At 38.8% G+C, this 246597-nt stretch overlaps 3 protein-coding genes across 3 annotated transcripts; 1 reads left to right on the top strand and 2 right to left on the bottom strand.

The window, feature by feature from the left end:
- The first annotated feature begins 6280 nt into the window (after positions 1 to 6280).
- Positions 6281 to 179103, top strand: FSIP1 (fibrous sheath interacting protein 1). The gene is made up of 12 exons (XM_081049822.1): positions 6281 to 6371; positions 11903 to 12035; positions 18783 to 18966; positions 21953 to 22107; positions 23699 to 23792; positions 46367 to 46465; positions 48390 to 48514; positions 50004 to 50114; positions 57023 to 57181; positions 67815 to 67955; positions 167890 to 168400; positions 178068 to 179103. Exons 2-12 carry the CDS (start codon positions 11910 to 11912, stop codon positions 178112 to 178114), a joined length of 1752 nt encoding a protein of 583 aa, XP_080905948.1. The 5' UTR covers positions 6281 to 6371; positions 11903 to 11909; the 3' UTR covers positions 178115 to 179103.
- LOC308498235 (nucleosome assembly protein 1-like 1) lies at positions 104361 to 105571 on the bottom strand. Its single transcript, XM_081049823.1, has one exon. The coding sequence runs from the start codon at positions 105512 to 105514 to the stop codon at positions 104465 to 104467; it is 1050 nt and encodes a 349-aa protein (XP_080905949.1). The 5' UTR covers positions 105515 to 105571; the 3' UTR covers positions 104361 to 104464.
- Positions 179104 to 184263: 5160 nt separating the features above from the next.
- Positions 184264 to 200657, bottom strand: THBS1 (thrombospondin 1). Its single transcript, XM_081049821.1, has 22 exons — positions 200496 to 200657; positions 199855 to 199950; positions 199019 to 199578; positions 198047 to 198122; positions 197567 to 197766; positions 197331 to 197453; positions 196189 to 196282; positions 194545 to 194718; positions 194056 to 194232; positions 193547 to 193720; positions 193183 to 193310; positions 192917 to 193069; positions 192263 to 192481; positions 191478 to 191585; positions 190766 to 190925; positions 190514 to 190632; positions 188746 to 188980; positions 188325 to 188552; positions 187884 to 188155; positions 187391 to 187488; positions 187148 to 187287; positions 184264 to 186332 (listed from the first exon to the last, which is right to left on the bottom strand). The coding sequence occupies exons 2-22, from the start codon at positions 199919 to 199921 to the stop codon at positions 186325 to 186327; spliced, it is 3513 nt and encodes a 1170-aa protein (XP_080905947.1). The 5' UTR covers positions 199922 to 199950; positions 200496 to 200657; the 3' UTR covers positions 184264 to 186324.
- Between the last annotated feature and the right edge of the window lie 45940 nt (positions 200658 to 246597).

Genomic DNA, 246597 nt, shown 5'->3' with positions numbered 1-246597 from the left:
CACATGCATTGTGGTTCGGTTCTGTTTAATTCTTTGTTTGTAGATTGCAGAGGACAAGACAGATGGCTGTTACCATTGCCCGATGTTTCGAAACGGGCAATTCTTGCTGCCCAGACTGTTGAGCAGGTGCTTTTTATGCTCGTATGAATATTGTCAAGGTACAGGCTGGGATACATAGCAGGTCGTTCCCAAAGAGAGCCCTGCTTGCTTAAATCGGATGATTACAGAGTCTCAGAGCTGAAAGTGTAGAAACCTTCTTCCAGTCCCTGCCTTATTTCACTAGACGAAGAAACAGGTTGAGAAAGGTTAAGAGACCAGGCCCAGGTTGGTGCTTAGCAGAAACTAGATGAGAAACCAGGGGTGCATTTAAATTTAATGCATCATTTAAAATGGTTTTGTGTGTCATCGTGTGAGTTACATAACACATTTTGAGCCAAATTAGAATATTAATTCCAGTTTGTTAGCATAAAATGAAGGGAAAATAAATTAGCCTCTGTTAAATAAGGAGTTTGGATGATCAAATAAGAAGGATTTAAACAAGAAAGCCAAAAGTCAGCAAAATGATGACGAGTTCCTAGTCAACTAAACACGTATGTTCAGATAGAAATATAACTTTGAATTTGAATTAAGAAGAAAAGATGTATCAGGAGTGAGCCAGATGCTAAGAAGTAAGGATGGCAGCCCGACTGCTGACTGAAAAACACCCCTGGTGGTTGTAGACCCATCTCTTCTTTCTCTGCATTTAACTCTGAAAAAAATAATTTCTCTACATTGCTGCTTAAGACCCTTTGTTTATTTTGAATACATTTCTAATATGCTATGTGAATTGCTTTAACTTCTTTTATTTTGTGTTAAAATAAATTAAGGTTTATATAATAATAAAGATTTATATACTAAAAATGCATTTTAGTACACAGTTCCAGAGACCAATTTAAAACAAACAAACAAAAAAACCCATACAGAATCAGAGACCTAGGCTGGATACAGAAGTTATGGTTTGGAATCAAAGACAAGCTTGCTAGTGGAGTGAAGCATGAAGCGTGACACTCGAAAAGCATGGACAGTGTTCAGAAACTATGGGTTGTAGCCCTAACTTGATTGTTGCAATGAAATTATTAAACTTCTCTTCAGCCGTTATCCACAAGCAGTATTTATCCACAAGTGGTGTTTCGTCCATTCCACTGGCAGGGGTGAAATGCCAGGAGAAGAACATCATAATCGCAACTGGCATCTATCTAGCAATGGAAACTGCAGCTAGCTTCGGGAAACTTCCAGAAACTCTTTAATTCTTTACAGGCCCGGAATTGCTGCAGGTGACCCAAGTTTGGAGCCAGCAATGTAACGAGGGAGTTTAAGCTGTCCGTTACTGTTTCTCCTCTGAAGAAAGAGGAGACAGATTTCTCCCTTGCTGGTGAGAATGAATCACTTGGCAGAGATGATCTCTTGAGGGCTGAACTGAGATGACCGACAAAACAAAACAAACAAACCAACCCACAAAACCTCTGGATTTTAGAAGATATCCCCATTTTCTTTGATTTACTTCACTATCTTTGTAAAAAGAAGCCTCCATTAACTTTCTGGGCCACAAACATATATCTGCACTCTGTGTGTGTGTGTGTGTGTGTGTGTGTGTGTGTGTGTGTGTGTGCTCCTCCAGGCACAGCTGTTTTCTTTTTTTCCCCACACCGGTGTTCATATCACTTGAACAAGTTAAATAAGGCTAACTCCTTTTACAAAATTCAAAAGGTATCATCATTATGTGTTTGGACTAAGATATTGAGAAGCAGCAAGCTTTTCTTCCACCTTGATTTTTAAAATGGGGACTTCCTCGGACTACCACTTGATTCTATGTAGCACTCCACAATAGGTAGGAAGAGGAAGGAAAGGGTTCAGAATCAGGAAGTGGGAAGGGAGAACATTTTTCAATTTCTAGTTTACTATCTATTTACAAAGGAGGTACAGGAAGTCTCTGTTCAGAGTCCCTGGGTTCACAGCTCCAGGGGTCTCAGAGGTGCCCCTTGGAGCAATGACTTCATCACTATTTACCCGTTGAAACACAATTTGAAGTCAGTGTTTTTAAAAGCACACTTATGGTTCTATTGCACCAGTGTCACCAAACTACTTGTGAAAATACAGATTCCTGGGCTGGACCCCAGCCCAACTAAATCAAGCAATAGGAACTAAAAATCAACATTTCAAACAACACCTGAAATGATCCTTATAAACAACAAAATCTGAGAACCCATTTTTAGCAGACTTATTTTATAGCTTTTAAGTACTAAAAAATGTACTAAAAAGTACTTAAATACGTATTACACTTAAAAGTGCATTTTATTTGAATAAAGAGGATTACCTATGCCAGAAACTGATTTTTGTTCTTTAAGCCTCTATTTATTTCCCTGTTCATGACTCTTGATTACATGGGTGGTATTGTGACCAAGCAGGATTGGGAGGTCTGGGAGGGGGTGTGTACTTGGTATAAAAGGGGGAAATGAAATAAAACAGACTTCTTTCAAAGTCTGCAGATTTTCTATAAATACAAATGTGTGAGGGCTTCATTCTCTCAGAGTCACCAATGGTATTTGATATTAGATATTTATAATATGTACTAAGATATTTTTAAAAAATCCATTCTGTTTTTTTTGAGATCTCATTTTCACTTTTCCTATTTGGATAGCTATTTAAAGATGTACCCAAGCACAGTTCAAATATACAGTATATTTCACTTCAGTGGTTTCTAAAATCACACCTAAAATCCAAGGAAAGTGAGTTTCTGAAAGAGCATCTGCCGTTTTGTTTTATAATAGAAGACAGTCAGCACCATCTAGTGGATACAAATAACCTCTTTTCTTGAATTCAGTCCAGGAGGAGGTGAAGAGAGCAATCTTTGAACCTAGGTTGGAATCCTGGTGCCAGTTGGCTCCTGACTGACCTCGGAAACATTACTTAACCCCTTTGTGTTCTGCTTCTTAACTATAAATCTGGATAATAATAGTGCCACCTCATAGGCCTATTATAAAGTGAAATGAAATGATGTATCTAAGGCATGTCCGAAACACTTAGTAAATGTTCTTTTTTAATAACACAAATCCATAGACTCGCAGGAGGTGGGAACTGTCCAGTGGCACACACTTTTAACTGCCCTTCAAAAGAAATGGCTATTTAATCTAGTTTGTAGAGTCTATGATATGAGGCTTAATGAGGTTTTTCTAGTACGTTGTTGCATTTGGCTGAAGCTTATGGTGAGAAAAAGGAAATTGGGGCAACAAGACTAGAACGGTAGTTGGAACCCAGATGGAATACAATGTGGGCTCTCTCTCATTCATTCAAAATCTGACTCCACTCAGAAGGAGAATGTCAAGAGTAGAGAGAGATTGAAAACAAAAACAAAAACCAACACTGCCATATGTCCCCAACCTGGAATGAGACCAGGAAAATTTTAGCTTAAAACATCTTGACTGTAGAAGAAATCTTTATGAATTATTGTGAAAGGCACAATACTTCCTAGAATACGCTTGGGGTTTTGAACACAGAATTTCAGAAAACAGCATGAAAATATCGTGTTCTTTGACTTATATTTGAATGTGAATTGTTTCGAGGGTGTTACCTGCAATAGCTGACATAGAAGTATTTCAGGAAATTAAAAACAAAGACACAATTTATTGTGTATTAAAGCACAACAAATGCAGCTTGTTAAAGTTTGCTGTCAAGGCATATGACATCTCAGTAGAGTGCAAAATGGAAGGAGCAAGAGATAAATAAAGTGAGAATGGCAGAAAACAATTCAAGATAAGTTTTATGCAAAATGTAATCAATGGGGACTTAGTTTGGAAAGGTTACAAATAGTGAAGTTGCTATTGAACTTGAATTTTCTTTTCGCTTGCTTTATATGTATCTTATGTTGCTTATATTTTAAAAGCAAGTTAAAAATGTGTATAAGCCAGTTAATCATGGGCACTGGTGATAGCTTTGCTTTTTTTTTTTTTTTTTTTTAAGTTGTTGTTTTCCATCCACATTTCCAAGAAATCTGAAATTTGTTTTCTTAATGAGCATCATTAGTTGCCAAAAATAAAAATGGAAAGAGTGGGCTTTATTCATGGAATATTAGAATTGCTTGGGCATTTGGAGATTATCTGATCACTACCGGTAGCTACTAAAAGAATGAGCAGTGGATCAGAAGCATTGGCATCCATCACCGGGGAGCCTGTTAGAATCTTTGGTCCCACCTGACACTGAATCAGCATTTTAAGAATATCCCCAGGTGATTTATCTGCAATTAAAGTTTGGGAAGCCATCGAGTTTTAAGTTCATTTGCTCTCAGATACAGCCCTGGCGTCAGTAGTTTATGAAACCTCCCCAGGTGATTGTAATGCAGTCGAGTTAAAAACTGCAAAACCAGTTCAACCTCAGTTTTCAAATGAGGAAATTACGGCCCACAAAAGTTTACGGATTTACCCAAGATAATCCAGCTATTTAGTATCAGAATCTGAACAATGGTATGTCTCCTCCTTACGTAAAAAAAATAGAGTCAAGGGAACAGAGGATAAGGAGTACAGATATGGGGAGGGATTATTTCATATACGGTGGTCAGGAAAGATTGCCTGAGGAAGCAAACACCTGAGGGAAGAGAGGAAGCAAGAACTGTATTCCAGGCAGAGGAAGTAGCAGGCTGGGGTAAGTGTGTGTGTACTGGGGTCAGGGGCGTAAGGTATTCACACTGGAGAAACAGCAAGGAATAGTGTTTCCAAATTCCCAACAGATATTAATTTATGGGAGGCAGAAACAAGAATGAAAACTGCCAGGAGTTATCAAAATCTTAAATAATTCTTAAAATACTTCCAACCTTCTTCATATTATTTACTTGCCATGAGGATTGTCGGAAGCACTTGTTTAAGAAATAAGAACTATTAAATTTAGAAGTGTTTACAAGAACGGTAGCCTATAGCAAATATTCAAATATGGGAGAACACAGAGAACATTATTGGGTACCATTTGAATAATGTAAGATACAAATCTCCAAGCCAGGTTAACAGCACTTCATAGAATCATGGGTTGGAAACTGGCAGTTTAAGGAGTTATTTTGAATCAAACTTGTTATTTCTTGGAACACCACTCATAGAATTTGTATCAAATATATAATGGTTAGCAACTTAATATTTATTTGTAAGAATGATTCCCTGTTAGCAGCAGACAGGGCCAGGAACACATGCGTACAACATGGCACCAGCTCCAAGCAAGACTGAACAATCACTTTGTGACCTCATCCCTCCCAGGTGCTCTTATCTCAGTTTCTGGAATGTTGACCTCAGTTTCTGACTCAAAGTGTCATCGTTTCCTGCTCTTCTTTTTGACTTGACGTAAGTGGCTATCTTCAGTAGCATCTCTATGTTGATTGCTAATGTTTAATCCTCATAGGAGAATCAGAATACTTTCTCCCGTTTTCCTGATTTCTCGACTGATTCTTTTTCTTTTTTTAATTTGGAAAAACATCAATTTCCTGAGAGACGCTGGGAATAAATTCCTGCGTAGGAACACTAACAAAGCGAACAGTGAGGCTGGAGAGCAAAGTGTGCCCGGGAGAAGTGGCAGGGCTGGACGTCGGAGAGAAAACAGGGGGCCTCGTCATTTAGGACCGCTGGGAAAAAGCAGGTATTTCATGGTGCTGGGGATGAAGAAAATCAGTTTGGGGACGCAATAGTCTTCATGCACTGAGAATGAGAGACACCACAAATAGCAAATATTACCCGTTTTGGACTATAGCCCAATTTGTGTAAAACCACAACTTTTAATTTATACGGCATCCAAACTTTACCAAGAACTTCGCATACATCTTTTTGAGCTGCACAACAATCTTGTGAGGAAGGAATTATCATCCTCATTGTATGGAGGAGGAAACTGAGCCCAAAGAGGGTAGCGGACCTGCAGGGCACCACGTTAATAGTGAGGGACGGAGCCATACAAGCATCCAGACGTCCTCCTTCCGAGTTCAATCTAAACACGAACAAACCATTCCTCGCCCACACCATCCCCTGGGAACATGGAGGAGACCACTGGGCAGCCCCAGCTCCCGGGGTTTCATCAGTTCCTCGCTGCCCCCGCCCCGCCCCCCACGTCTCCATTCTGGATGGTACAGGCCTTTTTTTTTTATCATCGCGAGACTGGAAGCGCGAGGCTCTGGTTGCCAGGGGAACGGCGTTCGCGGAAGCAGGAGAGCTTTAGATCTGTAGCTCCTTCCACTTCCAGTGTAACTGTGGTGGCAGTAAAGACCCCTCCACTTTGGGGGACGGTGGGTGACGAGGCAAGTGTCATTGGTGTGTTTCTGAGCCGACAATGCTCTGACGACTGGTGACTAGATCCCTCAGTTTCCGCAGGTAAGGTGAGGAATTGCACAAAGAGCCAAGCTCGATAGCCGTGCGACCAGCCAATGAGTGAGGCGGGGCGGAGTCGTGTTAGGCTGCTGGGCCCAGAGACTGGCTGTTAGGGAGAGGGGCAGGGCCAATGGGAGGGCGGGGGCGGTACCTGGGGGCGGGCTCAGCGAGGGCCAGTCCAGGCCTGGATGCCCAACGTCCTAGAATTTATGTTAAAAGTCAATCTCTAGACGTTTGAAATAGACAATAAATGGCAGAGGATGCAAGTTGGTATTTCACAGAAAAAATAAAAATAAAAGGTGGCCAGTAAACATTTGACTAGAGGCTCAACTTCTCTTGTAATTAAAGAAATTTAAATCAAATTCTAGATACCTTTTGACACTTACCAGATTGACAAAGATGAAAAAGTTTTGACATGAACCAAATTGACCGCAGTCCAATGTGGGGAAACGGACACTTTCATCTCATCATACCTTGCTGGTAGTAGTGTAATTTGGTACAGTCATTTTGGAGGACAATTTGGCGGACTACCAGAATTTGAAGCGCAAGTGTTCTTTGACTTAGCAATTTTAATTTATCTTCTGGATATATGAACACAACTAAACAAAGATTTGCAAAAGAGATTAAGTTAAAGTTGAGGTATACTTTACATACGGTAAAATTCACCCTCTTAATGTGCAATTCTATGAGCTTTGACAAATGCATACAGTTACACAATTACCACCACAATCAAGATACAGAACTATTTCATCATTTCCCCCAGCCCTTTTTGTAATTAACACCTCCCCATTCCCAGCCCTGGCAACCACTCATCAATTTTCTGTCCCTGTAGTTTTGTTTATTCCAGAATGTCATATAATTGGAAGCAAACACCATGGAGCCTTTTGAATCTGGCTTCTTTAAATTTAGCATAATGCAACTGAGATTCATCCATGTTTTGTATCAGTTGTTTGTTCCGTTATATTGCTGAGTAGTATTCCCTTGTATGGATGTACGAGAGTTTGCTTATCCATTCCCTGGTTGAGTGACCTTTGGATTGTTTTCAGTTTTTGGTGATTATTAATGAAGGTTCTATAAATATTCATGTACAGGTTATTGTGTGAATACAGGTTTTCATTTCTTGAATAAATAGCTAGGAATGAGATTGTGGAGTCATATGGGAAGTGTATGTTTATATAAACTGCCAAGGACTTTGCAACATGGCTGTCCTTTTTTCCATCCTCACAGGACATATATGAATGTTCCAGTTGCTCCCCAACTTTGTCAGCACTTGGTATTGTTAGTTGTTTTACAAAAATTATTTTTCACTATTTAAAAGTATAGTTGTATCTCATTGATGTTTTTCCTATTAGGGAATATTGGGGAACAGTGTGTTTCTCCAGGGCCCATCAGTTCCAAGTCATTGTCCTTCAATCCAGTTGTGGAGGGTGCAGCTCACTGGCCCATGTGGGAATCTAACCGGGGCAACCCTGTTGTTCAGAGTGCCTGCTCTAACCAACTAAGCCATCTGGCCATCCCATGCTCTCATTGTAGTTTTAATTCACATTTTTTCGATGACTAATGATTTTGAATATCTTCTCATGTGCTGGTTTGCCATCCACGTATCTTTGGTGATGTGTCTGTTCAAATCTTTTGTTTTCTTGAGTCTTGATATTTATGTATTCTGGATACAAGTCCTTTGTCAAGTATGTGTTTTGCAAATATTTTCTCCCAATATTTGGGTTTTGTTTTCCTTTTATTAACAATGTCTTTTGAAGAGTGGAAGTTTTAAATTTTGGTGCATTTCATTTTATCAATATTTTATTTTATAGTCATGCTTTCGATGTTGTATCTAAAAATCCTTTGCCTAACCCAAATTCACACATATTTTATAGAAATTTTATAGTTTTAAGTTTTATTTTTAGGTCTGTGATCCATTTCGAGTAATTATTTGTATTGCTGTTAATAGCAAATACTCCATATACAACCTAAAAGCTGATTAAAAAATACTACATCTATGCCATGGAAAACTATGCCACCATTTGAAAGCATGAAGTGTATTTGTATGTGGTGACATAGAAAAATCTCCAAAATATATTAAGTGTGAAAAAACAAGTTGCAAAGCACCACAACATTCGTTTGTGTTCAGGAGGAGTAGGTAGGTATAAAGGATAGAAAGTTTACATATGCTTAAAAAAATGAGACCTACAAAAATTTATTAACAGTGGTTTTTGGGGTCAGGGGAATTTTGGTTTGAAAACCTTTACATTCTTTTGTACTATTTGACTCCCTCCCCCCATGTGGGCAAGTATTTCTTACATAATCAGCAAATATATAAAATAAAAAAATCTACCATTCAATAATTTTTAGACATTAAAATCATGAAAATAAATATGATGTCACTTGTTTTCCTTTGGGTTGACTATTCATTATTACGAAACAAAGGAATATTCACTTTCTTTTGATTCTGCCATTCATCCAAAAATATCAAATAACAGCAGCCATGTGTCCCCATTTTGGTTTTAATCATCTATGATGGTTGCATTTCTCACAAGCCTGTATGAAAAACTTTAATCTTGTTTGAAAGGAATGTTAAAAAAGTTAGTACATGTTAGTAGTGATTTGTTACAATTTAGAATCTGATCATATATCCATCTATTTATGGAATATTATGAAGTAAATAATATTCTGTTTTTGGAGTATTTTTGATGTAATAAGAAAATGCTCATGTAATGTTAAGTGAGAAATATATGAGTCCAATTTTTGTTGAAAAGACATTGAGAAGAAATGTCAAAAAAACCGTGATAACAATGTTTAGCTCAGGGTGGTGAATATTGAGTAATTTTTATTTATTTTGAATACACTTTAATGTATTCTAAAAATTTTTCTAAAATAATTAAATCCTTTAATTATGAACTCAAGATATGCTTAATAGAAAACCAGAAATACAGACAAGCAAAAGGTTAAAAAAAAAGAACATCCATGAATGTACCAATCCAGAACACACCTGTGTTACTTCCTTGTGATCATCTTTCAGGTCCCGTTCTGTATGTTTCTTTAATTAGAGAAATTGGACTTTTTTTTCTTTAGAAGATACTGACCATTTGTTTTTCTTCTTTTCCTTCCTTTCCTTTTTCCCTTATTTATGCCCTTAGCCAGTTTTTTATTGGAATGTTTCTTTTTCTGATTGATTGGTAAGAGTTCTTTAAATATGTACATTTATTAACCTTTTGTGTATCATCTATATTGCACATATTTTCCCCAGTTTCTCAGGTGCCTTTTAATTTAATTTAGAGTTGTTTTTTTTTTTTGACACTCGAGCATAAATGTTATGTAATCAAAATCTATGTCTCTTCCTTTTTGATTTATGCTTATTAGTGTCATGCTTAGTAAGTCATTAACCTCATTATTATATAAGTTATCTTTGTGTTTCCTTGGAGATTTCATATTTTATATTTATTTATTATTTTTAAAATTAGGTTTTTTATTAAAGTAACATAGTCAAAATTGTCAAACGGTATTATAACATTTACAATGGAAAAAAAAAAGCAATCTCTAGTCTCATTCTCCAAGGGTAACCATCTGAACTTACAAATATTATGCTTGTTTAACTATTTTTTGGCTTTTCCAATTTTTAGACATTCTCTTTGATTTCCTATTATGGCAGATAGGATTTCTTATACTACCTCTCCTTTTACATGCTTCTCCCCACATACACTCAGTATAATTAAGGCACACTATTTGGTTAAATCAATGTTAAGTGCCAAAGTATTTTATTATCATTTGATTGCTTTCTTTCTTGTACATTGCTTTGTTTTTATTGTGGAATTTCTATGTGGGCATTGATATTTCTTCTCAAACACTCAAAAACATCTGTAAGATCTGAATTCAATGCCCTTTGTTCATAATTTTTTCTGTATGACCCAATTCATAAGATTGTCAGTTGCATCCCCACTCACCCTGTATTTTATTTAACTTATTATTTTCAGGAGCAAACATAATAGAACAGACCTATTTCTAAAGCAAACTGAACGATTTCTGGAGCCTTTTAGCTGATCCATGTCACTAATGGTTCCCTGGGCCTCTCCCTTTACTGACATGTATTCTACTGGCTCCGCACATGTTTCTGTCTTGCTGATCCCTTGGTTCGCTGTAGTAAGCCCCCTCTGACAACCTGCTTAGGGCATTTACAAGACATTTGGCCTTTCGGTGACTTATGCTTTTTAATTGTGATGTGACAGGCCAGGGTGATCCGTCTTCCCACAATAACGTCAGTAGCTTCCTGAGTGAGCTTTTTGCAGAGTTTGAATAATGTTGAAGTCAATGCCTTTTTCATTTGCTGAGATGGAAAGAGTTGACGTAGTGGACCCTGAAGCATCGGCTTTGGTGCACTGAATGGTTGGAGGCCAAATCAAATGATCCCTCTGTGTGCTTGGAGGAGAACCAGGTTGTTTATGTTTGTGCTTCTGCCTGCATCCAAAACTTCCCTGTACTGTGACTACACTGTTCAAAACAAGAAAGAGAAATGAGTCATTTTGGAGAGTAAGAAAAGGACATTGTTCCATTTGCTGGGCCAGAGGCAATTGGCTTTCTTCATTTTGTTATGAGAGAAGTGGTTTAGTTCATAGTTGAAAGGAATTTAGGAAAGGATTTGGTTGAAGATATCCATTCACATATAAAGCTAATTATCGGGAAGACAAAATCTGGAACTCTTCCTCTTTCTTTCATTTTACTCAGCATGCATGATACCCTCACATTACCAAACAAATCTGGAATGGTCCTGATCGAGGGCCCAGTTTGAAAGGATCGATGTGTCTACAATGCCCGAGTTCTCCCACTGGGTTAAACCACCCTGCCTCATATTGCCTGCTTCAGAAAGCAGCACTGGGAGTAGAGCAGCCAGAGGGACGAGAGGCCTGTGGATGGCGTCACACGAAAAATAGTTGAAAAGATTGGTGATGGGTATACAGATAATGAAAGTCTGTCCCCTAGGAGAGAAAGTAGGTTTTGTTCTCTGTTGTTTCAGAGGGCAGAAGTAGAATCATGGGTTTTAGTAGGGGAGGGTTGATAGAAAAAGATCAGTGACCTGGACATAGGTACTCCTTGAAAATGTGGTACCAGGGAGGAGAGGAGAAATCAGAGCTGAGAGGAGAAACCAGGCTAAGCTAGAATGAGAAAGGATGGAATAAGGAAAGCAAAAGGAGGCCTTAGCCAATCATTAGACAAAGCCTGAACCGTGATTGAGAGGTGTGATGCTCCATGAGTGTCTTCTCAGTCAAAGGACTCAGTAAATGTTTCCGTCAGAGGCATAGGAAGCCATCAAGATGGCACTCATTTCTGCATTCTTTTTTAGCCACTTTCGGAATTGAACCTCCCAGGCAGCTTCTTTTCCACCTACAGTGACATACAATTTAATGACCCACGGATGAAATTGGGGCAGTGTGACTTTGGTAGCAACATAAGTATAACAAAGGCTCTGAATTAATTGCATATTAACAGTAGTGAAACATTTCAATACATGCCATAACTTGCTTTAAAATTTTTTTTTGTTTCAGAATATCAATGGATATTATAAAGGGAAACTTAGATGGAATTTCAAAACCAGCCTCAAATTCAAGAGCACGTCCTGAGAGCAGAGGTTCAAATGCTTCTTTGGAGGTGCTCTCGCCGGAGCCAGCATCCTTCAAGGTATTTTGCTGTTTAGAAATGATTTAAATGCCTTATGCTGACCTCTAGCAATTGATAAACCAAGGTTGTTGTTAACATTCCATTTTAAGGCTCCTTTTTAGAAGGTGTGTTCTGAGATTTTACTTTAGATCATTGAATACAAAATACTGTTTCCTTCTTTATCTCCCTTCCTTCTTCCTTCTCTTTTTCCCCCCTTTGGAGTGGGGCTTATTTGTTCACAGTTGTACCTTGTTACATTTGTTAACTTTTTAAAGAAAAGTTTTTAATTGCACTACTGTTAATATGCAATTAATTCAGAGCCTTTTTAAAGAAAAGGTTAACAAATGTAACTCATTTGTTAACCTTTTCTTTTTTCTGTATAAGCTTTGTATTCTGACATCTGCTTTACCACCATTGACTCTATGAAAAACATTCAGTAATTTAAAAAATATAGTTTGGGTAAAGACCACATAGTATATGTTTAGTAAGTACATCATCTGGCCCTGACTTCTTTTTCTTTAGTAGTCTCTTTTGTTTTCTTAAATATCTACACTTGATGTTTTTTAAAGAATCAGTTTTATCATTTGTGATACGGAAAAATTTATGGTTTTAGGGTTGTGACAAACAAAAATTTTGAACCACACATTGAAAACAAATGCAAGTTTATGAACCCATACTCATTTGTTCTTTTGATTTACGGACTAGATTCTGCCTGATGAAACTCTTAGAGTTTTTGTCTGTCATGATTTAGTGCCGGAAATAGAAAACACTGGAAGCATTTCCAGCAGAAAGGGATTGAATACGAAAAATTCACTTTCTCAAAATCAATGGAAGGCCACCAGGAAAGGAAATCATGAGAGGGGATTTCCCTTGGATCGTTGGTTCCCAGGTCTCACTACCATGGATGAAATCCAGAGAGCAGAAAGCTGTTGCTGCGTCTGACACTGCCACAAGTCCCTCAGAACCACAAAACTGGTGACTAGACAAGCAGAGGTGACCACCTGTGATATTTCTTGCCACCTTCCTATCAGGAGCTCAGAAAGATGGCTTCTCCCTCACTTCTGCTTTCTGAATCACGTGCAGATGCATCTGGAGGGTCTGGATGGTCTTAATACACATCCGGATCCCTAGCTGCAGGTGACTTTGTAAAACACAGTTGCCAGCTTAGCTCTTCGTTTTGTTTCTTCTAATCCTGCCTCATTACTACACTGTGTGCTAACTCTCGTAGAATTGTTATAATTCTTGGTATCTGGTCGGATGAGTCTCCCCCATCTTATTCTTTTCTAGGACTGCCTTAGCTATTCTTGGCTTTTTGTCCTTTTTCTATTTTAGATCAGTTTTTCAAGGCCTGTGACAAATGCTGTTGGGGTTTTGATTGACATCGCTTTGGATTTATGGATTGATTTGGAAAGAATTTCTAACTTATGATGTTAAATCTTCCTCTCTATGAACATCGTATCTCGTTGACTTTTTTGTTTCTAATTTAATAATTTTACACACTGTAAAAGTCATTCTTTTTTGGTGTATAGTTTCAAGTCAAGCTTCACAAATGTTAAGAGTGATATCATCATGGCGCATAGAACAGTTTAATTGCCCCTCAAAAATTCCTTCCTGCTACTCCTTTGTAAACAATCTCCCGTACTCTTAATCCCTGGAAACTCCCAATCTGTTCTCTGTCCCCCTAATTTTTCTTTTCCAGAAGGTCATGTGAATGGAATTAGGAAGTATATAGATTTTGAGCCTGGCTTTTGTCTACTGGCACAATGTATTTGAGACTCATCCATGTGGTTGCATGTGTCCGTAGTTCACTCTTTTTTATTGCTGAGTAGTATTCCATTGTATGGGTGTCCCACAGTTTGTTTATCCATTCCCTAGTTGAGGAACATTGGGTTGTTTGCAGGTTTTTGGTGATTATGAATAAAGCTGCTATAAATATTTGTATACTGTATTTTTTTGGGGGGAGTGTAAAACATGTTTTTATTTCTCTTGGGTAAATACCTAGGAGTGGAGTTGCTGGCTTGTATGGTAAGTGAATGTTTAACTCAGAAACTGTCAAACTGTTTTCTGTTCCCACCAGTAATGTATGAAAGTTCCAGCTGCTTCCTCACCAGCAGTTGATATTGTCAGTTTTTTTAAAAAAGCTGTTCTAATAGGTATATAATATTAGCTCACTGTGGTTTTAACTCGCATTTCCCTGGTGACTACTAATGTTGAATATGTTTTCATGGGCTTATTTGCAGTCTACATACCTTTTTTAGAAAGTGTATGTCCAAATTTTTGCCTAATGTTTTTTAAAATTGTGTTTGTTTTCTTATTGTTGACTTTCGAGAATTCTTTATATATTCCCGATAGTCTTTTGTCAGCCATATGATTTGCAAATATTTTTTCCCAGTCCCGTAGCTTGACTTTTCTTTCATTCTTTTAACTGCGACTTTGGAAGAGTGTTTTTAATTTTGTTAAGTGCAATTTATCAATTTTTTCCTTTTGAAGATTATTTTTTTGTTGTTGTATCTAAGAATTCTTTGTCTAACCCAAGGTCCCAAAGATTTTCTCGTATGTTTTTATTTCTGAAAGTTTTATAGTTTCATATTTTACATTTAGGTGCTTGTGGCCTCTTTTATAAACCCGATATTCATTCCAGTATGGTTTGTCTAATTTAGATATTTTTCTCTGGTTTCTTTGTTTTCTCTTTGTCTTTGTATCTACTATGACGCACCTATGTATGGATTTATTTAATTTATCCTTCTGGAGACTAGCACTTCTTCAGTGTAAGAATTAGTGTATTTCATTTAATTTGAAAAATTCTCAGCCTTTGTGTTTTCATGTTTCAAATGCTGCCTACATTTTTTTTCTATTCTGTTATTTTGGAAATCATATTAAATGTCTGGTGAACATTTTCCTTCTATCTTTCATGTCTCTTATCTTATTTTTAATATTTTCCATTCATTTATTTCTCTGTGCTTCATCCCAAGAAAATTTTAACGTGTATTTTCTAATTTTTGAATTACTTTTTATTCTATGTCAAATCTGCTTTTTCATCCAATGAAATTTAAATTTAAAGATATATTTTTAATTTCTGAAAGTTCTTTTTAGTTTATTTTTAACCATCTGTTCTTTCCAGTGTCTTGATCTCATGTTTTTCTAAATACCAATTAAAATATTTATGATTGTCTTTATCAGCATTTTAATGTCTTAAGTTCTTTTGTATATTGTGATTTATGCTTATTGTTGGTTCTATGTTCCTGGCTTTTGAACTTTTAGAATGTAAGCTTTAATTTTGGGAATTTTATGGAGGCTGATTTGACACTATTTTCCAGAGCAGATTTCTGTTTGCTTCTACTAGATGCCTCAGAGAAATCACGGGCATGAACGATCTCTCTCTCTCTCTCTCTCTCTCTCTCTCTCTCTCACTAATTTTTCAGCTTTGAGCATCCCAGAATACATGAATAATATAAATTGGAATCCAAACCGAGCATCCCAGAATACGTGAATAATATAAATTGGAATCCAAACCTACAGGAAGCATAACCCTGTGCTTGCAAAGTCTCAAGGCAGTCTTTTTCCCACATGTTTTTTATTCTTACTCTGTGCTTTTGGCTAGATGTGTTTTCCTGGTCCACCCTCTCTTTGTGGATGCACCTCTTTGAGAGATCTCACTTTATGGAGCAGGAGAGGGAAGGTTCCTTTTCACCTCCCTGTCTTGCATGGGTCCAGGGCCTCCTTTCTCACCCCTGCATGGGTGTGAAGCCTAAGCCCACAGCTTTCTGACGCCAGCACATCCTCATTCGCATGTTTTGCTCCTGCCCCCTCCCTCAACCAGGGCAGCTGCTTTAAGGATTTTATAAGGTTCCTGTTCTGGTTTGTTGTTTCCTTTTATTAATAATTTCTGTCCACTGGCAATTTCCCTAATGGTCTTGTGAATACATCGATGTATTTCTAAGTAGATGAAGTATTTTAATTTATTCAGTTTTCCATAGAGCCCAAATTGGAATCTAAATACAATTTTCGATTCTTTAGTCCCAAGCATAGTGATTAGAAACCTAAACTCTGGAGTCATGGGTTCAAAACAGAACTCTGCTGACCACATTGAATGTGATCTTGGGCAAATCACTTTGACTCTCTGTGCTTGTTTCCTCATCTGTTCAAAGGGGTAATAATACTATCCACCTCATAGGCATGTTTTAAGGATAAAATGAGATAAAATATCTAAAGTTCTTAGAGCAGTGACTAGCACCTAGTTAGTCTTCAATACATCTTTGCTACTGGCCTCAATTCTTTAACTTAACTGGTCAATCCTTCGATGTTATTCCCAGCATTCGGCATAAAGCCTGGCACATAGTAAGTGTTCACAAAATATGTGTTCAGTAAGTTGAGAATGAAGATTTCCCCCACTTTATGGAGGTGGGATAATATAAAAAGACCTGACAAACTTTGGAGTAGCATAGAATTAGTATTTCTGCTTATATATTCCTGGGCGATGATTTTTTTTAAAGTAGCAATTTCACAATATTGGCATACAGGTTTCAATACATAGATTAATATTATTTCGTTCAATACTTATTTATTTAAAAGAAAAATATCAGTGATTACTTCAAATAAGATTTTATTTGAACCCTTTAAGCTGTAGATCAAACTCTAGCATATTTATTAGTCAACAGGGACTTTGATATTTATATCAAAAGCAAAGCCTCCTAAAATTGTGACTTGTGTTAATCAACTGTATGGAAAATAAATAAGGTTCATCTTAGGTTGGGGAAATTAGCCACAGATATACTGCATACTGACTGCTGATTGCAAATGATTCAATGTTGGTAAAACCTTATATGTTGTCTGAATAATAAATCCTGGAGTTTTGAATAGTTTTATTGATCCAATTTGGCTTTTATCAATTTCTTACCAAAATTTGCTATATGGCAGAAAATGAGTTTAAAATGCTAGATTTTAAATGAAATTTCTGTAGTAATAATTAATAGATTTCTAATTCAAAATACTTTGGTTTCTTGTTGCTTATGAATATTTTTGTTGAAAGAGTTAATAGTTATAATTCATATAAAAATTCCACAGCTTTCAGGCAGAAAATCTAATAATTAGGGAGGTCTTTATAGGTACTCACTTTTCTTGGGACTAACTTGAAGGTACAGAGTAGGGGACATGGAACAATGAGAAAAGGAGGTGGAATGTGGCTTTGACAAGGAAGAAGAAAGAAAAACGACACACATAGGCCACAGGGTAGAAGAGAAGGAGGGTTTGGAACAGAGAAGCCAGTGGGTGATGGGCTCGGGAAGGTGGATGGGAAACTATGGGTAAAACTGTGAAATGGGCAAAATTTGTCTTTTGTTCTCCAGTTTCGTCTTTTTGCCTCATTACTTCCTGCTCATTTTAAGATTTAAGATCATATGAGATGATAAATGTGAAAGGTCTGTAAGTCCTGGAGTGTGGTATTCAAATATATTGCTTATATATAGTTATCTTTTGTATATTCTATATTTCTCTACATAAAACCCCCCATTCTCAAGGATAGGTCAGCTAAATTCATTTATGCCATGATATAAATGACTGACAGGGCTCACGTGACCTCTCCCGGCAACTCAGCATTTTCACAGAACTATATAGCCTTATGGATTTACTGGATATTACGGAATTTCAGGCATCATCCTGCCTTTTACAGAAGTATGTTTTTGAACAAGGAACCCTCTTTTACACCTCCGAGGTTACATTAAGTAGGCATTGTTTTGTTTGTTTGTAAATTGGTCCTTCACTAATTTCACTCCCTCCTGGATCTGTTTTCTTCTCTGTTGCATGGGGCAAGCAGTACATTTACCATAGAGTCATGGTGTGGAGTAATCAAGGCAGTGTATGTAAAGTGCATAGCACAGACGTGGCGAATACTAATTCCTCAGTAAATGGTGACTCTGATTATTTACTACTGACTCAGCTCAGTGCCGCTGGGGCTTATGTCCTAGTTCAGTGAACAGAGATGCTCCTGTATTCCTGCAGTTTAATTCTTGGCACCACCAACCTTCTGCCTTGGAGAGTCACAAGGGGGCACAGATGACAGCAAGGGAGAGTTGATCATGTGGATGCAGAGAGGACATAAGACCCTCCAAGGACTGAGCCCTAAAGGTCTGGTACAGACAGGTCTTCCATTGGGAGGGGAAAGGCACTCCTCTCCCAAGTGGCTGGTTCTCTCTCCCTGATGTCTTGCCTCTCCCTTCGCCTGAGTTCATTTCCACTCAAGGCCCTAGTATGAGAAACCAAAATGAAATAGAAAAACTGTGAATAGCATACAAATAAATTACTCAGCAAAGCACATGGTTCTGATTTGATGAATTTTATCACAGACACATCTCAGTTCAGGGTATTCACTTTTCATAGCCACATGTGGCTAGTGGCTGTTACGTCATATTGGACAGCAAGGCTATAGACCTTTGACTCCATCTGAGTGTAACCTCAGGGAGCAGGGACCGTCGTGTCTCGTCCCCAGAGCCTGGCAGAGAGCAGTTCTCTTCAGGACTCTTTCCTGACTCTTCTCCATTATTGCTGGAAGTTGCTAGAGAATGGTACATATTTCTTTGGTGCAAATTGTTATTAAATTTAATTGTGTAGTTAAATTGTATTTAATTAAAAAGCTTTATTGTTCTAGAATGCTTTAATGCTAGTATATGTGTGTCTCCACATATACTTCCCTTAGTGTTAAAATAGTCTGGAAATTTAAAGTTAAAAAAATTCATTATTTTTGAAATATGTTTCTTTGGAAATAATTTTTAGGTCGACACTGCAATCAAGTTGAACTTTGTTAAAGAGGGTCGTTCAGACAGCAGTGATACAGAGGGAAGAAGAAACGGTAATGATGAAAAGGGGGAAAACAACTCTGAGAAAATAAAATTAGCTGAAGAGGGGTCAGATGAAGATCCAAACTTGGCGCAACATCAGATAATCTCTAAATGTTCAGGTAGGTGATTGGCTAATAATAATTACAGGTGTTATAGTTAAAATATTAGAATTAGGTATGTTTTTTTATCAACTAAATAGGAATAATAATACTAATAAAATGAGCCATACTTTTTGTGAGCAAGCGATCACCAGTTGTTATTTAGAAGAATATTAGGAGTCCTTAAATACACTTAGAAAAATAATATGTCATTTAGCAAAATTTTTATTGTGGTCATTTTACATTAATCAAGTAGGAAGTATTTCCACATTTTTTGATGACTGAAATTGCACAATAAAATGTTATCCTGTAATTTATAAATGCCTTTTAAGGAATAATCCCAGTTGATCTAATAACTTTTGGATTTTAAGAGACTCCTTTTTTTCATGGTTATTAAATTAATACTGGTCAGAGTGAATTAGAACAGCAATTCTTAAATGTGGTCTGCAGAACCCTGTGGGGGTGGTCTCTGAGACCCTTTCAGGAGCTCTGCAAAGTAAACATTACTTTCATCATAATACTGACATAATATATTAGTAATACAGTCCCGCATAATACTGAAATAATGCTTTTTGCCTTTTTGCCCACTGAATGGACATTTGCACTGGTGCTACAAAAGCAATAGTGGGTAAAATTGCTGGTGCTTTAGCGTGAATCAAGGCAATGGCACTAAATTGTACTATTTGTCATTGTATTCTTCATGAGCAGGCACTGGCAGAAAAAAGAAATAGCCAGTGTCACTCAAGAATATCTTTGATGGAGCAGTAGAAATTATTAATTTTATTAAACCTTGACCTTTGACTACACATCTTTTTAATATTCTCTGTGGTAAAACAATTCTGCTGTATACCAAAATGTGAAGGTTGTGTTGAGGAAAAAAAGTACTTGTGTGATAATTTAGTGGCTACTCTTTAAATGGAACACCATTTTTACTTGAAAGAAGGACTGACAGAAAAATTATTGTCATTCAGACTTGGATATTTGGCAGACTTTTTTTTTTTTTTTTAAATGAAATGAGCCTTTTACCTCAAGGAAGACAACTAACAGTATTTTTTTGTCAATGATAAAATCTGAACTTTCAAGTAAAAGTTAGAATTTTGGAAAACTTAATATATATCGCTGTGAGCTAGACAGCTTCCCAAAACTTAGACTTTTCTGATAAAAATTGGTGGCCATATTAACAAATGTGATTTTTTGATATTGTATACTGAAATGTGGTAGCATTTTGAGGGTCTGCGTAGATCAGTGAACCACTATTTTCCAAATGACAAATGCAGGATAAAATGTTTCTTCACGAAAGATAGATCCGTGGATTTTAGTGGAACAAGTATTAAAAAAAGCTCACTGATATGGTCACAAATTTTTATATTACAACTAACCTTTTAGAGACTATGCCTTGTTGAGTTTTGATGTAGTATCAAAGCAGAATATCCACAATTATCTGAAAAGGCTATCAAATTTCCCATCCCCTTTCCAACTAACTACATGTCTCTATAAATTTTCTTCATATGCTGTAGCTGAAACAACAGATTGCAGTAGATTGACTTTAGAAGCAGAAAGGAGAATCCAGCTGTCTTCTATTAAGCCAGATACTAAAAAATTAAAACAATGCTACTCATCTCAATAATTTTTTTGGGAAAATATAGTTATTTGTCACAAAAATGTTATGTTTATATTCACATATAATTAGTAATAACATGTTTATTATTTTAAAATATTTCAGTTTTTATTTCTAATATTGTAATTATCAATAGATATGACTCACATAAAGAAACACTACTTTTGTTCTGAATAATTTTTAAGGCTGTAAAGTGAAGCTGAGATCATAAACTGTGAAAACTGCTGACTTAGAATGTTTGGGATGAGATCAGCACTCACAGTTAGGCCAGGTGACTCAGGATTACAGTTATCAGAAATCAAGGTGTTACAGTTGAGATTAGCTGTCGGCCTAGTTTACATTGTATTTATTAATAGTGTTTGAAGACTGCATGAGTTACTTCAAAATGCCTGCTGTATAGAACACCTGTGAACATGGAGCCTGAGAATGCTGGGATTGGCAGTTGGGAATTAGAACTACCTAGAGGCTGTTGCATTTGAAGTACTTAGGCAATAAGATTTGTAGGGCCTCCTTGTTAATAAGATCAGTATTCTTTTTGGGTAAGCTTATTCCCTCTAAAAATATCTCCTTTTCCTTAAAGAGGAATAATATACATCATAGGGAAACATCACTGGACTCTGAATTTTTAAAAGTGGCAAAATTTGGACTTTCTTAACATAATATGCCATTTCTAATGATCTAAACTGGGGTAAGTGAGACTTTAATATTTGAGCATTTATGGTCATTGCCAGGATCTCATCTTTCATCAGACTTCACAGAGGAAGTACCGCTTGGTGGTGAAGAGCTTTGGCTCTGGAGTCAGACAGATCTAGGTGGAAATTGACTCTGCCATTTACTAGTTATATTATCTTGGAGATGTATGTAACAAACAGGTACAAATTAGCCTCAGTTTACTAATTTGTAAAAGGTTTCTATAGGTTGAAACCACTTTGTGTCACTCATGACATGCTACATTTTATTGTAGCTATTTGTGTACATGCCTTCTCTTTCAGTTAGTCTGAAGCAGTTTTAGGATAGGGTATTTCTCTTATTCCTTATTTTTTAATTATGAATATAGAAGGTAGAGCAGAATGAAGGAGAAAGAATTTGGGATTTAAAATCATACATGACCCACTTCTGAGTTCAATGCTATAATTTATAAGCTGTTAGAAAGGACACAGTTATGTCAACTGTAAAATAGAGATACATGTCTATTTCACAGGGTTGTTAGATAATTATATAAAAAAATGCACGTGAAAATTCCTTGTAAATGGACATACGCAACACCAATGTTAGTTATTACCATCAGCCATAAACATGTGTTGAATGAAAGAATAGTAAAAACAAAACAAAACAAAGTTTTATGGTTTACTAAACTTTAAGCTCGTTCCTACTTTCAACACAATATAGATGAACCTGAATTAAAAGAATTAGATTCTCAACTTCAAGATGCTATTCAGAAGATGAAGAGGCTTGATAAAATATTATTGAAGAGACAATATAGAGAAAAAGAAATTAAGAAGCAAGGTCTAGAAATGAGAGTAAAGCTGTGGGACGAACTTAAGGTAAGAACTGTATAAAAACATATCTTCCTCTATGATGAGTAAGAAAAGCATGGACTGTGGTATGCAGTTTTTTTTTTTTTTTAAATAATTGTGATAGCAAATCTGTAGGCTTCCTGTCAATAGCATAGGCTTCCTGTCAATAGCTTTTGAGACCTTTAACTTAATTTAATTTTTTATTTATTAAATTTTTTTAATTTAAATTTGGGAATATCAGGGAACAATGTGTTTCTCCAGGGCTCATCAGCTCCAAGTCGTTGTCCTTCAATTTTAGTTGTGGAGGGTGCAGCTCACTGGCCCATGTGGAAATCGAACCGGCAACACTGTTGTTCAGAGCTCCCGCTCTAACTAACTGAGCCATCCGGTGGCCCCTGTGGTAGTGTTAATGTGGTCTGTCTTTACTGACTTATTTTGTGGAGGTAGGTAACTTTGTAGCATTCCAGATTTCAGGCACCTCATTGGCACTGGCACATTCATTCCCCTTGGACAACCCAGTCGGACTTTCCTACTGGCATCAGGCTGGGGTTCTCCATTTCTAGACTCGAAAGGGGGTGCGGTGCCCACTTTCATCAAGTATCTATGTCTGCTTTTTCTTCAGCAAGGTTGAAGTTTGGGGATGAATATATAAATACACAAAAATTTAACCTCCTGGTTCTCATTATAATTTGAGTAAACTTTTGCGAACAGCAACTGTTCTATATGCTGGTCAAGATCTCTTCAGGAAGCTGTAAAGTGCTTGAGGTCTGGGACCATGCTCTATTTGCTTCTTTCTCAATACGTTTCTAGGGCTTGATTAACTTTCCTTGCCCCCCTTGGACATCTTATTCTCTGTAGTACTGAGGGGTGGAGGTTGACCAGATGTTGGCACTGACTTGATGTATAGCCATTGGCTCACATTTGAACTTTGCCCCGCAAAGGAGAGCGAGCACTTTTAAGGTAAGGAACACTGTAGTAACAGATGGATTGTTTTTGATAAATTCCTCCTTGATCAGTTGACTGACTTCGGAGGACATTTCGCAGATAATAATATGAATTAATAATAAAGTAATTAAGAATACATTCTTACAACATTCCCAGGATGACTACTGGGATGGAAAGAAAGCAACATACAACACGCGGTGCTTTAAACTAGAGAAATAATTTGTGTAAATTTTAACAGAAAAAAATTAGCCTATCACTTACACCTGCTGAATCTCAAAGCAGATTTTTACTTGCTTGGAAATGAGAATTATAACTGGAAACATAATAAAATACAGTAGCAATCTTGAAATGTCTGAAATTGTAATTTGATGATGTACCTTTAATTTACTCATTAGTTATAGAAATATTAAACAGAACCTTAAGAAGCTTTAAACAAGGTCGTTATCATATCATGATAGACATATATACATCAACTCTTTCTGGGAATATTTGTTGACAGAATTTTATGGGAACAGAAACCATTAACAGATTTCCTAATTAAAGGAATAGAAATGACCTGAACCTTGTTGTTCGTATGTACACAATTGGAAACCTTATTGGAATTTAACAAAATATTGATGAGTATAATTTGCTTTTTTTCCTCATGTTTAAACTTTCGTTTCTCTTTCATTAGTCTGCAAAAAATAGTGAAGCTTTGCCAAGTAATGAGGAAATGGAAAATACGAAAAAGTTTCTAGCTTTGACTGCTGCATCAGAAGAAGCTGTTGGTGAGTAAAATTGATTTACCTTTATTTTTATCTCATAGTCATAGAATATTGGGATAAAGGTAAAATTCCCAATTCAATTATTTTTTTCTTTTTCACTGTGAGTTTAACTCTTCTTTAGAGGAAACAATCACATTAAGTAGGATTTTATGGAACTACCCTGAGCTTAGGTATGTTTCAGAATCTTCAAGGATTTTTAGCTGCTCTCGTGGGTGGATGGGGGAACAAGGCAGTGAAAAATCAGGAAATAGACAAAGTATGTCTTTGCCTTTACTTCCTGTGTGTCTTAGATGCCTCTAGACACCCAGTTTATGCAGAGAGTACTATCACAGCCTAGGATCCTCCCAGGAGGTGTCCCACTCAGGCTTCTGCAACCCTTTTCATAAAAATCTATTACTGATTTGTCCTATTTCCTGTTCTCTCATAGTCCTGCTTTTTTGAGACCAGCCAGTTTTGCACATATGTTTCTACTTGCACCCCTTGTGTGTATGTATATTTGTGATCCCCTCCTACTCCTCCTATCCCTTTTTCTTCTTACACAGAACTATTATGGAATCTGTAACCTATTTTAACGTACTTATATTATGGTGAAAATTTTAGGCATTGGAATGCAGTTGGAATTTTTGGCAGGACACTTTTTTTTTTTATAGTTTTATTTTATTTTATTTTTACATCCCTCACACCGTGAACCCCCCTCCCCCCAAGCAGGACACTTTTGAAGTCCTTTCACCTACATCACATGAGCTGTCATCTAGTACTGCTTGGGCATTAGACTGGTTCAAGCAGGGGCCACTGATTTCTCTGAGAATCCTGGAATCCATTTGTCTTTTACAAAGTGAATGTCCAACGTTTCAGAATCCCAAGAACCTGATCCAGGCTACTGCAACTCTTTAGCATTAGCTTTGTTCGATGTGGGCGAGATTCCTTCAGGTTTGTGCCTTTCTGGACCCAGCATTGAGAGCTCAGGAGCTGCCTGGGCCTGTCTTCATGCAGAGAGAGAATGATGCTGGCCAGTTCCTACATATAGTGAGTTTGTAGTGTCCCTCCCAAATTCATGTCCACTTGGAACCTCAGAGTCTGACCTTGTTTAGAAATAGGATCTCTGCATATGTAATTAGATAAGATGTGATCATACTGAATTAGCGTGGGCCCTACATCCTAATAACATATCCTTCCAAGGAGAGAAGACTCATAGAGACATGAGGACATAGGGGAAAAGTCCATGTGAAGATAGAGGCAGAGGTTGGAATAGTGTCTCTACAAATCAAGGAACACCAAAGATTGCTGGAAGCCACCAGAAGCTAGGAAGAGGCAAGGAAGTTTCTTTTCCAGAAACTTCAGGGGGAGCATGGCCCTGCCAACACCTTGCTTTCAGATGTCTTGCTTCCAGAACTGTGAGAGAATAAATTTCTGTTGTTTGCTGCCACCAGCCCATAGTAATTTGTTACCATTTGTTACAGCAGCCCTAGGAAACTAATACACTGACTATTCCAGCTACTTAGTGCAGGCACCAGAGATGTGAATGAGAGAGCAACCGTAGACATTTCCTCCCTGGCAAAGACCGTTTAGGGAAGAGCCAAGGTTCGACATATGGCCCCAGTTGGCTGTGCTCTGGACATCTCCAGCCAAATGCAGCCACTCCAGCTGAGGCCTCATTCACGATGGAACAGAGACAAATTGTTCCTGCTCTGTCCCTCACATTACCGACTCATAGAATCATGAGCTTAATGAAATGGTCATTGTTTCATCCAACAAGTGTTTTTGTTTGTTTGTTTGTGTTTTAAAGATTTTGTTGGGGAAGGGGAACAGGTCTTTATTGGGGAACAGTGTGTACTTCCAGGACTTTTTTCCAAGTCAAGTTGTTGTCCTTTTAGTCTTAGTTGTGGAGGGCGCAACTCAGCTCCAGGTCCAGTTGCCAATGCTAGTTGCAGGGGGCACAGCCTACCATCCCTTGTGGGAGTGGAAACGGGCAACCTTGTGGTTGAGAGGATATGCTCCAACCAACAGAGCCATCAGGGAGCTCAGTGGCAGCTCAGCTCAAGGTGCCGTGTTCAATCTTAGTTGCAGGGGCGTGGAGCCCACCATCCCTTGTGGGACTTGAGGAGTTGAATCTGCAACCTTGTGGTTGAGAGCCCACTGGCCCAGGTGGGAATTGAACCGGCAGCCTTCGGAGTTAGGAGCATGGAGCTCCAACCTGAATCACCAGGTCGGCCCACCAAGTTTTGTTTTTTAAAAGCTTTTCATTTTGAAATAATTTTACACTTACAGAAAAGTTACAAAATAATACATAGAGTTCCAGTATACTCCTCACCCAGCTTTCTCTAATGTTAGCATCTTGTACAGCACAGTACAGTGATCAAAGCTTAAGAGATGAACATTGGTACACTACTGTTAATGAAACACAGATCTTCTTAAAATGTCATCAGCTTTTCTACTAGTGTCGTTTTCGTTTCCTACCATGTTTGCCCCAATATAAGAACCTAGTCGGACTGTCAGCTCTAACGTGTCTTTTGGAGCGAAAATTAGTATAAGACCCAGTCTTATTTTGCTATAATATCAGACTGGGTCTCATATAATATAAGACTGAGTCTTACACAATATAAAATATGATCCGGTCTTATTTTAATATAAAACTGGGTCTTATATAATATAATATAAAATAAGACCGGGTCTTATATTAATTTTTGCTCCATAAGACACATTAGAACTGATGGTCCAGCCAGGTCTTATTTTCAGGGAAACACGGTCGTATCTAATATAGTTTCCCATATCGCATTTAGTTGTCCTGTCTCTTTGGACTACTTGAGTCTGTGATAGTTTCTCAGTCTTTCCTTGTTTTTCATGATCTTGACATGTTTGGAGAGTACTCGTCTGTTATTTTATAAACTATCCTTCAATTTCAGTTTGTCTGATGTTCCCTCTTGATTAAATGGAGGTTATGTGTTTTTGGCAAGAACACCCTAGAAGTGATGTGTTCTTCTCAGTCAGTTATACTCGGGGTACCTGATGTTGATATATCTTATTACCATTGATGTTAACCTTGAAAACTTGGTCAAGGTAGTGCCTGCCAGCTTTCTCTACTGTAAAGTTACTATTTTTCCTTTGGAAATAATAAATATCTTGTGGGAGATACTCTAAGACTATGTAAATATCCTGTTTCTCCTTAAATTTTTATCCACTTATTTTAGCATCCATCAGTAGTTCTTTACCTTCAATATTTATTAATGTATGCTGCTAAATTTTGGGTGACTATTTTTTAATGCATCAATAGATAACGAGTGGTTTGCATTGACATTTTTTTCTTTTTTTTAAATTAAATTTATTGGGGTAATAATTGTTAGGAAAGTTACATAGATTTCAGGTGTACAATTCTGTAATACATTATCTATATCTCACATTGTGTGTTCACTACCCAGTCAGTTCCTTTTCCATCACCAAATATTAGACCCCGTTTACCCTCTTCTAGAGCCCCCCTTCTCCCTTGCTCTCTAGTAGCCCCTAAACTATTGTCTACGTCTATAAGTTTTTGTTCCTTTATTTGTTTTTCTTGTTCTTTTGTTGTTTTCAGTTTTATATACTACATATCAGTGAAATCATATGGTTTTCAACTTTTTCTGTCTGACTTATTTCACTTAGCATTATACTGTCAAGATCCATCCATGTTGTCACAAATGGTCCTATTTCATCTTTTTTTACCGACGAATAGTATTCCATTGTGTATATATACCACAACTTCTTTATCCATTGATCTAGCCAAGGACATTTTGGTTGTTTCCATGTCTTGGCCACCATAAATAAAGCTGAAGTGAACATTGGAGCACACATGTCTTTATGTATAAATGTTTTCAGATTTTTTGGGTAGATACCCAGGAGAGGGAGTACTGGGTTATACGGTAATTCTATTCTTAATTATTTGAAGAACCTCCACCCTACCTTCCATAGCGGCTGCACCAGTCTGCATTCCCACCAACAGTGTATGAGGGTTCCTTTTTCTCCACAGCCTCTCCAACACTTGTGACTATTTGTCTTGTTGATGATAGCCATTCTGACGGGTGAGGCGGTATCTCATTGTGGTTTTTATTTGCATTTCTCTGATGATTAGTGATGTTGAGCATTTTTTCATATGTCTATTTGCCATTTGTATGTCCTCTTTGGAGAAATGTCTCTTCAGGTCCTCTGCCTGTTTTTCAATTGGGTTGTTTTTTTTTTGTTGTTGTTGAGTTGTATGAGTTCCTTATATATTTTGGATACTAGCCCCTTATCAGAGGCACTGTTTGTAAAAATCTTCTCCCATTCATTTGGTTGCCTCTTTATTTTGTTGATGGTTTCTTTTGCTGTGCAGAAGCATTTAAGTTTGATATAGTCCCATTCACTTATTTCAGTTTTTACTTCCCTTGCCTTTGGAGTCAAATTCATAAAATGCTCTTTGAACCCAAGGTCCATAAGTTTAGTACCTATGTTTTCTTCTATGCAGTTTATTGTTTCAGGTCTTATGCTTAGGTCTTTGATCCATTTTGAATTAATTTTGGTACATGGTGACAGATAGCAGTCAAGTTTCATTCTTTTGCATGTGGCTTTCAGTTCCGCTAGCACCATTTATTGAAGAGGCTGTCTTTTCTCCATTGTATGTTTTTTGCTTCTTTATAAAAAATTACCTGTCCATAATTTTGTGGGTTTATTTCTGGGTTCTCAATTCTATTCCATTGGTCTGTGTGTCTGTTTTTCTGCCAATACCATGCTGTTTTGATTATTGTAGCCCTGTAGTACAAGCTAGAGTCAGGAAATGTGGTACCTCTAGCATTGTTCTTTTTTCATAGGATTACTTTGGCTATTCAGGGTCTTTTGTGGTTCCATACAAATCTGATGATTTTTTTGTTCTATTTCTTTAAAAAATGCCATTGAGATTTTGATGGGGATTGCATTAAATCTGTATATTGCTGTGGGTAATACGGCCATTTTAACTATGTTGGTTCTTCCAATCCATGAGCACGGAATGTCTTTCCATTTCTTTGTGTCTTCTTCAATTTCTTTTAAAAATATTTTATAGTTTTCAGCATATAGGTCTTTCACATCCTTGGTTAAGTTTATTTCTAGGTATTTTATTCTTTTTGTTGCAACTGCAAAATGAATTCTTTTTTATTATTTATTTTTCTGAGATTTCATTGTTAGTATATAGGAATGCAATGGACTTTTGTATATTGGTTTTGTAGCCGGCAACTTTACTGTATTTGCTGATTGTTTCTAATAGCTTTTTGTTGGATTCTTTAGGGTTTTCTAAATATAGCATCATGTCATCTACAAAGAGTGATAATTTAACTTCTTCATTCCCAATTTGGATGCCTTTTATTTTTTTGTCTTGCATGATGGCTCTGGTGAGGACTTCCAACACTATGTTGAAAAGCAGAGGTGATAAGGGACAGCCCTGTCGTGTTCCTGAACGTAGAGCAAAGGGCTTCAGTTTTTCACCATTAATTATGATATTAGTTGAGGGTTGTCATATATGACCTTTATTATGTTAAGGTATTTTCTGTCTATACTGATTTTATTAAGTGTTTTAGTCATAAATAGATATAGTATCTTGTCAAATGCTTTTTCTGCATCAATTGATATAATCATATGATTTTTGTCCTTTATTTTGTTTATGTGATGTATCATGTTGATGGATTTGCGTATGTTGACCCATCCTTGTGCCCCTGGGGTGAACCCCATTTGGTCGTGATGAATAATCTTTTTCATGCATTGTTGCATTTGATTTGCTAGAATTTTGGTTAGAATTTTTGCATCTGTATTCATCAGAAATATTGGTCTGTAGTTTTCTTTTTTTGTGTTATCTTTACCAGGTTTTGGTATCAGGGTAATGTTGGCCTCATAAAATGAGTTAGAGAGTATTGTCTCTTCTTCAATTTTTTGGAAGAGTTTGAGTACGACAGGTATTAGATCTATGAAAGTTTGGTAGAATTCACTAGTGAAGCCATCTGGTCCTGGACTTTTGCTTTTGGGAAGGTTTCAGGTGGCTGATTCAATATCCTTACTGGTGATTGGTCTATTTAGATTTTCCGATTCTTCGTGATTCAGCCTAGGATGGCTGTATGCTTCTAAGAACTTGTCCGTTTCTTCTAGGTTATTCAATTTGGGGGCATATAGTCCTTCATAGTATTCTTGGATGATCCTTTGTATTTCTGTGGCATCCTTGGTAACTTCCCCTCTTTTATTTCTGATTCTGTTTATTAGTGTCTTTTTCTCTTTTTATTTTAGTGAGTCTAGCCAAGGATTTGTCAGTTTTATTAATCTTTTCAAAGAACCAGCTCTTTGTCATGTTAATGTTTTCTGTTGTCTTTTTGTTCTCCATTTCATTTAGTTCTGCTCTGATTTTCATTATTTCCTTTTTTCTGCTGACCTTGGGTTTCTTTTGTTCTTCTTTTTCTAGTTCTTTTAGGTGTAATGTGAGGTTATTGACCTGGGATTTTTCTTGTTTCTTGAGCTAGGCCTGTAATAATATAAATTTCCCTCTTAAAACTGCTTTCGCTGCATCCCCAAAATTTTGGTAGGATGTATTTTCCTTCTCATTTGTTTCTATGTATCTTTTGATCTCTCCTCTTATTTCTTCTTTGACCCAGTCATTCTTTAAAAGTATGTTGTTTAATCTCCACGTATTTGTGGTTTTTCCTGCTTTGTTTTTGCAGTTGATATCCAATTTCAAAGCCTTGTGATAAGAGAATATGCTTGGTATCATTTCAATCTTCTTAAATTTGCTGAGGCTAGTTTTATGCCCCAATATGTGGTCTGTCTTTGAGAATGTTCCAGGTACACTAGAAAAAAACGTATAGTCTGATGTTCTAGGATGAAGTGCTCTATAAATGTCAATTATGTCCATTTTATCTAATGTGCCATTTAGGGCTTCTATTTCTTTATTTTCTGTTTGGATGATCTATCCATAGCTGTCAATGATGTATTTAGGTCCTGTACTATAATTGTGTTTTGGTCAATTTCTCCCTTTAGTTCTGTTAGTAGTTGCTTGGTATATTTCGGTGTTCCCAGATTGGGGGCATAAATACTGATGACTGTTATGTCTTCTTGTTGTATAGTCCCCTTTACCATTATGAAATGTCCATCTTTGTCTCTTCTTACCTTTTTCACCCTGAAGTGTGTTTCACCTGATATCAGTATGGTTACACCTGTTTTTCTCTGGATACCATTTGCTTGGAGTGTCAATTTCCACCCTTTCACTTTGAGTCTATATTTATCCTTGTAGTTTAGATGTGTCTCTTGAAGGCAGCATATGGTTGGGTTTAGTTTTTTGATCCAATATGCTACTCTGTGCCTTTTTATTGGTGAGTTTAGTCCATTTCCATTTAGGTTGATTATTGCTATGTGAGGATCTCCTGTCATTCTATCTTTGGTTTTCTGGTAAGACTGTGTCTCCATTGTGTCTTTGCCTTTTTGTTGTTGTCTGTTATTTTTGTGTGGTGGTATTCTATGATTTTTCCCTCTGTTTCTTCTTTTATTATGTTATATATTTCAGTTCTGGATTTTTTTTGAGTGGTTACCATTAAGTTTATGTAAAAGAAAGTTTGATGTTTAGAATATTCCGTTTTCTTCAGCACGCTTACTTTCCCATATTCCGATTCACATCTTTTCTCTCCCCCCTTTTATGTTTTGGTTGTCACAAATTATCCCTATTTATGCTGGTCGAATAGCCTCCTTCAGTATTTCTTGTAGTGCAGGTCGTGTGTTAGAAAATTCCCTCAGCTTCTTTTATGTCTGGAAAGGTCTTTATTCCTCCTTCAGATCTAAAGGATATCTTTGCCGGATATATTATTCTTGGCTCATAATTTCTCTCTTTTGATAGTTTGAATATTTGACTCAGCTCCCTCCTGGTTTGTAGAGTTTCTCCTGAAAAATATGATGATAATCTAGTGGGCTTTTCTTTGTAAGTTACTGTCTTCTTTTCCCTGGCTGCCTTGAGGATTCTTTCTTTGTCATTAATTTTTGACAACTTCAGTACAATGTGCCTTGGAGAAGGCCTGTTGGGGTTGAGGTAATTAGGTGTTCTATTTGCTTCTTGGATTCGAGGATCCAGTTTTTTCCATAGTTTGGGAAGTTCTCGTTGACTATTTATTTGAATATACTCTCTGTTGTCTTCTCTCTTCCTTCTCCTTTTGGTATGCCCATTATTCTTATATTGCTCTTTCTGATGGAGTCAGAAAGTTATTGTATAGTTTTCATTTCTTTTAAGTCTCAAGTCTCTTTCTTCTTCCATCCATATCATTTCCAGATTTCTATGTTCGATGTCACTGATTCCTTCCTCCAACTTGTCATCTCTACTACCTAAGCTGGCTATTTCATTTGTCATTTCTTTTATTGAGTTCTTAATCTCCAGAAATTGTATTTGGTTCCTTTTTAAAATTTCAATCTCTTTGGTAAAATATTTATTTTGTACTTTGATTGTGTTTCTGAGTTCATTAAATTACCTGTCTGTGTATTCTTGCATCTTGTTGAGTTTTTCAAGAACTGCAATCTTGAATTCTCTGTCATTTAAGTCACATATTTCCATGTCTTTAAGTTTATTTTCTGGAAACTTTTCATTTTCTTTCTGAGCTGTCTTGTTACCTTGGTTATTCATGGCAACAAATGATTTATTATTTGTCTTCCTAGACATCTACAGGAGTGGGTTCTGCAACAGGTTGATAGAAAGAGGTCTTTCTTTTGTTTTCCAGTAGGTGTTGGTAGAATGTTTTATTTTCTCTCCAACTGCAGCCTTTTATTCTGTCTCACATTGTAGTGTTATATTTTCTCTGCATTATTCTGGCTTCTCACACAATGGAGGGATTCCCTGGGAGGTGGGCTTCTCCTCTATGAACAGTTCACCTGGGTCATAGAGTGCCTCCTCTGTGGGAGGACATGGAGAGATTCTGAAGTTCCAAAGCTCTTCCTGCATCAGATTCAGAGTGCGTGTGTTTCAGCAGCTCTGTTTTCTGCAGGGATCCTCCCAGATATGTGGTGACAGGGGCAGGGTGGGTTGTGAGAGGTGGCCCAGAACAATGGCAATGACCACCACCACAGCCAGTCCTGCTTCCATGGCTCCCTCCCCTTTGCCGGAACTAGTTGGGCTGTGAGTCTGTGTCTGTGGACCACAGTTCTCAGTGCAAATATTCTGTTCTTTTGATCTGACACTGCTACTGTTCCACTTCTAGCACTGGGCAGGTGGGGGTGGGGGCAAACTCTGGGAGGGTAAGGAGGAGGCGGCTAGTCTCAGTGCCTACGACTTCCGTTCTTTGTGGCAGTGAGGGCTTAAACCATCGTTTTCAGCCTTCTTCCCTCGGTCTTTGCTCCGAGGTATCTGCCGTGAGTGTTGGGTTCAGCCGTGTTATATGCTGTCCCCTCAGCCCTGTGGGTCATAAGCGGAGCCCTAGCAGTCCGAGTATTTCCCTCTCCCACAACTGCAGTAGTTCTGGAATGCAACGAGCTTGGAACACCGAGCTAGGTCTGCATCCTGCGCCTGCACAACTCTGTCTCTGCACTTCTATCTTCCCTCTTCCCCCACTCTCACAATTTGCCCACCATTAGATGATTTCAGTAGTGTGCCTCTTTTTCTTGCCTGTCTGCTGCACAGGGAGTCCTTTGCGGAGTTACAATTGTTCAATTTGTTGTAAATTCCAGGGGAGATTTCAAGAGGCTCACTTCATGGCACCATTTTTATGACGTCATCGCATTGGCATTATTTTTAGTGACTGTATATTAACTTCCTATATGGATGTACCATGATTTATTCAACTAATATCTTCCTGTTAAACATTTAGATTATTTCTTTTGTTTTTCGTTTTTTTTCAATTATATGTAATACTGCAATAACATCCTCAGGCAACTATTTTGTTATTACCTTCTGCAGTAGGCCCCCCAAAATGCCTCCTCCTACTGTCCCCAAGAAATATTCATGTCAAATCCCTAGACGTTGTGAATTTTATCTTATTTGGAAAAAGGGTCTTTGCAGATAAGATTAAGTTAAGGATCTTAGTATAAGAAGATAATCCTGGAATATGGAGGTGGGCCCTAAATGCCATCATAAGTGTCCTTATGAGAGAGGCAGAGGGAAGACAGTCTCACAGAAGAGGAGAAGGTGAGGTAAAGATGAAGGCAGAGATCTGAGTGATGTGACCTCAAGACAAGGAATGCTGGCAGTCATCAGAGACTGGAAGAGGTCAGGAATGGACTCCCAGTGAGGGCCCCTGCAGGGTACAGCCCTACCGACACCTTGATTTGGACTTCTGGCCTCCAGAACTGTGAGAAAATACATTACTGTGGCTTTAAGTGACCAAGTTTGTGCTAATTTGTGACAGCAGCTATAGGAAACTAATACACCTTTGAATAAGGTGTATTAAGACAATCTACTTAGTTAAAGGAGTTGGAATTTTTAAAGATTTTTATCCATATTGACTTGCTGAAAGGTTATATCAATTTAGACTTCCATCAACATTGTATCTGTGTATTGTTTTCCTATACCCACAACAACAATGAATTTTATAATTGTTTTAAAACTTTCTTTGTTTAAAACTAGAATCACAATAATGTGTATCTCTCAGGGTGATTGAGTACTTATTCTTTTGTTTAGCCATTTTGTGAATTACTTGTTCTTTTATAAAGTGAGGTATTCCTTTTTATTGATTTGAAGGACTCCTTTACATATTAAGACTGCTAAGTCTTTGCCATAAATATGAAATACATTCTTCTAACTTATTTTTCTTTAGTTTTGTGGTATTTCTTGCTCTACTGACATTAACTTTTTTTATTTAGTTAAATCAGTCATTTCTTTTATGTTATTGTTAATTGTTGCTCTGCTTAAAAACTCCTTGTGCAATTTAAGATTATATAAAAATGTACCATGTTTTCCTTTCATAAGTTATTATTTTATGAAATGATTATAAATATTAATCTATTTGGAATTTGTTTTGGTGTCACATGAGATCATTGGTTTAGTTTTTTCTGTCCAATTTGTTAGATAATTGTTTCAAGACCTTTTATTGGAGAATCCATAATTTCCCTACTTATTTGAAATGCTAACTTTATCATGCACTAATTGAGTCTATTTACAAAATTTCTATTACTTTAATATTTCTGTGTGTGCTGATGTTAGTATTGCACTGTTTTGATTATTGTATTAATAGCTTGTAATGCATTTTGTTAGGGCAGGTATATTGTTGTCTTTTTCAAAAAGTTTTTTTGAAATAACATATTTTCCACAAGCCTATTTTTCTTTCAGAACTGTTTAGCAATGACTACATTATTTAAGAAAAAAGACTGCAGGGCACTTCTAAACCAATAGCTTATGCAATGCTTTTCTACTAACTTAAATGTTTAGGCTGTTGTATGAAGATAGCCTATCTCAAAAAGTTTAACTTCTTATATTTTTCTTTCATGTCTATCAGTAATTCTACACCTTCATAGAATTGAGACTCCACCCTTTATTCCCAAATAGAACACCCGGACAGTGTCAGGAATGTGATTCTGGATGCTATAGCATCTCAGCCTCTGCATTTTTGGAAACAGAAGCTAAATGAAGGTTTCTACAATGGATGAGGGGATTGATGGCAGCCTTTAGACATTAATCTTTTCAGTCACAGAATTCGCTACCAAGTGAACTTTTGGCCCCGGAGGGCAAGACTTTTGTTTTCAGTGGCCTTTTCTTCAAAATTAAGTCAGAACTATCAAATACATTAATTTTTAAAGCTCATGACGTGTATATTTGGCTTAAACCTCTAGAGCTCACAGTTGTAGCCTTGGAGTCACACGACTACCGTAGGCCCTACAGATAGTTACAGTCAGGTTAGATTAGTGCTAATGCGCTAGCATGGAAAGTAGTTAGACTTACTGGACTGAAAGCTAGAGTTACCAGGGGCTTGAAAGTTGTGTTCAGAGAGAATCGTTGCTTTAAAAAACATTATCATGTTAGAGTTTCAATTGTTAGAGTTTGAATCCTTAGTCAATTATTACATATTGGCAGAGCAGATAAGATTTGTTTATTTATATTTATCTTTATTTCATTTAAATTTTATTTATGTATTTATTTATGTATCATTCATTTATATTTATAAGATTTATCAGATTGATTTATTATGTACTGGTGGAGCGGATAAGACACGGAAGTAGGGTTGATATAAAATGAAATGTGAGGAAAAGACAGGTAGGCGAACCAAATGTCTGTTGTCGGTCCCTGTTGTCACTATCTGTCTTCATTAGCTCACACTTGACCAGTTCACCAAAATGAAGAGACTGCGTTGTTGTTGTCTCTTCAGATTTTATTGTCTCTTCAGATTTTGTTTCTTCAGATTTAATTAGAACACGTTTTTTTCATGACTGGTCTTTTATAGAAGGCAAATTACTTAATGAAATTTCCTGCTGGCTCTTTGTATCCTAGATATGTATTTAGCAGTCACTTACCTGATTTTTAAAAATCTTAAAAACCAAAAGAGATAGGATTTACTTTAGAATACATCAGTAGCCTAATTACTCATTTAAAAAATATTTTATGTAACATAATTATTACTTTATTCCAAATGAAGAAACTTTTGGAATCTTCTGTTTAAGAAAGGTATTATTAGGGTATTTTCACTGCATGTATCAAAGAATAGAAATGAAAGAGTCCAATTTGACCACATAGCACTGATTTTTGGAAGTTTCATATTCCTACTATTATGACATAGCAGCAGATTATAAAGTGGTGTGAAACTGCTTATATCTGTTCCATTCTGAGAACAGTTTCTTTCCCATGTTTTTCACTGAACTTCAGCTACCTCTCTTAATTAAAAATTTAAAACATTAAATGATTAACAATTATTTTGGTCAAGCCAACATATACAGAGGGTGTAAATAAAATGTATATACATTTTAAGAAAGGAAGAAACTGTATTAAAATTGTAATACTCAATATATGCCATTAACAAAAGATGGGGACAAGTCATGTGTATACATTTTTTGGCACCCACAGTATATAGACATAAGTTTTAAAGTAAAATGTTTTTATAAGGCTTATTATGAAAACAAATCTTACCTTTTCCCTCCATGATCATTTTTTTGCTACCAGGAAAGCGCAAAGTCCTTGTAAATTGCCCAGTAGATGGCAGCATGTAGTTAAAATGCGTACTTAAAAAAAAAAGTATTGAAGAATTTACAGCCAGCTGTTATTTGGACTTGAACTTTAAACACACACGTACAAACATACCCAAACCTACTTTCTACTTTTCTTCTTAATTTTTTCCCTTTTTAAAAAAGGGAGAAATTCTTAAGATGAGCGTTCTTCTTTGTCTCTCTCAGTCATTTCCTTAACTTTTTATTTAAGAGTAATTTGACAGACTTTAGACTGGTGTCAGAATGGCAATTTCCAACCTGTTTTCTAGCCCCCCAAACACAAAATACATCCTAGTCCCCTTCTCACATCACAATAACCCACAATAACATCACAAATAACCCACAGCAAAAAAAGAAAAACGAAAAGATACTTGTTGAGTTGTTATTCAGTTTTATTTATAAGTACTGAACATAAATGAAACCTTGACTCCAAGAGAAAGATAAAAAACACATTAAAGTGATTTTTACCACATTTTGGTTTTATAACCCAGAGTTAATAACTTCAAGTTTAACTACTGAGATTCTGCAGTAGACGCTATTGCACTTGGCTAGAGATCTCAAAAATATTTTAAAAGTCTATCCCACTCCCTACTTGAGGATTCACTTCTATGTTTTTCTAGAGAAATGTCTTGAAAATCAAACTCTTTACCATAACAGGAGTTTTCCCTTGTTTTTTAGCATTGATCTGATTGATAGAGATAGAATTCAATACTCTCTGAAACAGATACATCACATCCAGTGATATGGTTGTTTGTTATTGGTGTTTTTGACAGAGGTTATTCTTTTTTGCCTTTGTCACATTTGCCTCTTGTGTTTCCAGCTCCAAATTTGTAAGTATGTGAAAGCACACAACAGTGACATATTAATCAAATCATGCCTCTCAAAATCTGAATACCTCTTTCGAAGTGCTTTTCTGTGAAATTCAGCTATGTGATACTTCTGCTTTTGGATGTTAAGATGAAATATTCCAAGGAAGTCTGGTAGGCTCTTCCTGCTCTGATTTGCAGAGGCCTGAGGGAGAAAATCATATAATAGTGTTAACTGGTACAGTTAAGAAATTTTTTTTTTTTTTTGCCTTTTTTTTGTTGTTGAGAGCCCTCTGGTCCATGTGGGAATCGAACCGGCAGCCTTCGGAGTTAGGAGCATGGAGCTCTAACCGCCTGAGCCACCGTGCCGGCCAGAAATTTTGGTTTTTAACCTCTGTTGGATTCTCAGTATTACCTGGCAATTTCTTTGGCAGTCTCCAAAGTGGCTATTCCAAATTGTTATTATGTGTTTAACTTCCTATCCTCTTCTGCAAGTTCTTCACTCTGGCCGTCTTATTGTCCAGAGAAAGTGGATCAACTGGTGGGAATCCCTTCTCCATTCTTTCTTTCTGTCTCTAAACTGCTTTCTGATTGTGCTCCTGCATTCCCCTTCACCCTCACCTTAGATTGAGGGAAGGTGCTCTTCTCCAAGGCCAAAGTCAATAACATCCCATTTCTTTCACCCTGCCTGCCCCTGGTTCCTGATCCATCAATCATCCTGTCTGTCACCTAGAGCTTCACTTTCTCTCTTCTCTGGCTCCTTCCCTTTAGTTTACCATGTTTAAATCTTCTGGTCCTAAAACAGAATCAAAGAGCCATCAAATCAACCAAACATACAAATGAAACCTCATCCCTCAGTTCTTCACCCTACTCTCAAACAGATACCACTCAATTCTCCTCTTCTCCTTAAAAGGTTAGGCTTCTTGAAAAAATAGTCCACACCTACTGGTGCTACCTGGTCAACTGCCATTTATTTCTTAGCTCTTCATTGGTATGTATTTCCTCCTATCATACTAAAGAAACTGCTTCCTCAGTGGTCCTCCCAAATTCTTAATCTAGTGACATATTTCCAATTTTTATCTTACTTGATATTTCTGTAGCATCTGACACAATTGACCACTCATAGAATAGTAGCATTTTTACTGGATTCATTGTTTGCTGCCGGTTCTCCTCTCCACTCTACCCCCTTTACTTTCCATCGTAGAAACCTAATCCTCCTTTGGTATGTTTTCTCTATCTTGATGTATAGTTTCATCATCTATCCAGTCTTTGTAATGGTTAATTTTACGTGACAACTTGAGTGAATCACGGGATGCCCAGATGTCTGGTTAAACATTATTTCTGGTAAAACCATGAGGGAGTTCCAGGAAGAGACTGGCATTTGAATTTGTGGAAGGAGTGGAGTGCCTTACCCTCCCCAATGTGGGTGGGCATCATGCAGTCTGTTGAGGGCCTGACTAGATCTAAAAGGTGGAAGAAGGAAGGACCTGCCCTCTCCCTGTCTGACTGCTTGAGTTGGGACATTGATCTCTTCCAGCCCTCAGTGACAATGAAATTATCTTATTAATTCTAACTATATTTAGTTGTTTGCGTTGAATCTTGTTAGTTTATGACCACCTGGTAATAATGGTAATTTTTGTGTCCCTTTCAATAATTATTCATACGTATTCTGAGAACTTTAGAAGGACTTAGTTTTCAAAATTATTTAATGCGTTTCCATATCTATTTAAATTGTCATAAAATTTTTCTTACTTGACGAACTTATTTAATGTTTTAAAGTAAAAACTAAATGAGTCTTTTATTCCTGCGTCAATACTTCTTGGCTCTCGAGGATTATTCTTTTAATTCAGTTCCAGATTTGAATGGCTAAATTTATTCATAATTTTTGCATCTACCTTTAAAAGTGAGATTGTGTGTGTGTGTGTGTGTGTGTATGTGTATCCCCCATGTGCACGTATGTTGGGCGTACAGGTGGGATTGGGGGTATATGTATGTGTGTGTATGCTTTGTCAGGCTATGTTACTTCATAAAATGAATAGGTCTGGCTGTTCATTTATTTCTCTGCTTTGAAATAGTTTATATAACATGGGGATTATCTGTTCTCTAAAAATTTGAAAGATTTCCCTAGGAAAGCCATCTGGTTCAAATAATTTCTTGGAGGCAATTTTCTGACTCTCTTCTGCTTCTTTCATATTTACTATTGTATTTAGGTTGACTAGTCTTCTGGAGTCAATTTTGGTAATATATCCATGTCACTGAGATTTTAAAGTATCCATTTCACTGAGATTTAAAATTTTACTAACATAAAATGTCATATGCAGTAATATTTTAAAATAGTAATTCTCCTTATTGATTATATGTCCCATTTCTTATACCTAATTTTGTTCATGTTTTCCTTCTCTTTTTAATCGAAGTTTAACTTTTTGTTTTAGTATAGTTTTAGATTTACAGAAAAATTATGAAGATAGTATGAAGATTTCTCATATATTTGCAACCGGCTTCCCCTATTATTAACATTAGTATGGTACATTTGTTACAATTAATGAACCAATATTGATACATTATTATTATTATTTTAATTTTATTTATTTTTTATTAGTTTCAGGTGCACAAAACAAAGTAGTACTTAGATGTTTATCATTTATATCCCTCACACTGTGACAACCCTCTTCCCCCCATCCACTATCTTAATACATTATTATTAACGAAAGTGTTGCCTTTAGTCTTTCTCCACTCATTCCGGAGTTACTTAAGGTGAGCATCTTTTTTCTCCACCCCTTTCAGTGAATTTGTTTCATACATTTGTAATGCAGTTAGATTGTCTTGTCACATTCTGCATTCCATCTGGGATTCTACGACATCTTAAATAATTTTTTGAAAATTTGCATATGAGGTGTGATCGAAAAACATGGTGAATGTTTAAATAAAAATAATTATTACAGTAGAAGACACATGCCATTAATCCCCCTCAGAATACTCCCCTTCACATTGAATACTCTTATCCCATTGTTCTTGCCACTCTCTGAAGCAGTTCTGGAAGTCCTCTTTCGTGAGTGTTTTTACTTCATCCTCCATCATGACAGCATTCCATGTCATACATCACTTCTGGTATATGGCAATTTCTGTCCAATAAAAACATTATGGTGTGTCCTCATCCACCTTATTCACCGGGGCTGGCACCATGTGACCTCTGGCTCTTCCCCAAAGCCAAAGTGATTCAGGACATTGAGGCAGCCATGATAGCACAACTAAAGACACTCATGAAAGAAGACTTCTGGAAGTGCTTCAAAAAGTGGCAAGAACAATTGAATAGGTGTGTTTGAAGTGAGGGGGAGTATTTTGAGGGGGATTAATGGCAATATGTCTTTTACTGTAATAAATTTAAAAAATTGAAACATTCACTGTAATTTTTGATCACACCTTGTGCATTAAGGTTCTCTCTTTGTGCTGTGAAGTTATATAGGTTTTCAAAAATACATAGTGTCATGTAACCACCCTTATGGTATCACACAGGATAGTTTTACCACCCTAAAAGATCAACTGTGCGAATTCCTATTCAGCCCTCGCTTTTTCCCCCAAATCCCTAGCCACCACTGATCTTTTTACTGTATCTATTTTTGTCTTTTTCAAATGTTATATAACTGGAATCACACAGCATGTAGCCTTTTCAGGTTGGGTTCTCTCTTAGCAATGTACATTTAAGATCCATGTCTCTTTGTGGCTTGATAGCTCATTTCTTTTTGTCACCGAAAAACATTTCATTCTATGGCTATACCATGATTTATTTATCCCTTCACCTATTGAAAGCTATCTTGATTGCTTCCAGTTTTTTGATGATTCTGAATAAAGCTGATTTTAACATTTGTATAACTGTTTTTGTATGGATGTAAAATTTTATTTATTTAGGTAACTAGGAGCAAGATTGCTGGATCATATGTTAATACTGTTTAACGTTGTAAGAAACTATCTTCCAAATTGGCTGTACCATTTTGCATTCCTACCGGCAAAGAATGAGAATTCCTATTTCTCTGCATCCTTGTCTGCAATTGGTATTGTCAATTTTTTAGACTTTAGCCATTTTAATAGGTACATAGTGGTATCTCATTGTTCTTTTAATTTACATTTGCATTTCCCTAGTGATAAATAATGATGCTTTTCGTGCTTATTTGCCTCTGTATATTTTCTTTAGTAAGTTGTCTGTTCAGATCTTTTGACCAGTTTTAAAATTGGATTGTTGTTTTTCTTATTGTTGAGTTTTAAGAGTTCTTTGTATATTTTTGGTACAAGTCTTTTTATCAGATAGGTGTTTTGCAGATATTTTCTCCCAGCTTGTGGCTTGTGTTTTCATTCTTTTAACAGTGTCTTTTGCAGAGCCCAAGTTTTTAATTTTAATAAAGTTCAACTTACCAGTTTTTAAGTTCATGGATCATGGTTTTGGTATTGGATATAAAAACTCATCACCACAGCCAAGGTCACACACATTTTTCTCCTACGTTTTCTTTTAAAAGTTTTATACTTTTTGCATTTTCTGGAGATTTTTCATTTTCTTTCTGAGCTGCCTTATTACCTTGGTTATTCATGGCAATTCATGGATTACTTCTCTTCCTGGGCATCTACAAGAGTGGATTTTGCAGCAGGTTAATAGGAAGAGGTCTTTCTTTTGCTTTCCAGTAGGTGGCGGTGGAGTATTTAATTAACTTGTGCTTCAGCATTTTATTTTCTCTTGTGCTGTTCTGGCTTCTCATATGGTGGGAGGTTTTCTGGGAGGTGGTCTTCTCCTCTGTGATCAGGTCACCTCAGTCTCAGGGCACCACCTTGCTGGGGGAATGTGGTGGGCAATGGGGTTCTGAGCCTCTGAAACCCCAATGCTACCCCTGCAGTTCAATGCAGAGCTTGTGTGTCTCAGCAGCAAATGGGTACCCCCTCAGGGATCAGCTGGGAAAGGTGGGGGTGGGGTGGGCTGGGAGAGGCAGCAGTTGTGTTTGTAACTCTGAGCAATGGCGCCTGCCAGGCCACAGCTGTCTTGCCCCTACAGCTCCTTCCCTGTCACTGGAATTAGCTGCACTATGCGTCTGTTGCTCAGGAACTGTCTCTCCAAGGCTATAGATATTCTGCTCTTCAATCTGGCACTGTTACAGTTTTTTCAGTGCCTGCTTCTAATGCTGAGAGGGTGAGGGAAGGTGGTCAGGCTCCGTGGCTTTGTTTTCTGCCTGGCAGTGAGGGCTGTTGCACTTCTGTGTTTGGTCTTTGCCCTGAGGTATCTGCCCCAATCACTGGGTTCAGCCATATTATGTACTGATCCCTCGCAGGACTGCGGGCCGCAGAAAGTGCACCTGCAGTCTCAATCCTCCCCTCTCCCAGGATGAGCTCCGGGCTGCATCCTGTGGCTTGTCTCTGCACTTCCCCCTTGTTTGCCCTTTTTGCCCACCTTCAGATGTTTCCTCGCAGGGATCTCTCAGATGTGCTTGTGTGTTCAGAGGGAATCCTTCGTTGAATTATAGCTGTTCAATTTGTTGTAACTTTCAGGGGAGATTTCAAGAATCACCCCTCATGCCATGTTTCTGACATCACCCTCTAGTTTTTGCATTTTACATTTAAGTTTATAATCCAGTTTGAGTGAATTTTTGTGAGAAGTGTAAGGCCTGTGTCTGGGTTTTTTTTTTTTTTAAATGGATTTCCAATTGTTCCAGCAACATTTGTCGAAGAGGTTTTCCTGTCTCTATTGAATTGCCTTTGTTCTGTTAAAGTCAGTTAACCATGTTTTTGTGGGTCTATTTCAGAACCCTCTCTTCTATTCCAGTCTATGTGTCTGTTTTTTCAGTAATACCATGCTATATTAATTATAATTAGTATATTAGTGTTTTCTCTTTTTAAAATTAAACTTGCAGATTTTTCTTTTTATACCTTCAAGGATCAGTTTTGAATTTCTATGTTAATTCTGGCTCTTATCTAATTATTTCTTTTCTTGAAGTTATTTTTTTAACTCTTTTCTCTAGCTTCTTCAGTTAAATTAGTTAAGCTCATTTTATTTTCTCTTAAAATGTGTATCTTATCTTAGTCTGCTAGGGCTTCCATAAAAAAATACCACAGGCTGGATGTCTTAAACAGTAGAAATTTATTTTCTCACAATTTTAGAGCCTAGAAGTCCAACAGTAAGGTGCTGGAAAATTTGTTTTTTGTTCAAGTCTCTCTTCCTGGCTTGCAGATGGCCACTTTCTCATTGTATCTTCATAGGACCTTTTCCTTGTGTACAAGGAGAGGTGTGTGTGTGTGTGGTGATATATGTACCTGCCTCTCCTCTCTGTCCCCCCTCTCCACCCAAGAATGGACACACACACACATACACACACACACACACACACACACACACACACACAAGGAAATTAACATTGATACAATATAAAATACTCTTATCCAATCTACAGGTTTTATTCATATTTTGTCAATTGTCCCACTAATGTTCTTCATAGCAAAAGGAGATCCCAGATCTATTGCATTTAGTTGTCATATCTTTTTACTTATTCTTTGGGTTTTGTGACATTGACGTTTTTGAAGACTTTTGCCTGGTATTTTGTGGACTGCTCCCCAGTTTGGGTTTGTTTTTGTTTCCGTACTATTTGGTTCAGGTTATGCAGGTAAACTTTTTTTTAATTTTCAATTACAGTTGATAATCATTATTATATTAGTTTCAGGTGTATCAGATTATGCGTTTTGGCAGGAATCCCACAGAAGTGATACTGTGTCCTTTTCCATGGATCATATCAGGAAGTGCAGGATGTCATTTGTCCCATTACTGATGATGTTAACTTTGATCACTTGGTTAAAAGTCTGCCAGACTTCTCCACTGTAAAGTTACTATTTTTCCTTTTTGTGCTGAATACGTTACCTTGTGAGGAGATACTCTGAGGTTATTTTCTTGTTATTCTTCAAACCTTCACCCACTAGTTTTATTATCCATTGATGATTCTTAGCTGAATCCATTATTAGTATGGTGGTTGCCAAATGGTTATTTTCTAATTCCATCATTTCTTCCACATTAGTTAGTTTTTTTTTGTTTGTTTTTTCCTCAAGGCGTTAAACACCTGCAATTGAATACCTGACTTTCAAAACTGTTGTCTTTTTAATCCAAAGCTGAGCTATGACAGGCTGTACTCACTTTGAGTACAGTACACAAAGTACAGGCTGTACTTTGTTCCAGGCTGTACTCACGTTCCATCTGAGGCAACGAATACCACCAACACTATGGGTGATGAGCCACAGGGTCACAAGACTAATTTCAGCCTAGGGGAAACCCCTAGGTTTAAAATCTTCAAATATCACCTTGCTATGATAGATTTTAGTATCGCAAATTTTTATATTGTTGTGTTTTTATAGGTGCTTTACAGTATAATTGAGTGAAACTGCTATTAAAAAGGAATTATGGGATCAAAAATAAATATGTTACCACTTCAAGTATATGAAGTAACTTAAACCGATAATAAAATGTTGCCGAATTGCTGCCTTGCTGGACCTGCTTTAATGAATGTTTAAGACCCTTAATAATAGTGGTTGCAAAAAATTAAAGTTTGAAAAGAACTTTAAACCTTTTTGTCTTTTGAATTGCTTACTCCTTTCCCTCCAAGGGTTACACCACTAATTTGCTAGATTAACTCATCAAAGATTGTACACAAAGATTGTATTATAGAAATGACTATCTTGATTAAAGCTATGATGCAATTCCAATGATGCTGCATTATTATTAATTCCAACTCAGGGAATTGGAATTGCTGTCTTCGTTTTTACTATATGAAGTTGTTTGAAATTTGGTGATGTTTATGTATTGGGTGAACGTATCTTCTGCCTGCTTCATCCTTTGCCTGTGTCATCCCAGAGGAGTGCTTGAACCAGGTTTGTTTCAGAGATAGGTGGCAGCTTCTGTAATATCTTCAAGACTTGTCATGTTTTCTGAAGCAAAACCATTTCTGTGCCACAACCTGGCAGATTCTCTCATGTTAAGGCATAGAGAGAGACTTAAAAAAGAGGCTACTTATTTATGTTAGCAGTTTCTTGCAAATATATAGTGTCAGCTAGTAGGAGAACATATAATAAATTACATTAAAATGAAGAGTTGAAAAACACGAAGTCCTTGTTTCTTTATGGGATTAACCCAAGAGAATAAATCACCAAAGAGGAAAGCTAACTGCTAAGAATTTCCTGGGTTTTCTCTTTTAAATACATTCTTTTATATTAATGACTGACCATATTTGAAATCTTCACCTTGGGGATCTATTAAAATGAAAAAGAGAAACACAAAGTTACTCAGTATGCATAATCGCTGTATTATGAATGTTGGACATAATTGCTGTATTATGAATGTTGGGCTTAGGATATATTAGCACACCTTTTTCACATCCTTCTTTGCACAGAAGTTCTAGGGAAATGCTGTTTGACTATCTTGATTTCTGCTGTTTGTTTCAGTGGCTCATGTGTATAGAGATGATTATCATTTCTACCTGGAAGTGACATTGTCTTAAGAAATGTGTATGTGGAGGGGATTTAAGAATACTGCAGAGAACGTTAGTTCTTATCTTTTTGTTTAAACAACTGTTCATGTAGCCAATTCCTTATTTATTTTGTGTGTACTGAACAAATGTTTTTAAAAATCAATAGATCCTTCTCATTATGAGCCTGCAGACACCTTTTTCTCAGTGTTTCACACTCAAGTCCCTCCAGAAGAATATGAAAAGCGTACACAGAATGTCAACCAAGGTATGTTTTAATTTGTGAGATTTTCCATATTGTCACAAGAAAATACTAGCTGTATACAGAAATATTCATAGGTGAAATGATTTGGTATGATTTAATCCAGAGGTGGGTGGAACTGGTGAGGTTCTAGATGAAATAAGATTGGTCGTGAGTTAATTATTGTTGAAATTAGTTGTTGAGGATTCATGATACCATTCTTTATACTTAGGGACGTTTGAAAATTTATATAATAAAGAGTTAAAGAAACGATAGCTGCAAGTAATGGAAATGTAGCTTAAGGAAAAAAGAAAATTTATGAAAAGAATCCTGGTGGTAGACAGCTTCCTTTATTCCAAAGAGCATATTTTGTGGGTAGTCACTGAGAAGGAGATTCTTCCAAAATCTTAGAGAGGAGACCAACTAATCTAGCTTGGGTTAGGTGCCTACCCCTGGTCTAACCAACTGGTCCAACCCAGCAAGAGTTGGGATCACTAAAGGAACATGGCAGCTTCTGCCATGGATCACCACCAGGATGGAAAGGAAAAGAGGACATTTCTAGTGAAGAAATTCTGACTATACAATCCAGTGTTTCTCCTACAATTTATTAAAAGCATATTTTAAAGAAGCTCTTACAAATGTAGACATGGATGCATTTAAGTTATTTGAATGTTGTATTTAAGAGTATATGAAACTTCAACTGAATGAATACACCTCATATTTCGACTTAAAAGACTATATACAACTTGGATTCTAGGAAAAATTAATATATTTTATATCTAAGGAGGCCTCTCACCAAAAAAGTAACTCATACTTTGTTGGTAGTTGATTAAAAAAATTACGTTATTGATTAGAAAATAAAACCCCAGTTATGAAGCACTGACTTATTTGTGTAGAAACTTATAACTTACATTTGAGTAAAACTTTTTTGACTCATTTTTATTTTTTTTTGAAAAGAATTTAAATCCAGAGAGCTTACTCTTTTCCTGGTTCTTCCCAGCGATTGTTCAAAATTTATCCTGTAATTATTAAATTTGTACTGAATCTTGGATAATTAGCTGTAAATACACCAATTGACCAGCTCCCTTAATCCTTTTCATCGAGGTAACCTCTCTTATAAAACAAAGATAACTTTTAAGTAAACCTTGTCTAGATTAAGCTACTGGCTTGTGATTTTTTTCCTTTTGGACTTTAATGTGATTTATCCTGTTTTGTAATATCGATTCCATTTGTGATTTTAGAAGACTCTTCTTTATGCATATTTTTAGAGCTTTAATGAGGGATTCACATGATCTTGTTTTAAATGCTTTAAGCATAATTACAGTGAAAACAAAATATTTAATAAAGAGGATAAAAGTCCACAAGTATTTTTCTTATCCTTGTTTTGAGCACTTGGGTTGACTTCAGCCTCCTTCCAAAGTTGAGAAAACTGACAAACTAGGAAGGGCTCTAGGGGTTTGTGTAAATGAGATGTAGAACATCAAAGACACTTATGCCCACCAAAGACAGGTTTGAACAAAGAGCTTATTGTTCAGAAAGGTTGATGGCAAATTAATAGAAGAGCAGGAAGTGACTCTAGTCTTTAGGGAAAGTTTTGTTTTATATAAAGACTACAATAAAATATATTTTTAAATTATCATAATGTCAGAGATTTCTCCTTCACATATATTACTTGCAGTTCTTTTCATATTTCCCATGATTCCAAAGGATTCAACAGCAAGAAGTTTGATACATGATAATGAATAACAAAAGTTTTATGAGAACTTCATTGCAAATTACGTAGCACACTTATCTTTTTAAGAATAAATCTCTTTATACATTAGGTTTCTGGATCTGGAATTTAGAAGTCCTTCTATGTGTGTTTTATTTCTTATATATTTTAATACATATAAGTTAAAATGTTAGCATAATGGACAGTTATATTATGAAAAAATTTTGAATTTTTTAATAGATTTTAACTATGATGTGGAAAGAAATGAGTCATTGATCAAAGCAGAAAAGAAACCTTTCTCAAATTCAGAAAAGATTGAGTTCAGGGATAAACACAACCAGGATTTTATTAAGAGAAACATTGAGGTATGTATTTAGGAATTTAGAAGTCAGAATGTACTAAATGAGTTGCGAAAGTGGAAGTAGTTGTGTTCGGTGTCTTTAAATTTTTTTTAACCATAATACATGTATATGAAATTTAAACAACATATATAACTGAAATGAAAGTTTTATGAACCAGTACTTAACTTCACTATTTTCTATTCAATCTTGTCCTATCCTATCCTATCCTATCCCTTTTAAAAATTCTAGCTGCAGCTCAATAAGCTTATTTCACTACCCAGAAATGACTCTGATTCCTGCAATTTGAAAAACATTTATTTAGATAAGAGCTTTGGAACATGTTTTCCAGATTTTAAATTGTGTGTTAGTAAAACTGGGTTTTTTTCAAGCAATGAGACTGATGTTATAGCTGGCATATCTAGAAATTTGAATGCAAAATGCTCCTGGCAGAGCTGGAGAGGCCAACTGTTGCCCCTGACCCTGCTCTGCCCCACCGAGCCTCCTGGCAGCCCTTCACTTGTCACTTGCTTGATTAGCTCCCTGCTTCAAAGACCTGACCTTGGTCTTACAGGTCCTGCAACCTGATTGGGTTTGTTCTCAAGGCAGACTCAGACTCTCAATGGCACAGGGGCTCCTGGTTTGGACCAGAATGCTAATTAATTAATATACAGCAAGCAATATAAGTGTGCTGGTCAGAAGGCTCATGGCAAACCACTGAGACAGTTAGCAATAGAAAACTGCATTGGCATGTGTGAAGTCTTAACAAGAGGGGAGAGTTAAATAAGTTTTTCACAGTTCAAGCCTGATCCCTTTTCCACAGTTGGCATGTCGTTTCCCTGCTGGCTACATTCATGGGTCAGCTTGCCACTGCCAGGACTGAGCTCTGGGACTCCTAATTTTTCTGTGCCCCATGTTCCTATGACCTGAAGGAAACCTCCTCCAACTACATCTGTCCCTTTGCGCTGGCCCATTGTTGGCTGATTTGTTGTTTAATTTTCCATAAGCAGTGGTGGTTTCCCCCCATCCCAAGTTTTCGCCGACACAGCAGCTGCACTATAAATTTTGCTTTCCCCCTTTTAACAATAGTGACTGAATCTTTATTTAACCCCCCTGACATGATATTCTTAAAAATTAAAAGCTGTTTCATTTAGTGGATATATGCCTCATAGGAAGTGACAAGAAGATTCCTTCCAAATGCCCTAGCAAATACGTTTTTGCATTGATATAAAGAGAGGTTTGTGAACTGCTTGTGTTTTATTTTACTTTTAAAATAAAATGTTTCTTGAAATGGTTGACGTGAGGGTCTCCTTATGGTGGGAATACCTTTGCTTGGAGAATGGACCTATACCAAAAATTTTACATAAAGTAAAATTACCTAGCGGATGAAAAATGCCTAATCTCACAAATTTTACCATAGTGTATCTGTACTGTAGAAGCCTTAGGTTTTATTTTTATTTTCCTGAACTATGAATTGCTTTGAATACTTAATATTTTTCATTAATACATTTTGTAGTTGGCCAAGAATTCAGGAAAACCAGTAGTTATGATTGACAGAGAGAAGCAAAGGCTGATTGAACTTTTGAAGGACCTAAATGATAGAGATTCAGGGCTGTCCAGTTCTGAGGTATGTAACCGCTGATATTCAATTACTTCAACACTTCTTAATTTTTACTTTTTTATTATGTTCTTGACCTGTTAGCATAAAATTACAATGATTTTTCAAATTGTGAGACAGTCTTCTTTGACTTTCAAAAATCCCATTTTGCAAATTTACTTTTATTGAAATTTCCAAATTTATTCTTGGCCGTGTCATTATTGACTCTCAAAGGATTATTTTGTCATTATAAGAGTTGACTACACATTGGTTATCACAGTAACGCCCTCTGCCTGTGATGTAATAGGCTTCGTCACTGATGACATGTAATGTTTCTTGTATCTTTTTGTTTGGGACGTTTCCTGTTATCCCTAAACTGGCTCTCTGAAGTTCAGTGTAGATTTCAGTCATCTTAAACTACCCTGTCCTGCCCCTGCCCGGTTAACCCTGAGCATTCAGTTCCCTGCGGAGTCCAGGGGAAGCACAGACTGAATCTAAGCCGGGGAACAGCATGGAATCCAGGGTGCAAATTCGGGTATTTACAGGGCCCGAGCAGACCACATGAAGAGTGCAGTGGCTCAGGATTTGCACTTGTGTGCATACTAAACTTGTAGCAGTATTTTTTACTTCTACGAAGAAATATGTTCTTCTGTGTGTTCCTGCAGCCCTGACCCTATCCTCTAGTTACTGCTACCGCGTGTTTAAGAGAGACATGATGTAGGAGTGCAGCTGACACCTTGCCCAGATCCCTCTTACCCGGCACCTTCCTGTGCATCCATTCCCCGCCCTGGGCCAGGGGTGCACAGCTGCCTCCTGTCCTGGAGAATTGCCCTGGGCTACATGGGAGCTGAATAGCCCAGGACAGTGTACCCTACCCATCCCTGCCCTCTCACCCAGGATGGGATCAGTTCTGTGGGGCACTGCGTCCTCCAGAGCTTCTCCGGGGGTCAGCTGGTCTGCAGCTGAGACCACATCCTTGCTGGCTTTCTTTCCTTGGCCTAGCCTGCTTCTCATACCCCTTTTCCTGAAAGCACTCCCTTACCCCCAATAACTTGACCAAGAATCCCTGTCTTAGGTTCTGCATCTAGAGAACCCAGCTGGAGACGTATATGTTCAGAGGGAACGTTTTGCCCTAGGGACAGACAGAAGCAGTGCATGTGCAGTAATACCTGTGGCCAGTGGGGGCGGGCCAGCCCGTCCACAGGAGCCAAGACTCAGCATCAGCTCTTGGCTGCTGTGTGGAAGTGCCCATCCAGGGCTGCCTGGATCCTCCAATTTGTCAAGAGGTGCTAGAAATTCAGATTTTTATGGGCAATCTTCCTCTTTTTAAATGTTGACAGCCACTGCGGTGTACACCTGAAGCTGAAGCTGAATGATACTGAATGTCAACTATAATTTAATATATGTATATAGTCACAGGATGTGAAGTACAGCATAGGGAATAGAGCCAATGGAATCGTAACAGGTATATATGATGTCAGAGGGGTAGTAGATTGGGGGAGGGGGTTATCACTTTGTGAGGGGTATAAATGTCTAACTATTACATTGTTTTGTACACCTGAAACTGATAAAAAAAATAAACCTTGACAACTAATTCCATGAAACAGAGTTCTGTGTGGGCAAACAAAAGCTCGACCGTCCTCCCTTACCCCAGACCAAAGCAAGTCTGCAGAACATCACAGACTACAACCTCTCAATAACCTTTGCTGAGATGGTGAAGGCTGAGTAGGGGCGGTGTCTAAGAATGGACGAGGGTGTCGCTGCACTCGGGGCTGGTGACATTGCCCACGGAGGTCCAGAGGACAGCCGGGCCTCTGAGCCTCTGGTGTGTTCTGCGAAGCAGGGGCCCACATAATTCTGAGATATTTTAGCTTTAGCATCCGGGGTAATTTGTTTATTTTACTAATAAAAGCTAAAGTAACAGTAAGAATTAAGCGAACTGGGTCTCATACCTGGTTTTGTTGTTAATTACTAAGTTGGGCAAGCTGCCGCCCACTGATCCTCTGGGCGCCAAACTGTGGCATGATAGCTCTTCCTTATGCATTCTAAGAATGTCTTAATGCTTTTTTGTTATCAATATTGTCTTTCACATGTTATTTTTGTTAGTAGTTATATCTTATCTCTTTCTTTTAAACTCTTCACTATCATTTAGTTTTAGGTAGACCTTTTACAAATACCATATAGTTGGATTTTTGTTGTTGCTTTTGTATCTTTATCTTTCATTATTATTGCCTTATTCTTTATCTTTTAATGAAGATATTTAATTAATTTATATTTTTATGATCACTAGTGACATCCGATTGTGTATTTCATTTATTATATATATATTTGTTTTTGTAACTTTACCCCCGATCCTCTGAAAACTCAGTATCTTATTTCTGATCTGGCGCTGTTAACGCATAAGTTCTTAAAAGACATTAAAATGTATATTTTCTTTTCAACATCAATAATTAATTAGCCTCTAAAATCTTGTATCTTACTAAGACAGAATCTTTGGTATACTTTGATTTCCCTTTTTTCCCATTTCCTCTCTTCCAGAATGTATTGAAATATCCTGGAATTTTAGTTCCAGAATATTATAAGTTTTTACCTTGAAAAACAGTATGCATCTTGTATTTTAGGAATGTTTCTTAACAGTAGCCAAATTTTTAGCCACATCATTAACTATGTATGTAGGCTTAACTCATTGTTTAGTTTTGAATTATTCTTTTGAATATTTTTTTGAAAATTTCTACTAAGAAATAATTTTTGACTGTTTGCATATCCAAAAATTTATTTATTTTTCCCTCATTTGAGTGATAGTCTCAAAAGTTAGCTTCAAATGGTGGCAAGTAAATTCTAGATGCAAAAGTCCTTTTTTTTCTGGAAGCATGTAGGATTTTCTCCTTATTTTTGAGTTCCCAAATTTTATCAGAACATACTTATGTGTTTTTAAACACATTTTTGATCCTGCATGGTACTTTGTAGTCCTTTTTATCTGAAAGTTCAAGTTTTTCTTCAGTTCAGAACATTATCTTCTGTTACTTCTTAATTTCCATCATCTCTTTTCTCTCCTTTTGGGCTTATTTATACAATGGAATATCAGCTGGGAATGTGATTGGCTGCAAGTAACAGAAAACTTTTAAACAGTGGAGTAAACAAGTTAGGACTTCATTTTTCCTCAGTAACAAGAAATTCAGGTGTGAGCAGCCAGTGTCTTTCTGTCTTTTGGCTCCGCGTTCTTAGTGTGGTTTTGTTTTTAGGTTTGCAAGATTGCTGGGGTATCTGAGGTAAAGGTATGCATTTTCCAGGCAGAAAGAAGAGGGGAATGGTCAGGGACTAAGAGAAACTCCTTTGAGGCTTTGCCTTTTCATTTGGGATGGTATGGTATGCCCAGGACATCCACCTGCACGTCCCTGGCCGAGTTGGGTCACATTGCCATTCGCTTCGTATGTTGCTGAAAGTGGGACTGAGGATTCTGGTATTTCACTTCCTCGTTTTTGTAACGGAGGAAGGCAAGGAAGAAGGAAATTGGAAAAGGGGATTAGGTTAATCAGTCAATGTACATCTGTCTGCCACAGATGGTATAAAACTTCCTGGATCTCTCCTCAGGCTTTTATAATATTTTTCTCATAATCTGCATCTTTTCTGTCATTTTGCTCAGATGAGCTCATTGAACAGTTTTCCAAGTTGGCTTTCAATCATGTATATTCTGCTGTGTAGTTATTCAGCCCTCTTTTGAGATTGTTGTCATTTTATAGGTATGATTGTTTTTTAAACTAGTGTTTGCTGAGAGTTTTTTTCTGCAAGTCCTCTGAAGAGAAAGAGGGTCCTTTCTTATTATCCAGCATGGGAGATAGACATTAACTTGTAGCCAGATAGACAGTGGCTCATGTTGGAACAGAGATTGAGAGGAGGAAGATACGAAGTGCGGCAGGAAAATTTAGGAATACTCGGAGGACAGGGCCTACTTTCTGTTTTCTCAAACCATGCCAACGTCTAGCCGTTCCTCAAATTTGCGGTATTTCAAACTTCTGTGTGCCCCTTTTTTTTGTGGAGTGCCCTACCACTTCATCTCTGACAAACGCCTGTGCAACTTAGAGGATGACTGAAATCATGTTTTCATCCCCCAGAACTCTTGCTTCGGGTTGTTCTTTATAGTGGCATGTTTAATTGTGTGGATGTAATGTTCTCTTGAGTCTCTTCTAGGATGCTTTGGATTTTTTAAAGATTTCCTCCTGTGTTGGGAACTCACACTTGCAACTAATGGCACTCCCGAAAGCCAGATGCCTCTACTGCCATCCTCCCCAGCAATGTGGGATTCGCTTCAGATCTCCAATTACTCACATCTAAATCAGTATTGAATGGGCACATCTGACTGGACTGTCAGTTGCTAGTGTAGGCCCTCGCTGTAAAAAAGGGTGGTGAAGAGCATTTTCTAGGTTCCATCTCTGGGAGGCAAGGCTCCTAAACGCTTGAAATTTCGCATAAGTAGCAAAGATATCTAGAATGTGCTAGACAGAAAAACATGACACCATCTAGTACATATAACACTTCATTTCCTTCTGAAGCTGCTTAGCACATGAAGCATTTACATTTCTGTTGAATTCAATCTGACATGTTGTTTTTCCCTGCGATGTCATTAAAAAAGAATTCCATTCAGACAAGGATTTAAAATTTATTAACCAATTAGTCATTGTGAGTCCATCGTTTTACTTTTTTGTGATTCTTTGTTATTTCACATTTAAGTCACACAGTATTTAAACCGCTTTTATTTAGGGAAAATTAACCAGAGTTTCTTATTTGTGAGTAATTAGGTAATACTATTTTAAAAACAATTACGTATGACATTCGTGTGCCAACTTGGAAATATATTTAAAATGTTTATTTATATCATATCGTTGTGTGAATATACTACAATCTACTCACTTTTCCTCTATTTTTAGACATTTGGGCTTTTTGCCCTTATTCTTTATTATAAATAACATGGCAAAAAGCATATCAGTCTGTGTTCTGGCTTGCGAGAAACAGAGATAGACTTAGGTTACAAAAATAGAAAATGAATTTATTCAGAGACTTGGGTAGTTCACAGACTCAGTGGGAAGTTTGGAGAACCGGGTTTGTAAACCAGGAGATACCAGGGTAGCCAGAAACATGGCCATAAAATCTTCTCAGAAAGAGGCTGGTTAGGAGCTGCACCACAGTCTCCAGACAATCCCGCTAGACCATCACTGCTGTCACCTTCACGCTACCCACACTGGATACTCACTGCTACTGCTTGAATCACTTCTCCACTTTCCCTGCATCTTTGCATTTCTCTCTCTCTCATGAGTCAAGGTCCAGCGTGTTCACTTCTGATTGGCTGAATCGAGGTCTTTTGCTTGTCTTCTTGATGCCGGTGGGTAAGGAGGAGTGTCTGATGGGGACCTGTCCCCTATCAAGACTCAGGCAGTATTTGATTTCACTGAAGCAGAAAGGGAGATTGCAGACAGAGGACAGAAGGAGACAGATAGGCATCTTTCTGTATAAGTTTTTGCCTGTATTTCTTCTGGTTACCACCTACAGATTGATTCTTGGTATTTGAGTCACAAAACTAAAGAGTATAAAATTCTTAAGTTTCCTTGCCCTCCCCCTGCTCCTTTACTCTAAAAGTGTTCTTCAATGCTTCTTCTGTCCTTGTACTACATGCTTCCCTCACCCATTCCCACGGTCCAGAGTTTTAACCACCATAGATAGATGGGCGAATCCAAAACACTCATTTTCAACCCACATCTCTATCTTGAACGTCAGACAAATATATTTAACTACCTAACATGATCTGTGGATACTCTAAGGACATCTGTGACTATCAGAAGGTCCCAAACAGAATTCATCACCTTTTTCCTTCTCAAACCTACTACTGTGTGCCCTGTTTGGTTAATGTGACCAGCATCCCTCTAGTTGACAAAATCAGGAATTTGGTTTTTATCCTTCCTCCTCCTTTATTCTTCTATTAAATTATCTCCAAATTCTGTACATTTTACTTCCTAAGTGTCTCTGGAATCTGTCTTATGTTCTGCCGTCCCAGGAAATATTCCTTAGTTCAGGCGCCTATCACTTTTATTCTACATTATGCCTTTTGCTTCTTAACTGTTTTCTGCCTCCAGTTTTGCCTTCACCAGCTCCAGGTTTTAAGTGCATAGTCAGTCGTGTTGTTTCTTTGATTATGATGTGATTAGGATTGATTACTTCTTCCAGGAAGCCGTCTCAAACCACTGTCCCCTCCTGTCTAACTAACAGAGAGGTTAGATGACCCTCCTTGGTTCCCGTGGGGCCTTGAGCTTACCAGCACACTTCATACCTCGTAAAAATCGTTGCTGCCAGGAGACTGAGGATTCCTTGAGGGCAGAAACTTGTGAGATTCATATTGAATCACAAGTGCCCAGTGTAATGCCTACAACACAGTAGACAGTATGAGATTTTTGAATGAATGTTATGAATGAGTTTTAACCTATTATGAAACTAGTATTAGTTGAATGAGGAGTTAGATGACCAAACTCAAAATCCAAACAACTGAGTTTATATTGATCCTATGTTACTTTTCAGGTATTTTGAAAATACCATGTCCATTATAGGGTGACCATGATTTCTCCCTGTTCAACACATCACAACCACTTTTTCAAAGTGGAGAAATGAGAATGTTATGACAACCAGACTCTTGACACTAAGATTTATTCCACAGGGGGAGAAAACCCATAACACGTAAGAAGATACTTTATACAGAGTTGGCAGATAATGAGACTATATAAACCATTTAATTTTTTTCATTCACTATCCCACTGTTCATTCTGTGTTTTTGTTTTATGTTGTTGTGTTTACTTGTTTGTGTGAAGCCCTGAGCATTGATGTAGCAGTCTGAAAGGTATATTTTGGGAAAAATGTAGCGTGGGAATGACCTGATGACCCTTGTTTCCTCCTAGGGCGAGCAGTCTGGCTGGCTGATTCCAGGAGAAGGATACACACTCGCAGGGACTCAGCATCAGCAGCTTGCTGAAATTGATACAAAACTCCAAGAGCTCTCTGCAGCCTTCTCAACATCGTCCAGCTTTTCTTCAAGACTTGAAAATCAGAACAATCAGGTATATTTAACTCAAGAGTACACAGATTTCGGGTTTACGTGTGCTAAAGCTAGTTTGTATTTGACAATCTGCTCAATAACTAAAGTGGTTCCTTCCTAGTTGCTTTTCCCATGACTACAACTACAGTGACAGTAATTTCCATAACAGTGTGTATTTTCCTTTGGTGACTGCCACTTCTATTCATCATTATTTCAGTAGGCAATTTGCTGGTATGGGATCACTGAGGAAATATTTCTACTGTTCTTTCTTTATGATTTAAGCTAATTCTTGATCATGATCAGGAGGGAGGAGAGGGAAGAAAACTGATATAGCACTCATTAGTCCTTTAAGAACCTTATTTCTCTTTATTCCTCTAATTCTGGGTATTAGCAGTGGAAGCCATTTGTCCCTTATTCCGCCACATGCTTCTAGCTCTTTTAATATAATGTTACACAGTGAAACTCAGTCGGTTGATGCCTTCTCTACTGTGAGGGTTTTGAAATGAATGTGTTTCCTCTCTCGATAGTTCCTTCAAATACTCTTTTACAAAGCTAGTAGAAGGTGTAGAAAAACAAGAATAATAGCAGCTTTGGGAAAGTAAAATTTTTTTCTCCCCCCCTATATTTCAGTACTTCATGGGATCTGGTTTGGGGTTGGGTGGTAGTTTTCACCTGAAGAGAAAATGGCAGGTCATATGTCCTTCTGTTAACCCTCTGCCGGTTTTGTAAACACTTCCCCAAGTCATTTTCTTACATGCATATGATTTTCTTGGCCCTTGAACAGATTTATATATCAGTAGTCTATAGGTAATAATTCTGCATTATAGTGACTCTTCTCTCCAAGTTATCGATTGAGGGTTAAAGATTTGGCTTTGGGCGAGTTGAGACGACCTCAGGGGAAAAGAGTAGTGCTAAAATGTTCCAAAGAAAGTTTGGTCACTGTCAAACCTTTATGGATCCAACTCAGCTTCCTTAGGTTATGCTTTTAAGGATCAGGCACAGCTGCTTCTGAGTCCTTTACACAGCAATAGTGATGGTAGTGGAGACCACTAATTTCTAGATTGGGATTGGAGTTCTTGGAAAACAGAGAACTGGAATCTCTGTCTCCACCCAAACATACCCCTGGACTTTGACCCTAATTACATTGCTAGTTTATTTGTTACTGGGTGCCATCTCTCAAAAGGAGGAAGCCAAGATGAGGGAATCAAATTGTTCAGAGATGTTCTTTGTTCTTTTCATGTTACAGCTGATTTGTTGTTGTTAGATTTCAAGGATAGCTGATATCTCAAAGCTGAATAATGGTCCTAAATATAGAAAGTGTCTTTTTTCATGGCTGTCAAAGGTTATTCTTGAAAGCAAGACTGAGAATTTAGAGATTTGTTTAGCTATGAGGACTTCAAATAAGGCATGACTATGGTCAGATTCTGTCATCATCATCTGAGTCACATTTTCAGAGTTCACATTTGTGGTTCTGATAAAACATTTAAAAGATAATAAAAGGGAAAACCAGTACATTACTTAGTTGTTACATACTGAGAGAATATATATTTTATGTGAGACAACATATATTTAGAGAAAAAAAAGAAAACTGCATTTTGGGACTCCTAGTGGATGCAGAAACAGAACTATACTATTATAGTTCTTGAAAAGAAATAATTAATGCTTCTTGTGTGCAAAAAATATCTTTTGAGCTTTTGTTCAATTTCCTCTTGGCATTCCTCATTTCTAACCAAAACCAGCATTGCACATTGAATTTTCAAGCCAGAAATGCTAACATGGCAAATTATTTTACAGATATTATTTTTGGATTGGAATTCTTTTTGAATAAATACACTGAAAAGTATCACGGATAAACCTAGCATATCTATTCAGCTGATGAATGGGGTCCAATCTATTGCTCAACCTCAAGTATTCATAGTGAATATTCATGTGATTTTGACTTTTAACCCTTCTGCAAACTATTAACTCATCAGTAATTTGTCTCCATGCTGCTTAAGAAAAACAGTTGTTAAATGGAATATAAATGTCTGTTTTTTGACAGTCAGTTCAACACATATTAATCAGGTAGGTGCTCACTGTGTACGAGGAATTACAGGGCACTTAAAGATCAGTCAGGCAAACACAGAACTGTGGAGTCTAAAGCCTCGCTTCAAATTCTGAGGACTTGCGCATTAATTAGAAACCCGCCAAACCCCGGTTTCCTCATCTATAAAATAGTAGTGAGAATAGTATTCTTTAGGGTTCTTTGAAAGGGTAGATGAGTTAATATATGTGAAGTGCTATACACAGTGTCTGACGCAGAATTCAACCATTGATATAATAATGATAATAACAAGTGACTTAAGAAATTTATTTCCTTATGGGAGGCACAGATTATACATATGAGTGGATAACAGTGGTACAAGCAGCGCAATAGAAGGGCTATAAGCAAAATGCTGTGGTGATTCAGAGAACAGAGAGAAAGCACTTCTAGAAGGAATATCAAGAAAGTACATTTCCACAAGTAAGGGACAAGAGGAGGGAGAGGCAGTGAATGAGGCAGAAGGGGTCAGAGGCCCAGGGGAAAACTGCCATTAGACAGCAGGAGGTGCAAAACTGGTGGCCTGCAGGGCAAATTGGGCTCACTGCTGGGTTTCCTTTAGCCCACATAAGGTTCACCCTCTTTTCTTTTTTTAGCCAACATTTAAAAATTGGGTGAACGGATATAAAAATCCACATGTTTGTTTCTCTTGAAAAATGAGAAAATCTGGCAACATTAGGCCTGAATCCTTGGTTGGCCAACTACAGGACTGAGCTGAGCAGCATCTGCTGCTTTATGTGGAGCACAAACTCTCTAGTTCACTACAGTATCCACACTTCCTACTGTACTGCCAGCCTGGAAGCCTATCGCATGCATTCATGTTACTTGTCTAGTCCCTGCACAGGCCCTCAGAACGTGGTAGAATGCCTGCTTATTGATAGGAGATGTGAAGCATCCAGATTAGCGTGTGGCTCCATTTCTGACCTTACAGCAGCTTGTAGGATGCCGTGCAAGGCAGGATGTAAACACAGAGCAACTTGTGGAGTGACCATGCAGTGGAACAAAAAGTACCACAATATGGGAACGGATCTTACGAAAAGTAGAGAAGGTGTATGCGCGAGGAGCACAGAGAAAGAAAAGATTCTTTGACGAAGGCATGCTGTTTAAAAAATTCCTTTGGAGATTTTGAAATTTTGGGTCAAGAAAACAGTTTCCCAAACAAGTTGAAGCATGCAGACTTTCTGACTAACCCATCTATGGCAACTGTAAGGTGCTAAATTGGTAGGCACATAAGCCCAGGATGCTAAACGTACCTGAGTCAGAATAATTGGTGGGACTCCAGAAACATGACTCAGAGATTAAGTAAGTGTTGGTTGTGAAAGAGGCAGAGAAGAAGCCTCCTTTTCCTTATGAGCTTGCTGATTATGATATTCTCATATAGACACCCTGCCCTGGCTCTTAACTTTATGGCAATATTTTAAAAGCAGATTTGGTTTTACGTATCTGATTTCCTTAGTGTAAAATAAAGCATGTGGTCACATTCAGAGGAAAGAATGGCATATTACTGCTATTGCTGTCACGTGAGTAATATCATGTGGTTGTAGTTTTTACATCTGTTTTTTATTTTCATTTCATCTTAGCAAAGAGAACTAATTGAAGCATTTTTTTTCTTAAGGTCTGTGGTTTAACTGTGCATACCTTTCTGTACCCATCTCCTAACTCTCCAACAAATCAATTAGTTCTTTCCATGTATTGTAAATCCCACCATAAAATTGAGTAAGGTTCCATAATTTAGTACTATAGTTCTTATTTGCAGCTGTATTAAATTCCAGCTTTCTCCAGAAACATCTAAGATATAGGAATTATGTAAGCATTCAGTTTCTTAAATCCTTACCAACTGGATTCAATAATAAATTCTGTTCAGTTTGGCTTTGCAAAAACTGTAATTTATTCATCTCTCATGCAGTCAGTCTTACTAAACCTAGAATTTCAGTTCATGGTTAGATTTTTTTCTTTTCTCATTGGGAGATGGTCTTCAGAAATGGCTCTCATCGACAAGAGGTATTTCTTTGTTCTCAAAGTAAGTCGTTTTATTGAATATAAAGGTCCTCCTTAATTTGATTTATTTTTCTTGCTCTTAAAATACTGATTCACTTGTGCACAATTTGGTAAGACTAACAAAAAATATCAACAAACTTTGAGGAAAATTGTAGTTGTATTTATCTCTTTTTTTGCCAAGAGCGTATATACTATTGCTGACAGCAACAATTAATTGTTTTTTTTTGCCTTTTCCTGTTTCAACATTAGCTAAAAGTGAGGAAATATAAAACATTGTTTGACATGTAATCTAGAAAGATGTTTTATTGTTGAGTTCAGGGATTTGCAGAGTTCTAATAATGGCCATGCCGGCCAGTTGACTTCAAATTACTCAATATACAGATTGAAGACAGGAATCTAGGATTTTTTATGTATGCTAGTCACAAACACAGAAATCTTATTGACCATCTGTTCATTTCCCAAAATTACAGAAGTATGCCACTCGTAATAGCATGGAAATCTGGACTGAGTAATAAACAAGAAGTTACTTTAGAGGTTCTTGCTTCTTATGTTAACCTATCAATCATTCCCAATTAAATCTGGGGAATTCTTGCCACTTGTGTTTTGCAGATTACGTTGGAGTTTGTATTTATACTTCTTTTTCCCCTCCCTATGTTAAACCTCCTGTGTAGTCAAGGTTTCTTTCATTTCATGGCACTATGCCAAGATGATAAAAACAATCTGGCTGAAAGATTTCCCCCCCTATTTTTAGTACTGCCAACCAAATGATCCATCTGGTGATAGGAAATAGGAGTAGCCTTTGGAAAAGTATAGCATTAGCTTGAAAACACAGGGCAGGCTGGCTTTATTTAGGCAGGTTTGTGTTTTTCTTGCCCTTAACTCATGTCTTACTTACATATCAAATAACTTATGAATATATGTGAGTAATTTCCTCTGCATTTGGCTTTTGGGAATGAGTTTACTTTACTTCAAAGACCCCTGTTGGCTCAGTCAACGCTACAGATATTTTTCTAAGGATGAACTTAGAATCCCTTGGCAATCAATTAGTCAAATCAGCAAACATCTATTGACCTCAGGCACAGTTCTCTTTTTGTGGCTCCTTAGATATTCTGTGCATATCATGAGAGCTTTTACTTAACTGAATTTTACTTTTACTGAATAAAAACATTTCTATATGATTCGGAAACAGTGAAACAATATGGATGGTCAGAGAGTCTGCTCAAACATTTCTATCATAGGAATCCAGGTTATCTGCTGTTGATCGTGAAAACAGATAGTACTGGTTGGTATGCTGATGGGACAAATAGAACCTTTCCTGGCACCACAGAGGTTCTTAAATATGTCACCAGGCAATTTTGGCCGGAATCAATGACTACTTTTCTTGCTTCCTCTTAGCCTCTGCTATCGTTACATGCTATCCTTCAGATGTTTGAACTGTATGTTACGCTATCAGAGACTATGACTGAGGAAAAATGTTACATATCCTTAGGTCTAACTATAGAGAATTACAGACTCATAAGCTATTAGAGTTTGAGGAAACTTTATTAGAAGAAATTGAGACCCCAAAAGAGAAAGTGACTTGCTCAAAAGTACACAGCTTGTTACACCAGTAGAACTGGGGTTAAAATCTAACCTTCAGGCCAGTACCTCTTGGATATAGAGAGTCACATTGTCACAGCAGAATAAAAATAGTCTTGGTAGAATAATCATCTTTTTGTTTTCTTTAAAATAAATAATTGACTTTTTCTGCTTATGAAATTAATACATGTTTATTATAGAAAATTCAGGAAATACAAAAACATTTAATAAAAGTGAGATAAAATAATTAAGATTAAATTTTCTTCCAGTCTACTCTGTAAATGCATACACACATACGTACATACATACAGGCATGCATACATACGAGACGTAATCAGACAATGCGATGAATGTTTAAATAAAAAAATTTATTACAGTAAAAGGCACGTTGCCATTAATCCCCCTCAAAATACTCCCTCTTGCTTTGAACACTTATCCCATCTTTCTTATCACTTTCTGAAGCAGTTCTGGCAGTTCTGGCAGTCCTCTTTCAGGAGTGTCATTAATTGTGCTGTCCTGGCTGCCTCGATGTCCTGAATTGATTCAAAATCTTTAACCTTTCATGGTCATTTTGACTTTGGGGAAGAGCCAGAAGTCTCATAATGCCAGATCTGGTGAATAAGGTGAATGAGGACACACCATAATGTTTTTGACAGAAATTACTGTACCAGAAGCGATGTGTGACATTTCTGTTGTGATCGAAACATGGTGAATGTTGCTGCTGAGTGCCATCCAACGGAAGGCAGGGATCTTCAATACAGGAAGCAGCACATCCAACCTTAGTGACAGTGTGTGACACGTTTCATCTTGTTCGTGTTTCATCATCTTGTTCGGTGCAGTCAGTTGGGTGTGAGCTATGGTTGAGAGAATATGTGTGTGTTAAAGTGTGGCATAAATCATCCTCCGTCATGACAATGCTTCGTGTCACACATTGTTTCTGGTATATGGCAATTTCTGTCAAATAAAAACATTATGGTGTGTCCTCATCTACTTATTCACTGGATCTGGTACTGTGTGACTTCTAACTCTTCCCCAAAGTCAAAATGACTCAGGATGTGGAGGCAGCCACGACAGCACAACTAAAGACACTCACAAAAGAGGACTTCCAGAACTGCTTCAGAAAATGGCAAGAACGATGGGATAAATGTGTTTAAAGTAAAAGGGAGTATTTTGAGGGGGATTAATGGCAATGTGTCTTTTACTGTAAAAAATCCTTTTAAACTTAAACATTCCCTATATTGTTTGATCACACCTTGTACATACACACATGCATAATACATACATACATACATACATACATTGATACATACACATATTCATATATAGTATACTAGTTAGAGTTCTGGGAAAGAAACAGAAAAAAACACCCAACTTGGATTTTGAATATAATTAAATGAAGGAACTACTTATAGATAGGATCCAGTAAGGGGTGTTGGGACACCCAGGGACTAGCAACAGAGGGTAGGGGGAAGAAAAAGTGTATTGGAGCTTAGGGAGATCTAGAGCCGTGATCAAAGAATTGGCCATCCAAAGTTGTAATCATTGGGGGCCTGAGCAAAGGATTAACAAACCCTTCCCCTTTCAACATGAGAATTGGAGCTGTAGTTAATTTCCTAACTTTTTCCCCGACAATCTGATGAAAGTTGGAATTTCAACAATGTTAGGAGGCAACCACATATATGCTAAAAATGATCCTGCATTGGGAGAATTATAAAGACCTGATGGGGAAACCATACTTTGGGCTCCCCTAAGTGCATTGATTCTTGTAGCTGGGCATGGCCCTTGCTGGGATCTTGGGTGCTGTACCTATGGGGTCATTTCAAGCAATGATGCTCCTATGGGATATGAAGCTTTTAGCCAGGGTAGTTTCCTTGCCCCTTGTACCTGTACTGTGATGACATGGGTTGCAGCAAAAACTCCTACTGAAGAGAGATACCTGACACTGCCTTGCTGTGGTTCCTGTCCTAAATCCTTCTGAGTAGACTGACTCCAAGTGTGGCCTCTGTCTTTGAGCGTGAATATGCAGATGAATCTCAGAAAACCTTCCTGATGGGCACCTCAGGGATACATCACTGCCAAAACCATAATGCCAAAGCAGGGAGGGGAAGGAGAAAATACCCCGAACTCTCTCCTCCTGCCCTTCAATCTCTTAATACTCCTCACCCCCACTGACTAAACCTAACTACAAGACAAAGGTCAAGCAATGTCTGATTGTGCCCGTTTGTGTCAGGTGCTCACCAGTTTCTCATTCTCATGTTGATGGGCATTTGGCTACATAGCATAAAGCTGCTATGAATATTCATGTGTAAACTTTTAAGTCATACGTTTTCATTTTTCTTGGATAGATTCTTAGGAGTGGAATTGCTGCGTCATAGAATAGACAAATGTTTAACCTTTTAAGAAACTGCCAGTTTTCCACAGTGGTTGTACTATTATATACTTCCCAGCAACCTAAGAGAGTTCCACTTGTTCCACACTTTTCCAAAATTTGTGGTAACAGACTTTTTCATCGGGGCCATTCTAGTGGCTGTGTAGTGATATCTCACTATGATTTTAATTTGCTTTTCCCTGATGACTTAATGATGTTGCGGACTTTTGTATGTGCTTATTTGTCACTCAGACGGCTTCTTTTACGAAGCAGCTGTTCAAGTTTTAGGATTGGGTTGTCTTTTGATTATTTAGTCTTGTTTGTTTTATTAAATTGTGTTAATTCCTTACATACACTGGATTCAAATCTTTTGTCAGACTTATGTGTTATCAGACAATAATTTAGTGGTTACCAGAGGGTAAGGGGGTGGGTGGTGGGTGATGAGGGTAAGGGGGATCAAATATATGGTGATGGAAGGAGAACTGACTCTGGGTGGTGAACACACAATGGGATTTATAGACGATGTAATACAGAATTGTACACCTGAAATCTATGTAAATTTACTAACAGTTGTCACCCCAATAAAATTAACTAAAAAAAAAAAAAGACTTATGTGTTATGATACGTTTCTCTCAGTCTGTGGCTTGTCTATTAGTGGTGGCTGTGGATAAGCAAAATTTGAAAACATTGATGAAGTCTGATTTACAAACTTTTTTCTTTCTGCCTCTTTTCTTTGACTACCCAAAGAGTAAATAAAAAATCATAGTTGTAGATTATTAAAATGATGTCCTTTTTTTCCTTTTGAACAAATGATTTTTGTTTATAAATGAAATCTATTTTGGAAATTTTTCAGATCGCTATGGGCTATAGACTGAATGTTTGTGTTCCCCCAAAATTCATATATTGAAATCTAATCCAAAATGTGATGGTATTTGAGGTGAGCCTTTGGGAGGTGATTAGATCATGAGGGTGGAGCCTTCATGAATGGGATTAGTGCCCTTATAAAAAAGACCCACAGAGCTCCCTCTCCCTTCTGTTGTGTGAGGACACAGCAGGAAGATGGCCATCTAGGAACCAGGAAGCAGGCCTTCACCAGGTACCAGTGCTAATATAATTTCAGGATTATAGTTTGTGTTGAGCTACAGAGTCGGACCAGCCATGGTCCCTGTCTGGGCAGTGACAGTGTGGTAAGTACAAGGAACATGTGGAATGCTGGAGAGAATAATTGCCCTTCCTGGCTATGTCAGGGAATAATTTATAGTGGAAATATGTTTGTGCTGGGCTCAAAAAGAGTAGGAGTCTCCATGATGAGTTGGAGGGAGGCCTGGGGTGGGGGAGAACTAGCTGTAGAGAATATTGCTGAGGCTTTGGGTCTGAGATGCAAGCAATGGGAGATGAGATAGGCAGGGCCAGGCCACAAAACAGTGAGGACTCTGCACCTTGCTCTGCATCTTCTCTGCAAAGGGTGGAATGGATGGGGAGATGGGTCACACCAAGCCCAGTTAAGAGGCTCAAGTAGTGGCTCAAGTCGGCAGTCCTCAGATTCTCAAGTAGTAGTGCTTCAGTTTGTTAGTCCTTGGTCCTGCCCTACTGAATCAGAATCTCTGGGGTGGAGGTGGCCCTTTGAGTGTTTTCCCAGGCTCTGCAGGTAAGTCCACAGCACACTGGGGTTTGAAAACTACAGATTCAAGTGAGCGAGACAGAAGGGCCATGATTAAAGAGGTATTAGAAAGTAAATGGTGACTATTCTTGATGACCAAATGTATATAAGGAATAAGGATGTGGGAGGATTGTGCCTTGAGCAACTTCAAAAATGTCATCAAGGCCAGTCACCTACATGGCAACACAGGGTAGGAGATCCCTGGGGGAAAATATAGGAAGTTTGGTTATAGCTATAAGACTGGCTTACTGTCAAGGAATACTCATTTGTATCACCTAGAAATAATATTAACTTTGGGAGAATAGGGTTCTGTGAATTCAAATATTGCTGGTAATATAAAATACTTTCATTAAATAATATTCAAAGGACATATTCATCTCACATTTGCTAGGCACTAAGATTTGTTATATGCTTACTATACTGTGATGACATTTAGGTGAGCTATTATTTTATTATTATTATTATCATTTTGAAGATGATGAAACTGAAGCTCAGAGAAGTTAATTGATTTCCCTAAGGTCATCTTCGGAACCAGAGAGAGCCAGAATTCAAAACTCTTGACTCGCCAAGTTCAGTCCTTTTTTCACTGTTACAGAGCTTTCATAACATGGAAGGGAAGGAGGTTTTATTATTATTATTTGTATATGATGAACTTGAAGTCCAGAGAAAGTGTGATTTGGCCTAGATTTTAAGTACACTTTAAGCTGATAAGTACACTAGAGCCCAGGCCACTGTTCTTTCACTCTAACTTCCTGCTTTCCATATGATTGAGTTTATTTCCCGCCATGTTTTATGTACAATTGGACATTTCGCTTCTAAAATAGGAAGAGTTTAGAGAATTATAAATATAATTTTTAAGGGAACAAGTATTGTTTGAGAAACAAAGTCAACCTTCAAGACTCAGTTCCTTTAGAGCAGCCTGTGATGGTACATTTTCAGTCTGTGCATGCATTTTTTTTTTTCTAAATTAGATGCCTGACCTTAATAGTGGTGATAGAAATATGGAAAAAACTCCGGGAGAAAAGGTACTTCGGAACACCAAAGAGGAACGGGATCAGCAAAATCGACTGAGAGAGATAGATGAAAAGCTGAGAAAGATGAAGGAAAATATGGTAAGTCTTTTTTAAAAATTTAATCCTGTTGTCTTGGGTGATCTTCATGCCTCATGAACTTTTAACCAGTATGTCTCTTTTGTTGCCATATCTACCTAATGAGAGTCAGGCAATGGATATAAAGGGAATAAATGCATTGTGCATTTATAATTCTCTTTATAATTCATTTTTACTTACTTTTCATGGGAATTATATTCAGGGAGACCTCTATTTTTATTTTCTGAGGGATTTTTTTCTTCTTGAGTCTATTGAATGGAGAAGAAGTAGGAATGGTTAGGAAGTGGAAAGGGACTTTTGGTCAATAGATCTGGTGGTGGTGATGGGGCATTTCAAACTTGATGGTATGACTGATTTTGAACACTGGTGGCACTTTTCACCCTGCACCTACCAATGCAAGTTAGGCAAAGCCTATCATTCTCCATAATTCAGTTTTCCTGATTTCTAATCATTTGTCCTATGCCTTGGACATGTATCTGTTCTTTTCTACCATGTCTCCATCATTATTTAATTTTTTGATTCAAAAAATTAAAGTCTCACGTTTTATTCCAGTGTCATATGAAGGTTGGCTAGACTTAAAGAGATATAATAAATATCAAGAGTTGGTTGGTATTTAAGTAGAAAAGAATAATACATAAGTTGAAAAGAGCAATTATTGTATACCTACTATGTGCCAGGTACTGGTCCAGCTACATTACAATTTATTAGCTCATTTAATCTTTATAACCAATCTAAGAGGTAAACACTACTATCCTCATTTTATAGATGAGGAGGCACAGAGAGGTTGAGTAATTGCCTTAAGGTTATATAGCTAGAAAGTGGAAGAGATAGGGTTCAAATAGTTAGCTTTTAACAACTGAGCTATACTGCCTTTCTGGTACTTATTTATTTTTCCTTTTCATGATTGATATTGTTTTTTTTTTTTTTTTTTAATTAATTTTATGGGGGTGACAATTGTTAGTAAATTTACATAGATTTCAGGTGTACAATTCTGTATTACATCATCTATAAATCCCATTGTGTGTTCACCACCCAGAGTCAGTTCTCCTTCCATCACCATATATTTGATCCCCTTTACCCTCATCACCCACCCCCCACCCCCTTACACTCTGGTAACCACTAAATTATTGTCTGTGTCTATGAGTTTTTGTTTCTCATTTGTTTGTCTTGTTCTTTTTGGTTTATATACCACATATCAGTGAAATCATAGGGTTCTCTGCTTTTTCTGTCTGACTTGTTTCACTTAGCATTATTCTCTCGAGATCCATCCATGTTGTCACAAATGTTCCTATATCATCTTTCCTTAACGCCGAATAGTATTCCATTGTGTATATGTACCACAACTTCTTTATCCATTCATCTATCGAAGGACATTTTGGTTGTTTCCATGTCTTGGCCACCGTAAACAAAGCTGCAATGAACATTGGCGTACACGTGTCACTATAGAGAAATGCTTTTATATTTTTGGGGTAGATACCCAGGAGAGCGATTGCTGGGTCATATGGTAATTCTATTCGTAATTTCTTGAGGAACCTCCACACTGCCTTCCATAGCGGCTGCACCAGTCTGCATTCCCACCAACAGTGTATGAGAGTTCCTTTTTCTCCACAGCCTCTCCAACACTTGTTACTATTTGTTTTGTTGATGAAAGCCATTCTGACTGGGGTGAGGTGATATCTCATTGTGGTTTTCATTTGCATTTCTCTGATGATTAGCGATGTTGAGCATTTTTTCATATGTCTATTTGCCATTTGTATATCCTCTTTGGAGAAATGTCTCTTCAGGTCCTCTGTCCATTTTTCAATTGGGTTGTTTGTTTTTTTGTTGTTGAGTGTCATGAGTTCCTTGTATATTTTGGATATTAGCCCCTTATCAGAGGAACTGTTTGCGAAAATCTTCTCCCATTCAGTTGGTTGCCTCATTATTTTGTCAATAGTTTCTTTTGCTGTGCAGAAGCTTTTCAGTTTCATATAATCCCATTTGTTTATTTTAGTTTTTACTTCCATTGCCTTTGGAGTCAAATTCATAAAATGCTCTTTGAACCCAAGGTCCATAAGTTTAGTACCTATGTTTTCTTCAATGCAGTTTATTGTGTCAGGTCTTATGCTTAAGTCTTTGATCCATTTTGAATTAATTTTGGTACATGGTGACAGATAGCAGTCCAGTTTCATTCTTTTGCACGTAGCTATCCAATTCTGCCAGCACCATTTATTGAAGAGGCTGTCTTTCGTCCATTGTATGTTTTTAGCTTCTTTGTCAAAAATTATCTGTCCATATTTATGTGGTTTTATTTCTGGGTTCTCAATTCTATTCCATTGGTCTATGTGTCTGTTTTTTCGCCAATACCAAGCTGTTTTGATTATTGTAGCCCTGTAGTACAAGGAAAAATCAGGGAGTGTGATACCTCCAGTATTGTTCTTTTTTTTTAATATTGCTTTGGCTATTCGGGGTCTTTTGTGGTTCCAAACAAATCTGATGATTTTTTGTTCTATTTCTTTAAAAAATGCCATTGGGATTTTAATGGGGATTGCATTAAATCTGTATATGGCTTTGGGTAATATGGCCATTTTAACTATGTTGATTCTTCCAATCCATGAGCACGGAATGTCTTTCCATTTCTTTGTGTCTTCTTCAATTTCTTTCAAAAATGTCTTATAGTTTTCAGCATATAGGTCCTTCACATCCTTGGTTAAGTTTATTCCTAGGTATTTTATTCTTTTTGCTGCAATTGCAAAAGGAATTGTTTTTTCTATCTCTTTTTCTGAGATTTCGTTGTTGGTATATAGGAAAGCAATGGACTTTTGTACGTTGATTTTGTAGCCAGCAACTTTACTATATTCATTGATTGTTTCTAATAGCTTTTTGGTGGAGTCTTTAGGGTTTTCTATGTATAGCATCATGTCATCTGCAAAGAGTGACAATTTAACTTCTTCATTCCCAATTTGGATGCCTTTTATTTCTTTCTCTTGCCTGATAGCTCTGGCGAGGACTTCCAACACTATGTTGAAAAGCAGAGGTGATAGGGGACAACCTTGTCGTGTTCCTGAACGTAGAGCAAAGGGCTTCAGCTTTTCACCATTAATTATGAGGTTAGCTGAGGGCTTGTCGTATATGGCCTTTATTATGTTGAGGTATTTTCCTTCTATACCAATTTTAGTAAGTATTTTAATCATAAATGGATGTTGTATCTTATCAAATGCTTTTTCTGCATCAATTGATAGAATCATATGATTTTTGTCCTTTATTTTGTTTATGTGATGTATCACATTGATGGATTTGCGAATGTTGAACCATCCTTGTGCCCCGGGGATGAACCCCACTTGGTCGTGATGAATAATCTTTTTAATGCATTGTTGTATTCGATTTGCTAGAATTTTGTTTATGATTTTAGCATCTGTATTCATCAGAGATATAGGTCTGTAGTTTTCTTTTTTTGTGTTGTCCTTACCAGGTTTTGGTATCAGGGTAATGTTGGCCTCATAAAATGAGTTAGGGAGTACTGACTCTTCTTCAATTTTTTGGAAGAGTTTGAGCAGGATTGGTATTAGATCCTCTTTGAAGGTTTGGTAGAATTCACTGGTGAAGCCATCTGGTCCAGGACTTTTGATTTTGGGAAGGTTTTTGATGACTGATTCAATTTCCTTACTGGTGATCGGCCTGTTAAGATTTTCCAGTTCTTCATGATTCAGCCTTGGAAGGCTATATGTTTCTAAGAACTTGTCCATTTCTTCTAAGTTATTAAATTTGGTGGCATATAGTCCTTCATAGTATTCTTGGATAATCCTTTGTATTTCTGTGGTGTCCGTGATAACTTCCCCTTTTTCATTTCTGATTTTGTTAATTAGTGTCTTCTCTCTTTTTATCTTAGTGAGTCTAGCCAAGGGTTTGTCGATTTTGTTAATCTTTTCAAAGAACCAGCTTTTTGTCACATTAATTTTTTCTATTGTCTTTTTGTTCTCTATTTCATTTAGTTCTGCTCTGATTTTTGTTATTTCCTTTCTTCTGCTGACCTTGGGTTTCGCTTGTTCTTCTTTTTCTAGTTTTTTAAGGTGTAACATGAGGTTATTTATTTGGGATTTTTCTTGTTTCTTGAGATGGGCCTGTAATGATATAAATTTCCCTCTTAAAACTGCTTTCGCGGCATCCCAAAAATTTTGGTAGGATGTATTTTCATTGTCATTTGTTTCTATGTATCTTTTGAGCTCTCCTCTAATTTCTTCTTTGACCCAGTCGTTCTTTAAAAGTATGTTGTTTAATCTCCATGTATTTGTGTTTTTTCCTGCTTTCTTTTTGCAGTTGATATCCAATTTCAAAGCTTTGTGATCAGAGAATATGCTTGGTATGATTTCAATCTTCTTAAATTTGCTGAGGCTGATTTTGTGTCCCAATATATGGTCTATCCTTGAGAATGTTCCATGTACACTAGAAAAGAATGTATAGTCTGATGTTTTAGGATGAAGTGCTCTATATATGTCAATTATGTCCAATTCCTCTAATGTGTCATTTAGGGCTGCGATTTCGTTATTTATCTTCTGTTTGGATGATCTATCCATAGCTGTCAATGATGTATTTAAGTCCCCTAGTATAATTGTGTTTTGGTCAATTTCTCCCTTTAGTTCTGTTAGTAGTTGCTTGGTATATTTCGGTGCTCCCTGATTGGGGGCATAAATATTGATGACTGTTATGTCTTCTTGTTGTATAGTCCCCTTTACTATTATGAAATGTCCATCTTTGTCTCTTGTTATCTTTTTCACCCTGAAGTCTGTTTCATCGGAAATCATTATGGCTACACCTGATTTTTTCTGGGTACCATTTGCTTGGAGTGTCAATTTCCACCCTTTCACTTTGAGTCTATGCTTGTCCTTGTAGCTGAGATGTGTCTCTTGTAGGCAGCATATGGTTGGGTTTAGTTTTTTGATCCAATCTGCTACTCTGTGTCTCTTTATTGGTGAGTTCAGTCCATTTACATTCAGGGTGATTATTGATATGTGAGGATTTCCTGTCATTCTGTCTTTAGTTTTCTGGTAAGGCTGTGTCTCCATTGTTTCTTTGCCTTTTTGTTGTTGTCTGTTATTTCTGTGTGGTGGTATTCTATGATGTTTCCCTTGTTTCTTCTTTTATTACAGTATATATTTCAGATTTGGATGTTTTTTGAGTGGTTACCCTTGAGTTTATATAAAAGAAAGTTTGATATTTAGAGTATTCCAGTTTCTTCAGTACGCTTACTTTCTCTATTCCCATATACCAGTTCAGGCCATTACGCTCCCCCTTTTTATGTTTCGGTTGCCACAAGTTGTCCCTGTTGATGGTGGTCTAATAGCCTCCTTTAGTATTTCTTGTAGTGCAGGTCGTGTATTAGAAAATTCCCTCAGCTTCTGTATGTCTGGAAAGGTCTTTATTCCTCCTTCATATCTAAAGGAGATCTTTGCTGGATATATTATTCTTGGCTCATGATTTCTCTCTTTCAATAGTTTGAATATTTGGTTCCATTCCCTCCTAGCTTGTAGAGTTTCTGCTGAAAAATCTGATGATAATCTAATGGGCTTTCCTTTGTAAGTTACCGTCTTCTTTTCCCTGGCTGCCTTGAGGATTCTTTCTTTATCATTGATTTTAGACAGCTTCAATACAATGTGCCTTGGTGAAGGCCTGTTGGGATTGAGGTAATTAGGTGTTCTATTTGCTTCTTGGATTCGAGGATCCAGTTCTGTCCACAAGTTTGGGAAGTTCTCATCGACGATTTGTTTGAATATATTCTCTGTTCCCTTCCCTCTTTCTTCTCCTTCTGGTATGCCCATTATTCTTATATTGCTCTTTCTGATGGAGTCAGAAAGTTCTTGTAGAGTTCTTTCATTTCTTTTAAGTCTCAAGTCTCTTTCTTCTTCCCTCTGTGTAAATTCCAGGTTCCTATCTTCGATGTCACTAATTCTTTCCTCCATCTGGTCAACTCTACTACCTAAGCTGGATATTTTATTGTTAATTTCTTCTATTGAGTTCTTAATCTCCAGAAATTCTATTTGGTTCTTTTTCAAGATTTCAATCTCTTTTGTAAAATGCTCATGGTGTTCTTTGATTGTGTTTCTGAGTTCATTAAACTGCCTTTCTGTGTTTTCTTGCATCTCGTTCAGTTTTTTCAGAATTGCGATCTTGAATTCTCTGTCATTTAAATCACAAAGGTCCATATCTCTAAGTTCCTTTTCTGGAGACTTTTCACTTTCTTTCTGAGCTATCTTGTTGCCTTGGTTATTCATGGCAATCACTGATTTACTATTTCTCTTCCTAGACATCTACAGGAGTGTCTTCTGCAACAGGTTGATAGGTATGCGAAGAGCTTTTGGAGTTCCAAAGCTCTTTCTGCACCAGATTCAGAGCCCGTTTGTTTCAGCAGTTCTGTTTACTCCTGCAGGGATCCGCCCAGATAGGTGGGGCCAGGGGCGGGGTGAGTTGTGAGAGGTGGCCCAGAGCAATGGCGGCGACCACCACCACAGCCAGTCCTGCTTCCACAGCTCCCTCCCCTTTGCCGGAACTAGTTGAGCTGCGAATCTGTGTCTGCGGTCCACAGTTCTCAGAGCAGCAAATATTCTGTCCTTTGATCCGACACTGCTACTTTATCGCTTCTAGCACCGGGCAGGTGGGGGCGGGGCGAGCTCTGGGAGGGTAGGGAGGGGGCGTGCCTAAGGCTTCCGTTCTCCGCTAGGCAGTGAGGGCTTAAACCACCGATTTCAGCCCTCTTCCCTCAGTCTTTGCTCCGAGGTCTGCCGTGAGCGAGCGTTGTGTTCAGCGGTTTTGTATGCTGCCCCCTCAGCCCTGTGGGCCGTAAGCGGAGCCCTAGCAGTCCGAGTCCTTCCCTCTCCCGCAGTTGCGGAAGATCCGGGCGCAGTGGGCTCCGAGCACTGAGCTAGGTCTGTGTCCTGCGCCCGCGCGGCTCCGTCTCCGCACTTCTCCTCTCCCTCCTCCCCCGCTCGCGCGATTCACCCACCTGGAGGTGAATTCAGTAGTCGGCCTCTTCGTCTTGCCTGTCTGCTGTGCAAGGAGTCCTTTGTGGAGTTATTGTTGTCCCATTCGTTGTAAATTCCAGGGGAGCGTTACAGAGCCTCACCTCACGCCGCCATTTTTTTTCGTCTCCCGATATTGTTTTTTGATAACAAAAGTATGATAAGTTTGTTACAACCAGTAATGTTTATGGGCAAAATGTTTGAAATCCCTCATATAAGAAATAATTTCACAGTTTGGTGTTTTATAGTTAATACTTTCAGGAACTAGTATCTGGTTGATAAAGGCAGGTGTGTGTTGATCTGTACTGTTTTTATGTTTCAATTGCTTAGTATTTCATAATATCCTATAAGTCGTATTTGTACTGTGTGTGCTTTTGAGGGAAGATACTGTGTCTGTCTCAAGCTCTGTAAAGCCCATTGTAAAGCCTCACAAACCTCTAGGCACTACGCAGATTGGGAATCTGGAGACTTGAGTCCTTTTTTTCTGCATTGTCAGTAGCTCTGTTACCTTGAATAAGTCACTTAGTCACTTAGAGACTTGGTTTTGTTACTTTAAAATCAAAGGAGTAGGTCTAGATGACCTTGTGCTTTGGTGTGTGGTTCTTGGCATACTTACTTTTGGTGAGAAATGTTATTTATAGTATCTAAAGCTCCATTTGTGTGCTTCCTAAATATTTAGCATTAATTGGTTTAAGTCTTCTAAACAACAAAATAAACGAACGAAGAAAACAGGCACAGACTCATAGATGCAGAGAACAAACTGATGGTTGCCAAAGGGAGGGCGTTTAGACTGGGTGAAAAAGGTGAAGGGAATTAAGAAACACAAAATGGTAGTTACAAAATAGCCACAGGGATGTAAAGTGCAGCATAGAGAATATAGTCAATAATGTTGCAAAAACTATGCATAGTGCCAGGTGGGCGCTAGACTGATCCAGGGGAAATCACTGCCTAAATTATGTGACTGTCTAACCATTATGCTGTACACCTGAAATTAATATAAAATAGTATTGAATGTCAGTGTAACTTTAAAAAATAGATATACAATTAAAAAAATCTCTTATTGAAAGTTGCTTTTGGAAGTAAGACTTTTTTAGGAGAATATGAGATTGTCATATATAAGTTAGCCTGCCACCTGCAGACCAGAGAATATGATTTCTGAATGATAGCAGTCCACCAAAATGGAGAAAATGGATTGTCAGTTGAGGTGGGGATGAGATAGGTTGGGTGAATGCAGTGGAAAATCAAGGAGTCAAGGTAATTGGTGGTACCTATGAGACCATAACTAAAATAAGAAAGAAACAAATGTAATGTGTATACTCAGATATCACCTGGGACCACTTTATCTTTCTTCAATATGGTTTCATAACTTATTATATATTTATATATATATATATATATATATATATACATATATACATGTATACATGTGTATATATATATATACATATATACATATACACACATAATAGAGTGCCATACTGTTATCAAAAGAATGAGATAGATCTATATATCTTGGAAAGATGTCTGTGATATAGTATTTAGGAAAAAGAGCCTGTTGCAAAAGACAATGATCAGTATGATTCCATTTTTATTAATAATCTGGAACAATATATACCAAATACTAACAGTGATTGTTTTTAGTGGGGATAGGCTGGATAGGAAGGTGAAAAGGGGAATTCACTTTTTATAACGTAAACTATTTAAAAGGAAAAGTGTGTTGGCATTATGGGTGATTGTTACATTATTTCTCATACTTATCTCTATAACCCAACTTTCCATTATATATGTGTGTTACATTGATAAACAGAATTAATGTTTAAAAATATGGAAAGCATTGATGCATACAAAAGATCATTATTTGTTGTTTCTCAATAAGTGGCCTTTATGCATTTAGAAAAATAGAGTGAGTCATCACAAGGAGTAATGTTCTACCTTACCAGTGATTGAAATTCATAGTCAACCCCCCTTTACCCACTATGTACTCATCAGGCCAGGAAAAATAATGATAAATATGACATAATTATATGGTAGTGGGAGTGGTGTAGAGGTGGAGACAGCAATATTTAAACATCAGTGACTTTTTAAATTGGTTATTTTCCCCCGTGAAAGTAATTGATCAATTATTATAAAACTATAAACAATGTTATAGCTGTTGCTATAACATTTTGACCTATAATATTCCACTTTTAGGAATATTTCCAAAGAAATAACACTCAAGGAAAACCAAACTAAACCAAACAAGAAACAATTTAAATGCTCTCAACCTTAATAATTTATACAGTCTTAACCCATTTAATATCATGGTAAGAAATAAAAATAACAGTATATGAATTTGTCAATAAAGGACTTTTAGTTGGAAATGGGTGACATAAAATATAAAACTAAAATTCTGGATAGATTTTAAGTAAACTAAAACTGTGTAATGCATATGTGTATATATATGTATTGACAAAAATCTGAAGGGAAGTAGAATATATGTTAATAATTTAGTTTTATTATTTTCCAGTTTCTATTATTTATATACTTTTAATCCTTTAATATAGTGATGGACTTTTTGAGTAAGTTAAATAAATAGTAACACTAATTAATGTTTAGTCTAATTTTTCTGAGATATTGAGTGTTCCGTTGTGAATATAAGACTAAGGATTTTTTTTTTTTTTTAATAAAGAACATCTTTAATTTCTAGGATTAGGTACAATCCCTTTAATGATGTTGAATAATAATGCTAGCTTTCACAAATCAGAAGATTTCAATTTTAGTTTTCGTATTTTCCAAGAAAGAATCATCAATCTGTTGTCATCTCATTGATTCCTTTAATGATAAAATATTCTCAAAGATGTTTTGTTAGTATTGTTAGGAAAAGCTTTCCATGGTTCCAATCATTCTAAATACATTGACCATACTTTTTAGGTCTTTATTGTGTCTCGTGTTGATTCTCAGTTTGAACTTCATTCATTTTTTGCATCACTTGAAGTCTCTACTATTTCTTTCTGCATTCTTTCTCATTTCAGTTTCCTGGAAACCACTGAGCTTGGCCTTGTTTGGTGAACTGCATTATCATTATGGCATCAAAATGTTTAGCACTCTAAGCCTTGTTGCTGAGCATTGTGGATAAGAATGTGGTTCACAAAAGATGATAAGGCCTTGTGTTCTTGTTCTCATTTTGACATGCTATTGCCATTTAACCTAGTATGAGAATACATGGACCCCAAGCAGAAGACTGGAGGGTTTCTTCTGCTTAGTGAATGGATAGAGGGTCTACCTTCAATTGTTAAATGTGCCATAGAATCGGAATTATAGAATGTGAAAGCTGAAGGGATCTTAGACGTCACGCGGGCCAGTTCCATGGGTTAGAAACCAGTTTTGAATGGCTAAATAACTTTTCAAAGACTGACAATTAGTGATAGACTTGGGCAAATCCCCAATTCTTTTGACACTTCAATCTGTGAACTTTTCATTAAATACAACCTTTTTAAGTTATACTTGTATAGTTCAGCTAATTTGCAGCTAAGATTTGGGGCTACCCATAAACATTCTAAAACCTTTAAGCTGTTACCAACTGTTTATCCATCTTTTCCAAATTCAACAGAACTCCAAACAAGCCTGACATGTTTGTAGTTAAACTGGAAGATTAACTAGTGTGCTTTAATATTTGTATATTAACTTAGACCTGAGTTGGAAAAGTGGTTATATTCTCTCTTTGGTGTCATTGTCCAGAACTGTAGAAATTACTTAATCTTCTTTTTTTCATTTGTAACATCTTTTAGGAAGATCTATAAGATAACACTGACACATAAAATTTGTATTTTTATAGAGTGTACAACCTTTGTTTTTCTTCTGTAAGTAATGACATGTATATGCAATAATGATGCAAAATATTTGGTTGTAAAATATTGAGAGTGGAATTTGTACATTGACAGTTAAACAAACCTGAAAGATTTGTTCTTATAAACATAGGTAAAGAAACACATTTTGAAACAAGCAGCACATACAATTTTCAGAAGCAGTTATATGTATATTTCTACATCACTTGATGCAGAAATCTTGACCAAACTTCTTGCAAATGAATAATATCATTTAATGGTTGAGAAACAGCATATAGCAGTTACAGGCATATGGGTGTTCTGAAATTATTTTGGAATGAATAAATGAGCCAGTAATTTTTTAACATTTATCATCTATAATGTATTTGAATATAGCATAGTATAGATTGAGAAGAAAATTAGCTGTAGTGCTTTGGGAATAAGATACTAATTGAATGTTTTTCATTGACTTATTTTGTTTCAACTATGATTTTTAATCCCTGTATAAAATAAATTTCAGTTTCAAATCCGTTTTGGATTTGAAATCTTGCATTCTGCCTATTAATAAAAACATTTAAAAAAGTATTAAAGATATTTTCTTTTGGATTATGATTCTTCCCATATATTAAGATATTGCAGACTTGATATTATTAGAGAAGATGTAGGCATTATGTGGTTTCTGAATGATATGTTGTATATCATGCAAGTTATCTTAAAAATGAAAATTTTGATGGCAGCTTTGATTTATAACATTACCTGTTTTTTTTCTCAAAGCTTTATTGTTGAGCAGAGGCTTTATAAACAGATAATAAAGCTAGTTAGGTTTTAGCATAACTTACCGTTTGCTTTCTGAATTGATTTTCAAAGTTCAGTGGTTGAGGCCGTGTGCCATGGATGTGGTTTACATGGATCAAGTACAGCTACAAGGTTCAGGAAGTAAGCAATCAATATCCCATTGAAGGATATAATTAAATGCAATTATATAAAGTGAAATAAATATTATGAAAAATTATAATAGACTATATACGCATACATAAAACACACTTAACCAGTGTAGCATTTATCGATATAACATTAGAATGCATAAGTAAAAGTTACGACAAGTTTTAAAGGTTGAACTCAAGCCTATTATTTGGATGTTAACATGGGCTGGCTAGTAATACTATTTAATTTCTTTTTCAATACTTACGGTCATTTTTAGTATCATTATTTTAGTACATTAAATTCCTGAACAATTTTTTCCCAATTGAGGTGTTATTAGTGTTCAAATGTGGTCTTTAATACTTGCATTATTTTCTAAACCAGCTATAGCCATTTTTTTTTTTTTTAACCTACAGATCCTAGATCTACTTTTGGTTACCATGTAAAGCTCCCTCTGGCCAAAGCAAGGATTATCTAATGCAGTGATCTCAGTGGAGCTGGTCAGAGAATTGGTTACTGGTGGGGTTAAGGAACTTTGAGCAGAAAAGAAATCCATTCATTCTTTATTGATCAAGAAAAGCTTGCTTAGTGACATGATTGATTTACATTGTGGCATAGCTCCGTATCTCGTAGCAGACTGGTCACAAACAGTTTGAGGCCTGGCAATGCCCGGCAGATCACACTTTGAAGAGCCGCGAATGTCGGCCCATTCCTGATCTCGGATGTTGAGGCCATGGTTCTGAGCAACCTGCATCTCAGTCTTCGAGATGTGGCTGTCCTCTCCCTTCTTTACCTTCATCTTGTGTCTCTTGGGCCTGTGTTCCCCCTCCTAGATAGTGATGTCTTGATATCATTGGATTCTGCCCTGGGCTTTGGTTTCCAGCTCTTTGGCTCATTTATATTATAGGGAACTACAGAGGCCTCCATCTCTGATTAACTGGGCTCAGGGTTTATCTTTACATATTAAATTCTTATTCTTAACATCCTGTCTAATTAACATAATTCGGCACACTAGCTTTGATGGTAGTGTTTCAGGAGAAAATATATACAACAATGAAACAAAAAGCCCATAAAATTCTACCTGAAAATTCTATTTAAAAAAATGGTTTGATGTTGATTTTTGGTTAAGGTCATGTATTGACTTTATACTTACTGTGGTTCCAACTATATAGACAATTTAAGACATAGCATAATAATAAAGCAGGATGTATTACTCTGTGAGCAGAAATGCAATAGAAACACAAAATTTAGCAGACCCGAAGCTGGGGTTTGACTGACGTGAGGTCAAAGTGATCCATGGGAGACCAGGGACCAAACTCAGATTCATTGTGTGGAACTGGGGCCAGTGTGGGGTTTCCAGGCCATGGAAGGAAGTTGGAAAAAGCTGAAACAAAATGAAAAACGTGCCTTGGATTATGAATTATATAAAGTTTCATATTAGAAATAGGAGTAAACATGGCCTTGCAGCCAGTCCCCTGTGCCAAGTCTCTTGAGTGGGAGAGTTCTATATGGCAGACTAGATGTTTAGAGAAATTCCTCTTAGTAGAGCAAACCTATATATGCTGGATTAAAAAAAATTTTTTTTAAAGTAATTTTTAATTGCTGAGCTGGCAAAAAAAAGTAGAAGAATTCCTTGGAGGACAGAGATGACAAAATAATATGAATCAGGAGGGGTAAGTGCCCATTGGAGGCAGCATTTGTTCCCAACGTATCTATCTGTTGATCTCTAATTGCCTAAAACCTGGGTTTTAACACGCTATGTGTAGGGGACTCAGGAGACAGAGCCTGAAGCTGAAGAGGTCAAATCAGAGCTCCCACACAGAGTTGGCACACCAAATGGTTAAAACCTCTGTGGATAAACTAGGAAAATCCTGCTCTGAAGACAGAGTGATGGACATTTATATCTATATATTTATCTGTATTTGTATCTTTCTATCTGCTTTGGTTGTGGGTGGAAGGTGAAAAGTCTCCCATGAGAATTTCTAACTGCAAGCCTGCATGAAGGTAGGTTTTGGGTTTCAGTTCACACTACCTGTAGGGCCTGCAAAACCCCAAGTTGAATGTTTAGTTGAAAGTGGTCTTAGGTTGGCAGTACTCCTGGCTCTTGGTAGAAGAAAGGGAAATCTCTATGGAAGAACACAATTTAAATGTAGACCTTAAAAAATTTCTACAAATAAAGTTTGAGGACTATGAATTCACAAGAAGACACTCCCCTCCAACCCCACCAACACATATGGAAATAAGCCACCATAAGCAAGAGTTAATAGAAAAAACACACTATAGAATCAGTTCCACACAGACTGCAGTTTGGAATAGTCTATTTCAGAATGTAAAATAAGTCTGTTTAATATATTTAAAGAAATGAAAGGGGCTTTTGAGAGTATGGCAATGGAAGACTTGAAATGGAACCATTTAGAACTCAGAAATGAAAATATAATGAGAGTGGAAATTCTTGAAGTTAGACCTTTCTTGATCTCTGCACAGGATCCTGGCACTTACACTTATTTCCCCCTCTTTTTTCTGTAGCTTTTCTAAAGCTTTGTATCATCGCTCTAGTGAGAACAAACCAATATTTTCAAATCAACCAGAGAAAAGTTATGTAGCCGTTCTAGAATAGCACATCAGCCTCTGAACTGTAGGGTAGAAGAAAGAAAAATATAATCACACATAATCTACATTAGCAAGAATACATCACTGTTTTTTGGTCCCCAGGAAGATGGATTTTTTTCCAACTGTTTATCTGCCTTTCTTATTGCCTCTCCTTACTTTAGCTTTTTAAAGTGTTAGTTCTTACTATTTGAACTGTTTACATTGAACAGTGTTTTAATTGGAACACACACCAGATTTCATAAAGAAATGTATACCCTAATACATTAAAAATTTTTAATAGACTTTATTTTTTAGAACAGTTTCAGGTTTACAGAAAAAAAATCACAGAAAGTATATCGTTCTCATCTATCCACTCCCAGTTTCCCTATTATTAACATCTTGCATTAATGTGGTACAACTAATGAACCGATATTGATATGTTATTATGAATTGATGTCCATATTTTACATTAGGGTGCACTCTTTGTGTTGTACAGGTATGTAATTTTAGCAAACGCATAATGTCATGTTTCGACCATTACAGTATCACAGAATAATTTCACTCTCTAAAAATCATGTGTTCTACCTATTAATTCTTTCTTAACTCCCAGGAACCACTGATCCACAATTTCCCCTTTTATTAACACCTGGCATTAGTGTGGTACATTTGTTACAATTGACGAACCGATATTAATACATTATTATTAACTAAAGACCATGGTGTACATTAGGATTTGCTCTTTGTGTGGTACATTCTATGGGTTTTGACAAATTTATGAGATGTACCCACAATTACAGAGCCAGGCAGAGTAATAGTTTCATTGCCCTGAAAATCACCTGTGCTCTACCTGTTCATCCTTCTTTCCCTCCCCATGAATCCCTGGCAACCACTGATTTTTTTTTTTTTTTTACTGTCACTGTAGTTTTCTTTTCTTTCTTTTTCTTTTTTTTTACTGTAGTTTTCTAGAGTTTTACTTTTCCTGTCTTCATAGTTTTCAGAATGTCATACAATTGGAATAATACAGTATGTGAAATTTTAGATTGGCTTCTTTCACTTTGCAATATGTATTTAAGATTTATTTATGTCTTTATGTATCTTAATATTTCATTTCTTCTTATTGATGAAAAATATTCCATTGTGTGGATATGTACCAGATTCATCTACTAAGTACATCTTGGTTGCTTCCAAGTTTTGGTAATTATGAATAAAGCTGCTACAAATATTTGGGTGCAGGTTTTTGTGTGGACATAAATTTTCAACTTACTTGGGTAAATACCTAGGAGTGCGATTTTTGGATCCTGTGGTAACCTGTGTTTAGCTTTGTTAGAAATTGCCAAACTGTTTTCCAAAGTGGCTATCCCATTACATTCCCATCACCAAGGAATGAGAGTTTCTGTTGTCCCACATCCTCGTGAGCATTTGCTATTGTCAGGGTTTTGGATTTTAGCCATTTTAATAGTTGTGCATTGGTATCTCATTATTGTTTTAATTTGCAGTTGCCTAATGGAATATGATGTTGAGTATCTTTTCATATGCTTATTTGCCATTTGTGAATTTTATCTTCAGATCTTTTGCCCATTTTAAATTGGATTGTTTTCTTACTGTTGAATTTTAAAAGTTCTGTGTATATTTTGGATGGAAGTCCATTATTAGATATATATTTTGCAAATAATTTTCTTAGTCTGTGGCTTGTGTATTTATTCTCTTAATGCCTGGTACATTTTTCACTGGTGTAAGGATTATAGATATCTTTACAAATCAAGAAGTTCTAGACTATAATTTTAAAACAATATGAAATACTAGAGTTAAAAAGTATTAGTTTGAACTATATGTAATTGCTCTTTTCACAGATCAAATATGATAGAGTATTCACAATTTTATATAGTTCAATCTAATAGAAGCCAAAAATCTTTCTCTATAGTTTTATGTGTGTGTACTATCCACTAGCAACAAATTGTTATTTTTGTCTGTGAGATGATTCTAGAAGAAAAATTAAGCTCATATCGGAATCAAAAGCAGCTGTAGATGTTATAATCACATGGCTTTAATTTTCAAAGATAGCTCAGGTTTCAGCTGCTCTGGTCAGCAACCATTGAAATGGCCCAGCTATTCGAAGACGTCTTGCCACTTAAAGCTCTATTTTAAAAGGGAGCTCACCTGGAAATGGCACAAAAATCCTGTGTTCTAATTTTTGGTTTAGGAAATCTGTTCGTTCTCTTCCGAAGCTCAAGAAACTGTGTTAATGGATTCTGCTGCTAAATTTATGGGGGAGGGGGACAATGGGCTGCATAGTGGAATAGTGAGTGCCTTGTTGTAGACACTTGTAGGCAATCTTCCCTGCTCAAAAAGTCATAGGACATCCCTTCTGATATTTGTGATAGTTTTCTCTGGATCTCCAAATGAAAAGCAATGAGCTAATTATTATTCCGAGGGTAATAATTCATGGCCAGATTTGAAAAACCATGGCAGTCAATGATGTGGCAAGATTAGTTTAAATCGTTCTGTCAAATAGAAAAAAAGCAAATCCAGATTTAATTAAATGCAAACAAATTTCTGTGTATTTAGTATGTATAAAACTCTCTTTCAAAGATGGCGTATAGAGTCAAGCTTTTGACCGGGTGGTAGAGGATAGAACTAGTAAACAAATACGATAATGTAAGGCAGACTGAAACAAGCGATGTGAAAGAAGTGTGAAGAAAGTGCCACATTTGTTCAAATTGGAGAAGGATTACAGTGAAGAGATCCAGAAAGGCTTTGTGGAAAAATGTGAAATCTGAGTTGAATCTTGGGGAATGAGGAGGGCTTCACTTCGTGTAGATGGAGGTGGGCGTTACAGAAAGAGGATTCTTTGTGGAAAAGGGCCAGGTATGGGAAAGCTTGGTCTATTTTAGGGAACAGTAAGCAAGATCAGTAACAATTATAGACTAATCATCCAACGTTTTGACTTTGTGCCAATGAAACAAAAATACATGACATTTCAGATCCTTGAATTTTGCGGCAGCAAGAGTCTGAACCAGGGTTTCTCAGGGCTCTTATTTGGGAGTGAGTCACTTAGCGAGTGCACCTAGCTGTCGGCCCAGCACCCATAGCCCACATAGCTCTCCCAGCCTCAACTCAGCATCACACGGACCTTAACACTTGTGAGGTATTAAGAGCTATGTTTCTGATTTTTGTTTTGTTTTGTTTAAATTAAAAAAATGCTCTTCTACTGATTGAGATTTGCAAAGATAATGGAAAGATAATTGCAAACAACACCAGTGCTTCAGGTAAATGTTAGAGTGGATTGCTGAATTTGATATTAGATCAGATTGGTGACAGTGGTTTGGGATTTTGCAAATGACTTGGGACAAAACTCTTTATGTGACCGAGGGTCTACTTTTATCCAGGTTGACTGGAAGGAAACAGAGGAAATAAAATCATAAAAGTAGAATGGAGCCATATTTCATAGCAGGCTATGGCGGGCTGATGAAGTTTTCTGAGCAGCTGTTTACTAGGACCTGAACTGCGCTTTTAGAAAAATTTTTATTGATGTATTCATTAAACTTCTACTATCAACAAAGATGATGTTGAAAGTTACTCTAAGGACTATTCAAAGAAGTAGAAGTTCGGTAAAACGAAATGATTCACATAGTAGATGTTACATTCTCAATCAAGGCTTGTCTTCTCCCTATTTTGTACTCTCCATGAAGAGTATCTATTATGTTGAATTTTTTCTGTAATCTTTATCTCCTCAGGCATTTCTCTCTCTAAAAGAATTGCCGTCATTTGTTTTAAAAAATATAGCTATGGTAGACATTACCAATTACCTACCCCAAATCCATTTACCCTTCTTTCTTACTGATAAAACTCTGGGACAGCCATAAATACTATAAATACTAAATTGCTATATAAATTGCTATAAATACTCACTGTTCCAGATTTTTTATATTTAGGGGTTGTCGTGTAAACCACTTCTGGCCAATGGGATAGAAGCAGGCATATCCTGATAAAAAGAGGAAGAGAAAGACTCAGCTGACATATGCCCTTTGCCCTTCATCCTTTCCCTTCTTCTTGGTTGGAACATAGAAACATTGCTTGAACCTTCAGGTGGCATCTTGAGGCCATGAAGGCCGAACAGAGAGATAGAGGCAGTGAGCCATCCTGAAGCCACTGCATCACCCCTTGTGTTGCTTACCTTTGACCTATTTCTTAAGAAAAACAACCTGATCTTGGTTCTGTCAAGCAGGTCATCTGGTTTCTTTTATGGGAGCAACCCTAACGGATACAGTAGCCTACTTCCGGTCAGGTAAATGGCTAACAAACTTTTCATGCTAGTGCACCGGGGGAATGAAGGAATTAACAAACTTTGCTGGGGAATTGCTGTGGCACTTCAACATGTCTGCGTTGTAGGAGGTGAGTTTCAACCCCAAACTGATAGTTACATCTTCTACCAGTGGGAACAAACTAGAACCTCTCCTTATTGCTGAAGTGTGTATGGTACAGAAAGCAAAACATCAAAGGGAAGAACACTGATTCCAGGAAGCACAGAGTGCACAGATTAAAGTAGCACAGGAACTTCCAGTAAACACAGCCATTTTTGAGGAAAGTGAGTAATCAGGGGCAGGCGTTTTCAGAATGCAGAGGGAGCAAACCTCCTGCAAAAGGCCACCGGTGCAGACTCACCATTTGCAGTTATGGTGATGGTTCTAGTAAGAAGCCTGACACGATGAGCTAACATTCTAGACCAGCACTGTCCAAAGGAATGCCATGCAAGCCACATCTGTGGCTTTAAGTCTTCTAATAGTCACCTACCAAAGGTAAGAAGAAACAGGTGAAATTATGTTTAACTCAGTATATCCCAAATATTGTTTTAATATGTAATAAATATAAGATTATTAATGAAATATTATATGTTCATGTTGAGTTTTGAAATCAGTGTGTGTTTTACACTTATAGCACCTTGATCCAGATGAGTCACATTTTAGTTGCTCAGTAGCCACACGTGGCTAGTGTCTGCTATACTGGACAGGGCAGTTTTAAAGAAGAACAAAGTGATTTACGTGTTATATAGATACATTGTTTTATTCTTAAAAAAAAGTGAAACATTCTAGTTGTCTAGGGTTGTAGAAGAAATAGGCATTAGTAAATTTCTAGGGGAATCTAACAATGATGAAGGAAAAAGGTCTTATGTAAAGTGTCCAACTATCTTTTTAAAGTGAGTCTGTCCTGGGTTGTTAGAAATGATCTAAAAATATGATGGCCAAGAAACAAAAATTGAAATAAAAGACTTATTGAAACCACATGTGTAATCTTGGAAAAGAATGCTCCCAGTTTCACTTCTTGAGTATATTAAGAAGTAGGAAACGATTTGTATCTTTTTAGAATAATTCGCAATGTCTATCTAAAATGGTGGGACTTCATTTAACTTGTTTTACCATTCTGCTATTATAGCCTTTTCCTTCCTTAAATCGGGAGAGAAAAGAGAAAGCAAATTTGGGAGACCACAGAAAAGGCTTTATTACTTCATCTTTGTAGCTGTTGAGCTTGATATCAGCTCAGTTTGTATTTGATTCCTGAAGTTAGAATATCTCAATAATCTTTATTTGAGCATAAATTTTCTAATGTGGATTGTTATTTATCTCAGCTCATTTAATGAATGAAGTGTTGCAAATTTTTAAAAAATTTTCTTTTTGGTTAACCAGCATCAGATACTCCCATGTACCAGTGGCAACAGTCTGACGTTTCACGTTCCATCTCTACTGAAATACTTCCCAATGGAAGTACTAGAGAACATTTTTTAAAGGATCTCGGCAGACATGCAAAAAGATTTAATGGTTTTGTGTGTGTGTGTGTATGTGTGTGGTATAATCAGAAACATGCTTTGTGAAGACAAAGGATTCTCCCAATTAGAAATAATAGTTGATTGCTTCTAAGGATAAAGGAGAATTTGTTGAAAGATTTCTGTAATTATAAAGTAATTATGCCCACCTGGTTACAGCTTAAATTAATTTTCGTAGTAAAAATGGCTTTTTATAAAATTCAGGCAACTGGAAAAATATAAGGAAGAAAGGAAAAATCACCCATAATGTCACCTCTTAGAAAAGTGACCTCTAAGACAACCATAGTCATAGTTAACTGTTGGCCATTGTCCTGAATGATGTTTTTCCTCTTCACATGCTGCCCACATGCTCACAACTCCCACCACAACACATGCACACACCCTCTTCCTCCTCCCTTCTCTCCTCACCTCACATCTTTTCTCATTCTTTCCTGTTTTCTTTGTCTTTTTACAAAACTGGGATCATAGCCTACAGGCACTTAAGAGCCTGCTCTTTCATTTTAACTATACATTATGAGCAAATTCCTATGTTAAAGTATATACCAACCTCATGGTTGTAAATAGTGTGATACTATATGTGTGTATGTACTGAGCAAGTCCTCTAATTGTTTGTAGTTGTGTTCCGTCTTTTTGTTGTATTAAATCATGTGCAGTGAGCATCCCTGTCTATCCCTCCTGTGAATTATTTTCTGAGGATAAATTCCCACGCGGAATTGCTGAGTCAGAGTATATGTAGAAAGAGTTTGGCTCTATGTTGCCAAATTATCTTCCAAAAATGATGTTTAATTTATACTTGCACTACCAGTGTTCCAGAATGCTATAGCTATTGCCAACAGTGTTACCCTTCAAAAAAGTTGCCAATTTGATAGTTTAAAATGATATTGTTGCTTTCATTTGCTTTTTTTTTCGTTACTAGTGAATTTGGACATGTTTTCAAATGTTTTTTGGCAGTTTGTCATTCTTCTTTGGTGAATTCCCTTTTTGTGTCTTTGTTCATTTTTTATAAGATTTTCTTTTCTATTTTATATACAGCAGTTATCTTTATATATGTAGAACATATACTCTTTGCTATGTATGTTACAGTTTTAACTACTTCCAAAAAGTTTATTCTACTTACTATTTTCCAGTATTAAAAAATTTGCAGGTTCTGATTTTATAGCTTATTATAATACGGAGTCATTTATGAGAAATATATGTTGGCTGCTGCAACTTGCTTTGTGTTTGTTGAAATGATCCATCAAAAGTACTTATATCCTTTCATGTCTAAGCCCTGCATCATCTCTAGAGTATGTTTTGAGTAAGTAATGTCAAGGAAATCACCATCTAATTATGTTCTCGCTAAAGTGCCTGTTACTAGCTTTGAAGTTTGCAGGTAATCTTTACTTAGCTACATTTCTTTGGATCTAAGGTTTAGATAAGCAGTGAAGTAAAAACATAGAGTAATGTAATTTCTTTTCTTGAGGGAGTCTGCGTTTCATATTTTAATTTAATGTTAACAACAAAGAATTAACAAACTCACTGGGTTTATTTTTATTTATTCTATCTCTACATTATGTAAAACCACACATAATCAACATTCATGGTCTAAGGTTATCCTTCAGAAAAATTTCTGAGCAAGTTACTCAAACAATATGCTGCCCTCAGTGAACTCTTAATAAGGTACTAAGATTTCAAATACCTGTTAACTGATACTGCAGTATATACTTGAACATTGAATGTTCTCACCACAAAAAAAAGTGGCAGGAGGAGGTCGTAGCTAATGCTATGGTGCTAATCATTTTGCAGCATATAAATATGTCAAATCAACACTTTGTACACTGTGAATTTACACAATGTTATATGTCAGTTATATCTCAATAAAGCTGGGAGAGGGGGGCGGTTTGAAATACCAGTTTAAAAAAAATAGGGCTTTCCATAGTGTAGAAAGTCTGGACACCTGAGTGGTATTTTTACTCACTGTCATACTTTTGGGTATGAAAGTAACATGGTAATATTAAATTTGACTGTGAAAGAGGGTAACATAATAAATTCGTGTCTCTAAGAATTTAAAATTCAATAGGGGACACGAGACAAATACATATATATCTTTTGGGAGAATAGCAACAATAATTTAACGTTTTTTGAAGGATAAAATATTTATGGTAGCATTTTGATACTTTGACAAATGGAAAAGAAAACTTTACAGGTAGAGCTCTTGTTATTCAGAGAGAAGAAGTGGCATGAGATAAACAGAGGAGGAATAGTTGGGGATGGGTACCACAAAGATACGGATGGGGACTGGCAGCCATGGAGGGCAGGCTGGCAGAGAATACCAAGGCATTGACTAGCAGTGGATCCCGATGGAGATAGAGGTCAAGGACTAACCCCAGGTAGGCAGCTAGAACCTTGTCAAAACAGTGGGCATGGCATGGCTGTTGCATGCAGTCTTAGAAAACAGTCAAAATGCTAACATATGCAAACGTTAGAGAAGCACAGCCTACATAAAAGCAATACAGAGCTCTAAAACCCTCAGGTTCTATGACTCTATATGTGGGGAAAATGTAAACCCCACTGACTGCATCTCTAGTACAGATTTATGGGGGAATAAATGGGTTAGGAAAGCGAGATTATTTAACTCATTATGATTTTTCTATGGTACTTAACTCACATTAGATATATTTTATTTGATTAGTTGACTAAAAGATGCCTTTGAAAAATGCGTCATAGTGTAATTCTAGTTTGCACATATATATGTATAAAGACATGAACTTACATAGTTTTGGAGAATTTTGTATAAATAATTTGAACTTTTTAAAAGCTGACTTTGTTTTATAATACGTGCTGGGTTTTCGCCATCCATTTTTAACCATGTACTCTATTTAGAAAAATTTCAAAATTCTCAAAACTTTGACTATTAGACGTCTATATTCTTGAGTGGGTTAGAGACCCACCAATGGTAACTCATAGTAAATGGAGTGAGATCGCATGGCCTCAGTGGCCACGATGGTTACATACTAAAGTCCTTTAATCAGACTGAAAAATAAAAAAAGATCCTTCAGTGTCATTGCAGAGCATAACCATTCCCTTTGTGGTGTAGTGCATCATACTTTGCAAAGTACTTGTTTGACATGATCTTCATGACCACCTTGGAGGTAGGTGACAAGCCATCACGACCTCTGTTGTCACAGCTGGGGACACCAAGACAGGGTCTGACGTGATTTGCCCATAACCCATATCTCCTGACTTCCAGGAGAGTTCTTTAAATATATATATATATATACTTAATATACTTAATATATATATTATGTATTATTATATATATATATATATTCTCTATTGTCATTATTGGATCACAGCCCCTCAAATAGATGATATTGGAAGGTAGTAATTTTGATTTCCTCCTCCTTTGTGTGTGCCATACATACTATTACAGGCTTAGCAGAGTTGGCATCCGAATATTTGAATGAATTCTTTTTCCCGAGAAAGGTAAGTACTACAGCTTTACCTTAAATAGGTTGTTAAAATATTTACATCTCACTCTGGCATTTATTTTGAAAAATTGAGATGTAGGGATAGGTCGATAGCCATGCTCTCAGCTTGAGTCCTTGGCAGAGATTTATTGCAGCAGTTTAGTGTGGAGAGTGAAGTGGGCAGACACGTCTTTTTATGAGCCTGTGATCATGGCTCTCGCCTCATTTGTTTAATAGATCTGTAAGGGCATGAAGAAAGGTTGTTTCAAATAATTTTCATACTGTTTTTGTGGCTTTTAAACTTGACTGTTCAGGAGCTACTAGACTATAAAATCCAGCCAGTAAGAGCATTGGAAGTCACAGAGCTCAAAGGTTTATTAAGTGGTGTGAAACCCTATTGTTTTGTGCATGTGTTAAATAATTGCTGTCAGGGTAAGATTGTTAAAAATTCCCAGCTAGAATAACACAAACAGTACTTTATGGCTTTAAAAGGAGATAAAAGAAATTTCTTAGTCAGCACTTTGGCAATATCATAGCATATGTCACTTTTGTTATTGTGAGGACTTTGCTTTTGGCAGATGCTCTCCATTCTGGCAGCAGAGCTCTAATTACCATATAAATTAAGCTGGGAAATGAGTGGAGGGCACAAAGCCCAGCCCCTTCTGCTTGTATTGGGGTTGTGAGGCCTGCAGTGCCCAGCGGACATAATGTAGGCTGATGGTTTGGAGCAGGCTCCACTCTTCTTTCTTTCCATTCAGATTGATTAGAGGAACATTAAGCTGCTTAGCTGCTGTGCAAACACAAGGGTCATTCTTTTCTTTTTCTTCTTTTTAAACCCAAGGTCTTTTCTCCAACAGCATTCCACAAATTAGCCTAATCCATCCTGCATTAATTCATAGGCACTAATTATAATCTCAGAATACATTCTTACACACTAAATTATAAGTATCCTTACTTTAATCAGTTGTAACTAGTCCTTAAATTGAGGGTTTAGTCCTTCCCTTTTATAGGATAACAGGCTTTGCTGTGTTAGGTGATGGGATTAAACCCTTTATTTAGGATGTGGAGTTGAAGATGTGGATGATGCATATTTTTTCCCCCCTAAGGAGCTCTGCATATTCTTCTAGCCAGGGTATAATTCAAAACTTTATAATGTCCCTTTAAAATGCGTAAAATGGTGTGTAATGCTTAGGTAGACTTGGGATGTGAACTAATAGCCACAATTTGTAGGGACGTAATTATAATACAGATGAATAATGGTTTATAGTTGTAAAGTGTTTCCCACATAAACTAGTTTTTTGGTTTTTAAATAACCCTCAACATGGGTAATTTAGGGATTAATGTGAGGTAGTTGCTGCAGGCCACACATTTAGTTGGTAGCACAGCTGGTGTTAGAACAAGTCTCATCTCCCTTTTGGGGGGCCTCTTTCCTCCCACTTCTTATGCTGCTTATTGACTGGAGGTTCCCCCCACCCTTAAACTTACATACTTATAAAGTTCCTGATGAAATATCTTTTCCTATCAGCATTCTTTGTTTGTATTTTTATTATACTTCGTAGAAAATCATAATTTAAAGGAACCACTTGTAAGCATTCTGCAAACTTTTATATTTTACTGGCAGCATAAAATTAATTTTTTTCACTCTTTGGCAAGTAATTGGTATTCTAGTTCCTTAAAAACAATTATATATAAAAATTGTTATTACCATATAAATTAAGCTGGGAAATGAATGGAGGGCACAAAACCCAACTTTGGCAGCAGATGCTGCCAGAAGGGAGAGCATCTCATAATAAGTCCTTATAATAACAGATTATCTATCTATCCATCTATCTATCATCTATCTATCTATCTATCTATCTATCTATCTATCTATCTATCTATCTACCTATCTATCTATCTATCTCACAGGGTTTTAAACTTCTTTAAAGACTGTAAAGAAGGCAGTCTGATGACTATCCCCTTGAGAACTGGCTATTCTGAGTGGGTGAGAGAACTACAGAGATTTCCGTTCTCAGAGTAGAGCTAGGTAAGAATCAAATCAGTTGAGAGAACTATCAACTTCTGCTCCCCATGAAAACACTGTGCACCCATTAATTCTTCCTGCCACCTTAGCTTACCTCATTGGGATGTCTCCTCTTTACTAGGTCAGATTGGGTGGAAAGGACCCTAACTTGGCAAGGTCAGAGACTCATTCTGGAGTTTAACTTCTCGAAGAAGACTATTCAGCGATGGCAGTCTCAGGCAGGGGTACTGGGTCACTGTGCACTGACCAGAGACAAGAAGGGGCTGAAATCTGCTGTGCTCCGTTTGATGAGTCCCGCTCACTGGTATGCTGCTGAGTTCACCTGGAGGAAGGGGAGACTTTCTCTTTACATAAAAAGTGCCATTCACTGGCCAAGCTCTTCTTTAGTGGGGTCCTTCCACCCAGACAGGCACCTTTTCCAATTTGCCCAAAGGCATCTCTCCTCTCCTCTTCTCCTCTCCTCTCCTCTCCTCTCCTCTCCTCTCCTCTCCTCTCCTCTCCTCTCCTCTCCTCTCCTCTCCTCTCCTCTCCTTACCTAACCTCTCCTCTCTTCCCCTCCTCTTTCCCCGCCTCCCCTCCCCTCCATGCCCTCCCTTTCTTCTTTCTCCTCTTCTTTTTCAAATTGAGTGAAATGTCCAGGCACATTGTTCTTTAGGTGGACATGGAAAATCACCATTTCCTAAACAATTGACTGGCTCTTATTAATTAAGCAAATGTAAGGCAAATAAGTAACAACTATTCAGGGAGAAGAGTGATAGGAAATTGGTGGCTGGACAAAATTATCACTGCTAGTATCCCTTAGTATGCACTGCTGATTGTGGGCACAGGGGACCAAGAAACCTTTTGGGAAAGGGAAAGGGAACCAGACTCTAATGTGAACCCTTTTTCTTTTTTGGCTCACTTGTACCAAAACCTGTCTGATGGATTGATGTTGCTCTAGCTGAGGTCCCTTGGAAGGAAAGAATTGCAAGGGGCCCAAAGGGAAACTCACCGGGGCAGAAGGAGGAATTTGAACTGGTGACTCAGGCCTAGCATTAGGGCTTTTGGAGGCCCACAGGACAGGTTGTAGTGGTGGAGCCTGCGTCACTGGGAAAGTTCTGGTCTTGACAGAGTTTTGAGTGAAGGTAAAGAGCAGTACCACAAGGTCCCTAGTGTGGTGCACGGCCACAGTCTGTGCAGGGCTCTGGAACACCAGGGCTCATGGCAGCAGCGGACAAACATGGCAACTCTGTGGCTTTCCTTGGACTCATGGCAGCTAGAAATGCGGGCCCATCTTGGACTGATCAGAGTTTTCATTCTCTTTCAGCCTGGTGTTTGGAAGCAGGGCAGATCACAGAGTTTTTGAACAAACTCTGGGGTAGGGATGAGGGGCTAGCTTCTAGAGGGAGATGCTGAAATTGCTGCTGGTAAAATAGGCCTATGGGGTCTCAGAAACAATGAACTAGAAAACTAAGCGAAGGGGCTATATTTCTTACCCCACAGATAGGAAGGGAGTCATAGTACGAGGTTCCTCCTCGTTAATGTCTTTCACATCGTTCTCTGCCTCACCACACTTTGTACAGCCTGTGTCTCATGTCCACGTCCACAGCACTACAAGTATGACACCTCTCCAATGCACATGAGGCATGTGCCTCTCTTGCGTAACACCGTGCAATGAACCCTTCTTCTAACCCGCCTCTTGCAGTAGCTCCCGTCTGCCCAGCGCACCCACAGCTCTGAACAATGCTGTTCCCCAAACATGCAGAGCTTCTTCGTGCCCCCGAGTCTTTGCCCATATTGTTCTTCCCCGTGTTTGGCTTTCTCATCCTTAAAGGCTTATTTAGATGTCATGTCCTTTGTAAATCTCTTTCCTCCATGTGTCTGTCGTTCCCATGAGGCTGTGGATGGGGTCTGTGTCTTGTTCATTTGTATCAGAATGAATATACCTGATGTCTAGCCCATGCCTGGCAATAGTAGACTCTATTAACTTTGTGAAATGAAGAATACATCTGGAGACTAAGTCTTTGGCAGGAATGGAACTTTCCTAAGTCTGTCTGAAATCGTGCTAGATAGATCGCTCCTCAAGGCCGAATTCAAGGCCTCTTCCTTTCTCCATCTTACAACCTAGGGCAAGGTTCCCAAAGAGGAAAAATGCTGCTCTGCTCGGAAAGCCTGACAGGGCCATGTTTTCTACAGATGGAGCTCTCATGCGTGAATATATGCTGTTTTCGCCTCTTTCTTCCCCTGGCGGGAGTTGTGTGAGAGTGACTCCTTTGAAATGGGAAGAGGCCTGGCCTGGTCCCTCCTCCTTTCCCTTTCTCTCTATTTCATCCCTCTTTCTCATCCAGAGGCATGTAGATTCAGGAGCTACATTGTGGCCTGGGGTAGGGTAGGTGGCAGTAAGCATTGGGTCACTCTTCCTCTGCTTGTGATCTGGCTTTCTGGTACCTTTTCCTTCCCTGCTGATGGGCATGCGCCCTTTTGTCCCCGTGCAGTGCTAAGTTCTCCTGAGGCTTGGATTTGGGCATGGCAGAAAATAGGGTGGCCTTGTGCCCGGTTCTGGTTGGAGAAAGACCTTTTTTTTTTCTTTCAATTTATTGCGGTGACAATTGTTAGTGAAATTACATAGATTTCAGGTGTACAATTCTGTATTACATCATCTATAAATCCCATTGTGTGTTCACCACCCAGAGTCAGCTCTCCTTCCATCACCATATATTTGATCCCCCTGACCCTCATCTCCCTCCCCCCACCCCTCTTACCTTCTGGTAACCACTAAACTACTGTCGGTGTCTGAGTTTTTGTTTCTCATTTGTTTGAGAAAGACCTTTTTTAAGGGTCCATTCGCATTAAATTGTGTGCTTTGTGCACAGTAAACTCCTCAGGTTCCTCAGGATCCTTAGGGCCAGGGCAGGATTTTGTAATTTGTCAGAAAAACTCTACTCCAAACCATCTGAATCCAACCCTGACAGCCTAATACTTAGGGGCTGGCCTCCTACCTATAAGACTAGGTTTGATTGATAATGGTTCAGATGTTGGTTAAAGGGAGAGCAAAAGGGTAGATTCTCAATATAAGAAATGAATGACTTAAGAACATGCACATTGGAAGAAGAAGGTGGAAATAAGATAATAATGCCCTGAAATGGTTTCTCCATTGGAAGAAAATATTACTTCCCGTATTTTCTCTTGAAGGACTTTGGTGATGTACACCATCTGGACATTCAGGTAACTAATTTTTTTTTATTGTTATAAATATAATTTGACTTAAGTATGGCTTTATCTTTCTCATGAGAGGGTTTGCTATATAAATATTCTCATTATCTTCTGCCTATAGTTGTGGGTTCTTTAAAGTACTTATTTTGTTAATGCGTATGGTTGTAACAACCTTGAAACTAACTGGCCTTTTTTATTTTACTTTATTTTATTTTTTTTTAACGAAGGATAGTCTTTAGGAGACATTACCTATATAAGCTGCCTACGGAAATGGTTCTGGGGTTGCTTGGAAGGCCCCTTTGCCCAATACTATACTTCCTTTCTGATTCCTCATACCTGAAGGATTTTTTTTTTTAAGCATGGTTTAATTCAAAATTTTGGAGATTTAAGATATCTTTAAGAACCTAATAAAAGCTTGAACCTCTTTCCTGAAAAAATGCTCATATTCATGTACATAAAACTTGTTCTTGAACTCTAAAATTAAGAACTCCTGCATTAAATAGAGGGAAAGCCTTTCTTTTACCACAATTAGAGAAGAGGCGTAAAATTGTGAATAGGGCAAGGCAAGGAGATACATTCATTAAACAAGCATGTATTGAGGACTAATTATTTACAAATACCATGGAGGAGACCCTCATGTAGTCAGTTACAATGTGAGGTATTAAAGGGGTATGGTAGAGGCAAGTGACAGTGTCAGGGGACCAGGTAGGAGGGAGGGACCAATGATGCCAAGTAACCAGCACTATTTACCTCTGAGTGGAAATGCTGAATGTAGACTCCAGCTTTGATTAGTTTACAGAGGAGAAAGGACATGGAGTGGCAAGAGCAAGAGGCTGAAAAGGAGGGAAGGAAACAGGGGAGGCAAAGCTGAGATTGAGGTGAAGAAGCTGACAAGACACTGACAAGAAGAAGCTGCACATACTTTTAAATTTTACTTGGGACCCAGTCTATTGGTAGCTGTCTGAAACTGAGGTGATATTTTGCAAATAAAGATAAGTAAACAGGCAGAACTGCTGCCCTGTGCCCTTGTCCCTGCCAGCGACAAATTTAAAAATTCCAAATAAATGAAATGCCCATTACTCAGCCTTTCCCTTCGTGTGATACCACACAAGTCTTGGGAAATGTACTGATTGTGAATGCTGGAAGGTCATAGCCTATACCTGTTTAAAGAATTTTTAAAAAACCTCAACACTGATTATTTAAGTTGGATGAAGGGGGTCAAACATATGGTGATGGAAGGAGAGTTCTCCTGGGTGGTGAACACACAATGTGATATATCGATGATATATTATAGAATTGTACACTTGAAACCTATGTAACTTTACTAACCATTGTCACCCCAATAAATTAATTTAAAAATGGATGAAGAAATTATATGCACTCTACCCTGTCTGCAGGGTTATTTGACATTCACCATCATTGACTGGGGTTCAAAGAGTATTAGAGGCTACTGTTTATTATTATTATTTTTTCAGTTAGACACAGCCTTGTATGTTAACCACCTTATATAGGGAGGGGCAGAAAGGATTCCTATTATGTGTGTTTAGAAGATATTTATGACAAAAAAATGAAAATAACATTTTCCCAGTTTTTGTGTTGTGATCCTAGGATGATACATTGCCAGAGAGAGTGGGAGACAATACCAATTTAAAATTACAGTTTGGTGAGATTCTTTGGTGATTATACACCAAACATTATATGTAGAAAGTTACAGGAAACATTTTTTTATTAAAACTTATGTTTTCTAAATATGTTTTTATTTGTTTTCTTTGTTAAAGTGAGGGACCTGTGGTTTGAATTTTGCACTCTGATATTTTGGGAAAGCCATAGGAAAGGAGGAAATGTTTTGAGATAAAGAAATGGTGTGGAAGTGCCATCTAGTGGTCATATAATCATGTTCGTAGTCTCTTTGTTGCCCTTGGGTGATTGGGTGTCAGTGGTGGGTTGCCCACACTGTTGGGGTTTCCTGGAGAATCCCTTTAAGATATAAGTGGTGAATTTGATTAGCATATCATTGTCCTTGATAGGATAATATTTTTTCCTCTGTTTAATGGTCACTAAAATTGTCCTGCTCCAAATTCATCATTTGAAATTAGTTTTATTAGCTGGATGGTTTTGTTATCCTTTTTGCTAATGTTTTCATCTCATCATGTCAGCCAAGAGTTGAGTTAAACTTTAAAATCATAGCTCAGAGATTGTTTCATTGTAAATGATATCACATGCAAATATGCAGAAGACATGTAGAGTGTCTGGAGTGTGTCCTGGGACGGGTGAATGGATAAACTGGATATGGACGTTCCACAGTTTATCCATTCACCCACTGAAACTACAGAACTCTCTTCCAGTACTTTAGGATGATGGCCAGGAGCAGTGAAATTTCATGAAAAGTCTTTCTTGTCCTCTTAGGATTAATCTCTCTTTAGTAAAAATGTAGAAGAAAAAGATCAATGGGAAAAGTCATTAGGAAAAAGTCGTTAGGAAATTTTTTTTTGGTTTATTTAGGTGAGCTATGTCCAGCAAGTATACACCTCATTAGAGGCAGCCACAGATGGTTGACTATAATCATTTCTTTTCTTTACCTTTAAACCAGATGTCATCCAGAATTGTGTCAAATAGTGAGGTTTTCCAAAACAAACTGTTACTCATAGAGATCTGAAGAATGATCAAAATTCTCACAGGGCAGTGCATGCTTTATCTCCTCAGCAACAAGAAATCTTCTAAGGTTCCTCTGTGTGTGGTGTGGGAGATACGAGTGAGGGGAAGGGTTAGTAGTAAAGGGCTTTCACTGGAATAGAAAATAAATTTTCTGAGGAGGTTTTTGACTTTATTAGTTTTGTTTTGGTATCCATTTTGGGCAACATTTACACAAAGAATCTTAACACTTGATTAAGTATTAACATTTAGTCTGTATTGCACATGCATTGTTTTGTCAAGGAAATTCTCATGGTGGGATTAAATAAAAAGTTAAAGAAACTACAGAACTCTCCAGCACAATGCAGACATTAGCTAAAATCTTCCCCTAAAGATGCTCTTGAAATTTGCAAAGACAGCCCAAGTCACTAACCCTAACCAGTCATTTAGATTGTCAAGTGTCTATTGCATGCCCAACACTGTGTGGTAGGTGGGTAGTGGCTGAGATGTGTCATGGAGTCTGGGTTCTGAAGGTCTACTGAAAGACAGTATGGAGACAAGCGTGGAGCCAAATTGCCTGTGTTTGAGTCCCTGCTCTGCTCCTTACCAGCAGTGTGACCTTAGAAGTTACTTGACTTCTCTGTGCCTCAGTTTCTTCATCTGAGTGGAGATAATAACTGACCTTGTAGGGTTGAATGCAAGGTACTTAGGACAGTGACTGGACATATGGTGGGGACTCGATCCTCATTAGGTATTTTCATTCTCATCATTTGGTGAAGAAGCCAAAGCTTAGATACCATATACAAGAGGAAGTCCAACACTATTTTATCAAATCACAAATTGTTAAAATACTGCTTACTAGAATGGTTCACAAAAGAGAAACGAGTGTGGGTTGGGATATTTTGGAAAGCAAGGAGTAAGGAATGGATCTGGGTTTTTAACATTAAAAAAAAAAGAAAAAAAAGATTTTGTTAGTTTTCCCTATTCGGATTTCAATTAAGGAGAATAATTCATTATGATTCTTGGTGCTATTTCCTTCTATGGGGCAGAGGACAAAGTATAAGCCCTCCCTTTGTTTTTCATTCATTTCAGCAACGATTTATGAACTCTGTCTTATGTACCAAGCATTGTGTTTGGTTTGGAGGATACAGTGGTGAGATAGACAAGAAACACAGCTGTAGTTTTTGTTTTCCAGCCTTTTAATAATGTCCCCATGTGCCTCAGTGTCCTCTTTAGATTCCTCACGTTGAACTTTTATAAAAAAATTATTTAAAAATTCTGTTAATGAGGAAGAATTTCAAACACATTCAACAACATATTCAGAAGAGTGTAATGGAAATCAGGTATCCGTCACCCATCTGCAGCTTCAACAATTATCAAGTCTATGTGCCCTTTTCTGACTCTATTCCAACAGGAGTTGTTTTAAAATAAACCCAAGATATCATGTCATTTTACCCGTAAATACTTCAGTATGAATTACTAATTGATAAGGAGTTTTCAGAAATATAACCATCAGATCATTATTCACCTAACAAAATGAACAGTTCCTTAATATTAAATTACATTAAAGATGTCTTAAAAATTTTTAAGTGTTAAATTAACATACAAAAAAACATACCTTTGCATAAGGTCTTATGAATTTTAATACATGTAAGAAACAGAACCGTTCCGTCACCCCCTCAAACTCTCCATACCTTTATAATTACTGTCTCCCTACATCCATAAGAGAACACCATATAAATGGAATAATGCAGTATGTACATACTCTTGTATCTGGTTTCTTGCACTTAGAATAATGCCTTTGAAATTCATCCATGTTGTTCCATGTATCAGTAATTCTTCCCTTTTATTGCTATATTCTATTGTATGGAATACAGCGAATAGTGATTCATTGTATGGATGTTCCACAGTTTATCCATTCACCCACTGGAGGATATTTGGGCTATTTCCAGGTTTCGGCAATTATAAATAGAATTGTTATAAACTTTGTATCAGGTTTTTCTGTGAACATAAATTTTCATTTCTCTGAGCTAAGTGCTCAAAGGTGAATTGCTGAGTCATGTTATATGTTTACCTTTAAAAGAAACTGCAAAAACTGTTTTCCACAGTGGCTGTACCACTGCGTATTTCCCTCCCTCAGTGCAAGAGAGTTTCAGTTGTTTCATACTCTTGCCAACACTTGGCATTGTTAGAATTAAAAGCGTTAGTCATTTTAATAGGTAGGTAGTGGTATCTCGTTGTTTTAATTTGCATTTCCCTGTGGCTAATGATGTTGACCATATTTTCATGAACCTGTTGCCATGTATATACACCCTCTTTGTTGAAGTGTCTGTCTTTTATCCAGTTTTTAGTTGGGCCGTTTATTTTCTTCATGTAGAGTTTTGAGAGTTCTTTATGTATTCTCTTTACTAGTCCTTTATCAGATAATGTGGTTTACAAAATATTTTCTTCCAGTCTGTGGGTTGTCTTTTCATTCTTTTAGCAGTATCATTTGCAGAGCAGAATTTTAAAATTTTGATATAAATTTATCATTTTTTTCTTTTGGTGTGCTATCTAAGAAGTCTTTGCCTAAACCCAGGTCAGGAAGATTTTCTTTTAAAAGTTTTATTGTTTTACATTTTATCGTTAGATATATGATCCATTTTGACTTAATTTTTGTGGAAGGTATAAAGTTTAGGATAAGGTTCTTTTGTTTCTGCATGTGAATATCCATTTGTTCCAACACCATTTGTTGAAGACAATTCTTTTTATTTCTTTTCCTCGCCTTTTTTCTTACACCTGCTGGAACTTCCAGTACAATGTTGCATAAGAATGGTGAGCGTGGATATTTTGCCTTGTTTCCAATCTTAGCAGGAAAGCATTCAATCTTTCTCCATTAAATATGATGTTAGCTACAGATTTTATCAGATTGAAGAAGTTCCTGTCCCTTCTTACTTTGTTGAGAGTATTATGAATTTTATTATGTTTTTATATGAATTGTCAAATGCTTTTCTGCATCAATTGATATGATTATGTTTGTTTGTTTTCCTTTGGACTGCTAATCTGATAGATTACATTGGTTGGTTTTTGCGTATTGAACTAGTCTTGCATTCCTCTGATAAACCCCATTTGGTCATGGTTCATCCCAAGTTTTGAAGTTACAACTCGAAATGCCTAATAAGGGATCAACAGGAAGAGAACACACAGACTTGTGTTTGAGCCAGTATGTTGGAAATCAGTTGGCTATTTGGGCTGTTAACCACTGTATTAGCTTCTGCTGACTTGTTCCTCTCCCACTCAGAGACCAACCATGCCTCTGCTGCCAATATACTGTACCTCCACCCCCTTCTATCTACTTATATTTAGTTTCATTCTCTTTGCTTACCTGTACTGGACTAGGAACTTCTATCTATTGGTCACTTCTGGGCATTTCCTTTCTCCATTTGTGCTTGGTATATTTAATTTATCGTGAGAGAGTTTGGGGATGAATTGTATTTTAAGAAACAAACATTTGCTTTAAACACATCTGTGTTCAGAGTATTAAAACTGAAATGATATTACATAATGGTTTTCATAAATTTTGTCTTTTCATGAGGCAAGAAAAGAAAATAATATGGATGTCTTGCCATGTGTAGTCTTCTAAGATATGATTTTAAAATGCAATTTTTTGGAAGGTCATGGAAGCAAACCAGAGTGTAATACAATGTTTGCATGTGGTTAACATAATTTGCTTGCCTCCCCACAGGCTAGATTCCAAAGAATTTGTTTCTGTATTCTTGAGTCTGGAGACGTACAACAAGACAGAGATCCCTGTGAAAGCAAGCCCTCATCCGGGGAGCCTCAGCATGCATAGCCACCCCACTCAGCCCTTCCTGGGGAGCAGTGAGAATGCTATGGTTGTGGTGTGAGCTCAGAGTGCTGCTTTCTGTTAAAACATAGTCTCAGTGTCTCTGAGCAAACCATTAATAGATGTCAAGTTCACATTATACGTTTTAGTTCCCAAGCAGTGTTAAAAGCAATGTGTGGGATTTTATATTTCCAGCTGCTTTTTTTTTTTTCAAAGTAAAATATGTAGGCTTTGGTTTTCAGCAGGCCACATTTCTTCTAATAAAAACAGTTGGAACAAAATGTGTTTTATAAGCATATAAAAATGTCAGACTATAATGATTTTAGTGCTGCATATTTAAAAATGGGTCACTAATAGTTAAGATATTAACATCTGCAAAGAAAGTAAATTATGGAAAGTAAATTACAATATATCATTTATATAAAGAAGAAGGCAGTTGGAAACTAGGCCAACCACTATATTGAGACCATTTTATTTTAGCTTCTATATAACATACATGTCTTTCAGCTTTAAGTTATTCAAATTTTGGCCTTAAAATTAAGCTTTCGTCCTTGAAACTCGGCCCCAAAGTTTCAAAAATCCTATTTGTGTTTGGAGATACAATTCATTTTGTGAAGAAGTAGCCTCCTTCTGTGGACTCACCAGAGAAAGCATCTCAGTAAGTTTTGGTTCCAAAATCAGTTGTGATTCCTTCTAATGGTCACTTTCTGTCATCGAATTGATATTCTGAGCTCCTTTTTGTCCTGTTTGCTAGAAAGCTCAGAAAAAGATTTTCAGCCTATCTTGACCAAGGCTACAGTCCTTGAGCCCATGTATTTTGCACATTGAGCATACATCTGGAGTAATTTTCATCTTCTTTATTCTTCTTTTTGCCTAATTTTTTTCACTTAACTCTTTTTCCATGTTATATTATAGTGTTACAAGCTGCTATATATCCATATTGGAATAATATAGTTGGAAATAGATTTTAAAAAATCTGAATTCTTTTTCTTTCATCACTTCATCCACATCATTACATTTTTCTAGCACTTTGGCCCTTTTTTCATAACTTCCAATTACATATTCTTAAATTATAAAATTCCAAACAGAAGGATTCCTGGGGCATGTTTTAAGAAATCTTTTTTTTTATTTTTTATATTTGACATTTTTATTTTAGGCTGCAAAAACAAAAACAAGCAAACAAACAAACAACAAAAAAACTTGAAATACGCTTGTCAAATAATGAAAATTCATCCTTTCCAGGGAAGCAGAAGGTAGACCATCCTGCTTCACTGCTGCTTGCACTCTGCTGGCTTTTCATCCTTCTTTGAGTCATAATCTGGATCATTTTCCTCATCTTCTTCTTCCCCTTCCTCATCCGCTTCTTCACCTTCTTCATCATAATCATCATCATCATCTTCAATAGCTTCTCCAGTAAAGTATAACACTGATCTTGGGATTATACGCTCACGTAAAAAGTGACCAATTTCAAAGTCTGCAGCAAGGATAGCTTCAGCATCATCATCCACCTCTCCACTCTCAGGAACTTCAGGAGGGGCAAAAAAGTTAAAGAAAGAATCATTGGAAACTGTTTTGGTCACAGTACGAACTGTTCCACGTCCCTTGTGTTTCTGCTTCTTTTTAATGGTTTTCAAAGTGACATTCTTCCCCTTTTTCCAATCTATCTGACACCCTGTACAACCCATAATTTCTGGTCCATCAAAAGAAAAGGGATCAGAATCATCTGGTTCTGATCTCATCCTGTATGTCTTTGTCAACACTTCATTTGTGAAATATTCATTGGGTTCAAAGTGAAATTCTAAGACAAAACTCATAGGCTGGCCAGCATCTGAGAACTTCACTTTAATATCTTTCAAGAGCTTCAGAATAGGTTCATCATGTTCCTGAACCATATCACTGAGCAAGTCAACATTCTTAAAAACAGTCAACCAAAATTCAGGAATTCCCTTGGGGTCTTCTTTTTCTTCATCTTTTTTCTCATCTTCAATCTTGGCCTTTTCTTTCAGCTCCTCCGAAATTTCATCTTCCTCATCTAGTTTCCATTGACATTCTTCTTCTGTAGGTTCATAAATTGCATTAATGATCTCAAATTGCTTATCAAATAAAGGCTGATAGAGAACAGCATACTTTCTTTCAAGATCATGAACTTCCTCATAGAACTTGGCTTCTATGTGTGCACATTTAACTTGAAGGTTTTTGAGAGCATTTACTCGTCTTTTAACTACCCTAGGCAAGCTTTCAATGTATCCTGTTGGTGTTTCTACCAGACCATCAAGTCTTTCTTGGAGGGCTGCAAGAATCTGAGGATTTTGCATCATCTGAACAGTCAGCTGACGCGCTTTGATTTTTGTTTCTTCACCAGTTTCTTCTTCTTCTACTTCAACATCATCCAAATCTTGATCAAGTTCAGACTTTTAGTTAGATGTGGCTATGTGACTATGTTTTGGCAGTGAGGTAAAAAATAGTAGCGTAGAACTTAGAGAAAGCTTCCTTTATAGGGATGGTGAACAGCTGGGAGGCCTTTTTGTTCTTGCTTCCTCTCTGGAATAGGGATGTGATGGCTAGAGCTCTGGCAGCCACATTAGACAATAAGGCATCTTGTCAATGTCTGCCATGTTTTAAGAACGCCAAATATCGGTGGCCAGCACGGGGAACCAGGCGGCCGGAGCTGCGCAGACAGTGACTCAGGGAAGCGGCAGGAGGAGCAGGAGGCGGCGCCGCGAGCAGATGGCGCTAAAAAGCAAGAAATCTTTACTGCCTTTTGAGATAACAAAAGTAATACTAGCTGGTTATAAAAACTTCAAACATTGTAGAAGTATATAATGTAGAAACTAAAGGTCTTCTATAATCTCTTCCTTCGAAAAAGAAAAAAAAATACACCAAAAATAAACAACCAAAAGCCACAAATGTTAAGTATTTCGTGTATATCTTTATAGAATGATTTTAAATTGCATTATATTGGAGTGGCAATGGAAATGATGTTTTTTATTCCATGAATCTTGGCTATATAACTTTTTCTTATTTCTCTGCTGGGATGTGATATGATATATATATCATATCACATCCCAGCATACACACACACTCACACACACACACACACACACACACACACACACACACATGTATATGTGTTCACACACACATTCTTTTTTTGGCACCGTCTGTGTGTATATATATGTGTGTGTGTATAAACACACACACACAGAGGGTGCCAAAAACATGTATACATATTTTAAGAAAGGAAAAAAAAACGTATTAAAATTGTAATACTCAATATATACTGGTAACAAAAGATGAATACAAAAGGTGTATACATTTTTTTGGTACTCCCGGTATATTACATATATTATGTAAGGGTCAGCTTATGGTAATGCATTGGCCTTCTCTTCATAAAGTATTTTGAAAAAAAAAATACACACACACACACACACACACACACTCACACACACCAGGGGTGCCAAAAATACGTATACAAACAGACACTTTGGTCAACGTTGCTCAAGCAGTAGTTTGCTGTAATCAGAGGTGTCTGGATGTTGATGGTAACCACTTTGAGCACCTCTTGTCATTGCAGAAGTCAAACGTGACTTGTATTCATCTTTTGTTATCAGTATTTATTGAGTATTACAATTTTAATAGTTTTCCTTTCTTAAAACGTGTATACATTTTTTTGGCACCCTCTGTGTATGTATTTTTTTTCTGCATAGTCTTGAAGATATACCAGTCACATCTGAGGAATGTACAACTCAGTGTTCTTGGAATGCTTTGTAGGAGGGGATCATGGTAGCTTTCCATACCAGGCAAATGGCATTTAGTGCTTAGAGCAGGGGTGTCAAAACTGTGGCCTGTGGGCCAACTGCGGTCCGCAATCCATTAATTGGCCCACAGCAAATTCCAAAAATATATTTAGTTTACTTAAATAAACCAGATGAGGCAATATTACTTCACCTCGCGTGAGTGGCCTGGCTGTTTCTTTATTTTACTGCATATGGCCCTTGGTAAAAAACATTGAAAAAAGTCTGGACACCCCTGGCTTAGAGGATGGTTCACAGCCTAGCCTTAGCATTGCCGTCAGATAGGTCTGTGTTCAAATCCTGGTAGCTCAGTGACTCCAGGCAAGTTACCTCTCCTCCATAAGGCCTGGTTTTCTGGGAATAGTAATAATTGTTAATATTTTAAAGTGTTGTTATGAACAAATTAGAGATTATAGGCAAAGCACTCAGCATGGTATCTGGTATGCAGTAAAAACTAAATAAATGTTAGCTGCTGTATTATTTTGACTAGTGCTTGATTGCTATTTATAGAGAAACTCCAAATAATCATGGTGCAAACAAGAGAGATATTTCTTTCTTTCCCGTATATATATTTAGATAGAAGGTCCAGGGCTGACTGTGGTTCCACAGTTACCAAGGATCTAGGTTCTTTGTAACTTGACGCTCATGTATCTTCCATCTCATGGTTTAAGATGGCTGCTCTAGCTCTGACCATCTCAACCATATTCCAGCCATGGGGAAGACCATGACTGAGAAGTTGCACATAACATGTATACCCACATCCTGTTAACCAAAACTTAGCTATGTGGTCATACCTAGCAGCAAGGCTTTAGCCAAGTGGCAATATGGCCAACTGAAAATACTGAAACCATATTAGAAGACAACAGACATTGAGAGGTGACCTGCAGTTTCTGTCACAGTAGCTATAGGCGGATGTTCTGAATATGTTCTAAGAACTGGTTCCTGCTCTCTTATCTATGCATTTATCAGATACCTTTGTAAACTTGTTTATATTTTTATCTTTTACTAATTCTTTGAAATAGCGATTGCTAGATATTTAATAGCTTTTAGATAAAGAACTATTTCCTTTTATTCTAAAATTACTTTTTTATGTTTGAAACCTCCCTAATATCTAGGATTCTGGGCCTATTCTTAACATTTCCCCAGTTCTATGTTTTCAGAGGTACAATTGATTCATTGCAATTAGTCGAGGACCCTAAGAACTTGCTCGAGAGTGTCACTACTTTAGATTAACGTGATATAGGCTTCAGTTACATGATTATAAACATTCAGATGAATGCTCAGTGATTCATAGTTGGAAAAGGGGCTGTGGTTTATTATCATAAATAATCGCTTTGGCACCTTGTGGCTATTTCAAATATTAATGTTAGGATTTGTGTCTGTGACAAATGGAAAATTATATAGCCAGTTTCACAGCTGTGGTGACATTGTTGGTTTTTTTTTCCTTAATAGATTAGTATTTCTTAATATTGAGGAATCATTAAAATACTTTAACATAAATATTCTTGTTGGTATCTATGATATTCTTGCCTGTGGTGGTAAAGTGTCCTGTTTGTTTAGGATACCTTCATACCAAGTTCTGTGTCCTCTCAGATATAAGCAGATCTCTTATTTTTAAATTAGACTTCATGGTTGTCTCTATTGAATAGTAGCTGAGACTATGACCAAAATGTGGGTGGTACTTGGAGCAGACATTCTTTTCTTCATGCCAGTTTGCTAGGGCAACAGTTCAGAAGAATGTACAGGGACTTGCCATATTTGTCCAGCACTGTGTGGTATCCAAAGCTGGATTTAATCTAAAGCTTGATTGCTTAGCGTTTAGCCTACTTGGACTCCTAGGCTACTGCAATAATTATGCTGAACTACTCTCTATCTTTCTTAGAACCCCAATGTTGGTTGTCTGAGTACAGAACTTCCTCAAATTTCATGAAAATCTATTTAGCTTGCTTTAATTAACAAGGAGAAAAACTGAGTCAAAGCCACTAAACAGCATAATAAATTCAGCTGAAAAATGAATGTGTGAATGTGAATAGCCTAATACCCAGAGAAGATCCATCCTTCCTTTTTTTTTTTTTAAGTAAAGTTTATTGGGGTAACAATTGTTCGTAAAGTACATAGATTTCAGGTTTACAATTCTGTATTACATCATCTCTATATCACTTGTGTGTTCACCACCCGGAATCAGTTCTCCTTCTGTCACCATATATTTGATCCCTTTTACACTCATCTATCATCCCCTACCCTTGCTTTTTGAATTCTGTTTTCAGACCATTATAGTGGGGACTTTTCCTAGATGAAAAAAAAAAAAAAAAAAAACAAGAAAAAAACCAAAACAACAACCATAAAATAATACCCAAAGAATTAAAAATCCTAACAGCCTTTTGATTGCCTATCAGTGAATCTGGAAAAAGAAGGAAAATCTGACGCCCTTGATAAGAATTAGCAGCAAAATTTTATTTTTAGAAAGCAAAATTTAGAAACAACTGTATTTGTTATTTTAAAAGATTTTGTAGTATTTTTATAAAGTATATTCCACTGTTATCATTACATATGATGCTTCTGTATTACAAACAAAATATTCATTAATATTTACCTTTCCAATGAGATATTTTATTTGCATGACTATTTTTAAAGCATGTGCTCATTTTGGTGGAGTTGCTCTTGTGGTGTTTAATCTGTATTTACATATTTTTCCTTATGAATGTTTCATTTCTGACTTATAAAGCTAAATACTAAATGCTTTTTTTTTGCTGTTGCTGGATAGCTTACAGATAGAACACACAAACAAAAGAGTATGTTTATTATTAACAAAATTCATTTATATTTCATTTATTAAGGATAATTTTTTTTAGTTATTTTTATAAGCTTTTTTTTAAATTAGCAAAATGTAAGTGCTTTTAACATTTTGGTGTATTTTTTTCTACAAGTTCTTTTTCCATGGATAAAAATATACTCATGCATACCTGTATAATAAATTAGAATTCAGTTGTATATATATTGTATATACGTTATATAGATTGTATATATGTTGTATTGTGGAAATTCCCCTTGTCAATTACACTTTGTAAATACACTTTTAAATAACTGCCTAGTACATTACATTGTGTGATAGATCACATTTTACCAATTCCTTTGTTGTTGAACATTTAGACTTTGTGTTATTAGAAATAATGCTGCAGCAAACATCCTTGTTTATTTCTGTGTTAATTTATCTTTGTGTCTCTGATAATTTCCTTAGGATAAATTCCTAGGAGTAGTATTACTGGTTTCAAAGGTTGTGAGAAAATTTTAAAGGCTCTTGATACATAATGCCAAGTTCATTCGTTCAGTCAAAAAATATTCTCTGAGCACCAATATTGTGTGTCATGCCCTTGGGATATAAGAATAAATAGGACAGTCCCTGCTGGGGGACTGTCTATGTATATGATTAAGCTCAAGCCATGTTCTCCAGGAAGATGGTATTAATTTACATATCACTAATGTTGTCAATATATGCAAGTAGTTTTGGAATGTGTATACACGTTCCTTTGAAATTAGAGCAATATGGAATATGAGAAATAAAAATTTTTGTATTTTGGTTATTGCATATCATGAATCACATTCCTAATAATTTTTGACATTATTGATTTAGAAAACCAACACCATTTTAATATCCTCATTTCTGTAAAAAGGCATCTATCTACATTTTTATGGTGTTCTCATTTCCATAGTTTCATAGGGTCTTTTCTACCGTGTTCTCCTAGTATGTTGATATTTTCTACACCGACAAATAGAACACTATTCTGACACTTGGAATGGTTGATAAAGAACACTAAACTCATGTTGCTTAAAACTGTCTTACCACCAATTTGTTCTCCTTTTCAAAGGAGAAAGACCCTTATTTTATATATATTTTTTTAAAATGTGGATAAGGCATGCGACTGCAACCTAAATACCTATACTGTGTTTTCCCGAAAATAAGACCTAATTGGAAAATAAGCCCTAGCATGATTTTCAGGATGACGTCTCATGAAGTCCTAATGCATGTTTTGGAGCAATAATTATTTAAGACCCGGTCTTATTTTTGGTGAAACACGGTAGTAGTGAAAACTCATGGTAACGCTATTATATTTAATTTATAGATTCTCCAGTACCCACTAAGCACTGCCTTAATATTCAGGATAGAGACTGCAGATTTTCTAGTTTTCAGGACAATGGGTTGATTGGTTGTATCCATATAACTAGTATATTAAATATCAGGCAATCAAAGGCAATTATTCATCATCAGAATAGATTAATGACATTAAGGAGGGAAAACCCCCACATTTTTAGTGTTATTTGAGAGTTGGGAGGGCAAATATAGCATTCACAGAGCTCTGAGCTGCATTCCCATGTCCAGAATACACAGTCCTTGGGAATAATTATTCTATTCACTGCTCAATAGGTTTCCCACATGTGAAGGCTGCCAAGCTCCTCGAACTTCTAATTTAGGAGCTAAGAGATTTCCTTACTGGGCTCAATAATGATCTTTGAGCAAATGTATGGCCTTCCCCATTCAGTAAAAAATGGCTACTGATGGACACTATACCAAGTGTGGTGAGATGAATTATGTGATTGAGCTGTTTTCTGAAACGTACCTTTCACAGTAATAGAACTACTATTTTTCTGGCCCACTAGAGTTCTTCAAGATTGTCTTTGTGATGGAGCGTGTAATCTCCATCCTTAAGGAACAAGCAAACTATTCCTAGTAAATGATGAGAGATGGTAGAACATTTATTATTGTACACTTTTATTCCATCTGTATTTCATTTGCCCTTGATGAAGTACATAATTTTATCAAATGAAATAAGTGAAGCAGATTGCATATTACACCATGGAAGCTTTGGAGATTTGTAACTTTAGGATACATTTTTAGAGAGGTAGAGGTTTCAGTTTGATGTCTTGATTCCTGGTTTACTATATGTTTAAATTTTATATTTGAGTTTTTATTTGATAAAAGAGTATCTTGGTGTTGGTAATCTTTTGGGACTTAATTTCTCAGGCAGTAGTATGTTACCAAGATTTATCTATATTTTTGTGTGCATCAGTAGTGTGCTCTTTTTGAGGGCAGTATAATATTTTATAGTGGGAATATGAGGTCTGGCAATTAAGTTTGCCAACTGATCCTAGAAAAAGTGCTACATACCTCATTGCTGAATATCACTACGGTCACCTTCGAAGTACTCCCCTTGGGAAGCTGTGCACCAGCGCCAGCACCTAGTCCACCCTTCAAAGCAATTTTGGAACTCTTTTTCTAGAATAGCCATCAGAGCTGTCATTGTATTACCCTTGATGTCCTGAATGTCATCAAAATGTTTTCCTTTCGATATTTCCTTTATCTTCAGGTAAAGAAAGAAGTCATTGGGGGCCAGATCAGGTGAGTAGGGAGGGTGTTCCAATACAGTTATTTGCTTACTGGCTAAAAACTCCCTCACAGACAGTGCTGTGTGAGCTGGTGCATGGTTGTGATGCAAGAGCCATGAATTGTTGGCGAAATGTTCAGGTCATTTTCGTCTAACTTTTTCTTTAATTTATTGGGGTGACAATTGTTAGTGAAATTACATAGATTTCAGGTGTACAATTCTGTGTTACAGCATCTATAAATCCCATTGTGTGTTCACCACCTCGTCTAACTTTTTCATGCAGCCTTTTTAGCACTTCCAAATGGTAAACTTGGTTAACTGTTTGTCCAGTTGGTAATTCAAATTCATAATGAATAATCCCTCTGATATCATTGCAACAAATTCATGAACTTAATTGTCAGACCTCGTATGTGTTATGAACTAAGAATTATAATTAATCTAATATTGTGGTTAAAAAAATTTTTGTATTTGTTTTTATGAGACTGTTGCATTTATTTTCAAAATGTAATATGACATATCAAGTGTAACTGATTTCGTTAAAAGGGACTTTTTAAAAATGCCCATGGGCTTTATTGTTATTTGTTAAGTTCCTCTTCTTTAGAGACCCTTCCGGCAGTTTTCGGTTGTGAGACTTTAATGTCATGACTCACATGTGCTTTAAGGTCTGCACATCCTAAGAGTAAAAAATTCCAGAATTATCCTGTGTTCTCTATTGTTTAGTTTTAAAATTACCAGGTGATTTAGTGGTCCTCATTTTATGTTGATGATTCATGCATAATGTTCTGTAGCGTAGAGAGGGCTTGACTCTTTCTTTCAGTTACTTAGGCCACCCACTTCTGTATTGAAAATGCCATGAATTTCCATCCTACCCCATCCCATCCATCTCATGCCATCATGTGGTCTGTTGTATGAGGTTTGCAGCTTGCAGGGATGACACTTGGAATGTGTTTTAGTGGTTATGAGCACTTGGAATGAAACAGACTTGGATTTGAACCTTGGTTCTTCTCTTGACTAGCTGCATGGTCTTTAGAAATCTGAGCAACTACTCTGAGTATCAGTTATCTGAAAAGCTTGCATGACATTTTCTCTAAGGTTGCTGTGTTAAATTTTATCTGTTATTACTATTATTATTATCATATCATCATCATACATAATTAATTTTTATATATATAACTGTATACTGGATGCAGTTTCAAGCTACTGATCTATATTTTCCCTTGAGTGTGCTGAAGGTGTTGGTTGTTTTATTCCCTGAGTGCTGGAAAGAATCACAGTGCCAAAATATCCTTACCCCTACTTTTCAACCAGTGATTTTTCTGTTTTGTCTGTACTATTTCTGGAGAGAGGGGAAGACAGGCAATCAGGTCGCTCACAATCAGGCCCTTTCTAAGCATAGCTGACAGATGGAGGTGTTCGGACTGATCTCAATGCTGAGAACAATATTAACAGCAATCGCCCCTGTACCAAGCATCTCTGTGACAGGCAACGGTACTGAATGCCTTCCCCTCAGCATCTCGCTGAGATTCTCACCCAGTTCCCCAAAGCAGATCTTTTACCTTCATCTTGACATGAGGAACTTGGGGCTTGAGAGGTTCGATAACTGGCCCAGTGTCACACAATTACTAATGGGAGAAACCACAAGGCTCTCCCTGTTCTTTTTGACTCCGAAACCCACACTCATCACCACTGCTTACACAGATGCAATTCCCTGGAGAGCCTTTATATCCCCCTATTTTCTGGATGCTGACTTGGAAGTTATATGGAGCCTAGAACTCAGTGGGACCTGCTAGGTGGGTGACTGGTCGGATTCTCAGTGCCATTTGGAGAAGCCAGCTCCCTGCTGAGGCCAGAGAGGCTGTGGAAACTTTGGGGACTATTTGGCCATTTTCTACTGAAAATGGAATCTAAAACGATTTCATTCTGGGATTGGTTGTTTTGAGCAAGTTTTGCATTATTCATTTTGTATAAGGAATATTTAGGAATGGGGCACTCATGGCTATATTTTGGATTTTTGAAGTCAGAAAACTAGAGGGTTTATAAAAACCTTTGGAAAATATCTGTAGCATGCTAAAATAAAGTGAGAGTTTCATAAAAATATGCATTAATGCAGGAATCCACTGCCCTCACACTAAGCACAAGAGATCCCTGTTGAACCTTGGGAAAAATAAACTTACTCCCTTGGCTTTTATGGGGGTGGCACTAAAATTTGGTGGCTGTGCCCAGGAGTGGGGTAGTGGCACAGAATGAAAACAGTCTACAGGAGCCTCCAGATTCTTTAAAACACAACCAAATTAAACATTAACATGGTCTTTACAGAATGAATCCCCAATTCCCTCGTCTCACACAGACAGTTGATTTTTTGAAAGAGAAATTTAACTTAAAAAGTTAATTCACTTTTCTACTTTTACCATGTATTTAATTAATCATAATTAACCTGAAGGATAAAAGAATACATTTTTTAGTGTAAAATTCTTTCCTTCTCCAGCGCACCAAAAAAGTGACCCAAGTTTTAGGAAGAATTGCTGAATTTTGTTTCTTGCCCTTTTGCTAGTACCCTACCTTGATCCAGTTAATATTAAAATGCTCAAAAAGCAATTATCATTCATCTTTCAACTTGATGAACAAGTATTTTCATTGCAAATGAAGTATGTCCTGTAAATGATTAAACATTAATAAAAACAAGAATCAACCTGATTTGTTTCAACACCTCTCTTTCTCTGCAGGAGGTGACATTTTTCTGTCAGTGTGTCAAAGTGTTATTTTAGCAGCCTCCCTTTCACTCAAGTAGTGTATATTTGGCTTGGTTTTAAATCCAGTAAAGCATAAATATGACTGAATTCTAACATGAAAAATAATATTATACTTCTCAGATTCTGTTTATAAAAATGTTGCATAGGTGCTTACAATACATTTAGAAGTTTGTGACTCCCAGGAATTTCTATTGTATCCCTCCATATTCAGTATTTACAGTATACTTAAGTTATTGGTAACTTTGAATAACATGCATTATAATATGGCAGCTCTATTAGGCTTTCCAGTAAACAGCCTTAGTAAGATAGTAGTTGACCAAAAGCTGACAGCTTTTTCTGCTTATGAAAGAAGTTGGGTTCAACATTCCAGTTGAACCAATTGACCAATTGACCTTTCTTCCATGTTCTTTTGTATACCATTAGGAGAATAACAATCACTACTCTTTACTTTACATCTAATATGTGGTTCTTTAATTTATTTCTAATATATGGGAGTACATTTTCTGTCATTTTCATGTGTAGGGTTTTTTGGGCCAAATTTGTTTCCTGAGTTCCTGTTTCTGTTTACCAAACAAAGTAATCACTGTTGGAATAGATTTACCCACCCAAACATTGATTGGCACATAGTAGGTGCTTAATAATGTTTGAATGAATAAATGCTAGGTAGTAAATGTAGGGACTTTTGGCCTCTCTGGTCATATATTTAGGGTTTAGAGTGAACATTTGCTTTTGTATTGCTGCTATGTAATGTTTTAAAAACTATTCTTACCTGAATGATTTAAAGTTTCAGTCTTTAAACATTACCTCTAGATTTAGATAAAAGTCAAATTGTAGCATTGACTATACACAAGCAGGGAAATATATTAATTTCCTGTTTCCAGGAGGGTTGCAAAAGAGATTTCCTAGAATGAGCATGATTTCACACTAATAGGAGAGCAAAATTAAGTGGCTTTAGTTGCATAAAGCCTTGGCACTAACTCATGAGTGGATCCTTTGTTGATTTTGTATATGTACTTTGCTGGCAAAAGTGCTGATTCTTATTTTATTCATGCCAAGTAGTTATAGAACCAGCTTTGTGTAATACATTGAAAACTAGTATAAAGGATATCACATGTCTTGGTTATTGTATTTTTTTGGTACTCTTTTACATCCTTGAATTGCATGTGCACATATAAAAATAACCCTATTGATGTCATTAATTATCTTTTTATATTTCAGAATTTACTTTTCAAGATACAGTTGAAAGTTTGTGCTCTGAAAGAAGAATAAGTCCTTTGAAAGATAACCTAAAATTTTTTTCTAAAGTATCAGCTAGCATGCAATTTGCTCAAAATATGAAATAAAAATATATTTCTATTATAATAAAACCATTTCAAATCAAGTTACTCAACAGTCCTGTTCTTGGCATTTCAAATATGTAGTTAAGTTTATATTGACCGAGGTAATACCTCCAAAGTAAGTAAGAAGAGTGTGGCAGTTTGGATTCTCTAGAAGCCAGGCTGAGATGGAGTTTGAGGTGCAAGATGTTTATTGGAACTATCACCTGTAAAAGGTCGGGAGAGGAAGCATAGTTGGGCAGAGGGAGAAGCTCACCTGGCAAGCCTCCATGGACGCAGCAGGGAACTGTGGAGTATGGGTTTCCAGACAGCGGTGTCCTGTGTTGGCTGAAGTGGCCGGCTTGTCTATCCGGCTTGTCTATCCGCCTTGCTCAGTCACTGAATGTTGGCCATCGTGGAAAATGTGTGACCTCAGGAAAGTGGTTCTCAGCAGCTGAGGTGGCCCAAAGAGCTACTTGCTAGAGGCTGTCTGCTGACCATACTCCCCACAGCTAGGCAGAAAGTCCTTGGGGGGGGAGGGGCATCTGAGCTCTACCACATGGGGATTTCATAGTTATTATTAAAAGTAATGCTTATATTTCATATACTTCTATCATTATCTTCATCTGACTAATGAAAAATGGAAGTAAAACAGTTTGCTTAAGATCTGGTCATTAATTCAGGGCAATATTAGGAAGAAGAACTTGTGTGTCCCCATTTATTAGCCTTCAGCAAACTGATGTGACGTTGCAATGGATATGTGTATTATTTTTAAATCAGAGGTCAATATATGTGAGGAAAAAGCGAAGGAAAGGAATTGTAGCTACTCAAGAACTGGTGTGGTAAACGAGAAAGGGCACAGATTGAGTCCAATTGACTTAGTCTCCCAGTTTGTGTTGTCTCTGACTCTGACAGGCAAGTCCCTTGGTCACTCTGACTTTCAGGGTTCTGATCTGTCAACAAAAGGAGTGAAGTTAACGTGTTGCCTAAACAATATAGATGAATTACATAGTATTGGTGTTCATAGCAGGAAACACAATGCATGCTAATTTTCTTAAGTACCAAAAACAAGTCAAGCTGTGAAATGTTGGTAGAAAAATGAAGATTTCAACTTGAAGGCAGAGAGAACTTTTCTCTGTAATATTTTTCTTTTGTATCTCCCTTGTACCTTTAGTGTTGATGTATTAGGAAATAACAGATTTTTTTTTTTCTGGAGAGGTTGCTTCTGCAATGTGAGGCCATTGCAGACAGATATGAGGAGTGCACTTTTTTAAATAAGAAGAGGAAGAAGCATTGTAATGTAAAAGATTGAATCAACAGAGAGTCATGAGATGCTTATTATGGGCCAGGCCTTTTTTTTTTGAAATTCAATGTTATAGTTCATTAGAAGATCAACTCATTCTTTATGTAAATTCTGATCCTGCTACACCCAACTTCTCATTATTTTCATAAAGGCCAAAATACTGTGCTTGGCATTGATTATTGTATGGAACCCACCAACCTCTTTGCTCACTATTTACATTACCAAACCCAAACCCACACCCATACCTCTCCTCCTCCCCATCCTTCTGCCTCACTGGCTTCTGCTACAGGATTTGCCCTCTTGCGTCAGGCCTTGGCCCCTACAAGTTCCTAATCTTGGAATCCTCTTTTCCTTTCTTTCTATAGCCGGTTAACTTCTACTTGGTGTATACGCAACTCCCTTTGGCAAAGCTTTTGCTGATCCCTAGACTAGATTGTGTCTCCCTCTTACTCTCCTCTAATCTAATATTCTCTCTTAGAGCTGATCACAGGAGGGAATTATGTGTTTGTGTGACTGTCTACTTCCCTCATCAGACTGCCCCTCCACAAGAGCAGTGAGTAAGTCTCAGTTGCCAAGCACAGTCCTGGCACGGAGGAGAGATTTCATGAATCTTTGAGTGAAGGACTTAGAGGGCTCACAGAATCCTTTCCTGACCAGCCTGTGTGTCCCATCTCACTGCTGGGCCCACCTAAGGATAGACGCAGAGCAATGTAAAACCCAGTTACACTAAGTTATACATTTGCTAGCACAGAGACTAAGAATCAAGCCTTTACTCTGATGTCTACACTTAAAAAAATTCTTATTTTTGTTTAAACCTAGTATTCTTTATGTTTTAGTGTACGTTGTCAGGTTAAAAAAATATCATGGTACTTTTGATTTAAAACATTATTTTCCTAAATTAAGTCATTGAATTTTGAGAAGTGATGACCTTTTAGCATTATTATTCAAATAATTTTTTTAATTAAATTTTATTGGGGTCACAATTGTTAGTAAAATTACATAGGTTTCAAGTGTATAATTGTATAATACATCATCTATATATCACATTGTGTGTTCACCACCCAGAGTCAGTTCTCCTTCCATCACCATGTATTTGATCCCTTGTACCCTCATCTACCACCCCCCTCCCACCTTACCCTTTGGTAATCACTAAACTATTGTCTATGTCAATGAGTTTTAGTTTGTCTTTTTCCTTTGTTCCTTTCAGTTTTATATCCCACATATCAGTGAAATCATGTGGTTTTTGACTTTTTCTGTCTGACTACTCATTTTGCTTAGCACAATAATCTCGAGATCCATCCATGTTGTCACAAATGGTACTATTTCATAAAGGATCCGTTTTTGAGGGGTAGAGAGAACCAAGCACTTCATTTACTTCTCCTAAAATCTCTCCTGATCTAATATTTTTTCTTGGACTGAAAGCTCATCTCTTTACAGCTTCCAGTGTCTTGTAAGGAAGAGCTAAGAGGAAGAGTAAGGATGGAATTGAAGAGTGGAAGTCTCTTTTTTTTTGCTTATAAGAGTAAATGTAAACCTTTTCGTATTAAGTGCATTTCTTGGCCATTTTATGCTAGTAGGAATTCAGGCTGGCCTACTTTAAAATGGACATCTATTTTTATAGGAAACACGTGGAATGTCTGGAATTCTGCTTAGAAAAAGGAATCTGTATCCTGCTGTGAAGCAGCAAAGTACTTGCTTTTTGTTAGTTGTGGTCTTAGACTTCAATTCTAAAGGCATCCTAAAAATTGGACATGATTGACTGAAGTCTATATTGCATCTTAGGAAAAAACGAGAATAGTTAGCTGTGGAGCAACTGAAAATGAGAGGGACTATATAAATTTAGTTAGAAAAATTTGAAAATTTGTGTGTCACTTTGATAGTATGACTTAACTGGCCATTTTGTCTTTGTGTTTTATTTTGAAACCATTCACTTTATAAAGCTTTTTACATGGATATTTATTTTCACTTTGAATAAATTAAAATAATTGGTAGTTTAATTAATGCCTCTTTGACATTCCAGTGGTTCCTATATATGAATGCCAGAACTAATGGACTAAAAAGTAGTTTGTAATCATTCATGCAAATAACGATGTTAAATCAGAATAACTTTATTTGGAATCTTTTCTTATTTGTTTATCACTATTAAAACAACTTGCAATTTGTAGGCTTATAGTTTATAGATAATGTTAGTCTCTCTAAGTGTTGGCCATGTCATTCTGCCATATATGCTCACTGTACCAGAAACTGGGCTGCCTGAATTTTTTACTCACACAAACATGGCTTTATCTTACTATTTTTCAGTACAATCTGCCATTTCACTTTGAGGAAACAAATTGATATTAATAGATGAACAGAGTTGATTAAAAGGGAGTTTCTTGCTTCCCTGTTTATTCCCTTCATGATTAATCAGAAGCTCCAAATTGCTGATATTTTATTTAATTTTTAAGTTTACTAGTTAATAAGTATGTGAGATTGTTCTAAGAGCATCAGTTTCCACAGTGTGACTGTGACTTCTCTTGGGAAACACAAGAATTCAAGAAAAAAGGAAATTAGGTGTTTTTCTTGCATACTCATTATCTTGTAGGAATCCACACAGAAAAGTAGCTATTGTACTCTGAGAGCGTTTTTTTTAAAAGTGGCTTTTGTTTAGCTCTGTGTGGTATGGGCCAGGAAAAAACTTGTTTGTTCATATTAATAGCTGTTGCTCACTGCATTTTATTTAGTACAGTTAATTAATTAATTAATTCATTCATTAATTAAAATTTTAGTCTTTTTTTAAATAAAATTATCAACTACCTGCATGGTAACAAAATATCTTGACTTGAAATCTAAGGATTTGATGTGGATTTGTGGAAAATGAAAGCTGTTTTTTATGGGGGGTCAGTGAGATAGAGTACTTATTAGACTTTGCCATGGCCTTAGTCTGTGATGTTGGGGATAAAACATTTTCAGTTTTCTCACTGCATACTTAGGCTATCTTTCCATCAAATTAAATGGTACTCTAGACTTGTCAACTCTATGTCTAAATGACTTCTGCAAATAAAGAAAAGTAATTTTTTTTTGTTGTTCATTATATAGGTACATTTTAAAAAATATTTCTTGTGAAAAATATGAGATAGGTTGGAAATTAATTTATAAAGCAGTGTGGAACTTACCCCAAATTCAGTTAAAGAAACTTAGTGAGCTCATTCAGGCATTGATTTAGAATCTAATAAACAGTAAATAATAAGGCATAGTCTTTTCTCTTAAGTACATTGTTTTATAGTGTGGGATGAGAAAATAAGGGAGAAGAAATTTTTCAAAAGCACCCCCTGCTCCATCCATCCCGCCCCAGGTAGTCAGAGGGATATAAATGTTATAGGTGTGATTAATTTTCTTCAGATGTTTGGGGCCGTGCTAATAGTGTCAGTGATGGGAATGGCAGGAGAAGAGAATGTTATTCTCAACAAATTTTCAAAGAATATTTATTGCACATCAGCTACATACGAGCAGTCTCACATGTTGGAGAGCCAATGTGAACAAGACAACATCTCTGCTCTCATGGAGCTTTTATTCTATTCCAGTGGGAGGAGATAGCTACTTTTGACAAATAGATAGATTTTTTTTTTTTTTTTTTAAGGAGGGCGCAGCTCACAGTGGCTCATGTGGGACTGAACCAACAACCCTGGTGTTATTAGCAACACACTCTAAAACAACTAAGCAAACTGGCCACCCCCAAATAGGTAATATTTTTAAAGGTATACAGGAAGGAAATTATTTTCAGTTCTCCTTGCACTTTCTCCCCTTGGATGGGTCAGAAATGCTTTGTGGAGGGTCAAGAGCACATGGGGGTCTTGGTTTTGATTGGAAGAGGAGGAAGAAAGGGAAAATGGGAATTGATGCAGGGGTTTGTAATTTGATGGTGGGATTTTCATGAATTCTTTTCTAAAGGCTTTTGTTTTCCCAACAAAATTGAGTGAGGTCATCAGCTGAGGTTGGAGTCAGATGTGTGTTGAGGTGGTGTGAAATAGTTGTTTGAGATGAGACTACACATTTAACAAGAAATATACCATGTTTCCCTACAAATAAGACCTAGCTGGATAATCAGCTCTAATGTGTCTTTTGTAGCAAAAATTAATATAAGACTCAGTTATATTATATTATATTAATTATATTATATTATATTATATTATATTATATTATATTATATTATATTATATTATACCGGGTTTTATAGTAAAATAAGACCGGGTCTTATATAATACAATATAATATACTATATTTTTGCTCTGAAAGACGCATTAGAGCTAATGGTCTGGCTAGGTCTTATTTTCAGGGAAACATGGTAGCTGGACTTGTGGGCTACCCAGATCGATCACTGAGGTGAGCGATCATGATTCTAAGATAAAATAAATCTGCTTGGGTTGATTTTCCTTTACTAATAGCCTACTAGTATGTAGGTCCTTGGCTACAGGTTGATGTCTGGGTTGATCTAGGACTGAGGTTTTGATGGACTGCCAATAAATTTGATGAATGGATGGATTTTTGACCAATTTTATATGGGTCTGATGAAACCCAAATGTTCACTTTAAAAATACTTTAAAATGTGCTTCGTTTAGCCAAAATTATAACATTTTTTAATTCTAAGTCTTTTTGATCATAAAGACTTTTGCAGATTGACATTAAAAATATGCTGACCTCTTTCAATTGACATGTCAATTTATTAGCCTGCTTTTCTAAATGGAACAAATTGCATCAGGTGAAACTGTTACTGCTGAACATTTTTTAGTTTTTGAAGAATAATATAATTTTAGAACTATGGAAAAAATGTGCTTTCTGCTGGGGCTGTCTAAATGTGAAGCTCCCCTTCCCCCACATGTTATTTCATAGCTGCACTGTTCTCTGCATTTGTTTCTTTTAACAGACGTTCAATGTTTTCAATTCAGAAAGCTTTTAGTTACCATTGGGAATGGATCCAAAACCAGTAATAGAAATTAATAGACAATACCTTTGGACAATGCTTTGTTACATTCCATTGCACAATATATATCTCCATAAAATTCTTTTCTTGCCAGTGAAGCAGAGTTTAAATAGAGCAGAGGAACACTGAATGATGCCTTAAGAAACACTCCTAAAACCTAATTATCCCTTTAAGACTTTTTTTCTGGTTTTCTTTTTTATCTCCCTGTGGACAATATTTTTTATCCTGGAAATTAATTCTGCAACCCCTATTGTTGCATACCTTACTTTTCTTAATACATTGCACATTGTTACTTCTGCTCAAGCTGCCTTCAGCAAAAATAGTTCAGTCCATTTTCATTCCTAACTTTATATTGTAAAGATGTATTATAAATGTGCCAAGTACAGTTTATATTGTTTTGAGTTGAACATAACTGCTGGTACTGTAGAGACCTAAATGTGAATTTTTATTATCTTACCTTTATTCCATATTAGAATTTAATTTGTACTGGATATTGAGTTGGATATATTTATCTGAGATCTGAATGCAAATAGGTAAATAGAGGCTATTTGTATCTATTTAGATACAAATTAAAATTTATATATTATTTATATTTATATGTATTATATTCTCTGGGAACTAAATTTCTTCTGTTGTGATATCAATTATTTTTGGTGTGTTTAGAAATTCAGTGTGTTAGTGAACCTATAGGTTTTGTTGAAAAAACTGCACAAGTTTTAGTGGGTTGTAACGTGATCTACTCATTTTCAAGTGGGAAAAAGTTGGATTAAATTTAGCCACTATTATATGGCGTTTAGGGGTTTGAAAACCACAGTGTAGACCTGTAAGGGATCTTTATTTTACACATCATGAATCTTTCAAATTTTCGACAGAATTAATTTATCAAAACAACTTTATAACATGAGAGCTTGCTTGAGTTTGGCAAGGATGTTTTCTAAGATTATATTTTAAACATGTCATTTCTTATTTTTGCTAAATAAGTTTTTGTGAGTGAGAAAATGTACAGAGTTCATGAGGTAGTAATCCTTTGGTTGTGTTTTGATTTATGGTCTCTTATTTTATGACATTAACCAGGTTTGTTTATATTTGCAATTAGCAGGGAATTGTTTTGCTTTTATAAGTGCTATTTAATACACTTACATTTTATTATCAATTAATAGATTTTTTTTTTTTTTGTAAAGGAAGATAGTTTATTAGAGACAAGAGAAATTGTTACAGCTCCCGAGCGGGAGGGGTACCCGAAACTGCGAAGCCCCAATAGATTTTTTTAAGAAGGTCAATTAATACAAAGCATTAATGGTATTATGTTTTTATACGACTTAATGGATTTTTCTTAACCTTGCGGCCTAATGCTGGATATTAAGATCATTATGGTCATCTAATTGAGGAAGTCTATTTAATTTCTCAGTCCTATTCAGTATGGAAGGCTGGAGAAGACCTCATTGCCAATTAATGTATCCACCTCATTATTCTTCTTTGAGTAATACTATGCAAATTAATTGAGAAAAGAGTTACAGAGTGTGTGACTACTTATACTTAATTTCCAGAACATCTCTTATTTCAAAGCATCTTACCTGCTAAATCTTTCCTTATCTTTTTTGGGTAAATACTGAGACCCTCATGATAATTCATCTTCTAAAGAACCTTTTAGGTCCTGGGATTTCAACTTTTCTAAATTTCGTATTTATGGCTGATATTTTTAGGCTTGATTAGATTTATTTAGGCATGGCACATCTAGACTCCTACTAACCAGTTTAACTTTATTAAAATTTAACAATAATGCAACTTGCCTAAATTTTTTGTTTGAGTGCTTTTGAATAATGACATTCACCCCCTCCTCATAAACCTTTCCTTATCCCTGCTCTAGCCAGAAAGAGAGGAAAGCAGTTGAACATTAGATAAAAAGTCTCTTAATGTTAGAGTTCACTGTATTTCTGAAAACTGGATACTATCCTTCTTTCTATGACTCATTCATTTGGTGTATAGTATCCTTCAGAAGGAGAATCTAATAATTTTTCTGAAACATCCTGGTTTGTCCAAGAATATAAACTTTTCAATGCTTATGCTGTATTAGAAGGTGTTAATGGAATGCAGGAGAACAGGCTCCTGAATGGCTGATTAAATAATATTTTTATATCCTGAAGTAATGTTAAAAGCAGGCAATCTTAGTGGGAAAAAAAGAGTGATTTCCAGTTGGGCAGAACTCTACGAAGTGTGACCTAAAAATTAATATTTGTGGTTAGGAAGTTGTATCTCTTACAGAGTCAAATTTTCCCTGGTGTGTGACTTGAAGGAAAGAATAAGGTAATTTAGTACTGGCACCTGTAACCAAGCCCATGGTGCTTTGAGTCTTGATTGTCACATTTTCAGTAATTAGGGAAAAACGAATTTTCACCAACATTGCCCAGAATAAAACAAAACAAACCATCTTGGAGCTTAAGGTAAGTGAGTGAAATCCTTTCGGAATTACATTCTAATTTTTTTAATTAAAAAAAAATTTAAAAAAGTATTAGTTTCAGGTGTACGAAACAATGTAATAGTTAGATATTTACACCTCTCACAAACTGATAACCCCGCCCCCAATTTAGTACCCCTCTAACATTGCATATGGCTATTAAAATTCCAATGAATCTGTTTCCTATGCTGTACTCCACTTCCTGTGACCATATATATGTATATATATATATGGTTATAGTTGACATTCTAATTTTTATAGCATTCATATTTTTCTCAGAGTAATCATGTATTTAGGTCCTAGTATGAAAAATATCCAAGTAATAAGATTATACAAAAGAATCTGGGATTAATTTAAGTCGGAAATTTATACATTAGTTAAGCTTGGCTCAGAAGAGTCAAAATTTGTAGCCAAGCTTAGTTTTCCAAATATTTATCCAGCCCTATTGTATGAAGAAAGCCATCTCATCATTTAGATATAGGCTAATGGGAAGTTTACCCCTGTTTTATAGGTTGAAAGAGCTTGTTAAAATAGAAGGAAGAAAAAAAATTCCAAGGGGAATGTTTAGTTCTTTAGTTTTTGAACTCCCTACTCTGCATACCAACAATCTAGTATGTTTTTCATTAGAGAAGCCAATAGGTCTCCAAATGCTTAATTATTGTATTTAGAGGTGGAATTTCTGGGTCATATGGCAACGTTATGTTTAGCTTTTCGAGGAATCCATTGACTTTTAATACAACTTCTGAATAGGAAGTAGTCAAATATGGGCAATTAGATTAGATTATTTGGGATAAGCTAAGTATTTGCCATATCTTACTTAAAAATCTTATTTTAATGAAACATTCTTATTTTGTAATTATAGATAATTTAGGGAGACTTGTTTGGTTGTATAAGTTATGTTGATTAAAGAAATAGATTATCATGTCTGCTGAGACTGAAAGAAGAATCACATTTCCTAGTGGAATGTTAGTTAATTTGCATTGATCTGTCATATTTCATTGCCTAAAATGGTAACCTGATAACAAATGTTAGTCGATTCCTCAATTTTTAAAGGGCGGAATAAAAGAACACCGCATAGATAATGAAATAGTGAAAATGTAGCCACATGTTTTGTTTTATGTCAAAGTATGTAGTGAGTATTGTTTTGTTAAATCGTAAATGAAATCCATCAGTATCTCAGTGTTTTTGTGCTGACCCTCCCTGATTCCTCCAGACAGACTTTCTCGAATGAGTGGCCAAAAGGCTAATTAGGCATTTTCAGAACTTTTTTGTTGTGAATGTCTTTCCTATGAATTTGTACAGTCATCTCTTTCTATGATAACTGTCTTTTTACCCACAATTCATGATTTTTGGCACTTTCTTATACGCTTGGATGAAATCACTTCAGTCAATGTCTGCTGGCTATGATTTTATGTTAATATTAATTTTATTATCAGAGGGTAGAGACTTCAGTTGCTTTCATTTTTATGTCCCCCTAGGATTAATATAGTGCTGGAACATTGTGGGTGCTCCTGAAGTGTTTGCTTTATGAGTACAGGAATGTATGAATGGAATTTGTTGCAGCACTATTTTATTTTCAAGAAGGAAGAATGGTGGACTAAAAGTTTATTTGATGTTTTTATAAACATTATTTAAGCCTCCCAAAACACAGGATGTTCACTGCTGAGTTAAACAAAGGTGTGCCAATTTTTCTTCAAGAATAGAAAAAATAAAATAAGATTTTTTTTTTTGCTTGAGGTGATTACAATAGAAATAAACATGTCATTTTTTTTTTTGTTTGCCAATATTTTCTTTTTGCCATGATATCAATTTAACAGGGTGACCAGGTGGATCAATTTTGATGTGTGAAGCCACTTTTGTAAATTGTGCAACCTTGTCCCTCCTGTGTTTTTTTTTTTTAACTTGCATCCCAAGTTGAAGGCATGAGATCCTTGATATAAAGTTTATCTACATAAAGACTTCTTAGTTGATCTTTATTGTTGATCCTGGCTCAGGTTACTGCTCCCCTTCTCTTCATTTCAGATGGGTTTCTCATATGGCAAACATTTTTGTGAACTTCTGGACTGACTCTGGATTTGAAAATCCACGTTTCTTACTTCTTGATGATTTTATTACCAAAGTTCTCTTTGTTGTTTTCATCACAGCAGGACCTAGGATTATAGTTTTGTTTTCCAGTTATTTCTATCAAACTGTAATTTCTTTTACTTAATCTTAGTAAAAGAATTCTTTAAATCGATGTTGACGGCTACCAGAAGTTGGTAGAATTATGTTTATACATGAAAGCCATCTTTTTCTAATGGATATGATTTTTCTGATATTTGCTGTTTGTATCTGAAAGCTTTGCCATTCATTCTACTTTTTCCTTGTGGCTGGGGGAATCAAGAAAATGCCTTTTGTGTTAAGCTCCTCCAATTTCCCGCTGACATAGTTTCAGCAGTCACAGAAACTGCTTCTGCGGTTTTCCTTTAGTAGATGCCCCTTGTGCTCTTCATTGTACTAGACTGCAGAGAAGCCGTTCTTGGATGTAGTGACCATGCCAGTTGTTAAAAGTCTTACCCAGGTGTTACGTGATTCTCCACTGACAAGCTCTGAGAATTGAGGAACTACTGTAATAGCTACAGTGCTTGCTGAAAAAGAGAGCAAAATCACTGGTGAACAAGAAGAGTATGACTGACCCTAACTGTTACTATTTAAAACGTAGGCGTCATGGCCAAATGTATCAGGATCTCACATCCAGATCCTGGATCTGAGAACTGGGACGCGTGTTTTCAGGCGCTCATGGCACGTGACCAATATTCTGAGTATCAGTGCTGATGGCTTTTTACAGGGTGTGCCAGATACACTTGGTCCTGCATCTGTGTGAGGTCTGTGGGGGGAGGGCCAGTGAAGTGCACAGCCCAAACCTCAGAAAGCAGATTTGGCTCTGGTAACTTCTCTTAGAAACTGAAAAAAAAAAAAAAAAAAAAAAAAGAAATGCAATATTGTTTTAACAGTTCTTCAAAGTTGTCTTTTAAGTACAAGATGTACAAAAAAAAACCCAACCCAACCCAATATTTTGAAAAAGAAATAAAACATATACAATCTAATAGTTCATAAGATTCTGGAAAGTACACAGTTTCATTGATGCTAATAACTCTGCTCTTAGAAGAATTTTCTTTGAAAAAGAAAGAGGGAGAAAGCCAACGTTTAGGCAGTTGTAAATATGATGAACTCTGCCTGAGAAATCGTTCTGGAAAAGAGAGTAATAGGAACTTGTCAGATCAGAGTGTGGGAGACATGGGGTTGACATTTGGGCCTAGCTAGGGACGACCCCTCTTTTGCGTGATGTGCTGGGGTGAAGAATCACATCTGACCCAGAGTACTTGTGACGGTCCCAAGGTACAGTGACCTTCTGTCTTCCCTGGGGCCTGCTGCATCTTCTCTGAGAATCACTTTAGTCCATCGCGGAGTGTGTGGAAGGGTCCTAGGTGAGACTGTCCACAGAAGGTGCTACTTTTGCTCTTTCTCAGCATTGTTGTCAAGCCTCTTGGCTTATAATTGGTGAACAGACCTGGGATCCAGGAGGCCTGGGCTCTGTGTGCCTTTGTTACAACACAAGTGGGCCCTCAGCCTGCTTGCTTTTTCTCCTCTGTGAGTGAGGGCATGAAAGGGAGGAGCACGTGGTCCCCTGAGTAAAGTAGTTAAAAGGAAATGAGTATCTCTGTCCTAGAAAAAGGTAAGCTTTGATTATTCTCTCCTAATACTTCAGAACACTTCCAAAAGTGTCACTTAATTCAGCAAATTTCAGTTGTAATTTGCATGTTACTGTAAGTCCACAAGATTGACAGTGAGAGAATCTCAGAAAATACTTTATAGGTAACAGAGTGCTTTTCACAAATCTCTTGATTCTCACAAAAACTGTGTGAGGTAGGTTATTTGATTAATTTATAGATGGAGAAATTGAGGTTCACATTGATTAAGCAATTTGCCCCAGTCTCCAGTTAGTAAGTGGCCTAGTCAGAATTTGAACCCAGGTCCTCTGCTTTAAGTGCCATGGCCTCAGAGAATGTTTCAGTTCCACAGGCAGGATGTTGGAAGTCCTTGAGAAGTATCCAGTAGCACGAAAGAAGACAGGCTGTAGAGTAATGCTGTCTACATTTCTAACTCTTTTGTTTTTTAGTTTCATAGGAGCTATAGGTATAAAGAATTTATACCCAGTTCTGTGCTGTACCCATTTAGGTAACATTATGAGAATAATAATTTAATTTAAAAAATAATTTACAAGTGGCCTGTGCAATACTCAAGGCTGAGAAGTGTTGTGGTAAAGCCTTATGCTGTGGAAGCCTTTTCCTGTCTTACAATTCGTATCCTAAATGTTGTAACACACTCTGCCGGCTTCCCAGCCTCTATGCACCCCCTGCTCCAGTCTAGTCTGCTTGGTGCTAACAAAGGCATCTTTTTGATGTTCAAACCTTTTTATGTCCTCCCTCTGTGCACAGATGTTCTCGCCTGGCATTCAGAGCCCCTTGAAATATGCACAACCGCTTTTTAAGCCTCATCTCATCTATAATTCTTATTTTAGTCATGTCATTCTATACTGAATTCTCTCCAAACACCCTCGGATGAATTACCCAGTGCCTATGGTGGTACCCTCTCCATCCTCTATTCCCTACTTTTGTTTGTCCAATGCTCCGCAACCTTTAAAGCCAGGTCAAGATCCTTCTAGATCAAGCCTTCCCATAAGAACCTAGGCAGAAACAAATTCTTCTGTTTTTTTTTAATGGTGGTAAAATATACATAACATAAAATGTATCATTTTTAATCATTTTTTCAGCTTATGGAGGTATAATTGACAAATAAAATTGTAAGGTATGTGAGGTGATGGATGTGTTTGTTAACTAGATGGTAGGAATCCTTCAGCAGTGTATATGTCTATCACATCACCATGATCTATACTTTAAATGTCTTTCATTTGCACCATTTTAAAATGTACAGTTCGGTGGTATTAGTGCATTCACATTGTTGTGCAAACATCAGCACCATCCATTTCCAGAGCTTTTTCATCAAACAGAAACTGAGTACCCATTAAACACTCACTGCCCACTTCCCCGTCCTTCTGGACCCTGGCAACCTCCATTCTACTTTGTGTCCCTATGAATTTGACCACTCTAGGTACCCATATAACTGGAAATATACTATGTTCGTTCTTTTGTGTCTGGCTTATTTCAGTTAGCATAATGTCCTCAAGGTTCGTCCATGTTGTAGCATATGTCTGGATTTCCTTCCATTTTAAGGCTGAATGATATCCCAGTGAATGTATATATCACATTTTGTTTATCCACTTATTTGTCAGTGGACACTTGGGTTGCTTCCACCTTTTGGAGACTGTGAATAATGCTGCTATTAACATGGGTATTATATAAATGTCTGTTTGAGACCCCACTTTCAGTTCTTCTGGGTGTACACCCAGAAGTGGAAATGCTAGATCATATAGTAATTCTACATTTAATTTTTCAAGAAACTACTGTTTTGTGCAGCAGCTATAAATATGGTGGGAATTACATTCCCACCAGCAGTACACAGGGATTCTGATTTCTCCACATCGTTGCCAACACTTGCTATTCTCTCTCTCTCTCTGTGTGACATCTGATAAATTCCAGCTTTAATTGTGACATGTGAACTCTGACCTCTTGGGTCAGGGTGTGTTGTTAGCTCCAGGAGAGCCATCTATGTCCCTAGTATTAAAATTTAACCTTGACTTTCCAAAATCAGATCTACTCACCTTTTTAAACTAAATTTCTGAAGTTTCAGTAGAGAAGTTACAAATTCTACTCCTGAAATATCCTTGAGCCTTTTCACTTATTTCCATGGCAACTACCTTTTAAATATTAGGAACGATAGACGTTTATAAGTGTTCTCAAATGCTATCAAATTATTTAAATTGAATCAGATAAAATTGCATTGTTCTCTAATAATACTAGCGTCTTGGCAGCAAATTTACAGAGTTTGGAATTCATATAAATTGAAAATCCTTTCAAAGGTAGTAGTTGGCTGAAAACACCTTTTAATCATTTTTTATATCTTATTAATTTTGTCTGTAATCTGTTTAGAGTGAATATTTTTCTAATACATGAGTCCTTATGAAAATGGTATTGAAATCATTTTTCTACTACATTTGTGTTATGTAGGAGGAATATTTAGGAACTAAAGAGAAGAGGAGCTTGTGTACTTTTTGGGGTTAGTATCAGTTGCCTGCATATGATTTGTGACAAATTTTAATTTTTGGACCCACTGTCCACTCATGTCCAGCACACTTTCTTGATTTCCATTCTGTCACTATTTGGTTAGTATATTTAGGTATTTTAAAGAATTTAATTTTAAGCAAAATGATAGTGAGAAGATAAAATTTTTAGGGGAATTAAATAATTCTTCATTCTAAGATGAATACTAATATTTTCTACTTTTATAAGTGTTTTTCTTTTCATGGCCAAATATTGGCCACAGATCTCTCTGTGTGCGCAAGTTTGCACGCGCGTGCACACACATGCACACAAAACCTAAAACACTTGAAAATGATGATGAATTGGAAGCATATAAATAATAAGAGTACAGGTAACCATTTTTCATTTGTAATTGTTGAAGAAGATTGAATCACTTAAAACCTTTAGATTTCAGATATTTCAGTTTTGAATATTTGTGAGCCAGGGTTACTATAGGAAGTAGATGGACTCTTAAATGAGATAATTCACGAGAGGTTAATAAAGGGACTGTTTACAAAGATGTGAGCAGAGTAAAGTGAAACCAACAAAGGATGGTGCAACACCCTGGGATAACAACTGTCGGAAGCTGTTACCTTCCTGTTTCCACCCTTGCGAGAAAGAGTAAGGGAGGGAAAGGTCACTAGAAACCAGAGTGTAGGGGCTTCCTGATAAGAGCTGTGGCCAACCCATGGTGATCTGGCAGGGAGGAGATGGGGAATAAGCTTTTGGCCTCGCTTTCTACCTTCCTTTAATCTCCTGCTGATGCCTCTATCTGCTGAATCCAACAGGAAGTTAAAGGGTAAGGAAACCCATGCGAGGTCTGACAATTAAGTTCGTGAATTTGTTGCAACAATGTTGCTAACCTTTTTTGATATCAGAGGGATTATTCACTATGAATTTGTGCCAACCGGACAAACACTTAACCAAGTTTGCTATTTGGAAGTGTTGAAAACGCTGCGTGAAAAAGTTAGACAATCTGAACTTTTCACCAACAATTCATGGCTCTTGCCTCACGACAATGCACCAGCTCGCAGGGCACTGTCTGTGAGGGAGTTTTTAGCAAGTAAACAAATAACTATTGGAACACCCACCCACTCACCTGATCTGGCCCCCAGTGACTTCTTTCTTTACCCAAAGATAAAGGAAATATTGAAAGGAAGACATTTTGATGACATTCAGGACATCAAGAGTAATACAATGAAAGCTCTGATGACCATTCCAGAAAGAGTTCCAAAATTGCTTTGAAAGATGGACTAGGCACTGGCGTTGGTGCATAGCTTCCCAGGGGGAGTATTTCGAAGGTAACCATAGTGATATTCAGCAATGAGGTATGTAGCACTTTTTCTAGGATGCGTTTGCAAACTTAAATGTCCATACATGTTAGCCTCCCAGAGCACATAGTAGATAGAAAAGGGTATACAGTGGATCTCTAAGGAAAAATGAAAAATATCGATCATGTATGTGTTCCTTTTTTTCCTTCTCCCTATTATCCCATCATGACATCATGATACCTTGTACTAGGTCTGTAAAGAAGAAAGGTCTCTAATTTTCTGGGCAGTGCAAACTATTTCATACTGGGAGTTCTGAATGGTGCTTCCCCAGAAATCCTGAGAGGCCCAGATAAACAGTGACAGTGAGCCTTGTTGGTGCACAGCCTGTTTTTCCTACTGGAGAAAGATCAGGGGTTGCTCAAGCACTTCTTGCTTTGCATTCCTTGATTTCACACTGGGGTTCTTCATCAGGACTGCCTAAGCATTCTAGAAAATTGAGCAAATCCAATATGCCAGGCATGCAGTAAGTTTTGGAGTCACAAAGACAAATAAGACATAGTTCCTTTCTTGAGGAGCTTACAGTCTAACAAAGGTGCCTGACCTTTAAAAATTACATGCTACAAAATGTTATAGGCAAGGAAGTCTTCACAGAGGAAATTAATCTTGAAAAATGAGTAGCTACCTCTAGGTGGAAGGTCATTCATTACAGCAGCATGAACAAAAGTTTGAAGTGACCTGGCCTACTTGAAGACCTTATCAAGACAGTTTTGGACCAACCATGTCCTTTAAACCAATGAAGGTAATTCTGTCTTTAAAGACACAGAAGTCAAATTCCTCGCACATGACTTTCCCGTTTGGGAGTATCCTGGTAGCAACAGGCCAAGAGTGACAGAACCCCACATTCTACTCCCACAATCAGGTAGGGTATTCAGAATTTCCTGGGAATTTTAGGAAATAGTGTCACGTTATGTTCAATTTCTACAGTCTTACTGCTGTCTTGACCAACTTCCGAAAATGGACATTGACTGTGATCGATGCCTTCAGAAGTTTCTTCATCTCAGCCGCTGTCTAAGTTTACATCTCTCCATATGCTGTAGAAATGGTTTCTTTTAGGGTCTCAATGAGTGATCCTGTTCTGGGACCAGTAGAAGGGTCCAGAGCATCCTGCCTAAGATTCTGAATTCCATCCTAAAAACATTCCAAAATATACCAGAGTCTTCTCGGTTGACCCATGTACCTCTCCCAGGTGGGCATCTGAGTAAGGGGGATGGTGTTCCTCTGGCTTGTCTTTTAAAAAATAGTTGCGTACCGGCAACAAGTATTTTAGGAACATGGACAATGAAACTTGAGAATGGAAGAAGCTTATTCAAGGTTGCAGAGGTTTTGAGTTTCAGAGTTAGGATTTTCAGACCCCATAAAATGATTATAACATTGAGCTTGGTAGTAGGCATTCAATAAATGTTTGTTGAATGAATGAATGAATAGATCGTCAAATCTTGTTGGAATGTCAGATTAACAGAAGAATTGGTTGGGTGATTACAACTGAACAGAAGAGTTACACTTTGAGGCATGTTGTTCTCTGAAAAAATTTCTAGAATGGAAATGTGCTTTTAACTCTTGTGCTGTGTTAATTAATTTCAAGTTTTTTTTCCCCCACAAAAGATGTCAGAAATCCACAAAAAACAAAAAGTTGATATTTTGACTATTTTATGTATTTAATAACAGCATCTTGAGCTGCTTTGTATGTAAGTGACATTTTTATGTATTAAAATTTAGAATATATTTGTTCGGATATAAACAAACATCACAGCAAAAGGGTGATAGGTCTCTAGTTCAGTATTTTTAAGCTAAAAGGCAACTGCTATCAGGGAGGGGATGGTGTGTATCCATGAAGACCCTTCAAAAAACAGTTTCCCTGGAAGTTTAAATTTATTTTCCAGAAGGACGAGTTCTCCTGTAACATAGTCTGTGATATATCAAATCTCTTTTTGTACAGTATTCCTCCTCAGATTGTTAACAAGGAAAAAACAGGTGCTGGGAAAACTTTAGTTTGAGAAACACAGATAAAGTGGAATTTTCCGTATTTAAGTTTTATAAACTCCTATACCCTGATTTCATTTTATTGATGAGACATAGAGAATGTCAGCTTACACAATAGCACATGATTACAAGTGTTTTGATGTTTTTCATATGTTATTGGAGAAACTATCATTTTATCATCTACTGGAACATGAGTGATTTCATGATTCACCTTTAAGCCTATGGACGGACAAACAACCTTCCTTTAAAGGAAAGGAATTTACATGGTCAGAATAAACCTGCTGTTTTTCTTGTCATTCATCATTTACCATACTTGAGGGCCATGGAATTTTTCCCCCTGTTTAGCCAATTGGTCATAAGAGCCATTGGTCACAGGTCTTCCTGTCTGATGTGGTGTCCTTGTGAACTAGCCCCAGTGAGCCTGTATTCCCTGACTGGTGAAAAATGAAGACACTTGTTATGTCTAAGAGAACACATGTTCTGGCCTCCTCTTTTAAAACTTCTGCAGGGGCTATCTTTGCTCTGACTGGACAGACTAAATTGGATTTGTTTTATCTCAAAGGACTCTAGCATTTGTTTTTCTGTAGATGATCTATTTAAAGTTGCTCTTCAGTTGTAGTGTTTCAGTCTTCTCATTTAATTTTCCTTTTAAATGTTTTACCTTTGTGGGCAATAAATACAAGAGAAAGCTTGTAATGTTCTAATTTAATCAATGATGAGACCAATCCTTCTGGTTTACCCTGAAGAAAAGTTGTCTTTCCCACAATTTATGTGACTTTGAGAATACTTCCTGGGCCCATGGGCAGGTGAGAGGACAGCTTCTCTTGGATTCTTAGGCAACATGGTAGTTTGGCTTAAACAGCTAAGGTAGAGGGCAGATGATCTTGTCATCTATTGCAATAGTTTAGTGATTTACATCCTCTGTCTTCTAGTGATAGAAATCTCTGGTATTAGAAAGACATAATGTCTTATGAATATGAATGAGAGGAAAAAGCAATAGGAAACACATACCTTTATTATTTACTGGTCATTAGGCATAGTCGTTCTTGACATTCCCAAGTGTATACTTAGACTTTTAAAATGTCTTTCAAGAAGCTTGAAGTGTTTTACACATGAGATCCTATTAATCAACATAGACAAATTTAATTTGGAATGAGAGTAGAAAAATTTCCTGGAAAAATGGAAATTGCTACCCACTATACCCAGAGAAATAAAAGTGTATTATTGAAAAAGTGCAAGTCTTCACATCTAGGATCTGAAATTTATAACCCTCTACGAAGTGAGCTTCTGGAGGCCAGAAACTGCCTTTCATTTCCATAACATCCTTAGAAACCTCTAGGAGGCTTCTTTTCATATTCAGTTAAAGAGAATGGAGTTTTCTGAGCACCACTGCATTTCTAGTCCACATCATCCAGCTTCCTCCAATTATTGTAAATCATTGGGGGTGAGGACTCGAAAGAGTCTTATTCCCTGAAAACGGCGAGCACAACATACAGTTAATGCTTAATAAATTCTTGTTGCTAGTAAGTTAGTTATGTTTGACCCAATCCAAAGAGGTTAGTGTCAGTTTGAGGAGCTTCCGTTAGTTAATAATTATTAAATGTTATAATGAATGACATGAGCTGAAGACTTAGAAAAGGGTGTTTGAGCAATTTCATAGATAAGTTTACTTTTCCTTTGGTTTCTGAAGTTAGTAAAATTTAACCCCATATTAAGGAAGCCTGCTTAGATAAGGACGATCCAAGATTAAAAAAAAAAATAATAATGGGAGGAAAGGTTTAGGGAAACATAATATTTTGATTGTTACTTGCATGTGTAACATCCACAACAAATTTTTATTTAAACATTCTTGAGTCCTCTATAAGTAGAATTTGTTTTTATAAACAGTTATGCAATTTGCAGGTTCAAAATATATAACTAACAAAGTACTCACTCTGAATGTACACATGTTTAGAATGAGCTTTCAATCAAAACTTAATCATTTCATGTTAATCTGCATTGGAAAGAATTATCTAAGTAAATTAGTTGAGGTTGTACTCCTCAAGACTGAGTTGTGCTTCATTCTTAAAGAGCACTGGGCTTAGCATAATAATCTCAAGATCCATCATATTGTCACAAATGGCACTATTTCATCTTTCCTTATGGCAGAATAGTACTTCATTGGGTATATATACTACGTCTCCTTTATCCAATCATCTATTGCAGGACACTTTGGTTGTTACCATGCCTTGGCCACTGTGAATAAAGCTGCAATGAACATCGGAGCACATATATCTTTATGGATAAATGTTTTCAGATTTTTGGGGTAGATACCCAGGAGAGGGATTGCTGGGTCATATGTGAAATAAATCAGACAGAAAAAGTCAAGAACCATGTGATTTCACTGATATGTGGTATATAAAACTGAAAACAACAAAAGAACAAGACAAACGAAGAAACAAAAACTCATATACACAGATAATAGTTTCGTGGTTACCAGAGAATAGTTACCATAATAAAAACAGTAATAACAATAGCAATAATGATGTGTCAAGTGTTTTGAATATATTATTTTCTTGAATACTCATGACAACCCTATGAGGTAGTTATTATTAGAATCCCCACTTTACAGATGAGAAAATTGAGGCATGAGCAAACTGAGGTATAATTTGCCCAAAGTCGCACACCTTAAAGCTTCTTGAAAGAAATAGTGCATTTCTCATTAATTAGATCTTGGACTAAATAAAATACTTATCCCTTTTTAATAGATGGTTGAAAGAAAAATATGAAAATGTGAGTTGCTTACCATTTTGTAGTAAACGTTGTGAGAAAACCATATCAATGTTGCAAAATTCACTAGAATAATGTACTAGAGATAGTTTCAACAGTCATCATGTTAAGATCATGATAAGATTATTTTCAAATGGCTCTTGAAGCATAAGAAATTTAGTATTTGTTAACTTAGCAATCCCTAAATTGTGAAATGGACTGTTCAGTTGTTAAACCACTGAAACTTGAACTATAGTAGACATGGAGACTTACTCCAGCTATTTTACACAGGTTCATGCCCGCCCTCTTCTTTAAATGAGGTCCTTTCTTCGTGGCCAATGCCCTCTGAGACTCCATCTGACCAACTACCAGAGATGCATATTGTAAATTAAAGAGCTCGAGGTGTGTTGCTGTTACTATTATAGCTGAAAGGCATTCCATGTTCTGTCTTGTAAAACCTTCAACTCCAATCCAAATTGTGGGAAACCTAAATTAATAGGAATTGTTTTGATTCAAAGGAGGTAAATAATAAGAAAACAAGATAGCATTAGAATAATAAGAAAGCAAAGCACAAAGACTTCCTAAGAATGTTCTGGCAATGATGAATTCGGTCTAATATCTGATAATTTCACTCTGACCTTTATAGAATTGTAGAGTGAATACTCATTTAAGGAATAATAATGCTGAAATGCTGGAAGGTAGACCATTAGAACTGGGAGGTTCCCCTTATTTTTTAGGTGAGAACACTGGAGCCCATGGAGTGGTCTGTGTGAGGTCACTTTTAAACCTGGTTCCCTAGTCTTTTTGTTATTTCATTCTGCCTCAGTCCTCAGAGTGATTCATTGTACTTTTTACCACAACAGGTAGGCAAATTAATGCTTCTTAGAAAGCTTTGATCAAAAGTTCAAATATATGATGATGGAAGGAGAACTGACTCTGGGTGGTGAACACACAATGGGATTTATAGATGATGTAATACAGAATTGTACACCTGAAATTATGTAATTTTATTAACAATTGTCACCCCAATAAATTAAAAAAATGTTGAAAACAAATATTAAAAAGCCAAAATAGCTTTTGTTAAAATTTAAAGGCTATGGGCTATTAAAATATTAAAACTGTGCTAATCTTCTTGCCTGAAAAAAAAAAAGTTGAGACAGATTTTTCTGCTTTAATCCTTTCCTTTTAGTCATAAGGGGGGTACCCTGTTTCCCCGAAAATAAGACCTAGCCGGACCATCAGCTCTAATGCGTCTTTTAGAGCAAAAATTAATATAAGACGCGGTCTTATATTATGTAAGACACGGCCTTATATTATGTAAGACACGGTTTTATATTATGTAAGACACAGTCTTATATTATGTAAGACACGGTCTTATAGTAATATAAGACCAAGTCTTATATTAATTTTTGCTCCAAAAGACGCATTAGAGCTGATGGTCCGGCTAGGTCTTATTTTCAGGGAAACATGGTAGGACTTCATATTTTGGATATTTGTAAAGAATTAGGATATGTAGAAAGGACAGAGGAATAACAGGATAGTACTGCAGAGCCAGCATGCAATTAAGTGGTAAATTATGTAGTACCAATTTTCAGTAACAATGAACATGTCCCAGACAAGATTTCCCTGGGATATCAGTAGTCAAGCTGTAAAAAAATATGCTCCATGCCCAAGTTTGTGAAATGCTGACTACTATACTCCCTTCTTAGGAATTCACAGCTGATGTTAGCTTTTTAAAGGCTCTGAGAATTCCTATAGTAGAGAACCATAAACTTTGTTTAAACCAGAGTGTCCAATTTTATTTGAGAAATGAAATCTCTGAAAGTGTTCTAGAACAGTGCTATGTGAATCCACATTGAAAAATGCCAATCTAGGGATCCTGCGGATAAGGAAGCTGAATGGTAGGTCAGTACAGTTGAGGAGAGCTTTGTGGAAGACCTGGCGTTTGAGCCAGGCTTTTAAGAATGGGTGAGGTATGAACACACAGACAGGAATGGGATGAATGAAAGTGTGGGGGAGTGAGTACCAGGCCTGGCACTCTGTCGGTGCTCAATAAATGTTTTTGAATGAATGTGTAAGTGAATACATGATTTCCATCACAGCAGTCAAGATATTAGCTTTATTGGAATGAAAAGGCTGAGGGAGGTGAAAACAAAGTTGAAGAGGCAGAATCGTCAGATCACAGAGGGCCAAGCTGAGTATTTAGGGCTTATTGGTTCCAGGGCAGAGGATGGCACAATAAAATAAAATAGTGTTTGGCAAGAATAACCCAAGAGTGCTGTGGAGCCAGGTAGGGATGGCAAAGACCAAAAATACAGTGAAGAGCAAGGAGCCTTAGAAAGCGATGCTAACCTCTGTTGGTAGAAAGTAGTCCCATACTGGTTTTTATACATGCCTAGGTAAGAGCAAAAACACTTTTAAATACAAGAAATAAGCTAGACTATTCCATCACAGTCATCTTTGATAGCTTGAAGAACAAAGGGATAGTGAAGTATTACCGTAATAGGTAGAAAAAAGTCCTTGGAGACAGGAAACCTGAGGTATGCTATACTTGGAAACCTATAATGTCTTTATGACTAAGATGTATTTGTCCTTTATTATGCTTGTAGGGTGTAAAATTCAGGATGAATTACTCTGTCAGGAAACATCACCAGCTAGAGTTCCTGGCGTGGGTTAGACATGGGCTTTCTAAGTGTTTTTGGTGTCCTCATTTTGCAAAACTTTATGTGAAGAAGCATGTAGTTTCTCTTTATGCATCTTATTTCTGCTGAAAGTTCTTAGGACTCTGAATATAATTTCCTTTCTTAAAGAAATAAGACTAAAATAGTGTTCAGTCAAATATTTATATGCTTGTCTTTGTTTTGCAAATGAATTATTGGTTATTTTATGTTTGTTCTACTTAGTTCTCTTTCGTTCACTCTTAGGCTAGACAGAGTTCAGTTCTCTTTGGGGTGAAATATTTTCTAGATAGTATAAAAATTAACCAAAATAAAAAACTTTCCACAACAAAATCGCCGTCTTAAATAGCATTCCTTTAAAAACAATGACATAAAGATAAGATACTGTATAATATAATTAGAGCCATTATTGCTTGGTGGCGTGAATGCTCAGATTATTTTAGGGGGTTGTCTTGAAATACCTGCTCCTTGTTTCCTGTGATTCATTGACACTCTCGACCTTTACAATTCAATTTATAATGTCTTCCCTGGGAAGTCTGCCCTGATAGGCTCCAAATCATCACATATTCCACACTTTCTAGTCTACTTTTACATTTGTGCACAGATATTAGTATTTTCTATTTGTGTACTCACTTCTTCTGGGTCCTTAATCATTGTATACTTTTTTCCCTAGGAAGGTAAGGTCTAAAGAGCAGTGGTCTGCATCCTTGGTTCTCAGCCACTGAAGATGAGCCTCATCTGGAGAGCTTTCTAAAATTCTGCCGCATAGGTCTGAACTCCTATGATTATGATTTAATTTGTAGAAATGCTCATCTACATCAAACCCAAATTACAAAAACACTATACTGTAGCGAGTACCGGTAGTATAAAGACATAGACTTTACGAACATATGGCAAATGTTTTATGTTAAAAAGGGACTAAAATGAAAATTATCTACACAATTTCAAGCTGCCAGTACAATGCCAAGTTTCTCTGTTTCTTTTGTTCTTTTGTTATCAACTTTGTACAGATTCTTGCATGCATTTAATGCTAGTGACTAACTTCTTTTAATTAACTTGAAGGTAGAATATAGTGATAATAAATTCATTTTTGGATTTCAGACTATATGTTACTCATTTTTTTTTAACCAACGTACAGTTCAGTATTTGTATGTCCTATGTAGCACATATTGTTAGAACATTTAAACGTGCATTTTTTTGAAATTAAAATTTTTTTAAAAGTCTTTTTTTTTTTTTTACTATGTCTCCCCCATTTTTGGTGTGTGAAAGTTTTCAGCCTTTAAGTAATAATTTTTTTGAATGACTGTTTTGAAATTTTAGCTATAATTTATTGTCCCATGGCCTGAGACTGTTAGAAAACACCCAAACCAGAGTACCACACCAGTTAGGTCATGGGGAAAAGTATAGAAAAGTGTGGTGTGCCCAGGGCAGGAAGGGGTGTGCTGGGGAGTTGAGCCCCACTTGCCAGGAAACAAAGCCACATATTCAGTGTTGAATAAACCCAAAATTATGCATCCATAGGGCTTTTTACTTTATACCTTTTAACAGCAGCTTTGTTCTGAAAAGCTTCTCTTGAGTATAACTGCCTGATAATTGTGCAACTCATTGATGCCTGAATGAGAAATGGAATTATACCATTTTACATGAGCACATGAGCATTTTGAATACTTGTATTAGATAATTTTATTTTCTTAACTTCTGAGGGCAGCAGACCTTCAAAAGGATTTTCCTGAACACATAGAAGCTAGCTATAAAATAGTTTTAGTTACATATGCAAAAAGAAATCCTCTCTGCTAAGTTAATTTTTCAGTACTTGTAATTCATTGTTCCTTTCAGAGAGGTTTTGAACATTAGACATCTAGATACTGCTTTTCAGCCCTAGTGGAAATATTCCTTCTCAACATCTGAATTTGAAACAATTTTGAAAAAGTTCTCATGTGTTCTTGGAGGCCATAAAGTGAGTTATGGGCAATTCAAACAGAGGTCTCTCAGATGCATACCTGAAAAGAATCATTTTGGCAGATTTGACTGATAAATGAGCACGTGTTAGAAAAGGGATGCCTAGTGTGCTGGTTCAGCAGGCCATCTTGACTGGTGGCAACAACGGAGGCTCTGCGGTGAACTGTCCCCTGGGAAACAAAAGGGATGCACGTTTCCATTCATTAATCACCTCAGGAACAGCTGTTTTAAACACTCAAGTCTAACTGATAGGGGCATAGAACACTCAGCCAGGTGGCTGGACGTTAATGCACTTTCCTATCATGAGGGGAAATGTTTCGGACACTCACGTGCATTCAGTTGTGATGAGCATGAAATCTCAGGAGGAGGTGCACTTGGAGGGGTCAAGTGTATTGGGGAAATTTCAGAATGAGTCTTAAAGTACGAAAGCCTGATGAGAAATCTAAAGATGTAATAGGATGGCTCACAGACTATTTTAGTTGATAGTGCGTTGCAGCTGAGAAAAAATATTGTCACCAATTTGTTAGTAATATGTGTAAACTTCACATTAGATCCTTTGTAGACTTGTAAACCATGTCGTTACATTCTGTCCCTTCAGACTTTATAGTTGTCACACTTCCTTAGCATTGCAGAATTTTCCAATCACACCATAGCTAAACCAGAATGTTGAAAACTGTGACCTTGATTTTTGAAGATTAGATCCAATTTAAATAACTTGTTTATGAAAGAATACTTATGTTGAAGAACAAAGTCTGAGAGCACTTTTGTAAAGTATGTAGCAACTTTCAGGCAAATCCAGAAATAAAGGCCAGACTTGATGTTCTCACCTGTTTTAGGTAACATCCACTGTTTCTTACAAAAGAAGCATGCTTCTAGATTTCTCCAGAGATATTGAGAAGTCCCAGATCAGGCAAACTGGAGACTGACAAGCAGTATCTACTCTGTTTTGAGTGGTGAGCAGGCTTGCTTCTGATCAGAAAACAGACTATGTTGTTCATCTGGTTCTCCTTTATTTATTTATTTATTTATTTATTTATTTATTTATTTATTTATTTATTTATATTTATTGCATCGACTTTTCTTAGACCACTCCTTTTGGGTACCTCAAGATTTGGTAATGCCCAAATTAATCTAGGGGGGCAGCTCCACATAGGAAAGTCATCTGGAGTAGACCCATTTAGGATTTATGTGGGCAAATACTTTCCAAAACTACTCTCAACACTTAAAAACTCAGTTTTAATTTTCTCTAATGACTTCAGGTTTGAAATCCATAATAAGAAAACAAAATTCTTGTGATTTCATTGTTGTCTACTTGTCTTATAAATATTTTCTTATACATATAATCACTGTTATAATAAAATAGCAGTCACTTCATATCTGGGAACTTTCCATTTTGTTCTTTTTCCTTTTCTCTTCCCCACTTCAATTTATAATTGAATTTAATTCTGCTCTGCCGATGCCTAAAATGGTGCCATTATTCTGCCACATTTCTGACCTCAGGCACAAAGGATTAATTGCCACAGGATTTTCTCCAAAGGCAAAATCTGATTGTGAATTTATTGATTCAGTATTATGACTACCACCTAAAAATGAATTATTTCAAGGATGAAATTAATTGTGTAAAGAAACTATCTCCATTGGAGGAATTTTAATTTCTCTCTAAAACTCCTGGGAAAAAATTATAACAAAGGTATTTTAGAAATATGCTCAGTGAAGGTCAACAAGTACAATGAAAATAAATAGATAATTTATGCACTTTACCAAAGGAGTAAACTTATATATGATTTTTTTCTTTTAGATTCAGTTAACGGATCTTAATGGATGTCATTTCGTGATCCTTACCCCTACTCAGAAAAATCTAAATTATTTTGAAAGTTTACCCCACATCTCCCTTATAAAAGAAAATGTTTTGGATTTTCTTGTTCCCTTATTTTCACAGAGACGTTTTCCCCCAAGACATGAAAAATGACTATAACTTTGAACTTGCAAGCTGAGTCACAGCAGGCCTGAATATAAAATAGCTGAAAACATGTATGTGCATTCCTACACTAAGTAGCATTCTTTATTCCATAGATCACTGTCACTAAAGAATTCAGTTAAATATAAAGACCCTCAGGTAGAAATGGGCCGTTAAGAGCCACCCCCTGAGTCTGCAGCCACTCATACGTGTGAGCCCTGCTGGAATGGTCATTAGTAAATGCCTACCGCTCCAGGCTAGGAAATGGTTTCTTGGACCACAAGCAGGTTAAAAATAATACAATAAATAAAAAATAGGGGTAGGGGTAGGGGAGCTTGCTTTAAGACTTTTCTGTCTTATTAAAATTAGCAAGAATGCTTAGTGCTCTCTTCATTATAATGAAGGGATTAGCAGCTAAGATTTTCATTTCTACCGTGTTCTGCTTCTGCACCATGAACACTTGCAATATTATATAATGAAGATATAATAATGGAATCATAGATAGTCACTATGACTCATTTCAGTTTCAGTAACTCTGATGAGTATAACATTAAAATTGGAGGCTTTATAGCAAACTATCAAATGTGAGGTCAGAAAAATGAAGGTTCATTTCAAGGGTCCCAACCCACTCCTATTCTGGTGACTGCAATTTGCATTTTTTTAGCACCTCGTAATCAAGGACTGCTCAGTAATTTTGTGAATATTATTAAGGCTTACAGGCTTTTATAAGTTCATCCTAGCAGCTGGGTGATCTATTCAGAGTTCGTGATTTTTTTTTCTATTTCACATTTTCTGGTTGATGCAAATGCCCTAGAACATGGGTGGTGGGGCTTGTGTTGTAATCCTGTGTAATTGCGTTATTATACAGGAAAAGAGCAGATGTTGGCCCTACATCATGTCAATGGTAAAGTGGCAAACAGAGACTGGAAGCTCTGACTCATAGTTCTCGCACTGTACCTCTGAAACAACATTTCATCAGGTAAACCAGGAAAACGTCTTTCATTGGAGAGTCACATAGAACACCATGTCGGTTTTATGTCATTTTTATACATCGTATTTTATGGTATTAGTCATAGTGCTTATTTGATTTCAAATACCATAAGCCTTGTTCATTATAGTCAGTAAACAGTTTTGAGGATTTTTTTTTTTTTTTTGTGTGTGTGTGTCTGCTTATACAACTGGTTACTATATATACTATGATGTGATGAGAGGCAAATGACAGCCATCCAGGGATGTTGTGTGCATTTACCCTTTGGTGCAATTGACAGTTGCCAGCCACACATGTTGATTGTAAAATGAGGGCCTGAACTATACTTTTGTGCTGTGGTGCTGGGTCACATGCTGATACCACAGCTTAGACTGAGAACATGTCCTATGGAGAGAAACTCCTGCTTTCTTCTCTCTGGTGAAGAGGAAATAAATTTTTGTTTTTTGTCTTCAGTTTGAAATAGAAATAGGAAGACATTTGTACATGTAGCTTGTGTTATCTTCCCGACACACACCTTTCTATGGCTATTTGAGGCATCTTTGTCTCCAAAGATTTCCAGGTGTCTAATAGATCTTTATATGTAGTAATGAATGATTTTTGTCCGTGAGCCTTTGGGGCTTAAGCAACTTGACTAAAGTGATGTACAATTTAGTGTCCTTTGCAGTACCTGGTGGGTGAAATCCAAATAGTTCTCTATCATGCCAGGTGAGAAGAGGAATTTGAGAGGATAATGTTTTATCTATATCCTCTCCCAACTTCATTTCTCTTATATAGCTTTCATTTGTACCACTTTTTTTAGACTCCCCTGAGCATCCATTGTGGGGAATTGAGCACCTGTCCTGCTTCCAAGCTTTTGGTTCCTGCTACTACCAGCTGAATTTAGGGGGACCTAGTATCATCATTTAGACAGTTTATTAAGTTTGCCTGTTAAATTTTACCTAGCTGTAGGATAAGAAGTATGCCAGAGATGAGAAAAAGGCCTGACTCTTGAGTGGAAATGAGTCAAGCCTAAGTATAGCAAATTTAAGTATTTGCTATAAAGCTATTTCCACCTATCTTATACTCATACACCTCCAGATACCACAGAGACCTCAGCCAACCCCTGAGTTTTGTATAGAGTGACTGTGTAACATTGTTATTAAAATGGAACTAGAGGCAGTTCAAACCAAGAAATGGCTTGAAGTCTTGAATTCCTAATGACTGGTTAAAACTATGGTCCGTGTGCAAGCTAACAAATATCTTGACTGTGTAAGACTTCAGCACTCTTCAGAGGAGAGGTTCAAGTTTTTGCTCTGCTAACAGGGCACTGGGGCAAGGCACTCACCCGCCCTGAGAAATTCTTCATCTGTGAATTAATGAGGTTGAAGTAAGTGGTTCATGTGTTTCCTCTGGCTCTGAGGTTCTCTGATTCTATGACATTACCTCCTCCTGAAAGTAATTGCACAACCAGATGAGACCTCATTGTATGTTATTAGGCATCTTGGGGCAGAGGAGGGGACCAGTTACTATGCCCTGAACAGTATTATCTCCTCGGAGGCTCCTGTTGCTCTTCCATTTGAAGAAGAGCCAATATTATTATAGTTCAAGAATGAGAGTTTTCAAGGTGCCACAATCAATGGGTAAACTGCCAATAGGCTTTTCCAAAGACAAGTTATTTTCTCTTAGTTCTTTCAATATAAAATTGCGTTGTCTTCCCGCCTCCATTGGGCTGAAGAGAAATCTGCTGTTAGTTTTGGTATTCTTATATATGTAACTCTTGTTGGTTTTAATATACTTTTTTCTCTTTCTCCATCTTTTTGATTTTGTCTCTCTTTTATTTTTCTCAGAGGTGAAAAAGCTCTGCTTATTTTCTAATCGACAATATTTGGGGCCTAAGTGTATTTCAGTATACATTAGGGATATATAAAGTCAACACTTCAATAGTCATTGAATTATTGTTTTATATGTTGAATATTCAGTTATTCAATTAACGTATATTTATTGAGCATCTACTGTGCATAGGACACCTTACTAGGTGCTGGGACTACAATGAAAAGACAAACTTGGTCCTTTCCCACATGGTCCTTACAGTCCAGTAGGAATAAAATACTATTCCTCATTCAAATTTTAAGAAGAATTTGGAACGACTGTTTTATAACTAAATTAAGTTGCTCTTATTTATTTGTGGACTCCCTTTTTTTTTTTCTCTTCATGGATTACTGAATATTTATATGAAAACATAGTCCCTAATATGTCCTTGTAGTATTCTGTTGGGTATCCAGAGTATGCTATTGAATGTACGATCCCTGACAATGTGTTCTCCTTTGCATTGTGATTTTTAAACAGGAAGTATGCTCTCTTTATATCTCTGTATACTTTAGGGTAGAGCCAAACCGATTACTTGGAAGAAAAAAAAATCTGAAAATTACAGGACTCATGAGAAACCCTAGCACATTCATTTTTATTGCAAAGTTCTGATACAAAATACAGTTTAGCCAATTCCTGACTACTACAACCTTTTCAGAAACATAATTGTGGAGTTTTGTATATCAACTTAGAATTCATTTTTGTTGTTACTGCTTTTATTGCCTGTAACTGAAATTGTTTGTTTAATTACAGACCAAGCTTGTGCTTTCCCTAGCTTTCTTTTCACTCCCTGGCAGGAGCTTTTAAGTCAGGCCTAAGAGAGAGTTATGTTAAAAACATTTTTAAAAATTGTTGTCAGAGAAATAAGGAAAATACTTTCTCTGCTTCATCACCTCCAGTGCTCATAGTCATTCCTCTTGTATTCCTCTGTCCCCCACCTCCCACAAGCCTTCTAGCTTTGGCCGTGACCACAGTAGCTTCAGAAGAAAAGAAAGTGAACTTTGGTCTTAGTTGTTCGTTGGAAACCAAGAGACTTTGGTCAATTTTTAACTTTATATTTTGAAGGTTTCGCTTTTTTTTTTCCTTTCTTTTTTTTCTCTCTCCAGTATTACTTGTGATTTCATAATATCCCTCTGACTTCATAGCTTATATTTAAAATCTAAAGGTACACCTTTATATTTTTCTCAACATATAGCATTGGGTCTTAACCTGGCATTAGCTATTTTTCTACAAGCTTTACTGAGATATAATTGACATATAACATTAGATAAGTTTAAGGTGTGCACTGTGATGATTTGATACATGTACATATTGTGAAATGCCTACCACAATAAGGTTAATTACCATCACCATCACCTCACCTTTGTTTGTGATGAGAACATTTAAGATCTCTCTTAGCAACTTTCAAATATATAATATAGTGTAGTTAACTGTCGTCACCGTGCTGTAAATTAGATTCCAAGAATTTAGTTATCTTAAAACTAGATGTTTGAACCCTTTGACCAACACCTTCTCATCACCTCGCCCCTTCCCCAGCCTGTGGCAATCACCATTCTGTTCTCTGTTTCAGTGAGTGTTGGTTCCCAGGTATAATCTAAAGCCGGCTCAGGAGAGACCAAAGAAAGAGGCAGACCACTCCAGCGTGGTAGATGGCAGGTTTAACAAGCAAGGGAATTTACATATGAAGCTTCTCTCCAGCAGCTGCAAGATGAGTAGCTCTTCACACTGGCTGGCCAGGGTCTGAAAGTTTATGTAGTGACCTTATCTGGGCTCAGTCATGTGTACCATCCACATGGTCTCAACAACACCTTACTCTCTCAAGGCTGTGCCCTTGGGACAGCTCCCATTGTGGGAACTGCTGGCAGAGCAGACATTCCAAGGACAGGGAAGGTTGTGAGGAGCCTCTTGCTCCTCTGATCCAGCTCCAGAGTCAACCTGCTGTCACATCCTCTTGATTATCTCCTCCAACAATGATTTTGGCTTTTTCAGATGTCACATATAAATGAGATCATACAGCATTTGATTTTCTCTGTCAGACTTATTTCACTTAGCATAATGCCCTCCAGGTCCACCCATGTTGTCACAAACAGATTTCCTTCTTTTTATGGCTGAATAATATTTGTGTGTGTGTGTGTGTGTGTGTGTGTGTGTGTGTGTGTGTGTTTGCTTTGTCTATTCATCCATCTATGGACACTTAGATTGTTTCCAGGTGTTGGCTCTTGTAAATAACTGGCATTTATTTTTATACTTAGAAATAAAGAGGCAGACCACTCCAGATTGGTAGATGGCAGTTTTAAAAAAAATAACAGAATCAAAACACACATAGTGAAGTGGTTGTAACTATTCAAATGTTAACAATCATTTAAAGTATTTATATAGTGTTTAGGCGATTTATAGGAAGAGAGAGGAATACATCCCTGCTCAAATTGAGAGATCACTGTGTATTTCTGTATTTCTGTATCTTTTGTTTTCTTAATATCCTGTTTCTCACCAATGGCAAAATATCTAAAATCACTTCTTGGAGGGCAGAATACTTTAACATATTCTGCTATAATGTGCTCTAAACACATTTAAAGGGAGGTATGATATAAAATTATTACAAGAATTTTTCTTTTCTTTGACATTCATATCCATTCAAATTGGTAGCAAATGTTCTCCTGTGGGTCCTCATGGAATTTTAAAACATTCTTGAGAAAATATTAGCAGATATTTTAAATGCTTTTTATGAATGAGCCTTAGTGAAAACTGAAAAAAGGATGAGAGATGAAGAGTATTATTTCCAGATTCTCTAATTTGCATGGTTAAACTCAAGTGAACTTTTACGCTTTACTAGATTTTTTTTTCTTCTTTGACATTCCTCTTCTTCATAGATGCCAAACACCCACAAATAAATGAAACTTTTGCAACACTATTTTCCCCTTAGCATGGAAAACTTCCAACTTTGGCTCATATAAAAATCTGTCTTCTTTTGTTGTAATGATGCTTCCCAATAATGTGAAGAAGGTACCACTAAGGCAGCAATGGCAGCAGTTCTAGCACTGGCGTCTCTGGGTGGAGTGATGCTGGTTAGTGAGCTCAGCTAGTATATAAATACTTTAACTGGTTGTTAACATTTGAATAGTCCAGTGGAAGTAGGAGCCTTGACCCATGTGTCATGGTTTTTTGGTTGTGGTTGGTAGCCTTCTATTCCTGATTGTTTTCTAAAACTCTTTTCTGGCCTTCTTAGTGATCATGTGTGAGAATATACAACAATTGTTTCAATTAATTCCATTTCTCCTTAAAGCAGCCAGTCTTGGTTTTGTTATTTCTATTATTTACAACTAAGAACGCTGATTGGTATGCAGTTTTACACCAGGAATGGTTGCAGGAAACGGAACCACGCAGAAATGGGATGCATGGGGAGTGTGTGTGGGGGGGAGGGGGTGGAGAGTGGGATTGATTGACTTAGTTGGAACTGAAAGTGTGAAAAAATCCAGCTGTATGAGGGATGAGACTCTGCCATACCATAACATCCAGTGGCAAATCAGCAAATAAATCGTCTGTGAACTTCTAGAATGAAATGCAATGCTCATCGAAGGAAAAAGGCTTTTGGAACCAAGTGGGACCTTCCATAAAATAACGTAATGGGATGATGATTTGAAGGAGTGAAGTAGTGTGGTAGCTGCTTCTACTAGAGCTGGGTGGCTTCAAGAAAGAATATGAGCTCAAATTCCTCAAGTTTGTTTTTCTCTTTAAGCATGGATTAAAAACTCAGGACTTACTATGACTGCTCTAAAAGAATATCTTATCTTTAGTAATTCAGGTTTGAAAAGATCAAAAGCCAAATGAGGGCTGTCAAATTAGAGTGTCATTTGAATTCACAGCCAGGTCACTTATGTTAAAGTTTGGTCATTTAGAGAGAAAGGGTGGGACCCTGAGAACTAGAACAGCGGTATGTTAGGGTTTGGTGAACTCAGGGTACCCGGGATCCCCAGAGTTTTGAAGCCACCCTTACCAGCTGAAGTATCACCTGTGCACCTCTCTGATGAGGCTATTCCTTTCTTGATTGAGTTTTATGTCACTTGAAGGATCTGCATTACAAAGTCAGTTCTCCTTATGCCCCTTATGTCCTATCCAAGATCTGCCACTAAACTTAGATCCCAACATACTTCAAAATGCCAATGACAAAGTCAAAGCGAGGAAGAGATGGCTTATAGTGTTAAAAATTTGTAAGACTTTGCCAATTAATATTGAAAAAAAATCTGGGAAATATGCATGAGAATGGTGTTTTGAATCTGGGAAATATGCATGAGAATGGATTTCTATGTCCAAGAAAGAAAAATACAATTTTAGATGGGTTGAATTTATTGCTATGGGTGCACTCAATTAGAGGTTCTGGATTCAATGTACTAACATGAATAGATGGTACTGATTCTAATAGTTTCTTTGATTGGTTGACCAAAACATGGACTTTCGCCCAACTGAGATGCTAGAAATTTCTTTATAGACTGTAGGAGCAAGGAGTCCAAACACTCAGGAAGATAAGATTATTGGAGGAAGTATAGCATGGGTATTGAACCTCATATTTTAACTATGTCCCTTGAGAGGGTCCGGATGAAACTATCTTCTATAAGAGCTTGAGTGATACAGTGATAAGGGGCCCACTAGTATCTTTGGGGAAAAAAAAAACACACAAGTGGCCATTCTGTGTAGGCTGGCGATGCTGATGTAAAATGCTCAGTTTGAAGTGGGGCTTCCTGCTCTTACTAGGACTATTAGGATCATGGGATAGTGGAGCTTAAGTAGCTGCACCTTACCATCAGAAGATAAGGTAGACCACTACCATAATAGTCAGTAGGATGGGCATTTTAACTGGAATGACCAGAGGGACCTTTGGAAATGGCTATCGATAATGGGATCTTTGTGACTGAGATAGATAGATACTTAGCTATGCTACTTGATTTTTACAATCAAAAATCTCTGGGTCTTTTGGCAAACAGAGGCTTGATTTTAGCCATTACAATAGGAAATCATAGCCTCGCGCCTAATTCCCAGACAGATATCAGTTCATAACCACAACGTCCTTTTAATGGAAGCAAAGTCAAGAACTTTCTAGATAGAGCCCTGCTACAGAGACCTGAGTGTATTTATTAGAGTAACTGGGGAAAAGGAAATATTAAGACCATGCAGAAATTAGTGGACACTTGCTCTGTTCAAGTGGAGCCACTCAACACACGCCTTAATATTTGCTATGCATTTATTTATCTGGAAAATGCGTTCATTCATCTAGGCAAATAAATAGAGATTAAACAGTTTGCTTTTATCTGGTAGGAGCATCAAAATAATTTCACTGCTTTGCCTCAGGAAAGTAGTTTCTCTCTGGCTCAATGTCACCGTTTTCTCTACTAGCTTGTTGATCACCAGCCGTACACCATGCTATTCCAACGTATTGTGACGATGTAGTAATAGGATCTGAAGAGTGGGATATAGTAGATACCACTGATGTTTTGGTATAAGGTCCATGTGTACTAGCAGGGAGGAGACAATCTAGTCTCCCAGCATCCACACAACTATGAAGCTTAATTCTCTGTCCCCCACTGCTGACATAGTAGCGGTCACCGTGTTATCGATACTTGATTTTGTTTTGAGAAATAGTCCCGAAAGGGTCATATGCTAGTGTGGTGATAAAAATGAATAAAGGGAAAAATCATTTAAGAAAATTATGGTTCTTGGCCCCAAAATGGAATTGCTGGGTAAATTAAAGTAGAAAGTTGAATTTAAAAATGGGGCAGGTTTATGAAATCTATAATATATTCTGTGTAGGTACTCCCATGTGAAATTCCTTCAGAGGCCAGGAAGGTTACATAAATGTATGAAATGAATGAAGGTAAGACGATAGAAGGATTGTTCTGACTGATTAGAGAATATACACATTCTTTTTAAAAGCATTTAAATTTAAAAACACTAGATTGTCCAAAAGAAACATATGGGTTTGTGATACTATGACACAGAAGTAAGAAAGTAAGTGATTTATGAAATTATTTGAGCAAAGATTGCAAATAGTGCAAATATCACTCATCAAGTAGGAGATAATACTTTACCAGAGAATAAAGAAAGATGCTTAAATCATGGCATGTACACATACATGTGCAGCACACACTTCTCCAAGAAAAAGTGTTCCATTTATTCACCAAATATTTATCAAGTTCCTACCATGTCAAAACACTTCTCTAGGCGCTGGGTATAGAGTAATGAAATGAACAGTTAAAATCTCTGTCCCCATGGAGCTTATATTCCAGGGGGCGGAGGCAGGCAACAAACAAGAAAGTAAATTATAGAGTAGGTGTGAAGTAAATTATAAAGTATGTACGAAGGGGTAAATGCTACCATGCTTCCCCGAATGTAAGACCGGATCTTATATTAAGTTTTGTTCCAAAAGATGCATTAGGGCTTATGTTCAGGGGATGTCATCCTGAAAAATCATGCTAGGGCTTATTTTCCAGTTAGGTCTTATTTTCAGGGAAACACGGTATGTGTGGAAAGAAATAAAGCAGGGAAAGGACACAGGACATACAGCTGTTGTACTTTTACATAGAGTACAAAAAAAAAATAGAGTGGTCAGGGAAGGGCTCAGTGAGATGACGTTTGAACAAGTGCTTGAAAGACATGAGGGAACAAATCATGAAGCTATTATGGGTGAAAAGCATTTCCAGAAGATGGACAGCAAGGGCAAAAACCCTAAGATAGGAGCATGTCCCTCATGTTCAAGGCAGTGAACAGCAAGGCAGTAAGAGTGGCTGGAGGAAGCGAATGAGGAGGGAATAGGAGATAAGGATGTCGAAATGTGATAGAGAAACCAAAGTCTTAAGGAGTTTGACTTTTACTCTGAGGTAGCTGAGGGCCGCTGGAGAATTCCAAGCAGAAAAGCACCCAATGATTTAACTGACCTTTTTAATAGCATCACACTGGGTTGAGAATACTTGGTAGGGCAGCAAAAAGAAACAGAAAGAACAGTTTGGAATTGAAGCAGCAATCTGGTGAGAAATGATGATGGGTTAGTGTGGGAGCATGGAGGAAGTGAGAGTGAGTTAGATTTTGCATATATTTTGAGGTAGAACCAAAAAGATGTCCAGATAGTATACATAGTATGTATGGTGTGAGAGAAAGTTAATCAGTTGTTTTGGTATTTTACATTTTACATAGTCTAAGTGGGGACGGTTTGGGACATTATAAAATGGTAACGTGTAGAAGGGAATTTACATCCAGAAAATGGAAGCACTTATCTGAATCCACTTTTCTATTTTCCCATTTTTATGCATTTTATATTTTAGTCTATTAGCCTTAAGTTAATTGTTATTAACTGATATAGGGGAAATTGTGTTTTTATCCCGCATGCTTAAAGTTAAAATATTAATTTGAAATTTGATTAAAAGGAAATAAAGGCTGTTCATTATTTTGTCTGACTTCCAGAGACTATATTTTCTATATTATAAAATCAGAAAATACAAAAATTTAAAGCTTTTACTGCCTTTTTTCTACAGCCAAGATATTTTAACATATTCAATTAGGTAATGTTCCAACACCTCCACTTTGAACATCGATTGTACTTGTCAGTCTTGATATCATCCATATTCCATTTTAAATAAGTGACTCAGCCTCCACACCCCCTCCCCCAGTGCAGAGGCTGGATTGCGTCCAAACCCATCTCTGGAAATCAAAAGAGAGAACGTTAACATGACATGATCAGAAAATATGCCCCATGGAAGGTGGGGACCCTATTTTGCCTTGTTTATTTGAAGTATTTATTTACTAATAAAGAACCTTTGAGAAGGCTCTTTCCCTATAAATACTTATGAAAAGAAATGGTTTTCTGCTATGCTTGTGAGGCTTTCTATATAAGTGCATGAGTAGATTTCCATAATTAAACTTAACCACAATTAGAGACTGTGATTATTATTCAGTTCTGTTTTCATGGCAGGCCAAATTAAACCCCTGTGTCAGACTTGTGAAGATTACAGTGACAGGCCCAGAATATAGGCTTTTTATTGCACGTGGGGATTTCTGTGAATCTGAAGCATTTTTTCTTGGTCAGTGGGCGTGAAGTTGGTTGGTGGGGGGGGGGGGCTGCGGGGGAAACAATACTTGTTTGCACCATCTTTGCCCACAGGTGAGTTGTTGCCTGTGTAGGGTGATATGGAGAGTACCAGAAGGATCCCCCCTTTTCAACCAATTTTTCTGTCTGCCTCCCCTTGCTGGGATCTGAAAGATTAGGGAACCCTTCAGGAGTTAAAGCATTGTTATCTGGTCTTCCCAAATCATAAGCAAAGGTCCATTAATTGATTCAACCATCACCTTCCAAAGCCATGTGGGGAGAGCAGGGTCCAGAGGGCACAGGATGCAGGGGAGAGAAGAAGGGCTGAACCATATCCGGGACCATTGGCGAGTAAGGGGACAGACTAAGACCACTGAGTTTAATGGCTAGGCCATGGTGCCACTGTCGAAGATGGGTGAGTACCCAAAGAAGGTTTCATGCAGCCAACACATCTTTGCCTTGTGCCTATCTTGTTCAAAAGGCCCGGGTACACAAAAATGAGGAGGACCTGGTCCCAGCCTTGAGAAACTTACATCTATCAGAGAAGGCACAACCAGAAGGAGCTGTGCCGATGTAACCAGGAACGGCAGGTTTGGGGGCTGCAGAGGGCAGCTGTCACCCACTGGAAAGCGCCTCTCATTCACACGTCTGCCTGGAGTTTACGAAGTGGAAGGGGCTCTCTGACTGTCTAACATTTTCCGACGTAAAATAGAGTATGGAGGGGGCATGTCATGGTAGCCTGCTGTTGCCCTGGAAATGGAGCTTAATCCACTCTTCTAAGCATCTGTGTGAAGACAGTTAGGAGTATGGAAAGCCCTGACTTTATATTTGGCTTTTGGCTTTATTTTTTTTTTAATTAATTCTGGGTCTTGGACCAAAACACTTAATTTCTCTGAGCCTTAGTTTCTTTATCTGTTCAGTGTAGAGAGTAATTTCCCACTTCCCCTGATTGGGTGGTGGGGAGAATGAAATGGGATAATATATGTTAACGTTCCTGGTACACGGTGGGTAGCTGGGGACTATAAACCCTGTCTACGCCATGCCCCAGCCTCCGTGCAACTGATGAATGACCAGGGCCGGTCTGGACACTTGCCTAATATGGGACCTGATGACCAGGGAGGGAGGTGAAAAAGGTTATGCCTCTTGTATACCCTCTTGCTGTATGTAGAAGGGAATTTTTAAAATTTAAATTTCAGCATTATTTAAGAGAGAATATACATCAAATTATTTTGGATCTAATTTACTAATGGCTTTTTTTGTTTGTTTGTTTGATTTCTAGAGAATTTAACCCCACAATTTGGCTCATAGCAAAACTTGGAAGTTGTTATTCACAGTGTATTATCCTTATTTTCAATAGTAGCATGATTTCACTTTCAGATTGGCAAATGTAAAAGGACAGTTCACTGAGCAGCGATATTCGTAGGGAGCTTTATGTTTTTGTAATGGCGTTGGGCTTTGTGTGCTGTACAGAATGTACAGGGGTAATTAGATGTTTCAGATACTTGTCTAGACAGGGTAAAGCTTCAGGAACACTTGCTCAATTCTGGGAAAGCTATAGGTCACCCGTTTGTGACCAAAAAAACCTCTCTTTGATCAACAAGTTAAATGTGGAGTTAACTCTCTGGTGCTAGATTTACACCCAAGAGGAATATCAGAGCTGATGAGAATTGACGGGGCCCATCATTTGTAGAACTAGACGAGGCCTAACTGTGTGGCCTGAACTAAGGCTGCTAAAATGATATCTCCTAAATATCTTTCTACCCTCCGGCTCTGGGGCCCGGATTCCCATTTTTGCAATCACCTCTTTGGATTAAGTCATTCTGATTTGAGGAGGCTCCTTTAAAATGCGAGTTTGTTGCTTGGGAGGGTTATACATTTGACCTAGATTGCTTAATCTTAGGGACAGTAATGATGAAACGCATCTCAGAATAGGTAAGTTGTACTGTGAGGGCAATAGAACATTTTTAAAAGTTGGAATTGAGTATAATTTTGGAGGGGGGTGTGCTCAGGTGAAGAGGGCTGAAAAGGCAGCATGAGGTCTTCAGATGTCTTAGGGAAGGGAACAGAGAAGGGAGAGTGGATTGGGGATTGGTGAAAGGGAAAAATGTGTGTGTGTGTGTGTGTGTGTGTGTGTGTGTGTGTGTACGTGGTATACACATGAAGCCAGGGATAAACCCATTTTGCTTACATCCCTGTGCTTCACAAGTTTCATATCGAGCCTTGACATTGATGATTTTAGGCAAAGATAAAAGTACTTCGAAACCAGTCTCTTTCTGGTCCTGAAGACTTACTAGCATCTGCCCTGAAGTGTGCACCTTCCTGGTACAGAGAGGACAGAGGTACAGGAGAACAGAGACTCACATTCCACCTTTCCCTTGTGCTCTCTGATTCCCTCTGATGTCCTCTGTAACCCCCACACCCATCTACTAGAGTACACAGAACAGCTTACTCATTGCAAATTGTTTGTTGTGAGATGATCTGTAAAGTTCTATTCTTCGTACTGCAGAGAGACCCTCCAGGGTAGGGGCCAATTGAACTTGGAATGTGAAGCCTTCCGTCTGTCACTTCCTAAGAGGGGTCATGTAGCCACTACTGCGGTGGGCCTCTCAGACTGAAGCTTAGTGTTGCCACTGATGTCTGCCACCGAAGACCCTCCCTGCTCTGCGTGCGGCTGAGGCTGGGGGCTAGCAGCTTCACACCTGTATCTCACATGCACTGCCAATTGTTAGGTGTTAGGTTTCCTCACAACTAGTTGTTAGGAGTCAGCTAGTTGTTAGCGTTTCTGTGTTACTGTTGAGAAATTTGAGACTTGGAGAGGTCAAGTAATTTGCCCAAAGGGAGCTGCTGGGGAGTGAGCAAACTGGGGTTTCCCCTGAGAATGTCAGCGCCCCTCTACCACTCTGTGCTGTTGTTCGTGGAATTTCCTCTCATCTGAGAGTTTGGTTTTTTTCAAAAAGATAGCAAGCAGCCTAAGGAACGCTTACTCTGGGGTACGTTAACAAGTGGAATACACATGGCTGTGGGAAAGCAACGTGCAGAAAGGGTGCTGGAGACACATTGAAGATGTGGAAGGGTGTCACCCTTTCTGCGTGGCTCGCCAAGCCCCTCGTTCTGATCCCTCAGGGGCTGCTGGTGGGGTAGGGTTTGCTCCTGCTTAACTCCCTTTAGGCCCCACGTCTGGTGGTGTACTCTGTCCTCCCAGGATGAAGGCAGGCCTCCCTGCCTTTGCAGTGGACCGGCCTTAGTACCGAACACCATACCACGGTGTCTTTTATACCTTGTGTTTGTTACTTTCTTTCTGTTTACCTTGACACTCACACTGAAGCTGACCTTGGCTTTCTCCCCTAGGCTCCAATTCATATTCTCCCTGCAGCTACGTTACCTTGGGCTGCCTGGGCAAATGTCTTCCCAGGGCTCCAAAGGGTTTTCTGTTTTGACCCCGCCCCTTGGACAGTGTGCTGCTGCTTCTGTCCAGCAGTGCCAGTAGGAACCAGCTATTAAGCCTGAGCCCGGGTCCTGAAGCCTCCCTTTCCCTCCTGTGGCCTTGGCGGTCCTGGCCACAGCTCGGCAGTGCCTGCACCCTGCCAGCGCCCTCCTGCCGGCCTCTGACCGCTCTGCAGACACTGGGGTGGGGCTGCTGGCCCTGCGCTGCCAGGCCCACCCTGTACAGCTCAAGCTGCCACTTCCAGAGCCCTGCCAGGCCTTGGAAGCTGTGGCTTATTGTGGCCTTCTTACTCTGGAACGGCAGAGCCTGAGGTAAAAGCTTATGTGCTACCACGTAATTGCCCAAAGCAACACCAGAGAAGCAGAAGTGGGGGGAAAAGGGAGGGAGACAAAGAAGGAGGGAGAATAAATATGAGAGGTGTATTATTGAGCTGACCACCGCTTGCTAGCAAGTATAGCTGATTGATCTTATGGGGCATCTTCAGAGAGAATCCATACGGCTGATTGCATTTCAGGAGGGCCTTTCCAGGGGAGGGATTTTGTTCACTGGCACTTCTCCCCTCTCGGTCAACGTGTGCCCCAAGGGCAGACTTGCACTTCTAGTTTGCACAAGTCCAGAAGTGGCCAGCTGACCATCTCATACTTATTAGCAACTCACACCTCAGCAGTGATCGGGAAGTTCTGGAGGAGAGGCAAGAGGGCTGTGATGTGGCCGTGGGTGACATGAGGGGCCATGCAGTGACATCTGTAGTGATACTTGGATCCCCAGCTGTGGGGTAGGTAGCACAAGCCATGTCAGATCTGCTGAGCCCAGCAGCAGGCAAGTGCGCAGATCTGGGTGCAGGGTAAATGGGACCTGGTCCTACTGGGGCATTTTGAGGATGGTGCCGCTTGGCCCCTGGGATTGTTCATGCTGCTAGGAAACTTCTTGTCTGTTTAAGGAAACTACTCAGATTCCCTTGCCAGTACCCAGGGTTGAGCATTAATCCGAGAGGTCTCTCTTGTGTGGGTAGGGTTCAGCTGAGCGCTCTCTCTAATTGGGGGTTCCAGATAATGCTACAATAGTGAGCTGCCTCTCTCAGCAAGAGGCAGAAGAGCTGTCCTCAGAGCAGCTGATGAATATGACATTGATTACGTATTGAAGGCCCATGTCTCAAGGTCAGATCCTGGAGGCCTCGTCCCATCCGTGACGTCCCAGCCTGTGAGGCCGAGTAGCAGTAATTGGCCTGCTCTGTGCTCTCCCGGACTGGGTATCAGTGGTGATCATTCTCCTTCCTTAACACCTGCTGAATATATTCCCCTGACCTGGCCTTAGATGAGCCCCAGGTGGGGGCGATCACGTAGGGACCACGGCACCACCACCTCCAGGCCACCCCAGAGAAGGCATGTTGCCGACCCCAGTGACCGAGTTCTAAGGTTGTCTTCCCTTCAATTGGGAAGTTTAGATGATGTCAAGAGGTGTTTAAAGTTCTAGAGAGACAGCCCTGCAGCCATGCAGACGTTCTTCAGGTTTTGATTATACCACATTTTTGTAACTTGACTCATCTCCAGGCTGACCTCCTACCAGAGGGTGGGGCTTGATCTGGACTCTGGCCCAGGGTAAGGCATTTAAATAGCGAACAGCCATCTTGGCTTCTGACCCCATCATGGCCTCTATTGACCCCACTTATCTCTATACAGTAAAAATAGACTTTTCAAACTGAGAATAGGGAGGATTGTGCAAATGGTTTTCATAACTGCTACTATCCAATAAACCAGCAATCTGCATAGCAGTGGGGTTTGTTGTCCTGAAAGTGACATACTGGATATATTTCCCTGGGTAACGGGGTGGGGTGGGGGAGTGGTCCAGCCCCATGTGACCAGGAAAAGTGCTGTGTATCCAAACTTGCTTGCTTCATTTCCAGGAACCTCTTGGCCAAGCTTTGTTTTGCAGGGAGTATGTGGAGCAGGGGTGCCAGGCTCCTTCCAGCTCTAGAACTGGAACCCAAGCCTTGTTTCTGGAAAGAAAGTGATAATGTGACCAAAGGGCCATTCCAGCAATTTGCTCAGAACAAGGGGTGTCTGATCGAAGTGGACTTGCCATCTCTACTGCTAGAAAAACAGCAATTGCTGGCAATCTGAAAATGACAATTTTCCCGCCAAATGGAAAAATTAAAGCCCCTTTTCAGCAGTCATCCTGTTAGAAATCAAAGTGGTGAAGTGGCTCTACTCCGAGCACATCTGTGCCCTTCTCACTCTGTCACCAACTAAAGCTGAGTTCCTGGCCCATTTTCAAGTTGGAGGAACTGAGAATCCATATCCTGCTTCTAGTTCCTCCCATCCATGCCCGCCCTTCCCTTGTACACTGGGAGCCTGCTGGCATCCCACCCCTCTCGTCCTCGTAGATAGGAGCAGAAAGCGTGGCTTCTTGATGCCATGGAGACCAGCTCTGGCACTGGAGCTGAGAAGAGCCATCACAGAATGCTCGGGGCACAGCAGCCTTTCACGAGACAGGCACGTCAATCAAACCCTTCCACGCTTCGCCTTGCCCAGCAGTTTGGGGCGGATCAGTGACCTGGGCAAGGGTGGTGTCCTGTTTCACAGGGTTCCTTTGACACGCCAGGCCCCACATAAAGTGGCTTTCCAGCAGCACCATGACATTCACAAACTCACTTCCGAGACACTTGCCTTGACCTACTTCACACTTCATCTTATTCTATCCACAGATCCTCCCGGCTTCTGACCTGGGGGCTGACTCACTTTCCTGTTTATAGCTGTGCTTCAACCCTCATTCCTAATGTTTTACGTAGTTTCTCTGGCAATGACCTTTGCCTCCCTTTTGACTAGAGTTCAGATTCTCCTCTGGCCAGACAACCTCTGACTATTGTGGGTAAAAATATACCAGATTTTGCCGGGCACGTAGGACCCTTGGTCCCTGAGATGGCCTCCTAAGAGCATTGTACCTGTTGGACTTGCCTTTATATGATTGCGGTAGACTCAGTGTAAGAACAGAGTATGGAGAGAAGGAGCTAGGCGGGGAAGGACGAATAAGGCCATTCCTTCATGACTCACTGGAACCCTTCATGTAGACTTTAAAATGAGCACCAATCATTTTACCCCCATTATTTTTAGACTTGTTTAATTTTAAAGAGCCAACAAGTGAACTTATGGAGCCTATGTGGGTCTGTTAAGAGTGTGTGGACTTCAGAGGGCTGCTCTGTAGTCCAACTGGAAGTCCAACTTATCATTCTGTCCACAAGTGAATGCTTTCTGACAGGTAATTCTGCTTTTATATCTCAATTAACTATTCAATGAATACTCAGATTGAATGAAATTGGTGAAGTTTGGAAACACCTTATCGCTTAACTTCATTAAGTGTTAGGTTCCTTCTGATGGTTATTGACCTCATAGCAGTTATTGTTTAACAATATGATAGATTTATATATTTTGAATCTATGATAGATTTGAATCTATGATAGATTTATCATATTCATATGTATGATAGATTTATATATTCCTTGCTCTGCTTATGCCTTCTTCTTTGGGAAATCCCCCTTACCCACAGCCCTGCCAAAAGTTTGGACATGGGTGGCCATGTTCATAGCATGTAACTCTCACAACAGGTAATTGGACTAGTGGTGAACACTTGAAACTGACATTGTCGGTCCATCATCTGGTCAGTGACCAACCAGGTTATCTTGCTTCAAAAGTTGAGCTAATAGACATAAAGATCATTGTCAGTCATTGGTGGGTGCCAGACTCTTAAGATCTTGTTGAGTGAGGACCAGAGTCAATTCATACTACATAGGCAAGCTGAGGATGTGAGAGAGCAGAAACCATCAATAAGCAGAGAACTCTGGTTTGCAGAGAGGAGAATGTACCGGACAAACAGTGGGTTAAGAGATCACAGGAACTCAGTAAGAGGATAAATCACATGACTTCTGTTCCTGGTGGCTTCTTAGCTCCAGACCCAAAACACCTGTCTATACTTTATTTCCAGCTTGTTGGTATCCATGAGATGACTTCTTAGATCCTACAACACCACTCACCTCTACCGTACGAGATATGGAGATAAGGGTTTCTCTTTCTTATGGCTGAAAAAACTTGATGAAAATGAACTACTACTACGGTATTGCTTGCAGTGGCTGCCACAGAGAGTTGTAAACTAGTATCTTAGTAATTAAACTAAGGGTGGAATGTTATCTAGTTACTTGTTTTAGAGTAGAACTTGATGTCATTGAAAGCTATTTGCACCCATATTCTTGTTAATCATTTAAGACGTTCTGGCTTTCTGCCCTTTTCTCACTTGTGATACTTATTAATTTATTGGCTTTATAGGATGGGTGTTTAGGAACTCAGCATTTGTGGGGGAATAAAGCACATGGACACAAGCTGACATCAAAGGGTAAGATTGCCTCTGCCAGTTTGTAGTCGTGGACTTTCTGATTATCTGTACCAGAGAGATAATCTTGACTGCATTGTCAACAGCTCCAGTGCCCAAATAACTGGAGTTTTTATGGCTGGGGAAACTCCGGATATATAACATAGGAGGGGAGGCAGGGATCAGGGTGAGGCAATTCACAGTCTGTGACCCATCTCCAGCAATTACAAGTTGCTCTCTTCAGCAGATTTAGCTCCTACACCAAACTGGTATTTATCTGGGTGGAGAAGTAGAAACAGTGGGCACCCTAGGAATGGAGCTGGGATTGTCGTTTCTCTTTTTTTTTTCTTTCCTGAAATGAGCTGAATGAGAGGACACTATGCAAGTTGCATGAGATACTAAGCTAATCTAGTCAATAAAATCCAAAGTTAAGTGAAATAATCTACAGGAAGAGTTTTTCTATCTGAGGGAGTGGACAGAAAAATGAATGGTAGTTGGGAAAAGGATATTTAGAGAATGGTAGAGGGAGAACTCATTTATAGTGAGAGGCTATGTAGCCTAGCAGTTAGGCCCATATACTCCGGACCCCGACTTCCTAGATTCAAATCCCAGTTCCATTACTAAGTATGACCATGGACAGCTTGCTTAATTTCTCAGTTTCTTCATCTACAAAATAGGAATAACAGTAGTACCTACCTTATAGGTTTTCTGTCAACATTAAAGGAATTGATACATGTAATGTGCATTAAGCAGTGTCTGGCCAGAGTAGGTGCCTAATAAATGCTAGTTATTACTATTCTGTAAAACACTACCCGGTGTGCCAACAAGACCAGCAAAATTCAGGAGAACTAACACAAGTGTTCTATATTATGTTCCTGATGAGAAAATCCAATACATTTACACTTTGACTGTGGAATGTGTGTGTTTTGGCTAAAACAAGAAAGAAGGTCCTAAAAGGAAGATGGGAAGAGAGGGGCTTTCATATAAGGAGAGAAACTAGATGGGCCTCAGGTCTGGAAAAGTGAAGACTGAGATGCACTGTGAAGAATTTTATGGAGGACAGGAATAGCATGAATAATAACTTGTTTATGAAATACTGGAAAATTAGAACTGGCGTAGAAGAGGAATGCTTTGAGGTGAGTACTTGAACAGATGGTTACTTGACGGTGCCTGCACACTGAGTCCTTCAGTTCTGGAGCTCACTAGCTCAGGAGTTTCAAAGCAATTTGCATGAAGGGTATGTGGAATGGTCCCTTAGCTCTCATCTCAGTAGGATGTTTGTCATAGAGACTAGTCCAGGTCAGCAGCTGTCAATATGTTAATGGAGTACTTAGCCATTTCAAAACACTCGGCAACGTGCATTCATTTGATTGCCATGACAATGACTTATTGAGTCTATATGGTGGGCAAGGCTTGGTAGGGAACTAAAAGATAACTCGTTCTGATCCGTATCACCACCCAGAAACACTGTAATTAATTTAATCTTATTTGACAGCTTAATAATATTTGCTTCACTTTTACTTATCATGTTTTGAGACCAGAGAATTTTCAGTTACTATTTGAGTTTAGGATTGGTGTTTTGAAAAAACTAAAGAAAAAAAGTTCACTTTTTGTTATCGTTTTGTTGTCATAAATTCTACTCAGGTGATTGACACTCTAATGTCAATGGAACAGCTTACTATGTTTATTTTTATTTCTGAGTAGTTATTTATAGAAAGCCATTTTAGAGCTAGCTAAAAGTTAATTTAGAGGTCATCTTCAGTTCCTCATTTCACAGCTGAAGGAGATGGGTTCCTTAGGGTGACGTGCAGTAGGTGGCACAGCTTGGACCTGAAGCCCAAGTTCTAGTCTTCTGTGTTTTCTTTCCCATCAGGCCGTTTCCCCGCAAGGATCAATCAGGCTTATTGTAGTTGAGCTCATTTCTGTGTACACAGACTCAAATGTGTTATGCTTTATCTTGGAGCTCCCAGAAGCAGGTTTACTATGAAGCCAGTGAAGCTTAAGCATGAAGGCCCCTCAGTTGTATGAGTGGGGAGAGGAAGCTAGGTTGCAATCAGGAAACATTCCTGTGTGTTTCTGATAAATGACCTAACGTGATAATGTTAGGAGATGGATTTGACTTTCCAAGACTTCAGTAATTTGTTGTGATTTTTCGCATTCTAAAACACAAAATGAAAAGAAAGAAACTCAGTTTTGTACTTATTTTCTATTTGTAATTTTATATTCTTTTTCTTAAACAAGTACCCTCCCCCTGCTCCAAGATTATGTCAATTTCAGGCTCCATGAAACCTGGATCTGCTTCTGATGCCCAAAGACTTAATCAATTGGGAATTTCATTTTAATATTTCAGATTTTTATTTTTAAATTAATTTTTACTAAAAATTTGAATACATTTAAATTACCATTATTTTTATATTTTATTTTGATTTTTATTACAGTAATAAAATAAAGAGAAAGTTGTGTTAAAATGTTTTAAAAATGGCAACTCCTTGCCCCATTCTTCCCCACCTCTTAGTTTTGCTCCTCAGTCAACCACTTTTAATTTCTTTAAATTTTCCTCCCGTTTACCTTTATAGTGTTTCTTAATAACTCGCTTTCATAATTGATCAGTTTTAGATCAATTTATAATGATATAAAGTTTTATATCAATAATACAATCGCATTATATTATTTTATTAATTATATATTGACTTCCTGTGATCGTATTTAAGGTTTTAACATTGTTACTCCAAACATTCATTTGCTTTCCTCCCATTGCCCCAAAATAGTCGAATCACAATTTTAGTTACCTCAGTTATCACTGTTTATGTTATGATGACTGTGTAAATATTATTTACAGCAAAAGCAAGTAGTATCCTATGGTATCCTTTCTTGTACAGCTTTTCATTTGTCCTAGAATTAATAATAGTCTTCTTTTATTTTGCTTAATTTTCTGTTATCTTTCTGAAACAATACTTTTCCTTTCTTTTCATATAGGTTTTTATTTATAATAGCTTGGTTTTTACTTAGTTTTCTGTGTATATAGCCAAATATATCACCAGAACTATCAAGCATCTATCTTCTCAATATTTATGTGGAAGTGGTCAAACATATTAGCTAATCTTCCGCCCCTCCCCACTTCCCCCCGAAACTTTCTTCCATCCTCCTACTCCAGAATGGAGTGATTTTTTCCTAGTATCTGAAAATTTCATGTGATAAGCCTTTAGTGAAGATGTTTGGTAAGGATGACACTCAGTGGAGCCTTTCTAAGTTCTAGGGAATTGCTTACTCATTGTAAGCAATTTTATATAAGCAAATTTTTAAAGTATTTTAAGTACCTAGTGCCATACAAGGACTGTGTGCATTTTTCAGTTGACTAGGTTTACATACTACGGTGGAGGGAGTGCTACTAATAATGGATAAAGTTCACACCTAGATGCCTGAAACGCCTAGTGATTGAAAGTAGGATTTGCTAACATATAATTCAACTCCTATTTTTTTGACGTGTATTAACCATAGGGTGAATTGCATTAATTTTGAATCACAGATAATTATTGAGAATACATTCCCAGACAATTAATTGTTATTCTCAAACTCATAAGGACACTTGCCGTTATGAAAACTAGTTTTTTTTTTTTTAAACTTTTATTTATTTTAAGTGTGTTTTTCCAGGACCCAGCAGTTCCAAGTCAAGTAGTTGTTTCAATCTAGTTGTGGAGGGCGCAGCTCACCGTGGCCCATGTGAGGATCGAACCTGCAACCTTGTTGTTAAAAGCACCGCGCTCTAACCAACTGAGTTAACTGATTGCCCCCCAAAACTAGTTTTTAATTTATAGAAGTTAAATATAATTTAAAAATGTGATGTATTTTAAAAGCATGATACAAAATTTGTTTTACATACTATTTTTTGTTAGTTGCATTAAAAACATTTCACAATAATGGGGAATTAACTCTACTAGTTCCAGTAACAGCTTTCCCCTCAATACTTGATATAGGTATAATATTGATTAATTCTTAGTGTGTACTACAAAGTAGGCCGATGGCATTGTTTTACTCTACTGAATTAGAAATTAAGGCCATTGCAGTTAATGATTAGGTTTTCTTATGAGGACTTCCTGTTATCAGATAATTTATTCCATTGTAAAGGCAGATTTATGTTTTTCTGGTTAATCCAATAGGTAAATCAAGGATGATGCCAATTCTTTAGAGAAGGTAACTTTTTCTTCAGTGTGTTTCTATATATTTTAATCCCATTCCTTTTCGAGACTGTTGCAATTCAAGTGGCGTGCTGTTCAGTGGATTCTTGTAGAACATAGCTCCCTATAGTTTATTTGATTCCTTTTATTTCCTGAGAACATGACTGGAAGAAAAAAATGTTTTTAAATCCTTAAGATCTTGGTTGAAACACTTAGCCCTGATACCCTTTACAAGCAGAGATTAAATGTGTTGGATCAAATCCTCCTCCCAGAATGCACTGCTACTGGAATGCCCCTGGCCTCTGTGTAGACCTGTAGCTTTGAAGCTACTATGCATTGAAGGATACACCACCCCATCACCCTTCCTTTTCTGTCTTCAGTGGTACTGTCTGCTGAAAGGGGTGGACAGACGTAGGAGTGGTGACTCCCCAGGGGCAGGAATAGTCTGCCCTGTTTGCCTGATTTTTTTTTCCAGTTAAGGAATTGGGTGGTAATGGGGTTCATACTAAGGGGTGGTGGGAACAGAGAAACACCTAGTCATGGAGATTATGGCAGGATTTCTGGCTGTTTATCAAAGAGTTGGTTGCTTACTTCCCTGACTGATGTTCTAAGACTTACAAAATTGAAAGTGCTTTTCTAGTATCTCCATTTCAGTTCAAGTTACTTCTATGTGGAGAGAGAGTATTGGTTAATTTAGTGCAGTAATTCATATCCATCAGTGTTGTGGGACTATTCCCTGGATGTTAGCCTGGGGGATTGATTCTAAACTTATTCTCTAGGGATGTTGTACATTGCTCCTGCAATCTTGAATACTTTAAAATGAATGATTTTGCTATTTGGGTGTTTTGGGTAAGGGGTTTCCGGGCACTTGCATTTGTATTGTATTACTGGAAGCTTACTGAAAATGAATGTGTTTACTCAGTCAGTTGGCTATGAAAACTTTTGGTTTGTTTCATCAGTTCGATTCAACATCACTTCTTTCTGAGGAACAGTTGAGGTGTCTTCTGGATGAGTGCACATTCCAACAAAAATCCATGATTAGACTTTCTTCAGAAAGAGAAAAGAAAGACATTCAGGATATAGCACCTGAGATTCCCCAGCTTTCCAGATCTATCCTTTCTGAGTTACTAACTGGATCAGAAACAAAGGTCAGACGCATCGAGGTGGAAGACGCAACTATGCCTGAGAATGCAAAATGTGAAACATTTACAGGCGACTACCTCACCAAAGCCTTGACTGGGCATCACATGTCACAAGCTCTTGTCACCGAAGCAGAGAATATGGAAGGCGTCCAATTTTCCAACGATGAGGTTATTAGTGATACAAAAGACTATTTTATGTCAAAGACTCTTGGCATTGGAAGACTGAAAAGGCCTTCTTTCTTGGATGATCCACTGTATGGCATCAATGTGAGTCTTTCATCCGAAGACCAACATCTAGAACTCAGCCCTTTAGAGAAACGAAAAACAGGTAAGGCTTGGAGAATGTGTGTTTCGGTGAATGAGTCTTACTAAGCACTCAATGTAAAGGTATTATAGTTTAAAGTGGAGTAGGATACGGAAGTATGTTTGTGAGTCACAGATGGTGTTGAGTAAGAATACGCAAACAGAAGAATATATTTATCAGAATTCTATGAGATCCAGGTTGAGATTAGTACTCTTATGAAATACAGTATTCTCCATGGTAATTCATATATATTCTTTTTAAAAATTGAGGTAAAATTGGTATATCATGTTATGTAAGTTTCAGATGTATAATGTTATAATTCAACATATGCATACACTACAAAGTGATCACCACCCAAAGTCTACCATCCTTCACCATGTAATTGTCCCCCTTGACTCTTCACCTACCCCAAACCCCCTTCCCTTCTGGCAACCACCAATGTGTTCTCTGTATCTATGAGTTTGTTTTTATTTTGTTTTATTTGTTCATTTGTTTGTTTTTTTAGATTCCATCTGAGTGAAATCATATGGTATTTGTCTTTTACCATCTGATTTATTTCATTTAGCATAATACCCTCAAGGTCCATCCATGTTGTCGCAGATGGCAAGATTCCATTCTTTTTTCATGGCTAAGTAATATTCCATTATATGTGTGTGTGTATATATATATATATATATATATATACATATCCCATCTATATATATATATATATCCCATATCTATCTATCTATCTATCTATCTATCTATCTATCTATCTATCTCCCATCTCAGCTACCTGTATGTATATATATGTATATATATATAAAATTATATATATTTATATATATATAATTTTACATATATATAAAATTTTATTATATATATATAAAATATATATATTATATATATTATATATATAAAATTATATATATATATAATTTTATCCATTCATCCACTGATGGACACATAGGTTAATATATTCTTGATGGTTATCCAGAAAGCAATATTGATTTAAGAGGAAAAGAGAAATTAGTTTGAATGGATATAAGTAATTTGAATAGATTTGCTTAGTAGTTCAAATTCCCAACTTGAATGATGAAAATTTGTTGTAAGGAATAAATTTGTAAAATGCTATATATCATTGTGGTTTTATTAGTTTCTGTATGCAAACTTCCCATCTCAGCTACTGGTGTATTCTCAGGTGTTTTGTCTTGATTTACTGTTGCATCTTATAAGGGTACAGTGATACAGGATACAAATGCTATGGGCAGTTTTTGACATAAACAAATATTCAATTATTTACCTATGTTAGAAGTCTAACATAGTCTGTTTTGTATTTGGTGAATCTATTTAAAAAGCTTCCACTTTTCCTCTAATGCAGATTACTCTAAAATATAGTGTCTGTTAAAGCTATATCTGTATATTACTTATTAAATCTGTCTATTAATTCTGAACTAACTCCTCAGTCCTGTATTTTTACCTGCCTGCTAGACTACTCTACCTGGATATGACCTCAAACTGAATTCCTCAACTTTCTCTCTCAATTCAGATTTTCCTCTTGACCTCTGTTCCCTCAATCGCTGAGGCTCAAAATCTGAGTCATCTTTACATCTTTCCTCTCTCTTGCTTCCCACTCTCAATCTTCAAATACCATTGTCTACTCCTGCAGCGTCTCCCATGCCCATCCCGTCCTTACTCTTTCTACAACCTCATCTGGACTAATGTGATGACCCTCTGTTCAGCCCTCCCTGCCTCTAGTCTCTCCTTTCCTCCAGTTAGTGTCAACCATCACAAAACGAATTCCCTCTAAGTATAGCTTTGATAACCACACTTCCCAGCTCAAAAAAAGCTTCCATGGCTCTCCATGGCCTATTGAATGAAATCTGAATTCTTTCACTTGCTGTTCAAAGCCTCCATAATGTGACCTGAAGTTCTCTTCCTGATCAGTTTCTAACTAGTCCTCTAAATGTTATTCAGATTACAGCTGATCTGGTCTCAGGATTGCCAGTGCTTTCCCATGCCTCTACTGTTCCCTCGGCCCTTTTCTTCTCAGGAATGTTCAGGTACCCCTTCAAAGGTAGTTGAATTCCAACCTCATCCACTCTGAGTGCAACCTTCCGTGGTCCCCTCTTTTAAATATTTTATTTTTCCTCTGAATATCCCAGAGCATCAGATCATTTTACCTATACTTTCTTGACCGTGTTATGTACACACACATCTTTTCTTCCTTAAAATTGTGTAACTTCTTTGAGGGCAGAGATCCTATGTTCTGATTCATTGTTACATCTTCTATGACATCTAAAGTGCTGCCTTAAACCAGGTGCCTGTTTGATAAGTGGAAGAATTTACATTATTCAGTTTTAGAATAATGTACTAAAAATATGGTTCACATGTATTCTTCACATTGTGAATGAAAGCAAGTGGTATCACAAAGAGTTATGTAAGCCTCACATTCTACATAAAGATTTGGAACTTTTTAAAATGAAGTTTCACAAATTATAAAGTTTTTATCCAGCAGCAGAATTCACTTACAATGTGCAATTCAGTTAGATGGGTGGGGTATGACTTCTCCCACAAAGATCGTCATTTGATAAATAAATGAAAGAACAAAACATGATAACTTTGTTCTTCTCTACAATTGCAGTGTTTTTCCTTTATTTTTGGACAGAAGGTTTTTATTAGAGAGAAAGTATCTGCATCTCCTCTTTGTTTACCTTGATCAAACTAACTAAATTGGATGTGATGATTTGTTGTCTCTGGGGTCTCATTCCTGTGGGATCTGTGTGTGTGTGTGTGTGTGTGTGTGTGTGTGTGTGTGTGTGTGTGTGTCAGGGGGGTTAGAACAGCAGTTTGCTAAGATATGACTTTACTTCTATGTGAACATGTGTCACACTGATGTGTATCTGTTGCTGAGTAGAACCTGACAAGATGGAATGTGACTTAATGGAAAAAAGCTATGGTGGCTTACCTCTAACTCCACAGCACATGCCTCTGATGGCACCAGATAATCCCAATGTATGATCATAATAATGCTTGTGGGTCTGGAGGATTAAGATGGCATAGATGTGAATATGTGAACCATATTTTATTTTCTGTTTACATAATAAACATTAAGGGATAGTCCTACATTATCATTTTGTGTGCAAGTTAGCGTATGTGAAGTTGGAGTTTTTCTTTATTTTACTAAACTGAGCATGCACAATTATTACAATAACTTGCTAATCAATTGTATTCTAAAATACTAAATTGTACATTATGTGCTTTCTACAAAAGTGAACACCAAAAACCGAATGCTAAACCAGTTTTGTTGGCAAAAAGCCCTCTAAAGATGTAACTAATGAGGAATTGCAGTGTGTTCAGCTGCTACATTCTATTCCGGCTCTTTCTCAGGAAACAGATACATGTAAATGTGATTCAGAGTAGATTTCTATAAGCAGACAGAAAGGAAATATTATTGATGTATAGTTTTCTTTCCCTTGATGAACTGGTCTGTTACATGTATTGTAATTCTGGTTCTAAAGGGCAGAGTCAGATAACACTTCAAAAGGAGAACCAAACCTCATGGCGTTGAGGTCCAATTTAAATTGTGGCATTGAAAACTAAGAATTGGCTTCACAGTGATGTTAATTTTCCAATGTGAAATACATCATTTTTCACATCTGTGCTTTAAGTTTAGTGGTAACTACTGTTGTTATTTGCCTTTCTCGATACAAGGTTCAGTAAATTCAATGTTGTATTCACTCACTGTTGGGATTCTAGGGGACCCGTGAACAGCATCTTCTCTACCCTACCCAGATCAGAACCAACTGAAAGAGAGAGATAGGTTCCAACAAATGGAGGTCAAAGAGGGTGGCTTTATTGCTGATGAAATGTAGGGGATTGTTGTGACTTGGGTTGGCAGCCAAACAGTCTTCCTTGTGCTACGCCACCAAAATAAACTTACACATCAAGTCCCTGGCAGAAGTGAAAAATCTCAAGACTTACCTATGGAGACCTGTCCAAGTGGAACCAATAGTATGGGAGAGCAAAGAAGCACCCTTGGGGGAAGTGTGGGGGAGGAGTGCTGCCTGCCTTAATGGAGGGGGCTGAGCTGAGCGTGCCATTTCTTCCCCCAATCTCACCAGTCAAATAATTGGCACTTCTTTCCATGGGGAGAGTACTGGGAAGGGAAGTGAGGTTGGATGCTTCCCTACTATAAGTTCTTCCATATGGAAGTGTGAGGAGAGTGGGGAGTAAGTGTTCCTTGTTACCACTTAACCTTGGACACACTGCTGTGTACACTGGCATGTCAGAAAGAAAATGCTTCAGATTTGTGGTTAGTCTATTATTTAGTCAAATTATCTTGTGCTGAATTTCTTTCTAGGTCATACAAAAGGAGGCATCTATGCATATATAGTATTTTTACCACTAAGCATTTGAGCTACTTATCAACAGAAATTCATAAATAAAGAGTAAAATATGAATAACAAGTAAAAATAGCAGAATAGGGCAAAAAAGATACAAAGTCAGTCACATACCGTGTTTCCCCAAAAATAAGACCTAGCTGGACCATCAGCTCTAATGCGTCTTTCGGAACAAAAATTACTATAAGAGCCAATATTATATTATTGTATTGTATTGTATTGTATTGTATTGTATTGTATTGTATTGTATTGTATTGTATTGTATTGTATTGTATTATATTATACCTGCTCTTATTTTACTGTAAGTAAAATATAAGTAAAATAAGTAAAATATTATAGTAAAATAAGACCGGGTCTTAATATTTGCTCCAAAAGAGCTGATGGTCTGGCTAGGTCTTATTTTGGGGAAAACACGATAGTAAAGAAGGAGAAAGAACTATTCTAATTTTTCAAGGAAAACAGTGGAATTTCCTATAGGACCCATTTAGTGAATAGTGTTCTTAAAACCTCTATAATATACGCAAAAACGAGTCAGATAACGTTGTTTTAAAAATAACACCCTTCAAAGAAGACTAGAGTGACCAACTGTCTTAGTTTGTTCAAGAGTGTCCTGGTTTTACCACTGAATGTCCCTTGTCCCAGGAAACCCTCAGTCCTTGGCAAACTGGGATGGTTGGTTGCTCTAAATTGAAACTAAGAACATAAAACCATAGAGCAGATTAATTACCCAAAAGGCAAAGCTAATGGAGTCCAGGCTAGAATGTAGATAAGCAGAGGGATGTCTGGCCTGCCCATCCACTGGCATGGTCTGGCTGCGTGGTTAGCAGCATGGGCTCTGGGGGAGGCACGTGCCGCCTGGCTTTGAATCTTTGCTCTGCTAGTTCCTTAGTCAAGTTACTTAATCTCTTTTTCCTCCACACCTTGGTTTCCTTATCTATAATATAAGATGGCTTTAATGTTTACCCTATAGGGTTGTAATAAGGATCAAATGAGAAAATCCACATAAAATGATTTGGTTGGTGACTGGACATGGTTAGCTTATGTGGTATGTAACATTTAATCAGGAGATGTCCCATAAACGTCTGGATTTCTGACTTTTCTGATAAATCAGCAGGTCCTTCCACCAGTGAGGGAAGCTGAGTAGCAGATGGCCCCTTAGAAGAAGGGGCATGTACTCTCCAGGAAGACACGGCCCCCATCTGGCCATCTGTTCTTCATGTGCTTGGCCCTTTGGCTGGCACCCTGTAAGCCTGGGACTCCCATCCCATGTTAGATGCCTTTGCGCCTTACGGTGTGGGCCAATTGCTCGGGGCCTGTTAGAAATGCAGAGCCTGAGGCCCTACCCCAAACCCACTCAATCAGAATTTGCACTTTATTAAGTTCCCCTGGGGATACTTCCAGTGAAGTTTGAGAACCACAGTTACAAACCACAGAGCGTTATTCCTAACCAGGGTGAGTGTCAGGATCATCTGGAGAGGTTTCTGCTTGTTTTATACCCACACCCAAGGCCCTCGCCAGCCTTAACTGAAGTCTGAGTCCCTGGTATGGAGAGCGTTCAGGCTGTCAAATTAATGCAAGTCACAGATTTTGTTGTGCATATTTGAGAAGTATGGGTTTCAGTTTAGATGTGAGAAGGCTAACTGTATTATCCTATTGTGGTCCTCCGATAGAACAAGTTCTACCCAAAATGGCAACTGTGCAATCTGAATATACTTCATGTTGAAATTCTGCCCATCAAAAGGCCTATTTGATTCTAACTTGTTCGATAAAGCCTGGTTGCAGGTGGACTTGACTTTTGCAAAGGAAGGATGTAGGGGTGGTTTGAAGGGATATGTGTTAGTATATGTTATTGTTTGTACCACGATTTCAAAGAAACTAGGTTGTTTTGAGAAAGTTCTTGCTGGTTTGCAGTGGAACAGTGAGATTCTAAAAATAGTAACACTATTAGCTGATTTTTTTCCTTTAGAAAATATTTTGGCTTGCTCTTAGGGAAATACTTAACTCATTGCTTTGATGGATTTCTGTTTCTCTCAAACAGTGTGTGCCTTCAGGCCTCCTAGTTATTATTTGTTAAATTACTTTTCCAAGGCTGCTAATTGCTTCTCAGATGCTCTTAGTAACTTAATCCTCATCCAAAGTTTATTTGATCAAAATATCAGAGCTGCCATGGTAGAAGTTTCCAGTGTTAATTCCCTTTTTTTTTTTTATACAACTTTAGTATATAGTAAGTTTGTATTTGGTGAATTTATCTTTTCAAGTTATTTTTAAACTAATGTTCTTTAATCTGATTCTGCTTGAGGTAGACTTTTCACGTACATATTCACTGCTTATTTTTCTCTATCTATAACTTATAAAATGTCACTTTATCATTTTGTTAGTCGTGTGATGCGAACACTGGCATATTGGAGAGTTTTAATATTTAATTGTCATGTACTTATCACTTTATCAGTGATTGGGAACTTCTGTTTCCGTTGCTGTATTCAAATTGGGTACAAGGAAAAGTTACTAAAGATTGTGCCTAGGCCAGACCTACGGACCCGCGGTGTGTCGTCATCTGGCATCTTGCTGGAAATGCTAAGTCCCAGGCCCTCCTGCAGACCTACTGCATTTCAACAAGATGCCCTCAGCAGGTGATTTGTATGCACTGTGGAGTGTGCAAAGCTCTGGACTAGATGGTTTACTAGTCCCTCTACTTTAGGGCTGTAAAAAAAGACTAGCGGATGTGGTGGTGGTAAAACAATGTCAGAAGATAGCTTTTTTCCTGTCTGCTCAAAGCCTGCTTTTCTTCATTTTGATGACGAGAACTACCTTCTTCCGATTGTCTTCTTATTTCTCCAGCCATCCCTGTTGTCCTTCTTTTGGGTTACCTTCCCCAGAGCCGCTGAGCGTAAGCATGTCCTGGCTTGATTCTCTACTCTACTCGGAGACACATATAGGCAGCATGGGATCATCTGTGCTTTGTACACTTTTGATTTTTAGATCTTTCTCTTTGCTGTCTGCCTCACATCTGTCTGGCATTTTAAGCTATACTGAGTTCATCCCTCAGGCAGCACTTCTTGCCTCTGGCTGCATGTTAGAATCACCCGGAGAGATTTTAAAACACATTAATACCTTGCTTCCATCCCAGATGAATGCAATAGCTTGCTAAGGGTTGGCTCTGGGCATCAGTATTTTTAAAGTCAGTTTCTGAGAATGGGGTCTAGGTGATTGTGTTGTGTCGCCATGCTTGAACATCACTGCTGCTGGGCTCCATCGTATTCACGAAGGACATTGTTCTAGGATATAAAATGAGGAGGATGTAATCACTACTCTGAATTATTTCACAGTCTATCGATGAAGGCAGGCACTTAAGCAGATAATCACGGCAGGGTGAGACAAGTATAATACGAGTTTCGGGACAAAGTACATGATCACACTCCAGAGGGGATGATGAAACCTGGGGAGATGGGGAAGTGGTATTTTAGTTGTCTCCAAGGATGAGTGGTCATTTGCTGGGTAGGCAAGAAGGAGCACACTCCTTCTATAGGAGGAATAGCACTTATAAAGGTGTGGGGTCGTGGTCGTAGGATTCCTTATCTTAGGTGTGGAATATTGAGGTCCCTTTCTTATCCATTCCACCTTCCCCTACATCCTGTTAAATATTTCTTCTCCCTGGGTTGACAATATCACTACATTTTTTCATTTTACTCTCTACAACTACAAATCATTTGCCCTTATTTATTAGTTTTTTTTTTACTAGCAGCTTTGCTGATATATATTTTATATACCTATATTAGATTCCTATGGATGCCACCACAAATGATCACAACTGAAATTTATTATCTCATGGTCCTGGAGGCTTGAAGTCTGAAATCAAGTTGTCAGCAGGGCAACACTGCCTGGAGGCTCTGGAGAATACTTCCTTCTTCCAGTTTCTCAAGCTGTTGACATTCTTTGGTTTCCTTGCTTTGTGGTCAGGTCACTCCAATCTGCCTCTCTCTTCACATTACCTCTTTCTCTGTGTGTGTCTCAAATCTCCCTCTGTTTTTCTCTTATAAAGGCATTTGTTATTGAATAGAGGGCCCACCCTCAATAATCCAGGATGATCTTCTCATCTCAAGATCTGTAGCTTAATTACATCTACAAAGACCCTTTTTCCAACTAAGGTAACTTGCACAGGTTCCAGGGGTTAGGATATGGACAGAGCTTTTCTCAGGCCACCATTCAACAATTCAGTGATTTGTATTATAGTATGTTCACAGAATTGTTTGTTCTTCACCACTATCAATTTTATAAGATTTTCTTCACTCCAAAACCAAACACTGTATCCGTTAGCTGTCACTCCCCATTTCCTTCAACCCCCCAGACCTAAGTAATCACTAATCTACTTTCCATGTGTAGGAATTTGCCTAGTCTGGACATTTTATATAAATGGAATCATACAGTATGTGGCCTGTTGTGTCTGGCTGCTCATACTTAACATGATGTTTTCAAGATTCATCCATGTAGTAGCATGTATCAGCACTCCATTTTTTTATTGTTAAATAATATTCTGTTGTATGGATATGCCACATTTTATCCATTCGTTAGTTGATAAACATTTGAGTTGTTAATACTTTTTGGCTATTATATGTAATGCTGATCTGAATATTGGTGTATAGGTTTTTGGGTGGATGTATGTTTTCATTTCTCTTGGGCATATACCTAGGAGTAGAATTGCTGAGTTTATGGTAACTTTTTGAGGAACTGTCAGACCGTTTTCCAAAGTGGCTATAGATTCCCACCAGAAGTGTATGAGGGTTCCAGTTTCTCCTGATTCTTTTTTCTTGTCTTCTTTTATTTGGTTCTGTTGTCAATTCTGCCTTTTCTAATAACCTTCTCACTAAGGTTTATAGAAGAATATTTCCATTCCATTTCTGTTACTGTCATAATTTTTCTTCTTACAATGAAGATGAGTTCTTATCTACTCTAAGTATAATATTTACTTTTGCTTTCACCCTACTTCCTAGAAACTTAATTCAGAGCAAAAAAACAAAACACAAAACAAAAAAACAAAACAAAATAAAAACTCGATGCCTGTCTCCAAATCCATAGCCATTTTAGGTCTCAAAACCCTCATCTGTAAGCTCAATGAAGGCTAGCGTATCTTTCTCTTTTTCATGCAAAGTTTGTAGGTAATTTATGGTGACTGTTCAATAAATATTAAATAAGGATGTGATTATTGTTTCATGTGTAAAAGGATTTAATGTTTTGGAGGCAAAATGAGTTTCCTTAATTATGTACACATTTCTGATTGCCTAACAACTTTGGTTATTGTTTTTAATGTGCAGATGAACAGAAAACTGAAGATGTGGCAGAAGAATGTAAAGAATCTTAAGTAACGACTTGCTGGGGTGTGCTTTAAGAAAGTTGGTAAATTAAGTGAAATTATACTTTTTCCGCTTCTTTGAATTCAATGGATGCATTGTAGAGACTATTCCTCAAACAATGATTTTAATGTTTGGTTTTACTCTTTCTGGATTATATTTCCTTTATATTTTTGAGACTTGTAGTATTATTGTTTCATAGTTTTTCTTCCTTGAAATTCTTGGGAAAATTGTTTTTTATTGCTAATCTTGCAACATCAGGGATACATTATAGAAACCAACATTTTATGTACGTGTGCTATTTTAAAACTAGTTGAAGTGCTATGGCTGTTTTGTATTTGATTTTATATGTTATAACTTTATTGTGATCCAGACAGATTTAATCACTATGAATTCTTGTTTTGGCCCGGATTTCTCTTTTTTTCCTTTTCTCTCATGCCTGTTAAGTAAAATTTGCCATAGAAAGAAATGAATTTTCTTAACAAAACAGTCTTAGGATAGCCTTTGCTATCTTACCAGCAATAATACTTTTCTTAACCTGGAGTTTGAATTATTTTATATATTACTTTCAGTTTTTTACTTTTTAGAGTTTGCCTTTTAGAATGCAGGAAATAAAGATCAGCTACTTTAAAAATATTCTACAATATTATTTTAAAAGAGAAGGTTTGTCTAGTTACAAGTCATTAAACTGGATTCATGCAAACATTTCATGTCAACACTCCATATGATGAATTGGCACTAGAACTACAAGTCCAATTTATTTTTTATTAAAAAAAAAGAGCTGGCTTTAATGAAATTTGGAGTAGTGTATATATGGCGTTATTATTATTTGTACATTTTCATCTACTGATATTGTATACTGTTAATATTTGCTTACATCAAATTTCCTTGACTTTTTAGAATGAAGAATTCTATAGCTACTATTTGCAGAACAGTTAATAGGCAATTTCTTTTTTGAGCCTCCTGTTTCAGTTTACATTAAAATAGCAATGGTTCATGCTACTATCAGTGTGCTACAAGTAATTTATCTTCGTGCTAAGAGGTTTGCTCTTGGGGTGCCAGCAGAAGTTAAAAGTCATGATTTTAGACTCTTATAAGTATGACATGTGTGATTGCAAGGTTTGGCTCAGAACAGTGAAAGGGGAAAGGTGATATGGGTGGGAATTTGGAGTGGCGACAGAAAGGAGCCATTTTTGCCCATAAGACTTTCAAAGGAGCTCAGTTTTCTAAACTGATGTACTTGCAGTATTTGGTGTGTGTGTGTGTGTGTGTGTGTGTGTGTGTGTGTGAGAGAGAGAGAGAGAGAGAGAGAGAGAGAGAGAGAGAGAGAGAGAAAGAGAGAGAGAGAGAGAAGGAGAGATGGGGAGAGGGAGATAGATATGAAATAGATATGAGTGGAGGGGTGGAGTAGGGAGAGCTTATGGCTTTATAATGTGTTTCTGCAAATGGTGTTTGGGGCATAGTGACACTTTATGTTATAGGAGTTTAAAAGGGGGTTAGAAAACAGAATTATCCTAAGTGATGAATTTTACCATTATAAGAGGTAACACCATGTAACAGTATGTCAACTAAAGGTACCTCCAACAAGGACTGGGAAGCTGAATTTATGATATAATTCAACATGAAGGCTTCAGATTAAAAAAGAAATGTTACACTGATAGGGAAAGAAAGTTCTTATTTGAAACCAGTCTTTTTATTTTAAGGTTCCCTGTAGACCTAATGATAGAACAAGATAGACACAATAAAATAAGAAACGACAAGAGCTAATTTATTTCGGAAATGAATTGAGGATCTTAAAATTTGAGGTTTTTTGGACTTAAGACTTCTGAAGAAAACTATTGGCACCCCCTTTTCTGTAAATTCCCATGGGACCTTAAGTTTATTGTCGTTCAATCCAACTCTCTCTGAAACACACGACAATAAACCCTTGCAGGGGGAAAAAAGCTGTTACCTTGATGTCATCATTTAAATTTTGTCCCATATTATAGAATTAAATTTAATAAAAAACAGCCCTCTTAAAAATATATAATTAGAAAGAAAGCAAAAAATAGCAACACAAAGAAAAAGTACAAAATGGTGTATTTAGGAGAAACGTTAATAAATTGATAAAATAAGATAGTCGAAAGTAGAATTTGGAGAACAACTACAGTGTTTTCTCTAAGAAAGGAAAGAAGATATTGCAAGGAACTAGTATAATTCTCAGCAATAAAATGGTGTAAGAAATTGATCCAGTTTCATTATTTTGTGCGTATATGTCCAGTTTTCCCAACACTATTTATAGAAGAGACTGTCTTTACACCATTGTAAATTCTTGCCTCCTTTGTCATAGATTAAATGACCATCTACGGAGGTGGGTTTAATTTCTGGGCTCTCTATTCTGTTTCATTTATCTATGTGTCTGCTTTTATGCCAGTACCATGCTGTTTTGATTACTGTAGCCTTATAATATAGTTTGATATCAGGTAGTGTGATACTTCTAACTTTGTTTTTCTCAAGATTGTTTTGACTATTTGGGGTTATTTGTGGTTCCATATAATTTTAGGATTATTTGTTCTAGTTCTGTGAAAAATGCCATTGATATTTTGATAAGGCTTGCATTACTTTGAGTAGTATGGACATTTTAACTATGTTAATTCTTCCTATCCCTGAATACAGTATATCCTCCCATTTATTTGTATCTTCTTCAGTTTCTTTCTTTAGTGTCTTATAGTTTTCCAAGTACAGTTCTTTTACCTCTTTGTTTAAATTTATTCCTAGATATTTTATTCTTTTGGATCCAATTGTAAATGGGATTGTTTTCTTAATTTCTCCCTTTGATAGTTCATTATTGGTGTATAAAAATGCAACCAATTTCTGAATATTAATTTTGTATCCTGCTACTTTACTCGATTCATTTATTAGTTCTGATAGTTTTTGGTGGATTTTTTAGGGTTTTCTATATATAATATCATGTCATCTGCAGATAATGTCAGTTTTACTTATTCTTTTCCAATTTGGATGCTTTTTATTTCTCTTGTTTGATTGCTATGGCTAGGACTTCCAATACTGTGTTGAATAAAAGTGGACATCCTTGTCTTGTTCCTGATCTTAAAGAGAAAGCTCTCAGCTTTTCATCATTGAGTACAATGTTAGCTGTGGGTTTGTCATATGTCATCTTTATTATGTTGAGATATGTTCCCTCTATTCCAATTTTGCTAAGAGTTTTTATCATGCATTCATGTTAGATTTTGTTAAACACTTTTTCTACATCTATTGATATGACCATGTGATTTTTGTTTTTCATTTTGTTTATGTGGTGTATCCTGTTATGTGATTTGTGGATATTGAACCAACCATGCATCCCAGGAATAAATTGCACTTCATCATAGTGTATGATTTTCTTAATGTACTGCTGAATTCAGTTTGTTAATATTTTGTTGAGGGTTTTTGCATTGATGTTCATCAGGGATATTGGCCTATAATTTTCTTTTTTTGGAGTCTCTGTTTGGTTTTGGCATCAGGTTAATGTTGACCTTGTAAAATGAGTATGGGAGCCTTCCTTCCTCTTCAGTGTTTTGAAACAGTTTGATATCAAGTCTTATACCAGAAAACATTTATTAAGTGCTTATTTTTTGGTAGGCCCAGTGCTGGACTCCATGAGCACCTTGTGGGCGCTACAAAGTAATCTGTGTTTTGTTGCTGTTTGTGCTGAGTTTGGCGGTCCTTGGGAGACACTACCCTGCAAACAGAGGTTGGCTGCCACTAATGCCAGGCTTGGGACCCTTTTATGGGCAGTACAATGTGAGCTGAGGCCAGCTGCCACTTTGCTGGGTTTGTGGCCACTTATTGAAGCTACATTCCAAGTCAGTACTGGCCACAGCTTATGCCAGGCGTGGGGCCTCCTGATGGGACTTACAATGCAAGTTGAGATTGGTCACCACTTGTGCTGGACTTGGAGTCACTTAATGAGAAGTACTGGGCATGCTGACACCAACTGCTGCTTGTTTGGGGTTTGTGGACCTTTGAGAGATTTCAGGAAAGTCTGCAGCATGAGTTGAGGCATACTGCATGTGTGGAAAAGCTACTAGAAGTGATTTGGGCAGAGCGTGCAAATTGGTGGGGTGTGGTGGGGTGAATATTGCTGGCCCCGTTAATGGAAAGCTCAGATCTGGAACCTGCTGTGTCTGCCAGTTGGGTGGCAGGAGGGCTCATCAATGGAGCAATGGTGCCTTCCACCACTCCCGTCCCGAGAGAGAGCTACCCTGACCTCTGCTTCAGCCCTCACCCTGAAGCTAGTCAGTTCAGTTTCCCCATGTATGTCCCTGGCACTTTTGAGCTGCTTCGCCTGTACTGGATCCCAGAGTGAGTGAGTTTGTGAGCAAGCGAATCCCAGGCCCCTCAAGAGGAATGCCTGGGACTCCAGCAGCCCTCCATCTCTCTCAGATGCAACCACTGCTGACTTTCACAGCCAGGTGTTGTGGGTGCTCATCTTCCCGGTACTGGGGAGCTTGGTGTGGGGCTCGGATCCCTCACTCCTCAGGGGGGACCTTTGCAGTTGAGCTGTCCCTCCTGATTCTTAATTGCCACATGTGGGTGTGGGGCCAGCTTCTTTTGCATTTCCATCCCTCTTACCAGTTTCCATGTGGCTGCTTCTTTATATCCTTAGTTATAGAAGTTCTGTTCAGCTAGAATTCAGGTGGTTCTCAAGGTTGGTTTTTCTATAATTTAGTTGTAATTTTGATGTGGTTGTGGGAGGAAATGAACACAGCATTTAACTACTCTGCCACCTTGACTAGAAGTGACAATAAACATTTGTAGGACGAAAAAGCTATCATCTTGATGCCATCATTTTAATTTTTACCAAGTCCTTTGTTTCAATACAATCTGCTGATTTGAAAGTCACTCTTGGCATGAACATGGAACATGCCTGGGAAAGAAGCTCCTGTCCCATTTGATATTTTTGTTTACTTTTGCTCTGCTACTTAAAAGTGATTTAGAATTCTCTCCCAAGTCTTTACATGTTGAGTTACTCTGAGAATGAATGATATTATATTTTAAAGAATCATTTTATCAAATCAGTTTTCCAAACTCAATAACCATTACCAACACCTTCTAGTTCTTGATTCTTCATCTAGGTGCCATAAAATGATTTGACCATTTATACTTACATACAATCATGCTAGGCTAGATAGATAAGTGTCTTTAGAATCAGAAAAATCAAGAAGCTTCTATTTCACTCAATTAGTCCTTTCTACTGTTCAATGGACCTTAAAGCCAGACCTTTAAACTACTCATGAAAATTTTATTCTATTCTTATTAAACTGGAACTTAATTAGTCAGTAGTCTACAGTCATGGTTAGCCTACCTGAAACTCAGGGTTTGCTTATGATAATGCTTTGGCCTTCTCTTCATAGAATAATTTGACATTTTATATATATATATATACTGTGGGTGCCAAAAAAATGTATACAAGTGGACACTTTGGTCAACCTTGCTCAAGTTCACCATAATCAGAAATGTCTGGATGCTGATAGTAACCACTTTGAGCACCTCTTGTAGTTGCAGAAGTCAAAGGTGACTTGTATTCATGTTTTGTTATTGGTATATAGTCTTAAATGTGTATTTAGTATTACAATTTCTTAAAATGTGTATACTATTTTTGGAGGATAGATAGATATAGATAGATAGATAGATGGAGAGAGAGAGAGAAAGAGAGAGAGAGAGAGTTTGATAACATGCAATTGTGTTGCTGACCCCAGCTTCATGGGTCAGAAAATGTGGGTGTGAGAATTATATGTGCTTCACTCCTGTTTTTTCCCTTTATTTTCATTGTTCTTTTTAGAAGTAGAACTGGATTTGGAAAAGGATTCAATAAATAACATTTAATGACATTAGTAAAATATGAAATTGTATTCTGTTGGGGCTCATATTTTAAGGGTTATTTCTCCTTCCTATGTTTTTAATATGGCAGGCTAATTTGTTTCTTTTTTCTTTATTCCACAAATCCAGCTAATGTGTATTCTAAGCTAAGCAATTCAGTCTCCCTAAATTGTATAGAAACTGAATGTGAACCATTATTTACTGGAGTTTCTTTTTGTGTATGCCATGTTGGTTTAAGAACAGAATTTACCTGTACCTCATAACAAAGCAGTAGAGAACAAATAAACGTGGATACAGTAAGTATAAATATAAATTTCCATATGATTTATTGTTGTTCCTTGTACATAAGAAACAGTAATATACAACTTACACTGCTTTAGAATGTAAAATGGATAAAAATGTGTACAAAAAAGCACATTCCTAGGAAAAGGTATTGGCAAATAGTAAAAACTGGGGGTGGGTGGGTAACAAGCAAAAAACAAATCAAAAACAAAACATAACCCAACAATTCTTCAATTCAGTGTGCAAACATTTTATAAAAATAGAAATACTAACTCTACAGGCAGTATTTCCTGATAAATTATTTAAATAGCGTATCTACACAATCTGAGATATCTATTCCAATGGCAATGAGAAAATAATTTATAAAAATAAAGCAATGGTATACATGATGATAGAAAAAAACATAACTTTCAGAAAATGTATTTAACATTTAAATGCTATTTCCTTATTGGGAATACTTTTATGCAAAGAATTTTTATACTATGTACAACATTGACTTTTTTAGGTACTACAGTAGCTTTAAGTTTGTTAGACACTTAAACTCTTTCTGCTTGAGCCAAAAATTCTTTACTCAGTCACACAACAAATGAGGTAATATTTGTATATAAGTTTCACCTTTGTTATTTTTTTTCTTTTGGAAAAAATGAAAAAAATAAGTGTAGATGCTTTTTCTTCTCCCTGGAAATAGGCACAAGGGATGGGGTAAAACAGTATCAAAGGCTGCATGGCTTTCTCTGCAATCTAAAAACACTTGCAAACAGACAACCAGCTACTTCCATTTGAAAAGACCAAGAAAAAAAAATCCAAATCATTTACTCTAAGCACAAAGTGAAGAGTAGCTCGCTACACTGATTTTCCTTGTGCCATTCTTGCAAGAGATTTGCTGATAAATCTCAACTACCTGCTCTCAAACACTTTCCATATGAAACCTAGGTTCCAGGTAGAACAGAGTTAATAAATAATCTGTATTTACAATCTTACAGTCATGAAGACTTGTAACAAAGATGATACGGATAGTCCTTATGCTTCTTCCTGTTCCATGAAGTCTTTCAGACAGATCCTCCAAAGTAAAAAATAAATATTTTACAAAGTATTTGTAAAACAGAACAAAACAAAACAAAACTAGTCCGAAAGAGAATTGGAAAACTCCATGATATTCAGGAAAAAAAGAGAGAAAAGGAATGTTTTAGTTGATAAATTTGTGCCTTTCTAACCATAAAAATACAAGCATGGCTGCCGCTCCCTTGGATGGCAGCCTGGTGTTCACTGAGATGGTAGGTTTTCTTATTTTCCTGCTATATCTGCACAATTTCAATGTAACCAGGCAGTAGCAGCCAGCACTGCCCCCACTCTGGTTTAATTCTGACTCGCTATTCTGGTCACTATAGGTGATGTGTAAGGGGTGGGGATCCAGGAGGAAGTGCAGAAGCCAGTCCTTCCCTCTCTCCCCTCCTTCTATTTAAGTGCCTTTCTACGTGGGTTAATCAGCTAACACCGGTCAGCATCATGAAGTCCAGCAATAGTCTTTCAATCCCCTGAAAATGGTTTAGTACCAAACATGTAACAGTTCCTCCATATTTTCTCATACAATCATCTCTTGGGTATGCTCCCTCCCCTTAAGGCTTTGGTCCCTGCTCCCCCTCTTCCTGAGGGAGTAGGTCAGGGGTGGTTTTGTTTGCCAATTCTAGTGAGTCCTCCCTTCTCTCACATGCCTGAAAGCGCTTCTGAGTCCACTGCTCAGAGATGGCCTCACAGTAGCACCCTGCTCTGACAAAAGCTGAGTGGGGCTGGCACCTTCCAACTGAAGCACATGGATGCTTTTGCTTTTTCAAAAGCAAACCAAAGTAATTGTTTATGTTCTTGGAAGATTCTCTTCTCATTCAGAGGCTGAAGGCTGAGTCTGATTTGGAAAATTGCATTTTCTTGAGGCAAGTCACGTGTTTTAGGAGTCCACACTGATGCAAGCAGAGAAAAAAGGCAGGCAGGGAGGAGTGATCCTGGGGTTTTCTTAAGCCCATAGTTCCAGAAGGTGCAATACCAGCATTGGTTTTGATCAGTCTTTTGATCAACCGTTGGATGATTAGGAATCTGTTAAACAAACCAACACATACGTATGTAAATAAACTAATTCATAAAGGCATTGTCATGTGAATATCAGTTAATAAATTAACCTTGGTATAGTTCTACTGTCATAATGACAAAAACGTAATTTAAGATTGTCAGCTTATAAAATGAAATGGACATGTGTTTGAACATTGTTGCCAGGACACCGATACTTCATGACCTTGCAGAACTTAGTGACGCTTTCTAAGGCCCTCCATGTTTAAAGTTTAGGGAATTTTTATTTTAAAACTTCAGACTTAAAGATTACACTGTAATTTAACTATTTTGAGTAAAATCAACTATCTTTTTTTGAAAAATTTCAATTGATCTTGATATCAAGTCTTATCCCAGAAAACATTTATTAAGTCCTTATTTTTTGGCAGGCCCAGGGCTGGACTCCGCGAGAGCCTAAGTAACCACTGAGTAAAAAGCATGGAGAAAAAGCAGTTAAGGTTAGTAGTGGAAATTAATTTAATAAGCCAATATGAAGGCAATACTCTTTTCCCTCTTGTGTAACAGGGAAAGGTTGTGAAAGACAGCCTGTGCTGTAATGGCATAAATACAATGATAAGAAGTGTGTAAGACATAGAAGCATGGAAAGTACTATGAATGTGGTCTAAACTATACAGGCGCTTGTCTGCAGTTTACCTTTGCACTGTGTATGAAGAGCACAGAGATTGCTAAGCAAATTGATATTGATAAGGAGGACGTGGGATTTCATAAGCCACAGTTCAGAGGCCCCATTTCATTTTTATCACTGTGTCTTCAACAGCAAAATACAGATAATAACTTGCTCCTACCTCTGCATTCATATTTCAGGTCGGAGAAGAACACCATTTCTTGAGAGAAGACGAACAACCCTAGTCTACCACCAGCATAGGTTTTGTCATAGATGGGTCCTGAGTCGGCCATGATTTTCTTCCCTTCATACATCACCACTCTGCAGGGAAAAAAAATCTCATTAGTGACACCCCTAGGTTTTGGTCTCTTCCTTCTTGCCCATCAGTGTGACTGTAAGTGAAATTTAATCAGTGCAGTCTTACCTAATAAAACCCGTCTTTGGCCTGTGGCTGAGACGCCATCTGTAGGCGGTGAAATCTTTCCAGCCTATGTGACGAGGGTCATGCCACAGGGTGCGCACCTGAAGGAAAAGGAAAAGAAAAGGTTGAAACACAGCTCTATGATGAGAAGATTTATATTTCATCCCATAAGAAAGTGCTTGAAAGGTACCAAGTGGACCTAATTTGGGCTGCAATATAGGATTTTTTCCAAGGCCTCTTTCATTTACGGTGTGCCCTTGAATGCACAAGTAAAGGAGAAAGAGAGAATGGAAGGAGCTTTTTTGTTTGAAAGGCTGAAACTGCCTTTGGATTTGAAGGGTGACGTGAGTGACACTATTCTTTTTTCACAAAGCAGAGCTGAATGCTGCAGTTGGTGATGCTAAGACTCCCTCTTTGAGTCTTGGTCGAAACACAGCATCTCTAGTGCTAGTCAAGCACCCGTCTCCGCTCTCCCTTCTGCAGGCGTTGTTCTTACCTGGCCAGGTGTGTTTCCCGTGTGCCACAGCGCATTCCGCAGGTGCTCGCCAGGCCCCGTGGTGGAGTTTACAACTTTCACAGAAAGGCCTGAGTATCCCTGAGCCCTCGTGGGGTTGACGTCCCAGTAGGACTGGGTGATCTGCTTCCACATCACAACGTAGAAGCGGCTGCTGGACTGGTAGCCGAACACGAATCCGGCGTAGTCATCATCCCTTTCGGTATTGATGAAGAAGGTGCCGCTGAAGTCCACAGCATTAAACTCATCATAACCTGGAAGAGGAGGCCAGACACAGGTTAGACACGGCAGTCTGCAGAAGGCTCTCCGTGACTTCCCCAGACACCCTTCGTACCCGCAGGGACACACGCAACCACCAGGTTTTATCTCTGCTTCTTTCCCAAGGATGCATTAGCCCTTGGGTTTGAAGAACTCACTACTCACCAATAGCAAGTCCAGGATCACAGTTGACAGTCTGGACAAGTTCTTTACCCTGATGGCGTACCACCCAATTCGGGTCATTTTGGGAGGTCCCTTTGGGATCTAGAGGAATCATCTGGAACCGGCGGAAATCAGTCTCACTGATATCAACGTTTTCAGGACAGATATCATCGATGTCGGGCACGCTGTCATGGTCAAAGTCATCTTTGCAAGCATCACCTCGACCATCACCTAAGGTCCAAACAGCAAGAGTTCAGTGAAATTCTGAAGCACTACGATTATTGGTGTCAGAAATTCACTGTCTTATCAAAGTTGGCATTTAGGCTCGTCATCCTCTCAAGTGCACTCAGCTTTGTTTTTATTTCCTCAGTCCAGAGAGCCACGGTCTCAGTTACTCCCTGAAAAAGTGGCTCTACTGACTTACCATCCGAGTCCTTCTGGTCGGGATTGGGCACGAGTCTGCAGTTATCCCTGTCGTCAGGAATGCCGTCATTATCATCGTCGTGGTCGCAGGCATCTCCCTTGCCATCTTTGTCATGGTCAGCCTGATTGGCATTGGGCACGTAGGGACAGTTGTCCAGGTTGTTCTGGTGGCCATCTTCGTCAATATCCTGATTGTTGTCACAGGTATCGCCAATGCGGTCAGAATCAGAGTCAAGCTGAAAGAGAGACAGGAACAGAGGGTAACTTACGGAAGGTTCTCCGATGTTTAATATGGCCGATGGGGGTTTCATGTCTATTTGCTACTGCCAAAAGACAGCAACATTAGCAAATTTTAAGTTTTTTTCCTTGGTGGTTGTTTTCATATGAAAATTTGAAAAGGGATATTTAAGTTTTGTTTCTTTTCTGAGTAAAATTAAATAGAAAGCATGATTTAATCATTAAGGATGAAATGCAATGTTAATTGCTTATATCTCAATGTTCAATGCAATTCTTTGGGTACATTTTGTTATTTTCCATTGAAGCATTTCAATTGTAAACTTGACATGTCAACTTCTACTCTAGGCCATTAAATCATGGAAACATGGCACTGTTTTTTGTGCATACTAGGTAATGGGTATAGTAGAGATCAATTAGTTTCTTTTGTTTTTAGGCATTTGGTTTTATACATATAGTCCATAAGGATTGTCATCTGTTGGCTCAGGTAAAGTCAAAATTCTAAGTTTTTTCAAAACTGTATTTCTCAGAATCCTTTTACATTATCCAGTGTGCACAGGATGCTTGAGGATTATTTATACACAGACTAGTATTGATACTCTTTGCTAGTAAGGTTTTTACATGATGTCTGAATTTCATTATACATTTTATCACAGTCTGAAGAACCAAAAACTCATCCTGGGAGGTGAAATAATATTGAAGAAGTTTAATTTATGGTAAGACCCAAACTCAAACTAGATGACCCTCAATAATGTTTGATCAGCAACGCTATCTTAGATCATTCACACTTTCCAGTTATGGGCCCAAAGCTTTTCCTCCTGTTGCTTTTTATTTTACAGGACCTCACAAGAGCAAATACTAGGGGAAAAAGTTCGATATTTTGGAAGTTATAAAAATATTCCTATTTTTTTAAAAGCTGATTTCCAGAATAATGCATTTTAGGAAAAAAAATGCCTTCTTTTGTTTCCAGAAAATAATAATGGGCAATTATACAAGAAAGTAAATTATTTCAGACATGGAACCTGTTCTGGCTAATGTCTGTCTGTGGCTCTCCCTAGCATTGGTGGAGAATACCTGTTTGCAATGCCAAACACTATTTGAAGAAAGACAAAGAAAAAGGGATTTCTCCAGGTTAGGGAAGTAATTTTAGTTTCACGATTTTTCTTACGGGCCGTTTATATCATTAGCCATGAAAATGGTTATTTTGCTTAAGGATATTTTCTTTCACCTCCTAGTCTTAAATAAAATTAATATGACTAGAGTTGTTAGTTACAGATTCCTGTTTTGTATAATTTATCTTAATGATACATCATGCTGAACAAGTCACGAAAACCTTCTTTTAGGAGATTGAAGTTACGAGGCTGTCACACTAAAAGATCTATGGGACACTGCCAGGGGATCACTTCGGACAAACGGTTTCCCTGAAAATATAACTGGCTACAAAACTAGTGAGAGCCATGGTAATGAAAGTGTTTGAAGTCTAGTTTTAGAGGCCTAGAAAGGGATATTCAAGATTTTAGAAGGAGTCCAGCTACCTGATCAGGATTATGTTCCAGGGGGCAGTTGTCACACTGATCTCCAACCCCATCCATGTCTGTGTCCCTCTGGTCCACATTATAGACGTACTGGCAGTTGTCTCGTTCATTGAGGATATCTGCAGAGAACAGGGGACAAATAAGAGCCAGAGTCTCCAGCCTCAGCTGTTCCCACCAAACCGTATACTGCCAGCCAGGGCTGAACGTGGACCCCAGCGCCTTGGGTTTCGCTGCTGTCAGGGCGTGCCTTACCATCCCCATCAATGTCTGCAGCGCAGGCGTCGCCCTCCCCGTTGTTGTCTGTGTCAGCCTGATCGGGGTTGTGGTTGTAGGGGCAGTTGTCACAGCGGTCTCCCACGTCATCTCTGTCGTAGTCATACTGGGCTGGGTTGTAGTGGAACGGACAGTTGTCCTGCAAAGACGAGCCATGGAGCATTTTACTACACTGTGGAAACAGCTCAAGACTCAAGTCATATGCATAATATATATATACTGCAAAAATCTGCAACAGTTATTTTCTAGGTAGTGGTTATCCTAGGTGAGTCATCAGTGGGAAATCACGGCAGAAGTTAAAAGCCAAGACATAATGAAGGAAAAATGGATTCCTGTTGGTTACGAGTCAGTGAGATATAAATACAAGCTCATCCTCTCCGTTCCCAAAGTACATTTTACTGTAATGTAGATAAGACATTTGACATTTGAAATGAATCTGGGGAGCAAAGCGTCATTTGTTTATATACTGTAACTTCTTCCTCAAATGGAGGGAGGGAAGGGTGTGATGAAAACCAAAACCTCCATTTACAAATTCTCCGGGCAGCATGCACATCCTCAAAGTACGGAAACAAAAGACTAATTCCTCTCACTGTCCTATGTGTCAGTTTGGTACATTCTCCCCTATAATTCTAAGTTCACTCATTTCAGGCTGTCCCAATAGAGACGATGACAGGAAAGCAGGGGTTCTTACCCTGTCGTCTGGGATTTTGTCATTGTCGTCGTCGTCGTCACACGCATCGCCGACTCCATCCTTGTCGTAGTCTTCCTGCCCCGAGTTGGGAAGGCCGGGGCAATTATCCTGGAAAGGGAACACGCACGTTACAGCTGCAGGTTGCACGCCCTTTACTCAGCTCATGCGCGAAAGGACTGAATGCTGTTGTGACAACATGTTTTTTATGGTAAGGCAAAAAAATTAAATGTTTTCTTGGGGGATATTTTCTTGGGGAATATATGTATATATATATTTACATTGTTTCCCCCCCAAAATAAGACCTTATATATATATATGTATATATTTATGCCTTGTTTTCCCCAAAATAAGACCTAACCGGAAAATAAACCCTAGCATGATGTTTTAGGATGACATCCCTGAACATAAGCCCTCATGCGTCTTTTGGAGCAAAAATGGATATAAGACCTGGTCTTACTTTCGGGGAAACATGGCATATAATGTGTATAAATGCTCTAGGTTTTATACATGCTGGGAACGCAAGTCATACTCTGCTGGTGTTTGGAAGAGTAGTGAATTTTTTGGACAAAATAATGGACTATGGAACACAACTGCCAAAAGGGCCTGCCCTACTCCTGTTCTTGGCACCAAGGGATTTACTATTAAGAATTAATGCTGCTCTGTCTTTGGGGGACTTAATCTTTCCATTTCATGTTCAAACGTTACACATTTAAAGCCCTTAGCCTGTTGGTACGATAAGGTCGATGTGATGTGTCGTCTCTCTGGAGGAGCATGAGGGGAGTTACCTTTTTGCAGTGGTATGTGGCGTTGGCCACGCACACCAGGGCCTCGTTGGGCCAGCCGTCCAGGTCTGTGTCCTCCCCGCAGATAATGCCATTGCCAGCGTAGCCGGGCTTGCACTCGCAGCGGTACATGGGGTCGCTGTAATGGCCCAGGTAGTTGCACTTAGCGTTCTTGTTGCAGTCATGCGTCCCGTCTGTGCACGGGTTGCGGGGTTTACACACCTGAGGATACAACATCCTGATGTTAATGCAGAGCCATCAAGAGTCTCCAGATACTGCAGAAGCAAGAAGTGCCCAGATTTCTATCCTCTCCGAACAGACAGACACTCCATGGGGTAGAGTGTGCGTTACCTCTGTCCTTCCCCACTCGCCCCTACAGATGTCCAGGTGACAGGTTAACATTGCTTTATGTGTGTTTTTCTTGAAATTGCTCAGCACCTGGGTATGTACAAGTCCATCGGCTCACAACTTATTCCAGAGCAGCATTTTCAAATGTGATAGGTTTATAATGTTTTTGGTCATGATTCTAAAAGCTGGATTGTGCATTCACCCCCCGTCCTTGTTTTTTGTGAAGGAGATGAAATGAGCTCCCTCCCATTACTAGTTGTTTCAGTCAAGGACACCCCTCCTCTCGTCTGCCAGCCTGGTCTGCTGTACCTGTTTGTTGGCAGTGGCATGCTCCACACCCCGGCCGAAGGGCTGCGTGCCAGTGAAGCGCGGTGGGCAGGGCAGGCAGTTGTAGCCGGGGTCTGTGTTCTCACACCTGTGCTCTCCGTTGTGGCTGAAGCAGGCATCAGGCACTAGTTTGCACTACAGGAGAAACAACAGGTTGCTTCATGTTTAGAAAACACTGCCATAGGAAATGACTAGGATGGCTTAGCTGCTTTCCTAGGTCTCATAGCTCTGAGCCGTCAATTCCTCACCTCATCAATATCTTGGCACTGGATGCCATTTCCACTGTAGCCAGGGGGACAAGCACCACATTTCCAGCTGCCATCAGGATAGCTAGTACACTTGGTCTCAGCAAAGCAGGGATTGGACAGGCATCCATCTGAGACAAGAGAGGCAAGCAAATGGTTGGTCTAAGCTGCTAACTGCCATGCTGATCATTAAAAAAAAAATACAGTGTAAAATAGTATAGGGTCTATGTAACTGATAACTTAGCGAGATTTTGTTGTCCATCTGGCATTTTACAGTAATCAAAGCACTCAGGACCATTCACAACTAGAACTCCCTTGAATGCTGACTGTGGCCAACTGTGGTTTTGTTTTGGGCTACATGGCTCACCAATTGGACAGTCCTGCTTGTTGCAGATCTGGTTTTCCATCACTTCCCCAACGCAGTCCTTGCCTCCAAACTGGGGGGTGGGGTTGTTGCAGAGCCGGCTCCGTTTCTGTACCCCTCCTCCACAGGTGACGGAACAGATGTCCCAGGGTGACCAGGGACCCCAGCCTCCATTCACTGTAAGAAAGTGAACCACATGCAAAAGTTAAGGTTAATTTTCAAACACCTTACCTGTCACAGAAGACTCCCCTAAGTTTGTTCAAGAAACCTCTGCTGCCCGGATACATGGGAAGAATGTCTGGGCAGAGGATGAGTTTGAAATGGTTGTCTTTCTGTTTTTCATTAATAGAAGCTGCTGAGCATGCAGGACTTTTGCTTTTATTTGTTTCTCTAGCAAGTAACCTTTTCCCCTCCGTGACACAGCGAACAGAAGGGTCCGATTCCAGGCAACCAGCTGGGCAGAGCTGCCACTCGGGCCTCAGCCCCCAGCCGGGTTGCGTGCTCACACTTACCAGGACAGGCGTCTCTCCTGCAGGCTTTGGTCTCCCGAGCTTCACCTTCACATGGTTTCCCATTCATCTGGGGGCTGGGAGAGTTGCAGAGCCGGATCCTTGTAATCACACCATCACCACAAGTCACAGAACAAGATGACCATGGGGACCAGTGGCTCCAGCCGCCATCCTGTTTAACTACAGCACAAAGCCGATGGTTATAGGGTGTTCACCATGAGCCCAGTTCTGTGCTAATTGCTTTAAATGCATTATGTAAATGAAGTCCTCAAAATAACCCTGTCATGAACTATTATCCCCAACTGGCAGACGAGGGAAGAGCCTGAGACAGGGTAAATTGTGCTCAAGGGTGTATAGATAGATGACAGAATTAGGGTTCAGTTCCAGAGAGTCTAGGACCTGTACGCTTAACCTCTGTGCTGTGGAGTTGCCCTTGGTGATGACAAACAAGGAAGGTCGTTCTCTGCATTCCCACGGGGCCAAGATGCTTACATCTCTTATCACACTCTTGAATGTGACAGGTCCTCGTCTGGACGGAGGAGCCCTCGCATCGGTTGTTGAGGCTGTCGCAGGAGCGGCCGCGTTGCTGGATCCCATTGCCACATGTTGCAGAGCAGGAGGTCCACTCGGACCATGGGGACCAGCCGTCGTCCGCGGAGTCACTGGCTGCAGAGGAAATGGGGTCATTTAGCGTGTAATCATTAAGACTAGTTAGTCTTCAGACTGCTCTGTCCAGGACTTTCTTCCCTTGCCAGAGAGTGAAAAGCAATATATTTCTTAGGCCAACAGCCAGGGGTTTATCTCAGGTCGTTATGTTTACTGCCATCGGGCTAAGTGAATGCTTTGCCTGGGTCAGCACAGCTAAGCCTTCTCCCAGTGTGTGTTTTCCTATTCATCGTTGCCTCCTCCCTCCTCTCTCAGCATTTCAAATGAGTTTCTTTTTCCTGACTCTAGATTTCTTGGTAGGCATTTCCAGTCTCAGGCTTCCAAGAATACCAGAGTTTTAGGCAGCTTCTGGGAGTCACTTCTGACTTTCAGGGGAGCCACAGACCATGTGTTTGACAGATGAGCTTGAAGGCAGCTCAGCTGCTATTAGCTCTAGGCTCCAACTCGGTCATGAGGTTAACCAGTGTGTTGCTCTCACCCTAGCATCTGGGGCCTTCTCTGCACATAGTTTCCCAAGAGAATGTATTTGTTTACCATCTGCACAGCACCATGACTACAATCACATCTAGCTGCATGAGACGCAAGATAGAGGAACTTGTTTTCTCTTGCCATCAGTTGGACGATTTCCTAGCTCTCCCTGATTCAAGTTCAAAACTCCGCTCATTTCCAGGTAGCTTTGTTCCCTTTACCCCACACCTAAAGTGAACGCCGAATGGAAACCGATATACAAATGATTTGATTATTCCAGTGCCAGTATCACTAATATGATCTCTGGATGGGACTGGTTCTTCTGCGCTGTGACCAGGGTGTGTAGGTATAGGGGTTTGTGCAGGGTGAGTATTACTTGCCTCTTTTATTGCTTATCTCAGTGTGATAAATCATTTTTATGACTTGTACCTACTACATTCAATATTGTCTCAGCACAGTGATTAATTTATACTGGCAACAGAAACCAGGGAGCGGGTGCTACGAAACAACACAGTGTTTTCTTTCGTTAAGTGCCTCAAAACTCAAAATGCTGCTGTTCCCCTTGGCTTTCTATTCCTGCAGATACAATGGGTGGAGCTTTCAGGCCCAGTTCCATCCAATGCTCACACTACAGCCCATCCATTTCTCTGGTGAGCGGAGTTTTCTTGGCTCTAGGCCCTAAGGTCAAATTTTAGAAGCAGTCAACCTGAAGCTGTTGCTGCTACACCTTCATCTCTCTTTTCTTCAAAGCATACAATCAGGCTCAATAAGCTATACCGAGAATGATTACTGCCTACCAGAGGGGGTCATGAAGATTTAGTCATGGAGTTTGGGCTCCTCACAGCAGCCAAGCCATCAGTTAACCAGATGCTGCAGCAAAAAACTGAATAAAAACCTAGGATGGAGATAGGGGTGGGATTCCAGTGCTGTGCTCAGCTGTCCTGTGTTTGTAGAGAATTGATCTAGTCACGGAGCAATGGTTCTGCAGTTTTAGAAACTTACGCCAACACCGCGGGCAGCATTCTCCATCAGGAACTGTGGCATTGGAGCAGGGCATGATGGGGCAGGACACTTTTTTGCAGATGGTAACTGAGTTCTGCAGAGGGAGAAATGGGTTACTAAGCATACTGCAAGCAGAAGTTTACATACTGTAACATTTCAGTTACAAGATGAACTGTGGTCAGGGCTTTGAATACTCTACTGAAATGATTTTAATAGAAGGTCTGTCTGTCTGATTTGCAGCCACCAGTATTGTAGAGACAGTTCTAGTGCCAATTACTTGTCACTCTATTCCTTGGAGAGTTCTTTCTTTACTGCTACTTAGTCAATGATAGAAGTTACAGCATGAAGAATTTATCCACAGGGAACCAACAAACATCATGGGTCAAAACTATTAATCTGTATCTGAAACCAAACTCATAAAAACTCAGCCAGGAATTTTAAATTAAAATACTTTATCTTATGGGGAAAAGAAGACCAATGAGCGTATATTTTCCCCATGTCTAGATCTGATTATATATTATATTGGTGAAGAATGGGAATTTGATAAAGTTGGCTCCAAAATTCAACAATCCATGATTTGTATTTATGCTAGACTTTGCTTAATGAGCCAGGTAAACCCCCAAACTCACCTGCCACTGGCAGTGAGCAGAGCTAGAGTGACACACTGTGCCATCTGAGCTACGTAGATAGTTATATCCTAACAATGTCAGGCTAAGTCATTTGAACAACAATCAGTACTGTAGTAAAAGAATCTCCTTGTCATAGCTGAATACAAATCAGGGTTGCGGGGGAAGGAATGTTCCAACCAGGTGTCATTTACCTGACATTCAACACTTAGCCTTTAAACTGAAGCAAGTAAATTATTCTGATGTCTATCTGTGTAGATTTGTTCTTTTATATACTTAGCCTGGGCTTTAATTAAGACTGAGAGTTTAAAGATTTTATAGATGTCATAATTGTATCTTAAAAGAAAAACAACCCCAAAACAAATAGTATCTTAAAAGGAAACAAAAAACACCCCACTTTGGTATCAGGCCATAGAACATAAAAAGAGCTTGTGTGGCCGAGTGGGTATTTCCCCAGAGACTGTGCCTTCAAACCCACGCCATCCATTCGTATTCCAGTTTGTAAAGATCCCTTACCTGACAGCGACATTCAGTGCAGCTATCAACAGTCCACTCCTCATTATTCCTGTACTGAACTCCATTGTGGTAGCAGAGGGGAGGCCTTCTCAATTCATTGGCCAACTCTTTGTTCTCTTCCGTCTAAAAGGGGAAGAAAGGTCATTAGTGTGCAACCTAATGTGCAGTCCTTTGGGATGCTCTGTGATCCACCGTCAGGGGCTTGTGCTGTAGGGCTGGGAGCAGAGGCCACTGACCACTTTGCGGATGCTGTCCTGAAGCGTCGTCACAATGGTGCGCAGGCCCCTGAGCTCCAGGACCATGCTGGACAGCTCGTCACAGGAGATGCCGCAGATGGCCTGCAGATCCTTCGTCTTATGGCCAATGTAGTTGGTGCGGATGGCGGGGCTGGAGCCATTCACCACATTGTTGTCAAGGGTGAGAAGGACATTGGTAGCTGCCAAAAAGCAAATAATCACAATGAGAAAAGTAATGGAAGATGCTCTCACCAGCCAGCCTGAGTTCCTCATTGTAAAAGACATTTCATTTGGGATGAGGCAGGCAGCAGGTAAAAGGGACATGTGTGTGGAATAGCCTTTAAGGTCAGCCTTTAAATACCTCTGAACTGCTACCCAGGGTAATTTATATACAACCAACACTGCTTAAATGTCTCAGCTTGTTTTGGGTGGAATTCCCCTAATTTCCCGATAGGCCCTAAAAAACAGAAGGGTACTCACAGCTGGAGCAGCCTTTGTTCCTGAGGATGTCTTCTGGTGTGGTTCCAAAGACAAACCTCACGTTCTGCAGCACCCCCTGTGGGCAGAGGACAAGTTACCCGTGGAGTGCTGGGAGAGCTACGTGGGTGGGGGAGACTGTTTATGCTAGGAAGAGCACACAATAGATGTTCTAAAAGTTTGAAAGAGCTCCCTTTTAAGATCACCATGTCAAAGTAACACACCAACATAAATTGCCAGACAACTTCAAAATCTTAATTGTATCTTCTGCCAAGTCTTCAGTATTTTACAAAGAATTCAGTTATCAGCCTACTTGGGTACACAGGAAATAGACACGAAGGCCAGAGGATATAATGACACTCTCTAGTGTCAAAGAATTAAATGTGGGAGTTTCAAAGCCCCCGTTGCAAAGATCTAGAAGTTTAAGCAAGGAAGAAGCTGCAGAAGCAAATCACCACTATTTTAACCTTTTATTTGAGACCAGCTACATCCCCATGAGGGATCAAATAGCAGAGTGGTATTTATTCTGCTAGAACAAAGTATCCATTTCAAGCAATATTACAATTGGCTGAATGCATTTGAAATAAGTTATTCTCTTGAGAAAAGTATAAGGAGTATCTAAAGCTGGAGCAGACTGCTATAGAAAAACCATTTGTTTCCCTTAGTGGTTTTCAAAGTGTGGTTCCCCAAAACACCCCCATCAGCATCAGCCTCACCTGGAACATGTTAGAAATGCAAATGATCAGGCCCCACCCCAGACCTACTGAATCTGAAACTGTGGGTGGGGTGCAGCAGTATGAGTTTTATGAGCCTCCTAGGTGATTTTGGTGCTCCCTAAACTTTGACAACCACTGTGGTAGTCCACAGGCAGTATTTCCTGTACGGGAACCTCTGCTTCTCCTGCTAGAGCCCTCCTGACAGGTCAGCTGGCTAGCAGGTGACCCACACAGACCACGAATCGGAGAAAGGCCTCACCTGGAAATTGTCATTGACACCCCCTTTTGCGATACGGAGTCTGGCAATGCTGCCCAGGTCCCTGGTGAAGATGCTTTGGATGGGGACGTCTAGCTCAGCATTCTCCATCTTCTCACAGTCAATGTACAGCTGGGCCCTGTCCTCCTGCACAAACAGGGTGATGCTCTTCCACTGGCCGGTGGCCAGGAGTGCTTCTTCTACTGACACCACATGCTGCTTCCCTTGCACAGTCAGACTCAGGTCCAGGGTGCCCGCCTTGCCGTTGGAGACCACGCTGAAGACCTGGCCAGAGTGGTCTTTCCGCTCCACTGCCAGCAGTGTGCCCCGAGTCTTCTTCATTTGCCTTAGGGAGGCCAGGAGGAGGAAACCTTTCTCTGCCCGCACAGCATCCACGAGGTCTTGAAACTTGTCGTCAGGGACGGGGGGGATCAGGTTGGCGTCCTCGATGCGGAAAGCTGGGCTGGAAGGGTCGGGGCCCTTCACCAGTCGGCGCCCAGAGCCCTTGCGGGCAGCCCCCGTGAGTTCAAAGATGTCAAACACGCTGTTGTCTCCTCCAGACTCTGTCAGGAGCAATACACACTGTGAGCTTTCTAGAATGGGGCTCAAGGGGGGGGGGGTCCTCAGCTCTGAGGGGTGGGGCCAGAAGTCAGGGTGAAAACTCCTGGCAACCACTGAAAGCTGAATAAACACCAAGGTCAGAGGGAACCTGCCTCCTGGTGTTCAGTTGGGGCTCAGGGAGAAACAGCTGGGAGAGGAGAGCTGGGAGGGAAGCACACCTGGGGTAACCAGCACCACCACCTCTTCCTTCCCACCTCAAAGGTATTATACAGACTCACCTGGAATGCGGCTAGAGCCACACACATGCAACAGGAACAGGACACAGAGTCCCCAGGCCAGCCCCATGGTGGAACTGTTTGTGCCCAGCAGGGAGCCTGCAGGAGGAAGCAGAGCCCAGGGTAAGAGACAGCAAAGCAGGGAGGGTGGGCAGTAACTGGGGGATGGGCATAGGGCCAGGTCCCTGGGGATCTCTCTTTGGCCCCACCTTTGCTGGAATGAGGGACAACAGAATTGACTTTGGAGAGAGCATCAGGAAGAAAAGGAGATTTGAGAGCAGGAGACTGTGATTCTAAAATGGGGAGGGGGAAAAAACAGACATCTGGGGGCTTGTCCTAGGGAAGTGGAGGGTAAGCAGCAGGACCAGGAGATGTAGTTTGGGGGCGCCGGGAGGGCATTGTAGACTCTTCTCTAGAGGGGGACTTGAGATATCCTGACAAGTGGTTTGTGAACCCCAAGGCTGGAGAGGATGGCTCTGGAGCCCTTCCACGAGAAGAATCCCCCAGCGGCTGGGAGGGACAGCATGGGGAAGGCGAAGGGGGAGAGTTTGCTCTCCGGTGCCCCTGAGGGGCTGGATCCTCGGAGCACCAGGTGGATGGCCAGGGCAGCGTTGCTCCTCGGCGGCAGCCCGGAGACCCCTTACCTGTGTGCACACGGGCGCAGCGGCCCGGAGTGGCGGCGAGGGCGCAGCGTCCGGCGCCGAGTCCTGGAGAGCGCGGTGCGCCTGGGGGGGCTTCGGCCGGAGTCGGATGCCGAGTAGGGAGAGCTCGCAGGAGTTCCGAATCGGCCCGCCGGCTCGGCTGCAGTGGCTGGCGAGGCGGAGGAGCCGCGCGCCTTTAAAGGGGCGCTCGCATTCCTGGGCATTCCTCTGGCCAATGGGAGGCGGCCGGGCAGGAAGCGGGAGGGGGGCCAGTCTGGGTTCCTCTCTCCGCCCCCCGCCGCTAGGCGCACAACTTTCCAGCTAGAAAGTGAAGGGGGAGGCAGGGGTCGGCGCCCGAGGGCCCTGGAACTTCTCAGAAAACTTGGTGCCCGCCCACGCGGCCTTGGCGCACGCGGGCTCAGCACTTTGGCTCTTGCGCCACGCCGGCCGATGAGTTCAGGGTAAGCATCCCGAGCAGCGACGGGGCTTCTCCCACCCACTCAAGACCCTTAGGGGGCTATCAGACAAACTCGTCTCCTTTGAACGCCAGGGCGATGGCTGAGGGGTGCACACTGGGAGACCGAGTCCGTTAGTAAAAAAAAAAAAAAGCCCGATAGGATAAAAGTGACCAAGAGAACCAATCTTGAAAGAAGTTCTTTCTTGTGTGCTTGTTGACCCTCATCCATCCGTCCGGGTGGGGTGGGGGACCACGGGCCCGGCTTCGTGCCGTGGCGCTTCTGCCCTCCGCCTGACCCACTCGGGGAGGTGAGTGTGGTGTCATGCCGGCCCGCAGGGCAGTGAATGGAGCTCCGCGTTCCCGCTGCCGGTCGGGGCACACTTTCTCCTGTCGCCGGAGTCCCCGCGAACGTCTCTCCTCCCGATTGCAACAGCGCTTCCACAGTTTACCGCTTGGGGGAGGTATGCGTATTGTGATTAAGGGGACGGAGAGGACAGCTTTCTAGCTTTAAAGAAACTCGCATCCAGTTCCCCGAAGCCAAAATTGAAATTGTGTCTTGAAAAACAGTTTTTGTGCCCACTCGTGCTTCTTAACGTGACTCCTGGTTGGAGAATTTGCAGAACCATCTGGCTCCAGGTTTTAAACTATTTACAGAACAGACCCATAAAATAATAAATTACCCTCTGCCTATTATTTTATTTCCTTTTTACGCTCCCTAAACGTTCTTTTCATTTTTCGGCTCCTGAAAGCGAGGCGTGGGTTACATTTCTGTGGGTGCACCAATTGCCATGACTGCTGCCACTTAAAACTTCTGTCATTGGCAGTCTGGTCTCCAAGCCACTGTCCCAAGCCAGCATGACTCCAGCTGCCTGGAATTCCATTCATCTCTTCAGGCTGGGATGTCAGCAGCCACCCTTCCAGGCTGTGGTCCCAGCACTGTCAGGCTGGCCCTGAGACACGGGGGCAGATAGTAGCTTCACCTAATAAGGATCTCAGCCACAGGCTGGGGAAAGCCCTGGGGTTCACCTCCCTTCCTAGCACTCACACCTGGCAGGACTCCTAATTGCTGGAAACACCCACGAATTTACATTCATCAAACAGCAATTTCACTTTTCTTGTGTGGGAGTGTTGTGTGACAAGGTGCATGTGTGTGTGGATTGTGGAGTGATTTTTTTCCAGTTACTCAATATACATCAAGTGGCTTTAGAAGATGACAAGTATGTTCCTAAGACACATGTTTGTTTGTTGCTTAAGTAATAACTAAACCTGACAGTCAGATAGATTTCACATGTTGAGAGACAGAAATAAAAGTCTCTATCAGATGATTAGTCATATCGGATTCCTGTCGTGGAAGTCATAAGTAATGATTCACCCAAACAGATCTGAAGATTCCAGAGTCAGCAGCCATACACATCCCTCCCCTTCCTTCTCTTGCCTAGCATTCTGTTTGCTCCTTGAAAAGTGATTTTTTTTGTCACTTGCTACTAATTCTTCATGATACTAGGTACTTAGGAACAGCTTTCCGAGGAATGGCTAGCTGATGGCCCCCTGCTCTTTTGGCACACTTGCTAATTTTATACATGTCAGCTGAGGGCTTGAGGTCCACAAAAGCAGGGTACATCTCTCCTTTTAGAAAAAGATCATCTCCCCTCGGCTTAGCCATAGGGATGGAGTAGAAGCTCACTGGAATGCCTCTCCTGGCTAGATGCTTCCTTGATTAAGGGACTATAGGAATGCATCTGGGGTTTTCTTGGAACTTAGCTTCTTTCAACAAAACGAGAAGACTTTTCACCTTCTACATGCTTTACAAATAGGTAGGTGACCTGTGTGGTCACAGGAAGAGCTGTCTTGTCAGAGAAAGCTGACAGAGGTACGGGAGTTATTTATCTCAAACACAAAGGCCCTCCCCAAGTCACAGGACTCCAGTTGTTGTGTTGGAAAAGAAGGATCACAGTTTACACGGTGTCTGGGCAGCTGTGTGGGTGTCTGACCAACATTGCTGCTGGTCAAAGTGTGCTGAAAATATTCCCCAGAAACCTAAATACCTCTGGGAAGCTTTGAGGCAAGCAGGAATGGGAAAAGGGGAAAGAAAACCTATACCTTTGTACAAGGGGCTATCATCCCTCTTGTGTGTATGTATTCTTACCCTACAAGTGCTGGGACTTCAGGCCAATAATCTGATACAGACCCAAGTGATGGACCTTCCAGGGAGAGAATCCAGTTCTCTCCTTGCCAAGTTGCCATCTTTGAGGATTACTTATTTAAAATAAAATTGTAAGGCATATGGCATTTCACTGTAGGATTTCCTTTTTCCAAGTTTCCCTAATTGGATATGGGATTGACCTAAGAACATTGCCAGTAAATAGAAGGAAAGGATCGCCAGTAACAGCTACTTTAAAAATTGCAATTAAGGAGAGCAAGATAATTGAGAAAAAAAAATTGTTTATCTAGCAAAGAACAGCAAGGTGGGCTGTGATTTGATGTAAGGATTTTAAAACATGTTGGAAATGTTCAGCAGTGGAAAATTTCATAGAAGTGAGCAGCAACCAAAATTCTTTGTATTCTAGAATAGGCCCAAATCACAGCATCTCTAAAATGAAGACATCATAAATTTATTCCCTCTGACTATTTTCCCTACGTCATGGTTCATGGTTGTTTTAGTTCAGCTGCCTCATGGTCAGAGCCAGAGAAAAGTTACCAACAGATTTTTCTTATCCTTCAATCGAACACCAGCTCCAGCTCTCCCTGCTTTATGAGATGTTCTCCAGTGGCTTTATGTTGCATTGCTTCTTCTTTCTGTGAAATTTTGAAGCATATGTTATCTCTGCCACATAACCCATTACCTTCCATTCTTCATTGTTTAGTTTTTAAAAATCAATTCTATTTTCATATGTGTAAGGACTAGATTGTAAAGACCCAAAGGCTTGAGAAGAGCTCTAATATTTGAATTTCCAAAGTGATTTATGCTCAAATCAATTTATGGCACAGAAGGACTGGACTGAACTACTCACCATTTCCCTAACCAGCTATACCATTTCATACAGTTATGCTTAGCTCTTGGGGTGGATAAGGTGATCGATTCCCAAACATTGTCCTCCTCCCTACATAATTGAAGCATATACTCGGTGAGTTGATCTCTGTGGGAAGGGGTAGAACTGTTAGTTTAAGGGTAACTACCTTCTCTACCACCACCTCCCACTTCCCAGCTAGTGACTGATTTGGGAATTATCATGGCCCAATTCTGGCCAATGAGAGGTGTGCTGAAGGCTTTGGGGAAATGTTCTCTCTTGCTTTTAAGAAAGCCATGTGAAACCAGGCTTTCTCTGTCTTCAACATTTTCATTTGGACATGAACAAGAATGCTGATAGGTCTTTGATCCATTTTGAGTTAATTTTGGTACATGGTGACAGATATCAGTCTAGTTTCATTCTTTTGCATGTGGCTTTCCAATTCTCCCAGGACCATTTATTGAAGAGGCTGTCTTTTTTACACTGTATGTTTTTGGATTTTATGAATTTGACTTCAAAGGCAAGGGAAGCAAAAGCTAAAATAAGTGAATGGGACTATATCAAACTAAAAAGCTTCTGTACAACTAAAGAAACCATCGACAAAATAAAGAGACAACCAACCGAATGGGGGAAGATTTTTTGCAAGCATTGCCTCTGATAAGGGGCTAATATTAAAAATATATAAGGAATTCATACAACTCTACAACAAAAAACAATCCATTTAAAAAATGGGCAGAGCAGCACTTTACACAATAGCCAAGATATGGAAACAACCGAAATGCCCATCGGTAGATGACTGGATTAAGAAGCTGTGGTACATTTATACAATGGAGTATTACGCAGCCATAAAGAAGAAAGAAATCTTATCATTTGCAGCAACATGGATGGATCTAGAGAACATTATGTTAAGTGAAATAAGTCAGAAAGAGAAAGACAAGTACCATATGATCTCACTTATATATGGAATCTAAAGAAAAGACTATGTGAATGAACTAATCAGAAACAGTTTTGGGGACACAAAGAAAAAACCGAGAGTTGTTAGATGGGTGTGGTGGGGGGTTGGGGATAAGGGGAAAGGTGAAGGGATTTGGAAGCAGCTGGTAACCACAAGATGGCCTCAGGGTTTTTTTGAAAATTAATTTGGGGAAGGTATTTAATAATGTTGTAAAGATTTTGTTGGGTATCCGATGGACATGCGTCCTGTTTGGGAGACCACCTCAGGGATACTATGGATACCTGATCATGGCATTGTACACCAGAAGCTAAACATTAATGAATGCCAACTATAATTTTATATATATAATGTGATGGTTCAGTGTGAGGTCGGAGGGATAGTGGATGGGGGGAGGGGGGTTCACAGTGTGAGGGATATAAATGATGAACGTCTAAGTATTACCTTGTCGTGTACACCTGAAACTAATAAATAAAAAAAAAAAAAGAAAAGAAAAGAAACCCCCCCCCCCAAAAAAAAATAAATAAAAAATGGGCAGAGGACCTGAATAAACATTTTTCTAAAGAGGACACACAGATGGCCAATAGACATATGAAAAAATGCTCAACATCACTAATCATCAGAGAAATGCAAATAAAAACCACAATGAGATATCGCCTCACCCCAGTCAGAATGGCTATCATCAACAAGAGAAATAATAACAAGAGTTGGAGAGACTGGAGAGAAAAAGGAACCCTTAATACACTGTTGGTGGGAATGCAGATTGGGGCAGCCGCTATGGAAGGCAGGGTGGAGGTTCCTCAAAAAATTAAGAATAGAATTACCATATGACCCAGCAATCCATCTCCTGGGTATCTACCCCCCAAAACTGAAAACATTTATTCATAAAGACACGTGTGCTCCAATGTTCATTGCAGCTTTATTTACGGTGGCCACAACATGGAAACAACCAAAATGTTCTTTGATAGATGATTGGATAAAGAAGTATATGGTTACACATGCATAATGGAATACCATTCTGCCATAAGAAAAGATGAAATACTGCCATTTATGACAACATGGATGGATCTTGAGATTATTATGCTAAGTGACATAAGTCAGACAGAAAAAGTCAAGAACTGTATGATTTCCCTGATATGTAGTATATAAAACTGAAAACAACAAAGGAACAAGACAAACAAACGAAGAAACAAAAACTTATAGACACAGACAATAGTTTAGTGGTTACCAGAGGGTAAGCGGGGAAGGGGGGTGGTAGATGAGGGTGAAAGGGATCAAGTATATGGTGATGGAAGGAGAACTGACTCTGGGTGGTGAACACACAACATGGCATATAGACAATGTAGTACAGAATGGTACACTTGAAACCTATGTAAATTCACTAATAATTGTCACCCCAATAAACTTTAGTAAAAAAAAAAAAATGCTGGGAAGTGCTGTTTGGTGCTGTTGGCCACTAGGGGAGCCAAATGAAGCATGTGACTGAAGCATGTGAGCAATGAAGTGTGGGGAAGGAAGAACAGAGAGATAAAATGGAAAAAACCCTGTACGTTAGACCACATTTTTGAGCTAACGCTAAAGGTCATTGTATCTCTGGGTTTCTTTGCATATATGCATCTTATTTAAGCCAATTTGTTGTTGTATTATGTTATTAGATCCACACACATCGCACATCATGATGCTGTTTTTCCTCTCTCTGGATCGTCTTTTCACTCATACTTTGCTTGAACCCGTTCTGATTTCTTAAGGATAAGATAAATAAAAGTAGGTCATAGGCTAAAAATGTTTTACATACTCTTCACTTACATATTAAAGTGCTTTCCAGAAAAGTTGCACCCTTCTCTTTCCTCCCCGTCCGTGTGCCCGCAGGCCCCTCTTGTCTCAAAGTATTCACTGCTGACGGGTGAGAGTGAGCATTTCTTCTGAATTTACTGTGTCTTTGTATCCCTCTTTTGGGGAATTTTGAAGTATAGTCCAGGGGGTGCACAAAGGAAAGAATATCTAGGATGAGCTGATCTTGAGTGAAGCATACGGGAAATTGACCTGCTAGGAAATCAAGGATACGGGGGCAAGAAGATGGGAAAAGGAGATGGTGAGATATCAACCTGGGCGTAGAGATGGAAGCAGAAATTAGCAAGAAAAGGAAGTGAGGACACGGAGAACAGCCTCGTATTACGTGATAATGATAAACCCCAATGCTGTCTTTGATAAAAGACCTGTTAGTACTCTGGATAAGGGGGAAGAGTTGTTCAGGGTTGAGGCTAGAAAGCCCCATATTTGAGAGCAGCCACTCTGACTCTCCTTTCATCACTCTTCTCTCTATTCAACTTCTTTTTTTAGCTTTATTGAGGTATAATTGACAAATAAAGCTGTAAGATATTTCAAGTATACAACGTGATGAGTTGATATATGTATACATTGCGAAAGCATCCTCACTATTGAGTTAATTAGTTAATAAATACATCCTTCACCTCAGGTAGTTACTTTTTTTCTTTTTTTGGTAAGAACATTTTCATTCTACTGTCTTAGAAAATTTCAATTATACAATATGGTATTATCAACTAAAGTCACTATGTTTTACATTAGATCCTCAGACCTTACTTTTTATTCAACTGTTATGGTTGGTCTTCTTGATGCCCATCTGGGGCATTATTAGAATGGGCTGGTTTGGGTCCCAGTGTGGAAACTTTCTTTTCAAGTGTTTGTCATCTCACAAGAAGGCCATACATTTTAAGGCAGTCTTACAAACAAAAGGTGGGGGTTGGGAAATCATACATGTGACTTAATTTGATGAGTCTGAGTCATATCCCATGTCTCCCAGTTTCTTCTCTTTTCACCAGTGCTTTAAATCTCTCCAAAAACAATATCATGTGAAATGTTAAGCCAGAAATAGGCATCTGGTCCGATCCACTAATTGATGAAGTTGATTTATAGAGGTGAAGTGACTTGAAAGAGATCATAGAGCCTGTCGGTGGTGGGAGTCCAGAAAACAATTCAGGTCCCCTGACCTCCAGCTCTAAGTCCTTCCATTTATATCCCTCACCTCTTCGAGATTCATTTCATATGCTTTAGAAGATGTTTCAGTATTAAAATCAGCAGAAATTCTTTCCAGTTTGCCAGTTAAGAGCAAAATATGTGCCCAAGGTAAGAGGATAGGGAGGGGTGGGAGACTCAGGAGGTGAAGCAAAGAGGGAGGGAGGAAAGACAGCGGAAGCGACTGACAGTGGCTTGTTAACTGAAGGCCAGCCTGTGGTACCCCTTCTACTCCCCCTCAGAATCCCGACTCTCCCAGTGCCCTGATTCTCTTGACAATTTACTCCAACAGTACTGCTGTTCCCCAAAGGGGCAGGGCATTTTACCTGGAGGTTGGGATTGTCAGTTGCTTTAGAAGTGCACTGACTTCCGATTTATCCAGCCGAGGATGTGATGCAGAATCACTTTGATTATTAAGCAGATTGTATGGAACCAGAGGCAATCTGGCCTTCCAGATTCCTAGGAATTGTGAAATAATATTTCGGCCCAGCACAGACTGATTCCTTTTTAGAGTGAGATATATTATGGTTCTGCCTGCAACTGAAGGGCCCGGAGAGCAGTTGCAGTTATGTACAAGAGCCACACAGATGTTTAAAGGGCTGAAAAAAAGTACAGAGCAGTTAGCGTGCAGAAGACAAGACTGTGCCTTTATTCTGTACCTTTTCTTGTTATTGAGATTGTGAAGGTGTCGATCGTGTTATTTTTACAAAGGATGTAGAGCAATAGCAGTGTCTTCGGAAATAGTGAAAAATTTCCTAAAAGTGAGGATTGTAACACTTGGGAATGTGACTGAGATAGACTATGAAATGTTTTCTGGGTGGCTTAACAATAATATGGATTAGCTAGTTAATCTGGGATCAAGGGACTTCCAGAGGCCCCCGTCACCAAGGAAGTCTGTCAGTCTGCACATCTATGCATCAGTGGAGATTCCTGGACATCTGGGAGGGACTTTGCTTCTGATGAAGATTACATACATTTCTCCTAAAGAATTTAACTTCCTGGGGCTCCACATGCTACTTCAAACCACCCATTTATAAATGATAATTTTTCAAATTTTCTGAACTATCTTCACATGTGCAGTCCAGATTAAGTGATATTTCCAAGCAAACATAAAGAAAACCCCAAATAGTGTGTGAAGAAGGTTGAATGTGACATAGAGATTGGCATCCAATTTGAGTCTGGATGAAAGACTCACATGCCACTTGGGAATGCGGACAGCAACAAAATGGCTGGGTTACTGGTATTTGTCTTAAGTGATATCAATCTCTTGGGAGGTTCTTTTTCCCTTTTCCCTTTTTTAATAGTGAGATCATGACGACTTGCATTTTGCAGAATGGAGCCAAGAGAATTGTCATTCTTTCTAATTTAAGAGGATGAGTGTATAGTCTAACGAAAGCTTGTAATTTTATTATGACACCAAAGATAAATACTGCTGCTTCCCAGGGAAGAGGTGTAACACAGAGGAAAGTTTTTCTTTTTTCTTTCTTCCCCTTTTCTTCTTTATTTGTTTCCATCCCTTCCTTTTTACTCCTTCACTTTATCTCCTTTTCTTCCTTTTCTTCGCCTCTTCCTTTTTCCTTCCCTCCTCCTTCTCTTCCTTCCCCCTCCTTCTTTTTCTTCCCCTTCTCCTTTTATTTCTCCTTCTCTCCAAGACTATAGTAAGGATGAACTGCAGTAACCCATGTAAAGCAGTTAGCTCCTCATTATTCAATGACCTGGAGTCCCCTTGCTTAAGTTTAAAATCCTGACTTCCCTCAAAACTCTAGCCACTCCTTCCACCCTTTTTGTCTGAAGACTTGAAGGCAGAAGGCGTTTGTGTGACTTCACCCTTCCTGTTTCCCTTGTCGGTCTGTCCATCCTTCCCTAAGGCATGGTGCTTGGCATCTTGAGCCTCATGGCCTTGTTGAAGTTTGCATGTTGGGGGTTGGGTTCCATGGGAGAGGGTGTTGGAGGAGGGCAGAGGTGGATTTACCAACGAGCTCATGGAACTTAAGTTTCAAGGCCCTTCATGTGCTGGGCTCCTTCCAAGGACCGAGAGGGACCCTAGTGATGTGTTCATATGGTCATTTATTTGGTAACATTTACAAAAGTAAGATACTTTAGCCACAACTGTTTAAGTCCACTGACTTTTCCATTCTAACTTGCCTCACTTGATCACACTTCTCATGTTGGAGAGTTAGAGTCACTATAGGTATTTTTTTGGATCTGACTAAGGGTCCATAGCAGAAAGATATATTTATGTGGTTTGCGTCACTTCTACGTACAGTAGAGTAATAGTTAGCATCCTTGCACTGGAATGGCTCCTATGACTATTTCTATTGCCTACCTGGTGGCCTAACATGAAAGTCTTGGGTTAGGGCAGGGGTGTCAAACTTTTTTCAACGTTTTTCACCAAGGGCCATATGCGGTGAAATACACAAACAGCCGGGCCACTCACTCGAGGTGAAGTACGTATTGCCTCACCTGGTTTATTTAAGTAAACTAAATATATTTTTGGAATTTGCTGCAGTTCAATAAAAAATGGATTGCGGGCCGCAGTTTTGACTCCCCTGGGTTGGGGGTTGTATCATAAGATATGTGTCCTATGGTGTCTGACACAGGATGCATGTGTTTAATGCAGGAGGAGCAAAGATTGCAACGTATGGAGCCAGAGGGTAGTCGGGAAAAGTGTTGTAGAAGTGTATAATGCAAATATGTTGGGTTTTTAAAAAAATTTTATTTTATGATGTTTGTGGTATTCATTGAAGTATTTTTTTTTTTTTTTTTTTTAGTTTGTGTTGTGACTCTCATTTTCAATAAACATTCATTTTGGCCTAATTTTGAATTCAGAATTTTGTATTTTATTTCTTAAATAAGACTGTGTACATTTCTTAAATAAGACTATATGCTATGAACTATATATATTTCATGTTCACCTAACTTGAATTCCCCCCCTGGCAGAGGGGTGTAAGAGGAAGAATGCAGAAGAAGAGAGCTTGGGGAGCACTGCCCAAATGGTAACAGAGGTGCCCAGTGCCAGGGCGCACAGGATTTTGTCTTTTTGTGCCTGTGCTTATGTGTATGTGTAGTGGTCATTCTTAAATGAATCATATCAGGGACACTGTAGACACTGATGGTTCTGCAGATGTCGGAGTATAAACTAAGTCAGAGCAGGGCTAGGAAAGTGTAACTTAGCTGTGCTAATTATTTTACTACTCTACATGAATTGCTTACCACCTGATTCCTATGTAGCATAAGAATTACCTACACCAATTAATGTTTCAGATTAACTTGTTTACATTTTATTTGATTGCAACCTCACACATTCGCTATGTGCAATAATCTTGCAAAGTTTGAAGAATGAGCTCCAACAACTAAAGCTTTAATTGGTCCAAGATTTCAGTAGCTCAAATCACAGTGCCTTTGGTGTATGTGTATGTCAACATCCTGCTCTGAAAGTCTCCCCACTATTAAAAATAAATGGACCTCACACCTTTAGTGGTTAGAATTGAGAGTTACCTTTCAGCTAATTACCTCTCTTTTAGCAATTTGGAAGATGTGGTGGGTTACATGTGCCTTGTGGGATAGGTCATTGTTTATCTTCTATATGCCAGATTTTTTTTCTGTTTATAAATGTAAATTGCCCTTAATGTAGTCTTTATTATTTAAATGTATACAATGAGTATTTTCTTTTTATGTTTTTTCCTTAAATGCATGCTCTGAAAATTTCATTTATTATGTATCGTTTATTACGTGCCAAAGACCTGACATATATCCACTAGGCCCATAAGGGAGAGGGACCCACAAATACGCAATGCCGATAATGAGGGCTGAGCTGTGAGGATAAGCATGGATGTGTGGAGTCCTGAGAGGGGGCCTAGCCTGGCCTGGTTGTGTGTGGGGGGTTGACAGTTGAGAGATCACAGGTTTTCTTGAAGAGAGGTTGTCTGAGCTGAGGTTTGAAAGACTGTTCAGAAAGGCTTGGATCTTTGGGTACAGAAGAAAGACTAATTAATGTGTTAACATTCACAGCCATCATTTTTGCTTCCACTAAGCTCTTGCAGGATTTGGGAAGAGGATCTGACCAGTCACAAGAGCCTCAGAGAGGAACATCTGTGTTTTTGATTGTCCCGAGTATATTTTGGAAGGATTTTTCTTTCACCTCCGTCTTGTCTTCTCTTGCCTTTTGTGTTAAGGTAACACTGCAGTGCCAGGAAAACAATTAACCAAAGCCAGTAATTAGCTTTCTCCTTGGATGGGCATAATGAATTCAGATTTCTTGGCTGATGAAATTTACTGTGTATTGTTCTGCATGATATCTCTTTTGTTGGCAGTTTTGCCAGCAACACAGATGCCACTTTTCCTGAGCTTTAATAAGTCCAAAATCTCAGAAGCTCAAATCATAGTATCTTCAATTTGTATGTGTATCAATATTCTGCTCTTAAATGCTTCAGGCTCATTCCTGTATATGTCTCTTAGCACAGTGCCTTAAACCTGATAGGTACACAGTCAACTTTTATGAATGACAGAGTGGATGAAAGAATGAATGAATGTCCAAGGTAAGCTTTAATAGCACCATGAGTAAATCTCAAAGTATGCGGTAGTATGGGAAATAGTTAAACTATTTTCTTTTTTATCTTAATAGGTTTAATTATGCTAAATTTCCCTTCTTTCCCCTTTGTCCACAAAAAACAATACCCACTCACAAAAAAACATTTTAAATTCCAAAGAGAGGGGGTTTAGGAAACAGTTCTTAGTCTATTTTTAAGCTCATAGGGGTTTTAAGACTAATTCTCTGTGAAAATACATCTAATTCAAAAAACATGCTGGTTGAGGACCAAGGACAACATGTATTTTCTTTGAACAGTTTAGGTTTAAAATACACACACACACACACACACACACACATACACACTCAAAGAAAAAGAACCTCTCCGATCACAGTTATGGCTGAATGGCGAACACTGAAGAGTGAATTCCTCCAGATGACATCCATAAAAACTATCAGTGTTCCTTCTGGCTACCCTGGCCTGTTTAGGGAAGACGTATGAGCCAGGTTCAGGTACAAGGATCTTGTCCTCTTCTCGGTCCTCCAAGAAGCGTCTGCTGCCCCCTCACAGATGCTGATCTAAGGCCTAGCTGAGCTGTTTTCTGAAACAGAGACAGAACAGAGCAAGACATGCCCAAATGACCATGTAGTGAATCACTGCCGAGAATGGGGGATCCATGCCAAGGGGAAAGGTCACACAGGTAGCACACCTCGGCTCTGTTTTGTCTCTCGGCTCTGTTTTGTCTCTAAAGCCCCAGCTGTGTTTCCTCTTCTTATAGCTCTCTCTACCAGCTTGGGGTATGGATCTAAACAGAAATAGGAAATTGTTCTGTCCTAAATGACAGCCGGAACACCTAAGGAAACCTATTGTGTTAATCTGCCAGACTGACATTGATAGGTGTAGAAGTTAAATATAAATAAAAATAATCTTTAGGCTCTGAGAATTATGGAATGAATTATAGGAGTTACTTTAAAACATCCTCTTGGCAATAGGGATGAAAACAGGTGTGACCCTGAGCCATCGTTTCTTTCTAGGACGCTTTTTCTTCATCTGTATTAGATGATTGTTACAGTCCTTTCTTGTGCTGACATAATAGGACTTTCTAATTCCTCCCCTCTCTGCTTTAAGTCTAATACATCTAAACACAGGCAGGTCAACTGGTCAACGTGTGTTTTACTTGTGTGAGAGAGGAGACCACTGTACTCTGTATGTTTTCTAAAAATACTATATGCTATATCCATTGTACTATATGAGTATATGCTTTCTGGAAATCCAAGGATTGCTAACTGTATCAGTCAAATGACTGCAAAGAAACGAATTCTGGCTAGTTTAAGCAGGAAAGAAATTTATTACAAGAATTATCTGTGAGGTAATTCACTGATTCTCTGGAAAGCAGAGAACCACTTGAAATAATGAAATACGGCCAAATGCCACACCAGGTTGCTCTGGTAAGGGCACTGCTCAGTGTATGGATAGCTGGAACATTTGTTGTATTGAGTATTGAGGCATAACTAACCTTGGAGTGTATATTCTCTGTTGAGGTAATTGGCTGCCCCTAGAGTTGAGGCTGGCATACACTTAATGCAACACTGTACATGCTGAAATACAGAGAGGATTACAGTTACTGTTAAAAAAAAAAAAAGGCCCAATTACCTGGGCCTAAGGATAAAAGCCAGGGACTTACTTCTACAACCTCCCTTGCTACTAGGCTCTGTCAATTGGTTGCCCTTGCACCTGACTGATTGTAAAGCTAGTGATATAGAGAAGCAGGTGAGACTTCATTAATTAGCATAGTAAAAATCAGAAATGAGGTTTCACTGTGAAAATGAGAGACTTTTGAATTAGCAAGATGAACATTAGACATGAAATACCGTTTCAATAAAATCAATATTTGGGATATTATTGTGAGCTGAATTGTATCCTCCCAAAATTCGTGCATTGACTCAGTACCTCAGAATGGGGCTGTATTCGGAGATAGAGCCTTGGAAGACATGATTAAGTTCAAATGAGATCCTCAGGGTGGCCCTGATCCAATGTGACTGATGTCCTTACAAGAAGAGGGAATTTGAACACACAGCGAGAGACCAAGGAAGTATGTGCACAGAGGAAAGACCTTGTGAGGACACAGCGAGAAGGGGTCTGTTTACATGCCCAGGAGGGAGGCCTCAGGAGAAATCAAACCTGCTGACACCTGGATCTAGAGGACTTTTAGCCTCTAGAACTGTGAGAAAATAAATTTCTGTTGTTTAAGTGTCCAAGTCTGTGGTATTTTTTATGGCATCCCTGGCAAACAAATACAGATATGTAGACTGGCTAAAATGTTAGAGCCATTCCACGAAGAGGGCATAAGAGTCCAGTGAAGCCTGCAGCCTTTTGCTTCGGGATAGTGCCCAACTCCATCCCTAAATGATCCTGTGTCCAGCCACTTAGTGGAATGATTTCTAGTTGTCTGATGTGGATGGACTAGGAGGCATTCAGAAGCCTGCCTCTGGAATGTTGTCATGTGTGCCTTGAAGGAATGTTTCAGTCAAGGTGGTGGAAAGAGCATCTAAAAAGGGAGAAAAACTGAGCTTACCAAAACTGTTGTATGAGCTATTAATAAAAATTTACCTAATAAATGTCTGTATGTGGAACAGGATTCGGTCCAAGACTTGGTTTCCTTCCGATTGGTAGAGAGATGATGGGGAGGTTGCTACACTTCACTCTCCTCAGCCCTGACCACACTGGCTTAGGTCAGTTTACTGCGGTGTTCACAGGCGCTGAGATCCCTTCCAATGACAAGCCTCTACCTTAGTGATCAGAGAGGGAAATGGGCTCCATGACAGGTGCAAGGCCTGAGTTTCCTGGGACCCAAACCTTGGCCTTCCCTTCACCTTAATTTGAAATAAGGTTGTCTTTTCAAACAAACTTATGTTTTTCTCTCCTTTAGAATAGATTCCCAAAATACTTGCTGCAAAACATTTCTCAAAAACAGGGTTCTGTGATTAAATACACTTAGGAAACAGTCAAATGCATACTTAAAATTGCATTGGAGATTCAGAATGAATATTAGCATCATAGAGAAGTCTAATGTAAAGACACTTGTTTAAATTTATTAATCCAGCATTACCCACATGACCACAGATCCATTTTTCCCATTCAGAACACCTGTTCACATCCCAAGGAACTTTTGTTCCATGGAACACACTATCTAAAGTGCAGTTTTCGATAGTGTGATTAGATTTGTTTCTTTTTTCTTCGCATAGTAGAGAATATCTTTCACTATTCACACATGCAGGCAAATTGAGGCAGGGTATAATTTTAGATCTATGGTGAACCAAATAATTGATGGAATTAATCATATACCATTTCCACAGACTCAGTGGACTATTTTTTGAGAGGCCAAGACCTTGCTTGGGAGCAATAAAGTGTTTGATTTATTGGAACCTGGGCAGACATCCCTGCAGAGTATGCTGGAAAGGCTTGTCTGGGTCCTGTTGGTTGTGACATTTAAATGGCAACCCTATGCTCTATGTTCTCAATTCCATCCTTTAAATGTTGGAATTTAAGAGCTTATTCTTTTCAATACTCATCATTACTTAAAGTTCAACTAAAATCAAACAAAAAGGTATAAAATTAAAAGGATACAAAGCAGACATTTCTAGATACAGGTCAAAACTACAATGACAGAAACTCTCTGGAAGGTAATATCATCCAAGATGGGGTACTTGTTCAATATTAGTAAAATTCTGGTCTGGCAAAGGGTAGTTGGATTTGAAGTGAGGAACATGATCCAAGGGAGAGCAGATAAAGAATAGCCACTTCTAGACAATATTGTTGCTAAGTCTAATGCAACCACAGAGCAGGGGCTCTGCGCTTTAGATCGGTATGGTAGTTTGTTAGTGCTGTCCACCCATATTTTCAAGTTGTCTTCCTTTTGGGCTAATGGTAGGATTGAATTTCTATGCCCCTTTTTTTTCATAAGTGAACCGTTTAATTCTTTTATCTGCTCTTAAAAATTTAGGCCAAATTCTTGGTAGCAATAACAGTCTGCTGTCTTCAGACATAAATATTATATCTCTTATCCATCTGCTTGGGCTCAATGGTTTGTTTGCTTTCTCCAATGTTAGTAATAGGCATTTGTTGATTCTTTAAAAATATTTTATCTTTCTCAAAATAACTTATTCCTGGGCAGTTCAATTTTTTCCCCCTGATGACCGGTGGGTGTCCTCAAATAATTAATTGGATGACCAGGATGCAATGCTATGTACTGTCCTGAGATGTCAGCCTCACACAGGTGGAGCCACCCAGAAGGCTGGCATAATGAATTCCTTTCAGGTCCTTCCTAGCCCATGTTTTCCAAAGTCCTTCTAGCACTCTCATTTTTTCAAAAATTAGTTTCAGGTGTACAAAGCAACATAATAGTTAGACATTTAAACCCATCATAAAGTGATAACCCACTCCCCAAGCTACTACCCTTCTGACATCTTATATAGCAGTTACAATGCCATCAACTATCTTCCCTATGTTGTACTCCATGTCCCGTGACTATATAAACCTATATATTTAGTTATAGTTGGCATTCAATATTATTCTACTTCAGCTCTTCAGGTGTATAGCCCATTGGTCAGGCATCTACACAGTCTATGATGCGATCCCCCTGATAAGTCCAGTGCCCATCTGGCACCTTACATGATCTTTACAACATTGTTGATTATATTCCCCATACTGTATTATCAATTTGTATTTCTTAATGCCTTCACCTTTTTCACCCTGACCTCCACCCCATTCCCATCTATCACCCTGATAGATCTAGTACCTATCTGGCACCATACCTAGTTATTACAATATTGTTGACTATAGGCCTTATGCTATACCCTACATCCCCATGACTACTGTATGACACCCAATTTATTCTTCTTAATCCCTTCCCCTTTCACCCATTCTTAACCTCCCTCCCATCTTAAAGAAGTCCCTCTAAGAGCCCTTGTAATACTGGTTTGGTGTGATGAACTCCTTCAGCTTTTTCTTGTCTTGGAATCTGCTTATCTGTCCTTTAATTCTAAATGACAGCCTTGCTGGGTAGAGCAATCTTGGTTGTATGTTGTTGCTTTTCATTACTTGGAATATTTCCTGCCACCCCCTTCTTGCCTGCAAAGTTTCTGTTGACAAATCAGCTGACAGTCTGTTGGGGTCTCCCTTATAGTTAACTATCTGCTTTTCTCTTGCTGCTTTTAAGATTCTCTCTTTGTATTTAACCTTTGGCATTTTAATAATGATGTGTCTTGGTGTGGACCTCTTTGGGTTCATCTTATTTGGGACTCTCTTTGCTCCCTGGGCTTGTATGTCCATTTCCTGCACCAGGTTAGGACCTTTTTCTGTCATTATTTCTTCAAATAGGTTTTCAATTCCTTGCTCTCTCTCTTCTCCTTCTGGTACCCCTATAATGCAAATGTTGGTATTCTTGATATTGTCCCAGAGGCCCCTTAAACTCTCCTCAATTTTTGGATTCTTTTCTCTTTTTGCTGTTCTGATTGAGTGTTTTCTGCTACTTTATCTCTTCATCGCTGGTTGGGTCTTCTGCTTCATTTAATCTACTGTTGATTCCCTGTAATATATTCTTCATTTCCGTTATTGTATCCTTTATTTCTGACTGGTTCTTTTTCATGGTTTCCATCTCCATTTTTCTGAGATCATTGAGTATTCTTATAACCAGTGTTTGAAACTCTGCGTCTGATAGATTGCTTAACTCCATTTTACTTAGTTCTTTTTCTGGTGCTTTGTTCTGTTCTTTCATTTGGGACATATTTCTTTGTCCCCCTAATTTTGGCTGCCTCCCTGTGTTTGTTTCTATGTATTGGGTAGGGCTGCTATGTCTTCCGGTCTTAGTAGAGTGGCCTTATGTAGTAAGTAGGTGTGCTGTGGGGACCAGTGGCGCAGTCATTTTGAGCCACGCACTCCAGGTGCGTCCCTTGTGTGGGTTGTGTGTGCCCTCCTCTTGTAGTTGAGCCTTGGTTGATAATTGCACATCAGTGTGAGGGACTGACCCTTGGGCTCACTGGTCGTAAGGACTGGCCTTGACTACAGTGGAAGAGTTGTGCAGGGGCTGATCCTATGGAGCAGGATCTGCCTCAGCAGGACTCTGGTGCCTGCTCAATCCACCCCTTGCGTGTGTTATAGTTGGAGGTGGCTAGGTGATGCTTCAGCTCATTTTAAAGCTGGCCACTGAGGGCGCCAGCCCCAGAACCACCTTGGAGGGGACCCGCTGTAAGTCTACGTTAGCCACAGTCCTTGCCCCACCTGATGCCACCTAATGGGAGCCAGAAAGAAATCCACAGATGTCTGCTGCCCATGCTGTGCTTGGAAGTGCCTTTGAGAGGCCAACCCACGAACCAAGGCCAGCTGCCACTAGGGCCGGCTTAGGTCTGCTCAGCCAGAGGTACAGGATATGCTCAAGCCAGATTCTGCTTATCTGGAATATTTCCTGTCTGGGTCCCACGAACCTTTGAGAGACCCCAGGAAAGTGCAGCTTGAGCCAAGGCAGGCGGTCTGTATGACAAAGACACTGAAAGCATCCGGGGTGTGCCCCAAAGTTGGGCAGGGCCAGGTCTCAAATCGCCAGGGCGGGGCGAATGAACAGAGGAGACTCAGAAAAGATGGTCACCTGTGTTCGCGCACCGGGAAGTGGGCAGGCTCAACAAAGAAACAGTGGCCTCCACCAGCCCTTCTGTCCACGAGAAAGCTGCCTCTCCAGCCCCCATCCCAAACCAGACAACTTAGTTCCCCACTATTTATCCCTGCTGCCTTTCCAGCTGCTGCCCCAGTGCTGGAGCTCAGAGCAAGTGATTCTGTTGGTGGGTAAGTACGTGCGGTCCCTTTAAGAGGAGCTCCTGTGAATGCAGCCACGTTGTCTCACTTAGTCACAGTCTCTGCTGTTTTTCACAACCAAAAATTACGGGGACTTCTCTCTCCAGCACTGAAACCCTAGGCTCGGGTGGGGCTGGTATCTCTCGCTCCTTTAGGGGTGGAGGGACCCCCACAGCTGAAATAATGGTCACACACGGGTGTGGGACCAGCCTGTACTGTCTCTGACCTTCCTACCAGTCTGGAGATGGCTTATTCTGCACATCCTTAGCTGAAAGGCTTCATTCAGTTCAACTTGATTGTAGGTGATTCTCAATAATGGTTGTTTTGTAGATTAGTTGTAATTTTGATGTGGTCTCTGTGCCCTTTTGATTGTGTGACTTGATTTGGGCAATAAAATGTGATTGGAAATGATGTGTGTCTGTTCTAGACAGAGGACTGTGAAAGCCAGTGCATAATTTTCTACCTTTCCTTCCCCTAGCCTCAGCCACAGTAACCAACAGCATTCTGTTGTAATAAAATACAAACTAAAATAAGTGTAATCTATTTAGAAGCAGAGGATGAAATTATCAGTATCAATTACATAGATGTTATGATTGTCCATCTAAAAACTTAAGACAGTCCACTGAAAAGTGATTAGAAATTCAACAAGATGAATGTATTCAAAATAAATGTTCATAAATCAAGTTTTCTTTGATATCAGCCATAACCAATTAGAAAGTTTACTGGACAAAAACCTGTTCTTTGCAAAATGTAATACCTTATACAAATTCTAGAAGGATCAAATACATAATTGTTTTGAAGTTTGCAAAAAGAAGCACTGGAAAGATAAACAAGACATTAATAAAAACGGTTACCTACAGGGAATGGAGGTGATGGGGTAAGGAAGGTAAGGATAGAGGCAAGACCTTTTTGTGTATATCTAGCTCTAGAGATTTAGTCTTTTAATCAGGTAAATGCATTATCTTTTCAAAATATAAAAACATCATATATCAACTTGAAGTAAACAAACGTGGATATTAGCTCATGTGGGAAAATTGTTTGTATACTTAAAAACATTGGAAGGAACTGAAAAGGAAAACATGGATAGATTTGACTATATAAAAATTTAAAATTCTGTCTTTCAAGTAACACCATGAACTAAATCAAAATAAAACGACAAACCACAAAAATATTTGTGATATATATATGACCAAGGAAGTATTTAATATTCACAGTCTTTTCAATAACAACAAAAAACTAGGAGTGGTCCAGTAAAAAAAAAGGCAAAAGACACAAGATAATTTATTTGTTAAAAAAAATACAAGTGGCCATTAAATCGAAGGAAAGCAAAGACTAGTCTCAGTAGTGATCAAATAAATGAAAATTAAAATGAGATATAATGTTTGGTTGGTCAATTTGACAAAGATTAAGAAGGAAGCTAATATATAGTGTTGATGAGTTAGTGATAAAATGAACAATTTTATACTTAAATGAAAAATAGATTACAAGTGCTTATATTTTCCAATTAAAAATAAATACATGTATATTTAGAATAAAAAACTTGGACAGAAATATAACGGAATGTTAAAAGTAGTTACATCATATTGGCCATGCATAGTCTATATTTTTTGCTTTGATTTTTAATGTATTTTTCACAATTTTTCATAACAAACAAGTACTATTTTTTATAAAGAGAAAATGTCATTTTTTAAAAGAATGTGAGATAAGAATCTAAAGTCCTCCTGAGTCCAGATATCCTCATACTTTCTACAAAAATCTCCTCCTTTTCATCAAATTCTAATTAAACATTATTTCCTGAGGCTGTCATCATTAAAATAACTCTTTTAAATGTTTTTTTTTTAAATTATTTTAAAATTATTTATAATAATGCAGCAGAAATGTTTTCCCTGTTTTCACTGCATATATATGATTTTAGCTGCATTACGAATTCATTAGATTCGGGCTACGTGCCTGATGACTCTTATCCCAACAGCCATTTGTAAGACACTTGTGCTTTCCAGCTCTTGCAATTTAAATTTCTGATCACGTATTGTTCTTTAAAATCCCATAGGGGACTTTAAAGTTGTCTTCTTATGTCAAGCATGAGACTGGACACTGCTCTGGAATACAAATGATAGGCAGAAGGGATCGTTTCACCACACTTCCAAGAGTATCCATTAAGCACTCAACAAATGCTCACAGAACAGAACAGGAAAGAATCTTGGTTTAGAAAGAGGTGACGCAGCAGGTTGCTGCTTTGAGGAGAACCCAGTGTTGACAGACTGCATTCCAGCAATTTCCAGGTGAGCTCCTGGCATTGTCTTTCTGGTCCCTTTACCTGGATACAGTGTGCTGATTACATTTCCCTTTAGTGGATAAATGTTGGGACTAAACTCGCCAGTTCCTCCTCAGTCCTGTTTTTGGTTCCTCTCACTTGCACACACGTGCTGAGACACTGAACTCCTGGCTCAGGCAAGGAGGGACTGTTTTGGGAAGTCTTGAGTTTTGTGTGTCTCAGACTTGAGTCTGCAAGGACACACGCTCCTAAGATGAGTCGGCTTTCCAATGCCACATCCTTCAACTCTATAAAGTCCTCTTTCTCTTTGTTGGAGTACTCAGAGGAATTCACCTTATTATTTTGTTTTTCCTAAACATCCATTTTTGAATTCAGCCAGTAATAACATAAAAGTAAACTTTTATGATGTTTTGCAGGATACTGAGCTCTCAATTTACCCATATTTTACAATAATGGAAGGATTTGACCCTGTCCTCTTTCTAAAACTAAATCCCTATGTTTTCCAGGAATTTTTCCTTTAAGGGGACACATGCTTTTATGCAGAAGGCACTTACTTCATGTGACAGGAATTTTAGTGGGGCAGGGGCTGCGGTACAGATACTCTCTCTTTCCTTTTCTTACCAGTCGGCCTCATCAGAAACTCCTCTTCTGGTTGACCTGGGGCTTGTTTGCTGAAGAGTGGGCTTACATGCCATCCATTCCAGAACATTTCTATCTGCACTTAGGTCTTGGAGGCTGTGGCATCCATTAATTTTTTGAGAGGCTAAAGAGTCCCTTTGGGGGGAAGATGAGGCCAGTATGCTGATCATCTTTGAAGCTCAAGGTAAGGCTACCAGTAAAGTGAGAGCTAGAGCAGTTGTTTCTTAAAATGTGAACCACAGACCACCTGGATTGAAATCACCCGTCTGACTTATTAAAAAAAAGCAAATTCCTAGGCCCCATTCCAGAACCTTAGTTCTTGGGGTGTGGAGGTCTAGGATCTGTAACCAGAGCATTGGGAAATTCTTTCACACCCCAGTCCAGAGGCTTGATGCCAAGTCTGGTTCTCTTTCTACCATCCTGGCATGCCTCTCATCATTGCATGCCTTGTCTAGCAAAATACTTTACCTTTGTCTTCTCTGGGAGTGGGTTACAGTGGCACAGCCACCCCCTCGCATGCATGCTCTCATTTTTTTTTCATTCTGCAGATATGTTTTGAGAACATATTATATTCTAGATCAGGGATGTCCAAACATTTTTCAATGTTTTTTTACCAAGGGCCATATGCGGCAAAATACACAAACAGCCGGGCCACTCACTTGAGGTGAAGTATGTATTGCCTCACCTGGTTTATTTAAGTAAACTAAATATATTTTTGGAATTTGCTGCAAGCCAATGGATTGCGGGCCGCAGTTGGCCCACAGGCCGCAGTTTGGACACCCCTGTTCTAGATATTGTAAAATCTCAGGAAATCCAACAATGGCATCCAAAACTGCCTTTGGGGCCAGTAGCTGTAGCAAAACAATTATATATTATTATTATTATTTGAGTCCCTTGCCTTTTCTACTCCTCATGATGGAGGCTGCATGCTATAAAATCCCTTCATGTGCAACCCATCCCACTGAGTAAGCAGGACCTTCTCTTCTTTGTGGGAGAGCAGTGTTGGGTCAGACCCATTTTGTATTTTGGTGGCCCGGGCGGCAGCTGCAACAGCGACAGCTGTCACATCAGAGGATTTTTGAGAGATGGTGAAGTGTGGTAGGAAGAGGGACCGCAGGCTCGTTTGGACTTGTTTATCTGATTTTTGCTTGGGTTCAGACACCCTGTGTTCAGGCTTAATTGTTCAACATCTCAACAGCTGCTCAGTTTGCCCAGGAGGTCCAAAATGTAAAAGAGTTATCAGTTAGAAGAAGCAACTGTTACTGTTGATTGAACCTTTTGGAATCAAATTACATGATCATTTCTCCTTCATCCCCACCCACAACCCCTTCCTTGTTTTTGCCCGAAAAGGCCCATTGCTGGCAGCTGCCCAGCTTCAGTGTATGCTTTGCTTGTTTGTTACCCTTCATCTTAGGATAAGTAATTGCAAGAACATCTTCAGAGGTGTATTAGTCTACACAAGATGGGAGAAACAAGGGATAGTCCCTGAAGAGGTAAACAAGGGAAGTAAGTTTATGAAAAATTTTCATCTAGGGATGTTGAGAATGCATGTTGAGGCATCTAGTATCTGTCTCTGCCATATTTTTGTTTATTTAGCATCATTGATCATTCCTAAGTGCTTTACCCTGAATGCTCACTACAACCCATTTTTACTGATGAGGAAACTGAGGCAGAGAGTTATTCAAATTCACATAGAATATGCTGGAACCAGGATTTACATCCAGACATCTAGCTCTAGTGTCTGCACTCTTCACTGCTCTGCTTTCTGCCCTTCTCAAGGGATGCTGCATTTCCCTCCCTGTCTTTTGAAACGCTTGTCTACCTTTGAAATGTATGGCACCTTTTCAATCCCTTCTGCCTGATTCTTGACCCATTGGGCCAGAGGTTGACTCACTAGAAGTCAGAACCACAGAATTCTACACGAATCATTTCCAAGGAGTAGGAGCACTCCAGGAAGAAGGGGATTTTTGCCCTCTGTGGCGCAGTCGTGAGCCAGAAAGGCAATGAAATTGGTGGAAAAAAAAGTATGTGTGTATTAAAATTGTAATACATATTTATGTATTAATACATATATGTGTATTAATATATGTATATATTATATATATTTATACATATTATATATATACATATATATGTATTAAAATTGTAATACTCAATATATACCAATAACAAAAGATGAATCAAGTCACATTTAACTTCTGCAATTACAAGAGGTGCTCAAAGTGGTTACCATCAGTGTCCGGACACTTTTGATTATGGTGAACTACTGCTTGAGCAATGTTGACCAAAGTGTTCACTTGTATGCATTTTTTGGCACCTCCTGGTATATATATGAGAGGCTTGCTTATTGGCTGGGCCACAGTGGAAGGGTCCGTGTGCTAACACTGTCCAACAACGCTTTCAAGGCTCTGGAGGCAGAGAGGCAGAACTGAGGCTAGGAAGAAAATGGGGGAAGGAGTGCTCTTAAAGAGAACAGTGGGTGACTGTGCAACAGGAAAATAGCACAGATTGTGGAGCCCGAGGGACACAAATTCAAAGACAGACAATTGCACTCACTAGATGTGTATTCTCACACAGGTTGCTTGACTTCTCCAGATCGTGAGTATAACAACTGCCTCACAACTCTGCCACTGTAGTTAAAAGAAACAACAAGAACCACTGGTCTAAAACGGGGCTAGATCCACAGCACATACTCAGGACAGGGTGCCTGTGGAAAATTCCTTTCTCTGGTGACCAGCCAACCCAATTTTCCTTTTTTCTTTTTTTTTTTTTATATCAGGCTGCTGTAGAAGTAGGGAGGCTTTTTAGATTTTGGTTATTTGCACACGATGATCAAAGCATGGCAGTGGTTGGGGGGAAGATCTTGGCTAATAGACATTTCTTGTAACATTTTATTTTTCTAGGAAGAAACCATCTATAGATGGTGATTGTGAGGAGAGAGCCAGGAGTGCAATTTCCAGGCTCTCGGCCTCACGTGGAAAAGTGCTGGCTCGGGTAGTAAATGGCCATCAGCTGTGATTGGATGGCCATCAGCTGTGGCTAGTTGGCCGTCAGCTGTAACCAGTGAGCTGTTGGCCACTAATATGACTGCCGTAGCGACACTAGCAGCAAATGGGGGCTAGCAAGGGGGGAGTGTGGATTGTGGATTGCAGAGAGGCGGGTGCCGTCAGCGAGAATATAGTGGTATGACTCCCCTATCTATGGCTCTGTGGATGTTCCTTTTGGCCTCACCATATCCTGAGTTCTTATGTGGGGAACGGGACCAGAGACCCCACATGACACCCTGCATGACAGTGATCAATATACTGAGCATGCTCAGGCTGATACTGATCTGATCTGGATGGGACAGGGAGGGGTGGGGTAGGCTTCTGGGGTCCTACAGCCTGACCTCCTCACCGAGTGCTGTCCACGTTGTCCATGTTAGTTTACACATATTTTTGTTGTCTGGGTACTTTCCTTTTTGCAGTATGTGGGGTTCTGATGAATGTTTCTCTAATGAGCTTGTTTGCTTTTTCATAAATACTCTCAGCTTTCTGTTTTGTCCATGGGTTAAACCTTGTGGGCTCATCCATCTCAATCTGCTCTTCTCCTTGGGTTTTGCCAACAAGCTCTTTGCAAGACATCGTCAGATTTCTTTCAGGGGTCTTTTGTTCTCTCTTCCACTTTGCTAGCTAGAATGTAAAATTAAATCTAAAATGAGGAAGCACTGACTCCAGGGCACCATGCTAAGCACCTCTTCTTGCTGGGGACTTACCAGAAAGCCTCACCTTTCCTTAATAATCTTTTGTTAGCATTCAACCCATGTGACTTCCTTTTCCTGCCAATTTGAACCATGTTAGCAATTAAAATTTCATGAGATGTTTTTCGAAACGCTGCAACTCTTGTCCAAAAATGCAACATCTATTGTGTTTTTTTTTCTCCTATCATATGGTTACCCTTTCCAAAACAAAAACCAAGATATCATGTTGTTTTGCACTTTTTTTGTCCTTAAGCAAGCCCTTTTGCTTAGTGCTTGAGAGTTCCACTGTCCTAGCTGTACTATTTACAAATAATTTTTACCCACAGCTATCCTTCCTTTGCTAATTACAGACCTACAGGTGCTGGTTAATTTCAGGACGAATGTCCAGACATTTTCAGTTTCCACTCTCTTCCATCCCTCTGCTTGCCAATAAATTCTGAGAAATAATGAAACCTTTCACTGCTTTTTTACCCAGGTGTTTGGACATCCCAAACTACTTATTACTGGCTCTTTGATTTGTAAATGTTCAGATTGTCCAACTACTGCTTTTTGTGTTATTTTCCATCACCTCTATTTGTAGAGTCTTTGAAGTAATACCATGGTTACAATTTTTGTTTTTAGAAAAGTCCTTATCTGAGAGCAGTGGTTTTTAGTTAGGGCCTTTAAAACATGCAGATGCCCAGGCACTCCCTGCGCCCAAGATTTCCTGATTTAGTAGGTTGTGGTGGGATCTGAGCTCTATATGTTTGTTTTTTTTTTTTTTTTCACTTAGACGTTCATCCTTTATATCCCTCACACTGTGAACCCCCTTCCCCCCCCCCCCATCCACTATCCCTCCGACCTCGCACCGAGCCATCACATTATATATATAAAATTATAGTTGGCATTCATTAATGTTTAGCTTCTGGTGTACAATGCCATGATCAGGTATCCACAGTATCCCTGAGGTGGTCTCCCAAATAGGACGCATGTCCATTGGATACCCAACAAAATCTTTACAACATTATTGAATACGTTCCCCCAAATTAATTTTCAAAAAACCCTGAGGCCATCTTGTGGTTACCAGCTGCTTCCTAATCTCTTCACCTTTCCATATATGTTTTTAAAAGCTTGATTCTAAAGGCAGTCTGGTAGAGAGCCACATTCCAGAGTGATTTCCAGGTCTGCAGGGTCCAGACCACCACACTGACGGGCCCCTGTAGAACCCTGGGCCCTGGTCCATGGACATGGAGCCAGTGCTCTGGCTTTTATTACCTCTCCCTGACTGGAGAAGTGTCTGTCTGAGCTGGAACATGGGTATGTGGGGAAGGTGAAGGGCAAACACGAAAGGAAAGCATTCTAGGTAGAGAGAATAGCAGGATGAAAAGCACAGAGGTGGGAAAGCAGAAGCTCTTCATAGTGCAGGGAAGAGCTGGATGACATGGAACTGAGCACGGCTGCCAGAGAGAGAGCAGTGGGAGTCACGGTTGGATGTGCATTAGGCCTTAACTTTATACAGGAAGTAGCAGTGGAAGCCAGCCCAGAGACAATCCCAATGATGTCACTTGTGTAAATAAATCCAAGTCCTATCTTTCTTCTCTTCATTATTTCCAGGACAGATTATTTAGAACCCAGAGCTTTTTGAAGTCATTGAGAATGCATTTCGCTTTTCAGTCTCTTTCTTAGGGGGATTATATGTGGGTTTCTTCCACACATTTTGCCCTGAGGCCTGGCTCCTGCTAAGGTGATCTTCTGGATCCCTGTACTTCGCACCAGGACCCCTCTTCCTATCTCTGGGCCAAGGCAACCAACCACAACAAACACAGGAGGTACTCCCTATTCTGGACAGGGTTTCTGCCAATGCCTATTTTATTCTATTTTTTATGGAGTTCTATCGGTTCCCGTTGCAAGATGAGGAGAGACAGGATGAGAAATGAAGAGCTTTTTGTATTTTAATATTTCCCAAAATGTATTTGGGCAGGCATTATTATTTAGATTTTATAGCCAAGGACACTGAGGCTTAAAAGAGGTGAAGTAACTTGCCTGTGGTCACAAAATAGTAAGCGGTGGAAGTTGGGTGGAGAACCAGGTCTGTCTGGCCCTAAACCCAAGCTTTTTAACCATTACACCTCTTCTGCCCGTCTCAGAGCAGGATTGGTCAGGGGCCTCTGAGGCATCCCTGAGGTTAAACTTCATTTGCGTTTGAAACCGCACACTAGTCTAATGGCATGTCTAGACTTATTAGAGGGCTTGGGGCAGATTTAAGGCAGCTTAAGAGCATGTAGTGTCTGGGAGATTGATAATGAGGGAAAAAATTTGGGATGGTTGCAAAACCAAGTTCGCCTGCTTTGCAGTTTTGCCCAGGGCTGCAATAGCACCCAGGGCTGTTGCTTAAGCTGAAATACCAGCGGTCTTTTGGAGTTCTTAACAATGGCTCTCTCCACTTCACTCTTGTCTTCCTGCTTGGCGGAGGAGGAGGGGGAAACGATGCAGCACTGCAGATTTTCTTGAGTTGTTCCAGGTAATCCTTTTCTCAGGATGTTTCTGGCTGGTATTTCTCTCTCAGCTCTCCTGGGAACACTGAAGGGGAGGCTGTGCCCTTAGCACTCTTGTGTCTGACAGTGTTGTTCACTCTACAAGCTGTTGTGGAACTATCTTCTCATAACTCTCTGAGCTGCTGGAATATGACTTCGATGAAGGCAGAGGCTATATATCTCCAGCATCCAGTACTGTGCCTGACTTACATAAAGTGTGTTAAAAAAATATTTGTTGAATAAACACAAATGTTCTGGTTCCACATGGACTTTTTGTCAATCATTGGTTCTATGTCAAAGAGATTTCTTCAGTTTGCAGACAGAATGGAGAGGAACTAAATCCACTATACTACTCTCATTCTTCACCGTTAGTTTTTTTGTTTTACCATGCGCTACTTTACGGTCCCTTTGTCTCTTTCAGTTCTCCAATAAATTCCCCTTGGTATCTTCTTATATTTTACTCATGTTATAGAGAAAAATGAGGTGAAGAGGGAAGGAAATGCTGTTAGCACACCTTGGTGACTTATTGAAATCCCCAAATCATGGTTCCCATTTGCTTTGAGGGATCCCTCATCTGTGGCCAGACTGTGACATCCTTGGTTGGAAAAGGTAGGGCAGGGACAGAGTAGGGCTGATATTCCTCGCTGAAGGGAAGGCACGAAGAAGACGGACAGGGCTCATCTCTCCTCGGACTGTAAATGCAGTCTCCTCCTTCTATGGCATAAGCTGCGGTCATGGGAGGGTGGACAGTGGCTGTGGATTCTGTATCTGCCTTAAACTTCACTCCTTGAAACCTAAAAACGATCCATTGTAGGTGTTTGAACTACTCTGGGGTGGGGGTAAGGCATTGGAAAAAGGAGAATGTTTGATTTTTATTTAGACCTTGTAAATGTCAGGGGCTTGGCAATGAAATGAGGTCGGATTCTTCAAACTGCTTTGGTGTGGTTGGGTTCTGCTGAAAGTGAAAGAATACACACAGGGATTATTTAAACATGAAACATAACTTAGCATCACAATTAGTTTATCCAAGTATAAGATCTTATTTTTAAAAAGCACCACCCGTCCCTTAATATCAGGACTGGGTTACTCCTATTTATTTCCTATTCCTACTGTTGGTGGTATGGTTCTTATTTATTTACTGTTACTTATCTTAAGTGAATTTTTAAAATTTTTGAATTCTTTTTGTCTTGTGCTTGTAATAAAGGTCTGAGGATTGTAGGGTCTTGAGGTGAGAATGATCAAGCAAACTCCTTCTCATTGAACTGTCAAAGTAAACCAAAGAAATCAGAAGTCTTCAAGAGTTAAGTTGTTAACTAAGAAAAACCAACCAAATCAAAGCAAACCATGGGAAAGCAAAGAAAAGTAGATTAAAACCACACATCTCTAAGACACTTATTCACTGTGGAATGAAATTCCAGAGGGCCAAAAGGTACCTTAAAAATTTAAAAATTGATACTAAATTTCACTCCATCTCAAGCTTGTCAAGTGGTCATGTATGCTATTCTTGAAATATCCAGGAATTTACTATCTTTTATTTTGTCTAAAATTTGGTCTGGCTGTGAGATAGAATTTTACTCAATTAAACAAAATCTGACTGTTTTCTTGGCCTTCTTTCATGTATTCATCTTTGGGTCATCTAATTTATCTTACACATGAATATCTTTAAATAATGTGTTTGCAAACCATTTATAGTTTTATAGTTTTGTATCCTGCTGCTTTCACTTACATTGTGAACACTTTCTTGTCACTATATATTCTTCAAAAATATGCAATGGGCTTTAAAGAATTCTATACCATTATTTTACTTATCCCCCTCCTGTGGAACGATTAGATTACGTATAATGTGAAAATTATTATGTCACAACAGTAATTCAAGACTCTGATTCCATCTCTCATGATTTCCTTAGACTATCTTAGATGTGAGACTACTGGGTCAACGTGTATGAATGTTTTTTTTAAGGATTTTTATGTACATTATGTTTCAGATCATGCTCCAAGGACACAGATAAGATAGAGATTTGTATGTAGGAAGCTTACTAGGGAGTGCACTCAACCCCCATGAGAGTGTGAGGAAAAGAATGAGCAGAGGAAGAAGTAGAACTATGATATATTGCAACAAGGGCCTCAGTTGATTCTGGGGAGTTTTGGAATTTGGAGGTCCCTTTAGATTTGTCCCAAGCTGAGGCAAAGGAGCTGAGCCTTTGTTCCCTTACACTGTTCACTCATTGGCCGCAGATTGCCTGATGAGGGAGCAGGCATGACCTTAGGTGAGGCATCTCCCATTAGACAAGGGCAATTCATTGAGAAGGACTCAACTGGTGGCTGTCAGCAGCTACCGTGTTTCCCCGAAAATAAGACCAGGTTTTATAGTAATTTTTGCTCTAAAAGACACATTAGGACTTATGTTCAGGGGATGTCATACTGAAAAATCATGCTAGGACTTATTTTCCGGTTAGGTATTATTTTGGGGGGAAATACCGTAACAGTCCTAGAAGCTGGGGAGTGAGTTCTCAGAACTGAAGGGGGTAATCTGGTGGTGTATCACGGCATCCACTGAAGTTGCTCCTTGCACCCACTTGTTTTTTATAAAAAAATTCATCCTATCTGGGAAGAGCTCTTCTAGGATTCTGATTAGCCTCTTTTCCTAGGGAAATGTACAAAAGGAAGTTAATGGGACAAACTACAGTTCTCAGGGACACCAAACACTCATCAAATCCTCTCACTACAACGCATTATAGATTCCTCTCCATCTTGGCTAGCAGTGCTGCTGGCCAGGGCCTTACCTGGTAGGTGACCCAGATTTTCATCATTGAAGGATCTGAGCTTCTGGCTATCGTACTCTTCTCAAGTCATGACTACAGCTCTTAGCCATTCACCATGACAATTGGTTAGGGAATTACCAAGAGTTGCCCCTGAGGTCCTCCTGGTGCTAAACGTAGTCTTCTCTGTCCCCACTGTGTAACAACAACCCAACCTTCTTCTGATGACTAGAGTAAATTGTCCCTGCAAGGATGGTGATGCCTTTCCTTGCATGTTGATCTCTTGGCCCAAGAAGTCCAAACTGCCTGGGTAGCAGCCATAGCTTTAATTTAATGGGATTTTTGCAGTGCCCCTGGTGGAAGTATTTCTGTTGTTGGAAACAGAATCTCTACATCTACAGAGCCCAGAGTTGTGGGGATGGAAGGTGTAAATTCCGTCGGTAGGTCGTTGGGTGGGCTACCCCTATTTCTATCCCAAACCATGTATTCTATAGAGAGAGTACACAGTACCATACAATACTCCTTGACTGAAGGTGTTCATTGCATCCTGAAGGATGACAACTCATTCTTAAGCCTCATCTCTAATGTGGTGCTTTACCAGCACCTTCAAAAGGCTGTTTCTTTACCCTATAAAGTCAAGAGCTTCTGGGTGATCTAGCATATGACAAGACCAATGTATCCCACGGTCATGTGCTCACTACTATTCCTCCTTTGTTTTAAGCGAGTTAGAATGATGTGATGTTATGTGGGATTGTGTTAATGAATTAAACATGAAATAAGCCCTCAGATAGTAATGCTGGATAAGGCTTTATGGGCAGGAAAGGCAAACCTTGAGCATGTGTTTCTTCATTCAAGACGGATTCCTAGCCCTTCCATGGAGAAAGGCTAATGAGTACCCTAACAAGGAGTTGGCTGGTTTCCTTGAAGAATACTTCTGCTTCAGGGGCTTGATAATAATCCCTGTTCCTCGTAGTCCAAACGTTCAGCAGCAGCAATAGATAGGTCAGCTGTTTTGTAAGCTAGATTCCTGCAGAGCCTCTATCCCTGTCACCATGACTACTCTGTTCATATGCCCATTGTGCCAACACTGGGGTGGCTCATGAGAGAGGCTATCTGACATCAACAGGCCAAGTCATTCTGTTTACTTGACCATAAAGTGCCTCCTCCATTGTGAGTGCTCTTTGGTGGGCATTTACATGGATACCAAGATCTTCACACTTCATGCCCACTTCCATATTCCTTTTCCTTAGACCACATTGTTGCTCATCTTTTAACCTCTCTTTTTTCAGGCCACTAACCAAGCAGCCAAGTCATTTACTACTGTCCATAAGTCTGTATGGATTTCACAAAGTGAGTGACCACATACATCACCTGCAGTCCATTGGGAGGATTTCTCCTCACTGTTGTCTCTTAGAGTCACTCTTGAGTGGGGCCGAAAACTCTAACGTCCTTTTCTGGTTTGTATCCATAGGTGAAGCTGACCTGTCTGTGAACAAAGCATGGCTTTTTCCTTCCTCCATTAGCTGAACCATAGGTGGTATAGCAGAGATCACTGACATGGGATTTGGGTCATTGGCTCATGCAACTTACTTGTGATCAGCCCTTCATGGCTGACTCTATTATCTGGCCCCCGTATGTCCTCACTCTAACGTGGGAGGCGTGATGCTACTTCATTTCCCTAGATGTCCACTTCATCTTGGACTCTGTTATCCATCCATTTTCAAAGTTTTGGGACATCCCTCTTCCCTCAGCTTATGGTTGCTTGAGTAAGTAGCCATAGGACCCTTTAGAGAAGACTAAGGCAGTCATTGGCTTACACACTTGCTGTGGTAGTGCAACATCTTTCCTTCTGGGTATTGGGTCTTTCCTTCAGTCAGACAGTGGAAAATCTGAAAAGTGGTTCTGGAAATTGGGCAAGGGATCACAACTTTTTATTGGGTGGTTGCCCTTAGCTTCCTGATGACCCAGTCTTGATTTCCTTTGACTATACAGATTGAGGAATATTCTTGTTGATTGCCCATCTATCTTGCCCTTATGGATGCCATGTTCTATTTACCACTCCACAGCTCCCTGAATGTCAGGTGCCCCTGGCTGCCACTCTAATTTTGCTGCTCAGTACAATTATTGCACTTATTTTGTTTCTGACAGTTAAGTGCTGTTATTTGGCCTCTACTATGTTTATTATTTCCTTTCATGTCCATTACTCTCAGGGAGCCCAGTTCTGTAACAGCATTTGCTATGGTCAGCCCCGCCTACAGAGGACAGTCACCTCCGAGGTTCTTGTTGCTGCTGCTGCTCTCACCAGTACATTTCTTGTCACTCTGGTGAATGCAGTGTCCTCCTGACTTTCTGCAGGGCGTAACCTATTGGTAGGTTTTCCAGCTTCCATTGTATGCTCCAGCTCATGCCCATCTCTTTGAGCCTTTTGATTTCTTTTTCCATAATATATCATGGTAGTCTGGCTTTTCTATTTTGCGTATGTGGGCCATTGCTTTTTCCTTGTTTCCAAGAGCCATTCTAGCAGCAGGTTAACACCATCTACCTGGGTGCTCATCAGGGTTGATAAATCCTGCATAAAAGAGAGTACTTTCATAGCAATGATCTCCTTTATTCAAATTTGTATACTACTCCCTTTGATGTAGCTCTCTGAGGATCCAGTCCTATTTAGAGTTTACTGACCCCTGCTGGTACATATTGCCTGGGACCTACAGCCTCTTCGGGGTATGGTCTCTCCTTTTATTGCAGACCTAGTACCATCCTGGCCAGGTTAAGTTGCAACTTGATCTTCTGTTGGCCAGGAGAAGAGACCATGTTGTTTTGCCAGGCAGAAACCCCTGCACTGTCTTCAAGTAAGGAAGGAGCATTAAGCTTTAATTGGAAAGAGGCTCAGGCCAATTGTCTATCTCTAAGAAAGCAAAAGTTTTCTTTTTGTGCTTCACTTCTATGCAAGTTTCTTTCATTCATCATTGTCCTATCTCTGATTTTGGATTCCCTTTTGCCTTCTCAAAAGTTTGACTTTCTGTTCTCAAAAGTTTGACTTCCTGTTTTCCTGACATAATATATTATGTGCTGCAGACAGTGACTTCCTCTCTAAAATAAATTAGAGAGAACAGAGGCCTTCCTCAACCCTTTAACCTTCTCCTCCAATAGGATGACCTAATTCTCTCTCTCTCCTGCTCTCTCTCTCTCTGTCTTACACACACACACACACACACACACACACACACACACACACAAACACACAGTCCTGGTGAAAACAAACAAAGCACATAACCTGGCAGGTGGCTGGGCCAGTGTCTCAGCACCAATACCCTTTGCCTAGTGTTGACTTCTCAAGTGAAATTACCATCCTTTGTAGCTATAATTTTGACACCACTTTTGGCTCATTTCTCTACTGCAGAAGCAAGATACATTTTAGCTGTGCCGTCCGCTCCAAACTTAAATGGCCAAGGGCACCAATAAATCAGTTTTTACTTTGCTCCCTTCTTACTCCTTTCCTGGTACCTTCCTCCCTTAGGCCATGCATATTTACTTGGAAATTCTTGGAAAATCACTGCCAGCGGGCTAGCTCCTCCAAACAGTTATTGGTTTGTTGTCTATCCAGTAAATAGAAAACTTGGAAACATTTTAGAGAATTTCTCACCTTTCCTACCTTCCAATCTCTGTAGCAAGGCCAAACTGGAATTCTGCTCCAGAATCTGAACACAGGAAATAAGCTTAGGAACCACCTAGGTCTATTGGGTCCTGGGCATTCTTGGGATTGGGGAATGTTTCTGTCTGGCCAAAAATGCTCACTGGCTGTAGGCCCTGGAGGGCAAGGTAAGGACAGCTCTAAAGACAGAAGCAAAGCTACACCCTATGTTCTGAGACTACCATGAAGACAAAACAAGAAAAGACACATCTTTCAGGCCCTGTGTTAATTCTGTATAAAGATGAAATGCTGTAAAGGTCACACACTCATGAAGGAGTTTTCTCCATGAGCTGCCAAACTTCTTGTGGTTGCCTTTCTGTTGAGAAAGTTAAAGTTCATTCTTTGGTATATTTGGGTGGCCATTCAGCTCAACAATGCAGAGTCTTTGTTTATTTTACTCTACATTTGGCCTTGTGACCTTTCCCCAAAGACAAAGCAACTTTCTTCTCTCTTTGGGATCACATCACACCGGGTTTGACAAAATGGCAGACACTTTTCTGTCTGGGAAAAGATGATCCTTGGCTTCCTAAAATTTTTATGGGACACAAAAAATTAAGGAATCGGAAGACCAGCTTTACAACTCTTTTTATCCCAGCATACTCTGAATCGATGTTTTTCTGAGAGAAGTAACATATTGCTCTATTCACAAAAGACAAACCATCAGAGAGAAATTTACCAGGACAGACAATAACATTTTAGAGTGAAAATGTTGCACATGTTCTGCTTAGAGGGCTTTCCATTCCCGTAAGCTTTTCAGCTGAGTCTTAGGAATCTGGAATGTAGTGGGATTGGCTCAAACCGTGGACTAGCCTTGATAAAAAATTTCTCCAGGGACCTTTCATCCTCAATGGAGGCAGAACCATAGACCTATGAATCTTCTCCCAAAGTGTTTGCTGCTATCCAGTGAGGAGAGAACTGGCTATGACTGACTCATTATAAACAGTGAAGGAAACAGCAGGGGACCTCAAACCATCTACTCTGTGCAAAAAAAAACTTTATCAATGAGGAGTCCTTTAGGAAATGAATGGCTTTTCTATGATTTATAGAGTGAGTAAAGTAGATAATTCTCACCTATCCTTCCTTGCCTAACTACTGAACCCTCTCTAATCAAGCTACGATTCTAGGCTACAAATCCGACCTCCAAGGGTCGGACTATGGCTGGTGACTACTGACTAGCCATAGATATTCACTATAATGAAAACTTAACAAAGGTATGATTAGGGAGATCTAGGGCTTAGCAAGTCTCTTTTAGTTCGTGTGATTGATTTGACTGTGAGTTAAAAGGCAGATGGACATCTGTGGGACTATATTCTTACGAGAGGAATACTGGATATATTTGTACTTGGCATTCTTTATGGATTCTCCCATGGGTCAGATTATCAGTAATATTGCTTATTTTAATATTGTGAATTCTACTCACTAGTTTTAGATTTCGAGGGGCCAGGTCACTTGCTTAGGCACCTATCTTTTTTTATTGTATGTGATTTGAACTGTGCATGTAGGGTTTGCCTGATGTATGCTGTCCGCCATACCATTGGTTTCCAGATGGTGCTCTGAGGTTTGTTCACCCTGATGATTGCCTTGAGCCTTTGGATATGTGCTTCCTTTGAGTCTCCAGATGTAACCCTCAAGCTGTGAATGCATAACTGTCTCTTCCTCTAGACTCCGACCTTCGATTTGTCATCAGGACTTTCAATAAACACATACCCTCTACACGAATTACTTTGGCCAATGCTTCCAGTCTGACCAAACTCATTCTTCATCAGTGTTTTTCAAATGGCAAGCCAGTGACCATGGAAAATCTGGAAAAATGCAGATTCCTACCTGGTCCCCACCCTAGGTCTGCTGAATCAGGATTTCTGGGGTTGAGCCCAGGAATCTGCATTTTAGCAAGACTCCAGGTGTTTTTTCTTTTTTCATACATACTAAAGGTTTCAATAACTACTTGTTAATCCTGCCACTTTGGTATGGCCCAAAGTCTTTTCTCCTCTGTCTTATCCTGTTCTTCAGCTACCCTAGGCCCGGGCCTTGGAAAGCCCTCATCATGGTATATCAGACACCCCTGCTTCCACCTGTAAATAGGACTCCTACCCCTGCGGGAGGCCTCTTTAATTTTCTCCCTTGTCTCTCATCCCACACTGTGCTCAATCACCCACATCGTGCTGAAATGTATACCAGCTGCTTTCAGAGGGACCAAGAGCCACACTAGAGTTGGAATGCATTAGCTATTGTTTCCCTTCCACTCAAAAAGGGGCGTACCCATGCAACATACAACAGGGTAATTGAAAACAGGCTGAGGTTTCTGCAGCTTCAGTCCTAAGTGGGAAACATTTCTAGTGTCCATATCCAAATAGAGGAGTGGGGGCAACTGGACGTGCAGTAGCCCAGTTGTAGAATAGCAGAGCAGAGGAACAAAATAACTCCTTTTTCCTGCTCCGTTTGTGATTTTTAAAGGATGATAAAATATAGAGATTATTAAAAAAAATAAAGGCAAACTCAGTCAGTCCCATTATGAATGGGCCTTTACAGTCTTTCATTCTGATGGGATCTTAATACAGGAAGTAGGAGGTGAGGAACGCCTGGCCTCTCCCGGGATTTCTGCCGAGGCCTTGCTCAACCTCCAGGTCAGAGATGGGAAGCTCCCCTGTGCTGTCTGCCTGGGGAAGGGAGAACAGACCCCTCTGTTAGTTCCTGCTGATGATACTGCAGATTTTGCGGGCAGACATTGCTCATCCACTGAGCATGGGTTGTTCACCTTTTTGTACAACATGGCTTGGCAGGCAAGAGGGCATTAGGAGGCCGTTGATTGAAATCCTGGTAGAATTCCATGTTTCAGAAACCCACCTAAAGGTGATAGCTTTGGGGCTTTACTAAGGTGTTATCAAATCCAAGGTTAATATTCTTGAGAGTGTGGCCCCTCCTTCAGGTCTCTGTTCCTATATTTCTTCAGTCCGGTGAAACCAGGGAAGAGCTAGAAACTTTCTCAAAAGGGGCTTCTGAGAAACCGTTTTTGGACTACTCTTTGCTCTCTCACATGTTTGTTTTTCAAAAGCTGGAAATTAAAAAGAAAAAAAATCGTATGTGTTCAGACAAGTAAGGACAAATAGGTCTGTGAGGTCAGAAGGCCACTGGTGCTGAGGGAGCTCAGAGGACTGAAAAGGTGGCTCATGGCATGGGTTAACTGTGGCTTCTCAGATGTGATAGCCTGGCCTGTTTATCCTGGAACACTGCAGCCCTCAGGCAAGGATTTTAGAGCCTCTGTGACCAATAGCCTGGGGAAGGATGTGACCTTACCTTTGCATTCTCTGCAGAACCTACAATGATTCTTGCATACGGTTGGTGCTCAAAATATAATTGCTGAATAGCTATCATGGCCTCTTACTGGGCTTTTTGGTTCATTCACCAGCACAGAACTATGCCTTCTTTGTTTCATCCACTCACTCATTTGGCAAACATGGTTGTTAAGCGACCTACTCCTCATAATGCTGAGTCAGATGTACCCCAGGGACAAGGTCTCCTGACCTCTCCCCAAAAGGATGGTTCTGCCAGGTCTATAGGTATATTCTTCCTGTACCAGAGTGAATTAATGAACAAATGTACCTGAGACATGACCAGCTCTCTTTAGAGTGTTGCTGGTTCCTCCTAAGTTTCTATGACTTTTGAAATACATGCTGCTTGTTTAATAAGCAGCAAGTCTCCATCCTCCTCTGCAAAGAAAGCTTAAAAAAAACAACTAGCCTCAAGGTGGTTTCTACCCCTATTATATTAGGAAAACAAGTCTTTTCAGCGAGAGCATTTCTGGTCATTCAGGCTTCCTTTACATCCTGTAGCAGGGAGAGGTCTGGCTGGAGATGTAATGTTGGGGGTCATTAGTGGTGTTAAAGTCACAAGATTGCTGAGGTCACCAGGGGAGTGGATACAGAAAGGAAAGTGAAGAGACTGAAAGACCAGGGGCGCTGTAACATTAAGTGGTTGGGGAGGGAGAAACGAGCAAAGGAGACCCAGCAGGAGCAGCGAGAGAGGTAGGAGGAAAACCAGGCATGAGTGTGTGTGCGTGGGGGGCTCTCCAGGGAACCACAGGGAGAAAGGATTTCGAGGATGAGGAACGAAAGATGCTGAGAGGTGTAGTGAGATGAAGATAAGCTGTGCCACTGGTTCTAATAATATGAAGTTATCGATGACCTTGGAAAAGGCATTTTTGGTGGAGAGGTGGAGGTGACAGAGTAGGCTCAAGGAATTCATTCATCGTTAATGAAATGGAAGAAACCCCCCCCAAACCCCTGGTTAGAGCAGATAGCAAGTGCCCCATGCTGCTTATATCATCTCTCTGGAATTTTGTACACATTCCTAGTTCATGGGACTGTGACCAAACCGCAACCATGATATCATCAAATTGTGGGACTGAGCAGTTACTGCAAGGCTTTGAAGTCGGAGTGTTAGCGTTTGTACAGGACATAGAATGTTTACATAGGAAGTTAGAGATCATCCAATTGAGTCCTTCTATTTTTACCTATGGGGAAACTGAGGCCCAGATTAGGGAGGTGACTTACTAAGGTCACACAGCTGCTTTTAGGCCTTGCCTCTCTTCTTCTACCCAAGTGTACCTGGTGGATGAGTATCTATATTTTTAAAAAACATGATTATGGACAAATCTACCATCTCCTTTGGCTATCCATTTTGGGGCTGTCCAATTCTCTTTGTAAATAAATTAACTGACTCAGATTGCAATGTAAACTAGTTTTCCACATAAAAGATGAAGCCTACTAAATTGCAATAATCTGGGAAGACCAAGTCAGGCAGCCCATTTCCTTCCTGAGAAAACGGAGGGATCCTCTGGCCCAGAAATGGTCTCGCATTCAGAAAACCCTGATTTGGGCCTTCCTGTCCCCCTTCTTGACGTTTCTGATGTAAGCAGAGTCCCTTTGGCAAGCTTCCCCGGGCTTGTTACTTCATAGATGGCGGCTGGCTATCCCTGCCTCCTGCCAGTTGGTGTTGTCATTCTTGGACAGGACCCAGGTTGAACTGTGCTCATGTGATTAGAGCTTGCTGGTTTTAGGGTGTTCATCCAAAGGCTTCACCCGCTGGGCCTTCATCCAAAGGGAGGGAAAGAGCTCAGAGCCTCCTGTGAGGAGTTCTAGATTCTTAACCAGGAACAACAGTGAGACTTCGGGCCAGTCATCTGCCCAATTTGTCCCTGAAATTCTCCTGTCCAGATATAAAACGACAGGTCTTTGCTCTGCCTGCTAAGAGGATTCCAAGCTGTGGGTGAAAAGCTGTCGTTTCCTGTGTCTGGGCCTGTGTCTAGCTAGGCCTCCTTCTGTAGACCTTCCAGTTCCATGGGAGATATAAGATATAAACTTGGGACTCATTAGAATTAGCAGCACTGAACGTTGATTTAAAATCCATTTATAACTTAAAGAGAGCTGATTCCTGTTTTGTTTAACAACTGGATATCAAATGAATGAAGATCTGATTGGAGAGATATGCTAAAGCAGTGGTTTTCAAGCTGTGCTTCCCGTTAAAATCATCTGGGGAGCTTTTAAACCAGCTGTGCCTACGTCGTATCCCATACCAATTAAATCAGAATCTTGAGAGGTGGGGCCTGGGCGTCATTAGTTGTTCAAACTCCCCAGTTTCCCTTAATACCCAGTTTGACAACAAGTCTCATAAATCAATACTTCTCAGACTTTACTGTATGTGACAATCACCTGGGGGTCTTGTTGAAATGCAGATTCTGATTCAGTAGGGCTGGGTGGGGCCTTATTTCTAACAAACTCCCAGTTTACGCTGAGGCTGCTGAGGTCTGGGTTTTTGTGGCCGTAGAACATAAAATACAATGTCCTGCTCAGTGGAAACATTGAAGAAAGCTGATTGGTGATGACAAATCTATTTCTTCAGCATTAAGTCTTAGGACTTCACTGTTGGAAGGCCCTGGGATGATGAGTTCAACCCAGTCCTTTTGTTGCAGATGAGAACACCGAGATTTTTCAGCCTATGTGGCCTCAGTCACAGAGCCCACCAGCAATGGGCCCAGGACGGCTGACAGCCACAGGCCCACTGCGTGGGTGCATCTGTGTCACGGGGTTGTGGTGACTTGCATGGCTGGCCTGTGGATGGAGCTCCGCCGGTAGCAGAGAGTGGCACCAGGTGCTATGAGGCCCTTTTGTGGGGAGGGTGCCAGGATTTTCTCACAGGGTGTCAGGAGTCATTTCTGAAGGAATCTGCTCCCTGCCATGGTCTGACCTTTCTCCTTCTTAACAAGTTTTATTTATTGTCTATAATCCTGAAGTTGCCTGCCCAGTCTTTACATTTATAGGACCTTATATTCCCCTTGTTAATTAACAGGAGGTGCAAGATGAGGAAGGAGGACCCTTCCCCCCCACCCCCCCGGAAAACAAAGAGAGGCTTTAGTCTTGACATTTCTCTTTGAAGAGGTTCTGGGGTAGTGGTTCTGAGAGAGCGCTCTGCACATGCCAACCTCTGAGAAGACCTGTCTCTTATTACAGCACTGCCCTTTCACTTCCGGTCAAGGTGAAGTACGTGAGGTACATGACGGGTGCTGGGAGTGTAAGGGTTGGAAAGGGTCACGTCTGTCATGTACCCACAGAAGCATCTGAGCTGGCTGGTTGGACCCTGAGAGGACATTTGTCATATGAAGGGCCTTGTGAAATGTCAGCAGCCCAGGGCCGTGGGGAACACATACTGACTGCACAGTGCTAGGCCTTGGAGATCCAGGGATGAGCAAGTCCCACTCTTCTCCCATGAGTTTCTCCTTTGGACTAGAGGGGAGACAGATGAATACAACAGCATTTACACTGAGATTCAATTTTGGAGGCTGGGCTGTCCCTGGGCACAAGTGTGAAGTCTGCAAACTGCCCTTGGGACCCTTTCCTTCTTCTTCCTCTCCTCTGGTCCTTCACTCTCTGTTGCTCTTGCTTCATTCCCTCTCCTTCTCTCCGTAGTTCCCTGTCTTCATGCCTGGTAGAGGTGGTAGTGATGGGGGTTAGACAGTCACACTCAGAGGCAGACATGCTGCTGCTACAGAGGCATCTCACTGCCTCTCAGGCCCCAGTGCTGTTTACCAGAGGCCAGGTGGGCTTTGGCAGGGAGCAGAAGATTCCACAGCAGCAGACTTTCACAGTCGTTGCTGCTAGGAGCCCTGCCAGCCTGACACTGAGCTCAGGAGCAGGACCTTGTCTGAAGGGAAAAGGGGTGGCCAGGACGAGGCGGGAGTGGGAGGTGGGGACTTAGACCTGTCGGTCCACAAGTTCCACATCTGTAAATACTGTGTTTCCCCGAAAATAAGACCAAACCGGAAAATAAGCCCTAGCATGATTTTTCAGGATGACATCCCCTGCACATAAGCCCTAATGCGTCTTTTGGAGCAAACCTTAATAAACCCGGTCTTATTTTCGGGGAAACACGGTAGGGAAGGTCCAGACACACAGCTAAAAGCAACAGTGCAGACACAGAACGAGTTCAGGATTGTTTTCGGCCTTCAGTTAGAAGGGGAGAAAAAATACCAGGCATAAACAAGGTAGAAAGTTGGTGCTTGCTGTGCTGTACTGACTTGGGGGTGAGTGCCCATGGAGGTGAGTGGCCCAAGGCACTGTCTTCAGTGCTGAGCTCAGACACCCACAGCTGCCTCCTTGCTCTCCTGACTTACTTGCTCACTGGCTTCCATTTGCTTTTCCATAAATGGTGTTCTGTGGCTGGAGGACACCACTGCCAAAGCAAATACGTAGTCACTTCAGGCCCCCGGGGCTTGTTGGCATGAGCTCTACCATCAAATCCTGATATTATCACTTCCGCCAAAGTTGTTGCCTGCTTAGCTCTCTTGCTGATAGAAAGCTCCCTTCCAGAGCAGTGGACTGTCATTTGAAGAAAGCTTTTAATCTGTGCTGTTTTGAGTGCTTTAGGGTTGTGCTCTTAGAGGAGTGAATGCACAGATTAAAAGGAAATGGCTGAAATCCAGAGGCAGGAGGAGAGGTTAACATGAAAATCCACAGTGGACTTGGGGCTTCAGAGGAGAGTGCTGTGTGAGGGATGGGATGGGGGAGATTGGCAGTGTTGTCATGGCCACATAGGTGAGACATTACATGGGGTAGGTTTTGGTAATAATGAAGGTATCCTCTACTGTACATCTAATGACAGTCTAACATCTGTGCAGATGTTCTCAGTCCCCAAACACTCATCTAGCTATCATGGGTGTTCATTTCATTTTTTTTTTCATTCCTTCCTCTGTTCAGGCATTAGATTTTTAACTGCTCCCCCCAAAACATTCTCTCACTCGGTGTCTGTAACTCCTTTTCCTTCTGTAGTAGGAACAGGGTTTGACAATTTTATCTTATTAATTATATATGCAAAGAAAAGGTAGTTTTTAATTTTCTGCAATGAATTTAATCTTGCTCCAGCACCCTCACCCAGATAGGTAGAAAAGAAAACACTTTCCTAGTGTTTCAACTTGCCAATTAAAGCATCTGAAACCCTCTGGTTGAAAAGTGTCTTTCAATTTAAAGAAGTCACCTTTGGGGAAATATTGCTTTTGGGTAAATTCTCAGTCTTTTAGATTCCTACTCCTACCTTTTCTCCTCTCCAAGTAGGTGTTGTTGGGGCCTCACATGCATTTGTGGTGCCAGGTAGTAGATGGGTTTGGTCCCTGTGTCCCTGTTCAGAACCTGCTCCCTGTAACTGGCCCTTCCAGTGTTTTAGGGTCACTCACTGATGAAGTCCACTGGTCTGGCTATTTGCTAAGTCACACTGTTGAGAACCAAATACTTTCCCATTCCCTCAGGGGTTACACAGGACCTTCTCCCTCAACTGGATTTTTCCAGAACCTATCTTCCTTTCTCTGATTTAACCCCTCCCTTAGCCCCCCAGCCCCACCCCAGTGTACTGTGTCCATGAAAAGACATTACCTGGTATTCTTCACTTCTTTTGGAACAATGAAGCTATCTGTGTTATGGGAGGTGCCATGGTTCAGTTGCACCCTGCCTCCCCCACCAAAGAAAAAGATATGTTGGAATCCTAAACCCCAGTACCTCTGAACATGACCATATTTGGAGACTGGGTCTTTATAGAGGTAATCAAGTAAACTGAAGTCGTCAGCATGGGTCCTAACCAAATATGACTGGTATCCTTACAAAAAGGGGTAAAAATTTGGGAAATATGGACACAGAAATACACAAAGAGGGAAGAAGACATGAAGACGCAGAGAGAAGGCAGCCATCTACAAGACAAGGAGAGGTTCCTGGAGCAGATCCTTCCCTCACAGTGTTCAGAAGGAACCAACCCTGCCCACACCTTGATCTTGGACTTCTAGCTTCCAGAATAATGAGGTGATAATTTCTGTTGTTTAAGCTGCCCAGTTGTGGTACTTTGTTATGGCAGCCCTGCCAAACTAATATAGGAGGAATTGACTTTTTCTCCTTCTTCTCCTGCTCCTGCTCCTGCTCCTGCTCCTGCTCCTGCTCCTGCTCCTGCTCCTGCTCCTTCTTTTTTTTTTTTTTTCACCCTGAGTAAAGTAGTCCTCTGAATTCCAGTAGTCAGCTCTTCTGTCAGTAGTGGGTGCTCGCGATACTGAATTGTGAAACCTCCTTGGCAACTGTGAGGGTTGAGATTGGCTACAGACTGATGCTTTTCATGTGCATTGAATGAAGTAATTTAGGAGGTACTAGGAAGGAAATTTCCCCTTCCATTTCAAGGAGGATATAGGGTTCCAGGCCTCCATGAAATGAAAATTATTTATAATTATTTTTGGCTTGCATTTCCACTTAATGTAGGTTCTGCCTTGATCAGATCAGCCCTCTCCCATGTCTAAACCAGACTGGCAGGACCACAGGCCCCAGTCCTCTGCTTGCCTCCATATCCAAAGTACTGTTTCTCCAGCTTTCCGCAGCCAACCAAAAGGGTACTAAGTGACAATGTGACACACATCAGCCTACCTGCTGTAACAGGTGCTCAGGCCTTTATCAAAGTCAGAGCATTAATGAAATGTGGACTTTAGAAATTCTTTCCCCAGGGATGGATTCCAGATGCTGGGTGCCCTCAGATGTGACGACTCTGCAGCCACATCCAGCCATCCAAGGTGGCTTTGATTCTGTTGGAGCCCAGCTCCTTCCACCAAGGCTGGGCTTAGGTGATTTTTCTTCACGGTATTTCTGTGGCTTTTGAGCCTTTCTAAACATTGCTGCCAAATCTTGTTGGAAGAGAAGGTAATGCTAAAACCATTAATAGAGACTCTTGAGCTGAAAGAAGGAGAGAGTATGGAAACTCAGAAAAGCAAGTGTGGCATTGGATGAACATTACCAAAGATGTGGCCCCACTGCTGGATTTGACGAATGCTGAAGTGAGGTCCCAGATGAAGTGATTAGCCCAGGGTCACAGAGTAAGTTAGAGGGAGAACTGGGAACAGGACCCAGATCTGCCTCCCAAATTGGGGCTCCTTTCTCTGCAGAAGAAGTGAGATGAGGCTGCTGACTGTTTGATTTGATAGGTCAATAGCCTCGCAATTTAGTGGTCTTTTCCCTGAATCAAAGCTAGTCTGTTTCCCTAACATTTGAGGGAAACTTTGAGGCGCCCTCCCTCTAGTCCCTTTCCCTCCCCACTGAGTCCTCCGCCACCTGGCTCTAACCTACACTTCCCCCACTACTTCCATTTATTTGCTCCAGGTTCTTTGTGTCAAGCTACACCATTCCCTGATCTCTTTTCCTGCTAGTATTTTCCAGATTGTAGTACTGGCAAAAATCTTCTGGAGAGACTGTAAAGACAGAGATGCCCAGGCCTGTGTTTCAGCTTCCGACATTCTGGATCAGGAAGCTGAAATTTTACCAGGAATCTTCTGTGATTCTGAGGCAAGGAGCCAAATATCATGCCTTGAGAATCAGTGCCTTGAGCTTCACAATTTCCCACCTCCACTGGGGCAGTTTTCTGCTCGTGTAATTGAGAGCATTGGAATTCCCACTTTATCAATTATTAGCTAATGTGAGTTTGGTCAAAACGCTTGATCCCTCTAAACATAATCTCACATGCATCAAATCTGGATACCAGTTTCTATATTCTAGAGCTGTCGTGGAAGATTAAACAAACAAACAAACAACATTTAGAGTAATAAATATTAGCTCTGATCAGTTGGTAGTCACAGAAAATAAGGCATAGTATTTTCTTCCTTGGGGTAGATATGGTCTAAAAAGTGGTCTGGAGAAAACCACAAAGCTCTCAGTTTGAAGAAATTAAAGGCAAAATATTAAGCAATAGGTTGTGTAGAGAAAAGAGTGGGGTTTTGACCTTGCACGTTCCCCATAGAGGATTGAGAGGGTTGAGACCCACTCCTGATCTGAGGTAAGTGACTTAGCACAAGTTACGTGGTCTGTGTGAAGCTCAACTATGTCATCTGTAAAATGGGGATAATAATAATGGCACTGACCCTACCTACTCTGTGAGACTGTATTGCTGATCAAATGGGACATACCAAAGCATTTTGTGAATTATAAAATTCTCTGGGACTATTAGTAAGTTATTTTCACACCAAAAAGGTAGGTGCTTAATCCACTAGATATTTCTCCCAGAATCAGAATAAAGTAACTAGTTAGAAAAACAGACTGTCAGGAAAAACAACAACTTAAAATAGAGCCAGAATTGCATCTGTGCTTTATGTGGTCAAGA

This window comes from Rhinolophus hipposideros (assembly GCF_964194185.1).
Source record: "Rhinolophus hipposideros genome assembly, chromosome: 5".
Classification (NCBI taxonomy): domain Eukaryota; kingdom Metazoa; phylum Chordata; class Mammalia; order Chiroptera; family Rhinolophidae; genus Rhinolophus; species Rhinolophus hipposideros.
This window is presented reverse-complemented; position numbering and strand designations above follow the sequence as displayed.

Coding starts and splice junctions, on each gene's coding strand:
- FSIP1 (XM_081049822.1), top strand. CDS start 11,910: ATGGATATTATAAAGGGAAACTTAGATGGAATTTCAAAACCAGCCTCA. Junction 12,036..18,782: donor CGGAGCCAGCATCCTTCAAG/GTATTTTGCTGT, acceptor AATAATTTTTAG/GTCGACACTGCAATCAAGTT. Junction 23,793..46,366: donor TGCATCAGAAGAAGCTGTTG/GTGAGTAAAATT, acceptor AAAAATCAATAG/ATCCTTCTCATTATGAGCCT.
- LOC308498235 (XM_081049823.1), bottom strand. CDS start 105,514: ATGATGCAAAATCCTCAGATTCTTGCAGCCCTCCAAGAAAGACTTGAT.
- THBS1 (XM_081049821.1), bottom strand. CDS start 199,921: ATGGGGCTGGCCTGGGGACTCTGTGTCCTGTTCCTGTTGCATGTGTGT. Junction 190,633..190,765: donor TGCAGACATTGATGGGGATG/GTAAGGCACGCC, acceptor TGTTCTCTGCAG/ATATCCTCAATGAACGAGAC. Junction 187,288..187,390: donor CCAAAGACGGGTTTTATTAG/GTAAGACTGCAC, acceptor TTTTCCCTGCAG/AGTGGTGATGTATGAAGGGA.